A 288,358-nucleotide genomic window follows, 5' to 3' on the forward strand; every position below is an offset into this window, starting at 1 on the left:
GCGAAAAGCTTAGTATGGGATCAAATCGTGCCGTGTTTGAAAATTGTCCTTAAATATTTATTTATTTATTTATCTAAAAAAGATTAATCCAATCCCATAAAACCGTGAATCCGATTCAGATTTAACAGTAATTTATAGTCATTATAGCCTTTATTTTGATACAAGGAAAAACAAAGATCACTTAACGCGGTATAGCGAGAACTTGATCCTTTTACCTTAAAAGAGCTATATACGAATATTCTAAGGGACGAATAAAGCACAAATATGTTTATTTTCTCTCTCTCCAGACCAGTGGGAATTCAGTTTCCTCACAATTATATTGAGCCTTCGGGCGTCAAGTAGAATTCAGATTTATTCCAGTTTTTTCGTATATTCGTAGAGTCAACTAGTTTCATCCTATCTGTTATGTATAGGAATGATTTGGCAGATTTTTGTTATGATTAAGAGTTATTTATCTATGGCTTATGAGACCTTGTTATAAAATATATGGAAGTATCAGGAAATATTGTAGACTAGATTTCCGCCCGCGGCTTCGCTCGCGTTTGCAAAGGAAAACCCGCATAGTTCCCGTTCCCGTGGGATTTCCGGGATAAAAACTATCCTATGTGTTAATCCAAGTTACCCTCTATATGTGTGCTAAATTTCATTGTATTCGGTTCAGTAGTTTTTACGTGAAAGAGTAACAAACATCCATACAAACTTTCGCCTTTATAATATAATATTATATATTAGATAATGAACAATTCTAACTACGATTGTTAAAATGATACGCTCAAAAAAAGGTTTACGTTACACTTTTAAATAGTAAAATTTACACTAAAAGACTCCATAATAATTATTATATCAATACAAAAACATATACACAAATATTATAATGATAATAAATAATAAAACATGCTTTTGTATTAATGTAAATAATGCAATCTCGTTTCTCAGTACAGTTGATTCAGACAATTAGCTCATTGTCTGTTTTGCATCACGCTGCATGCGGGCTCAACGAATTTATGTAAAAATGCTTGATATTTTCAGCGAGTTCAAATTGAATTAAATTTTAATTAATTATAGTTGGTATTATTTACTTATAGAAGCGTAAACCTTATCTTTTGTGGTAAATGAATTTTAGATTCTTTACATCTATTAAAGTGGCCAAAAAAATTTGAATCTTTGGCTTCATCATACTTTGTCTTCTTTACCGTATTGCAAGACACAATATTGTTATGCATATATTAAATTTTATTTATTATTACACACGACTAATAAGATATTATGTATACATATTATACGATACAGCACATGTACTGCACTATCATATTGAAACGCGAACTCTTCACGAAACTACGAAAGTAAGCATAAACAAGAATATTTTCCTTCGATCGCACTTAAGCCCAAATGATGCAAAGTTTTACTTCAGCTGCAGTTTAAAGTGCAGTTTAAATGTGTTTTTAACTTGTATACATTCACCGCCATGGAGCGAATGCATGAATTCAGTACTTAACATTGAACATTATTGAGGTCTGTGTCCTAAATCTATAAAATCTTATAATATAAAGACCTACCAGGAACAAAAACATTATTTGGCATGTACAGGGCTGGTCTCCAAAGTTTCATGCGTATTTTTTTAACCGTTTGTGAAGAAAATTTAACCATTTCAATGATTTCATAGTAAGCTTTAACGACGAACGATGTGGACTAGGCAGTTAGACACAAGTAATGAATAATTTTAGTATACCAAACTAAATAACCATACGGAATAAAATTGAAAGAGCGCAACGAGCCGTTCTCAAAGTGATGATGGCTAAGCCAATTTTCTACTCAACTTCAACGCTATACAATGAATGTAAACTTCTCTCTGTCAGAAAACTTTTTATATTAGACTGTATTCTAGACACCCATAACCTATCAGCTCGAAATATAAACCTAACGGAAAAAAGACGCAACTATAAAATCTTCAACTTACCTTTAGTTCATACTGTAGCAGCAAAACGTTGTAAAGCCTATATGGGTCCTTTTCTCTATAACAAAGTTAATAAAATTTTGAATATCCACAACTTGACGTCTTTTAGCCTTAAATATAAAATCACAAACATGCTACTCACCTTATCATATGTGGAAACTGAAGAATTTATAAAATGAACAGATGATTATATTGTGTAAGAATTGAAATTTAATGAGACTAATGTACCTATTGAAGAGATAATCTATATAAAGCCCTCATTTCACGCATACTTATCCATTTAAACTCACGCACAATCTTATACCTATAAACTCAACCACACGCATAAACACACACACACACACACACACACTAACACACACACTAACACACACACACACACACTTTAACACACGTTATAATGCTGGCACTATGTCTTAACGAGAGGAAAGCGTCGATCGACTATAGCACAGGTCTAGTACCTAGTTTAGTCGATCGTCGTGTCTTTAATTTATTGTGTAACTATTTTATAATGTGTGTATAAATAAACGTTTTTCATTTCATTTTTTTTTTTTCAATTCTTTAACCGACGTTCCTAGTAATATGCCCAGTAATTCAATAAATCCTGCATCCCAAATCACGATATTAATTTAATAATATTAATCTGCCAATATCTCCTATCCATCTCAAATGTACTAATAATATAATCACTGTTATTAATCGACAGAGGCAAAGGCTACGTGCCTAAAAGGTTGGTATGTCAGCTTAGCTAAGTTGGGTGATCAACTAGAAGCTTTTTAACGTCAGATTCTAAACTAAAAGCTATTTCCAAGCGAAAATAGGAAGGTTATTTATGCTTGGAGAAAATAGAAATAATAGAATAGAATAGTATAGAACAGAAAACACTTTATTGTACAATGCACACAAAAACAGAATTAACAGAAACGATATGTAACTTAAAATAAATGTACAATTTGGCGGCCTTATCGCTTAAAAGCGATTTCTTCCAGGCAACCTTGGGATCTAGGAAAAATAAATCAGTAAAAAGGTAGATAGTGCATAAATACATACATACATATTATACAAGAAACTGTAATTATACATAGATAGATAATATGTACTGTAATTATAATATTTCGAGGAGTGTACTCAATACTCATAATTATCGCCCAATAAACTAGATTAGTGTCCAAAATCAAACCAAAATCGCAAGCTCTTCGTATGCAATTATAGTGTATTGAATGACATATTTTATACACATAAAAATGAATATTGACATATTATAAAAAGCAAAAGAAAATACTTTATTTACAATCAATATGATGATTTCATATATTGGAAACAAATTAGTAGATTACTCTGTGATCCGAAGGTTGAAAGCTCTACTGTAGCGTAGGCTTGATGAAAGTTATGATAGAGTTTGAAATGTTGAATAATAACTAATAAAATGCAATATGAAATACTACCCTAAGATAGTAATCACTACATAGTATAAAACAAAGTCGCTTTCTCTGTCCCTATGTCCCTATGTATGCTTAAATCTTTAAAACTTCGCAATGGATTTTGATACGGTTTTTTTAATAGATAGAGTGATTCAAGAGGAAGGTTTTAGTATATAATTTATTATGTTTTAGACAAAGTGGGCGAAGCCGTGGGCGGAAAGCTAGTTAGATTATAAAGTAGAAAACTTACTAGGACACTTCTCCAAAATATAAGATTAATTTATCCTAAAATTCCACGCACAGAAAGGTCACTAAATGTGTTTCAATTGTATGTTTAGCACGTTTAGAGATTGACCTGACTATACCTAACTTCTGATCTAATTACGATCTGCCCTATAGGTCTACATTTCCCAGCTAATTTACAATTAAATCGCCTTTGTATTGAACGACACTACACAAAATTATTGATAAAATAAATGTACTTCGAACACAGTCATTGTAAACGTAACATAATGCACTGTTATTTCTGAAATAATGTAATAAATATATTAAAATAAGAATCTTTCTTTGTTTCCCATCCACAGGGAATATTGCGAACGACGATAATAATTATTTTGTATCAATAATGCTACGCAATCAGAGCGTTGATGAACAGCCCACTCGATTGACACGAAATAATAAATCTTTTGAAAGTTATTGTGCGCTCAGTTAAAAGGCTGATAATGTCATTTAAGATAATTGGAGAATAATCGTTTAACAATTATTATATTTTAACTTTATGAGCACACATACTGATTTAAATAGGTATGTGAATATATGGAAGTACGAATCGATTAATTATTTATAAGCAATTGCAAGTAGTTTTTAAAGTATTGTGTTCAATTGAATAATAATAGTAAAATCTACTGGATTTACTTATTATTTAGAGCTTATTTTTTAAATTAGAATAAAGGCTTTTGAAATCCTTTTGCTCGAAAAGATGTACAGTTGTATTTGTGTATGTATTAATAAATATGTATTGCCAAACAGCTTCTCTACGTAATGCAAGTTCTCTGCCGAATGTATTTTTTCAAATTTTAATACATTGAAGTAACTAGTTTTTATTAATACACTACATTTCCAAGTATTTCAATAAGATTTATCATGCAATTTCCTGTAAAAATGTAATTACCTATTTTTCATATATTTTTTGCGCTATTTTTCATGCAATTTCCTGTAAAAATGTAATTACCTAAAATGACATGTTTTAATTATTCATACACAGATTTAACAAAGGAATACACAAAATAACACGCAATAAGGTATTTTACGCTGTTTATTTAAATCAACGAGCCAGCTAATGATTTGTCATTAATGTGAGTGGCGAGAGGTCCCGCGGGAACAAACTAGTCTAACACACGGAATATCCCATTAAACTTATTAAGGTCCATTAGTTCTGTGCGAAGTTGGGAATTAATAGGGAATTTATGTTGCGTAGTTTTGTTTATGTGTTAGATAAACACCTATACGAGTACATGTATGGCGGATAGAACTGGTTTACACCGGTTCAAACCGCTTTTGTTTATGAAAAACAAGGGAAGTATAAAAAATAAGGCATAACATTTGTGACAAATAGCAAATGCTATGAATGAGAATATTAATTAATTATTTATCACTGAAAAAACTTGCCACATTAGAATGTGTCTTCAGTCATAAGTGACTGAAAACGAGAGCTATTTTTCGCTAAATCATTACAATATTTAAAATATAGTTATGAAGTTTTTACTACAGAGCGTACAGGCAACTTATAATATGGGATTTAATACAAAAAAAGAAAAAAAAAACTCCCCACCATAACCTTAAGAAGGGAATACGTGCAGCATTTATGTTATTCGACCTTTCCATTAGTGTAAGGTTCAGCTATTTCTCTGATGGTCGATATAAGACCGTAATATGTTTATTTCTTATACGCATGTGGTTTAGTAAATTTTATTATAAATAGTTATTTATTATAAATAGTAGTTACTAGAATAAATTGAATAAAAAAAAGTTTTACGAACTTTTTCTCAGAATAATAATTATGGACACAATCTTCACGATTTATTTTCAATTCTTGTAATTGTGATTTTATAGTTTCAGGAAAATTTCAACGCAATTTGGCCGACAAAAAAATAACGGGATAAATTTAATAAGTGTAAAAATAAATAAATTTATAGCTTTGGTTTAAAATATTTAAACAGTCTTTTTTTTTCTAAGAATTTTAATCTAAGGACTGAACATATATATATGTAGATGATAATATTATAATATGGCAAGGAAACATCAAATAAGTACGTTAAAAACACATTTAAAATACATTTGGTGAATGTTGCAATGTTACCTGCCGTATGACATCCTTTATTTATTAACAACTTGATAACAGAGCACATAATTTAGAAGTTTATTTACCTATTTCAACATTTATATTATTGAAATCAAAAGTTTATTGTGTTATCATAACTTGACGCGTCGCTGTTAAAAAGTAACACTTCCTTCCTTTCTTAATTATTGTCCTTAAATAGCTAAATAACACTCGTAGTCAATCTTTTATTTGATAAGTAAAATATAATTCAAAATCAGCACAATTAAAAAAGAATACCTTCAAGAAACAAGAGAAAGCTAAAGTCTCATAATTTTAGGACTAACTGCGATTAATCTTAATTCGTCTAATTTAATTCGAGTTTCCACACCAAAGCACTAACCACACGCTAAAACGTACTATACACCATACACAGAACGTAAACTGTAATTTTCATTAGGCGGGACCCACAGAGCGAGCAGCCTCGTGAAGCAATTGCTGCGCGTCACAGTTCTGTAAGTTTAGACATAGCTCGCCCGAGGAAAATAGCGGTACGCGTCATTAGTGGGACCCCCACAGAGCGATTAGCCTCGCAAAGCAAGTGCTGCGCGAAGCAGTTCGGTAAGTTCGGCCTAAGAAAGCGCGTATTTTTTTATGCAAGCTAAGGGGCAGGTGGGCCACTGTGACACTGTGATCACATGTTAAGTGATCACCACCAACCATAAACAATTGTAACAATGATAGTGTTATAGGTGCTTTGCCGGCCTTATAAGGACGAATAAGTTCTTCGGGAACACCTCAGGTGGCAAATTGTTCAAAAGCTTAAAGGTACGCGGAAGGCGTGTGCCGTCATTTTCCTTTGACCGAGCTGCTTCGCGTAGCAATTGCTTCGCGAGGCTGCTTGCTCTGTGCAGTCCCGCCTATTAACAGAATGCAAGCGAAATATAACCTCCTCCGTCAGATGCACAATTTCAAAATATCTTAGAGACACTAATATATATTTGTTGGATGCAATGTGAAAGCATCTGCAACGTTACGCGATTATATCGTTAATGCTATTTTCCTAAGTGGATGCGCTGTTATTTTTACTCTGTATTTCACTACTGCTTATATGAGTTTAAACTAGGTAGTTGATAATGACAAGTTGTTGTAGTGTTGTTTTAAGAGCACTGAATCTAATATTCTTTCTTATAATATTAATGATAAAGTAAAAGACAGCAGTCTCCTTTTCTACAGTATTTTATCTATGAGTCATTTAACCCTTATTATTTCGAAATGCATAATTTATAAGTTGCGTACTTAAATTTGAAACTGCTTTGTGATAGGATAAGAAATACAAAGTTTTTGTAACAAAGGGCCCAAATTGTCTGTATTTATATCCCTTACAATTTGACTTTTTAATTAGGCGAGCTTTCTTTGCCTGCTTAATCTTCTTATAAGATCATTCAAATTAAAATTCACAAAAGTACAGCTTATTTTGATTGTATACAAAATAAAATAATACTTTCTCGGAAAATGTTTTTCGTCGAACTGTTGAGATCATAAAGCAAACGATATTTATTTACTTTGTTAATAATTTTATGTCTTTAAAATAAAAACAGACATGAAAGGAATGGTACTTTCGGATACATGCCAATTAATTATTCAAATATAAGTTTTGTAAAAAATATCTTAGTTCTTTTAAGTATCTTACTGTGCATTATGCAAGGTAGGAACTTTGCATTCTAAGTGCCACTGATAACCTACTTATTAGTTATGGTTTGAATATTTCCTTAATAATTAATTCTTATGGACATATTTACTAAAAGAAAAAAGGCTTTAACATAAAAATTCAAGTTAAACATAGTTAAATCAGAAATTTTATGGGAACAGCAAACACTGAATTACGTGAGCGATACCACAGAAAAATCGAAACCTAGTCAATTAAACACTAAATGCAGTACAAATAGAGTGCTATCGAAATTTAAGTGTAATTTAATTATGTATTATAATTAACCACAACGTTTTGAGCACGTGTTTAGCTGGTTATGGTATGAGAATTAACAAATTATTCGAATCTAATTCGCAGCAATGTTTTAAAGAGTGGTTAAACGTGAACATTCATATACAATGACAAACTGACAACTGCTGCGGTGTTTAATTATATTTTACTGCAAGCAACACTACCTTTTACACATTAGTTTGTGCTTGGCAACTCTATGAAATATCTACTCAGAAAATAGCTGGTGTATCTAAACATACAGACAGACAAGATCATTTAAAATATAAAATAATTGTTGTTTTTATAGATACAATACATACATTTAAACAATTTATTTACATAAAACATACAGGATGTTTAATGCAATACGTAGCACTAAACATTTTTATTTTATGCTAAATGTTAAAATAATTTTACTTTTCTTCATATTAAGATACACGTTATTTTCAGTGACGGTAAATCCCCTATTATTTGAAGTTATAATCGCTTATTTTATCCGAATCAGCATCAGACAATTAAAGAACGAATATGAAAACGGAATGTTCTTTATCCGAGCAAGATTGCCGGGCTCTGACAAAAGAAAGCTGAATTATTATAATGGGTTTACTCCTGCGGGAATGTCAGGTACATTTGCTGTCAGGTCGCTAAAGAAAACCATTTCCCGAGTTTTGCTTATGAAGTGCATTTGCTACTGTTTCTTTGTTAATGCGGATTTAGTTTGGGAAGTTTGATGGAGTGTGTTAACTGTCAGTGGCACTTTTGTAATGTTAATCCAGTCTGTAGGTATTTATGCTCTACAAAAGGTGGCGTAGAAAATGTATTAAAACGATATTGTTTAGGTATGAAAGGTTAATCAAAATCCAAGTTTACGACCTTGACGGATCCAGGCGCTAGCCGCCATCTTGAATTAAAGGTGCTAAAATTAGGTATATTTTAAATAACTTCTCAATTGTTTACTAAATCACAAAAGTGTCTATGAGGGGTTCAAAGAAGACAAAATTACCTACATTTTTTTCATACTTGATTATTCTGTAAGTCTTAAAGGTAAAAAGTTACAAACGACGGAAATAATAATATTTACAGAAATCATATAATTTTAATTTTGTTTAAAAATTGTACAGCTATCATTTTTTAATTCTCTTTGATGGCCCGGGCTGGTTAATGGTGGCTTCTTCATTATCGTCGCTGAAATTTTCTGTTTCATTGTCTGTATTTTTAGTTTCCAACCATGAAATTTCGTCGATTAAATTTACTTTTTATTGATAACTTTATGAATCGTTCATATCGGATATCTTCTAAGGATTCCTTATCCATGTCCCCTCCGTAAAAAGTTACTAGAAAGCGTGCTCCAGCGTCTTCAATTTCTTCTGGTCATGATGACGAAATTTCATGGTTGGAAACTAAAAATACAGACAATGAAACAGAAAATTTCAGCGACGATAATGAAGAAGCCACCATTAACCAGCCCGGGCCATCAAAAAGAATAAAAAAAGATTGCTGCACAATTTTTAAACAAAATTAAAATTATATGATTTCTGTAAATATTATTATTTCCGTCGCTTGTAACTTTTTACCTTTAAGACTTACAGAATAATCATGTATGAAAAAAATGTAGGTAATTTTGTCTTCTTTGAACCCCTCATATACACTTTTGTGATTTAGTAAACAATTGAGAAGTTATTTAAAATATACCTAATTTTAGCACCTTTAATTCAAGATGGCGGCTAGCGCCTGGGTCCGTCAAGGTCGAAAACTTGGATTTTGATTAACCTTTCATACCTAAACAATATTGTTTCAAAACATTTTCTACGCCGCCTTTTGTAGAGCAGAGGCTTTTACATTTCCCCACAGACTGGACTATGTTTATAAGCGATTTATTTTAAAAACGTAATCATAGTTATCGTAGATTAATTACACACTCCAAATTTCTATGGTCTGAAGTTACATAATTAAATACTGTATTTAGGCATGAGGGTCTGTAGATATCTTATTAATAGTAACACACAACGGAGAGTAAAACTACACAATTAATACTTAGGCTAAGTTTGGTTCATACAATTATTGTATTCAGTTTGAATATTTGATTTCCATATCCTTTTTAATAGTCACAATAAAATTCAACACATTACAATGTAACACAATACAAACACACAAAGTAAAGATATAAGCAAGGATCTGTCGTGACCAGACCACATCCGTCGTATGGTCATTCCCGATGAGGTTGACCGCTTTTAACATCTAAGGTGTTTATTTTTGTTTTAAAATGTTGGTACAAATTCATTTCTAAATATAATATGTACATACTTATTTGATAATTGAATAAAAACCTTGATCATGAGCTCAGATTTAAATCCTCGTGTTTTCGCCAAATGCTCTAAGGCAATTTGAAAGACCAGACTTTCTGTTTGAAAAAATTACATTCTTCTTTCTTTTCATCAACAATGAATAATTAAGTAGAATGAAGCTATCTTTTAAATAAAATGTCCTGCCATTTATATTCGTTTATTTACCGAAACTAAATTCATAATACCTCAAATTATTATATGGTACGATGATATAATTGACTTACTCGCAATAATGCATTCCATTTTCCATGTGGTCAATTAGGTTTGTACTAATTATAGCAATTACATGAAATGTAAATGCTCTAGAAATTATGTTAGATATTATATGTATTAACTGGGCATTGTGGTCGTTTGGATGATGGCTGGAGTGTTGGTTTGGTTCTGGTACTATTTATTTTTCTGGCCACTAGCTTCATTTGGGTTGAAGTAGGAAAAGTAGTCTAGTGGAAGCCAGGATTGTTTCTTTGATATTTTTAAGCTATTGCATAACTTCTATCGCGGGCCTTGAGCGCGAGGACCGAATCGAGAAATTCCGTAACGAAAAAACCTCACGCTCCCCACTCCGACGGACACGGAGGTGTGGCTTGAAGGCATGCTATGCAATAGCTTTACCGCGGCAGTCCCCGAGTGCCACACGTCTTTTTTATTCAAATATATCCAGACGTTTTTTACAATCAATTATGACTATCTGGATTCAAAGCTTTTCCTTTGTCGGTTCCAATTATTCATGTGCATTTTCTGTTCATTACTATGAGTTATGAATCGATTTGATGTAATTTGCTATGTACACATTATGAATTTATTTAAATACTTTTTGAAGTGAAAACTTCTTTAGCGGCGTTGAGCACTTTTTCTGTAATGGGTATAAAATCTTAAACTCACGCCAGGACACGTGACCTGATCGAAAAAGCGTAAGACGGATACCATTCCAAAATATCAAACATGCTCAACGTTAATAATCAAGTTTTCACTTCTGCCGGCACTCCCGGAGTGCAACCCGTCTTTTTTTTCCATCTTTTTCCGGGTATTACGCGAGCAGAGATGCTACTTTATAATTCAGTGATTTTAATTTAATCAAGACACAATTTAAAGGAAAAGTTCCTTTCAAAATTAAACCCAATAATGAAATGAACATACTAGACCCCAAATTGAATTATTTAACTACAAACTCATGAATCCAATTCATGCCCTAGTATTCTTTATTGAACCCTTTAATCTCAACAACCCTCAGATTGCGAGAACTACTATCTAATTAAGTTATTATTAATTCACATCCAATGTATATTCAGGGATAAAATTAATTTGAACCAGTTTCCAGCTTGATTAAAAATATAAGACCGTAATCGTCCGATTTAATTACATTAACGTAAATAATAGATATTACGAGAGAATTTAATTTCTTCAGTTTGATTAAACTTAGTCTTTTCAGTTTATTAACGTTTCATTAAAGTGATTTATTTCATTTCGTTAGGTTTTGTATATGAGGGCGATTTTACGGCGTTTTAAAATTATTTGGGATTCTGGAATGTTCTTAAGGATAATAATTTTCATGAGCTTTATTTGTTTGAATTGTATTGTTTTATTATAATTGTATTGTGTGCTAATCTTGTTTATTGCAATTTTGTGGAGTCAAATCTTCTTTCTTTCTATTTTAAAGCTTATTGTTACGAATATTTACCTTACAAATATGTATTTAGTAGTCTTTTCCCTTCATTTTGACTTGTAAAAATGTTTATAGTAATTTTAAATAAGTATTATAAATGTAATAAATGATAGAGCAGTTGTAATAATGTAATTTAATCGTCTCGTATACTTTGAATGTACCATATTCTTCACAGAACCTCCGAAAAAGTTTTAACTGAAATTTGGCATGCAACTTCGAATACATATACTTACGCCTGACATCTGCTGAATGCAAACTGTTTAAAATTGTTGCTTTATTACTATTTAACAGAACTAGAGCAAATCTATACTAATATCTCAGAATACAGAACAAATTTGTTCTGTATTCTGAGACTAATATTATAAAAATGAAGAGTAATATATATATATATATATATATAGATGAAGAGTTTGTTTGTTTGAACGCGCTAATCTCAGGAACTACTGACCCGATTTGAAAAATTATTTCGGTGTAAGATAGCCCATTTAGCTAAGAAGGCTAAAAAAGTTAAAACTTATTAAGTTTTTATTGTATCTCTTACCTGATTTTTACCTGCATTAAATAACATCAAAAAGTCTAACTATGCAGATATTTAAATGCTAGTATGCAAATATTCATAGTCGGGGAGGGAAATCCGACAAGACCGCAGGATCAGGGGCCTGCAGCCGCTTCCTGACTGCGGATGTTGGCGTTTCAATGTACCTTTAATAGTAGCCATTTAAACTTATTTCAATATATTTTATTTATTAATTTACTGTACCTACACAGATTAAAGAAGAATTACCTAGTAGTAGCCCAAAAATAATTGAAACTCGTTTTTATTTTTACACGTAATTTTTTTCGTTAGCGATAATCCTCGATATACCTACTTATATAGGTAAAATAGTATCTTGTATCGGTATTATGAAGAAAATATTTCATTTATTTAAAAAGTCCTACAGTTTTTTGAAATTCCATTTACAAGTGATGTAGTTTTTTCTTATTCAACCCAGTTGCAACAATAAATAACCATGATAATAGAATTCGCCAAATAATATTCGCGCACTTTTTTATTGAAGTCGGTTAATACAGTGCGTTCGGGTATACACCGCCTTATAATGCTTAAACAAAACCCGGGCGTAACAAAGGCAGACAATAAAATGCGTCTTATTTAATTTTAAACTGTGTATACTTGCTTAAATTTAATTTACCCGTTTTTGTTATTAAAAATTCTGTTTAAATTGAAAACATTTTTTTTCTTCTGAGTATGACGTTTTATTTAATAGGTAGTTTAAAATGAATACCTACATAATAATTTATTCAGGGTTACATACAAGGAAAGGTTAGTATTACATTTTTTATTAGTATACAGCTACAATAATGTGCTCAATCATTTACCATAATTTCAAAATAGAAAAAACACATTGAATATTTTCAGTCTAAATTACCGAACAATTTCTTTCAATTTTCCAGTGCATAATGCATGGCGAAGACGTCATATAACAGGTGCTAGTATAATATCGATCGGCTGCCATCTTTACTCGCATCGGCGGCTTCTTTAATAAATTATTGCACGAAGCCACCTGGCAAATGGATGGTCACGCGTTTCATTTGTACGTGACGTTTATATGCGACGATACGGGGAGGATACGATAAAATATCGCATGGGATTAAATCGGCATAAAAAGAATTAACTAAAATTGTATTAAGAGTACTGTCACTAACTATCGTATTGTCGATGGTTTGAACACAATTTAAATCGATATCAACATTTTAACAGTTATTAAAATGGTTAAAAGTTACAAAATAATTATTGTGGCTGTTGACTAATGCGACTCGACTTCACGATAAGGACAGTCCGAAAAACTAAAAAATGTGGCACACTACACATTAATCAATCATACTTTCGTAATCCCAAACTAAACAACGATTCAAATACCAATTTATGAAATGTACAAAACAAATTTTAATTCAAGTAAACATTTGCTAACATACACTGCAAAATCTGTGAGAGATTTTTTGCGTGCACCAGCGTTTTTTTATCGTGTGATGTAAATAAGAGTTCATATTACTTTCGCATACTTAATTAATATCAGACAGACCAATGACGGATATAAAATTGCCGCTAAATATAGAGATAATAATTATTAATAACAATATTCATGACGTAGACTGTAAATGAAATGCTATCCATTACACAGAATATATTATGACCTACTATTTTGATATTATGTTTGATGCATAAGGTTTCTTCTGAATAGAAATGAACAATGTTTGTTTTCTATATTATAGTAGTTTATAATAATATATAAACTTCATGCATTAACGAAATCCTTTTTCAAATCTTTATATATAAAAATGAATCGCAAAATGTGTTGGTAAGCGCATAACTCGAGAACGGCTGAACCGATTTCGATAATTCTTTTTTTATTATATTCCTTGAAGTACGAGGATGGTTTTTATGTAGAGAAAACGTAAATATGTACCACGGGCGAAGCCGGGGCGGACCGCTAGTTAATTATAAAAAATAGCAGGCAAAGCAATTTCGTTATTATAGAAAACTTCAAGGAAAATTTTGTACTTTAAATATTGCGAATTTAGACTTTCAATTAATTGTCTAATGTCTTCTTATTCCATTGTAATATAACTTAAATGTTTAAATGCAAATAAATATTATACTTATCTCTCATTTCCGTTGCAAGGCTTTCTACTGAAAGTTATCTTCTTTAAGTTACCAGTAACCTGTCACCAATGATTTAACCTCGCCTAAACTGACTTTAAAAATGTTACAAAAACCTTAGAATTTGGAATAAATTTTTGAGGTCGGTTAAAATACTATTAAACACCTATAAATACCCGAAAAGCACCGGCCTGGGTCACCCTTGTCCTCAATGTATTGGCATGCTAACGAAAAACCTTTATGGCTCATTGGTTTTATAAAAGATTTCCATATCAGTAGGGTTTCAAGCGTTTACACATCATATATCATTTAAGAATATTATATAAGGAAAGGCTCGTGTTGTAGTGCAATGGAAATTCTGTTAATATTTAAATTGCCTTTTTTCTCTCAGCTTAGAGGGTCTGACGATTATTACAACTTTTAATACTTAAAAGTGTTATTTATGTGTTAGAATTGTTAGATTATCCCCCCTCGACAGCTTTTTAAAACTACAAGTTTAATAGATAATTAATATCTAAATCTTGTAGGGTAGTAGGCAAGTGTTGGTTTCAAATTCGCCATATTAAGCTATTGCATAGCTTCTATCGCGGGCCTTGAGCGCGGGGACCGAATCCAGAAATTTAGTAACGAAAAACCTCACGCTCCCCACTCCGACGGGCGCGGAGGTGTAGCTTGAAGGCATAGCATGCAATAGCTTTTATAGCTTAAAAATGCCTATACCTACTGACTCGTGTATGTTGTACATTTCTCTTAACTTGTTTTAAATGTATGTCATGTACCGCGTCCTATTATAGTTTATTCTCAGAAAGAAACGAATACATTTGAAAAAGGGATTACCTGGAAATTTCGTATATTTACTGAATTATAAATGTATCTACTACCCATATAATATAAGGGTCTATTTAGAACGATTTCCTTACTAAATTTGGTATAAGTTTACTCTTGAAAAGGGACCGTCCATCAATAGAGTGATGTTTATCGTGACGTTGATGAATACCATGGCCGGTATTATTGGAAAATAGTTTTTATAGGGGTTTTAGATATGAAATAATATAAAATTATTATGTAAAGGTACGATTACTCAAAAACATAAAAGAGAAAAAGGGCGTAAGTGCCGAGCACACGTGTCAGACGTGAAACTTCTTTGGCAAGATTTAAAGATACTAAAATCGTCGCCTTACTCCATAACGTGACGGTATTGCCACGGCGTGTCTTTGAAATTTTACTCTCACCACGCCTAAAGAAATTTCACTTCAAAACTATAACTTGTATACGTAGTATATTATTAAGTCTGTGCTATAACGTATTTCCCGGTTATTCTTTCCAATCATAAGATGTATCTATCTATACTAATATTATAAAGCTAAAGAGTTTGTTTGTTTGAAAACGCTAATCTCGGGAACTACTGGTCCGATTTGAAAAATTCTTTCAGTGTTAGATAGCCCATTTATCGAGTAAGGTTATAGGCTATATATCATCACGCTAAGACCAACAGGAGTGGAGCCACGGGGGTGAAACCGCGCGGAGCAGTTAGCAATTAATAAAAAAGTATCCAATACAGTTTTAAATATAAAATCTACGTAAACATCATTACTTTTCAATGCATCCCAGAGTCATTAGTGTAATTCATTCAGTCACATACATGAGTACAGGTAACGTGCGTTACATATAAAGGGTAACCCTGATATACGATACTGCAAAGACATTTGGATGTACGTGGTCCAACCCGGTAGTAAATGCTTAATGTAATTGAAGATGTGATTTCTTTGTGGCTAATTAAGGAAATCATTCGGTTAAGTTTGAATTGTTTTACTATCGGAGTATAGTCCGTGCAATCGGTTTAAAAAGTTTGAATATTTTAGAACTTGAAGAATTAGGGAGAGTTCCAGAAATTGTTGATAGAGTCACTGATAGCCTATTTAACACTGTTGTGACACTGTTTTAAATGTATTTCATAATTTTTACTGACATTTAAACTAAATAAAACATGTCCAGAAGTTGAAAGTTACAGTTTTTCAATTGCTGTCTCTCGATTAATTTTATAATCGGGACAGCAATAAAGGGACAGAAATCTAAAACCCTGCAAATCAACTTTCTTTTGTCTATAAAAAAAGACTAAATATAGCATTTACTCTTCAGTTATATTGAAAACTAGCTGTGCCCCGCGGTTTTACCTGCGTTGCTCTGCTCCTATTGTTCTAATCGTGATGATAATATAGCCTTCCTCGATAAATGTCTAACACTGCAGAAATAATTTTTCAATTTCGACCAGACCGACCGGTCCTGAGATTAGCGCGAAACAAACAAACACTTCCGCTTTATAACATTAGTATAGATAACTAAAAGTAATCAATTTCTAATCCAGATAAAACATGAGATTTCTAAAACCTATCACAAATATCATACAAATTAAGTATTGGTAAACTAAACATCACGCGCGTTGATTTTCACATTACGTTCCTATTTGATTTGATTTGCCGTATTTGAATATGACAATTGGGTGGTTATCATCAATTTCTATTGTAATAGTGAAAATTATACACCGATATATTTAATTTTGAATTAGCTCCCAATGGATCATGCGAAATAAACTCGTTTACAATTCTGTCAAATGAACTGGAAATTATTTAGCTGTTTAGGTTGTTATACAACAACATACATTTTCACATACATTTACATTTAATTCGTTTCAATTGATTTGTAATAGCCGGACAATTGTAATTATTTAACACAGCTGTGTTATCATAGCCCTTCAAAGTAACTCAATTTTTATTGTGAAATATAAAACGCAGATTTAAGGTTTCATTAAGGGCTGATTTTTCAATCCTTGGTTAATACTTATTCGTCGAATAACGTATTAAACTACCATTTCAAAAATGTATTCTTTACCCGTCTTTGACAGTTTACGGGTGTCATTTAATTATCGTGTAATACTTTCTGGGCGGATAAGTTTTAACCATGGATTGAAAAATCGGCCCTAAATTTTATTTTATTTCAATTAAAACTTCTAACGTTATGAAACTTATTCTCGATCATTACGCCCTAATGAATAAAATACGCCTGAAAATAAAACACGGCAAAGTTTACGATTCATGTTTGTGTACACATACGGCATACCGTCTTATAGCAATTTGAGTTTACAAGATATAACTTTAATATATTTAGGCATTCTTCTTGACTCTTGTTCTTGTATTTGTTTGAATTCAACATACGTTTTTTATTTCGATATCAGAATGTGATCTCGAAATTCGAATTCTCGAATACATCTTGGTTAAGGCCTCGTGATGTATTTTAAGCATACAGTATACACACAATACAATATTAATAATTATATATGTATTTTTAAATTTATTTTTTGTATATATATATTTCTTAAATTGTACCAAACATCCTTCGTTTTTCTTAATTATTCATCTTTTTAGTAACATTAATTCACAATATATTGAGAGCTTTTACTTGTTGAGTTTACAATTTGTACGAACACAAAATCATGGATCATAAAATATGTATGATACATTATATTTAAATTTCAAATCGCGGTCTTGACTTAATCATGAGAATGTCGCTGTTAAAAGCCTTGAGGAAAACGGAAAAGAATAAATCATTATAAGTACTTATGTGAAAAATTTTAAGAAAGAACTGATTTGTATAACATAACATTTTGGTACTCTAATCTACAATTACCACAGACAATTTCTCACACCAAAAAAAGAATATAAAAAAAAATTAAAATAAATATACCGGCCGAATTGAAAACCTCCTCCTTTTTTGAAGTCGGTTAAAAAGCGAGAAAATTTGTTTTGTGGTCATTTATTTGTTGATATGGAATGGACATAGTTTTATACCATTTACTTGATGGTAGAGAGTAGAGACTAGGTTTTGCACTAGGTAATTTAAAATCCAGATTGTAGGCGCCAAGATACTCAAATTACTTACATCCAGGTTCATACCTACCAAGAATATTGTTTGTACCTACGTCTTTCTGTTTGTCAGGGCTAATCTCTGGGAAAATCATTAGAAGATAGGGGAGGTTATAGGGCAATATTATGTTATTATTTATGTGGGAAGAGCCACGTGTCTTGAAGCCGTGGGTAATGCAATCAATAATGAAATACATTTTTACATCGGGCAGTTTTATAATAGCTTCATTTTTACCTATAAGTAGGTACATACCTATTATTAGTGATGCAACGAATACGAATACGAATATTCGTATTCGCCGAATAGTAGATATTTACCGAATATTCGTATTCGGCGAATATACGAATTTTTAAAAACGAATATTTTTGTACGCAACTCTATTTACTACAGATTTAAAATTCGCGCGTAAAAATATGACGTGTGCAGAGACTGCTGATCCACTGGCCTTTTGGCGAGAAGATGTCAATTTTCCAAGTCAGAAAAAACTCGCCCAAAAATATTTTTCACTGAAGCCATGTACAGTGCTTCGGAAAGACTTTTTTCAACGGCTGGAAACATCCAGACTGAAAAAAAAATCGCCTAGAACCAGAAAATCTACGAATTTTATGTTTTTTAAATAAAAATTTGCCTATTGTAAATTTTAATAATTAGAAGAGTAAACATTCATTAAATAAATAAGTCTTTTATTACCAAGGCGAGATATTCGTATTCGTATTCGCCGAATAGTAGGTTTGATATTCGTATTCGTATTCGTATTCGTAAAAGTAGTATTCGTTGCATCACTACCTATTATATTATAGTAATATGTGTCTGTATGTGACTCAAACATTAAAACTTAAAAGGGTAATTATGCTAGTTTCTCATTACACAATTTACAAAGCATAATTTATTACTTTAAAAACTATTGGTAGGTACGTATGTATAATATATTGCGTACTGTTACATTTTGTTTACAAACATACACATATTATTAATGACCTACAATCACCAATAGATGGCGTTAGATGAAATAGGAATGCGTATTTTACATTTCACGACTTCCATTGCTGGTTTTTAAGTGCGATGAATCATAATGGTAGAGGAAACGCAGGAATGTAGTTAACACAATATGAAAGATTGACTTTCCTTATATCAATCGCCTTGACTTGTGGATAATCCAAGAATATGGAACGCACACATTCGCATATACAGTAATTAATGCATGTGCCACAGCCTAGTAATTTCAGTTAACGAAGTCATATTTTTTAGTATACATTTTACTGTAATTTCAATTATAATTAACTAATGCTGCTTATAAGTTAATAAATAATTATTAGCATATAGCTAATATGTAATTAGTACTAATTATTGTCATTAATATATTTTGATATTATCTCTAACGTTACCTATCTACCTATTCAACTAATTAGGAGTAATTACTAAATTTACATAGTAATTTCAAATTAATAAACTACAACATTTCGTCTTTTAAACATGAGTCGAAAGCAAAATATTTACGCAAATTAGCATAAATTTAAGGCTGTTAAAGTTTTTGTCTGATCACGTACTTTAATAATTACAAGTTACGCTTTTAATACCATGACAAATTGCGCGTGAAACAGCACAACTAATTGTTTAAGTTTGTTCTACTGGTGTTCTGCTCTGTGGCGTACGCACACATGCACACGGTACGTAACAACGAGACGTCTGCGTGTGCGCATTCACTGTGCTGCAGTCGTGTTTGATTATTGTGATTCATTGGTGTTGTGGTGAAATTCTCTCGGGATATTTTGTGTTTTTTAACCTTAGTTTAACTGGATTTGTCGTTTAATAAGCCGGTAAGTGTTTATATAATTGTTATTGAATACGTTAGTAATCATTCTTTAGGTGTTTTACTAAACTTTAGCGGTTCCAATCAATGATTCGATAAATACATTTTACGATTAGTGCCGTTGTTGTTATGTACCTACCTATAAAGAAATTATTTCCGTGATTCAACTGTTTGGAAGAGTTAATTATGCTCCGTACTTTGTGGTAATTTGAAACCATATTTAAGTTTATATTATTTTAAAATTGATGCATTAATAAGTCTAGAAAGCGGTATAGTAATTGTTACTTAGGTCATTATTTCTGGCGCGATCGTTAATTCTAACACGGTCATTGCAATTTGCAACTAGTACCTATGTAGGTACCTAATACGTGTATTGCAAATTGCAACTTTTTAACCTAAATATGTATCTTATAAAATAATTACATGAAACTAAATAGAAATGTTATGGACGATTCCAACATTATTTTTACCTGTAATTCATAACACTTCAATACTTACTACAAAAGATGCTCAATTTTAAGACTTGTCCCTATCTATGTACCTAGTATGTAAGTAGGTATAATGTATTTTTTGCTTTATTTTTATTTCTGTAATATTATAAATCAAACGTATACAAATAAATGCATTGCAAAAAATATGTGTACAGTACGCAGAAGGATAAATAGAAAAACAATAAATTATGCAATAGACTTTTTCCTCGTGCAATCGTTTGCTATGAATTTAAATGCGCATTGACATTTATTTAAGTAGGTATTTATACCTATTACCTATATTATGTGATAACAGACGAGCTACCCATAGGTTGATTGATAAATAAACATGACGATTTCCTGCGTTTGTTTTAGACATTAGAAATGAAACCTTGAAATGTGTAGATAGTATTCTGTATAATAAATAAAAAATATATAGGTAGGTACCTATACGTACTTTGTCTATTAATTCATGTTATAAGTTGTTTCAATTACATTCCTGTATTTTCCTAAATACAGGAATAAGATGTATTGATGGTGTATATAATCGTATGTGGACGCGAAATTCTGAATGGAATCGATGAATCATACCTACCTACTTACATAACTAAAGTTCTGTTTTTAGTTTTTTGCTCGCAAAACTCAAATAGCCTTGAAATTGTTACACGTTGCATGTCTATGGTGCGGTGTTTTCTTCTATTGAAAATAGACCGTACATACTGTTAAGGAAATTAAAATTACAAAAAAAAATGTAAACAAGCGTTCCTCTTCGAGAATTTTTTATTCATCCTAATAGGTAGGTAGGTCATGTTTTTAATAAAATTGATTGTTTGTTATACATAATATTTATTTGACTTACATTTGCAAATTCTGAGTTGTTGTTTGCAAGAATTAAGTACCGGCATAAAAACATTACTCAGATTTCAGACCATATTGAATTTCAGTCTAAAAAAATGTGATGTAAATTATTTTAAATACATAGGTAATTAGTTTCACTATCGATATAATTAATTATTAATTAAACAGTATAAGCACATTCATTATTATTGCAGAGTTTGTAAATAAAATTAAGCGGTTGCAAAAACTTAGTAACCGCCCATCCACGTTTAGGTATACAAAAAATGTCAGAAATAGACATAAATATACATAGTATAGATTCATAAAATAATAAAAATAACAACAAATGATTACACTAGATATCAATTTAAAATGGTTTCAACTTTCAAATAATTACAACCGCAGAAAATTTCAATTAATGCATCTATCGCGAAGTATTGATAACAACGCATTAACATTTGATAATAAACCCTTTTATATGGTAATAAGGTTGTATTTAGATTGTGTGACTATATAAACACATATAGTTGTTATACATTTATACGTAGGTATACATAAACGAGGTCTCAGAACACCATAGAATTTAATCGGCTGAATTGTTCGCATCATTGTTCGTCGTTACGATGGTAACTTCGAGAATACATGTTGATTATTATAAGGGCTGAATTTACTTTAGAAAATATGAAATAATATTACTTATGTAGAAAATAAACAGCAGTACGATTAGGTATATTTATTACATAATATATTAAATATATTGCGGCTACTTAATACCACGTTGTGTTTTCTTTTTGAATGCGTACTTTTTGAATTCGTTTACTTACAAAAAATCTTTTTATTTTTTGGGATGGCAGTGGATTTGTAATATTTACATCTTTTAAATGATGTAGAACATGCGTATATATAACGATGTTAAATAAATAAAATTGTTTTTATATTTTCAGACGAAATGCAGGTAGCTAGGCGAGACTGGTGTTGTGGAGGCAGCCTTCAAATAAAATGTTTTATTATTGGATATATGAATTTGGTAAGTAACATTTTATTTATTACTACAGCAATATAGTGCTACAGATAATATAATGGGTTATTACTATATGATAGTAGTTAGTACTCTCTAATTACATGTACACAAATGATTAAAAACATTGAAAAGCAATTTTTGTTAATAACAAACCTACTCAAAACTTTTTAAAAATGATTATAAGGACTGAAAAACAATTTAACCCTTAAATTGTCACCCCTAGATAACTTGTGTGTATAATGTCCAAATTTGGAGGATGTGTTGGAATTAGGATAGAAAAGAGGAAAATGAAAAAAAAAATTAAAATTTTTAATTTTTTCTATTGTTTTCATTATGTCACATAAAACGGACATTGCCAATTATATGTACATGTTCGAACCGTCACATATAACGGACATTGCACATTATTCCTGCAACCGTGGTACATATACAAATGCACATTTTCAACTCTGTAATTCAAAATTATTATCAAATTATAATTATGGACGATCTAGTATAAGCTTTTCAAACATCTGTCTTAAAATATTGGTTAAAACTTTAACGATATCGTTAAAAATAATGGATTTTAAAAAACGACACTATCAAAAGTTACAGCATAAGAATATGCTAAGAATTGGAATAGAAATAGTATTACATAGCCTGAGAACTTATTCTAATACACCAAGAAAGTCCTCTTCCCATTCACTAAATTGTACAGATTGAATGTGTTTGCTTCATCGTATGCAAAGAAGTCGTATACCATGCCTGAAGTACCAAAACAAACAGGAAATTTATATCGCTTTTTTTTTGGATTCTTTGGCATATATCCATTTGCTGCCAATTTTTTTTAATTTGTAAGGTATTATTATTTAAATTTTCAAATATTAGGTGGTATTTCTGGTAAGTAACATGATGCTGTGGCCGAAGACCTACTGAGAAGTAGGGAAGATTCATCTCGCACTGCATGTAATGGCTGTAATTCTGCAGCAATAATATTTTGTTGATGGTAAAAATTCTGACTTTTTGGGTCTTTATTGTTTCTCAAATCAATATGTCGTATAATTCCGGAGATATGGTGCTGGGAGTAAATGATTGACACTGTTATCATAGTGAAATCACTCCCGTAGGTCTACATTTCCTTCGAAATCGTCATCTCAACTCAACGCCAGACTCTTCAGCTTCCACCAGAGGTAGTGAGAGAATTTTTTTATTGAGTGCCAAGTCATGCTCCTGTAAAATATAATAAAAATAGAGAAAAATATATCAAAATGATGACGTTGAAAATGGAGGGCCTTATTGGCAACGTCCGTTACATAAGACATGTGAAGAATACCCTAGTGTATACTCCAAGTTGTCAACGTCCGTTTTATGGGACATCATATACAAACTAAGATTTTTATAACAAATATTGTAAAATATGTAAAAATTATGTCAAAATACTATACTTACAATCGTATTCTAACTAATAATATAGCATTATAAGCAAAATAGCCAAAATACTTACAGTTATAACCAATTTTATCAGGCGAGTCAAAAGATCCGTTTTTTGCAAATTTCAAATGGTCACCATTCGCGACTGTACTTCGCTTCGCTTACGAAACCTGCATGTACGCGAAGGACATAGCTAGTACCTTCCTAATATACCAATTGGCAATGCCTAGGTCTACTGTAACAGAGCCAGCATGTGTATAAATACTATGTCCTTTAAAACGGACGAAATCAATTTAAGGGTTAACTAATGTTTAACACACTCAAAACAAAAAAGCCGTTTTATATTGTCTTCCACTGAGAAGAATCAGCAAGGAACGTTTGTTTCAAACATTTCTACCTTAGGGTTTATTCCCGCCAAAACTGCTAAAGGTCAATGAAACCACAAAGTAAATAGTGACGTATTTTATTGAATAACTCGTGACTCATAAACATTGTATCTCTGTGACGTCATCCATACAAGTCAATAATATTGAAGCGACTATTCGTTTACAAAATTATTATTGATAGTATATTACTAAATAAAATAAAAGTAATAAAGGCCTTATAGATTGACCCCTTATTTTTGGATTGGCAAATTGTTTCGTTAGAAAATAATATGTTTATAACACATGAGATAGAATTATAAAATTATGTGAACCAAAGTGGATTTGAAGTTCAAATCCACATTGGTTCAAATTTTGAACTCACCAATGAAAAAGCTCTCAGGAGCTTTAACGGGAAGAATTTCTCGGATGTTATATAAATTATATTGAAGAGTTTGACCTTTGACGATGAATACGCAATACTACGGTATAAGGTTTAAACCTGTTTCATATACCTACCGATAAAAACCTTCGTCATTTAAGGAAAAAGTGAGTCCAAAACTTACTTTTTACGTAAGTTCATAAAAAAACGCTATTCTTTCCTTAAAATAATAATATGATGCATGTTTCTATAAATTATACATATAATTATTGAAAACAAATCCGTTTGTTACTAAACATATTTGTTCAGGAAGGTCATGTGAATTAAATAATTCACAAGATAAGAGAGTTCAAATGCGCTGATAACATTTCCATATTCGATAATATTAAATTCATAATTAATTTTTAGCTAATGAAAGACTATCTGTATAATTAATTAAAAAATAACGAAAAAGTTGCTTAAAGTTTAAAAATTACGAGTTTTAGCAAACATACAATTTAGGATCAGGCTATAGAAATTACAATTAAATAATAATATGAGAGTAATTTAATCACATAATATAATAAAAAATCCAATATTTTTTAAAGATATATTTTAAGAAGATAAGTTCAAACTCGAACGAGTGTTGTTACACTACGAATTACGATATTGAGGAAAAATGAAGGCACCATTTTGTCCATTTACGATCTGCTAAAATCAAATTCCTAGCTTAGTCCCAAATTCCCAATGTACCTTATTCTTAGAACAATGGTCATCTTATGAGTCCTTGGGTTAAAACTTGGAAAAGTTTTATCAGTCTTATGTTCTATTTTTATGGAGTTTAGGAATGTAGGTACATTAAAAGCCGTAACACAGAAAATAAATACTTAAAAGTAACTTTTCATCATTCAAGCTCCTTTAGTTAATAAACAAGTCTCACAAACTTACCAAAAACACATTAAATACAGCTGAAACAGTTTTTCATAGTTCCTATCTAGCATACGAAAATCTCTTGTAACAAACGTTCGCAATTAACTGGTAAACCCGCATGCAAAAAGACTACAGGATTTTTTATCTTCCTCATTCGTACGATATGGGTGCAATTGTAAGTATTTTTGTGACAATATATGCAGGATTATGAGTTGGATTTGAAAATTTAATCGCTAGAGGGTTTTATGAAACCTTTGTCATGAAGTTACGGTGATAATGCATATATTTGCTGAGTTGTTTGTTCAATAGTCGATGAAATAGATTATGTACATAATAATTAATAATCTATTTAAACAAGAGATAGTAGACACTTCATTTTATAATCCAAAGTATAACCTATCAAACGGATTTTTTTTATTAATCTACAATATACTACATACACATATTATAAAATACTAGCTTTCCGCCCGCGGCTTCACCCGCGTTTTCTAAGAAAAACATAGTTCCATAGTTCCCGTTCCCGTGGGATTTCCAGGATAAAACCTATCCTATGTGTTAATCCAAGTTACCTTCTATATATGTGTGCTAAATTTCATTGTAATCGGTTCAGTAGTATTTACGTGAAAGAGTAACAAACACACACACACACACACATCCTCACAAACTTTCGCATTTATTATAATACTAGCTTTCCGCCCGCGGCTTCGCCCGCTTTGTCTAAAACCTAATAAATTATATACTAAAACCTTCATCTTGAATCACTCTATCTATTACAAAAAACCGCATCAAAATCCGTTGCGTAATTTTAAAGATTTAAGCATACATAGGGATATAGGGAAATAGGGACAGAAAAAGCGACTTTGTTTTATACTATGTAGTGATTAATAGTAAGATAAGATATAGATAGAATAGCAAAATAAAATCTAGCAATTTTAATGTGATTATATGTTATATGCAATTCAATAAGTGCATTGACTTCTAAATAGCTCATTGCATTCCATTAAAATAGTAGACATGAATCATTTAAGGAAAACTACACATTTTATTAATAATGGTTGTTAGAAGACTTTAGACTTCGGAGTTTATACTAAAAGGATTTTGAACGCTTAAAAAGGCTATTGTTTAAGCTAAATTATGTAATTTATATACAACTATTGACCATCCGAGTCTGCGTCAAAACAAATTTGTTGAATTTTCGCAAACCTATTATGTTCTTAAAAACGTTGACTCATTTACTTGTTTTATCCTAATCGTATTAAAAACGTGAATGTTTCTGAGCATGGAAGAGCGGACATTTCTTCGTATTTCACAAAATCTACTTTTCGGATTTTGGTAATACTAGACAGTGCTGTAGTTTATGAACAAGAAAAATTTATGCTATAGAAATACTTACTTTTTCCATCTACTGTTACAACCAATGACTTACTTGACTTACGTTCCTGTGTTTCCTAGATGGTGCAGAGGGTTCTTCGGCAACACTATTCTGATATTATACATATGTACAATGTACATATTAAATTAAAATTGATATGATCTCAAAAACATTTACGGAGTTTCTTGCCATTTCTTCTCCGTAGAAGCAGAATTCCGAATCGGTGGTAAATCTTAAAACTATATGTTCCTAATGACGATTCAAAAGTGCTTCTAGAAGAAGTCTAATTGAATAAATAAATGTTTGTTTAAGTTGATGGAAACACCTAGTTACAACAAATCTGAGTAGTCAAAAGCCTAACAAATCTAATAATTACATAGTAATCAGAATATAAATATTTCCCAATGCTAATCGACAATATTTTACAGATCGCAAGCATCGTGGACATCGGATGTCACCTCCTCGTAGTCGCCATTGTTACCAAGGGTTTCCAATGCGACGTTGACAAAGATAGTGTAAGTTTACAAACGAAAACATGGTCGTTGTAATGGTTGGATTTTACAATTCGTTGTACGAATAGATTTTTTCATATTTTAGATTACCTAAAGTGAATCGATTAGTAACGCTTATACATATAAATTTGTATTATGTGGTTGATTTAATGGATATTATGATGTAAAATGTTACAAATAGGTTCCAACAATCTTTAAATACAATGAAGTGTGCTTTTAAAAATATCTCAGTCTTTATAATTAATATCATCAATATATTATCTAAGTAAAAAGAGTAATTTCATTTTTCTGTTAAGGATTTTTTACATAATAGATAATACACAAAACACTTCGTCAACCGGGTTAATTCATAGCGAAATAAACATTAAAAATATAAATAAAACCAACAACAAAAAAACACTTGTAACATGTCTATAATTTAATTTTTTTTTCAGCTCCATCTAACAGACTGGCCATGGCTTGAACCAGTGCTTCTGGTGCTCAATCTAGGAACTCATGGTTTCTATCCCTTCCCGCTAATACTGCGTTCATACAGTGACCCTAATATTGACTACTTCCCGATGCCTGGACAACCCCGGTGCTACCCTGGAATGCTGCATGTCTATCTCATTGATATTTTGAACTTTTTGATCAACGCAATATGGTTCAGATTCGTTCTGTCGTTCGTTGCGGCTGTGCATAAGGTATGCTTATATTCTATACACAATACAATATGAACTTTGTTCTGCCAAACTATAAATACCTACATAATGTCAGACAAATCAAATATTCACGAAAAGTTTAATAACAATCGGTCTAGCAGTTTCAGATGCGATCGGTCACAAACACTTTTCTGCCCCTGATTCTAATTTGACATATGGAAAAATATCTAGGTACAGTAATAATTCTAGCATTATGTAATTACCATGTAATTACTAAGTATAATAATTAGCCTATTCTGAAATTAGTCTTTTTATTATTGACCTGTGTTTTAAACATGATAATAACAATTAAAAAAAACCAATAAAAATTCACAGAAAGATCCAGAACCCATGCGAATGTTCTACGGTCTATCCGTCCTGAAGTTGGTTCTGCAAATGCTATACATAGCATACCAACCCGACCGCGACGACTTCACTGTGGAAGGCTACTGGTTCATCAAACTGATGGATGTTTGTAAGTTATTTAATTTTATTTAATAGGTATCTAAAAATTATTCTTCTAGAACAAATTAATTTATTACCTATAAAAATCTTCCTATTATTCATAAAAAATCTCACCTTCAAAGCATTTGAATGCTATTAAATTAAATATTAAATTGTTTTATGCATGATCTTATAAAAAACTGATTATAATTTTTATGCAATTTCGTAACCTATAAGTAAAACATTTTAGCAAGATTTTTAAGTATTCAAAAAAGATTAAATCGCTGACATAATCCGATTTTAAAATGTTATTCAATTTATTAATTAGTTTAGCTACAAAATTTATAATAAACAAAAACTTATTCCACAGGCGTAGCAGCTATATTCCTGTTTATAATCCACAAGTATATAAAACAATTGATGATCGAAAGAGCGCAGCTTATCGTGGATCAGCCGCCATCTTACGTCGAGTGTTTAATTAATGGCGGGAAGCCACAGATAGAAGAAAATAAAGAAGCCATAGTGACAGTAGAACAGGGCAAAGACAATACCAATGTTGCTACTACATAATTTTAGTCTATGGGTATATTTTACGAATTTAAATTTTGATTCCTATTCTTTTTATTTTTTTTTATTAGTAACCCGTCTTGACATCAAAATTTGGAAATTGTGTTAAAATTTTCTTGTAAGTAAATTATATTATATTCTTAGACGAAACGAATTGGTATGGTATATTTTAAGTATTTTTAGTTTTTAATAATTGTTAAAACGAAGATTTGTAATCTCAAATAAATGGACACTTATTATAAAGTTTCTTATTTAATTACTTTTCTCTTTAGATTTAAAAATGAAAACAAGTAAACTGCACACAATATTAAAATTAAAATTGTAATAAGTTGTCAAAGTTTTTTGTAAAAAAATTGTAATTGATTTAATTTTATTTATGAATTTAAATTGGAACATTAAACCTCGATTTTAATTTACAAAAGTGTTTCTTACATAATATTAATTTGGTACATTTTTCCATTCCAAGATTATTTTTAAACCTAAAACACCTTGTTAATACATTACACAGGCATAATCCGTTTAATACTATAATAACAGATCACGACTGTGAGGCTGAAATAATAAAAGCTTCAAAGGAAATTGTTCAGTAAAGTCAAAGGAATAGATGCGAAAATCGTTCGCTGTAAAATGTATGAGTGGTGTTATTTTGATCATTATTGTATTTGGAGAGTTTCCAAAGTCCTCAGCAGGTTGTGGTGAACAGTAATACCTGTGATGCTCGTTATTAATTTTACTGTGCATTTTAACACAGTTTGTGTGCGGTCAGATTTGTAAGACTTCTAAATTAACCTACTTATAATATTGAACTTTAAACTTTATATTAAAATTAAGAATAGCAAGGGAAGAGCTAAAGCTGTAAGTAAAAACGATTAAAAAAGATAACAATTAAGAAATTATATGGCTAATGAATATGCTGGAAAGAATCTCCAATTGTTGGCAACGGCAATGATTATTACCATTTCGAATTCTCTAACATAATTGGTGTCTGAATATATAAGAGTAAGAATTGATATTAGATAAAATAAAATATACAGTGATAGAGCTGTATAGAATTTTAATATAAAGTTTAATCTATGGAGCTTGGATACATATAAATCTGATTTATTTTAAAGTTATATTAGTTAACTGACGGACTTATGAACATATAATTGTGTTAAGAGTAACTATGTTCTATATTCTTTGTAGTCTGAAAAAGTTTCTTGGAAGGTGGAAAAAGACTGTAGAGTTCTTACATTCACGACAATGAATTAGGTATCTTCGTGGACAAGATTTAGAACGTCACGGTGCATTAACGAGGGATCGCCATTAAGTCTGCATAGTTGATTTTTCCATGTCCCCTAGTGGGGTAAGGGGCAGGTGCATTGTACATCTGTTTCACTGATCGATTTTATTTAGGGAGAAGCAGGTGATTAGCCTTCTGTGTCCTGCCAGACCGAGACATTGTTTTTCTTCGTCTCCACCGGGAATCGAACCCAGCAGCCCTCTGTTCTACGCTCACGCGTCAACCACTGTACTAAGGAGGCATTATAGGTACATAGAGTCGTATGTTTTTCAAATTTAATAAGCTACGAGTAATAAAGTTTGGTTCATGTCACTTGCTGTTCCAAACGTTTAATCAACTTTACTTAAATGTTTAAAAACCTTAATCAAGATCCACATCTGTGACCCCAGATATCATTTATTATCTGCCCCCACAAGGATCATAGCGTTATGAAGACAACCAAATCCCGTAATCCGAGAGACATTTATTTTCTCGCGAATCTTTATTATTTTAAAAATGTAGCCCTCGCCTTTTAAATCCTACGTCGTAAACAGGAAATCATCTGAGGAAAATCTCTAGATATTTTCCGAGCAAGGCATTAAATATAGGAGGCTAAGAATAAATACTAGTTGCGGATTATGTTTGCTGTTTGTGTGAAATAGCGAGGCAATTTGTAGGTGCCCGCTACGCTGTAAGGGGAATCGGTGAAAAGCTCTTAAAATACGTCAGTTTTCAATAAGGTCAAGACGGTTCATGATAAAATATTTGGTAAATTTATTTCAACGATATTTTATACAGCTAACGATTCGAAAATAGAGGACATGAGGCAGATTTCTTAAAACATTTCTAGGTGACACTTGGGGCACTTTATATGAGCTTTATGGGCCAATTTTGGAATAATATGCGATCGGGGAATGAATAAAGTGTTCTTGTGTTGTGGTTAAGAATTAATCATGAATCTTCAAATATCTTTGTCAAAGGGCATGTGCTATCTTATCTGTCAATTAATATAACAAAAAAATTATTATAATAATACAGAGACAAAATATTATTTTATAAATTAAAATTAACATAGTGAGTAGTGACCTACAGACATTCACAAATTTAGAAAATCTGTTAATTTATAGGTAATTTTACAGTCAGTAAAATTACCTATAATTAAAAGTAGTTCAAATAATCACCGTATTTTTATAATATATTACATAATTACGAGAATAGTGTATATTTCACATACCTACCTACAATACAACAGCTAGTCGGTAAAATTAATATTTTTTCACCTTTAATTCATAATTCATATCTTTAAATAAGTTAAATCAATCAACGAATCGCATAACAGCTGACATCAAAGTCCCTTTATTTTCCGTGAAACTAGTTATTCATAGATTAATGGAGATTTAAAATCGGTTTGTATCAAAGTAACAACGTGGCTATTAATTTGTAACCCAAGCTATGAAGCCTGTTGATTACAGGCTGCGACATCTTGCCTCGCTTTATATTTAAATTCGGATTCTGTTGTGTAAAACAACACAATATTTAAAAGAATATTCATGTAATTCTCGTCATATTCCAGCATTGTAAATGGAGCCTTATTTTGACTGTAGTTTGTGGTTTTAGTTATGCGTATTTTATTTTTTATAAGCGATAGATTACTACAATATGATCGTGAATTACGTTTCTAGTAAAGCACAAAATTTCTCCTAAATTTAAATTAAATTAAAATTTCATTAGGTACATATAAGAAGAAACAAACGAAAATGCCAACAAATACTAATAACGTAGTAACTATTTAGTTATCTGTTGCAATACTATCTGTCTCTGATTCATGAATGAAACAACATTTCAAACCTACCCTCAATTATATTACACTCATCTGAGTTCCATATTAAATTCTTAATACGATCTCACACTAATTAAGTCAACACACACATAATATAAGCTATAATATCAAATAATATGCTCGTAACTTACATTTTATTACCCATTGGTCATTTCCAACTACCCACGTACAAGAACAATGATTTAGGACACCCTCCACAGTATCGCTCGATTTAATACAATTAAGTGGCCACTTATTCGTGAGCTTTTAATTAAGTACACCGACGTGGGGCAAAGACTAAAAGTTATGAAGTTTCTTGGAATATTAATATTTATACGGTTTCTAGGTAACAATTTTTTTTCTACGCATCATATGTCAGTCAGATAATGTTTATCCTAAATAATATTGTACGGTAAAGATATTATTTTAATAAGAGGATAATCATAAAGTTCAACCAGATACAGCGTGTACCTAATTTGAATATTTAATCCATACTAATATTATAAATGCGAAAGTAACTCTGTCTGTCTGTCTGTTACTCAATCACGCCTAAACTACTGAACCAATTTTCATGAAATTTTGTATGGAGATATTTTGATACCCGAGAAAGGTCATAGGCTACCTTTTATTGCGAAATATGTACCACGAGCGAAGCCGGGGCGGACCACTAGTAAAAAATAAAAATGTTATGGAATCAGGAACAAGTACCTACTTAATTCTTGTAAAAATATCCTTGCACTAAATAGTAATTTATGCTATTCAAAACCCATAATGTAACCATAGACAGAACAATTTACGAAGCTAAACTATATTAATTAACTTTCGGCGTACCTATCTAACTCATACATGTATAATTGTATAAGTATATACTCTAGCTAGGTTTATATTAATTCAACGCAGTATCTACATTTCAATCTTTGCAAGAATGCAAATTAGTGCGAAGGAGTCGGAACCTTGCGTCTTCACTAAACGACTGGTCTTTAGATATTCCACCTGCACGGTTGACTATTTAACTAAAACCTACCTTAAATGGTATAATTTATTTATTATTATATTTATTATTTTTGTATTACGGTTTAATTTATTTTGCTATGACGTGTGACAATCGCAACGTTAGCAGTCATGTATATTTTTTTTATACAGGTACATACGTGTACAATTGTAAAGTTTTAGCGGTTAACCTGGTGTTAACTAACTAACTAGTAAATAATTATAGACACATAGCACCTACTCCACCACTGACAATAACTTTTTTTTTTAATCTAGGTATATCAAAACAAATTTGATAGGAGGTAACCTGTAAAATAACTAACCTATCCTAACCGAAATATTATATACATAACATGAATAAGAAACACTCAAAATATTTATATAATTCTCTAAGGGCTGAACTCCTGCACTACAATGAAAATAGAACAGCCATAAATTAAAACCTAAGTCCTGTCAATCCTAATTATGAAAAGAATGCACAGATTAATACAAATCATATTAAATAGCGCACACTAGCGCACACTTCTCAGTGTGATACAGCCTTGTATCGCGTGAATTACCCCCAGTAAACGAAGATATGTCTAAATCACAGCATGTAGTCTTCTTGCTTCATTTTTCACTTGAACTGAAGTTTAATATCAGCTCAGCGCCATGTGTTATTAATGGACACTAGGGGATCTGATAGAAAACTTTGTAGTTATAGTCTTGACGTTGAAGTATAAATTTTAGTAGAAAAAATTGGTTTTGTCTCTGGTTTATACGAGTATGGTTCTATGCTAGTTATGAGGCGGATAATTAGGCATAATAGACTGGTTAAACCATTTATATAGAGCTCCAATAATTTCATAAATTATATAATCACGTAGTAAAAGTAGCTTATATTTTATGCGTATGTTATTCTTTAAACATATATTGTTATTATATTAAATTTTATACATTGTTCCTGTAAAGTATTTGCAATAAATAGTAGATACATTTTAAAAACTGCAAGAGATTTGTGCAATACAAACAAACATGTTTGTATCTAACTTCATAAATTATTTACTTATAAATAAATATTACTAAATTTAAACTAAAGCGCAGTCTATAAATACGACGGCGAAGATTTGAAAAATCCTAGGCATTCGCCACTCAATGTGTTAAAGTGGCAAATTCCGAAGTTTAGGTACTCACAAATCTCCATTAAACTTATAACTCGGAAGTAAACATCAGATGCATTTCGTGTTGAATATTCCGTAGTTTTTAAGAAAATATTTACCCGATACTTCAACAGCAAGAAAATGCATATAAGTATTCACAGAGGAGTTTTGAAAAGTATCAAGGTATCGTATAGCTGTTTGCGTTATTTGTTTTTATTTTGGGCGGCTTATTTAATACGTGATAAAATTAAGTTGGTTTGTAGTACCTATTTGTAAACATGTATACCTAATTATATATATATCTGCGTAATATTATATATACCTTTTGTTGTTCTATGTATTTGTAGCTAAGCGATATTTTAACAAATACCTAAAGAACGAGCATCCAGTGATTTATATTAAAGAAACTTTTTAGCAAATAAGATTACTATTTATATTCTTACTTAGTTTAAATAAAAGTCCCCTAATCAAAAAATCCTATCTTCCTGAGCACATTTTTCCTAATTCCTACAGAAAAGTCACGTGTGGCCAATAACTTCTTTTTAGTACAGAATCGTCTATATTTTGTTTGCAATGCCAATTTTCCGCAACTGTCGCTTTGTTGATCGTACCAAATGTAATTTTAGGGAATTATTATAATTTTTTTATTTTGCAAAAGTAATTGTTGTGTTTTTATGTGCGTGTGACAATAGATTTGTTTTAGTCGTGAGATTGCCACTGGGTACATGGAATAAAAGAAAAAAAATGGCACCTGAAAATAATGTACTACTACTTAGGTATAATAAAATTTGCAGATGGATTTTTTGTTTTTATTATAATTATATATCTTGTTAATAATGTATTTTTTTTCTTACGGGTTCCCATGAAAGAGAACCTACTTTAAATTATGCTGTAAGTTGTACTAAGTACTAAACATTTGGAGGCACAAAACATTTATTTAATGAATACTAGCATAAAATAAATAATACAATACAGAATAACAACAGGATGCACCATAAATCCGAATCAAACGCAATTAACAGGAATACTTCAATAGTTTAAAGATAGCCAAAGAAAATTGTAGATAACTCAAGTCTCGGATATCCGCATCTCCACTGAACAAACTATTATCTAACTTTTTCTCTTATACTTTTCTTTTGAAAAGAAAGAATTTCATTTCACTGTGGGCTCCATTAATTAAATGCCTTTCAGACGTGAGTTTGTTGTCGTGGTTTCACTTACCGTATTTTTACTTCATTTCAAAGGATTGTCGATTTAATCAGGATAGTAAGAATTTATTTAATAACTGGGGTAATTGGGTTTCCTCGAGCGTAAAGCGAAGAAAGGTTACCAACGACTTGATTTTAACTCAAATTGTCGTCAAAATTGTTTTAAATAACACACATTTTATGACGACTTCTGCTCTTAATTATGTTTTAGGAAGAAAATTACTATCACGATCTTTAGATTATATAACTTGATCGTATTTACTTTTGTAGGCATTAATAAATAATTATATTAGTAAGAATGTATGCATATTTTACCGAAAAATTCTGTTGTGTTGTAGGTAATTTCTGTAATTTCTAATATGATGACTTTAAACCTGCAAATCTTGATCTAATAATAATTATTTTAACAAATTAATACCTCCGTGTTGATATTGGTGCGAAGTACGACCTGAAACTATGTAATTGATATAATACAGAACAAAATATTATTGCCAATTCGCCCAATATCTGGAACTACCACAAAGCACCTATATACTTTTTTATCAAAAAGGTCAAATATATATGATTACTGCTACGTAGAAAACGATATTGGAACACGGCTGAATATTCTCCAATACATAGAGACGTAAAAGAAAAAATATCATCATAGATATATTATGGTAATTCAATATCGCGACAGTTTTTTTATCGTGGTAGTTTTGGCATTGGACATGGTTTCATTTCGTAAAGAGCGCAAAGAAATGGAATTGGTCTTTGTTACAACGATCGGAATACATTTGTGTCCGCCAAACTGTTTTGGACGTAAATTAGAAGATAAGCGGGGTATTACATGCCGCTGACTCATATCTATTGCTGAAAGTGGGTAAAATACTCGCGGAATTTGTTTCCTTTCCGTGTGATGAGTGCTGTATTATATTACTTTTTTATATGATACCAGACTCTGATAATAAGAAACGTCAATAATTCCATTGCTGGAATTTAAACGACACTTAAGTAATTTAGATTTAGTTGTTATAAATACATAACGTGACAATATAATATATAGTTTCAAATAAAAAAGTTAAAAGTATATAAGTAATTGTTATCACAACGCCTAACCGTGTTAAAAATTGTAATTAGAAATAATGTTATTGATTCCTACAACAAAATGAAATTCACGATGATGCTATTTAATACACAGTCTCCGAAATCTTTTGACATAACAATAAAAGCCAAAGTATTCTCCATACCTAGAGTAAAACATTTGGAAAATCAGCACCATGTAACCCTGCTCATAAGCTACGCAGTCACTCAGGTTACAAGGTAATTCTGCAGACTATTCTCTTCTGAATATACAAACTAATCAACTATCTGGCTTGTGTCTTCAGTTACCAAAGTGACTGCAAGGCAACACTGAATGTAACTGTATACAAAATAACAGGCAGATGTTTGGATCGTCTTTGTGGTCAGATGTAATTAATGAAATATCTCAGAAGGTAAACTAATTTAGATTGAACTATGTGTTTAATAAACCTTATCTAGAAGGAGGTGATTTGTAGGTAATTTGTTCTTTCAGCAAAAAAAATTGACACATGATGCATTAGATACTTTGAAATATTCTGTGACATGATCTACAGAAAGGAACTTATAACAAGAAAGTGCCAATGAAGAAAAAGTGCAGATTTGATACTAGATGAAAGTTTAAAATTTTAGAAATGCGTTGTAGGTACATCTAATTTTAAGAAAAAATTGTAGTTGTAAGTAGGTACCTACCTACTAAAAAGCTAAAGTTTTAAATTAAATTTTCAAATTATTTGAAATAAATAGTACTTAGTTTAAAGTTTAATTTCAGTATAAACCTAACCCAAATCTAAACGTAAACCATACCATAATGGATCTAACAAGTTCTCAGAAATTTTGAAATGGGTTAAATCCTATACAAAGTGGCAAGAAAATTGAGTAAAATAGACCTACGTTACAATAAATTAAAGTGTCATCAAATAACATAAAGGCGTTTATTTCAAATTGAATTAGATCCGAAATAAAAGCACTCCGCTAGGTAATGAGGGTCAATCACAGAAACCTATAAGGCTGTGTGCACGGTAAATAAAGTATGATAAAAAAAAACACAACCTATGTAGAATTTGATATTTTTGGTTTTATGGCATTCAAATGCTTTATAAATATAAATTTAGAAAGAGTAGAAAAAATTCGATCACGAGTTAAAATTATACACGACCTATGTAATACTAATAAATAATAATTATTATCTGTGCAAATGGTGGCTAATATCTGCCTATTCTATTATATACAATTGTTAAAAGTTTTGTTAAGTAATTATATAAATTAGTATTTAAGATAATCTCAAAACGATTAAGAAAATCACTTTCAAAAATCAGATTATCCTTAGTGATATATCCCGGCCCATGTTGAAAAATTTATGGGTCATTTGAACCACTAGGTGACCTATCTAGAACGATATAAGAGCATAAAATAATAAGATTCAGCACAATGACGTCACTTGTAAGCTGTCCAACTGAGTGCAGATGAGAATTCGAAAGTACAGCTAGAGATTTTTTTGATTTTTTTTTGTAATCCTAGAAGGTTAAGTAAATGTAAGTACATAATAATACCAACTGATAATGTAGTAACTATTGTCTTTCCTGCCGGCACTAGCCTGAAGAAACTGGTAACTAATATTTATGAAATTTGTTGATTTCAAAGCACCTCAAAGTTGTTGTAAATTAGTAGTAATATAGTTTGAATATAGTGACTGATTGGATAAATTTAAGTTTGAGGTGTGCAAACAGTGAACGCAGCCTAACAAACGAGGACCTTTTAGCGACTGTGAGCGAAACATTTGTAAACTTATTCGGGTTCCGGATCAAACGATACGAGCCCTCATATCCCTAAGATTATGTGAAAAATGCTTATGAGACTCTGCATTTTTTATGGTTTACGGGTAAAATTTATTTGCGAGAGAATTTTTTTAGGACTGAAGGTAGATTTTATTAGCATCTTGGCATTTAATATACACTTATTTTGCAACGGTTGTAGGGATAAAATATGATCGTGCTATATTTTTCCTCTCTGATATTTATTATACATATAAAAAACAAAATATTTACATTTACAAAACACACAGGTACTGCAACCTGAAAATAAGGGAACTTATAATGATTTCATTTTAAGCTCTAGAAAACCAAGTTAGTGTAAAGTTTTCATGTGTCAATTTCATATAAAATATAATAATATGAAATTCAAATTCAAATAAATCAGCCATGCCTATAACTACTACCTAACTCTTCAAACAAAAATGTCAGTTCTAAAACATCAGCCATTGTAAGAAATTCAAGCGATCACATCGCGTAAACAATAAATATCGCAAACCGTTCGACGAAAATTTGTTCCCAAAATTGCCTAAGCACTCCGATACGAGGCTCCCTTGGGCCATATTCTAGTTTACGCATATGCAAATAATCTTAGCTACGGCCGTCTAGATAATGATATTTTATGCCTTGAATTTATGCTCAAATAGCCGTTAGCATATAATCGACTTTCAGCCTAAAATACTGATTTAGGGTTACGGTAATGCGAGCCGCAGACAAATTGATGTTTATAGATATGGATTTGTTTGCATTCTAGCCTTGCGTAATCACGGGTTATGTCAACGTACGACATTACACGATTAGTTTTTAATAACAGAATTAGGTATTACTTCTGGAAAATGTTACTGTTTTCAAAATTATACCATCAGTACCGTTTTCAAGAAAATATAATATGTTCTTGTAGAGTAAATAATCCAATTCATAATCACTCAATTTATAAGCCTTTAGTTTATCAATCAATAGCTTTAATTCAACCTAAGATCTTTCCCATTTCCTATAAAAAAAACCCACATATGTGAATACAAATATCAACTAATCGAATAATGGCCAAATGCTATTCACAAATGGAATCCAAATGAATCGCTGATTCGGTCCAGAACTAAAAATTCGACGTTCAGCCAAATCGGACCCGCGTCAACACGACTTTCATAAATATTCAGTGAAATAAACATATGTTTAGCTAGAATGGTGGAACAATTGAACGTCTTAACAGCTGTGACACGGCTATAGGATTTACATATTTGGACCTTTTGTTTTTAAAGGACTTTTTGATTAAATAAAGGTTAACATACAAATTACTTACTAGTTTCTACGTTTTAAGGTGGTGGTGTTAGAGCTGGTAATTCTTATACCTACTTAGCTTTTTAATAGAGATTATTTTGACCACAAAACTGAGAAACGTATCATTTATATGTTACCTATTCAGATTTATGTACAAAATTTGTTAAAGCGACCATCCTAATTCCTAAGCGAATTTTCTCACCTTGCCGTACCTACATCATAATATTTCTGTTTGGGCATTCATAAAAAATCGGTTACCTATCTTAATCTCGAATTTTAATATTCCGAATATCATAATCCAGAAAACGTTTGGACATTTTTTCATAACCCCGAATTTTAAAATTTCGAAGTTTTGTTTGCCATATAATCGCAACTCCGAATTTCATTTGCCCATTTCTTTATTTGTACGACGTTTTACAATCCAGACGAATGAGTTCCAGACATACGAAATCTAAATGCACAAAATCCAGATGACCGTAATCCATATGCACGAAAGCCAGATTTTTAAAACACAAATTTTTGAAATACAGTTAATTGATATCTAGACAAACAATGTCCAGATTTTTGAAATACAGTTAATTTATATCCAGACAAACAATGTCCAGATTTTTGAAATTCAAATAAACGATATCCAGCAAAACATAATCCTTCCAGGGGGACGCAGCACGAACCTAACCTAACCTTCTGAATAGATTTTAACACTATAACCTTTCTGTAATGGGCAAATAAAACAATATCGAGTCGGTTCTGGCACTCGCCGGCCGCTGCCGCGGCACGCTCGCTTCGCTCGCTCGGCTCGTGCGTAGGGGCTCACAGTTCAAACCTAACCTAAACTACTGAGTCGAATTTGACACTTAAACCTTTCTGTAATGGGCAAGTAAAACAATAGCGAGTCGGTTCTGGCACTCGCCGGCCGCTGCCGCGGCACGCTCGCTTCGCTCGCTCGGCTCGTGCGTAGGGGCTCACAGTTCAAACCTAACCTAACCTACTGAGTCGAATTTGACACTTAAACCTTTCTGTAATGGGCAAGTAAAACAATAGCGAGTCGGTTCTGGCACTCGCCGTCGTAAAACAATAAATTTACTTACTGACAATGTTTATTTTTAGTCGATTGTAAAGGTATAATCACGATTGTATGGAAATCAAATAAAAAGATTATGAAAATCTGGCAATAGTTTATCTGTTATACGATTATATGGGAACCAAATAAAAAGATTATGAAAATTTGGCAATAGTTTATTTGGAAAATGGTACGATGGGAAACAAAAAAAAGTATTCTGAGAATCTGGTATAATGAGATCTGTATTATGAGAATACGGGAAACAAAAAAATACTTTTTAAAAATCTGGTTTTGGTGCATCTGGAAATTGATTCATCTGGGAAATTAAAAAAGGAATTTTAAAAATTTGTCATTCATTACATCTGTCTTTTAAAAGTTCTAACAACCGTTTTCGGGGTTTTAAGATTCGGGTAATAGAAATTCGAGTTTTTAATAGGTTACCTAAAAAATCAAATCAACAATTTATTCGTATTTCTCTCCTATGAAGCTTTTGAAGTGTCGCGTTAAAATATATTACAAAGAGAAATTAGAAGCTAACGCTTTTTATAAATATAATAGCTTTTTATAAATATAATAATTAGATAGCAAGAGTCGTATGTCTTTTTCGTATTTCATTTCAAAGCACAAATAACAAAGACGGAGTCTTTTTAATTAAATTTTTATGAAGATATTAAATTGTTCGAAAATACTTCAAATTGGCTGAGTCTCATCTTAAGTACCTACATCCGAGCGCCGACAAAGGACGATGATTATAGAACGGGAAATCTCCTAATTAAAAGTTTAATCCCTTAAGAACTTCACTTGGCAAATAATGTTTCCTTATTATTTATACTTTTGTAGCAGGCGCTTTGTTTTTATTATCTGTAATTTGAATTCAGATTGTTCATAGATTGTTAATAGTCGATTTCTTACTTTTTGATTTTATAAAAGTTGGAGATATGAGATCGTAAAATAATGAAATGTTTGTCATTTCTATTAATGAATATATAAGGAAACAGATATTAACCTAAAGTTAGATGGAATTAAGAATTTGTCAATAAAATTGCCGTAGAAGAAGCTCCAATATTGATAAAAAATCTATTTATAAAAACTATTCAAATATTTGTATTTACTATATTCATTTATCTGACCATAACAAATTTTTAACTGATTTTAAACGGATTAAGTATTTTCCGTTTGTTTTACTAATTTTGTTGACGTCAACAACGAAATATTATAATTGAATTTATTCTGCTAAAAGCTTGCTTCAACGAGTGTTTCATTTACGTACAGATAGCATATACGCTGATGTTTAACAATAAAAATATGGATTTGAAACGTTTATATTCCAGAGACCTATGCACCGCTTCTGATAAACAAGGTAGAGGTAATAGCCCTGTTTGGATCTCCTGTATCAATGTAATGTTTTTGTTTTTTGGTAAATAAAGAATATTTTTGTTATTAGTTTATTACCTATAAGTGTGAGTATACTATGTATATACATAATCTACGTTTTCAATGTAGGGTATTTGCCAAAAAAGTATCCCATGTTTGTATGTATTGATGCACATAAATTGTACTTACTGACTTAAAAAGTATTTGTTGAATAATACTGGTTAAATTAAAAAAGGCTATAGTTTGAGCTTATAGTTACCTACATACATATTTTTTGAATAATTTCGGGCATAACAGTATGTACTGTTCTTAAGTCTGTAAACATGTAGACTTAAGAACAGTACATAGGTAAGTACTGTTATGCCCGAAATTATTAAAAAAAAATATTTATTTGTCTTTTATAAAGCGTAAATACCTTTTGACGATACCTATCGAATACCAAATCAGAGATTGACTGGCAAAAATATTGCACCACTGCGTACAGAAAATATTGCCTCACAAATCGGGAATATTTTGCCCGTTCTCTTTGTAAGCCGCTTAAATTCAATAGAACTCTTTTATAGTTTAGTTTTTATTCTATAAGAACATTGTTTTATTTTTATGATTAAAGGTTTAGCTTAATCGGCTCAGGAACTAATTAACGGTCGGCTTAGGCGATTACTAAATCAAAATAATGCTGTTGTATGATTATAATTGCCCTATTGTACCTAGGTACGAGTATTTCAGTCATAATTTTTATTATTCATAAATTTATCCACGCTAACTGAAGTAAATTAAAGCTTAACATTAATTTTAAATCAGTTTCTCTCTAAACATTTACTTGAATATCCATAGTTATAGTATAAGTTCGCTTACAAATTTTGGAAGGTCAATAAGTCCTTACCGCGCCTGCATAAATTATACCGAAAATCACTACAATATCACAAAACCCTGTCACAAAGAAAGGCTAATATTTTATAACAAAGCACTTGTTCAATCAAAAGGTTGAAAAGGACCTTGTCGAAAGCCAGCGGAATAATCAAACAAAAACTTGTTATATCTACAACCGTACTGTTAATCCTAGACCCCTCGTTAAAATGTTTTGCTTGGCGTCACAACGAGATACGTCAAACTTTGCTTTGAATATGAGCTATGACGCTCAAATAATATATTTTCAGGGTCTATATGTACGGAGGTAACAAGGAATGTACTGAGTTTGATCATTTCGAAGTTCTTTCGCCAAATTGCAGGTTGTTTCGGAAAACTACTATTCATAATGCTTATCTTTTATGTTTCTAGACAAGTCAATAACTGCGTTAAAAACAACCGACTTCAAACTTGCACTTGCAACATTTACAAATACAGACAAAAACGCTCATAAAATAAAAACTACTGGGCCTATCCGAATAAAATTTTTATGGGACCAATTCGACACCATCCCGCATCGAACAAAAAAAGAATCACGTAAATCGGTTCAGAAACCACGAAGTAATCGGTGTACATACATAAAAAAAAAAAAAAAAAACATACCGGCCGAATTGATAACCTCCTCCTTTTTTTTGAAGTCGGTTAAAAAGAACAGCGTGTTAAAATTAGGGATAAGTAAGTGTCTTTCATTCAATAGATATTAGCTATAATGCTTTACCAAAACTACGTATTTTTGGAGTGTAGGTACCGTGTCCCTTCGTCCAGCATACTCACCACAACTCACCATGGAATCCTGATATTTCATGAATGTCAAAAAACTGTTCTGAAATAGTGCTAAATAGTGCCCAAAGGAAAAAAATAGTGCTCTTGTACTTGCGAAGTTATAGCCATAGTTCGATGAGTATGCTGGACGAAGGTTTCGCCCAGGATACTCACCTCCGTCCGGAGAATCTGTATACGCTTCAAACATAATTCATACTTCAAAAAATAGTTCCCAAATAGTGCCAAACGGTGCCCAAAAAGAAAAAACAGTGCTCGAATAACTTCAGAGTTATAGGCTTCGTTCAGTGAGTATGCTGGGCGTAGGTTCTACGCCCAGCATACTCACCTCAGTGCGCGAATATCGAACGAGCTATAGGTATAATTTACGTCTCAAAAAATTGTGCTTGAAATAGTGCCCAATATCAGTCCAATTTTTGCTTGACTTTTGACTTAGAAAACCATTAAATTTTAATGTAAACTTCTACATACTAACGTAAAATGGGGTACAGTCGTCGACACAATATGTTTTTGGACAAAAATATTAAACTTTCTAATTGTAGACTTCATGTTATTGGAAATAATTATGGTATTTTCTCACATGTCAAAAACTTTCGATTAAATGCATTATTATATATTTTATAAATAATAATAAATGAATGAAACTTTAAGCATAAATGAAGTCTATTACTTCATTGCATTGTGTGTTTGTCTGAATAAAAACAGTCATTTGCAGCCAATAAAATTAATATCTTGAAAAATTGTAAAAAGGAAATTATACAGTTTCTTTTTGTATATATGTTGCAGGCAAAACTTATAACCAGTCAAAACTAGTACTGTGACATAGTTATACAAATTTTTAAAACTCTTTCCAATAGTTTCATCAATGAAAGGTTTAGCAATAAAAAACATTTTTAATTACTTACGTTATTTATTACTATTTAAAGGGCCAAAGTAATCAGAATTCTAGTTAACTAGTTCACAGCTTTTGTTAACATTCATAATATAATCAATGTAAATAGAAAAAATTGTAGTTTTAATATTGTATATAATATACATATAAAAAAATGTTTAGCGTCGCGGGCGCCGCGCGTCGTAAGCCCCATACCTATTGACCGTACGTGCATCCATTACTGCCACACTATATTGAACTTTATCACATGAGGAATACAGGTCAATTCCGTAAACCTTGTGGTACCGTCCTTGATCCGGAAAATGATTATTTTGAATAATTTTGTCAGTTGTAATGTAAGCATTAATAACAGCAACTTTATTTTTCATGCATGATTTACTTCATTTGATATCTTAATCCTTCAAGCGCCGTGATCTAGACAAATATATAAAATCATTGTTCCTAGCTACCGGGGTCCCATGCGACGCGCGAAGGCTTAATCATATTATTATAAAGTATTATTAAAATAATGTGTAATTAATAATATTGCGATTCTAAAGTAAATACTCCCTTACATAGACAATATAACAAAACAAATAATTTACACAAGACAAAAATTGTAAGAAAGAAAGTTAATAATATTGTATTCGACTGTACTCAATGTAATGTATGTAGAAGTTTACAATCAAATTTAATGGTTTTCTAGGTCAAAAGTCAAGCAAAAATTGGACTGATATTGGGCACTATTTCAAGCACAATTTTTTGAGACGTAAATTGTACCTTTAGCTCGTTCGATATTCGCGCACTGAGGTGAGTATGCTGGGCGTAGAACCTACGCCCAGCATACTCACTGAACGAAGCCTGTAACTCCGAAGTTATTCGAGCACTGTTTTCTCTTTTTGGGCACCGTTTGGCACTATTTGGGAACTATTTTTTGAAGTATGAATTATGTTTGAAGCGTATACAGATTCTCCGGACGGAGGTGAGTATGCTGGGCGAAACCTTCGTCCAGCATACTCATCGAACTATGGCTATAACTTCGCAAGTACAAGAGCACTATTTTTTTCCTTTGGGCACTATTTAGCACTATTTCAGAACAGTTTTTTGACATTCATGAAATATCAGGATTCCATGGTGAGTATGCTGGACGAAGGGACACTAGGTACCTACTTATTTTACTCGACTCGTGTTTCTATTTTCTATTCAACATTTAATTTTATCTGTTGACATACAATTAAAATATGGTGATTACTTCCACCCGAGACTAAGACTAAAGATTGATAGGTCACAAATGATGATAAACTTGTCAGTTAATCCTAGTCAAAGTTAAGGGCTTTGATTACTTTTCTTATCGATTCTGCCAACGGCGCTTTAATTTCAACAATCACATCTAATTTTCTTGAACTGAATGCGTTATTCTAAGAAGCAATTGTTCGAGGTGGCATAGCATTAATCACTATTAAGCTTACGAACACGCGAACTATAACTTGTGAGTTTTTTAATTGCGTGCTTTGCATAAACACCACATACTCTTATAATCACATGCTGAAATGTTGGTAGAATGTTTTTTTGCTGGAATATTCTAAAGAAATGGCCATTTGAATTAAATGCCGCGGAATGAATTAGTATAGTGGGTTTTTTAATCATATAGTAAGAAACAAACTGTGCTATATTTTGGTGGAAGAATGGAAATTATTGCTCTAATTTTGACATTCAGATATTATAAGGTTGTTAGGAAGTTTTCTTTTATTTATATAAGCTGTATTCGAATAATAAAATATGTCCACTAATTTTGTAAGATAAGAAAATTAAGTTGGAATATTATATCGATACTTTACTTTAAGAGGCCGTATCGATTTTAGAGTGATTTTGTCTTGTTTCTGTAATTCTTTAGGAGCTCGTATAAAAAAAAAACTAACTACTATGTTTTATGAAAGTAATTTAATGATTTAAAGTTCTCTAGAATTTTCGATTATATAGATCCGCCGTAACAGCATTTGCGCTCCCGTATAACTACATACAGCTAACATATACAATATCCCGTACATAAACATAACTTCTAAAACGAGCTCCTAAAGAATTACAGAAACAAGTCAAAAATCACTCTAAAATCGATACGGCCTCTTAACTGTAAGTAAAACCCGATTCACACATACCTACATAATTTAAATCCATCATAAACGAAACGGTTAGGCACTGACAGCTCGAATAATTCTAGGTATGAAAAAATAAACCTTAAAATTAAACCTAAACCTTCTTTAAATTTCTCTGCCTTACAAAAAGTATCTTCTTTTAGGTACCGCTCTACCAAACATAAAACAAAATTGAAAAATAACTGTCATTTCAGAAGAAATGGAACTCATTATAATCTGGGAAACCAATTACCATAGCCGCACGAGGTGCCTAATTCCGGAAGGCTAATGGATTTTAAAACCTTACAAGCCTCGCAATGCCAAGGGAGTGAATCACAAAAAAATCATTTTTCACGGAATAAGGCTGCTGGCGCCGATCCAATTTTGACCAAATCCACAGAGTCGAGTACGGCAATTTACACAGATCATTGCGCGAAATAGCGCCCCTTGATAATAAACAACTGGGCAAGTTTTAAAGACAGTTCTTATGCAGATAGGCACCTTGATATTTAGCTAAGAAATTGAATAGAATTTATGTCAAGCTGCTGCTTCTAAGCCTCATATTTTATTTCCAAACGTTATCTTATAAACATCTGGTTGAAAATAAATAAATTACCTACTCGGCAATCAAAGTTCTCTTAATTCGTCTGTAAGTATTTGGTTTGCTTAAAATTCCTAAACAAGTCTAAACTAACCTAGTTAAAATTAGTAAATTAAGTTAAAAATTACTTCTCTTCCCAACCTCACAGAATCTAACTTATTCTTTCAGTTAACTAAAATTTTTGCTTAAAGGCAAAATGCTGAGAATTCTCCCCGTTCGGATGTTGGCCTGTAACACATGTCCAGGCATCCAACGATTGATGTCTATGAAAGTGAATTATTCACGCGGCGATGGCGCGTGGGAAGATTACTTTTTAAAAGGGATGAGGGTAGGAAAATTATTTGGTACCGCCAATGTTCGCTTAAACGTCGATCCAGAATATTTACCAGTCGCTAGTCCCGGCTCTGCTTGGATTGACGAAAACAAAATAAAATATATGTAATTGTAATAAAATCGTAGTGTTTTTGCTCAACTATTGTAGAGTCGCCTACGTTAAAGTGGCTTTCTAGTGGTAAAATAAATTTAAAACAGTTTCAGTAGATCTAGAGGTCCCTACGCCACAAACCGACCTTACCTCTTTATAACATAACAGCTACCTGATATATATATTTTAACTATATTGGCTAAAACTAGCGTCAGAATATTGCTGTTTGAGTGTTGAGTGCAATGTTATTCTAGGCGGAATTTAATTGGATCGATATTTAATGTAAGCGCGTCCGTTTATTGAATGTAAGAGAGACAAACACATTGCTCACATGCATAATCTCAAACAGATTAATTTTCGAATTTAAGCTTATTCAGGCTTTAGGATTGTAATAAAGTACCGTACATATTTGCTGAATAGTGTGTAGAACAATTTATGTGAATTTATACAAAAGACCTATTCTTTTAATAGAGAAGATATTTATTAAAATTCCTTTAGCTAGTTTTTGCTTGCGGAGAGAAGATTTATACGTAAATGCTGCCAAGACGACAGGGATTAACATTAGAATTGAAACCTAAATAAGCCAGTCTAGACGCAGTGTTTTATTGCGATATAAACAATGAGTTACGCGTTGAGTTATTTTGTTATTGGACAACAATATGTGACGACCCCATTGGTCAATGAACTTGCCCCCCTAGTCAAGTGGCTTCCTGTTAGCGTAGCGTTCAATAGAATAGACTACGACTAATAGGCTGTAGATAAACGTATCTACAGGTTACGTCAATCTCATACATTCGTAGTCTATTCTATTGAACGCTACGCTAACAGAAAGCCACTTGACTAGGAGGGCTGAATATTGTACCAGATTTAAGTTATGTAACATATACTACCCCTTAAGGATATGTTACATAACTTACCCCTGGGGTAGATGTCGGACTCCGTCTGACTTTTCCTTACTGCGTCTTCTTTTCACCTATGCCACTGCCCTCTGCCAAAAGATTTAGTTACATTCCTGGATGTTCTGTACAGGCAAGTCTTTGTCAATTTTAATCAAAGAGTTATAGGAGCGTTGCATCTATATCTGTTCAGCAGTTTTTACAGAGTAGGTACAGGCAACGCGTGCAATTCCGATAAAATAGAAACATTGCTTTAAATTTATTTTCCATTCTTCATAGCATCATCATCGAAATACAACAAGGTAAAGTTTTAACGAAATAAATCAATTATTGTGAAATGGAATAAAATTAATATTTAAGTGCTTAATGGGTGATGGATATCGTTCTTTTTATAATTATTACGGATTCGACTAACTCGATAACTTTTTAGCATTGAAATCTACAAAATATAATGTACATTTAAATGATATTCACGTATTACTAGAAATAGATTATAGTCAATTAATTAAACCATGTTTCTAAAATTTATAGCTACCGAGTTCAAAATAAACGATTTTAGAATTTCCAACAACCCATTTCAAATCAAATGCTTATATTGTTTTAACAGACTAAACTGACAATATTTCAACGCTGGCCGCTGGCTGTAATGCCATAAACTTTAGGGTCGTTGCTTCCAAACTACTTAGTTTACTCAAATTTCAGTTTTGTTGTGCGGTTTACCCATTTACGCTATTGCATTGTGCTACCGTCGCGATTCGGGACCAAACTATACTATTGTTGCTCAAATATAAAGTTAATTTTCATATTTTAGTCACAGATAAAATAATTGCCCGCGCTCCGTCGCGCGTTATTTCTATAATGAGAACAGTTTAACTGTTTATTTGAGGTAGGCGATAAATAAAAACAAAATTCAATATCATCACTTTATTTCAATGCTGAATTGAATATTTTTATTTCTATATAAACAATTTAAAAATTATAGGTCCTTACGCTAATTTATATAATTAATATGACAATCTTCAGTCGGACTCATCTTTCTGTTTAAACCTACGCATTAAATACTTCTTTCTTTTACAGGCTTGCTTTTACACACATTCGATCCCATCTGTTCGTTTTGCTTTTGATTACACAGATTATGAGAGTCGTACGACTCGTACCTACCATTTTTAATTCATAGATAATGTAGTATAAATATTACCTATCTACGTTAACAAAAATTATTGCAGTGCTAAATTTTAGTAAAAATAATACGTGGAAAACCTAACCAATTCAAAAACTCCGCTTTAAAAGTCTAATTTTCATAACAATCTCACAAAGAATCACGCTAACATCTCGAGTCCCGACCTCTCGGCTCGTCGCGCACAAAGCAAGATTTGCGGAGTGAATATTTATGACTATCAAATGCTTGGAACTTCGCAAAAATCATCTAAAAAACTATTATTATCCAAGAGTACAATAGGTAAAGGCAATGTTGCTACTTACAAATTTAAAGCTAATATAAATACATCCGTGTAACCAAAAACAATTGATTCTATCTACATTCGCAATAATTATGTACAAATTACTGCATAATATACTTATTGTAAATGTTTCATAGACAATACATCAACACGCAATCGCATAGACTTAAAATACAAACACACTTAGGTACTTCACTTAAATCATTACGTTTATACTCTATGATCTCATATTTGTTATTTATTTAGTTCAACTGGACTATTAGAAAAAAAAAGAAGAAATTATAGGCCCTTTATCATAAAAATAATGGATTAAAATAATCAAAAAGTGAGGCCGTTAGTTTTAAAAAAATACTTTTTGATATAATTAAACATTATAAGAGATCATAAAGTATTACAATTTATTCTAAAAATTCTCATGGCAGTGGTTTTCATCACAATAACGATTGTGTAATTGTACACATACCATCGGCTTCTAAGTACGAATAATTGATCCGATATTAATATTAGTAAACTGTAAAATACATCAACAGTAATGAATTTGCTCTTTATGGAATGTAGAAATTAGAAACACTTACTTATACTTACTTAAACTACAAACGGCTCTCGCTTGAAAATTTGATACTTAAACTATTTGTACGCAAAATATTGGATACTAATAAAAATACAAAAGAAGCTGCCTTAGTTATTACTAAGAACTAAGTAAAAAATTAAAATATAATAATTTATGGTACGTAAGTTGACATACGAGATCGTTTTTACTACAGTGTAAAAATAATGTCTATGACATTTCAAGCTGTCAATGTCAAATTAGGCGCCAAATTCGCTAAAATTATAAAACGTAAATCATATTACGAACAACAAATCATAATAAACATAACAACGCTACAACATTTTCTAGATAAATATTGGAAACAATCACTGGAAAATGTTTGATTAGTGAAAACCTAGATGGGATTTAAAATAAATGAAGCTCATGGACGTGTTAATTAGTGCTTAATAATACTTATGGCTGTTAGAGCCCATACGAGTCTTTGTGGACATAATAAATCAAAAAGATTAATGGCGCAAAGCTATGACCCAAATGTTTAATTAGAGGCGTAAATACAGCTGCCAGCGAGTAAAAGTCTATAAGAAGTAGGTTTGCCTCGACTCGGATGATTTTTCTATTTAACGAAGGAACTATATTTTCTGTACCAACGTCTTGTATAAAGATTAAAGTCGGGCTTCGGTTAAATAAATGTAGAAAATGATTCGACTATTAGCAGTTTCGTCAAGCAAGCTTTGTCTTATAAAAATAAAATAATACGTGGATGAAATGTGTTTTATTCATATGTATTAAAGGTTAAGATGAATAACACAATGTTAAACGTATTTCACGTATATTTATGGTAATGGATATCATAGACACCAAGAGATGTTTATAATGTAGGGATATAAGACTACGGTTAGTTCATACAATTCGTTGATATGCATAATAATAAGACACCTTGTACAATCGCCTTACATTAGTCATATAAAAATTACTTATACATAAGTAAGAACAAGAATGCAATATACATATTTACAATTAGTCCTAATGTGGAATACTAAATCTATATTGTGTTGTTTCATAATTTTGTGTCTCTCGAAACATGAACACTAATCGTGAAGGTCCGTTAACAAGAAACTAAAATTTCAATTTAAAACTTTTATTTCAAATGCACCATATCAATAATTGGACGATATCGTTACAAATCAATTGTATAAACAACGCTTGACAAAGTCATTAACATAAAAAAGTAAAAAAAAAAACTTAAAACTAAAGTTTAAACAAATCAACCACGAAATGGGCGGGAGTTTAACCAATTTTTGGCAATAATTTTTCTAAAATGAATCAAAAGTGATAGGAAATTTTACGATTCAATACATATAATCGAAAAAAAATGGCACTTAATAATTAATTCATACTGCTATCTGTCATAAATGCTGCTAAACAATAATACTCTACAAGAACTACGTTTTTCCGAATAATTTACAACCATACAAAAAATTGCAGTACATACAGTATCCTTAACGTTAGCGTAGTTAGAAGTAATGTCCTTATTTTTTATATATAAAAATTACATACAAGAAATAATTTAGGCGTATCTACAACGATGCCTAAACAACGATACAAATCAGTCATTTCTTAAAACATATTAACATTTGCTTTCGAAAAATGCCACATAAAATGCCGCGTCCAACAAAATATTATTCACTAGGAATAGGTACCGGCGATTGGTTAAATTTACCTGCAATTTCTTATAAGCGACTGACGAAGGGTGTGGATAGACACGCTGAAAATACACTACGATATATTTTAATAAAATTTGCACTATCCTTAAAACGTACAGTAAGCTTGTTTACATTGTTCCGTCTAAATAAAAACCCGCATGTTATTGATTTATGCAGCATTTTTCCATCTGCCCACCGTAAGGTGAACAGCATGTGACGATATCACACTTCATCCGGTGGGGTCACATACACGGCATAGGCACGATCTAACGCGTTACAGTCAGTGTCACAAGGTTTCACATGGTTTCGCACGGTTTCGCACGTTTTCACACGATCTCGCACGGTTTCACACGGTTTCACCAAGTTTCGCACGGTTTCACACGGTTTCACCAAGGTTCACACGGTTTCACACGGTTTAACATGGTTTCGCATGTCACTAAGTGTCTACAGGAATGTGACGTATAGTGGCTACACGAGCCAAGCGCGCTGCTAGCACCAGGACTCTTCGTGCGGCCGCTCGTCGTCCGAGTCGCCGTACATGTCGGCCAGTTTGCGGAAACGCGGCCCGAAGGTGGATAGGTAGTTGAATTTTAGGTCTTCGTCGTCCGTGCCTGTGGAGAAGAGGTTATTTTAGTAAAGCACCCTAAATGTATAGCAGATTTGGAAATAAATATAAATAAAAACAAGTTCTAATTATAAAGGACACTTTGTTTCCTGAAATAACGCAATGTTATCAATGTCATGTTAACTTCATATGGATAAGAGGTTGCGTAGGAGTGAAAGCTATTTAAATTATTAATTCCGCGTTTCCACTTGCAAGTAGACTTGCAAGTTGCTGTCGGACAGACTGTCGGACATTTCTTGCGGAAGTTTTCTTGCAGATGGATAGGCGGCCTAACATTTAAATACAATTGTAACTGTAAATGTGACACATTATATACTACTAGGTATATAATATAAGCAAAGAGAATAATATAAATTGTGAGTTACGACAAATAGTTTCAATATGATGTAAAAATATGTAGTGCCACTAAAAAGCTTTATTTAATTTATCTTAATTCACAACATCGACCACACAATTAACTTGATTAAAGTCATAAATTATAACCTCCAAGTTTCTGCAAATAGCACGATATTATCACTACCATAAATTTATGATACGCCAGCTAATCAAGTGCTACAATCGTGCATGCGATTTCAAACAGCTCAAATATGAACATGTCTATATTTCAACGTAAATAAGATTGACGTATTTCCACAAAGGGATAGTGTATTTACATTGATCATCCGTGAACGTTGCGCGGCCACCATCAAAATGTATTTTAAACAGGGGAAATAAACTCAATTATTCGTTACGTATTGCGCGTCATGCGGCTCATTAAATCGTAGCGATGCGAACGCAGTTGAAACATGGCGGCAATTACAGTAATGATTGAGAAGTAGTTAATAAAAAGTTTAAAAGTCACTCCGAGTTTTCAAATACTCGCTGTTTCAATTTGGCTTCGCTCGATATGTTTTTCTCGATTTGTTCTACATTTAAATATCATGAATATCATTTTAGGTCAGGGACTCTAAATCTAAACATTTTCCTAAATTTAGTCAAGTTTTTACTAAGCTTAGGAAAAAATTTAGACATTAATTCCGACTTTTTGCAGCGTATATTTAAGCTAAAGAGATATTCCCAAAGTTAATTAGCACACTGTTTAATTCCCCAAAAACCTCGGCTGCCGAGTGTGTGAAATAAGTCTGAGTCGTGCCAACACTGTTTAAACACTTACATAAATCGATTTTGGCATGTGCACCGGGCGGTGGGCCAAAGTAAGTGACACCTACAGCATTGAGGCTGCGTTAGCTTGTGTGGGGTAAAGTGCGGACTTTGATACGGGAAAAGTATGTTCGTAAGGTGGTCCAGTTTTTGGTCAGAATTAGTATGTCCGATATAACATGTTACACATTTAACCAAATGGTTTTAAGTGGCATAATATATTGAAATGACGTTTTTATTGGAGATCAATGCCAAATATATCAAAACTATTATACAGTACAGACAAAGTAGTGACCAATGCGTCTGCAGGTAAATTAGTTTAGTTACTTCAAATATTAAAATTAATCAATCAATTAGCTATTTGAAGCATTAATACAGTACCTAGTTGTTTTCAGCTCAGAGCTATTTTAAAATATTAGGTATATCCATAGAGCTATTTCCCTGGTATTTAGTAAGTAAATTCTACCTCGTATGAGTAATTTTATATTTCAATATTTTCTAATTAAGACCAATAATATCCCTAAACAGATACTCACAGCTAGCAAGCGAAGACAGGGATCCACTAGTATTCCCATCACCTTCATACGCATAGTGTCGCACGTCGTCGTACGGCGTGATCTCCGGATCGCGGTCTAATACTGACTTCTTGTCGTCTAGGAACCCGGATATATCTGGAGCTGCGCCTACTACACCTAGGAACAGAAAATATGTTAAGTAAATTGTTTTTAAATTCTGGAAAATTTTGCCAGATACAAAATACCGTGGACGTATCAAATTTCCCATTTTTAATAGCGTTAGGAAGGGTAAATTGTGCAATATTATATAGTAGGTACTCTGGAAAACCGGAGTGCTTCCAAAGTTGATATAGAAACACTTAACTATGGTCTAAAGAAGAATCAATACACATCACATAAACCAATCTGCGTATTCTATACTATTAGAATGTTCTAGAACGTTCGACAACACACTCTTTCAGGAACGCGACATCAGTGTCTGGCGGTCCGTCATAAATCCACACATGCCGATCATATCGCAATCACGTTTTAGAACCTTCTAGAACATTCTAGAACGTTGGAAACTCACCAGGCGCTTGTAAAAACGCGACATCTGTGGACGACGCGACGCGTGGTCCATAATACATCTGCCGCAGTACATGCATGTCATATACTACACTGTTCTAGAATATTTGAGAATTAAGCAGGCGCTGACTGCAGGCGAAAGAACATGTCTGTCATTCATCTGACCCCAATTGATATGTAACACAATCGTGTTTTAGAATGTTCGAGAACTCACCAGGCGCTTGTAAAAACGCGACATCAGTCTCTGGGGGTGGTCCATCATACATCTGCCGCAGCACATGCAGGTCATAACCAGCATCACCCTCACCACCACCCTCATCTTCGTATGCGATGATGTTCTCTCTAATGTCATCTAGTTCCTTTTCTGCCCAGGCATCTGCCCGACGTCTGTGGACTACTACCGCTAGGAGGAGTACTGAAAGAAAGGGGTAAGGTTATTTAGGAAATTCATGTGGAATATTTGACCATAAGGGCTTATTAATTGTGATGTTTAAGATCATGGAATATATTTAAAATTATTTCTCAAGAGTAATCAATTGTGTAAAAATAGCATATTCATGCATTAGAATATGTATTACGTAGTTTAAGCAAGAATGAAGTCAAGTTTTCAATATTTATTCAAAACAAAAATCAACTCGTGATTCAAGTGTAGCTTTTTAGCTACTTTTACCCAAAAAAAATGGAAATTTCTCTCTGTTCTCTTCTCTGTTTTAGAAGACATATTTTATAATAATTTCCCCTTAATGAACACAAAAAATAAACAATTAGCTTAAGAACTATTTAAGGAAAACATCCATATAAAAATTCGGATGCTCATAGGTTACTAATCTTTTGATCAAAAACATTACGCCTAACTTAATATTAAGGAAAAACAGCCAATTTACTTACTGACTAATATAGCGATGCACACAAGTATAGCCACGAGGAAGTTAGTGTCGATCCCAAAGGTGACCGCCGTGAAGACGCTCTTCTGACAGCCCGGGTCCGCGTTTTGTTCTACCGATGGCCTGCCCAGGTTGTACATCTATACAAAAAGATTTATTTATCAATAAAAACATTGTACCTGAACTCATTATTATCTTCTCTTATATGAAACAGATTCATTTCATGTATTTTAAGGTAATTTTTTTTAGTTATACGTGAAAAAACTGTATGGTGGTAGACATTTTGTAGAACAAGGCTTTTCGTTATTGTCCTTGGAAATATAATGCTGTATTTTACGATTCGCTTACGCATTTAATACTCTTGAGTGGGAGTCAATACTCCGAGAGAGTGGTGAATAGAGTGGGAGAGAGTGGTGAGAACAGGTTTAAACTCACTTTTTTACCATAACTATCACCGAATATAGAAATAAATATATAAAAAAAAACTATATATGAGACACCGTACTATTATATTATTATATGAATCCATAAGACAAGACGTGATTAAAATTAAAAAGGCACGTAATCTTATATTTGAAGCCTTTCTTTTGTAGATTTTTCGATTTATTCATTAATATTAAAGAGTTATCAAGTTTCCCTAATTTTTCGGGGAATGATAAGATTAGATTTCTATTTATAATCTAATTATTGTGAGAATATAAATTTTTTCGCGAATATAATATTTCGATGAAACTAAACTATTTTTATTCATCAGTGCCTATATTATAACAGTAGGAAAGCATTATTAAATTTCAAATCAATTATTTATTACTATAGATTAGATACTATTACCTTTAATTACATCCATCAAATAAAAAATGAAATATTTTTTCGTATAAAAAATTCTGCACTGCTCAGTTAGTGTTTTTGAAATTATGAATCGAATTTTAAACACCGAGCAAATTGACGAATTTTTTAGGATACCAAAAGAATCGAAGATAATTATAGAAAAAAAAAAATACTCACATAATCGTTATAAGTGAAGTTACTGATGCAGCCCATGAAATGTTGGCTGGTGGGGACGTGTTTCCAACCAAAGGAATGTGCAAGTTCGTCCAGGTCCACACTCACACCGCCCAGTTGTAAAGGCGCGTTTACTGTAATATTTTTTAGGTTAGAATATATAATAATTGGTGTATGAAATGTGTATGAAACTAGTATTTATTGTTGACAGGTGAATATTTGGAAAAAGCAAAATTTTGGTAAAATATGTACCACATAGAAAAGTAATATATATGAGAAATATTGTGTTATTTATGTAATTTTTGGGTATGTTAACGTGCAGAAAATGTAAAACAGTAATGTGTGTGATTGAAATATTTCACAAATGTTAAACAAAACATTGTTCAGGTTAAAACTACTTTCAAATTATTTTTCAATAAAATATGGAATGTGCTCGATAAAATTCAAAACTAAAATTATGAGTTTTATAATAGTATTCACTTGTTATATTTCCGGTAAATCCCACGGAAAATATTATTGCACACTGACTAAAAAATTTTCTCCAAATTCATACGTACATTTTTGTTAAAAATCCACTAAATTATTTCAATTTTTTTGCTAGTATTCTCATAACTCACCATTTAAAATTTCTCTCGGCCCAGTGGGAGCACCTAGGCTCATACAAGTGGACAGTTTACATCTATCCACGAACATTTCTATGGAACTCTTCATCAGATCAATTTCTATCAGATGTGGTTTCCCATCAGCAACAAACACCACGCTATTGTTTAACTTCGTTGTTCCTGAGCCGTAGTTGATCAGCAAAACGGGGTATCCATCAACCAATTCTAGAGACATGAAATCTGAAACAAAGAATTACAATCACAATATTTTTTTTACATTTTACATTTACCGATAATTAAAAATGTGTGAATAAAGGGTCCACTGAATTTATTTTTTTACATATTACATGTGCCGATAGTAAAAAAGGGTGAATAAAGGTTCCACTGAATTTTTCATCTTTAGTAATGCACGTGAGTTTTTTTCGATGCTTTTACAAGCTCTGATAAAACCTTTAGTATTAATTTTTACACGAATTTACCCATAAACTTTTTGAATAATCTGGTTTTTATCTGTATATTAAATCAATAATATTTACATGTCTCCATCCATCCATGTCATCATCCTGATCCACTTATCGAATATGATAAATTAATCTCCTTCTTCACGAAGCCAAAATGCTACTCTTTAGAAATATATTTAGCATAAACTAAAACTCACTATATCTATATTTATAACCTGTGTATCCCCTAGATAAGGGACTGCAAAACCTACGCTTTAATATTCATGGATTGGACAACGAATAACATAAACATATGGCAGAAAAAGATTTTGACCAAAAAAGATACATTGGCTTGTTTGCATAACAAATGCGATGGTAAAACTTACAAATTTATACAGGCAGCATTTCAAATACTAGTTCCTGGAAACTAGCTTTACAGAGTCATGTTTGCTTTTAAATATTTTGCTAGTTATTTGAATAAAACATAGTGTAACAAGATATTGTTGCTATTCCCTTGGTATGTTAATATTCAAGTGTCTGTATTTATTTTTGCTATGTCATTAACTGTACGTAAAAGGCAACAAATTTTATTCATAAAATGCATCTTCAGTTTGTTTCACTTAATTTAAATGTCGTCACTTTTAGCAACTGATCCGAAGTAATCATAAACATGGTGGTGGTTAACATTATTTGGAATAAAATCCCAACTAATATTATAAATGCGAAAGAACATAGGCTACCTTTTATTGCGAAATATGTACCACGGGCGAAGCCGGGGCAGACCGCTAGTACAAAATAATTGTGTGACTGAATATTTTACAGGAATAAACCCGATCAGATTAAAATAATATAAAATTTATCTAAGGAATGAAAAGCTAATTCAAATAAATCGCAAAAATACCTACAATACCATAAATCTAGTCCCATGTAATAATACCTCAATGGTCCCATCCCATATCAAACTTACACCAAACACCAACACGTAAACTAGACACTAGAAAACTTGATGTATACAAACGCATGCAATTACATCATGGTAGCGTTACACTTTGCGGGATGTTATGAAGTTAATGGTGTTCCAATTAGCTGCAAGCTTATAACACCAGACAAGTGCTGTTATGTACACAGTGTGCGAATAACCTCAATATTGGGCTGAAATTCAAGCGGGGTACGCATGTTTAAGGAAATATTTTTATGCGTGAACATTCTGTACCAAATAATAAAAAATGTAATACATAATAAACAATTTGTTTGAGCTTGATCATTTTGTTTATCATCACTACATAGTATAAAACAAAGTAGTTAAATCTTTAAAACCACGCAACGGATTTTGATGCAGTTTTTTTTTAATAGAGAGAGTTATTCTCGAGAAAGGTTTTAGTATCCCATTTATTTGGTTTTAGAAAAAGCGGGCGAAGCCGCGAGCGGAATGCTAGTTATAAAATACAAGATTGAATGAGTATTTGATGTACATAAATTCAAAGCTTTATCTTATACATTTCAACGTTAATACTTACATTTAAATATACTAATTAATACTTAGGAGTATTGTTCATTATTCTAATATAAACTAAAAGGTAAAATAATACGAAAACGTAGCAAATTTGTGATAATTAAAGCACCCAAACAAAGTTCCTTAAATAATTAAATTTCAATGTGTCAAGACGGGTAAGAAAATGTTTTGCCGCCGGGGAGAATTAATTGTTTGCCGATTTTATCTTTCCACCAAGTAGAAGGTAAAAGTATTCAAACAAACATTAGTTATACATATTTAAATAAATATAGATGAATTGATAATTTGTAATTTATATTACTTACTAGCGGTCCGCCCTGGCTTCGCCCGTGGTACATATTTACGTTTTCTCTACATAAGAACCATCCTCGTACTTCAAGGAATATAATAAAAAAAGAATTATCGAAATCGGTCCACCCATTCACGCGTGATACCGTGACAACGCGAAACGGGTTTCATTTTTATAATATATAGATTATATTGACGTGAAATATTATTAATTACATGATATAAATTATGAATAAAATTAATAATACTATTATAAAGGCGAAAGTTTGTATGGATGTATGGATGTATGGATGTTTGTTACTCTTTCACGTAAAAACTACTGAACCAATTACAATGAAATTTAGCACACATATAGAGGGTAACTTGGATTAACACATAGGATAGGTTTTATCCCGGAAATCCCACGGGAACGGGAACTATGCGGGTTTTCCTTTGAAAATGCGGGCGAAGCCGCGGGCGGAAATCTAGTTAATAATATTTATAACAATAGAATACAGACCACATATTCAATTATGTGGTAATTTTATGGAACTAAATGATTATTATTTTCTCAAGTCGTAACAATCGTACAAATTTATGTATTAGGTAATGATTGCACGGACGAAATAAAACACATCGATAAATTCCTATACTTCTACTTGCCCTTATCAGTTTTGAAATGTAATTAATGTAAATGTAGCTAGCTTTGAAAGGAAAAATGTTAACGTATTATGTAGTAATTCAAACCATAGTTTTATTAAAACGCAGTGGTTCAACCATGGAACAAATGATAATAAATTGATTTTTGTATTAAAACGTTTAATAATTATAGATTGCGTGCGCGCCTTGTATAGCGCACGTAGATGTCAGATACAAATACAATGCCTTGTAATGATAAAGGTCGAGAATTTGATATTACTTAACGTCGTAAATAACAGACGTGATAATGTATTTACTAGGGAATATCACGCGATTGCTCGTAAATCATAACCTGACTGTCAGTCATTACGGAATCATTAAAAAATCATTACTCCATGCGACTAGCAGCGGAGTCTATGTAAGAAGTGTGTCCGAGGTTTATTACGTTTTTATGGCCCTTCGTTTAAACTTTCTGTATATGGCAAATAATGAGATGGTTGATATAATCAGTATGTAGTAAAAAGCAAAGTCGCTTCGTCTGTATGTATGTATAGTTGGCATCTATAAAACTAAATAACGGATTTTGATGCTGTTTTGAAAAGATAGAGTGAATCAAGAGGAAGGTTTTAGTATATAGTTTATTAGGTGTAAGACAAAGCGGACGAAGCCGCGGGTGGAAATCTAATTTGTAAAATATAAGTTGTGGTTGTTGCCTTAAGAGTAGATTTGAAATTTCAAAGAATTGAAAAGATACCAAACACAAATGTTAATTAAGTCGAGGATAAAATTAGACAAGTGCGTTCCTGAAATAGATGTCATTCTGTCAGATACATTTGTGTATATTTAACTTTGTAATTCACAAATTAAAAGTTTGCAAGAGACACGATAAACTTTCGAACTTCGAATTTTGTTTTATTTCTACACGCAAATAGTTCAAAGAAATTTTTTCGAATGAGAAAAAGTGTATCGATGTTTGGCTCTAAAAATGGCAACCAAAATGAAATAACATGTACTAAAATCAGAGTTTTACGTGACAAGTTTTTATTACAGTGTAATAGTAAATCTAGTATTAAAGAGCCGTAGAGCCATTACTCAAGTCGTAACAATCGTACATATTCATTGTTAGCAACATTGTTAAGTTGGTTTTAGTCACTTTAGTTAATACTGCGTTGGGCTAACTGGGTTGCCAATAGCCGAATTTTGTGTTGCAAACTTTAGCGGAGATTAAACTTTGTAATTAATGTTAAATGTAAAATTTTCGGACAAAGCTGCACGGTATTAAAGATGGTAATGTCGACTGAGTGAACTAGGTTTTCTGAATTATCTGTTGTATTGCAACTTAGTAATAGGTTTTTTTTTTGTCTTCCATAACTTATTTAAAAAATGTTATTATTAAAAATAATAATATACATCGACTGAGTTGTACCTTCTTCATTTATCGTGTATGTGTCTGAAACCGTTTAAAATAATGGTATACGAGTATATTTAATTAATTCTGAAATTTACAGTATAACTATTGCATAAATATACCCCGAATTTATATTAAATTACTGATTGAATATTTTGTTATTTTGTTTATGTAAACATTTTATCAAGTACATTGCGAAAACTCCAGAACGTTCCATGGTGCACGTGACGTCATAAACTTTATCACGTCACGTAGAACAATAAAAAAAGTTATAACACAGAAAGCCACTATGTATAATTACTTTTCAAGGAAGTTATAGGCATTATAACATATTGCAGTGTAACATTATTTTTTCAATTGACTAAAGCTTTCAAATTTTCACACGTTGTCACATTTGATATTTGTTTGAAATCACGCGAAATTTAAAATATAATAATTCTGTTATCATCAAGAATATATACAGGTTATCGCACATTTTAAATTTAATAAGTCTAAAAGCGTGCACGCCATTTTTTAGACGATAAGGGTGTTGTTTATATTTCATTCGTTTAAATAAATGTTAAAAAAATCCAATTAAAAGTAACAATTCTACCACCCTTGTCGAATTCAATTTACAACCGTTAAAGCTAAGACAAAATGACAATATCTTCAATTTAGAACCGTTCTACGACGTAGCGGAACGTAGCTTAGTAGAAATCTAGAATCCAAGAACTACTTTATTTGCGCTGGTTGCAATCGACACAAATTAGATCACTCCGATCGTGTTAAGTACCTCACTTCACTAGATTGGCAATTTGGCACCGCCTAAAGAAATATTTGCTACGAACGAGTCCGCTACGATCCGTGCCAGACAAAACTAAAGCCAATGTTCATACGTTGTTTACGGTTGGGCATATTTGTTTAACTTTCTTACAGTTTAAAGATGTTTTCAACAATAGCTGTATAAATCTGTATTATCTGTTGCCAGTAAATATCTTTGCGGCAGTTAACATATTTCAAACTGTTTTCATAGTTTTGTAACTGCATTTTTCCTACTTTCGTGGCATAAATCTCGAAAGCCATTCGAAACTTCAAGATGTAAAATATAAAGCAATTTATTTATCCCGAAAACATATGTTTTATGGTGAAATTATCAGAATATTTACATCTTTTACTCGACAATTCTGCCATTTGAAGTCCCATGTCCCCTAGTGGGGTAAGGAGCAGATGCATTATACATCTGTTTCACTGATCGATTTTCTTTAGGGACAAGTAGGTGATCAGCCTTCTGCGTCCTGCCAGACCGAGACATTTTTTTTCTTCGTCTCCACCGGGAATCGAACCCAGGGACCCTCGGTGTTACGCTCACGCGTCAACCACTGCACCAAGGAGGCGGTCACAATTCTGCCATGGTTTTTTATGAAGATTCCTAAAAGTTTACATTTATTCCATATCACATAAAATTCCTTCTAGAACTTACCTTGAACATCAAGCAGTGGATTATATCTCAATGGTCCCAGGTAGAAAATCAGACTGTTACTGGAGTGTGACGTCACAGTGAGTGTCACGTGTCCCTCCTGGCAGGCGGGGGGAGGGGGGTACATGGCCCAGCCATTTCCGTGGAAAGCTATGGAGGTCTGCTCACAGTGGGGCCCGTTCCAGCCTTCTGGGCACTCGCATTTGTCCGCGAATGGAGTACCTATTGAAAAAAGATACGGTTAAGATGTTAAAATTGTAAGTAGTTAGATATTTGTAACGGAAAGTCACACATTGTGATGGTTAAATTCGTTCGTTCGTTTTCTCGTAGTAAGAAAAACATTATTTTTCAAGAAGCAAAGCCGTTTCTAAATATGTACTTCTAACATAAGGTCTATAATCAGTGCAATAAGACGGACAGACAAATATGATAATTGTTAACAATAATAATACCTTATTGCATAGCTTTAATCGCGGCTTTCAATGCGGCGACCCAATCAAGAGGCACTTTTTAATCAATTATTCCAATTAACTATAGACATAGATCGATCCAGAAATATTAGTCACTCACCTCCATTCAAACAAACAAGTGGTTCTTCCACATCACAAGTGCACTCCGACTCCACTCGCGCACTGACTCCAACAAAGCTGGTGGTATTCGTGTACACTGAGAGGGGAACGTTGTTCTTCATCAGAACATTTCGACAGGAATCCTCACATTGCTCCTTCTCTATGAGACACTCGTCGATTCGGACCATGTAGATTTTCGCTCCGAGCTCTTCTTCCAACTAAAAAGGGATAATGAATATGAATTTTTAAGCTTAGTGCAAGCTTTTTTTGATTTATATTCCTAATGTCGAGATGTTTTTACTAAAGTTTTCTATGGGGACCGAACCATTCTATAAATCAATGATCACAAGAAATAATACACACCTATTAATGTTTCGCATTTTTTGAAACCTCAAACTCAACTTTGTCCTAAATATAAATTAAGTTCCGCACAAGAGAAAAAGAAATATTATGTTCAGCCAAAATCACCGAGTTCCGAAGAACCGTCACACAACATAATTCCCAGTAAATTCAATTCAATAAATACAACAAAACTATTTTCATAGCAAAAATCGCATCCTGAAGCTGACTGCACGGCGCTTCGATTCTCGTTATGTCACTAACGAGGTCATTACAAATGTTACGTAGCAGGCTTTGGGAAAATATTTTTCTCGTCCCTTCCACAATACTCCCTGGAGCAAACTTTAAACAACTTTAAACGTGAGAACGTAATTAGAGCTTCATATTGTCGAAGCTGATAAAAGTTTAGCGAAAAATAGTTTACTTTGCTGAATTTTCTGGACGTAATGGCAGTTTCAAGACAGGTAAATAAAGTTAAGAATATTCAAGTAGATATAATGGAGGATTTCTTTTCGCGCAACTTACTCGAAATATTTTCTTTCATTTTAACATAATTATCTCTTACTAAGTAGATTAAAACTTGCTACGTTTTCGCAAACCTAGCCTATGTTAAGACTCGTCAGTTTTATTATTTCATAACATAAAAATATACTCTTATAAGACGCATCGGTTAAACATTATGCTGGGCAGTTATATATTCAGAATAAACACAATTTTCATTACTTTATAGAACAATTATATATACAATAACCGTAGTTTATAAAACAATTATTAATCACCTTTTCCTGTATCCCAATGACCATACTATCCAATTTCTCAGGTTCGAAGTACGGAGAGCCATGCGCAGAGTACCGGACGTCCAGGAATTCATCTTTCACCGTTAATTTACTGAACACAGTGAATACATCGACGTTGTCCATGGATTTGTTGAACAGTTGAGCGAGGCGACGGTGCAGCTTGTCCTTTTTGCTTAAACCCTGGGAAAAAAACAATTATAAGTTGAACAGATTTATGAGGATAGCTTGTGTGAGAAGGATCTTATCATATCTATTTTAAGCATGTTTGATATCCATCCGTCTTACGCTTTTTCGATCAGGTCACGTGTCCTGACGCGAGTTTAAGATTTTATACCCATTACAGAAAAAGTACTCAACGCCGCTAAAGAAGTTTTCACTTCAAAAGTAATAAGTAGTAAATTAGGATATTAACTGAAGCTGCGATTGACTGTCTTTCACAGCTCTCTTCGCAGGCAGCATCTTTTCGCAGCAATAATATCAATGAGTTAAGTTATGTGATAAATAGCTATATTTTCTTAAAATTGTTTTTGAGTAAATTTTCTACATTCAATACACCGGTATGTAGTTTCGTAAGCGAATACGTAACATTTAGAACCATCAACACTTAAATATAAACAGTACAATTTCAACGTGTTCACAGAGGAATGTGTCCGAAACCACGAGGCTATCTGTACCGAATATACAAGATCCCTGAAAAGCGGAAAACGTATCTCTGACACGGAGCTTAACTAGAATTGGGCCGGACATGTCACATGAGGAGCGTTGAGCAAAAATTACTGGCAACGCCAGAAACGGGAAGTAAGGCGGCAGAGCGGGAGAACTTTGTGCATTTCTTAATGCGCTGTTATTGTGTTTATGGTGTCGTTTATTGTGATGGTGGCTTATAGTATTTAAAGAATATATTTAATGCTTTGTGATATGATTGAACTAGCAGCAGGTGTCCTCTACTGTGAGTTAGCGTAAATTGTAATCTATTAAATGAATAATGAATTAAACAATCAATTTATTATGTTAAGTAAGGAAGGGCTACGGCCCTAATATATTATATATTAGGGCCGTAGCCGTAGGCCGTAGTATAGCAAAATTATATCGTCAACAATAGAACCAAAAATTTAAAAACAGCAATGCCGTAGACGGATACTAAGCTTATGCTTTTTTTATGAAATCCTAGAACAATATCGTAGATACATAAGTTATCTCATTTTAAACATGAATCGTATTATTTCCTAAAACTCATAGCAACAGTGACAATGTGGTCTCTATCGTGTATAAGCCATTATACACACTAAACGGTCACTTAAGACGTATTTACGTTTATGGAGAGTTGCCAACTTCTAGAAGTTTCAGTCGACCCTGACATAAGACGTTCAAATGTTACTGTGAGTTAAATTGTCTCATTTGGATCTGTACCGAGGAGTTTGCAAGATAGTTAACTGTTTATGGGGAATGAATATCGTTGTCATAGCAAATATTGTTTTGTGTAAACGGTTTGAATTGTCTCTTCGTTTCTGTAGGGTGGTTTGTATTGTTGTAAGAAATCTACAGGTAACATTGTCAGATTGAATACGAACTATTAATTTATTAGGTTATTTTCTATAAGTTATACCTAGTGTTAATAGCTTAAATTATCTCTACAAATTTTTATGCCGTAAGAAATAACAGTAAATATTAAAATAAAACATTTACACGTTTTTGCCAGTTGCATCAAACGTTACGTGAGAGGTGGGGTTCAATCCCAGTGGAGGTAAATAAAAAGTCAGGATATGGCACGTATTCGCCAAAAAAATAGACGAGAGAAATGTTAGCGTAATCTATATAAACCTCAAAAAATACGCAACTCGACTTTTATTGACTTGTACATTGATTGCTTCTAAATTGCATTTTAAATTCAAATAAAACGTATAAAAGCATACATAGTTGTACGTAAAGATCTCCATTCAACTTATTATGTTTATGCTCTATAGAATACATGAATACATAGACCACCGCACTCCATATTAAATTACAATGTATTGTCTTTAAGTACACAGCACTTAATATTCCATTCGCCTTCAGAAATCTCAATTCTACAATGTTATTAATCATTAAAATATTAATCTTGAGCCATTGACGTGAAGGCACTAAGGGGCCGCGTCACTTCATAATAGGTTATAACTACTAAGTACCCAACTATAGTGGTAAGACTTTAAGCGGTTATGTGCCTTATTCTGTTGCATATTAAGGATGATACGGCTTAAGTTTCAGTTTACTATCTTCTGCTTAAAGGACATTTGATTAAAGATGAAATGATGTAGAATACTACACTTTGTATCATCCTGCTTTGTCAAGTTATTCGTGCATATACGTACATCAACTTATTTATGCACGTTATCATCAACTTATTTATGCACGTTATCAAACAAAATACCTACTTCCTAACCTTAAATTACTCATTCATTATTTAAAATAAAATATACTCACATCAGCTTCTGGAACAATGAATTCTTCAGCTGTAATATTAACAAACCGGATAGAACCCGATTTATCCACAGCTTCTTCGGGAATCTCCTTGATGGTCACATTGACTGTTGCCTCCACCCAGTGAAACGGTACGAGAGGCTCGTTCTCTTCTGTCACCTATATGGGAAAAATGTTTAAGAATGTAGTACTAGTTTAAGTCACTTATATAGTAAATAAAATGTATGTAGTTATTCTTAGTTTTATCTGGTAAAAACAAAAAAAAAATACTGCTGGTGAATGTTGTTGTACTTTTCAGTGGTAGCGAATTATTAGCTCTACATGTGACTTAGATGTAACAAAAAACATGTTGAATATAATGGCGTGAAAAGTTAACCTAAAATCACCTTACATCATTTTTGTAATTCTAATATTAATTTAAACAATTTTACTCCCAGAGCATTACTTAATTAAATGTTATATTATGTTAAACGGTTTCTATCAGGATATCCTAAAATTCCACCAATTTAAAGAATTTAAACATATAGATCCATTAGGTGAAGTAAAAATTTATCCAGACCAAATCACTACTTCGTATGCACGCAAAGGAAACGCAAGATCTAAATCATTCATGTTCAGAAAATAACATTGCATAATATGCAACATTTATTTAGTTTTTCGGATTCCGTACCTAGCATATGAAAGGTCGCAAAAACTTCGTTATTCCATTCATATTTCTCTTTGTATTTTCATGCTATCTATGTATATTTTTCTGGTATTTGTTAGAATATTTTTAATTGAGTTGACTTTTTCGTTGTTCGAAACTTAAAATAACATAGTCAACGACGAGTACATAGTTCTATTATACTGAACAACGTTAAAATAAATAGGAACACGCGTTTTTACCCAGAGGGCAAGAAGCATGATATTTATACGCTTAGAATATTATATTACAATCTGCATCGGAGCATTTTTCCCAAGAGCCAGCAGTGTTTACAACGAGACCTATTCAGACTGTTATATACACAAGATTTGTTTGAATATGCTAAGAGTTTAATGGAAACTGCTGTTATTGTGAGAAAATTGAATTTTGATGCTTTGTGCTGATGTTGCATAAAGAGGTATCTAAACTTCAATAGCGCTCAGTTTCTCGAGATTTAAAATACTCGGAAGTGACTATATATCTACTTTTATTGTGTAGAACAGTTTTCAAAGACAATTTCTTGGAAACATGCAAATCCCTGATCCTTTAACGCGAACTCAGAACTGTAAACGGTTTACGTGTGCATGAAAAACTCGCGACATGAATACGCTTTCCATTAAAATCGGCGACCTGGAGCCCTCGAAAAAAGCGTTAATAAATGCACATTTTCCATAGAAATCTAAACGCAAATGTGTTCGCAAAATCAATAGAGTCGTTAAGCGTGGAACGTAAGGAGCGGAATTTCAGGTCACCGCAAATACTAGCATTTAATTATTAACTTCCCGGCCACTAAATCCAAGAGAAACGTACCACGACTGAGAGCTGATGAAATATTCACAGCTATTACTGGTCGGGGTTTAACTTTTCAACTAATATACTTAACTGTTTGGAACTAAACCATTATGATAACTATATTTGTACGCTCCAAAACTTTTGTGTTCAAAATAAAGAACAAAAACGACATGCCGATAGATTGCTGTATAATTTTATTTTAAAACGGGGCAAGAATAACTAAAAAATACAGCGATGCGGTAGAAAATAATAAATGAATTATTACTAACGATTGATAAACATGAATATAATTGGATAGATTGTATCAAAAATATTCGATAACTGGACGGACATTTTTATGCACTTTAATAAATGAAATATAATCAAAAAGTTTTCGATAATTTCTATACAAATATTTGATGGATCGGAATTTATAATTCAACATCCTGTGTTTGATTAAAATGATAGTAAATTCAAAAAACATTTATGATCCAGTTAATTGATGCAATTTAATTAAAAATATCTTTATTTTGATGATAAAATTACTTTATTAATTAAATCAGTATTAATGTAGATGTATTTTCTCGTTTATTTTAAAATATTCAATACACCGGAATAAATAAAGTAAAAAATAAATAGAATTTTAAATCCTTTAAAAAGTAACAATTATTAATTATAATTAGTAATTAGTAGGCTTTACTCACGTTAAAATGAAGCAAATAAGTCCCATTAGGCGTTCCCTCCTTCATGGTGATCATCCCAGTGTTGCTATGCACGTCGAAGTATGGACTCCGTTGTTCATATGATGGTAGCCACATGAACCGCTTGTCTGGCAGGTCCCAGTCATCTGGGTCGTTCACGAATACTCTTCCTATTTCTGTGTCTGGCGCTTCTCCCTGGTAAATTAAGATTAGGTATAATGTGTTTAAAATCGCAAAAAAAATAGTACCTACTACTTTTATTCTATAACTTGAGCATTTCTTTTCTTAAGATTAGATATCAATTGAAGAAAAAAAAGCCTCGTTTAGGAATGAGGCCGATCAGACGATCATGGTATTACACATTAAATATCGATAGATGTGACAATCCAAATAAATAAAAGATATAGTTAATAATGAGATAAGAGTTTACTTTAAATTAATATTAGTCTTAAGTAAAAAAAAAATCAACTTGTTTACAACAAAACAATAAATTCTAAGTACATCAGTTTTGTACGACTTAACAATAAAACAACACATAAATAGAAGAACTACGAAATCAGAAAATAGAAACAATAAAAGCTGAAATAAGAACACAAACTGAAACAATTACGTAGAAACAAATAAATATAACCTTTTCAAAGTGATTAAATTTCTATTTTGAGGAAAATCTTTTCACAATTCAAAAACGACCAAAAGTATCCGCTCATACATTAAGCCCTTATTAAAATACCGTTAATCTCTTTAAAAGGTTTTAACGAGGAATAATACGGACCTACATAATTTTGCTCGGTAAATGGAACGCTTTAATTTTCCAATTCATTTAATGATTGTTGGATTTATCGTTCTATCTTTTTAATTTTCTTCTTAATAATAAAACCGAAATATCGTCCATCTCTCGGGCTATAAATATGGAAGGTACAGTTTCAAAAATTTTGTGAAAATAAAGAAATTAACCAGGGCACTGGAGCAGAAGTTAACAAATAAATATTGTAGGTTAAAAAATGTGTTGACCTGCATAAACTTCTTCATTAAATTCACGTATGCAGCCTTGAATTCGTGGAACCTACATTTTATCCAGTAAAAATGTTTCGTTACATTTACACGTGGAGTAACTGTGACATAAAAAGTGCAAAATAACGTTTTTTATTACTTAATTGGAACCGGTGACCGCTAAGTCCAAAGGGAGCAATACGTACAAAAAGTAATTATTTTCTAGGTATGGTGATTTGCTCTCCCTATCAAATGACCATAAAAGAACCATGAATATATAATAATCTCTCTATATAATAATCTTATAATGATCCGATGTAATTAGCAAATATAACACAAAATTTTCATAAATAGAAACATCCATTATTTTCATTACAAAAGATTCTTCAAATTGTAAATTCGCAAAATCCTAAACATTGATCAATATGATTAGGTACTACTATTATTTACTATTTACTTTGCCAGTCATAATCAAGAGATCCACAGACCATCAATACTAACTAACAGACAAATATACCTGGTTCCTGTAAACCTCTAAATAAATCGGTCAGATTCAACCAGTTCGTTATAACTTAGAGAATACGGTGCTGCGGCCAAGTCGTCTAATAAACTTGGTTAGCGACCTGAGAGTTAAACTACTGTTCTTCGATACTGTTTGCTGTTTGTTGGCTGTCTTTTGACGTGATTTGATGACGTCACTTTTGAATAAACTTTATTAAATAATTCGTACTTTATTAAGAGAGATGTGGAGATAGAATTAGATTTGAAGATACATTCAATTATCGAAGTGAAACATACTATTTTGTTACGAAAGTATTGAATGAGAGAAATATGGATTTTGCTTATTGTGAATAAAACTTCATTTAAACGATGGAACAATAAATATAACTTTGTAAGCGTTTAAAAACAACACGAAGGTTGTATTTATTTTTGTGGCCAACACGCAAGGGTCAGAGAAAAATAAAAATTATCTTCATATAAAAGAAAGGTGCGTACATAAGAAAATTTAATAAAAGAAAAACCTTTCGGCAAGTGAAAGCACTAAAGGTAGTCAAGAATAAAACAAGCATCGTAACTTAGAGGAACGGGAGGGAGGCAGTAAAAAGTGCCTCCTCGGTAATCCCTCTTTACGCACACACAACTAAACCCGCTTTCATTAAGGCGAAATTAACATTTTAATAGCCATATATTATTATAAAACACTGGTATTATCGCGGTATATATTAACTTTATTGGATAATAGCTGAGTTAATTATTCATTGAAAAATTTTATAGTGAATACTGTAAATGACCTTCCGTACGGAGTTTATTAAACTTCCGTCGAATAAATTTGATAATAAACGCAAGGTATAGTTGACAACAAAGTACAGTTAGAATAATTTCTTCAATTAAAATATATTGTATGGATTCAGGATATTGTTATAATATAAAATAAACAAAGAAATTCAAGAATTCTGTAAAATTTTTCGTTTACGTCCAACAATAACGAGCGTGCTAAGTTACTTAGGAGAACATAAAAATAAAATTTACATTGAAGTGAGCGGAGTACGGAATGTTAGACGAAAATGTCTTCAAGTAGCGGCAACATATTTATTGCTGTTTACAAACCCACGTAAAATACTTTACGATTTTTCATTCGTCGCTATCACGATTTTATTGTGGTACACATTTTATGAATTATGGTAACATTTTGAATATGTATTTACGAAAGACGTATGTTTGGTAGATGATCTCATACTTTTGTTCGTGTTATTTGTAAACTTCTTTGGGTTTTTAAAGTGATCACTTTATTATTTCATTTTTATTCGACAAAATAACTTCAATGTAAAACTTTACTTACAAATGTTGAGATATTCTTATGTACAGTATAATATGATGAACAAACCTGTAGAGTGTAGGTAGTACTAGAATGACTAGTAAAATTAAATAAAAGCATACTTCTATGTATCGGTGTCCTATATTATTTATTATTATATGATCATCCATACTTATATTATAAATGCGAAAGTAACTCTGTCTGTCTGTCTGTTACTTAATCACGCCTAAACTACTGAACCAATTTTCATGAAATTTGGTATGGAGATATTTTGATACCCGAGAAAGGACATAGGCTACTTTTTATCCCGGGAAAATGACACAATCCCGGAAATGAACTCCCGGAAGGAACTGGAACTATGCGGGTTTTTCTTTGACTGCGCGGGCGAAGCCGCGGGCGGAAACCTAGTCTATAATATAAAAATGAATCCCAAAATGTGTTGGTAAGCGCATAACTTGAGAACGGCTGAACCGATTTCGTTAATTCTTTTTTTATTATATTCTTGAAGTACGAAGATGGTTCTTATGTAGAGAAAACGTAAATATATGTACCACGGGCGAAGCCGGGGCGGACTGCTAGTTATTTATATAATAATGTTTAGAAACAACAAACAATTATTATAGACAAGAATACACCGATATCTAAACAAAATAATAGGAATTTTAGAATAGATGATAAATTATATAGACAATAGATTCTCTCGATTCTCTAAAGATGTGCCCTTTGTCAAATTAATCTTATCTTATAATATAAAAATGAATCCCAAAATGTGTTGGTAAGCGCATAACTTGAGAACGGCTGAACCGATTTCCATAATTCTTTTTTATTATATTCCTTGAAGTACGAGGATGGTTCTTATGTGGAGAAAACGTAAATATGTACCACGAGCGAAGCCGGGGCGGACTGCTAGTTTACAATAAAAATAATATTTTACTATTCTTCAGTCGAGTCATGTTTTGTTTTGATTAGACGGAGCCTCTACTTCCCACATATAATTGAAAATTTAGCATGAATTTAAACTTATAAATTGTGCATTTAATGTATTGTTACGCCTATAAGTGGGAGTTTTGAAAGGTCAGGCTCCGACCCGCTACAATAACATAATATAAAACAATATAGATAATATAAGTAGGTACTATTCTACCTTAATCCTGAAATGTTTGATTATTTTAGGCTTATTTGATATTGAAAAATAGATACAGTAATTTATCATATTTTCTATAGGTTGAAAAAACTAGGTAAGTAATGAATATTTGTCCATTACTTATTTCAAAATATTCTCTATCTAGTATAAAAAGCACTTCCCTCCAGGTGGCATTACAAAATTACAACCTGTATATTTTAAAATTTTAAAGTCATTGTTCCAAATTTTCCACCTATTAAACATTCAATTTCAAACATAATCCTATATATAGAGTCGACTAAAAATAAAACGTCAACTATTTCGATACAGGAATATTATATTCCGTTGATGGCACGAGATTTTAAATTGCTTAAAAATAAGGATATATCAGAAATATTATGCGGCTGTCGGGCAAATTTTATACTTTTGACATATGCATTTTAACGAGTTTCATAATGTTAAAATTGCATTATTATATCAAACGTAATATACGTTAACTTTTATATTATACTAGCTGTGCCGAACGGTTTCACTCGCGTGGCTCCGCTCCTGTTGGTCTTAGCGTGATGATAGGCCTATAGCCTTCTTCGATAAATGGGCTATCCAACACCGAAAGAATTTTTCAAATCGGACCAGTAGTTCCCGAAATTAGCGCGTTCAAACACCGAAAGAATTTTTCAAATCGGACCAGTAGTTCCCGAAATTAGCGCGTTCAAACAAACAAACTCTTCAGCTTTATAATATTAGTATAGATTGGAAGTTTTGTAGAATGTGATATTTTCTAGGCTAAGTATAGGACGCAAAAGAGTAGAAAAAATTTTCATGAAACTTCAAGTTTATTATCTTCATCGCAAAAGAAGTAAAAAGAACCAAACAAAGACTAAATAATTACCAAACAAAGACTAAACAAAAGTATAAAAAACAACAGAAAGTATAACAAATCGATACGAAAAGAAACGAAGAAATCGGAATCATACCATCCAGTACAGTAAAATAATAAAAAAAAAAACAACACAGGAAAGATGGAAGAGATAGATTATTCCAATACTTACATAATACCGCCAGCTGTATATCTCATTGAAGTAAGTTTCCGTCTGTTTGCGTTGAGAAAACACACCTTATTATATATATCTAATATATACCTATATCTAATTACATATAAATGTCTCAAAGGTATAAAGTAACTTCAATATATTTGATTGTTTATTTATTCAGTATATAGTACCTAATTAATTGAAAAATACCTAGAAGTTGTTTTTCAAAAGCTTATCTTCAATTCATTGAATTGAATCTAATAAGTTTACTGAAAAACGTACGTTTATTTTTATTTCTTAGAAGTTGAAATACACTTTGGCTTCTAATTATTTGTATTTAAAGCGTATAATTTTAAGTACTAAATTAAAGAAATCTTAATTGTTATAGAAAACTAGTTAAGGAGAAGGAGAAACATCGATCCTAAAATATAGTATATGGACAATTTAAGGACAGGCTGGTAAGAACGCTAGTAAAACCTACATACAATTAAATTTCCTATTTAGATAATTGCAGTTTTCGTTCAACGAGAACAATGATTTCCAGGCTTTATCTAAAGGATTTACGGCGCAGATTTAAGGAATTTATGCCACGCTTTCAGACTAGAAATCTTCCTCTACGTCGAGTTTACATAAAATATTATTCTTAATTTTAATGAAGAGCTTTATATTTGATAGCTCGCTTTCAAATTAATTGAAAATAAAGCGCACAATATCAGTCTTCATAGAGATAATGGTACTTCTTTATTAAATTCAATTTACGTAAGACACTTTAAGACATTCAAATTCGGGATACACTTTTCATTAAAATATATAAAACAAATTCGTTTTCTATAGAGCGTGTTATTTATTTTTTATTTAATATTATATAGACTTTAACTTGTACTGGATGGTTGATTGCAAATATATTTCCTTGAGATTATGTTTCATTTAAGAAAGTTACTTGTAGAAATTTCAATTACATCATAGCTGTGTTCTGAAATAGAACACTTTGGAATTCTAGACTCAGTACATACTTTTGTCTTCACGTATAGTCAGACTCATATAGATATAGTTTTCTAACAATTAAATAGTTCATACCAAAGTACTTGAAAATAATATCCTAGTGTTAAAATCTTACGTAAAAGATATCCAACACTTCTACCAACGAATTGAAATTTTTCCAACACTAAAAGTTATTGACTTGTAATATATAATAACTACAAAAATTTCATCGAAACGTTAGTTCGCAAGTCGTTAGACTGACGAACTATAATCCACGAAAATTATCATAACATTTCCACAATTTAGTAAACTTCATATTAATTTAATTTTTGCCAGCCTTACCTTATAATTGTAAACGAAAATGCTGCTTTCCCCCGACGACATAGGGTTGTCATTCCTATCTCCTATAACCACGTGCAGTATGGACACTCCGGTCAACCTTGGAGTACCAGAGTCTGTAATGGCTACGGGAATTTTGTATTCCTTCCGCTGTTCTCTGTCGAACGACACTAGGGTTGAGAGGATGTTGCCTGTTGAAAAAGGAAATTAATTAATTATAATAATATTTAGATCTTTTCTTGCTAAGGTATGGGACATGTAGTGTTTTATTTCTTGGATAATTTTGCAAGCAAACGTGTCGTATTATTGTTTTGACGATGTGAGGTTTGGATGGCTAATTAACATTATTACTACAAAAATTATTCGAAATTGTGTTAAATAGTAGTAGTAGAAACTTAAGAGATACATTTATTGCAATCCTTACTGTATGTTTGACCATATGGGTTAGGTTATACCAACGTGTTTTTGTCGAAACCAAAATAATCAAAGGTGTAATGGCATAAAAAGAAAAGTTGGAAGTCTATCTCAGATTAAAAACAGTTTATAATTAAAACTAATCTAACTGGCTGGAGTAAATAGGCACTTTAGTAAAATAAAATGTTAAAATGAGTTTATTTTACAATTTCCTTAGCCGCGGTTCACAATTATCAACGCGCAAATTGCTCAAATTGAATTGGCACTCGAGGAACAAAGTTAGGAGTTTAGCTTGGGACGCCATTTATTGCGATTTAACTATGTTAATGATGGGGCTCTATTTTGGTTATTCGTGACCCGATTATGTGGATGTTTTCAAGTGCTTATTTGTAGTAGAATCCTACTAATGTTAAAGCGAAAGTTTGTGAGTATGAATGGGTGTTTGGTTCTCTGTAACGAAGAAACTACTGGACGGCTTTGGATGAAACTTTACAGTAGGTAATATAAATCATAATATCACATACACAGATGATTGAAATGTCAAAAATCGCGCGGCATAGCTAGTTTGGAATAATTATTTGTAACTTAGGACATCGCCCTTTCCAACTTTCTTGGTCAAACTGAAATTCAAACATTTAGATATTTATTTATTAAACTTCTAGAAGTACGATAAAGTTATTCTGACAGCAGTTTCTACAGAGAAGAGCTCGCATGAAGTTCTATTGTCGATCAGATTATTATTAATTATTGACCTTTGAAATTAAAAAAAATATGCCTAGCCCATGGCAAATTAATTATATTTAAATCAATCCCTTTTTTAATTGAAGCCTACCCTCTACTAATTTCAGTGGAGGAGAGTTCCCTCTAATTTATTCAGTTTAGAATAAGATTGAAACTCGTAAACAAGTTTTATTCAGAAGAAAAACCTGTACCTATTGATTTTTCAATGTTTGTTCTAAATTAAATATATATATAAATGGAATCAGTGCTGATTGCTTTTATTTATATTTTAATCATAAATTAAACTGTATATTTTCATATATAATAAATTAACATATTGTTGAAAACTAATTTTCACTGCCTACGAGTGGCGGCCAACTTTATCACATACATTTTAGTAGGTATGTATATTGTCTATATTAGTTTGTTGTATTGTCTATATTAGTTTTAACCAAAATTTTAACTTAATAACCTAATCATTTTAAGATTCGAAATCGAAAACATTTGAAAATATTTACTTGTTACAACAAAATGAATCAATTTAATTTTTTGTTTCAATTTTAACAAAAAGAATATCAACGTATTTTTTTTTCAGTTTTACCATTTTGTCACCATATTTTGTATGGATGAAGCCATAGTTATATTGTAAAAAACTACTTAATTAATAATAATTACCTTGTATATGAAACTTGGAGCGTATATCGAAGCTGGCGGACTCATTGAGTGCGAAGGTGAACGGTGGCCCGTTTTCTGCCGAGTCATAGTCCTTAGCTGTGAGGATCACCACTTGTCCGGGGGGCTCGTTCTCGTACCATATCACTGGCTGCGTCTGCAATATTGTGCCTTATTAGTTTATAATTAGAGTGCATTTTGGTTTGTAATGTAGTGCCGTATTGGTAAATAAAGTGCATCTAAAAACTTGGCTGATTTTCTTCTGAATTCTTGGTGTAAATGATTTTCATATTTGTGTAGGATTTTTGTACACACTTTAAATATTTAAAATAAGTACTATGCTATCGATTTTTTATTAATTTCAGTCGAATGAAATTGTAATCCCACTCAATCGAATCAGACACATTTTTTCCCAGTTAAAATAGAATCGTAAAAAAATAGTCGACAATAACACAAGTTAAGTTGAAATAAAAAACACAATAACACCTATGCTAAAAAAATTCAATAATCTATTTCCATAGGTATACTAAAGCGGGAAAAACATATGTAATAAATAATGCAAACACTTAATCCAGTTAACACGCGGTTCACCGAAGACCCCTAATCTATCAATCACTATAGAACACAACCGGGTAAGCCACCGGACCTTCCGTGTATTATTTAAATCCGAAGATAGCAGAGAAAATGGAAAATACCTGAAGTCTAAAGGATCGGAAAACGAATTGAGCTTTCATAGATAGAGGGATTTGCATGAAAAATTAACGGCCCGGATACCCGGGGAACGAAACTCATGTTCTGAGGTAAAAATTGGAAATTTAAAGGAGTATTGAATCCGTTTGTTATTTCGCTTCGAGCTATTTTCGTTGCGCTAATTAGTGTTAACGATTGAAACGGAATCAATTTAGTTTCAACTTTTTTTGGATTAAAATTGAAAAAAAGTCGCTTAAAATTTGTAACTGTAGCTGTGTAATGATGACGAGACAGTTGGTTAATATTAATAATAGATTATAGGCTTGTTACTAGAAAAATAATTGCAATTTTTCAAGTGAAACTTCTTACACGCGTTGAGAGTAAATTTTCAAGGTCACGTCATGGATTAAGGCAACAATTTTGGTATATTTGAATCTTGCCAAAGAAGTTTCACTTCTGACACGTGTGCTCAGCATATATTTTATATTTTGGAGTAGGTATGTATGTTCCACATACCTACATATTAATACGACATGAAACGTTTTTTGTACATGACAACTTCAAATCCACGTATATTTCTAATCCAAAGGAAGCCTATGAAACAATTCTAGAAAATAATTCAAGTAAAAATGTAAACGAAATCACTTCCAGAGCCAGATTAAGACGCGCCCAACAACAAAGTTCGGGAAAACAACCGAAGACTTTTTTAGCGGATCGGCAATCAGCATAAATCTGAATAAACGATAACTAATTTCTTACAAGCCTATTGACTTTCGAGATTACGGATAACACTGCTCTGATAATCTTTATGGCTTTCCGCTACGTTTTTGATTTTGTAGAATATTGTAATTATTTTCTGATCTTATATTTTTTATGTAATGATAGAAAACAATTGTTTAAGGAAAACAAGGATAAATTGTATAGAAAAACAATTAAGCTGATTAAAATGTAGGATACGATTACGTAAATATTTAACATGGAAAATATTTTACTTCGGATACAATATCACAGTTTAAATGTTTGAACGTGACGAAATTTATAAGCTAAGCTTTCTAGTCTTTCTTACTTTCTGCTACTAGAAATCGGGTTTAAAGTATGGTCAAAAACGAAAATTACGTTTTACATAAATTGAAAACATTCAAACATACAAAAATGACGGCCGCGAACGGCAAATAAATGTCGTACCATAAGTCGACGACTAAAACCATCAATGATTTCAATATGGTATAGAAAATTAAAAGCTTCACAAAACAGTGTAATTCGAGATGTTTTAGAATTCCAGGGTATTGAATATCGCTTTGAATTTGGGATCTAAAAGAATTGTGTCACAGGTCCTTTACAAGGCTGAGTTATTCTCTTGCCTAAATAATTGAAAGGAATCTTGAGTTCTTAGTAAATACTTAATACCTATACCGGCATTTTGTTAGGTGTAGGTGTTTTATAGAAACGGTTGGATAATAAATTCTAGAAAGAACTATTTTCAGCTTGGTTTAATTTTAAATAACGCGTATTCTGTATTTTGATACCTCATTAAATTTGTACAGACTTTCGTATAAATAAACTATAATTCATAATTTTTTTTTTTTTTATGTATAAGTCGGCAAACGAGCTTGCGCGTCACCGTACAGAAAGCGATGATTGGCGCCGCCCATGAACAACCACAGACTCTGGAGTATTGTGGTTGCGTTGCCGGCCTTTGAGGGAGGAATACGCTCTCTTCTTAAAGTATTCTAAATTATAGACCTTTAAATTATAGACCATAATATGTATAAACGTTTTTATTTAAATTCACTTTTATATTTCGCTAAAATCGTAATATGGGTTCTTTCTAGGTAACTTCTTTTTGTGTAAATTACGCAATTGATCGACATGTAAATCATAAATTATTACATTAGGTAAGTTTAATAAGAAGACAAAAAATCGTATTATGTACTATTCCCACCAAACTAATCAAATTAACCTAATTCTGGTAGTTCTGAATCAAAACCTCTCTTCTTTATTTTAGTACTTGTGAGTACATACAAAATTCTTCCAACATTTTCACCATAATCTATATCAAATAAAATACTTATTACTTACATTAGTCAAAAACGGCGCATTATCATTGATATCCGTCAGCTCCAGTATAACCTCGGTAGTGGACCTCAAGCTATCTGACCCCAATCTGCCCCCATGGTCAGCAGCCATGATGAGGATCTGCCATCTTGTGAAACCAGAAGGCTGATCTCTGTCCAACGGTTTTGTTAACCGAAGGCAGCCATCATTGTCTATTTGGAGGAATTCTTTTTGCTCATGTTTGACTAAAGAGTAGACTATGTTTTGGGGCTCGTTCCTGTCGAGGTCTGGGTCGTATGCTTCTACCTGTGATGGTTTAAAATTGTAATTAGTGTATAAATTTGCAAAGATTGTAAAATCTTGGCATGCATTGCCGAGTTAGCATCATACATTTATTCAAAAGTGTGATATTTTTATCTAGATATGCATTAGTAATAATCAATAAATAAATAAATATTTTTTTCTTTCAAAATATGTGAACAAATAATTTTATTCGTATTGTGTCCATCTAAGAATAGCTTTTTAGTAAAAAAATGCTTTATAAATTATTAGGAAATAAATGTTATACAAAATGTAATGCTCGTTATTTATCAATCATACCACGCAACACAAGTGAACTTTGATGAATGCTTTCGAGTAGGTGTGTTTTGCTTTCTGCGACACATTTTATTTTAGAATAAATAATTGCCCAATTTTACCTTAACTATGCAGCCTTCATACAATTTCTCTTCTTCTATCGTCCTAGTATAATTGGCCAGGAAAACAGGCGGATTATCGTTCAAATTCTCGATTTTGATGAGTACTTTGGCATAATCTTCATACAGACCATCAAAGGCCCTTACATCCAGGCTGTAGCTGGTTATATTTTCGTAATCAAGCTCGTTGTTAACACGAATTTCACCAGTGAAATTACGTATTACGAACGCATCGTACGTGTTACCAGCTACTATACTGTAGGTTACCACGGATGCTGTGAATATAATAAAAAATAATACTATATTATGTAAAGAAAAACTTCAAAAAATGCCATGGAAATTTCGAATATTATTTGCCCGTAAAGTTGTATCATATAAATTGTACATCGTTTCAAAGTAACAATATCAATTTTATCATGAATTAACGATACAAACATTTAATTAATTTGTTTTTGTTAAGGATAACGGGATAATCCTACCTCATTCACAACTGATGTAAGCTATTCTTTTCATGTTGAAATAGGATGTTCAACATGTAAAGCAAATCTAGGAAAAGCAATTTGTAACAAAGAAAACAAGTGTTTCGTTTTCCTCAACTTAAGAGTAATGTAAAAAGCTTACCCGTATCAATATCCAAAGCAGTAACTTGCGTGACGAGTTCATTAATGTTAGCATTCTCAGCGATGGACTCGGCGACATACGTGTCTTGTGTGAAATGTGGAGGATTATCGTTTTTATCAGCTATCTCTATAAGGAACACTTGCTGCCCGGCGTTATGTTTACCCGGGATAAGTGCTGATTCTGAATTGTCAGTCGCGATAATTTTGATGTTATAGAAACTCCTTTCTTCTCTGTCAAACATTTTTAGGGTGGTTATGTTGCCAGTTAAGCTGTCTATAGCGAAAGGATCTGAAGGGTCGCCAAGTTCGTAAGAGACTTGGTTGTTCGCTGAAGTACCGTCAGCGTCGAATGCTCGGACTTGCATTACTGGTGTTCCAGGTGGTTCGTTTTCTAAAACACTCCCAGATCTGATCTCACTGAATATGGGAATGTTGTCGTTGACGTCTTCTACTTCTATTTGAATTATGGTCTCAGCGGCTAGCTTGTAATTGTTCTGGAATAGATTGGTTTATTGAAATGTGTACTACGTAGGCATAAATTGATAAGTGCGCGTAATTATAAGACATGCATTTACCCGCTACAATAGTGATGTGATTTTATTTTTCATTACAAATTCGATCAGTGGTAGTTGTTAAGAAAGAAAATTAACTCTATAAATCTTCTCTTTAACAATTACAATATATGTACATAAATATAAAAAAAACCTCAAAATTAACGTGTTTAGTCAAAGTCTAAGTCAAAAATATATTCTCCTTACCTGTATTCTTACAGTCAACGTGTAATCTGTTATTTTCTCGTAATCCAAATGATTACCAAGTTTAATATACGCTGAGTCAGCTTCTGGTTCCAGCACGAATGTGTGCCATTTGTTTGTTTGTTCCGTTTGACCCATCACCAGTTCAAATTGAAGTTTCTTCTCTTCTGGTATATTTGATCTGAATAGGAAATATCATTCATTTAGAAAATTGTTTTCAATGTTTGATGAAATAAGAAATACTTATGAGAATTTGTATGGAAAAGAATAAAGATATAATCGTAACCAGAATAATGAAATAATTCTGAACCTGAGAAATATATTCTTGAGTATTACCGATCGTTAAAATATCTCATAATAAAAACTTATATATACTAAAAATCTATTCAAACTATAATAATAACTAGCTTGAAGTATAATAATTTGCATTTTCGTTCAAATATAAAAGATTAAACGAACTTCCATCCACAAAGTAAGTCTACAAAGAAAGCACATCAAACTCAAACACAATAAAAGATTCGGTAAAGATATCAAGTTTAATCCGAGCAAATTGAATTCAAATACTTACACCGCCCTCACTGTGGCTATCGGAGTATTGAAGTCTGCGTAATTTTCTTTTAATCTTATCGGCTCATCAGGAACTTCTATGAAAGACGGGCTTTTCTTGTTAGACTCCACGACTTGGATGTCTAAAGTGATCGAACTTTGTTGCGGTTCTGCTCCCATGTCCTTGACTATGGCGCTCAATTTGAATTTGTAGCCGGGTGGTTTCTAAAAATGATCAGTAACATTTATTAGCCGCAAGGAATCTAAATCAATAAACGATTATAACTAAATAGTTTAAGTCGATTAAATTAATTGAATAGTATGTCAAAATTCTAATAATTTATGGCTATTAATATTCGTATTTAAATAACGCTTAAGTAAAAGGGCAATGTGACATTTGAAAGGGTGATATTAAAAGTTAAATATAGTAGATTATACAAATAGGTAATAGAACAATCTAAAAATCATTAAATAACTAATACATCACTTACATCGATTGTTTTGTTCAGGAATATAACACCGTTATCGTGATCTATATAGAAATACGCCTGGTCAGGGGAATTTGAGTCTAAATCGTATTGCACTATGGAATTGTTTCCATCATCAATGTCCGTAGCCGATATCCTCATCACCTCACGGCCGCTTGGCAAATCTTGTGGTACTGATTCTGAGTACGACTGTATGGAAAATACATAAAATATTAGTATTAAAACTTCTCTCAAACTCAGCAGATAAATATTATGTTGTTACATAACTTCCTTCACGTCCTCTGTTAGATAAAAAAAACATGGTTAAATCGTGTCCACACAACGTGTTTTAGCCTAAAATCAATATATTATACCTTAGTTCTTTCTCTCCATTAACATCGACATGTCCTACGCAAAGCATGCTCAAGCTTAAGAGAAAGTTTCCGAAAATAATCAATAATCGTGCAGTGTGATAAAATGCGACTATGGGGAAAGAGCAGCCTAGCTAAAGAAAACACATCAACTACGAATGTGCAAAAAAAGGTGAATCAGATAAACACACATATAAAATGATTACCAATATCGCCTTGAGTGGCGGCTTACGATCCTAAATCAGACATGCAGCAACATGCAAGTAGAAATAGATGTTTTTTTAAATAAACTCGATTGTTATCATGACTTTAAAACCGATTCTAAAAACTTCACAAACTACGTTAGCGATGGTAACAATCGATTGTTAGTAATTAAAATTCAAGTGTAAAAAGTTTAAGTCTTTGTGCGAAACGCTTTCTCTCATTTTGTGGAATTCATTGTTCTTAAGACAAACCTTCCAAACATCTCCACGGAAGACCTTCGAAAAACAGGCAAGTGTTAATAAAGTCTGCGCCACGGTTTGAGGCTAATGAACGAATGCAGAGTTAGTCACAGTTAACGAATGATGCAATGTAAAAGTAATAAATAATACACATAATATTCACAAGTTCATACCTCTTAAGTATCTAGCTTACATAAATCCTAAAAGACACAACATAAGTATTAACAAGAAAGATGATGATTTGTCGTGCTTAATAGCAGTTGTATTCAATTGTTCAGTGCGTCGAGCAGTTACGTCTGCAGTGGGTATAATTCATACCTTAAGTTTGACAGGATATATTTCAACACCAAAGGTACTTACGACTTTGTCGAAGACTGGCTGGTTATCATTGATGTCTTCGATGAGGATTTTAATGGTACAAGCATCATCGAGCTGAGGATGTCCATTGTCACTGGCTCGAACTGTAATGTAGGCTTCTTTCTCGCGGGACGGCTCGTCATGATCAAAAATCTGAAGAACACGTGTCAATTAAATGGCGCAAATGTTTATTTTAAAATACCCACCTTTATTCCTCGCTCAAGCTCTGCGGCTTTCAAAATTTCAAGAAACGACAAATTGAAATGAAATATCAAATGTACGAAAATAGTTCAATTCAAAAACAATGGGGACAAAAGAATCTGACAAATTATATGGAGATTAATTTTTCATTTTACATTCATTTTAATGAATAGGGATATTTTCATTGAAATAATGGGAGTCACAAAAATACTGACATCTGCAGTGGTGATTTCTCCAGTTTTTGGGTTGACATGGAATCTTTCTTTTTCTCCTGGTGTTGACACAAATTTGTATGTCACTGTGCCACCCATATCTGGGGGATCTCGATCATCTGCATGGACCTAGAAACAAACATTAGTTAAATAACTTCTTTAATTACTTTTAAAAAAAACATCTTCACAATTTTAATATTAAGCTTTTAGCACACCCCGGACACTCCATACAAAATTATCGTTTTGACAGTCACACTAGAGACTGCAAATGTGTGTGTTAACGCTTTATGGTTGGCACATTTGTGACTAGCGTAAAAAAAAATTCGCGTTTTTCTGATGAAATACATCCGTAAACAGCACAATACCTAACCATTTTCTACGAAAAACGATAATCACAAATCCAAAATAATAAAATTGCTTTAAGTCAATTTGATTAATGTTGTCAATCTTCGTTGCGTACCGTCCTTGCAGAAAAATGTGGCCCATTTTAATCACGATCGCGCGGGGTGAGGTAAGTGTTTAATTTTGGCGGGAGGCGGAGAGTGTCCGTTCTGTAGCGTTTAGCTACTATTATGTATTCTGTGCTTTTAGCTTCAAATTAATATTTGGAATATTTTCCACAATCTTTTAAAACACGTAATAACTTCATACTCACGGTAAAGACATACGTCCCAGGCGGTTGCTCTTCCTTCAGTGTGGGTTTGTAGTTTAAACATTCCGTGAACAAGGGCTTGTGGTTGTCCTTCACAGCAAGCTTGGGCGATGTCGCCGGAATAAACTGAAAACCCAGTCGGGTGTGCAACTCCGAAGAAATTATTATGGTATTCATAATTATTTCTTTACACATATTTAAATTAAACAGTAATATCTATATAACAGAAACTCAAAAGCTACCAAAAACTAGGTAACTTTCAAATAAAACTGATCTACACATCTATAGCATGCAACATATAAGTTCTTATTTCCATAAATACATTTATACGTGTCAAGAATTTACCTTACGATATTCCTTCGGTTTATCAAGAGGAAATTAATTATGAGTTATTTGTAGGCACAGAGAAATGGAATATGATTTAACTTACAGTTAAGAAGATTACTTACATCAATCCACGTGAGGCATAATGAAATCATTTAAGTATGCGTGTAATTGAACATACGACTCATGCAATTACTATACGAATAGATTAAAAATAAGCCAAAATCAAGATGAAATCTAAAGGGAAAAAGCTTCGAGGGCTAATCGAAATAGGGATTGTATTGTAAATGTTGATGATGAATTAGATTTTGATGGATTAAATGAGGGTTACTTACGGCCGACGTGTGCAATGGCAGATACCCGTCCAGATGTCGCGAGTGCCGTAACCTCGTCACGTGGTGTGATGGATGATCTCTGACTGCGGGCAAAAAAAAGGTTATATGAGCTTTTTTTTAATGTTCAAGCCAACCAGGAGCATAACTTTTCTTGGACCAAACATTTCACGAAGAAAGCTTACAATGTGACTGTTCAAACCATGTTCTAAATATTCAACTTATAAAATTAAATTAAATAAATGAAACCAATGAAACTTGTTTATCTCATAGTTCGAGCAAGTCTCAAACAGGCCACAACAAGGCCACTGCAATTTTACTCCGTTCCGCAATTTATCTCAAGTCAAAAAGCTACACTTAACTAGATAAGTTAAATAGGACAGAAGGGTCGAATACTTATTTAATTTATATTCAAACGTTTAAATACTTGTTTTCGCTAGTTTCAAACTATAAAATTTATTTTTACTTTTAAACGTAAAAAGGCAATTTTGAAAAGTTTGGGTTTGTATATTTCACACAAATGTTTTGTATGCAAAGTTTAAGAATTCCCTATCATAAAAATTTTGTGTGAGACGACACCGCCTACATCACTTATGTTCCACTCAACATACGCCATGTGGCGTATGTTGAGTGGTTTTTTTAATGGTTTTAAAGTGAAACGAATCAAATATGCCTTCGTGTGTGTTACGATATTGCACAAATAATACAAATAATACGGAAAAGTGCAAAGGAATAACTTTCATCGGTAAGTACCTAACTAGATAATAATTTTTAAAACTTAGTTAGAGCAAAAAAATGGCGCACAGATTTTGTTCGTGGTGTCTCCTCCATACGTAGTAATATTATCTCAATGGTACTACAATGGTTTATGAATTATTAGTTAATGTATACAAGCCAGCAAGAAGTTATACCTATAAAGGTATTCCACATTAACCCGTGTACCTCGCACTCTATTCTTGATAACGTAAATGTAATTTACGGGAACAATAACAATATTTAACGAGCCAAGGTATGTGTAATTTGTGCTAGAATTGTAATAGACTTTACAGTGGAACGACTGGCGAAATTTCACTGTACAAATGTTCTGAATATTTCCGTATTTATTGGTACACGTATTGCGATATGAATTTTTGGTATTTTATCTTTGTAATGCTGTTATTATTTTAGAACGTTTAATGTGTTCTATGGTTTTGAATTTAGTTAAACTATAAGAATGTAGCTTATGAAAATTTTGTTAAATGTTATCTACATATTATGTGTACCTACCTAACCTATGATTACTTTTTGTCAGAATCTTTACTCTTTCGAAATATTTTTTAGGACAGCTAATTCGTTGTTTTGTTCATTAATAGTTCATAATATTTGCCATAATTCACGATAGAAGCGTATATTTCTATTTGCTTTCGTTCGTACAGCAGATAGTTTTGTTCAGTGTTAAAATGCATGAATATGGGAACGAAATAACTTTCGCGAACTGCACTAGTTTGACTCGTGCCGAAAACAGGGACAAACAAATCAATACAATAACTTTAATATGAAAAGTTTAAACAATTGATTAATAGTTTTAATGATGTGTCAAATTATATAAACGGTTGTGAAAATGAAATGAAATGAAAAATAAATATTTACTTTTTAGTCTAACGGTTGTGAAAATGAAATGAAATATAAAATATATTTACTTTTTAGTCTATTGTGAGATTTCAATGATATCTGCTAGATGTCCTGCATCTATGTTATTAATACCTAGTTAAATATTATATTAAAAATTAATACAAATAATTAATAAACGAATTTAAATTCACTTATTATTAAATAGTTCTGGATAAGTACAATCATTTCCAAAAGTTTTTTTCCATTAATTGTTATTTATAACCATGTGTATAAACAGCCTTAACTCTACACAAAAATAGAGGAGACTGTGACGTCACAACAAACAATACAACCGAATATTGGATATAGGTGTCCCATATCCGTTTCCAACGCAATCAAATGATCCTATTGCTTCGTTTACTGAAGGCACAATAATTCATCTTTCGTACATCTATTGTATAATAAATGTCATGTATGAAATATGAGATATGTTTACATCTGCAGTAATGGTGCCTTTTTGACGAACTTGTAAATGTTCGTGTAGAATTTTCTTGTTGAGAAAATATTGTGATAATGGAAAATACAATTAACCTATAGAAACCACGTGCCTTGCACAAAAAGTGAAATCGAAAAATCCCTTGTGGGATGAGGCGTGTGTCATTTCTTCAAATTATAAAAGAACTAAGGCATCGTATTCACTTAGAAAACCTTTTTTTGATATTTTCACACGTTAAACAAAGAGGAGTCGTAAAGTGCTCAATGAACCAATATCTTATACACCCGTAATATAATAGAAATTAGAATTGACGAGCAAAATTGAGTACTTAATATAATATTGCATTAATGTATTAGAATATACGCGTAAGCACACTCAAAGGTAGAAAACGTCTTTGATCTATAAGCCTTACATTGCTCCACAATCTTAAATTGAAAGTTCAAACACAAAGGGCCTCCATGTTCCGCTGCGTTATTGTATTTTGTATTCCATTATCGATATTAATAGATTTTTAATCAAAGAAGCGGTTATCTGATTTCTGTTCCTGGAATCTAAAACATAAGTAATGTGATTTTAAATTATATTCGATAATCCTGACAATAAACTTTTATTTACAGCAACGAAAACGAATAAATATTTCAAATAAATGTTGCAATGATTTTTATTATAAATTACATTTATTAATGTTTCGTCGAATATCAAAATAAACAAAAGCACACTACAGAATTTTTCTTTCGCGGTCTTTATATTTGAACGTGGAACGCTGAATAAAATTAAATAAAAAATGTGGAAGCATTTTTTTTTTTCACAATAATTCTTACTGGCCAGTATCTAGATACCGAGAACGAAAGGTTGTTTATTATTTTGAATACTTTTATCACAGATAATATAATACTATACTAGTATTGATATGATCCGTCGTAATTTCATAATTAATTTAATATTTACATACGTTCTTACGTTTAAAGAAAAATGTAAATATCGAATTAATTAATATACTTATAGAAGAAATTACGTTGGTAATTAATGCAGAGTTCCTTAAATGTTACTTAAAGTTCAATCTCGAATATATTATACCCCAGAGAACAATTACGAAGTCAATGTTTTGCTTTCAGCGTGTGTGTTAAGACATATAGCGTGAAATATTAAGCTTACGTAATTGTTTTAATGTTTTCTTTCACATTATTTTCATCCGCCTTCAAAAAAAGAAGAATCTCTATTATTATCTAGTACCTATTTACTTTTTGGGTTTGTAACCTCAAAACTTTCGTCTGGGTGAACCGCTTTTGATGATTGCTTTTTTTATTGAAGTAAAACTTCTTTAGGCGCGACTAGGGAGTAACTCAGATTTTTTTTCTGACGGAAGTAACGCTTACTGAAGTCTGTGTAGTTTCCGCCATTTAAAAATAATAATTCTGATTGGTTGTAAGTATATGTCATATACTACACGCTTCTTGACTTATACGCCAGCTAGTGGCAAATATCATAATCAATTAGGATTATTTATTTTCAAATTTTCAAACGGATCAATTGTGAATAGCAAAGTGAATGAAAAATTCAACAGTTTTAAAAACATTATTTTAAATTGCAAAATTTTTTGAAAATCTCTAAATATACTTGTTTATTTATTACTTTTAAAATAAGTAAATTAAAAATAAAAATAAACATGTTGCGGATTATAATCAATCTATTTTAAATATTGCTGAAGACAAAGTAGTATCCATAGCAACAGATATGTATATAGGTTGTCATTCAGTTGAACAAGAAGCATATGTACGCCAACAATTTCATAAAATGTCAGTTATTGATACAGGAGGATCGCCTTATGAAATCATATTAGTTCTTAACAAATTTTACATTATTACAACCAATATTGATGTATCTGATGGCTTAGCCAACGGTTGTGTTGGAAAGTTAGTGTATATTGAACGTGATGACAGTGATAACATCATACGCTTATGGCTTGAGTTTCCTGGTAAGATAGGAGAGAAAATTAGGAAAAAAGCTGCCCATCATATTCAAACTCTAAACATTAGTAGAACAGCAGTCCCAATTTTACGAAGATCGTCATCTGTACCAATGAATAGAAATAAGACAATATTTGCAAAGAGAAATCACTTTCCATTAGTATCTGCTTGTGCGCTTACAATACATAAGTCTCAAGGTGGTACTTTTGATCAAATCCTTTATGAATACAATAAAAGTCACAGTCAGCAGCTGTTATATGTAGCATTATCACGAGTAACTGATATAAATGGATTGTTCATTGACTCAAACACCGATGACAACAAATTTTATCATGGAAGAAAGCGTCCAGGGGGAATAGTTGATTTACAGTGTGAATTGTAAAGACTTTCAAATTCTCGCCTAATAACACAACAGGAAGAATTATATAACCTTGTAAATGAGAGTAACATTACACTATTTTCCTTCAACTGCCAAAGTTTACGTGCTCATGTTTCTGATCTGAATGATAAAGTATTAAAAAGGTCCACATTGCTGTTATTTTCCGAAACTTGGATGAAAAATGACGAACAAATTCTTATTGAAAATTTTTATTGCGTTACCCAATACAAACGACCCAACTCAACTGCTGGTGGAGTAGCTGTATATCATTCATCTACAGATACACTGAACAATGTAACACCAATTCAAAATATTTCACCAACTATATTATCACAAATTTCAGATGAGGTTTCACAAATTGGTGACATCGCCTTGGTTCGATGTGTTAATACGAATGACCAACCTGTGATTATCGTTGTTATTTATATTTCTACGAATACTAGCCTGACAAAATATATCATAAAATTTATTCATCAGCAATTACTTCACTTCACAATTGAAGGTTCTCGACTTTTAAATAGTAATTATCATGAATTACCGATGATTCTAACTGGAGATTTTAATGTTAATTTTCGCTCTCAGGAATCTCAGCCGTTAATTGATTTTTTAGAAGAAAAATTTGATTTATCTATGAATACTTCTCGACTTCATTCAACAACGCGTTTCGGTACAACGATAGATGCTGTATTTTCAAGAAAAGTAGCAAATTTAGAGAGTAAAATTTATGTTTCACATTATAGTTACCACAAACCTATAATTTCGTACGTAAGAAATTATGATGACATTCAATTACCTGTTTCGAATGAATAATATTAATATAACATTTAAATAATCTTTGTAAAGCACATGAATAATAAATATAATTAAATTATAATATAATATTTATTTATTTAAGTTAATATTTAATCATTTCAGTGATATATGTCGTCAACGCCAAAGAAGTTTTACTTCAATCGCGCGTAAAGGTTACACGCACACACTTTTTTTGTAAGTTGAACCAGTTTAAAATTAGTTTAGTTCTGACAATTTGGAGTCGATTAAATTTATTCATGATATTTTAGCACGTTTTCACGTATGTATAGATCTAGAAAAACTTGATACAGGAGCGCAAACACATTTATTTGTAACAACAAAGAGGCACAGACATTCGACGTCAATTTCACTGGCCACTTCACGGATCCATATCAAATTACGGGCCACACAAACGTCGAGAAGTATGTCATATGTGTGTGTAATAAAACCGATATTGGCAGACAAAGCGTTTACGAAACCTAGCTTTTTCCCCAGTTCCTTTGTTAGGCTTCTTTCGGAAAGGGCTGGGTGTAGACTAATTTGAATATTCAAGTGTGGGTGGATGTCGATGGCCTATGAGAACGTTTGTGCCCGTGTATTTGTTTCTTTAAATGTGATATGGAAAGAAATTTTTATAACTGACAATTTTTATATTTTGGTATTTAAGGTCTTAAATATGAAAATAACAATCGTGCTAAACAAATTTGTTTTTAGGGTTCTGTAGTTTAAAAATGTTTTCATATTATTGGCTGTAGGCAACCGTAGGAAGGATTATCAATTTAAGTTTACAGTAAGTATCTATAAGCTATTTCCAATATATGTATTTCATATTTTACAGTTTTACAAAGCATTTCCTCTGTATTAAATATCCATTTTACCAAAAAATTAAACGTTTACACGTAAAAATGGCGGTACAATCAAAGGGCCACTTTAATGAAGGGTCGCTTGAAATCGACAGGCACTCATCTATTGTGTCAACACTCTTGACACTTCGGTCGAAAAATAAAGCGAAACGGTTGGTAAAAATACTTTGTGTCTTTTATTTTGGGAGGTTAGAGCGTTTAACGCGAAATGGACTTGTATTTTTTTATTGTAGGTACCTACGTTAATTTTCAGTGGTAGGTACTTTAGTATTTTTTTTAATGATGGAAATAGTAGTAGAGGTTAGAAATTCAAGAGTTTTTAACGGATTTTAAACGCCATTTATTCATTAAGTACTCAATTCCGACTTTTGCAATAGTCTTCCCGTGACCACGTTGTAAAGATAATTTACGTTGCTGTCATATTATGATATGCAAAAGCGTTTACATAGCTATCTAACTTGCACTTCCCTTATAAAAAGGTACCATAATGTTAAACATGATAAGGGCAAAGTTGAAGACATCTCACAAAGATAACGCCCACACTGCTATCCCCTCATTGATTTTGCATCAGGACTATTTGGTGCGTATACAATGAGTTATTTATAATAAAATGTGTAGGAAAAACGTTTTGTTTAGAGCATATTTCTGGTTGTTTGCATGTTTATCATTTTTTGTTATTAAATATTACGTCACTAGTTACCTAAATAGAATATAATGCTGGAAAAGTGCTCGACGAAACACCTTGCATTTGAAAGGTACTTACATATCTTGAAACTTGAAAAAAAAAATCCTTTTATTAATTCGTAAAAAATTACCCAAATAAAAAAAATACTGGTTTTAGAATAAGGTCCTTTTTATTTAGAGCAATTAACGCCTGGCATAGTAATTTTATCAATTAGACAATGCAAAAGAATACAATACACGAGATAGAAGCATCAAAATAAGGAAATTTAAGTAAAAGTAGAATAACAAATGCGATTTGCAGGATTTGACTACATTTCCTTTGATATTGTGCATAGAAACATATTTCACACGGTCAAAAGGTCAGCTCAATGGATGCAATTTCCTTACAAAATTCTCTACGACAATGAGATTTGTTATTATCTGCTACTGATCTCTGAAGCGTTTGCTGCATGAAAGGTGGTGAAACTGATATTTCAATTCAAGCTTAATAATTTTTATGCAATTATAGGTATATAACTATTTTGAAAATAGTTGTCTACCAGGTAAAGAGACATAATTAGATAATGTAGGACACAGGAGTGCTAATTTATTTTTTAACCATTAAAAGGTCACATCATAATTATTGAAAACTGTATATATATTGTCATAAATTATAGCACCGGTGTTTTCCATGGTGATTACTTATAAGTTATAAATAACATTGGGTATTCCATATTACAAAAAAGTATTAGGTCTTTACGAATTTTCATCTAAAATGCAACACTTTTATAGGATAGTATAATTATTTTAATAACGTTACTTATCTATGAATATCCTCTGAATAGAAGTAAAACACGGAGAAACGCTCGCAATAAACACTAGCATTGCAAAATTGCAAAACGCATGCATATTATTATGAATTTCTAGAAATTGTAGTCATACATTTTAATTTAGAAACTAACCAAATACAAAGACCGTATCGCTGCGAACATGTAAATTACCCACTTTATACACCCAAACCGGGCCAATTAACTCATTCAAAGAAGTTTCCAGAAACAAATTATTATAAGCACTATGAAGAACAAAGACAATTATAGTGCACGAAAAACGAAAGAAAGCGCAAGAATCAACATACATTTACATCATCACTAACTAGATTGTATTGTGTCGTGTTTATTTAGTATGCAAAAAGTTTTCAGCACAAACTCATCCGATTAAGAGAAAGACAAACGTTGTCTCATTTACCCTTTCTCTTGTTAATACAGCGTATTTTAATTAAGCCTTAAATTAATTGAAGCAAAAGTAGCTAGGTGCTCCGAACACTGTACCAATTTCTTAAGGGGTCAAGACCTAATTTTCATTTAGAATTTACTCACTTTGAAATTATCGTCGGTTTAAATGACAAATGACAGAGATAGCATCGAAAAAGCGAATGGCTTATAAAAAAGTCATCAAAATTTCACTCATCTTAAAAATGTCCACGTTAAATCATTCAGAACTTTCGGCAATAAACAAAACATTCTACACGCGAGACGTATGATTAAAGTAGGAACGTGCGAGATAATTACCTTGAGAAATAAAGGTTTTTATGGCTAGCTTTGTTCAAAGAAATATAGACTCTAGTATTAAAGTATAGGGTTGTTTTCAGATGTGTGGGTACGTCGAAATGTAGCAGGTTAATGAACGCATGTAGTGATAATATTACGCGCTAGTTGGAGTCACGTTGCGTAGTGCCTTATTGGATTTCTTGTCAATTTTACGGCAAAGGTGACTAGTTTATTCACAATAGCTATGAGTTACGTGTTTAATTTCGCCTATGTTATGTTTACTATTCTATCAAAGCGCCAAAATTAAGAGATTAGATATTATTATATAAATTTTCATAGAATATAAAAATTTCGATCAGGGATACGCACCCAAGTTTTCTGCCAATCCGGGGCGATTAAATATTGTTATTATTGGTACCATTTTATTCCGCTGGAAGCTTATGAACTTCATCAAACGTTTCATATTTAAATATGCAGAAATTCCATACTGTTTTTACAGCCACGAATGATATTGAATATAAATGCAATGAAGAGTGGCCTGGCAGAGATTATTTAGGATTAAGCAGGCATATATTTTGTTATCGAAAGCTTTGGCGGTGACATATTAAATCGATAACATAGTTTATGAATAAATCTAAATATTGATTTAAATTCCTTGCGGCTCAAATATCTTTTTTTTTTCCTTGTTTCAATAGTTGTAAACAGCTGTAGCTGTATCTCAGTAATGTTTTACTAAACACAAATATTTTGCTTCCCTTTTATTTACAAATCGTACAAAAACAATTCGCGAGACAATCATCGGGCACAAAAAGCTCAAATAGCGTACCTTAAGATAAATTGTTTTAGGATTGGTAAAAGCGGTTTCTTCATAGGCCTAATTAATTTGTCGCAGTCGGGAAAAGACTGGGAAAGATTTATCAACCCACGGCGAAGTAAATGTTAATATTGTTTTATAAGGCATTTTAATTGTGTAACAGTTGCGTGCGTTTGTTATGTCTGAGATAAGGAACGGTTGCAACATTAAACGTGATAACTTTTTATTTAGAGAGATTTTAATCAAAATGACTAGAGTACGTGGTTTTGTGAATACAGGCAGATACTTTTGATTTCAAGTCATAACCATCGCTATTTATTTTTTTTTTTATTTATTTTATTTCACCTTACCACCACCAATATAATATTACAAAGTAACAATTTTAGTCTTTGAAAACACAGTATTATCAACATAGATTCGTAGGTATAAAAGGCACGAGATAAACTTTGTGACATACAAAATATGCTTGTTCTTAGAGTATAAATACTGAAATTACATACAAAAAAAAAATGCCATAAATCAATTAAATGCTTAACTCATATATAATTAAGCTATATTATTTTCCGGGAAATTTAAACTGGAAATTATATAGAGATGTTAAAGCCAGCATTATTTAAATGAAGCAATAGTTGCTGGATATAATTTACTATAGTAAAGTTTTGCAACTAACAGTAATAAGTTATGTTTGCACCTGTATTCATAATATCTAACAAACAATGGAAAACAATTTTATACCAAGAGATATTTCAAAAAACAAATACCAATTGAAAAAACAAAAATGCGTGTGTAAATATAAAACAATTTCGATTACTGAGTCCATGAATACAAAAAAGGTAATCATTTAGGTGTTACCACACTTCCCTTGTTCCCATGGACGTCCCAGTTCGCCGCCCATCGATGGTCACGGGTCGTTGTTTGCGAGGGAAAGTGTTATTTGTATGTGTGTATATGAGCTGTCAATGTGTGATTCATCAACGTATTTGTGCATGTGTTGGGTGTTAATGTGTATTATCACTATGAATTATCAGTGTGTGTGTATGTGTGTGTGTGTGTGTGTGTGTGTGAATCATCATTAGGAATGTTTCTTTTTAAGTAGGTTAGTATTCAGATGTAAGACAACATTCGGTTTAAATACCTAACAATTAATTTTTCATTTGTAGCATTAAAATAATATATGAAATAAAGAATCGAAAAGTAGATTATGAGGTGGAATTTGAAACCGCGTCTTGTCGCGTAGCTGCGTAGCGATAATATATATATCGCTTGAGTTCGGCCAAGCATTTTTCGAATAAAAATTTTTTTGAAACTTTCTGAAAAACAACAGGCCTTAACGACAAATCTTACTTCTTTCATTGAAGGAAAGAATATCTTTCGCAAGTGCTTAATGCATTAACACTGTGCCTAATGAAATCAAGGTATAAAAAGGGTCAAAAGCAAGATGACTAAGTCTTAAAGAATTGAAAAGGGTATCAATTTGGCTCAACGAAATAAATGAACGAGGGATCTTAAATTCATAGAAAATATAACCTAAATTTCAGATACCAAAATTCTTAAAAGAATTGATTGCCAATAGTCCACAGATATACATAAAAACGTTCAATATACAGTATGAAATATCCTGATGCCTAGGAAACTTCGTATAGCAGACAATACATTTGTAAACTCGGCTTTTATTTGCCTCGTAGCAATAAAACTCCCAACAATTTACAACCCATCAACAAATCGCTCAAGGAGCAAGCCAAAGCTAACGTAACAGCTAATAAGGAATAATTTATGAACCTTTACGGCCATTAATAAATGACTTCATAAATTCCACTGACATAAGTTTGACAGAGATTTGTGTTAAGCTAATGGCGTTTAGTACAATCGGAATTTTAAGTGTTCGACGTCTTTTATGATAATTTTCTGAATATAGCAGGATTATTGTATATTTATTAACGTCCCACTCCTATATTGAAATGTATTTTTAATATAGGGTGGGATGAGCTACGAATAGTAACGAAGTTTTACAATTTAAAATTTACTGTAAGAAACTGATCAGTCTTACAATATTTTGTTATAGATAGGTACATATATTTGTATTAAAACAAAGATAAAATATGTGGGTATTATTATTAATAGAACTACAATAACTATAAGTGATACTAATTTTAAACTCCGAAACATATTTCTTATGTCTTGTGTCTAGCGTATGCATTCCTATCGAAACGAACTACATAATTTGAAAAGCAGTTAACAGACAATAATCTATTTTTAACAGATACACAAAACTTCTAAGTACGTATTCCTATTATACTAATACAATCAAACTTACTATTACTAAAGAAGAAACAACAAACATTAGAGAGAAAATGTTTTTAAAAGACCATTATTTCGTTAAGATTTTCCAACTGCAACTCAATATTAGCTCCATAATGAGTCGAACACAGACCATTACGGAATAACGAAGATAAATCGAACACTGTTTAATGGTAATGAAAACAAAATGGACACACGAAAACGCTATCCCAGTAGTTTTAATTAAAGCTTCTGAACCTGCATCCTACATGTGTGATACTTAATTAACTGTAATTGCAACTATGTAAGGTGGACTTTGTTATAACATTTTAAATTTAGATAGCTCCGAAAGTTAATAATTGGTTTAATTAGCGTTCTATGTGGAATGAAAACGTAATTTGAATTTGTTGCAATGTTAAATATTTCAATACGTTTTGACCAATTTGGTGTAGTGTTTAAGTGAGCTCTTAATGTTGCATTAAATGAACGGTTTTTATTTTGTTTCTGGGATAATTTTTGCCATACTTTATACGGTAGAGTTTTGAATATTGAGTTAGTCCGTTAAAGATTACCTACTGGTATTTTGATGGAAAGCAATTTGTTTTAAGCCTTTAATTTTTCTCCTTTTTATCCTCAATTTAATACGATTATGTTTACCGATCAAATCTCGATTATAATCTCTTCAAAAATTCCATTAACACCCCCAACAATAGTTACCTTGTATTACGCAATTTGCCAATAATTATAAATTAGGATTAGGTGAGCACAAAGTTCACCCTTGTTAATAAGTAACACGCAAGGGGCTAAGATAATCCTTGCTCTTAATGGATCCCCAGTAGACCTGTTAAATCGTTCTCACGTAAACACTAACTAATTAATAGACTATGAGTACTTGGGACTTCGATATCAAATTCGAGGAAATCGATGGATTAGCGTCAGGCTACGGTTGATAAAATTGTGATTTGAATGGATAGGCAAATACAAATTTGTGTAGAATGATTCAAAACTCTTTATATTCCGGTCTGACAAAGATCTATAAAAGTTATTTCATTTTAGAAGTGAATTTCAAAAGAATTCTGTATAAAATGATTGCGGCGGAAATTAGAACTGTCACTTCGATTGCTGCTGTGAAAATATTCAGCAGAATTTGAATCACAAAAGCATTTTAAAAAGGATAAAATTCGGTCAACTGGAATTTATTGCCGCCACATTTAGCACATAACGTTAAAGTATGTAAACACAGCCCTCATTCGAAAAGTGTCTGACAAACACCACAGACTAAAATATACTCATATCAGTACAAAATCAAATCACCAGTATACAAAATTTATTGTACCGCTATAAGGTATTCTGTGTGAATATAGTAGGGTTATGAATGCATGAGTTTTTACGCTCGCGTATAAAATTGGATGCTAAATTCTGGTCACGTTCTGGCAGTATGGAGTCAATCATTGTTTTATTGGAAACAGGCATCGGATACGATGTAAAATGCACTGCTAATACCAGATGGGGGTCAGTATATAAACATGCTTGGTAAAAATAAACTTATTTGCGTCTGGAGAAAGTCTATTCTTGTTTATTTTAAAAGTAAGACAGTCAAATTATCTGACAATAGAGCATCGCAAAGTTTAACAAGCGACTTTATTACACTGAATAAAAATAAAAATGAGCAGTCTCTATCATTAAATATCACTGAAACCGAATTCCCCTGGCATCAATGCACGGAAATAATTATTTCATGTGGCTTGCATTTCTATTTAACGCCACAAAATCCAATTCATCAATCTGACTAACAACGTCTAATGAAAATAAAAACATATCAAGTTTATCGGTCTCGACATATTAATTTTGAATATTACGAGCACGTGTTCATGTTTCGAGCGAACAATAACAATAATTATCCCTAAGCTCCCACTTAACAAAATAAACATTCGTTAATGTGAGTGTTAAGCGTCAAGTTGTTTGTATAAAGGCTCAATTGTATCGTCTTGTTGAGTGAATGTGCTTTTGGATATTCACTGGTATTTACCCATACGTTGTTTGCAGAAAATTTTGAAGTTTCAAGGCTCATGAACATAATCATATTCGTTTTAATATATTATACTGGCTCATGGATTACTGAATAATGTTGAGTACTCACTGAATGAGATGAACTATGATTATTAATAGTAATGAGCCCGTAATATTTAATATTTAAATATTACATAAAACTATATTAAATAATCTATTTTATTTGTACGATTAAACGATTGTATTTACATAAAAAAAATGTGCCAAATCGATTCACAAGGTTAAAACAACAACGAATATACTGATAATAATCATCATCCCATTTTTCTTACTTCTATCATCAAATACATTTTATAATAAGCGAAATAATGAATTTTATTGATAAATTTCACACTATTACGTAGGTTTATACGTAGGCGCGTAGGCACACCACACGTGGAAAGTAAGGTAAACACGAGATCAATGGAGACAAAAAAGAAACAGCTATTACATTTAAACCGAAATCCAAACCTATAATACAAATTACTCTCACGTGGTATAATCACTGTAAGGTGATCTTCAAGAGGCAATAAATAACGTAATTTGAGGTTGCCAGATGTCGCTTCAACTACTTGAATGCACAATTCTTCTATATTTAACTAAACAGGTTACCCCGGTGTTGTTTGAGCTTTAATTAGTGGCCGATGACGAAAACACATCACTACGTGTCTTTGAGATTTTAGTAACGCCTTTAACAATGTAGACGTTGGGATTTTGCTCTTTTGTTCGATCTATCGGTTAATCTCCTGCGGTAATTGAACGGTTTCGTAGTTTCCGGTATGGTCGTTGGCAACGTATCTTGACCGATGATTTATACATATCCTGGTGTACTGGGATTGCTTGGTGTCCCCCAGGGTAGTATGCTGTTACCACTATTTTTGCATAGTTTGTGATAGTGTCTTACGCTTAATGTAGTTTACAGTCGATATTTGAAACCTCTGAAATAAGATAAACCTATGCAAATAATATTGATAATTGAATTTAAGTTTCGTTTATGGGAACCATTATCAACGGTTAAATTTCAATTAAAATTTTTAATACAGTCTTGAAATCTTTAAAGTGCAGCTGTATTATAATGCTCGATTTAATAAGCAATTTAGGTTGATGTTTTTGATAAAACTAATAAGATTGCATTGCGACGTTATAAATAACGAAGATAATGTATGTCAGAAACATGCACGCAAAACAAACGCAGTAAATGAGTGCTTTTAAGTTTTAACTTATTATAATACATAATAATTTATGATTTGATTAAAATATTATAATATAAATCGTTAAGGAAGGTTATTTTGCAAACAAGAATCATATTATTATAAACTTAAAAATTAACAACCAGTTCAAATAATTAAATTTAGCCATTATAAATCGTCATATTCAGTTAACAGTATTTTAGTAAAACACAAATTTGCTACGAAACATAAAATATCTGTGCAAAATGTCATTCCTGAAATTGCGGAATATTTTTACTCAGCAATCAAAAGTTGTATTTCATTTTTCCTTGCGATGACATGCACACTAATATTTTTTCATTTATTTTCATTTTGCATTATATTTATTTCAATACATGGAACGAGTTCGGTATAAATGTGGTTTACTCTCTGGTATTTTGTTATTTTATGTTCCGATAAATGGAATTCGGACAAACAAGGCTACCTCTATTAATATCATTGATATCGCAAATATTGAATTCTGTTTGTAATAAATAATATAATAAGCAAATCGCATTCAAAGGTCCTTAAAATAAAAAAATGAAAATTATTGAGTGATTAATGCCATCTATAGAGTTAATGTTATTAATTCTATGGAGTCCATTAGAAAATGTAATTCATTATTAATGATAGTACCAAATCAATGCTTTTATTCTGCTTTGTGATTTATATAATATTTATGCAGAACTCATTGAGCGCGTTTATAAATTATTTCTTTTCCTTCTTGTATTAATATTTAATTTATTAAATTTACACAGTTAGGCACTGAACCATATGGTTTCTTTAAGAAAGATGAAGATAAATTTTTGTCAAAGCTACCCTCATTTTCATACAAATTGTATCCTTTAAAATGTGTTATATTTTAACATATTAAAGTCACATTGTTCTTAGCCGATGAAGCATGTCAGTGGAGATGGACAATGGTCAGACAATAAGGCTATCTGAGACTAAATCGGACCATTCAATGCTATCATGGAGTATTCAACTATTGAACAATACTAATATAGTTTAGCACGTGGCTATTGACACTCAAAAATGTCCTTTATACTTGGTTTATTTGAGGAATGCAATTAGTCATAACGGATAGTCTGACTTTTTTCGCTAGCGGGAATGTTAACCTGACTACTATATATAGATGATGATCAGCTATTTGAAATTTAGATTTATAAGTTACTAGTGGTCCACCCCGGCTTCGCCCGTGGTACATATTTCGCAATAAAAGGTAGCCTATGTCCTTTCTCGGGTATCAAAATATCTCCATACCAAATTTCATGCAAATTGGTTCAGTAGTTTAGGCGTGATTGAGTAACAGACAGACAGACAGAGTTACTTTCGCATTTATAATATTAAGTATGGATGTCAATAATTCCAGACTTTCTGTTCTATGACCTTTTATACCTATCCGGGGGTATATCATAAGAAAATCTATTCACTAATCTTTGACGTTATTTCTAACATTTTCTATCCACATTAACAATTATTAGGTAGCTAAATTTAATATAGGTAAAATTATACCACTTATAAGGTCAATATTGGCAACATAAAAGGAGAAGTACTGCCTTGACCGGCGGTAATAACAACTGCATTCCTGTGCAGTGTCTCACCGATGACGCATGCTTACCTGTAACAAAGAATTTATATATTAGACCCGAGATTACTGACTTTGTATCAAATATTAATGATTGAGATGTAAATAATATTATAATTGTAGTGGGTTCAGCAAAATTGCTGTGGTTATAATGAAAAATAATTCAGTGAAAAGAAAATATTATGTACTCCAATAAAAAATTGTCTCATAACGTAAAATAACAGTATTAAACTATACTTCAACTCAAAAGCAACAAACAAAAAGACTGCTTATAGCTCTGACAATAGTGATAATGCCGCATGTGAAATAAGTTATATTAAAACCAGTTGGAGCTAAAATGTTGTTTCATTCACATTAACGCTACCCACCTATTTAAGGACAAATTTATGCACGAAAAATTTCACTTTGAAAATACAGAAAGCTTTATATCTACAAAATGGTACAAGTATTATTGACAAGCAGGAAACTGGGACATCCGACTGTCTCGTTAGCATAAATTTAATTAATATCGCCCATTATTATCACAAAGAACTTTGATGTTTGACAGGGACCTTTATGTTACGAAAATTAGATATTGTAACATTAGGATGGTCCTTCGAGCGCGAAAAATTAAAATTTGTCAGAATATTCCATACCCTCAACACATATTTTGGGTGATGTGAAATTCTCGAGTCTTTGTCGTTATAAATCTTTCATCTCTCTGATGTTAAATATTTTACAAAATAGCTAAATAGTAAGTACACACATGTAAATTTGTAAAATACTACATAATAAAAATATACTATTCTTCCCCTCTAGTAGTGTAATAATAGATAGAAATAGTATAATTCAAGGAAGAAATTAAAATTGTAATCATATTTAAAATATCCCATTATTATTATTACACTTCAAAAGACTTTAAACATATGATTTTCCTGTACGATAATTGGGAGACGAATATAAAAGTTTCTCATACCTGACCAGACGAATACATAAACATAAGCTGCATTATAATAAAATCAATGCGATCGAGATTGCATTAAGAATGCACCATCTGTACATATGACCAATAGCAGACGCATAAAAAGGAAAGAGCCTAAAAAATGAAGCCAAATAAAGGCAGATGGCTCACACCTGTCGATAGTCAGGTGTTCGACCAATATCGTGTGTACAATCGATTTGGATAGCTTTGCCGTGGACCACTTTATCTCCCGGCTTTTGTGCCTTTTGCATGTCTGATGTATGCCTACGTGAAATTTGGAATTGCTATTTTTGTTTGTGGCTGATATTTTGTTGGATAGGTACGCGGAATGGAAGCTAAAATATAGTGTCCTGTTTTATTGTTTCTTCGTCGATATGAATGTTTATTTGTTATGGCTTTTTGATTGAATATCGCGAAATGAAAGCTCACTGGATACTGAAGTAGAATTTGATAACGTCTCCTATGATATATTCGATACTGTAATATACGTTCTCAAATATTGACTTCACATACCATCAAACTATGAAATGACATGTCATGGTACTAGCGCTAGAAACTTCTAGATCAACATACTTCAATAAGGAATTTGAGCGTCCCGAACTGGTTTGCTGGAATTTGCGAAACACCCGTGCAAACCAGTTCAAATTCAAGGCCCAACTTCGGGAATGCTGCGTTTCACCCCAGTTATGTTAATACTGATGTAAGATATTGCCACTTGTATTTATTTTGCTCTTAGTTTTTCCTTGTAACTATCGAGATAAAATGGCCAATGTTCTTAATTAAATTACATGACTTACACAGATTTTTATGACAATACTGACGTTTGAATTTATGACCTCTCAAATAAACGCCTAACCAGAATGCGGTTAATATAAATAATAATTTATATAACATATCGACGATATGAATCAAACGTATCATTATTAACGATTTATAAGAAATTAGTGAAAACCTGTAATTATTATTAGCTTTTTTCTACTTTTAATGCATTGACTGGTATGGACTGACACAAAATAAATTCTACGCTTTTACAGAACATTCCAGCATCTTCGAAAAAACTTTATTACAGTAAATCACGACCAAACCAGATACATTAAAAGGTATACGCATGCTCATAGGACTGGTTGGTGACTCAGCACAAGAAACATCTGGTCCGCCCCGGTCATGCATCAGACTCGAAGGACTAGAGGTCAACGGAATTCGGACCCTTGTCTAAAATGTCTAATGGATTATTGAAAACGTGACACTGCCAGGACATAATAATGGTGTAGTTCGACAGGGTTCCTTTTTTGGAAAAGAAATAGGCTTTTATGGTTTCAATTGGCATGTATAACTAATTGATTACTATAATATAATAATACTACGCAATAATAAAGCCATGGTACGTGAGTAACTGTAGATTTGCATTGCAAATTAATTTAAGCTCATTCACAAAGGATCAAGTAACTGTTTTTAACGATGCAATCGGATAAAAATCCCCATGATTTGGGTTACTTTTACGACTGCCCAAATTTCTCGGGGCGGATGAATGAATCACGATTTCTCGGAACTGTATCAAATGCGGTGCAAATGAGAAACGTAAATATTATTACACGATTAAAAGTAGGTTACATTCAAACGTTTCCTTGTTTAAACTAGTTTTAAATAACTGCTTGCTGTGAAATAATAGCGGAGTTAATGTTTCATATTTGTGTTGGATAATTACTTAGGATGTTAGAAACATGAGAATTTATTCAGAGCTGTAATAACGATAATTAAAAGGGTTTTTAATATCATAATAATATCAAACTATACATTAAGTATTATGATTTCCTGTAGGTATGATGCTTTTGTTCTACAAAAGGGAAATATTAACACTGCATCTTTGCAATGTATTTGCATGTGCACATTTAAAATAAAAAAAAGAATAGAATACTAATTTGTTGAAGAACATTCTCACATACATTTTGCATGTGAACATTCACATGACAACATATTGATACAATACTTTGTGTAAATTTTTACCCTAATTTACCGAAAGACATAGTAACACATTTCCACTAGAAAGTTCTAGAAAAGGCGATGATACGTCACCGGGATGGACCCAGCAAATTGATCAAACGGAGCTGTCCAATGAGTCTTGGCACAATGCACATTCTTCGGAAACGTGCCTTTATAGTCCACTGCGAGCCAGTCATGTGACTGGAAAGAGGTTAACCCAATCGCCTGTATGAATACTAGCTTTGGACCGCGGCTTCACCGACGTAGTGAAGGAAATTACAAAGCAGTATGCCACTATCTAGTGTTACTACTGTATCAATCTCTAGCATCCTATCTCCAGACACATATAATGCCTCTGTAGCAACGTGAAAGTGAGACAAACATACTTTCGCATAGGAAATATTATAAAGTAAGGTTTTACCGTTAATAACGAGGCTATGAACCGCGATGATTCAAGTGTAAATAAAATATACGTATGTGTGAATTGGATAGTGAATGGTTATCGTTGTTTTAAACTGAAATGGTTATTCATTCATTTTTAATATTGAAACATAGTCAGTGTTCATCATTTAACAAGAAGCTCGTTTAAATGGTAAACTTTTAATATTTTGCAGATGCTATGTTTGCATTTCCTAACGTTTAAAAATATTTCAAACAATAAAACGATATGGAACAAATCCATAAGAAATTTTCTCGTATACTACAAGAAATTTTCTGATTTAGTACAAACTGTTTTCTGTTGTTGGACCCTAAAGGGGAACGTGAATTGAATCCAGGACATAGCTTCGCAAATCAGATTACCACGTGCACTTGAACCGTTCGATCTATATAAATCGGTTATGAAATTTTACCAGTTCACTACCTCGAGCTATGTGTATTATTTTTAACAAATAACAGTGATTTTGACTTAAGGCATCGGTTCTATACACTTGCATGCATTCAACCAGCATGATCCAATTATATTACTCAAAAAAAATTTAGCTTTAAAAGAAGTTTGTTTAGTACAAACAAACAATAATAATCTCATTACAATATCAATAAATAACTCAACTGAAATAAATATGAAGCTAACAATCGCCTCCATCGAGGCTGGTTGAATTATTTTTTCCAATTGCTATCTCTGTTGATCCTAAAACCTTTGACAGATCAACGAAACGAGTCCGGGATGGAGTTTATGCAAAAATGTTAGCGACGAATCGAATATTCTCGAAGTATTCTCGATAAAGATCGACAATTTCCATCCAGCCTTACATCAACACTATAGGTACGAATAATACGATATACTTCTAGCTTTATGACAAGAAATTTATAGCTACCTTCTCGTTTTTATGCTTTTATTCTTTTGTTGGCGTAAATAAAACCTTTTTTAGTTCCCTCCAGTCGTTTTAAAATTTTATAGCACTGTAAAATTATATAAGTCCCCACAGAAGTCTGTTTGCGTAATTATACAATGGTCTGGTTTTATTTCAATTAAATGGAATGATGCTAGTTTTATGTCGGAATATGTTATTTAACATTTATAATAATATTTTAGTTATAATGGTTTTGTCCGTTGTCTGTTTGGAATAGCAAATCTTATTGCAAAGCTTTACTGGTCGTATAACATTTAAAATGGTTTTGAAAACAGAAGTTTATTATAAGTGCGTTGCGAAATAAACAGCTAGTTATTATTATAATATTCTAATAATAGTATCCAATTATACATAACGTTACAAATTTTCCAAGAAACAATATAAGTTTTACAATCGTCCCAAGTAAATATGGGCATCAAAATCAAATACAAATTTATCTAGCGCTCTCAAATTAAACATCGAGGTCAATGACCCGCTGATAATGAATCAATAACCTCTATCTTTATATGTTACGCAAATATCATAATTGATAAAGTTACGATATAAATTTATGTTGTACATAATATACGTTGAACTTTATGTTATTTTATTGATTTAGAAACGTTTTATTGGTTTAGAAATATATTTCATAACATGATGAGATTTATTGTATAAAGCTCTTATATTATGAGTATTGTGAGAATGTAGTAATATGTGATACTTGCTTTCAATCCTTGTGAGGGAATCTTTGTGCCTGAGCAAAAATAAATTAGTATTTTTTGTGCTCAAGTCAAAAGTTACCACAATGACATACAGACTTTACGTACAATTTTTCCTTTATTTTCACTTGTTATTTTATATTTTTCTTCATTCAAAAAATGTCTACATAAAAAGTAATACAAAAAAGGCGTAGAGCTCTTTAAAAGAGACCTATATCCAGCATCGGTCAGAGAAAGCCGGAAAGGAAAAATTTATTTTTTCTACAAATGACAAATATTCTTACTTTTTGAAAGTGTCTGTTTTTTTTCAACTAGTTAACGAGCTCCAGTTAGATACCAAAGTATGACGTCACGAGAGATGAGCATTAAGCAGTAATCCATTATTTTCGATCTCACAAAGGAGGCTGTGTCACGGCGCCACCGTCATTAAGATGAATTAGTATCACGTATTTTCTGTATTTCATGACGCGTATGAAGATGCTAAAATACTGTGTTAACTTATACTATGCTATGACGTCATCTATGATATTATAGGGGGTGCGGAATACGTCTGGACTCGTAAATACAACAAAAACTTTCATTTGAGAATAATTGGATAGGACATGATATTAACATGTTCTAGATTTTACTTCACATTGTAAAATTCCTAGACATTTTGAATTTCAAAACATATCCGTCAATGCATATTTTGTATTTCAAAATATATGGGTTCCAGGAAAACTAAACTAAACTTTCCTTTTTCGAATAACGTCATAGCAATACCAAATATGATATTTCTGGATAAATAAAAACGTATCTACTATGTCAAGGATAACTCCAGTATCAATCATGCGCGTATCAATTAAAGTGCAAACGTAAAATGCAGAATTGTTATTCTGCGTATGACGAACTAACTTTCTTCCTGCGGATTTGCTTGCGTTTATATTTCTTTACTTTCTATTTAAAGATCGTGTTCCAGATAAATCTTATCCTTTATAATTCTCTCATTATTCCATATATTATCTACACTCTACACTAATATTATAAAGAGGAAAACTTTGTTTGTTTGTTTGTTTGTTTGTTTGATTGTAATGAATAGGCTCATAAACTACTGGACCGATTTTAAAAATTCTTTCACCATTCGAAAGCTACATTATCCACGAGTAACATAGGCTAGGTTTTATCCCGGAAATCCCACGGGAACGGGAACTATGCGGGTTTTTCTTTGAAAACGCGGGCGAAGCCGCAGGCGGAAAGCTAGTTTATTATATAACTAGCGACCCGCCCCGGCTTCGCACGGGTGCAATGCTGGTACTAAATACACTACAGAAAAATTGTGAACGTTGTATAGGTATAAAAATATAGCCCGCTCCGGCATCGCACGGGTATAAAATACATAGCCGGGCGGCCGCAAACGCTACGTCCCGCAATTTTTAAATCTGTAATATCTTCGAAAATATTCACTTAAATCATACGGTGTAAAGGGCCATATAGATCTATATTAAATGAACAATGTATCCATGGTATTTAATTGGTTAAGGATTAATGCTGTATTGGTTAAAATCGCTTCGAAAATTAGCCATTATTTGTCGTAAAAAGTAAATGACAAAAAAAAGTTATTGTGGGTTATCCATAAGAGATAGACGTATACCATCGCGGACTTTTCTGTAGACCTTTTCAATGTGTATAATACTTAGTACATTATTTTGATAAAACTCGTAGGGTTCAGCCTGCGTTTGCAATGTAAGCGGAATAAATGTAATTTTTTACGACATCACATTAGAAACCTCAAAAATAACAGTACTTCTCCACTACTTAATGGATCTTATTATACATATAAACCTTCCTCTTGAATCACTCTATCTATTAAAAAAAACCGCATCAAAATCCGTTGCGTAGTTTCAAAGATTTAAGCGTACAAAGGGACATAGGGACATAGGGACATAGGGACAGGGAAAGCGACTTTGTTTTATACTATGTAGTGATTCTACTTACCTACATATTATATTAGTAAATCAGCTTGCACTCGATAAAGTGACGAAAATAAAGGTTCATCCACCAAAATTAATATCGAAATAAGAAAGTAAAGCCATAATCTAAATGCACAACCGCATAAATACAACGGTTCTTACACATCTTTCGGGACCCATTAAAACGATTTCAAAGACTGATGACATTCAAAGTTGGTTCACCCAATCAGTCCTTTTGAAAATATGATAACTGTATTAGTCGTACGTGAATATGGATGCTAAAAGCACACGTATTACCGGTGAATTGGGGTCACATTTGAACGCTGCATCAAATCGTGACCCTCGTGAGATCATCTGTGAAGATAGAGCGAAGCCTTTTAAGATGGGCATTATATATTCAATTCGTGAAACGAGCGTGGCATAAATCTTAAGAGGTGTTCGTAAATCAAACTTTTTGTCCCCAAATCTATAATTCACGATTCCTGCGCATAGCCAAGTACACTTTGATCAGCAAGACATAAAAATAACAGATGATCGTAAAAGGACCGTTTAGTTTGGTGAAGAATTAATCACGAATACATCGAAGAAAGTGTAGGTATTACAATAAATTAACAAAAACGGTTATTTTAAATCTTAATACAATAGAAAAAGTGATATTAACAATTATAATAGGGTATACCTATACAAAAAAAAATTATAGCTCAATCAGAAATGAAACCAATTATTTTTCCGTATTCATCATACCATATAGATTTAACAAACCGCACATCAACTATCCTCTAACGTTATTGAGACGTCAACACGCTCTCTTTACCAGTATTAAATTTCGCCAACACCCACTTATATTTGACGACAAAATTGAAAACACCTCAACGCGTGAAAGGGAATACGTTGGCACAATATAAAGATTGGGTTTATAGCCAATATAGATGGAGTCCGCGACGGGCAGGTACACTCACTCCTAGAAACGAGATGAACTCATAAATTCCTTTACGACAAATAAAAATACGCCTTCCAATACGAGCCGTTCCTACGGACCGAATAAATCATTCAATCTAAGAATCGTAGGCCTTTTGACTTTGCATTTATTCCTGCGAATTTTCGCAAGTGTTGTTGCAACTGTTTTTCGAGCGTTGCCCAGTACCTTAGATTTAAAGTATTAAAATTCTCGTTGGCATAAACGGGGTCCTAGATGGTTGAAGTGAACAATGTCTCAAATTTAACAGAGTATTCTTCCATTCTTCGCAAATAAGGTCACCTTTCATGTAGCGCATTTGACGAGTGCAAGTTGTGACATTTTATTTTCGTCCCGAGAGATATAACTCTAGTAGTGGCAATGAAACCAGCTTAGCCAAGTTTAAAGTTTCAATTGAGCAAGGCACTACTTATCCTTGGGTTTTGTATTAATATTTACGGGCAGTTTTAGAATAGGACGCCAGTTTTAAAGCTGTATTGATTTAACATGTTGTATAATGCTATAAGAAGAATTATCTCAATTTCAATTTGTAAAAGAATTACTCGGTTCATTATTCCGCGCCAAATATACACGATTTGATTATTTTATTTCCTTTTATTGGCGTGTATGTCTTCTATATCTTATGTCTTCATAATTTTTAATATGTTGTTGTTTTGGATGTTTCTTTTCCATAATTGCCTGTCACCAAATACCTTTTTGCGATGATTGTAATCAATCTGTAGGTACAAAGGCAGGTGCATATCCCGACAAGACGTACCACAGTGTAATCCGAATTCCGAATGTAAGGAGAATCATGTCTCGTCGGACGTCGTAATCTCGAAGACAATCTGCCTGAGATTAGTTTCACGTGTGTTGCTATGGCCAGGGACTTGGACACACACTTGGGGATTTTAGTTGAGCTTCATGTTTGAGATGGTATGTTTTCTGGTTCACGGGAAGGAAAACTTTCTTTTGATAGGCGGATGAAGAATGTGATTCTTTATTAACAATTTCTTTCTACGACTATTCGTAGCTGAACACTTTTAGTTAAGTGATGTCAACTTGAATAGAGTTTAAATACACGATTGTTTTGCATGGAAATAAATGCAATGGTATACATTCTGCTGAGAACTAATTATTTAAATTTGTGTTTCAATAAACTGGTTTAAAAGAACTCGTTTGTAGTGTGAAGAAATAACAAATAAATAAACACTTTTACAATATTAACCTGCACCTTTTCTTTTTTGTTTACAACACACGACATTAATTTCCTACGTATTTACGGTACATAATCTGCACTTCAGTTGAATACAACATATAAGTTATAAAAATTCGCAGGGTCAGTTGCAAGTCCCACGTTAGCTGGTTTCCTGTAGGCTATAACGAATTCGATAACACATAGCCTCGTTGCACGTACCTCCGCTGTTATCGAATGATGTTGACAATTGACATCTTCAATTGTTTATCACGTGTTGGAAGAAATTGGCGCATTTCTTGCTGGATTTATTTTGTAACGAAAATATAGTAATGGTTATTTAATTTACGAAGAGTTGTTCAAAAGGGGGTTTCACGTAGTAACTATTTAGTAATCGGTTGTTTAATGTAAGACAATATAAAATTATTATAAAAAAGGTAGTAAGTAGGGCAGCGTTATCACTTGAAAGTGTTCTTTGCTATACATCCCCTTAGGCAAAGAATAAATCTATGCCGTTAAAAGTTATATTGTTAATCCTAACCATTCCTATCTTCAAAGTTACCCTGTTTCGTAAAGCCATTCTCAAATGAGATATAAACATAGAAATATTTATTATTATAGTACTAGATTAAATTATGGTAAAATGTATTATAGACTACGATTTATTAAAGCTCAAGTTATTAAAGACTATTATCTCAATTAATAAATTCCTGCATATAAAGATAGCTTGTTAGGCTCCACATGTCCTCACATGAATCATCTAATGACTGTCTATCCCACAATCCGCATTCTTTAAATTTTCATTACCATTTCTGCGTCCACGCTGCTAGAAAAGGCAGCAATCATAGCCACTCAGCAATGTATAGCGAACGTTGTAACTAGCAATGATATCGTATTACCAGTTTGTACTGTTACTGCAACGGTACCAGAGGACTTCTGAGAAAAACAATGGTTATCAAGAACGAAACACAATATTCTGCGATTTGATACGCGTGTGGTCGAATTGTGCAATAACTTTCCATTTACATAATCGATTTCACAATATTGTATTCGTATTATAAATCGAAATGTATGAATATGTCAAGGAGATATTGATATGAATATATGTCTTGCCTTATTTATATCTTACTTAGCTACTCATAATACAACGATTTTAACTAAAATGAAGATGGTTTATACCGAGCGACGCTTTTTATTTGGATACCAAGCTTATAGCTTACTGCTTAGCCTTATAGCGATTGAAGCTGCGAATTAAACATACATATATACTATTCGATGTCCAGGTCATCTGTATTGTAAAAGTCGTCAATATTCAGCCTGATTGAAATCCAGAAATAAGAATAGAATTTCAAGATTTGAACATAATTAAAAATATGTGTAGGTAGGTACTACGCTGTTTAAATTTAATACTTGAGTTTACTTCATACCTTAAAATTTTTAATAATTATGTTTATACAAGTATATAAAATGGAGAAGAAGATAAAGCACAAAGAAATTCATCAAAGCGACTATAAAACGTTAATTATTAAATTTTCTTTGAACATTTTCGGGGAAAAAGCTTGTGTTTTTGTATTCTCTTTATTAAAAGCGATTATAAGTCGCGCTGTACTTAATAATCTAATAAACACTATCTTATAATAAGATGAATTACTGTTTTGTAAATACTTCGTTTTGATGCCAATTAATTCTTTCTAGAAGGTACCTTTCACGGTTCCTACATACAAAGACATATAAAGACAAAAATATACATCTGAGTGTAACCCGTTTAAATATTAAGTAAAATAATATTTAGGCATATTCTGAAATTAGACAACAAGAGAATATAGACCATAATACCTACCTACATACAATTCCTTCAAATCCACTATTATTATCACAGTTTCCAGTTAAAATGACTTTGTAACATTACGCTTGCAGTTGCCGAGACGCAAATTTTAATTTTCCGCCGCGGGTAATTTATCTCCACAAAAAGATGTAGAACAATCCAGGCCAGCTCGACATATTGGTGACAAGCAAAGTTAATTACTGCTTGATTTTATGCGGGTTTTCATTCCAATATCTAGTAATAGGAAATGGGAGCTTTCTGTTATTGAAATGTTCTACTATACCGATAATATGATTTAGGCTTTTGGATGTTTGTAACAGAATCTCTCCAAAATGGCTCGATGGATTTGTTGATTTGTTTCAAATTTGGTGTGCAGATATTGAATACCATATCAATGTAAAATATGTAAATATTCTGTTATTTCTACACGCCTAGTTTATTAATAACATTACTGTTTGTAAGTTTTTGTAACAAAAACCCTTTTCGCCTATATAACTCATAGATTTCCGCAAGAACCAGGTGCGGGCACAAACTAACAAGCCCCAAATGAACAGTAGATACGTCACCTTCATCAGCTAAACCATTTTCCACAAATCATTCCCGCCATCCATTACCTTACTTCATTTATTTAGACACATTCCATAATTAATTGCCGGAACACTTCCCATTTCGTAAATAGTTTTGTTTCGCTGACACTCATATGATAGATTACTAATATATGAAGCACTAATGAACTAGGCGAAAGTCAACCCTATTGTTATCAGTATAGGGCTGTCAGTGACTGTAAATGGTGTGAAATATGGATCTTATGGTAATGTAAATAAGGCTGCACATGGCTTCAGTCACACGCCACGGTACAAATGATGCACTTAACTGGATTGCTATTAGTGGCGAATGCAATTTGTTTTGTCCATAATGCATGTCTTAATTGATTTTGTTGGTGATGGATTGGTCAGCTAATGCGGGAAAAATTGGTCTATGAAAAGTGCTTTTACGGTTGGCATATTTTTTAACTATGAATGATGGTCGCCGTTTGCAATTGATTGATTTATGCAGGTATTTTGTCGTATTTTGTTAACCTGCAAACGGATTGTTGCAATATGTTTAATGAAGTCAGATTTTAGAGGAAAACGTCGTTTAGCTTGAAAGTACTCGCTTATAGCTAAACAGAATGAAGTTGAATGGAATTTTATTAAAAACACATGTTTAATTAAAACTTATTACCCCTCATATTTCTTTATTTCCAACTGACTTGTAAAGGAAAATGCAGAAGGGAAGCATGAATTGCAGCAATAAATGTCAAATTATTTTAATAGAATTTGATATGGTCAGCAACTGCATAGAGAAATAGGAAGTTATAAGGGCTATCCTCAATAAAATTAATAATATAAATACAATAGGTAGAACTAATGAACATATGGCTTATAAAACGCGATGCAGTCGTCCCCTTTAAAAACTGTACTCAAATTGTGCGTCACCACAAAAAATATACAATGCATTTAGTTTATTAATATTCATAAATAGAGCACGTGGCATTACTTAGCTGCATCATGTAAATTAATGTTCCTACATAAAAATTGTGGGGTCGAATTTTAATATCAATTTTGAATTTGAATTGTCGAGAAAGTTTATGAATATTAGATATTGGAAGGACGATAAATATTTTTTTTTAAATTTAGACGTAACAAGCGTAAGATTAAGAGATAAATTTACGGTCTTAAATTCTGTAGAACAAAATTTAATAAAGATGAGGTAATTTTAAGTAAATAGGTACCTACTATATTTACTGCTTACAGTAAACATCCCTACTTAATAATCTTTAATAACTTATTACAAAATACCTTAATTCATTAAGAATTAACAACCAATTTTCATAGTAAATTCAGATTAGAACATATTATTTTACGATACATAATTCTGAAGGGCTGTCAAAATCCATATCTCGCACAATTTACGTATTAAATACACATATTCCAATACATATTTACCCATCCATGTCATCCACTATCATTCAGCCGTGACACCCCTAGAATAAACATGTCAGAACTAATAAAATAAATATATGGATAGAAAGCGTCATACAGTGACATGTTGATGCATTAGCCATGATATTTTCTAACTAAAAGATAATATTTTTTCTATGTAAGTGGGTGTTCGATTGCTTGAAGACAAATTGGTTTTGATAATCACTCGTAAATAAGCAATAAATATTTAAAGTATATACTGTTATTTATAAATATTTATAAGAGACTATATTAAGCACTCAATTCTAAACCAATCACTTACTTCAATCTAATTAAAATTTAAAAAGGTGGTAAATAATGTCGATGGTAAATACAGTATAATAAACTCTACCACTAAGTTAAATTTGTTTTGTAGTACCTAACTATCCTAAGAAAGCAACGATGAAGAAAAAATAATTATTCTCAAAATTATTTTAATATTAGCACGTCTCTACTAATATTTGTGCTTTTAAAATATAGGTAAACTTCTTATTTAAACTGAATATTTCTAAAGTAAACGTTATGTACGCTAAGAAATTATAAGTTTTAAACAAAGTTTTGTTGCTATGAATGAAAATATCGTTTCTATATTGTATAAAAGGATTAATCATATTATGCAAATAGATAAATTTTTAATTATTTAAATACTTATTTGTAAATAGATTAATTTTTAATTATTTAAATACGGGGTACGTTTAATGTATATATCTATAAATGTTACGACATAATTATTTCCGTCTATTTTAGAAAAGGCATTCTAAGGGGATAGAATTCGTTATTTTATAAATAAAACAGTTTATACACTAAGAAGATTTGAAGAAACAAGAAACCGGAATGTTCCCTAAAAGTAATTAGTAGTTGAACCTAATCGTAAAGTGCTTAAAAATAAATGAGACCCTAAAATATTCATGAGCGGCTTCGCTCAGTCTCCGAAGGATCGACTCTAAATAAACATTTTGCATTATTCAACAAACTGTGATTGTGTTGGAAGTAATACCTGATTTTTAAAGTATTAAAAATAGATAAAATATAAAATACCTAATGGCATAAGGGGCTGATTTATTATGCATCTTTACGTGTGTATGTAGTGGTGTTAAATGTTAAAAATATGTAATGACGTCTCAAAAGTGCTTCTAGAAGAAGTCTAATTGAATAAATAAATGTTAGAGTTTGAGTTTCACTGATCGATTTTCTTTAGGGACAAGTAGGTGATCTGCCTTCTGTGTCCTACCAGACTGAGCCATTTTTTTTTCTTCGTCTCCACCGGGAATCGAACCCAGGACCCCTCGGTGCTACGCTCACGCGTCAACCACTGTACCAAAGAGGCGCGCGCATAAACTGTTATACTCCTATATTTAAGAATATTATGCTAAATATTCCCTATTTTAATATGTCTTAAACATACTTTAAACTTAGTGGATTAAAATTCATCATCTTCACTTCAAACTTAATCTAACTAATTTAATAAAACCGAAAGTTTTGAAGATGTTTGTTAGTCTTTCACGCAAAAACTTCAGAACAGATTTCAAGGAACTTTGCATGTAGATAGATTTTAGCTAGGATCTAGGCTATTTAAGCATACATACACAAGTTTATAAAAACTGCACGTTTGCAGATTGTTTAGGCAGGTATTTAAAATAGCCAAATATAGAAATTAATTAATTAACAAATAAAAAAAATTCTGACGCATAGCTAACAATTTAAAAGATACAATGCAGCTGCAGAATAATTACGAGAAAAACATTACGATATCTATCAATGTATCAAGTCAATACAAGAACCACGTAAACGCAATACAAGAACTAGACAACAACTACGAATATAAACCCAGCGAGGGATTACAAAAAGCCGTTCCCGCATCACGCAATTTACACTGTTCCCAGGACACGGCATTCAATCATCAATCTCAAGAGCTTAGGCTCTTTACGAAATTAACAAAAACACGACGTGTCCCTTACTTATCGGATTATGGTCTTAGATCTGATTACTTGCTGATTAAATTAATATAGAGTGTGTGTTCGTGTTATTGAACCGCCGTAACTGCTTGAAAACATTGAATTGCAAATGCGTTAGATTAAACTCCCAATACGCAGATTTGGGGAAAAACTGCGGAAGATATCGAAAGAAAGTAAAGATGATCGTAATTTAATATTGAAGCTTATGTAGTTTATATCATCGAAGATAAATATAACTACGAAGCGGTCTTAAAATACTTTATTCCTAAACATTACTCTCAGGATTTGATTAAAAATAATGTAATAGGGATTGAAACATTGTACCTACATCGAACCCTCGTTTATAAATCAACTTAAAGAGATTTTAGTCAATTAATTAACAACAGTGTTATGGGTTAGGGACCGTTTTATTTTCAGGGGAATTTGAAGCCCGATCCAATAGAACTTAAGCGAAAGAGACTATAATCATTCGAAATTACATTTTTAAATGAAATAAACATAGATTCACGTTGTTATTTAAGTAAAGTGATATTTTGAAGGAAGTCAAATACCTACATATTACAAGTAACTAGGTAAGACATAAACTTACCATTTCATTACATAAACTCAGCATATTTTAAGAATTAATCTATTTTTTTTTATTATAAACGTATTTGATAATGTCGAGGGTTATAATAGTATAATTTAGGGTTGAGTTATTAAATCTTTAGTCAAAAAGTTTTAAACTTTTACCAAAATAGAGCGAGTAAAACCGCTGGTTCCAGCTAGTAACATAATATTATAATAATCGAACACAATTGAAAACCCATAAAGACAAAATGTCACATCACGCCTACAAGATACGACTGTAAATGTGTGCGCATATTTGCACGTAAAATATTCCTGTGACGTATGCAAATTGGTGTGATTTGGTTACATTACGATACGGTGGAGGGTCTTCAATGACTGCTGAGATAAAGGCGCGTGTGTTATATTTATTTTTAAGCTTAGGTAAAAAAGTATTTATCAGTGCATCTGTATTGATATCGGTTCATGAGTTATTGCGTCTAAGCTTCATTGGTATTATATTTATTTTTATTTCATTGATTGAATTTATTTTGCAAGACTTCTAGATGTTTTACAAGTAGATGTTTGCCGTGATTCAAATATATTTTTATTATACAGAACTACATCGTGACCTTATATTAATGTTAATCATGTTTGCTAGCTATATTTGTACCTATATTTAGGGGTACGAGAAAGGTATGAAATTAATATTTATTGTAAAATACAAGTCCAAAAACAAACAAGAAATAAATTACAAAAGTGATCATGCATCGTCATTACATCATTTTTTATAATATAACAAGAGACATTGCCCTCGCATAAATACAAATAAAAATAATTTAAAACTCGACGAAAATTTAAGCCTAAAAGTAAAGGTAAATCAGGCTCCGGATATATTCAACATCACACGGCTTCCAATTACAACCTTTGATATATCCTGTCACATTTATGCGAACTCATATATTCTTTTAAATTATTGCCGCTCTGTTCCCGTTATTTTTATTTATATTGGACCTGTCACTGTGTCCAGTTGAATCTAGAAAATTCGACCTCAATTTTCAGGGATGCTATTGTTCGAAATGTTTGCACGGAATAGATTCCGATGACTTCTCTGATTGCAAAGATTGGTTTTATGCTTTACAGTTGTGGAGGATTAACATTTTTTTACATTTTAGTTTTTTATTGGGATAATTTACATATCTATTTATAAAGTAAGAGAGAGAGGAAGATGATAGCATGAGAAATATAATCATCCATTAGGACCTTAAGACTCACCCACATTACGTAAGTCCTCTTTAAAACGATAAAGGGTCTTGACGGACAATACCCAATCCCAAAACGGTAGCCATATCTAAGCATCAAATTTATACAAAACTAGTCTTAATATCTTTGCTCCAGCCATTACGTTGTACCATTATCCGAGATGAGATTACATCGAAATATGAATTTCTAGTGTTTATTTTATTTTGTTTGCAGAAGGGGCAGTAGCCAGTAGGGGTCTCGGCAATATATTTGGTAAACCGACAAATGCGTATCGCAGGGGGTCCGTAATAACATTTTTCATAACGGGCGGTTATAGGTATTTATTTTTATTTATCACCCTCGATTTCACAATATTGGCCTCTCACGATCGACAGCAATTTTCGATGTAGGGATATTATTTGTTTCTTATGAATTTATTTTATGGGTTTGGCTATTTAATTATTGTTATTTTTTATGGCAAAATAGATTTTTATAGAGCTTAATGTAAGAAATAAATTTTTATCATTTATACCTGTAAGTAAGTACCTAGCGAATTATAAGTTGAATGTTTTAGGGCCGATTTTTCAATGCTTGGGTAAAACTTATCCGTCCAATAAAGTATTACACGTTAATATTAAAATGTCACGTAAACTCAAATACGGGCAATACACTGGGGTAGATCCCTTTAAAAATAATAAAAAGTGCAAAAAAATCGCAGTCGGATGAAACCCATTAGAAAAGGAGGGGAATATGATGAAAATTAAAGGAAAAATAAATTACGGTCAATCCGAGTTCGGGAAGTGGTAGAGGGGAGCTTTTAAGAGAAAAAAATGGTTTCTCTCGATTTCCGACAAAACTACAAGTCCTACGGAAAAAAGTTCAATGGCAAAGTTGTAGGTAATAAAAAAATCTACAACTTTTGTATTGACAATTTTTTCACATAACCTCAAAATTTAGGTGAAAAATTCAAAAAACCAAGTTTTTGGTTTTTTATTTTTAACTACTTCAAAATTTATTTTTTTTCTACGACATTTGGTAGAAACTTGCTTTATTATGTCCCAAATACACTGTAATTTATTTGATTGAAAATATTTATTTTTTCGCCTTATTTTGAATTAATACCAAAAAAACAACCTAATTTTCAATCGAAAAGTCACCCGTCAAAATATCAGCTTTTTTCAAAAACTTTGGGAGCCTTTTATTCATCAAAATCTCTACTTTTATATGGTGTAAAAAAAATAAACCTTACCATAGTAAATGTTCTCAGGAAATGCTTACAAACAGTGTCATAATTAGCTTTTACTAAATCAGGCACACTTCTCGAACTCTATATCTTCTCTTGTATCGGCTTTTCGGTAATATTTCAAAAGAAAAAAAATTATCTGTTCTAAGTATAATATTTTACAGCATATTCAAAAGCAAAATGATGTCGATAAAAACATTTCAGGTAGTTTGAGAAGTGTGCCTGATTTAGTAAAAGCTCATTTTCACACTGTTTGTATGCATTTTCTGAGAACATTTACTATGGTAATGTTTATTTTTTTTTACACCATATGAAAGTAGAGATTTCAATGAATAAAAGGCTCCCCAAGTTTTTGAAAAAAGCTGATATTTTGACGGGTGACTTTTCGATTGAAAATTAGGTTGTTTTTTTGGTATTAATTCAAAATAAGGCGAAAAAATAAATATTTTCAGTCAAATAAATTACAGTGTATTTGGGACATAATAAAGCAAGTTTCCACCAAATTTCGTAGAAAAAAAAATAAATTTTGAAGTAGATAAAAATAAAAAACCAAAAACTTGGTTTTTTGAATTTTTCACCTAAATTTTGAGGTTATGTGAAAAAATTGTCAATACAAAAGTTGTAGATCTTTTTATTATCTACAACTTTGCCATTGAACTTTTTTCCGTAGGACTTGTAGTTTTGTCGGAAATCAAGAGAAACCATTTTTTTCTCTTAAAAGCTCCCCCCTCCTTTTTCCCGAACTCGGATTGACCGTAATTTATTTTTCCTTTAATTTTCATCATATTCCCCTCCTTTTCTAATGGGTTTCATCCGACTGCGATTTTTTTTTGTTTCAAAAATTATCTACTCTAGTCTACAATTAGAATACGTTTTTAAAATGGTAGTTTTATACATAATGCGACGAATAAGTTTTATCCGAGCATTGAAAAATCGGCCTTAAAGGCCGATTAATTAATTAGAAAAAATATACCAGGAATAAGAATTAGAGAATCACTCAGCTTACAAGAAGGAAAAAATTAATAAATAACAAAGGAAGTTACAGCACAAGTTTTAGAAAAAGTGTTAAAGTGACACCGTCAAGTTTTAACAATACTTTAAGGAAAATGGAATGAGTCGAAAAAAACAATTTCTTCAAAAGAAAAATTAATAATTGTATAGAATAAACGCTTTGTAAAAACTTTCTCGGTAAGTCCTTGTTCGCTTTTCACTAGTGCGGAATAAAATGAACACCTTAACTCTTATAAATTGAAAATTATTAACATTCTATTGAATTTCTAATGATTTTTCTAAATATTAAAAAAAATACAATGTATATAATGTTATCTTTAGGTACATTTATCAATTTAGCATCAGCATTATGTCATATTTTACATAAAATACCGTATAGAAGTCTCCTTATATAATTTGATCGAAATATAACGAAAAACGAAGTAGAGGAAAATCTAATACAAAATTACAGCGAAGCATTCGTAACATTTGTTGCGAGCGAAAATAGTAATAAATAATGTGAAATTTGTTTTTTAATAAACGGCACCAATTTTCCTTACAGAAGCCCCTGGATAAATTTCGTTTGCTCAACACATTTTGGCCCTATGAAGGGGAAGTCCCCTGATAAGCCCTAATCAAATAGTGGCCACTGCGTTATGTACTATGTAAGGTTAATAAATACCTCCTTGCGCCCTTCCTGTCATCGGGCCCTCAGATAAAGCTAATAAGAATTTTATAAGATGTAGACTTACGAATCCATAGACTAGACATTTGTTAATACGAACAGAAATTGAATGGTCCATATTAAAACAAGATATGTTCGTAAACTATTGCGTAAACGTGTTTCTTCGACAGTTGACTAAAGGAAACATTATTTCTGCTAAACGTTTCATCGTTACATCCACTAATTAAATTTACCTACTGCCTAAGCACTCGAACAATATGGCAACAAATTAAATTTTAATTACAATTAGCAAGAAAATAGAACGTTTCGACAATCACTTCAAAGGGCGTTCGGAGTTTTCTAATTAATTTGTTATTCGCAGCGACGCTTCATTGTAAGCGCTCGATGTTCACTTCAATGTATCAATTTCAACATTTCAACAATAACAGTGGCACAGTTAGTTGCCGGCGCGGCTTGAGATTGCGATCACGTAGCTCCATAACGCTCGAAGGAGTAAATTCCGTGAAACCACGTCGTCGCCACTTCTGAGATTGCTCCATCTAGCGGACGCGCACGGAAACCTCAAGTCTCGAAATGCTTTTTTAAAATATTTTAAAATATTAAATTTTATTTCAACATTACACTTGGATTCAATTTCGAAATGAAAGTCACTCGAAATCTTTTATGAAACCCCGGGGACGTTTCAGCATTTGTACGGTAACCGACTGAATTTAAATTAACTATTTCAATGTGCTAGCTTTAATTCGCTCATTTATTTTCAGAGCTTTATCCGTTTTAATCGGGAAGTAGAAAATAAAATTTGAGCGGTGTATTAAATTGAGGGATGTTTCGTACCTACGCGACGCTAAGAAGACAGCATAACTGACCGCGTCTAGAACTTATTAGAGCCTTGACCACGAAAATTGGCAATGTTAATGAAACGGATAAGCAATAAATATGAGGGTGTAATTCGGGTATCGCGGTTGGCCCATTAATCAGACCCCTGGCCCCCATAATACGTCAGTGTGACGTATTACGTAATTTTTATCATGCACCTCCGTACACGGCATATGTCACGGGCATGACATATTGGAGCATCGACCCCGACCTGCCCTGATATCGAATCTTCGTTATTTTTCTGATAGCATGAGTGATACCTGGTTGTTCCTATGGGATGCTCTCTTTGGTTGTCTTTGACATCCTTGTATAAATCTATTGCATAATTTGTCATGTCATGGCTGGAAGAAGTACCTACCTTAAAATACTTTTTTTATCTATATGTCTTCGTACACGTTATCTGCTTATAATCAACGAATTATTAACACATGGAATAATTGGCGAAAAATGATGACGATTAATTAGGTATTATAAGATATTTAATTATAATTTACACACTATTTCTCAAATAAAACATCATCATTACAACGTCGATTAAACAATTTTTCCAATACAATTTTCTCATATACATTATCTTTCTCATTCAAGCACTATTTTCTCAAGCAATAGGTACAGTCGTAATGAAAAGTCTTACCGAAATAGCCAATAAAATTAAACCCATTCGCTATTCCTAATTCGAATCCACTCACACTTAAGTGGAATACTCACGTGGTTTGCTAATAAGCGAGATAATGAGATTTACAGTCGCGCAGAGAAGTGTATACAGTATTAATTATTTACATTTCTAATCAGTTAATGATCTTCGTATTTGCAACACCCACGATGTGATCTTAATCACTGTTTACAATTAGACGTTGTGACATACATAATTACGTCCTCAATTCATCATGTGAGTTAACTTGCGGTTACATTTTATGATATACATATTAAAGAAATTTTACGGATTTTCTATGTAACCGTGGATGGAATTAGATTTTTCTTTTTTTAAAGCTTGTAAAATACAATCGATATTTTTCTCGAATCCTTATGAAAAAATCATATGATTTTATGATGTTGGTTCAAAGATAGATATTACCGAAAAATTATAGACCGTACAAGTTTAAAATACATAATATCAAAATCGCAAACCTCTTTCCTTGAGATTCCGCGAACACTGCTTTATGCTTAAATAAAAAATATTAGAAGCTGGAAAATAATTTCCTATAATGCCTTCAGTCCTAACAAGAGTTAAGCTGGTAGCAAGCAAAAAGATTATGACCAACTTAGCATTATCTTAAGAATATGCAGATTAATTTGTTTGTTTAAGAACTTGTGCGCAGCGTTCAGTTTTAATAAGGGATAAGAAAGCGCTATCTACTATCTAGATTGCGTAAGGTTTTAAAAAAGATTTACCTACAAGCTGTTCGCCCGGATATCGGATATTTTATAAGTTATCATATTCACAGTGAAGATGAATCCAATTAACTAAAATTCAAGAAAATCTAGTATTTACTTACGTTTTCGTGATTTTACGCGAGTATTATACATTTAGAAATTAAAGACTTTAACTGATTTGAAATCCATTAATATCATGTTCAGCTGATCTTTCAACAACTTTCTTTTATATAGGTAAGGTATTATTTATATAGATAGCTATGACTTCAAAGATAACAAAATATTGGGCAGTTATGTAAGCTTATACAATAGCTTTTACTAATGATTCACAAGCGAGACTCTAAAAAGCGTGTGAACTTTCCAATTGTTAAGCGAAAAATATGACCTTCGTGACAACCATGCATTTAGTAAACACCTCTTACTTCCCTGCGTTCGTAGCGTGTCAAAAGAAATAGCATCACACATATATCATATACTAACATGATGTAATTTTTATGCAACTTCAGAAATGTAAATCCGTGTGAAAAGCACTTAATAAGCCGATATTAATGTTGCCGGTAGCGTGTTAAGCCATAGTATTTAAAGAGAACAAGTAAGTAATCTTCAAACATCGCGCCGTTTGTATGTAGGTACGCAGAGCGCTTGACCACGCCTCCCGTACGTACGCCAGCTGGAAGCACGCACACAACGCCGCTCAGTTCCTTCTCATGGACTATTCTCGTGAGGGCCGCGCCATTGCTGGAAGCGGTCGGTGTTTGTTTGTACAATTATTAAAAAATATCACGACGTACGTTAGAATATCACGTGACAAGTGACAACCCAGCGCCTCGCTAGTTTAGGTACCATCCGCTCCTAAACGCCGGGAGTCAGCCTACTTGTTCTCTTTATACTATGGCTAAGCGGTATTGGGTAAATTTCCCTTTTGGCACTCACTTACCTACAGGCTATTTCATGTTGGATCAGTTTGTTATTGCACATCTTTCATACGGTTATTAGATAAATATTTATCCGTGTTAGTGACCGGAAATTAAATTTTAATGAAAATATTTGTTTTAGCTATGGAATAAATTGGAGTGCTATCGTTAATAGTTTATTAAGAATAGGTACATTCAGTTTATGGCTAATACAATAACTAGATTAAAAATACTAAGAAAATAAATGCAATGCAGGTAATTGAAGAATATTTATTTAAAACCTACATAGTAACAACACGTAGCTTTAAAGTTATTTTTATCTAATGTATAGTTACATACAAGCATACAGGTGAAATTAATAAAAGCGTGTTTAAAATCAAATCATCTAAGAAATGCAAAATTAAATAAACAATTTGCGAATTATTCAATAAAGCAATTGCCCTGAAAACATAATTACTATACGATATGTAATTTGCGCAAAATTGCTTCATTTGTTCTGACATAAATTGCACGTTTGTCATGTAAATAATTTTGTTGGGAAATTAATGGAAATCTCATACATGGGGTGGAGGTAATAAGTAGTTAGCATCATACCGTGACGCTGTTAATGGCGTATGCTCGCCCCAATGAAATAGCGTTTGACAATTGACAATCAACGGCTGTTTTGAAAATAAAATGCTATAAATCTTCAATATTACATTTTGTGAGGATAAATATCTTTGTGTTTATTGTTAAATTAACCATTTAGTCGATGACCTTGTCAAATAGTCGAAGGTGTTCATTGCTGCTCAAAATTAAGACTTATAGTAGGAAACTGATTCTACAAAACGAAACCAATTCTTTTCTCAACAACATATTATTAATTTATTGGAGCAATTTGTTACGATTTTTTTAACCTTACATTTATTAAGATATGTCTACATCATTTTTGCACAATAATTTCAACAAAAAATTCAAAAAAATCTGTGTTCTATTTTGAACAGCGTTGATTTGATTTGGCTAATACTTCTTTCCTATACAAAACCTAATTCCGAATTTATGGGACAAAAGGATTAAGCTTTTATTAGGGTGCGTAATACTTCGCCCCACATGGGGTCAGTTAGGCCCCTAATTTGGGGCGTTAAATGCCCCCAAGCTTACAATGCGATCGGAAATTGGCAACATTGATGCGTAATTGCATTCTTGCAACACCGCTTGGGGCGGGAACCTTTGAATGCAATCAACGGACTGTTTACAATAATATGTTAATGTTATAAGTTTATTAGATTTTCTGAACTTTTTGCATCATTGAGTTTAATTCCCAATTGCTACTTGTTACATAGTACACAGATGGCACATGGCCCGAGGCGTACAGAAAATATTTTTGAATTATTACCTAAAGTTATAAGTTCAAATGTGATAAGCGTAGCCACGGTCTACGGCATTTAAAAGATTGAATCGTCTACTGATTGAATTGTAAAAATTTTGACTATTATTTAGGTACTTGCATCATTATCATTTACATTAAATTTCAAGTTTGTCGACAAATAAATACCTGCTATTCTTTAAAAAATCTAAAAAATACCCCTACTTCTTAGAAAGTATACGTAATAACAACAGCCGATTCTACCTACCGATACTAGAACGTCAGTTCAACCAACCCAAAACCTTCACGTTTCAATTATTTTCCCTCCAAAATATATCGAGGTCAAAATCAAAGAAAATAAAATGAGCTTTTGAGTTTTGATAATCCACGTTTCTAATGAAGCAAGAAAAACGATTATCAGGATGGACAAACGTTTTATTTTAATGATAAATAAATACATTATAATCGTTTAACAAATATTGAGATGACAATTCTATTGATTATGCTACAATACTAAAATGAAAGGATTTTTAGTAGATAGATTGTGGAAACCTGAAATCAAAGAATTAAGTTATGTATAGGTATTATATATTTAATTCTTGTCGAATATCTCAAATAATTTGTAGTAACATTTTCTTGCGAAGAAAATGTCAGACATCTATGAATAAATAATATCTATGAACGACGAACAACTAATGAGATTATATTTTCTTTGTAATAAAACATCCGTATAAAATCATACAATTGTTGAAAATATGCATAAATATATGTATTACGAAACAAGGAAGTGGGAAAAGTCACATATATTAAGTCACAGATGCAATAAAAGACCTTTTATTCTTTAAAAATTAAAACGATAACAGCAGTGTTTAAATCATCGCTTCAAATATATGCTTTATGGGCCAAGTTGCATTGTTTTCGCGAAACCATATTTCAACGAAACTTTTTCACGCTAAAATTCATAATTTCTTAGTCTAATATGACTAACGACTTCAATTCTTTACTGTTACTGGATACTGGATGGTCGCCAAGGAATTAAAGTTCTATGAAAACTATGTAATGATGTATGTGAGAAAGCTTGGTCTTTTTGAAAATTAATACTGGAACATTCTGGAAATTGGGAAATTAAACGATCTTATTATAGGTGAGTAAAAGTTATAAGAAACAATTTTGTTCATGTTTTTGAGGGAACAATATAGTTCCCTTTTTGAGAATAAATTCTGGAACATTCTGGAAATAAGGAGATTAAACGATCTATCGTAAGTAGGTAAAAGTTTTAAGAAACGCTTGTATTAATATTTTTGAGTGAATTATGTAAATATGGGAAAAATTGTCAATTCAATTTTATAATTATGAATGCTAACAGCTAAAGCAACATTTTAAATTACCCAAAATAAAAATACATACAATGAAAGATAAAAAAGCCCTAAAACTTTTCACTACAATACTTTCTAGGTCGATTTCTCTTGTCAATTAGAATCTATAGTTCCTAACTTTTTAGCTCATTTAACACTCCCAAACTGTAACACTGCTGCAATCAATGGAAAGTTCAAACAAATAATTTACGATACTTTTGGAACAGATTTTTGTGTGGAAAAACTGTTGCAACTCACACTATCAGATTTATTCAGTAACAAACGTATACGTCTGGCTAAAGTTATCATTGAATTATGGTGAGAAAAGTATATGATTACACTTCCTTACAACATAACCTTATACCCTATAACTTAAAGTTATTTTTGAGGAAGATAATTCATATATGTTTCTCTAGCGAAATAGAGAGTACCGTAATACCTACCTATCCTCGACCAAAGTATATTATGTACCTACTATCTTAAAATTATGATACTCGATTCAGAAGTTTTACATCTACAGTAACTTTAATTCCGTATTTAAACATTAATCTACGTCAAAACGTCAAAATCGACACAAACCTTGATCCTATTTCATAGTCATGAAATTTTCAACACATTCTAGTACTCATGCTACCTACTACCATTGCTCGTACGAGTACAGTAGGAGCAGTTCTTCAGGAACTAGTTCTGAAGCCTCCTCACAAACTACCAATGTACAAATGTGCAGCGCATTACAAAGCCGGTCAAGCATAACAATTACCGCTTGAATTTTTTACGCGGGAAGAAAGAGCCCTCCACCTCCCAGGAAATGAGGTGCATATTAAAATTTTGTACGCCATTGTCATTTCTTTTAGCGTAGCCTTGTTGTACAAGTAGTGCAATTTTAGCTCGCAAATAATTAACGGACTTGGCTTAGATGGAATTTAAATGCATGGCGCACGTTAAAGATGAGATTAGTGTATATACTTCTCTATCTCGGGACTTTTTCTGGATTAATCGTGGAATAATAATGTTAGGTAATTTAATATAGTATTAAACATTTAACTCAGTAGATATTAATAATATATCGTTTATTTCTTATTCTTTTCATATACATAGACATGGACATATTCAATATAGTTTTGTTCACAAGTAAAAAGTATAAGTGGCACCCGTTTTAGGCTTAGTTCGAAGAACTAGCCTGTATATACAGGCACCAGCTTCTCCCTGAGTCATTTGAACTTTAATAAAACAAAAAACTTGAAAAGTGAGCTAGTTATATAAATGGTATGTGCAAGCATATTATACAAATATGATTACTAAATAAATATAAAATTTTCAATTTATGAGTAATGTGTGTGTGTGTGTGTGTGTGTGTGTGTGTGTGTGTGTGTGTGTGTGTGTGTTGGCGTGTATATGTGTGTCAAAATAAAGTAAATATATCAAGTAAATTATAAATAAATAAGAGAATAAATAAAAATACAAAAAATAGGTAGGTAATATTGTTCGATTATAAGTAATATTGGAACAAATAATTGGTTGTGTTTTAAATGAATGTTTTAATATTGTTAATCTATGGAATGTGTGAAAGGCTTATTGTTGTAATTAACAAGAAAACAGATAAAGTAATGAGAGAAGCTTTTACATATGGAGAACATTGTTATCCCTAAAAATATCTAGGTAAATTGTTTTATACAATCATCCTGCTAAAATAAGGTTTACCTCTTTATTCCTAAGTCTAGACATTCAAAAGCTTTGTCTTGTACCTCCTGCAATTTCGTAATACGTTTTTAAAGATCTTACGCAACAATGTTCCAGAACAATCTAGAAAGATTCTGTAAGTGCACGAATCTCTTTAACAGAGTACGGTTAATGTTTTGTTTTTGCCATGCCCTGATTGCCAGTGGCCATCGCTAACGACACGAAACTGGGACGATTTAGCATGCAAATCTAATAGCTTGATTCAAAGGATGTTTTTAAATTAATGTTGCACTTTTAAGCTATGTTTTGTAATCTGTGCATTTGACGATGTGGTGGAAAGCATTTACGTAGCAAAAACATTATTGTGCTTTCGTATAAAATACTTGATAGTGTTGATGCTCAAATTAATTTAAATTTTGACCATACGTTTATAATAATCACGACGATTTGGCTTGTCAGTTTTGTTTGCTCCCAAATAACTTACGAGTGGCCAAGTGGTTTAAAAGACTGATTTTTAAGAAATACTTTTTAAATGGTTATTTATTCGGAGATTGTCTAGTTAGAAAACTCGAGCAGTCTACAAATAATAGAAAAGGTAAGTAACAAGAGAACTGGCATATGTTCAAGCCAACATGTTGCACGGGCATAAAGGGTGTAATGATACACTAATAGCACCCTTTAAGATTGGATTACGAATACTTTCTAGCATTTTCACATTCTAGTCCCCTAATGTAGACTTTATATTCAGTGTAGTAATGTGTGAGTAAAGTGTGTAAAGTCTTGCTTCCGATATATTTCAGGATTATTAAAAGGGAAAATAACGTTGAAATCTATATAGAAATATGTATGAAGTTAGTATGTTTTTGATGTGTGCATTTTTATGAATATACTAGCGGTCCGCCCCGGCTTCGCCCGTGGTACATGTTTTCTCTACATAACAACCATCCTCGTACTTCAAGGAATATAATAAAAAAAGAATTATCGAAATCGGTTCAGCCGTTCTCGAGTTATGCGCTTACCAACACATTTTGCGATTCATTTTTAAATAAAAGAAGATCTACCTATGTAGGTACTTTAATAGACATACTGTCAAAATGGAATTGCTTGACCGGCTTAAATCAATTTCATCCAATTATGCTCATGTTGCAGATTGAAATACAAAAGGCTTTTATCGTTAACAATATATTTTATGGCGTATATCTAGGAAAAGTCGATAATTTATTTACTAGCTTTTCGACGAAGCTTCGCTCGCTTGTAGTTCTCGTAATCGCTTGATAGCTGTTTTTTTTATTAAGTCTGTGTTATCGTCTTCAAAGGCTCGAAGTATATGTATGCATTTTATATGTATTTTAAATGAAATTGATAAATACTTTTCCGTGTAAATCCAAAGTAAACTTACATATTCTGTGAATTAGTGTTTGATTATTTTAAAGGTGTAAATAATTAAAAAAAAAAAACCTTTACCTATTGAATTGTACGCATTATCAATTTTCTCAGTAAAACGTCTTTTTCCACAAAAACGTATGTACACAAGAAAAAGAGACTCCTCTGAAATCAATCTTTTATTCATTTCCAAGTGGAAAATGTTTTTCTTTATTTAAAAAGGTAATCCATCAATACATTGAGCGGATTACATTTTTAAACAGTTGTTTCCTCAAGAGGATGCTTACTCCGGTCACTCGGCCAGATGGCCTGTAGTGGTTCGCAGTTTTTCGTATATACCAGTCTATTAATATTTTGAAGGTTACCAATGTTGTAGTATTTAAACATTTTTGAGGAAATTATTATTTTATTAAATTTGTAATACATGATTGTTATGATCATTTTATAGATATATGCAAAGTCAAATAAAATCCATTTAACACATTGGTTAATGAGTTTTTATTTATTTTTAAAAAGTTAATGACGGTAATCATCAAAATGTTGGTTAATTCAAAATATTACCATCGTTAAAAATAACAATAACAATACCATAAAATCAAATACACTGCAATACCAAATCAAAACCAACTTCCAATCCAAAACAATAAATTCATAAAAATGCATACCTGTCGAAATATCGAGAACCTGCCAAACAACATGCATGTTATGATTCAATATATAGATGCACTGAACAAAGTTAAAAGCCTAAAATACAATAAATATAGAAGCAGCCGCAGAAAGCTACGGGCCTTGAAACAGAATTTAACGATGTGGCTCACGGTAAGTTTGATGTAATAGCAGACCCACTATTGACGACAATTTTCACTTGGAATATAGCTATAATTTCTACGTTTCTACCTGAAGCACGCAATAAGAAAATGTATAAGAAAAATGTGCCATTCGATCGTATATTCTGTATTTGATCAGCTTAAAATCAATGCAGCAAGGAGCTTGGGCTAATACGAGACTGTTTTGGAAGTTTTTCCAGAAATTTCGATACGGAATCACATTCAGGTGAGATTAAATAATGAAGTCCACAAGCTAAGATTACATTATGGAACAAGGATAAGTGTTACTTAATGTAAAAGAAGTTCTTTATTAAATATTTATGAACTTATTGAAATGAATCCTATTGAAATAAAACGAACATTTTCAAGACATTTATTCAGTATTAATTAATTAATCACATTAATACTTAGTACTGAAACGGTCATGAAATTTGATAAGAAACTTAGTTCAGAATCGAATTAGGCAATTGGGCTCAAACCTTATCTAAATTCGAAATACGTTACAATAAAGTTATTTATATTACCTTACCCAGTTCATCTAAGTGAAATAGGCTTATTTACTAGCTTCATACACCTACGCATAGAGATTAATCTTGTGCGTCTATATTCTCGAGAAAACCTTCACAAATGTCACTCCAACATTCTCAAATACATATAATACCAAGTATAAAATAACATTTGCCACTTAATTCTCTAATCTCAAACTCAATACAGGCATATACCTCTTCTATCCTCAATATTTATAATCCATCATGTGGCCAAGAGTGGATTGATAGATGTCACATTTCGTTTATAAATTGCTGTTAACCTTTTCTATTTTATTAGATACTCGTTCTTTTTCTTAAAATAAACAACCGAAAATCAATTCGGAAATACCGATTAAAGCAAGAGAAAGGACAGCCGCAGTTTTTACCTTATCATTTTAGTTTCTTCTGTTTTTTTTTTTTTTGAAGTATAGGCTCTAATAAAACAAATAATTCTTCCTTTTCTTCTATCAATTAGAAATAGCGTGCTATTAATAAAAATTCTATTTCTATTCGTGTTTTGAACTTGCAGGTATTAGCAAGATTTATTGTTATAGGACAAATGTTTCGATTCAACGAATCAACACCGGTTACTGATATTTGGAAATTCACATCCCTGGAGAATACAGTGTTTTGAGATTGGGCTTCAAGATAAAACAAACTGAGTATTGTTGAATGTTTCGCCTATTTACTTAAACCAAGTTGCTTTTATATGTTGCATTTTTATATGTTAATGAATTATTGTAGAAAGCGAGCATTAGTTTCCATCGATTTTGTTTTTGTATAATAACAAAATCGATGCTTCAAAATAATATGCTGCATGTTCTGTCTTTTCTTTGCTGAAGGCGAAAATATACGGAGATTTATATAAATACGAATTTATTAAATTTTGATTGTTATCTACTGAATAGAATTTTGCACAAAATCCAAATTAATTATAGGATTAAATTTATTTTTCAACGGCTATTAACTTCAATTATTCAACACAAGCTATTGAGGGGTGAAATTAAGCAAATTATAAAATTTGAATTCATAACCGAATTATGTTTGAAGCGCGTGAAATAAGCCGATTAACGTACTTAGCTAATAACTTTACCGTAAGACGTAAAGAGGGGGACCTCTACCACGATACTCGCGAATCGTAAAACTCAAAACCTTAGGACGACGTACATTGCTCCTTAAGTAGGCTCAGTTTACATTCACGCTTTTATTTAGAAAAGAAATGCCGCAATGTACGCTTTCGTCTTAAGGGCTTCTTGAGGTTTAAATAACGCAAGGGATCCCTTAATAAGTAAGTAATCACCGTGAACGGGTTTTCAACACCATTAATATTTAATGGGGCATTAAATTTAATGTTAATAATGCGTGTGGAAATGAATAAAGTATAAGAAGGTGGTCGGTATAATAACTAATTGTTTATATTCAGTACTTAGTAGGTAAGCAGCGCGACGTTGTATCACCTGAACCGAAATTATAAGATAAAACTCCTAATCCATCTATTTTAGGAGCACTTGTAAAATAATCTGTTTATTCCTTGGATTTTTTCTTAAAATTGTGTGTCTGCTGTGCAGTACACAGGTTATCAGGGTAGGAAAAATAACTGCTATCCATACAACGTAACAAAATCCATCACTAAAAATTCAGCAAGCGACAACAAAGCGATACCTCTACACCTACATATCGGTAAAAACCGTACAAAGTTCAGGTGGAGACTGGAGTCGAATGTCGATATTATAATAGCATTTTCGTCTATTATCCCGTACGATAGACGCGGACGTATAATTGAATAAAGTAACGATCAGTAATTGAGTTTCCAGTGCATGAAGCGAAGCGCCAAAATATTATCCTTTTTGAGACGTAGGGTTTTTCAGTATAATACCTTTTATATTGTCATTATAAAGCTCTTATTATTCACTACACCAGTCTATGAATATTTACCTAAAGTTTTATTTCGAATATGTAACTATTATAAAAATATCAACGAACTGATAAAATTAGCCTTCGACCTTCGTTAATCTTGAATTTAAATCTAAATTACTACTCTTATAAATAATTACCTTACCTACCTGATCGGATATACAATTTATCTATTACATGTGCTCTATTTCAAGTCTCATTATCCTTTTAAACAGAAGATTCCACACGACCGGGGAGTTATCAAGCGGAAAATCGCCACTTTTACAAGACATAGGGGATAAATTGTCAACATGGAAAAAGGAAAATCGCATCAATCAAAGCTCAATTGGGCTAAATAACATAATTTTCCAGACAAAAGTAAAACATTATAGTGTTCAAAGATTAACAAAGAACATTGAAAAGGACGTAAAATAAATTTAACGTCATTCAGCTCGTCTATTAGTATCAAATGTCTCTTTCAATTTGTCTCAATGATAAACGACTAAAAATTCTCGCAAGATAATAAACATACAAACAACACAACAACAAATGGTCTCCTCTGATTGTTGAGGACGCTTCGAGAAACATTTCAAATGATTTATGTTGGCATGACGTAATTGATTGGCGATTGTCCGGTAGCTCCACAAATCATCACTGTATCTAGCATACAGAAAGTCTATCCTTACATCTCTATGAAGAAATAAAATGTCAAACCTTAGATAAATGCCCGAAGAATATAGAGACCTAATACCTAATCCAATATATTTGACATTGTCTGAAAAACATCTTCAAATATTCTGGGCCTATATTCTATCCATACCTGCAACGAAAAAATATTGCCTGTAAGTAATCCGAACATTCTTCTTTCGCTAGACACGTCACGAACGAGGACTGACAGCTAAGATGATTTATAGGCAACCAGAAAATTGATTGACTCAGCCTCGTTGCTCGCCAAAATACGTCCAGTAAACAAAGGAATATAAAAGTGTGGCTATTAACGCATTTAATTCTATATTAATCAGAGTAGAAACGGGATTTAACTACGCACTACTTAACGTTTTAACCTTTTGTTAACGCATTAATTTGAGAAATCTGAATATCAATCTAAAACTAACAAAACAGAGCCACCAGACGAAGCTTTTATAGATTTTTCATCAACACTGACACAAATTAGTTAACAATTTAATCAACGTTCTTATCAATAAAAGGATAGGTGAAGATATAGCAAAATACATTACTCTCACACGTGTGAACAACTTGCACAAACTATGCATCCAAAAGCTATTTAGCCGAACTTATCAGAACTATCTCATAATGACTAGACTACGGTTATTCTCAATCTTAATCTATGGTCTGACGTGCGCATGATATATGATTGTGACATTCCGTAATTGATTGACGATATCTAGGGACGTGCTTTATGGTACAATTTTACGTTCCAGTTAGGATAGGGATCTGTAACTGAGTCTGCTATTGAAAGCGTGTTTGAATGGGATATTAATATCAGATATGATATGAGTTTCAGTGGACATTTTTTTTCATGCTTTTGTTAAATCGAGAGTCGAGAGAGATGAGTTTTGTGAACAATTAGTGATTGTTTTTTAATTAATGAATAAATATTTCTTGTTTCTTATGATCTCAATGATAATTGTCTCGACTTCATGGTAAACAAAGAAAAAGGAAACTTAGTGGCAAAAAATTTGATATTTATTTGTTTTGGGTTTCGTTTACACACGACCAACAAATATACCTACTTGCAATAAAAAATACCTTCGATCCCAATTTGATCGTGACATTCGAGTTATTTAAAGGTTTTAGGATAATGACTCAAAAATTAGCAGAGCGTACAGAATCTGGATAATCAGCGCGTTAACGAGTTAACATTTTTTATCGTTCTTTTTAACCGTTACGGGTTTTTAAATAAACAATAGTTAAACGAAAAAGCCGTCACCCTTGAACAGTTTGTCAGGCCGCGGCTGGTTGATTTTTAGCTGACGCTTTTCGATTTTTTAACTTTAAAAGTTATCAAAAAGTTGGTCAGCTTTGATACCTTTTTTTCGGGTAAGTCGAACAACGTTTGTAGAGGTTTATTTTTATTTTTAGGCTATATCTAGTACCTACCTGATAAAGAGGTAAGATATTATGTATTCAGTACAATTATTATAGGAATCAGAGTCATATGCGTTGGGAAAATACCACCTTAATAAAATTATTCGTTTCTCAGTATTTATAATAACAACTTAAGTCACATTCCACAAAATATAAATACGAAATTAATGTCAACTAACTGAGATTTGTTCGTTTTCCATTGAAAGCGAACAAAGGGCATTAATAAATAATATCTTCTACTTTCTAACAATAAATTCATTTCACCCAGTACGTAATATTCATTTATTCGATAACAATATATTACATTTTTATGATAAATGGGTCTATTAAGCCAATCTATTCCGTTGACTCCGTGATCTAGTTAATAATGCAACAATATAGTAAATCATGCATAAGTGCGGGTTAAATATTCATGAGGGAAGAGATAGGGAATAGGGGAGGTGCGTAGGTTGATAAGGGACAGATATAATGAGCGTTGAATGACCTTCCCGCGGTCGAGTGTCTTCGGGCGTCTTCGGAAATGTTCGGAGCTTATCTGCAGTGTATCTTAGACGCAGGCGCAGTCCTTGTTGGTTTTGTGCAAATGGAATGTTGCCAGACTTATAAGCCATAATTGTTTCAATTGTTTCTCAACCATTCCAATATAACATTACGAATTGTATTAGACGTAATAACACTGTATCCTATGATTAGGTTAGGCAACCCTATACTAATTACTTATACAAGATACATTTTAAGGTTACTTAACATTAATATGTTTAAAATACTAAACTAAATCCTCCGTAGAAAATGATGTCAAAACTTAAAAAGATTGTTATTTTATTTTTATTTCCTTAATCATTTAGTTTACTGCCTAGTACTTAGTTAAGTTATAATTTCAACAATAACCATTACCATTCTAAATAAAACTGTGTGAAAATTTAAACTTTAAACACTTTATATACTACTTTATAGTCCACTAACAGGAAAAAAATCACCTAAGCTATTAAAGTATTCCAATCTCACGACTTTAGTCACAGCGCTTCAAGCGTACAAAAAACATGTCAATTAAGAACGAAAAAATCATTACCCATAGTTCACAAGGACAACGACCTGGTGGAGAGTCATTAAGATGAACATTAACGCTGTATTGGACAAAGACTCGTCATTTAGTGGGCTTTAATATTTTCATCTGTTTATGCATAACCTTGTTATAGAACTATGTTACATAAGAACCTATGTACCCTTATTGAAGAAACCAAGTTGGGTGACTGATCAAATTAAGTTGAAAAATAAATATATTTTTGCAATAACACCTAGAAAACGTTAGTTTTTCTCTCTATCCAAAAAAAGTACCTACCTTCTGTGTGGATTTGAATGCGGTTTTCATAATATTTTATATTTATATCAGTTGCATATGAAAATATGTTACGCAAACCAAGGAGTAAAATATATTTACTACTTTTCGATATGAAAACAAAATTTATTAATTGATTACCAAATACATGATACACTGGTCATAGATTTGTCGAATCATGCTCTACTTTCTAAGACATCATTGTTATAAACCTATAATCAATTTAAAGACGTTATCTTAATATAATTATCGAGATATAATCGATGATGCGAAGATTACTTTATATTCGTAGTGAATTAAATGATCCATACAATTCTATGATTATTTTTTTTTATAACGCTATTGTAGGTGTCAATTTATCAATAATTATATTATGTTTCGTGGAAGAAAATAAATTTCCTTTGCTATACTTATAACTTTGTACTATAAGCAGAATTGATACAGGAAATACGTAAATTAATTCTCGATGAAGTGTAATAGATATTTTTGCAAAAACATATTATTTACCTTTCATATTGTGTCAACAAAAGCGAAGCCAGGAAAAGCGTCTAGTTACGAAACCTAATTCCCAAAAAGCGCCTAGTAATTTGGTACTAAGCATAGGTACTAAGATTTTTGCCTGACAGCGGGTGTAATGACAAGGTCTGTGTATAAAATTTAATAATAAGGTAACTCTTGTACAAGGTTATCTTTATGAAGGGTTGCGTAACTCCAGAGGTGACTCACCTCCTATCAAGAGCCATTCTTCTTAGAAGCTTCAAGTATTACAGGCCTAATTAAACTACGTAGGTACTATTCTTAATAATACTTGTAGGTACATGGATATTCTCTCACAAAAATTGTATTAATACTGTGAAAAAGTTGCGTACGTAAACGCTATTTTGGTTGGCTATTCTCTTCTTTACTTTGATGAAATTTAGAAAAGTCATAAGGACATTTTGTACGAACGATATAAGAATGTAATAATACGAGAATAAATAAAGACATTGCATATTTTGCTGGCATTCAGCCATGTATTACAAAACATAATTGTATCATAATAACCAATTTGAATTATGCATAGTAATATTTAATAATAATAAAAGCTTAATAAAATCAATTAGGTAACAATTCATTAACTATTAACAGATTACTTGTATCCTCATATTATATATAGGTACATAGATTTGAATTAGATTATTTGAAATCAAAAGATAAACCCCAAACTCGATACAGTTGGTGTGACCGAACATGAAACTTGCGAACTTTACAAAAGTTTTTATTGAAAATTCGTCTTGGCATGGATGCTGGGAAATGTGATTTTTGTGATTCCTAACAATATTGTGTATGACATTTGTTTGCGGTTTAGTTTTGAACCAAACTTAGTTCTAGGTTTTCTTGTGAATGAGTTATTGCGCAAGTAACTTATATGTTTTGAATAGATATATTATATGGATTTATATTTATTTCTTACAATATAAATAATATTATACATGCATCAAAATATCTTCTCGCAAAAAAGTAACAAATAATTAAAGGTTAACACAGCATGCACCAATTAAACAGAGCTATTTCTTAAACATAATTTATAGGCTGATAACAATAATTTACGTTTTTAATTTATGAAATTCTTTTACTATATAGAATGGAGCTTGTTGGCTGTATGTGAAGATTACCAAATATGATAAATTGAGTTTATACAAGAGAAAATTAAAAAAATGAGATGTTAAACCTGGTAGAACTTATCATATCTACCTTTAATTATTAGGAATTAGGTACCTATGAAAAAAGAGGAATATTTTAATCGGATAAAAATAAGCGTTTTAAATTCAGTTCATAAAATTTCATTAGAATATTGAAGCATTTATACTCTCTAAAATTATTTATACGTAATTTTAATCTTACATTATCCTCTCAAAACATTATTAATAATATCAAGTACCAAGTACCAACTCTATTTAGACATCCTATTTCGCAATGATTATATCCAACTGAAGTTACCAACAATTCAACTATAAATCACGTTCCCAACAGCATTGGGTAACTATTACGACTATAAATATTCCAGTAATATATATAATAACGAATCGTATGCAAAACCCTAGAACTGGTTTAACTGAAAGTGAACTTGCTTAGTCACTGGATAAAATAAGTACACGAGAGCAATTTATGATCTAAAAATATTTTATGTTCAATGTATGAAAACCTTTCGTAAAAATTGTCAAGGTATTGGTGACAGCTGTATATTAATATGTAAGACGATTATGTTTTTTTTGCGTATTTGGCATGAATTGAACTCTCTATTTACGTAAGATGATGTTATATTATATTTATAGGTATGTTATTAAAGGGTATATATTAGCATTCATGTAGCCACCTACCCTCAATTTAAATAGCTTTTAAGTGTGGATGCCTATACTATGAAAGATAAATTAATACTTGAAATGAAATGAACAGTCGATTCCAAACGGAATAACATAGAACACTTCTATAATTCTAATGTAAAGTCACTATAATTAAACATAAAAATTATATAAATAGATATCCGAATCATACATAATACCAAACTTCACACTACACTTCTAAACTACTCTTATTCGCAACCTGAAATTCTATTCAACGTAATTTCATCACTAAACATATTTGCAGTAAAACCTAGTTTCGATTGCAACAAATACACAGAATAAAGCAAATCCTTTTTATCCACACAATCGTGTGTGCAGGTTCTAAGGCACGTTCGTACTCGCGACTTACGGCCACTGGGACTTGGCTGATTAACAGTGTAAACTGGGCTTAATAAGATTGCTAATTTAGCCTTATTAGGGGTGGACCTTTGATTTTGTGCAAGTTTTTGCGCGGCTTTTTAACGGTTTTATTTAATAGAATTATCGTAAATATTTGTTGAGTTTGTTTTTTTTTGTACTGTAGAATTTATGATATAAAAAAGTTTAAGTTTCAAATGGAGATATTTGGCAAGATCTTGACGAATTTTCCTCTAACTGAAGCACTAAACTGTATATGAGACAGAAAACTATTTATAAAAAATAGCATCGCATCGCTGTGCCGGTTGGAGTGGGGGGTGTTAGGTTTTTCGTTACGGAATTTTTACATTCGGTCGCCGCGCTCAAAGTCTGAGATAAAAGCTATGCAATACCTTAAAAATCTTAATAAAGAATTTTTAGTAACGATCATTATCGGAACAGAAAACAAAACAAAATCGACATTTAACATAAGTTATGCTTTCAAACAAGGAACAGGAAAACCGGTAGGTACTTGCGTACGTGCCTTTACCAAGTGTACGGGATTAGGGCAATAACAATAATACGATAAATATAATTAAAATATTGCAAATAACTAAACTGTGACTTGAATTGAGATCTTTCTGTCGTTTTTGGTAACATCGAGTAATATCTACTTGGAAATTTTATTGTTTCATAAATATGATAAACTTACCTATTAGTTATTAGAATAGGTTTGGTTTCATAGATCCTTTCGTACAAACAAAAAAAAATCGTATCGTATCTTATTATGTGTAACATAAACTGGATTTAAAACGTGCTTTATTCATTTAACCCTACATTTCCAACACTTTACGAACAATGCCCTACACTACTTGCTCGTGACCTCTTTCCCTAACTTAAATGGACATTTAAAAAAATGTTTACCATTTTTTGTTGCCAAATATTTTGAAACAAAAAGAATATGTAGAGTACCTACATTGACCTTTGCGATAAGGGGTTGATGCATTTCACATCTGTTTCTATGATCGATTTTTTACGAGAATAAAATGAATCGCCCAATATATTGCTAAGACTCGAGAACGGCTCGACCAGTAGGTACAGCTATTTTTTTAAGTTTTGTTAAGGCACAAGGAAGCTTCATATGATGAAAAAAGGGGCAGACAAAACAACGTATACAGGGACAGCTTGTAAAGTCATAATAAGATTTACCTAGTATTCCTCTAGAATATTGTATTTGCACTGAGCATCGAACCCACAACCTCTCAACGTAAAAGCACTCACCACTATACCAAAAGAGCAATCGGATCATTCACTATTCCATATCAATAGATAAACAAAAAGACAACGGAATAAAATAAAGACGTAGAGTTCACAATATCATAGAGCGGACAATAAATATTTTACTTTTAAATTTGCTCAATGTACCTACGTAGGTCTGTTTGTACAGCTCAGATAGATTTCAATTGGTTGTATTTGATTTTCGTTACATATTTGTCGACGGAACTCAGTCGATAGCATATTGATGTGATGCGAGTGCATGTTCAGTACCTACGTTAATATGCACTGGGTGAAAAGAAATAAGAAACGTGTAATGGAAACACGAAAAATCATCGCGAAAAAATAACTACGGTATACTTAATTTGTTATATTTAAGTTTGATAGGTAGATACTTTAATTCCACAAAATCCTTAATTGTTTGTTGAAATTTAAAAATACCTATGCATTCGTTAATTTTAATTTCGAATCGTAAAGCTCTTCACATTACAGCTCTTTCAAAATAATAATTTACTAATCCAAGAAAATAAAACTAAACCCTAACATGACATACTTAATCCTTATTTAAAATCAGTTTTAAAACGCATAATGTGTCAAATATCATCATGCTACATTTACCATTTAGCTTTTCACTAAGCGGCACTAAACCCAGAAGGGTTTACTTAGAGCTCTAACGTATAAAAATAAATGTACCTACTAACGATAGTTACTCTGCTGAAGAACCTTATTCTTGTACATTTTATTTTGTTAATAATAATTATTGCTTATTTGCAAAACATGTGTCTTAAATTAACAAAAATTACGTTTCGAATATTGTGGCCAAAAAGAGCATGCGAATTAAATCAACTCAACATCACAAGTACGTATCACATAGTCACAAACGCATATAATATCAATACAACCAAAATAAAAATCATATCCTAATCTCACCTTCAATCAAGCTTAATCTCAATACCTTACATATGAACATAAATCCACACTTCAACAAACAAACCACACATTATATCGCTATCAAAAACTAATATTCCTGTTTCCCATCAATTTGTAGCAATCTTAATTTAAATCTAAATGATTGCACGGTGTAGAATCACTTACCATTTTGAATATCTTAATAGAAATCACCAGCGATTTTTGTTTTTTGTATTTACCTGCAAATGAGAAAATTCGATTAATTTTATTGTGATTACGTTAATTTGATACTGTGATAAGAAGTAGGTACCTAGGTATTACGAAAGTTTTATTTATACCTAAATGTGAAGTTTTTGCCTAAGGTATACATGTACTTATTTGTTCTACTTAGAAAAAAAATCTGTTATAGACTATACCTAGTAGTAATAAAGTTAATAATAATATATTATTTAAATTTAAAATGATAATTTGCCATGTTTAAATACCGGATTAGTAAACCGTAAACAGTTTAGTTTCTATATATTTTACTGACTTTTCCCTTGCGCTATTAAACCATCGTTCAATGACCTTTATCAATAAACACATCAATACAATATACCTAATTCAAGTTTTCTCCTGTTCAAACAACCCATAGCAGTACATATACTAAATCTTCGGGTGAACATAAATCAAGAGTTGGCGACTTTCGTGTCACTTATCAAACAAGGGGAGTAAATTTGATTTTAATTGAACAGGCGTAGCCGTTAAACGATTCAATGGAGACAGGCAATAAAATGAAGCAACCTTCCCCGCAAGCTAAATTAGATCTACATTTAGTGTGCTTGTAAATAAATCGAGGCTTATTTTGAAGAGATTGGATTTTTGTTGATACTACAAAAATATTTTTTGGGAAAAAAGATAAGCAAAAGCATTCAATGATTTTATCATCAGCATCATCTTTGACTAAACTGCAGAAGAAACTAAACTAAAGAAGAAAACTCGTGCTTAAAAATCTTCTAGAGATATGAAATATTCTATCTGTATCTAATACCTACATACGCAAGCCCGAGTAATGTAAACAAAAACAGCAGAAAATCGTATAAACGCAACACATAAACAACATAAAGTTATTTCCTTTAAACAAAACAGATTTCCCCTAGATAATGTATGTCTATAGCTTCACATGAAACATATTCGGAAGTAAATTTAGCCAAAACGCAGAGAAAAATTAAATATACGCTTTGTCGGGTTCTTGGCAACTGTTTTGACACGAGTCACACGTCGTTGTTTTTTTATTTAAGTTTAGGCGTGATTTAGGTCTATAACAGTCCACGTCTTTAGTTTTTCTTTATTTATAATGCCTTATTAAAAACATTAATTTACGTTAAAATTGATAAAATTTTGTTTATAAAAGATGTAAACAAAAACTCGTTAAATCTAACAGAGATATTCTAGATGTAACGTAGATCGTTAGACTGGAACACAAATCTGAATCTTCGCTTTTATTTATCAAACTACAAAGAAATACGTTGTTTTTAGTTTTATTATTAAAATAATTTCTACATTTACTGAGATTATATTAAGAACCGTCATGTTTGAATGTTTTTATTAGTTACTAATATTACACATACATACCTAAATTAGAAAGTATGACTGCTAACAAATTTATATCCAAATGCCGCATGATATCCCACACACGTCAAATTTAGAATCATATTCTTAATAAAGAAGGATAAGGCTAAGCTTTGACTCAAGTACTACATTAGCAAAGCGCAAAGCTAATGAACAATGCAGTCCATTAACCAAATCCTTGTAAATATTCACAAAAATGATTCAACCGAGCACGTACGAAAAGCGGTCTCATCATTTTCGCACATCGTTAGTGAACCTCACAACGCATTAAATCCTCAAGTCCTTCTAATGAGTGAAAAGGAACCGAGTAAAATAGAATTACAATGATTTACACCGAGTCGACCCAGAATGGAAATTCCGACGTTGAGTCGCGTTTGATTTACATTTTATGGGTACCAGAAATTTGTGAATGGCTTAGTTTGTTGGTTTAGTGAAATAATTAATGTGATTTATATGCCTATGTGTGCGTTATTTTATAGTTATTTGTTTGTTATAAGGTAATGTGAAAGTGAAAAAAAAAATTAAGCATAACTTGATAAATTATTGAAATAAAAAATGAACAAAAAGTCTAGTGCAGTAATTTATAAATTTTCATCAGTGTAAATGATATAGTATTATAAGTCAATAAATAAAAATATAAACAGATGTACATAATATAGCCATCAGAAAAGTCTAGTATAAAATCATGTCGCGTCGCATCTGAAACTCGCTCCAAAGATAGTTGCAAAACTTTACACACCCATTAAATTCTTGTAAACTTTCAATCAAAACTTCCCAACTTTTCCCAACTCCTGCCAAATTGTGTGATACATTATACAAGGAAATTTAGGGCCATAATAATGTGCTTAGGCAATGTGAAGAACAGGAAGTGTGAAGTCCCATGTCCCCTAGTGGGGTAAGGGGCAGATAGATGCATTATACATCTGTTTCACTGATCGACTTTATTTAGGGACAAGTAGGTGAACAGCCTTCTGTGTCCTGCCATACCGAGCCATTTTTTTTTCTTTGTCTCCTCCGAGGAATCAAACCCAGGACCCCTCGGTGTTACGCTCACGCGTCAACCACTACACCAAGGAGGCGGTCGGCATTAAAAGAGTAACAGGAAATTTACTTCAGTATTATGTTCTGGAGTTACGGGAATTGTCATCCATTCTTTAGAAAAATATTATATGATTCTTGCAACTCCGCTTTCGTGTCGCGAACATTTCCTTTGCTAAAAGAAATAATGTGTAAAAAGACTGAATTAAACAGACACTACACGGATTTCTTGCCGGATCTTTTCCGTAAAAGGTTTCTGAATTCAGTGCGCTATGGAAGATGCCTACTTGAATATTAATTTCGTGGATTATCGTTACTACATCTCAATCTTTTATATCCGGCTTATTCATTACATTAGCCAACCATTCTAAGTAGGTATATTACCACGAAAACACATAGGATTGCCAAGTTTTAGCATAATCCGGGATATGCAGGAAAAATTATATTCTTAATGAATTTTATTGTGAAATAGCTCCAATTCAAACGAAGTATGTAAAACTAAAATTTATAAAAATAGTTCATCGAAAAATTACAATAACTGCAGCATACAATAAATTTCTCAGTTTGTAACTATGTACGTGTATGCTATGCTGAATAACATTTTTTAATTGATTGTTTCATTATGTGCTCAAAATTAAATAAAAAAAATATTTTGTAACTTAATAACAATCATATTTTCCTAAATTAAATATATATATACGTTATTGCGTTACAATAATTTCCCTATAGATCCCTATTTTCTTATATGAGAATTGTAATGTGATTATTTATAGAATTATTTGACATTATGATATTTACGAGTATTCATTCACTTAAATACGGACATTATTTCACTTCTTATTATCATGCCAACCATAAATTAACATTCTTATAACAAAATTCAAAAATTTATCTTGTACATTACTAATTTATTATGTAGTTTACTTACTAATCATATTTAGATACAGTTCAGCTACAACTAACATGATTCCATAACATCTTATCCCAAATATAAACTTGTACGCCGACAGTTACCGCGAAAAGTTGAAATTTGATACGCGCAGTAATTCAAGCTTATTTGAATTCATGAGAGCCGGAACAATCTATATGCAAAATAGCTGTAAACAAACGTACATACCCACATTCTAACACGGACACTTAGGTAGCAAAATATTATTCACGTGTATTTGTATTTAATTAATTCAGCCGTTTTGTATAATTGTATAATTGAGACAGGTTTCTGAGGAAGTGTGGGCGTGGGTATCCATCAGGCTGTAGAATATATATCTTAGTCTGTGCATATAATTGTGATATCTTCGGAAGGTTATAGCATTAAGAACGATATTATGGTAAAAGGATGTAAGAATATATTATTTGATTTAATAGTCTGTACCTATTTAGAATCCAATTTGTATTGCGCATACGATTTGAAAAGCGCAACTTGAAAGCTACTTCCCGGACCCAATTTTTACGTAATATTACATTTCTGAAGCGCTTTTTAAACTCCACATTTCAGTCCTATAAATATTGCATAAAATTGTATAATAAACGTTTTAAAAATCTTTATAATTTTCTTCCATTATCACAGTTAATATCCAACACGCTTCGGGAGTTCGTTAAGCCATTATAAATGTACGCCCAGCCACGTCAATCACGCTCGCACTTATCCATATTAAATTCGTATAAAAAATAAAGCTAGTGTTGTCAATTTTCCATTAAAATGCGTTTGGTCCGTTAGCTCGGAAATTTGACTGGCCGTTATCGAAAGGGGTCAGCGGAGCATTCAATGGAACTCCGTGTTATATTTTACAAACATCTATCTGGATCATCTCTGTGATGCAGTTTTTACTGACAAACAAAATAGTGTGAACACGTGTCAAAACGCTTTCGTGTGTAAATGTTCGGGTATGTTACTATTACTGACTCAATGTTACGAGTTGGTGAAGCTATTGAAGAGTTCGTTTAAATTGTAACTTTTTACATAGATTGTACATGCATACATAAATATTGTAACGACTTCATTCAGTCGACAATCGTCGAAATAGTTTAACATTTATGTACCCACATTATATTTCGGTGTTCAATCTCAAACCCTATTAAATTAAAAGCAATAATACGAAAAAGCTGTAAGTTTTATTTACAAGTATAGGATAAAAATATTTATGTAGGTATTTACATTTATCTAAAGAGAGATAAATGTAAATACATATCTAAAGAGCACCGTACTTCATTGTCTAGCAATTTCCCCTATCAAATCGTGACATAATTTACACACTGACAGACAAGCGACTTCCTCAGAATTAGAATTTTTCTTCACTTATATAGGTCTGTTCTGATAAACAGTAGGACAGTCAGATAGAAAGCTAACGGACGGGACTGTCACGCGTGGCGGAAATCCAACTGGATAGAGTTACTCGTTTCTCTTTATTGCACGAAGAATTGTACATGTGTAGTTATATGATACATTTAATATTAACACCTACGTTAAAGGTTCAGTAAAGCAAAAAATACAATCACAAATTTAACTTTAGTATTTGTGTGACGAACTTATAAAAAGTGATGATGCGTAAGCCCTATGAAAATGCTCGGTGATTGTTCTTATTAAAGTGAGATTATGATGAGACATCCTTTATTTCAGTAAAGTCAAAGAGTCAAATGGATGCTCTTATTGTCGGAGGCCAAGACTCGCTTTGGGTCCTTGCGCCACTCTAGTAAGGTAGTAAGTAACAAGATATCAACATAATCAAATAAAATTATCCTATTACAAAACATCTCCACAACACTAACCGCGTTGCGTGAATATAAAGAATTTAATGGTCCATTATTGTTGATTTAAATCCCAGTATACCTAGATTAAGAATTTATTGCCCGCTGCTATCATGTTCAGCGAACAAAAACACAGCGTGTAATAAAACATAATAAAAGTTAAATCTGCGAAATGTACGCATTAACAGTGTAGATACAGAAAGTTCTAGAACTCGCAATTTATTTTAATAGAACCCTAAGTTGTTTGTATCCCTATATTTAGCTGACCTTGCGAATGAGAGTGATTTTCGAGGTATTTGTTTAAAATAACACGAAAGCATACTAAAACTGGAATATTTATAAATATGGCTTCGATTTATAATTCACTACTACACAACGGTTAATTAGTGCATTGTTCTGGAAGACTAAATAATAATTTGTTTGATTAATTGTATTTATTTGGCTCTAAAATAGATTTAATATTACAGGAAACACATCATTATTAAAAGAAACGTACCAAATATGTAATTATAAAGTAAATGATAACAAGAATAATATTTTCCCTTATTACACACGACACGTGAACAAATTATAGCTTCCTTTAAGTAATTATGGTTTAATAAGTAAATTATTGTTGTAAAATATGCTCTGAAAATACACGGCAAGGGTGTACTTTATTTCTATGAAAACCTTGATCGCTATAATAAATAATTAATATTGTAAGGTAAATAATATTCTCGTAAACGTTTCTCAGTTCATATTTTGCGAAACGTTATTAATCATTCAATTGAAAAATACAAACAATTTGCTTAAAATTACAGTATTCCTAGAATTAGACAAAAAATTATTTAAAGTTATATTCATTTCAAGATAAATAATGTTTAATTACAATTTATCTTTTTAATAGCGCAGTGTTTTCCACCCCGAGCGTTCAAATCAAAATCATTCATTTCATTTGCTCAATAATGACACTAATTATCGTGGTTCCAAGAACTAGAATCCCTTGATAAGCATGCTTATTATAGCTGCATTTTACATAGTCCAAAACCGCTAAACCGGTTTAACTTTTGGCAGAGATTCATCCGTACTAACATGTGTTAACAATGAACATATGGCCAGTAAAAAATCATCCTAAATTAACTGATCCACCATCGAAAATTGGTTAGAGGGTGCTTCAACACAATCACGGTTCATTAAACTATAACAAAATACGACAATTGTGACATATTTGCGGAACCCCAACTGGCAACCCTCATTTTGTAGGGTTGTCAATTTTTGTTATGAGCGAAAGCGAAAGGATTGATATTAATGGATCTTGAATATTTCGACTTAACGTATAGCTTGCTAAAATAATATTATCTTTCTTACACTTTATTCGTTTTTTTTTAAGATTGTGAGCTTCATTATTTTTCCACAAGAGATTGTGAGCTTCATTATTTTTTAAGCTTAATAAAATAGAATATGAAGAAATAGAAATGTAACTTAGTTGTTATCCCACAGCGTGAAATAACCGTATTTGAACACAGTAATGCACAATAAACACACACGCACATGATAAACCACTAACCTACGCAAACCAGAAAACATCACGATAAACAAAAAGCACAAAACAAACGTTTGACAACCCTATCCAAAGACAATTCTATCCCCTGCTTAAACTAATAACGCAGTGAATAAAATAGCGTTTGAAATAAGCGGAAGAATGATTTTGAATGGACTGTAAATTCTGAACAGGTGCATGCAGGGTCGGTAGGGTAGCCGTAAAACATCGAGTGTGTCATGAATTTAAAGTGAGTCAAATGGCGGCGTAACAGATAAGGCAAATATAAAGGAATAACTTGTGTGGCTCAAAAATTGATAGCGACAGTTGAGGTTAAGCTAATTTGTACAGGAGTTTAATGAAAGCTTTGAACGTTTATTACTTATTGCGCAAGTAATACCTAGTGTTTATTTACTATTATTATTGTTGTATATTAGAAATGGATGCAATTTTAATTTAAACCTAGTACGTCACTTTTAGATACGCGACTACTGTAGGGTTAATTGAACTCAAGTAAATACAAGATAATAAGACACAAAAAAATCGATTAACATAACATTTTCTTGTTTTGTTCTTCTTAACATTATTATAGTAAATACAGAATTGCTTTTCTTTAAAGTTTAATTCTAGTTTGCGATATGTAAAAACGTTCTCTCCCAAACTCTACTTAAAGCGAACTCTGAAAGAACCAAAAACCCGAACCAACCGTACACAAAACCATTCATAGATATTAAACTCGAATTAAAATAGCATTCTCGCAGAACTTTATATATATACGCTAAGTTAATCAGTCTCGAGTTCGGAAGCTAAAACCGAGGCTAATTCAGCAAGGGACCACTGGATCGGGTTCAGTTTAACAACCGACAGTCTCCGGTGGACGGCGACAAAATGTTAATTGCAAGCATTGAAACGGGAAACTTTGATATACCACCTGCCATAGGTTACATGTGTTTGGATGGAGATGCGATTTTAGAATCTATAAACAGTTTTTAGAATCTATAGAGTGCAGTTTTGTAAGTGTGGCATTGACATTGAAATTTAACTTTCGTGATAAGTTTGAAAAAAAAGTATACTTCTCAATACGATTGTGTTTAAATGTTTTTGTTAAAAGTAACAAAGGTAGAAGTTTAGGATTTTACTTTAAGTCGTAATGGTCTCATTAATTTTCATAAAATTTATTTCAGCCCCAATAAACATTCACAGAAAACAATCAAAATTGTATATTTTACGGTTTCCCAATTAACAGGCGTTTATTTTCAACAGCGATGAACAAAGGCATGAATTTAAAACATGCAAATAAGTGGAATAACGTCTGAAAACACGTCTTATCATTCGCAGTAACGGTAGACGGTGAATCATAAAGATAAGACGACTTACGAATAAAGAAATGTTTTAAAAGAACATCTGTTCCAGACGGACAATGTCACGGACGTAAATGATCTCATTCAGAATAGGTACGGATAGAAATTTAATGGTATTTTTAATGTTGAAAGCAAACATTTCTACGAAATGGGGTCATGTCATTATATAAAAAAATGTTGACTTATATTCGTAGTTTATATATAAGATTAGTCAACAATTTGTATATTGTTTACTATTCCACAAAACAGCAACAAGCATAGAAAACAAATCCATAATATTATAAAATCAGCACGTTTCGTTCTCTCCAAGAATAGACCCTCGAACAATCGGCAAGTATTTATTCAGGGCTATCAATCGTACAGCGATTTGATGATCCTCAAGTGTGAGAACGGTATGTCAATGGCAGATTTATCAACGCATATTTCACATAACGAATTCCAAGAGCTAATAGATAAACAGCTAGATGAAATCACGCGTTACATAACGCCTCAACCGGGTTTTATACACCCAATGTATAGACTATGGAACAGTGTAAGTACCAGTTAAGGGTGCTATAACAGATTTTTAACAAAAACCGCTATTTTACGGTACAATTTTAACTCAAAGCACTTACACGTGAGAACAAAGTAATATCTTAATTTAAAGATAATATATTCAGTTCTACGATCATCTTATAAAAATTGTACGACGTCATACAAAATTGTCACTGAAATACGATTTTCCCAGCACAATGATGGCATAAAATGCAAAAAAATGGGGTCTAAACCGGTACACTTTTAAGAAAATTAAAAGCCTAATCTATCTTCTTACCTATAAATTATTGAGGGATATATAGTCCTTTATAGATTGTGATAATTTTTTTGTATCTAAATCAAAATTTTATTTCAATTATAAGCTAAATTAAAAATACTTGTCGATTTCTTCATACATTTTGCTCTCGCGGGTCGTCAGACCGCGCTCAGAAGCGCTCTTGGAAGGACGGGTGTATCGCTCCTCGTCCCAAAAATAAAAACGAATTAGAAAAAGATTATTGTGCGTATACTGTTGTTTCCGTGATTTGAAATATTTGATACTTTATAAGAGTAAACTGTATAAGTTTCATATTCCAATTATTTGTAATTTAAAATTATGTTTTAAAAATTATGTTGACTGAGATCCTCTTTTTTTATGGGTTGTTGAACGGATTGGTGGGGCAAAACAATTTGACAAAACTTAAATCCAAAATGGCGCCGACGAAAATTTGCCATCTTTTCGTCATGGGTGTCATTTTCATGGTTTTTGGGGTAGCTATTAACCAATATGAGGTCAAAAATAAAATCCAAGATGGCGCCGACGAAAATTTTACATCTTTTCATCATGGGTGTCATTTTCATGGTTTTTGGGGTAGCTATTAACTAATATGAGGTCAAAACTAAAATCCAAGATGGCGCCGACGAAAATTTTACATCTTTTCGTCATGGGTGTCATTTTCATGGTTTTTGGGGTAGCTATTAACCAATATGAGGTCAAAAATAAAATCCAAGATGGCGCCGACGAAAATTTTACATCTTTTCATCATGGGTGTCATTTTCATGGTTTTTGGGGTAGCTATTAACTAATATGAGGTCAAAACTAAAATCCAAGATGGCGCCGGTGAAAATTTGACATCTTTTCGTCATGGGTGTCATTTTCATGGTTTTTGGGGTAGCTATTAACTAATATGAGGTCAAAACTAAAATCCAAGATGGCGCTGACGAAAATTTTACATCTTTTCGTCATGGGTGTCATTTTCATGGTTTTTGGGGTAGCTATTAACCAATATGAGGTCAAAAATAAAATCCAAGATGGCGCCGACGAAAATTTTACATCTTTCCGTGATGGGTGTCATTTTCATGATTTTTGGGGTGGATATTACGCAATATGAGGTCAGTACTAAAATCCAAGATGGCGCCGGTGAAAATTTGACATCTTTTCGTCATGGGTGTCATTTTCATGGTTTTTGGGGTAGCTATTAACCAATATGAGGTCAAAAATAAAATCCAAGATGGCGCCGACGAAAATTTTACATCTTTTCGTCATGGGTGTCATTTTCATGGTTTTTGGGGTAGCTATTAACCAATATGAGGTCAAAAATAAAATCCAAGATGGCGCCGACGAAAATCTTTGTTATTACTTATTTTATTTTAGTTTACTTCTTTATTATTAAGAAAATTACACCTATGACGAAAAGATGTCAAATTTTCGTCGGCGCCATCTTGGATTTTGGTTTTAACCTCATATTCGTTAATAGCTACCCCAAAAACCATGAAAATGACACCCATCACGAAAAAAGTCAAATTTTCGTCGGCTCTATCTTGGATTTTGGTTTTAACCTCATATTCGTTAATAGCTACCCCAAAAACCATGAAAATGACACCCATCACGAAAAAAGTCAAATTTTCGTCGGCGCCATCTTGGATTTTAGTTTTGACCTCATATTTGTTAAGAGCTACTCCAAAACCTTGAAAATGACACCCATGACGAAAAGATGTAAAATTTTCGTCGGCGGCATCTTGGATTTTAGTTTTGACCTCATATTGGTTAATAGCTACCCCAAAAACTACCCACACTTGCGTTTGCTACGTAGGAAAAGTTCAGATTTAAGAGTATCCTAGGTAATGTGTTATGTGACGAATACCTATAATTTATTTCATTCCGACAATTTTTCGGAATAACATACATTTACTAAGAATTGTGTACAATGCCGGATTTAATACAGTGCCGGTAACATCATATGCATGATAATAATTCTACATTTCTTAAAAAGCTTTGATATTGTATACAATTCATAGATTCAATGAAATAATGATGTAAAATAGTCACACTTTTTTAAGTTGTTTGAATATACTAACATACTTATTAGGATCGTACCTACTAATAAAAGTAACAAAATGATTTTTTAAAGTTCCTAGTAATCTTCTGGAATCAATTTCAATAAAAAAACATAATATCAAAAATTAAAAATAATATCAAGTATGAAGATGGTCTATAAAATAGAATGCGCTATGTTTACGTGAGCGTGATATTGCCGCGAACAAAGTTACGTCGTTAGATACCTAAATTTGAGTAACGCAGATTTGTGACAGCGTCCTTAAGCCCATACCCAATTAGAGTTAAAACCATGCTGTTTGTCCGCCGCTACAATCATTTGTGAACAAGCTTATTACGCGGGGTTTGCATGACAACGTCACATGAGATCCATATCGCAGCGGAATTTTAGCACAATTTTAGTAAGCATTGTCGCTTGTGCATTCACGCATTTGTAATTGAAATGTTTGGGAAGCGGTTATTGTTAACGATGTGCTTGGATACGTGTGCAATGCTTATGGGTTTGAATTTTGATAGTTTGGAGGATTTAATTTTAGTTCAATATTTGACAAATAATTGTTGTGATCAGAATAATGTACCGGTTGAACGAGGGACGCAAATAGCAAATTGAAAGACTTTAAAGCAAGTGTGATATCGTTATATTCGTACTAAGTCTTGTTAATTAACCTATATCCATTCGTATTCAAAATAAACCATCTATATTAAAAACTCGTCGTTCCTTTAGAGAACATATTATCTAGATCGTTTAAACAAAGACAAAATCTGCAATTGTCGACACTCAAATATACAAAAATTAACGAAAAATGTTATTCAAACTATACACCCAAACAGTTGTTTTCGTACATTCAATAGCATTTTCCAATATCTTTTTTTCAGCTATCTATGCATTCAATTTGAATAAGCCCAAAATGAAACATCTAAAGAATTGCTTAAAATAAAATGCTGGCAAATTCGACACTCGTTACTGCACAAAACTACATGAACCATCGTTGAGAATGCTTTTGAAACTTTATCTCTTTGCAGTTTTCCATGCATTTTAAATTCAATTTATTTATTTTTTATAATTACGCTCTTTTAGTCCATTGAATAAAAAGTTCTAGAGTGCGTGAGTTAGTAACGTAAGATGTTTCTTCGGAAACATGTCAAGAGTCCCTAGGTAATAAACATACTAAAACCCCGGGCCACTAGGAGGAGCCCCGGAGTGGGGGGAGGGGGGAAATGGGTCCATTTTTTCATTTTTCGCTTAAATCTCAAAAACGGTACATGTTAGAGAAAAACTTTCAAGGAAAAGTTGAAAGGCCATAAAATTATCTACAAGTTGTACCTAAATCATTTTTTCCTATATCCTACCGTTTCTGAGTTATACGCAGTAAAACATGATTTTGGCTCAAACAATTTCCACATCAATCGATCAAAAAATATTTCTTTCTTCCAAAAAACTTAAAAGTGCAACTTGTGACCGGTACTGATAGATTGCTCTTAATTAGGTCTATAATTGGTAAAATAAACACATTCCTCCATGGAAGCCTTTAGGAGGAATCGATTGTCAAAATATTATATTATGGTAGTTTGAGTTACTGAACTTGATCTTTTTATTTTTTTCTTCCAAAAAACTCATAAGTGCAACTTGTGACCGGTACAGATAGATTGCTCATAATTGGGTCTATCATTGATAAAAATACCAGATTCCAACACGGAGGCGTTTACGGGGAATTGAATTTTATTAGGGTAGTTACGATACTTGAACTTTTTATTTTTTTTCTCCAAAAAAACTCAAAAGTGCAACTTGTGACCGATACTGATAGATTGTTCTTAATTAGGTCTATAATTAGTAAAATCAACACATTCCTCCATGGAAGCCTTTAGGAGGAATCGATTTTCAAAATACTATATTAGGGTAGTTTGAGTTACTGAACTTGATCTTTTTATTTTTTTCTTCCAAAAAACTCAAAAGTGCAACTTGTGACTGGTACTGTTAGATTGCTCTTAATTAGGTCTATAATTGGTAAAATAAACACATTCCTCCATGGAAGCCTTTAGGAGGAATCGATTGTCAAAATACTATATTAGGGTAGTTTGAGTTACTGAACTTGATCTTTTTATTTTTTTCTTCCAAAAAACTCAAAAGTGCAACTTGTGACCGGTACAGATAGATTGCTCATAATTAGGTCTATCATTGATAAAAATACTAGATTCCACCATGGAGGCGTTTACGGGGAATTGAATTTTATTAGGGTAGATACGATACTTGAACTTTTTATTTTTTTTCTTCCAAAAAAACTCAAAATTGCAACTTGTGACCGGTACCGATAGATTGCTCATAATTAGGTCTATCATTGATAAAAAAACCAGATTCCACCATGGAGGCCTTTAGGAGGTATTGAATTTTATTAGGGTAGTTACGATACATGAACTTTTTAACTAACTACCCTAATAAAATTCAATTCCCCGTAAACGCCTCCATGGTGGAATCTGGTATTTTTATCAATGATAGACCTAATTATGAGCAATCTATCTGTAGCGGTCACAAGTTGCACTTTTGAGCTTTTTGGAAGAAAAAAATAAAAAGTTCATGTATCGTAACTACCCTGATAAAATTCAATTCCCCGTAAACGCCTCCGTGGTGGAATCTGGTATTTTTAGCAATGATAGACCTAATTATGAGCAATCTATCTGTACCGGTCACAAGTTGCACTTTTGAGTTTTTTGGAAGAAAAAAATAAAAAGATCAAGTTCAGTAACTCAAACTGCCCTAATATAATATTCTGACAATCGATTCCTCCTAAAGGCTTCCATGGAGGAATGTGTTTATTTTACCAATTATAGAACTAATTAAGAGCAATCTATCAGTACTGGTCACAAGTTGCACATTTGAGTTTTTTGGAAGAAAGAAATATTTTTTGATCGATTGATGTTGAAATTGTTTGAGCCAAAATCATGTTTTACTGCATATAACTCAGAAACGGTAGGATATAGGAAAAAATGATTCAGGTACAACTTGTAGATAATTTTATGGCCTTTCAATTTTTCCTTGAAAGTTTTTCTCTAACATGTACCGTTTTTGAGATTTAAGCGAAAAATGAAAAAATGGACCCATTTCCCCCCTCCCCCCACTCCGGGGCTCCTCCTAGTGGCCCGGGGTTTTAGTATGTTTATTACCTAGGGACTCTTGACATGTTTCCGAAGAAACATCTTACGTTACTAACTCACGCACTCTAGACCCCCCTTGGAGGGACTCATTCAATGGACTATTTTGCTGAGATAATAAAAATGTACAGCCTTTTCTATTAACACACGTTTATAACTTTCATTTCGAGAATTATAATATTTTTTTGTTCATGAATTTTCATTTAAACACAGAAAAAAGGAATATCAAATATTCCTGGATTTTCTTAACGATTTTAATTTCCTTTTTTAAAACAACACTTTTAGAACACAGGTATAAAAATGTCTTTGGTGAACGCCTTATCCAAACGTAATTTAATTTAACATCATTTTTAACAGTTTTCCAAAATTATTAGTTATTACAGAGGAGCTAAATCCAACAATTCAAAAACCATGAAAATCCATTTCAAAGTTAATTTATAAACAGTGTAACTAACACGACTCTATTATATACCTACCTATATAAATTTAAATTAACATAGGTATCTATATCATAACCCACACACCTATATACCTACATAAGGTGTTAACTCCAGTTCACACGACTTAGTATTCACCTAGCCTGCCTTTGTAGCTTTAATCTCGTTACCCAATACCGAGATGGAATATCTCCTACTCATTAGTAAGCTCTTGATAGAATAACCAACATCTTAGATGCCATGCATTCTAACTCAGTTATGGGTAAAAGCTTGAGGTTACACCAATCAGAACTAATGTGTATAAAACATGAAGAAACTGTTTACATTTGAGGAGTTGCTAGAGTTGAAAAAGGTTTCGATAAAACGTGTAGACGCAAAAGAAGGTTAATATTTCAATGTATCAATCGTACAAGTTCATTAGAATAAAGACAATCGTAATAATATCACAATGGTACTCCATAATTTAAATAATTAAGTCAAAAATTACATACTTACTCTACAATTTTAAAGCTTATTATGCTATTAAATTATTATTAAATTAAAAATATTACTTACCTACATCTATAAATCATAGTCTAAGTTTGTTTGCCCTGGTATGTATGTACAATAAAGCATAAAATAAATAAATCTAACTTCTAAGCACAATAATTACTTTATGGTAAGGTATTAAATTAAAAATAAGAAAAAATGTGTAGGTACTCTAATGTGTAATCACTTATAAATTTGCATTATTTCCATTAAGTACACCGTATGCAATACATATTTCTATCAATAAAATCCCACGATATCTCAGTACCACCAATATGCAGTACGAAACGCATCATATTTCATCTTTAGTCTGCTCACGTGTTGAATTACCTCACTGGCTGATATTTAATTCATTATGTGCTGATACGATGAATATCTTATCTTCGCCTCAGATTGCGGGAAAAGAAATATATTTAAATATATATCTTGAATAAGTATTAGCTTGAGAGTAAATCGATCACCGTTCAATCCCACATAATTTACATTTTACTTTACGATTTTCTTTCGTTATTAGATCAGTATTAGATCTCGATAAACACAGTCTTCGAACAGTCTTCAGTTCTTAGAATAGTCAATTTTGAAAGCTCATTAAAACAAGATTCACGATCAATTGATACATTAGAAAGATTGCGAAAGTTGTATTCCAAACAGAATATAAATGATGAAAGCAAATCTTCATGTGAAAGCTCTCCTAGCGACTCGATACCGTTTCCGAGACGATGTTACACGCACAAACGTAATTGGTACATGCATTCTATATACTCGTGCATTCGAAGATACCATTAAACTAGTCGTTCGGATGCACAAGCGAAGGATTGACGCAGCATTCTCACCGCTAAAGCGGTTGTTAAACCCTGCGCATTTGATACACTATAAACCAAAAGTCACAGTTGGATCGGTAGGGTATTGAATGCACAGTTGCTAATGGGAACAGCTTTCAATGTGGAGCATTACACCAATTGCGTATGAATCGCGGATTCGCGAAAGCTATCGATTCAATCGAGCAGTTAGCTATTGGCAGTGTATGCGACGAATACCGATTCAGATTGCAAAGCTTAATTCCGTTTGGAATCAGCTAAATATTTTTGCACGGACGTGAACAGAATTACGCAAGGTTGTTGAAAGGGATGGAGGTAATACCTTTTATGTACCGTTATATCCTGTTTGAAACGTCTGATTAAATTAATATATATGGGGAACGTTTTAAATAAATCCACGGTATTTATACCGTATCGGTTGATACGTTACTTGTGAAGTAAAGGTTGTAAGCGATTTGAGAATGCTCGAGGAATAATTTATTGACTTATAGGATACAGGGGAAGGACCAACACAGAATAAAATTGTCTGAAGTAAGACAAATATGTCGTTATAGTTCGTATTTTCAGGATATTTTTAAATATAACAATCTATTATTATTTTATCTCTCAATTTAATATGTGCTTAATCAAATAATACTCAAAGGTTCTTCAAAACCGTTTCCACAAAAGACTTTGTAATTCTTCTCGAGACATTTAATTAAAACGTCCTCCATACTCAAACTAGACAATTAATACTACTGTTTACATAGAATTATAAATAAAGCTTTTATCTCAATTTTGTACAAAGCACTTTGTCTTTCTTTATGGGCCATTTTCAAGTTGTCCATACATTATTGCAACACTTCTTGGCTTGATTATTAAGGCTCAAAACTATTCACGTTTTATGGTCATCTTACATAATAATGGCTAATATAAACATACAAAATAATCGTTATTTTGAAGTGAAACTATATAGGCGCGTTGGAAGTGTTATTTCAAGATCGCATCATGGCCATACCGTCACGTCATGGAGTAAGGCGATTTTATGTTTGATACCTATAGCAGAAGAAGACACGCTCTTTTTTATTTTTTTTATTTCTATAAAGATCAATTCGCTTCAAGTTTCTTAATCCTAGTATGTATGGAAATGCTAATGAGAGTAGAGGAAGTAGAAAGTGCCAGCTAAGAGCCGCACTTGACGTATTTTATTCAGGAGGTATTATTATTTTCAGACACCGATATTTATAAAATGTATACGCATAAATATATGACCATATTTAGGCCTGAAACGCATAATACGCTAAAAGCTTTAAAATAGGAAATATAATTAATATTGTAGTGAGATTATTTTCACTGTGCACATTAAAATATAGATGTTCCTAAATGTTTTTGATTCCTAGATATCTACTTATGAATTACGTTGGGTATAATGAACTAGATGAGGTTAGCGACTTTGTCTGCGTCAAAAGTGTAACTATTGTTAATTTCTATCAAATAAAATAAATCTACGTTACTCGCAATACTATCTACCAATTAGAGTCCAATTAAAGTTGTTATTTTGACCTTGTTCACGGGACACTCGACGTCTATAACTAATACTAAATAAATCGCGAATACGATATCAATACATCACCAACACATATTTGTGGTTACTTTTCTTTGAACCTACATATTAATCCATTTGATTTCAGATATATTTATACAAAAAGCTATAAAGAAATGTATCAATTACATTAACGATAGTCCCTTAAAAAGTAACTCCAATCTTATCTTACAACATATGTCAGCTTCTCACAATGTCTATAGCTCTTGAAGTTTGGAAGTTGTAAGCGAAGTTTACGGCTACATACATATTACTCCGTCTAAGATTTACATTTCAACGCCTTTTAGTCATTCTATCTCGTATTTTATCTTCTCTTTCCAGATTATTTAATGTGGATACGATATAAATAAAAATAGGTTTATCTTTTTGTAGAAAAGTAAAAGGACGATAGCTATATAATATGTACTTGCATATAAGTTATATTAAGACCTTTAACTGTAACTACATTTACTGTCTGAAATAAAGAATTAATAAATAAATATATATTCTTATTTAGATACGAATAATCTGTTTTATTTATGAACATAACCAAGACATACAAATATTTGAGTGTTGATAAATAATCTATACTAATATTATAAAGCTGAAGAGTTTGTTTGTTAGTTTGAACGCGCTAATCTCAGGAACTACTGGTCCGATTTGAAAAATTCTTTCGGTGTTAGATAGCCATAAATCAAGAAAGAATATACCTAAGCTATATATCATTACGGTAAGACCAACAGGAGCAGAGCAATGCGGGTGAAACCGCGAGGCACAGCTAGTGTTAAATAACTATCTTACCACGCAACGGTAGGTATGATTAGTATGTAAATTATCACAGATTTATAAGCCTAATGAAAAAACCTATTAGTGTGTACCTATAGGATGTTTACATCCGGTAGAAACAGCAGACCGGATTGAAATGCTAATCTCAAACAACTTTCATAGTAACATATAAAAACATGCATTTAATCAACTTTTTACCAATATTATCAATACACTCACGTCTTCACACCCCACTAAACCTAAACACAGGCTAAGCTTAACCAACACGAAGTTCGTGCATAGTCGAAATTGCCAACTACGCAAACTAACTTCACTTTACAACAATTCAATTAATACTGACGCGAATATTGGAGTATTTACTTTGAAACTATTGGTGAATAGAATATATTTTTAAAGCTAAAAACAATATTATATGTATGTGTGAATATCGAAGTCAGTAGACGAATATGCTTTTGATTTGGTTACATTTTACGAGAAATAATAAATAAGTAGTCCATTTTGCGTGTCTACAAACAATACCTTATTAAATTTACTATTGGATTACAGAGGATTAAGAGCAATTTACTTTAAAGAGATTAAAAAGCGATTATCTCATTCCTAGATTCAGAATAACCAGTAATATTGCAATTTCCTGTGAAGCCAACAAAGCTTTCACTCAAAAAAGAAACAGGAAATTCATCATATTTGCAAATAATAATTCAATAATTTACCCTCTATATTTTTCTAAGCTATAATCTCTATGTGCATATCAAACTCTTAACTCACTAAGCCAATGCCTTACCTATACTTACATAGCTTATATTATGATGGTTATATGTAGCTATTCCTTAAAAGAAAACCATCCATCTTCACAGCAATCTCCCCTTATAATATATAAGTATAATTAGATACAAGATAAAAAGTAAAACAACTAAAACCCAACTACGACAAAAAACGACGCTGAAAAAGTATAAAACAAAAGTTAAATTGATGAACTAATAAAGAAGCTATGAACGAAAAGATGTGAATTATATGCAATCAGCCCATGAATACAGGTAAAGTCACAAGCAAATGCTAGTAATATATACATATTCAAAATGTACAAGTAAAGCGCTTTCAAATGATACCAAACACTGCATATTTATCTTAACTTTATTTTTTTACTCTGTATGTTTTGTCCGCTAGAGGGCGCCACATTAGATTTTGTGAAACCCCATATAGCCTATAACCAGCGGACAATTAAGACGCTTCTAATGATATGTCATTTGTCGAATTCTGATAAGTAGTTTAGAAGTTACGAGGGAACAGATGAACATACATACATACATACATACATACATACATACATACATACATACATACATACATAGCCTGTCAAAATCATAACCCTCCTTTTGCTTTGCCGTAGTCGGGTAAAAAATAAACCTAACCTATAAATTGATAGCTTCCCTCCATAACTCATTCATAAATCATTAACATCATGTTAAGGTTACGTTTCATATTATAATAAATTGGAAAAGGTCGTACCATTATGTTCGTCTATTGATAACACCTGCCCCCGTACCATGTCTTAAAGCAGTATTATATCCAGTGTGAGAAAGAGACAGCGCTATACAGATCGTGTAGCGCCATCACTTTCTCACACTGGAAGTAATACTGCTATAAGACATCATGGTAACCCCTGATTACGTGATACAAGATTTATAAATACACCTTATAAAATGAATGTTTGTTTTTACACGTTCAAAGAAATAACGATGTGAAATGAACTTTGACATATCTTTGTGAGGATATTTCTTGATTTAACGCGACAGATACAATTACAAAAGAATATATAATGTAACGGATGTAAAAATAATTATTATATCTAAATTGATGTTTCATACATATAATATTTAGAGCATAACTTGAATTAGGAAAATAAATCTTGATGCTATGTAAAATTTGATTAATATACGAATAAATTATTTTTAATTGATATTGGATCCCAATAAACTTTTGTTTTAATTGCCTCTCAATCAATGTACCTGTTCCCAATTTATTATAAGGAAAATAAACAAATTGTATCCTTTCCTTTAATCTCCGTATTTCTATTTTTATCCATTCTAAATTTCTTCTTATATCGCAAGAAATATAGTTAATTATTTTATGTTCACCAATATCTAGTTATCTTTTGTCGTTAACCATAGCAAATACCTTTTTATATCAAACATAAAAATAACATTAAAATAAATATTATTATTACCATCATCACAAAAATAACCTATGAAAGTAGCAGGGTTAAGTTTTATTTTTCGTTATCTATACTTATTATCTCCATAAAATCGTAGGAAGCCAAATCTGTATTAAATAACTATCGTTTGGTGGTTTGTATCTAAAGCCGGGTATCCACTTAGGTTCGCCGTGGTTTGCGAACGCGCTCGCTCCGCAAACCAAACATTATGGATACGTCGTGATCGCGGAGCGCGACTGGAGCACGATCGGAGCACGGCGGAGCGCTCCGGAAGCGGTTTTTTGCGCGAACTCAAAGGGGAGCGCAGTTTGTTCGTGGACGCGAGCGTGTGTTTGTTAAGTTCGCGAACATGGAGTGGTCCGATGAAATGATGAATATATGCATTATTTCATTATTTCTTCTTCCCTTATTCATATTACCTTGCCAAAATTGAGGAGGTTGTTTGTATTCCATCACAATATAATGTTTCAAAAATATATAAGATGCACTTCCTACTAATTTTGGAGGCGGCATGTTTGCACCGACCGTCTGTCGTGTCCGGAGCGCGGAATTTAGCGCTCCGACAGGAGCACTGATGTTGCAGCCTAAGTGTGTACACTATACACGTTCACGTTCGCGGAGCACACATCCACTTAGGTTCGCCGTGGATTGCGAACAATGTGTGCTCCGCGAACGTGAACGTGTATAGTGTACACACTTAGGCTGCAACATCAGTGCTCCTGTCGGAGCGCTAAATTCCGCGCTCCGGTCTCCAGTAGACACACGACAGACGGTCGGTGCAAACATGCCGCCTCCAGAATTAGTAGGAAAAGCAGCTTATATTTTGATACATTATATTGTGATGGAATACAAACAACCTCCTCAATTTTGGCAAGGTAATATGAATAAGGGAAGAAGAAATAATGAAATAATGCATATATTCATCATTTCATCGGACCACTCCATGTTCGCGAACTTAACAAACACACGCTCGCGTCCACGAACAAACTGCGCTCCCCTTTGAGTTCGCGCAAAAAACCGCTTCCGGAGCGCTCCGCCGTGCTCCGATCGTGCTCCAGTCGCGCTCCGCGATCACGACGTATCCATTATGTTTGGTTTGCGGAGCGGGCGCGTTCGCAAACCACGGCGAACCTAAGTGGATACCCGGCTTAAGCCACTGCTCTTTTATTCGTCTATTTGTGTATGTCTGTAAATACCACTTGAAAAACTTAAAACATGAGTACTAAAATTATTCCAGTAACGTAAGTGATTTGGACAGCTTAATTTCAACGTGTGAATAAATTCAGGCGATGAAACCAAAAACTTTATTTTTACTTATCTCAAGAAAACCACAGACCACTTCAAAAAACAATATCTAAAATATTCCAAAACATTCGTGCTGAAACACGTGGTCGCGTTTGCCACCACCATTACAAGGCAAAAAGCATTATCCGTATATAATCCGATAAGATAAAGAAGTGCTTTTTTCGTCTCCAAAAACCACCGATCGACTCACTTACATAAATTAGTTGGAGTGGCGCGATAAGGGCTCTCCAAAACTTACAAGTTAAGGATATCTGATGGAGGTCGAAGGAATCTGATTACGAAGGTTGCCATCACTTGCAGGGTTTGATATTTGTGTATATTGTATGGACAGATTATAAATTATTATCGATTCCATCCAATATCGGCTTTACCCTGTGATTTTACGTTCATGTTGTCAAAAATGTTGTTGCCTTTGCTGTTTCATCAACTTTTTACTCAATGTTTGATTGCAGTACACTTGTTAGTGTAAAAATATGTAAAAATGCAAATAGGAATGTGGAGTTTATGTTTTTTTATGTAATATCACTAAAACTGTTAAACGGGTGTGACTTAGAATCTAGAACGAGCTGGATTAACACAAATAATAATTTGTATTCTGATTCTTATCGAGTAAATCCAAGGCGACTAGTAATGCATAAATTAGGTACCTTAATTTCGTTAAATAAACCTAGATAAAAGGCATAACCTTATATCTTTTCAACATGAATTCTCACCACTAGAGTTTACACAAGAAACACTTGACAAAGTGAATTTAACCGAAAATTTAATTTACCACAATGTAAGGAACGTGCGTAAGACTAAACAATGTTTTATTTACTTAATTTCTTTTATGACTAACGTATACAGTGTATGTATGAGGGAGGCGAGTAATTGTAAGTAAAACGTAGCAAATTATACCCGCCAAGAAGTATGGCACCGTCATATAGCGTCGGAATTATTTCTATACAAATCGCGGGGCACGAGAACATTCTAGAACCGAGATTTAGATCTCGTGGAGCGGCCTTTGAATTTTAACGCATAACGGCAACAATGAAGGGAAATACTATTTATGTTCAGGAATTAGAAGTACGAGTAGGTAGGTAAAGTGTAGATTTTTTTATATCTCTATTATTACCATCACATTTCTATTTTCATTATACATATAGTAACTACAGTAACCACAAGACTATAAGGTAATCTTCATCTCCAATTTACAAACATCGTAAAGCTTGGGGCACATAAAATAAGGAGGTACATATCACTCTATAAAAGTAACAAATCTTGAAACAATGTTCACAATATTCTTGGCTTCGAAATAGCTGCCTATATTTATAGGTAAATCATTCCAGACGCTTCCAGCAGCCTTGCTCTATAGCCCAGTAGCATTTGTAACACACTACATATTGTACGTGGTTGAATAATAGCCCACAACACACTTGGGGATGAATTTCATTATGCGTTTATGTTCAAGACCGGAGAAATTCTTGCGCTCCTGCTTTTATTATCGTTTCTTTGATTCGTTTTGAATTTAGGGCGGAAATACCTTTATTACATTTCTATTTAAGTTCGATATAAACTATTTTCTTTGATGGAATTTAAGGGAATCATTATGAATCTATAGTGTTGAGCTTTAATTGAATGTGTGGCTTTTCTCTTTATTTATTTTCCTTTATTTCATGTATGTAAACACGACGTATCTATACAAAATCGTGACAACATCCAATCCATTCTAAAAATCTTATACAAAGTCAACTTCCAATTATTAAGCCAACAATAACATTTTTGTAATGCTGTAAAATGTTCGTAACAAACAAAACATGTCCTTAAAAGTAAAAATATATCAACAATAACCAGGAACGCATAATGGCATAACAATAGCTCAAATTGTCTGTTATCAAACTCCAAGTGTGGATCATAAATTACCTGTAAACGTTCATTATAGTTGGATGAAACAGCACAATAGTAGCAAGTCACTGCTTCAAAAACATTAGTCATTGTACGTGCTACAATGTCATGTTGTCCTGGTACTTACGACGCTTTCGGTCTGAGGAATATCAAAATCCAAAACAGGCCAAATTTACTCAAACATCTAAAATACTTTTTTAAATGGACATCAATCATGGGACAAATTCAAACTTTTCCATTTTGAATACTTTAAGCATACTTTAGAGATGATACATGATAACATATGGGACTCCAAAATTGATGAGTCTGTTGGTGCAAAATTAAAAAAATTGGCAATTTAAAAAACCAGAGAAACTAAATATACAGAGATGACTCCTATATCTCTGGTTTTTAAAGCTTAATAACTTAGTGTGCCAATAAGCTTAACACTATGGTTATTAATTTAGACACAACATCGATCTAGCACTTCGTCAGCGCTGACTCCCATTTCTCTTAATCCACAATAATAACAGATTAAAAATACCCCAGGAGTGAATAACAAGGCCCGTTGAAGCAACATTTACCAGCTAAGTCCTGACAAATAGCCAATGCGTTGACTTCCACATCGCATAAATTAGACGCTCGGGACCTTTTGCTTTATTTCACGCCGTGACACTTCTGACAAAGAACTTTATAAAACATCTCTGCAATGGAAATGAGTAATCCAAGGTTGTTTTAATATAGTGATTCATGAATCCAGCGCAGCAGTTGCCAAGAGGAAATCATATTGTTTATAATGAAATGACAAAGGAAACGTTATGGCAGTTTGCTGCCAACAATCCATTTTTTAGGGGAAACTTTCGACAGTTGTAGTTGTATAAGACTTGTTGGGGAAAATCTGAAAAATAATCTACAAATTGTGCTAACTAATTAAATGAATCTTAGAACTAGGTAATCGGGCATTTATGCTGTAAACAACAAAAAAAACTTGATGAATTAGCCTGTTGTCCAAACATTTTTATGTGCTGTTTATAAAGAATCACTTTTAAACGTGCGACCATATCCTTGTGTTTCCACTTAAAATAACCCACCCCAAATTACGAGTAAGTGAACCTTAATCACCAATAATAAAACGCATTTACTATCACAAAACAAACTCATTTTAAATTAAACTTAACGTGTTTGCGGTCACGCGTATCTGTTCTCTGTGGAACGGTTAATAAACAGACAAACCGATCAACATATTTAATGATTATGCTCGCCTAGTCACAGGTTATGACGTTTATTAAATGTTATATTTATTGGTCACATTAACTTTTCGTTTGAGATTAACTTGTCTATGGAATCAATTTTATACCAACGCGAACGTTTCAAAATATGTCGTGAACATTTGGAGATGTTTTTATCTGAATTATTTATTTTATTTGGAGAGTGAACAGGTACATTCTAGGGCAGCGCGCTCCATCTTAGGCCACATCTCAGCTTACCATCAGGCGAGATCGTGGCCAAGCGCTCCCCTATTGTACTGTAAAAAAAAAAAAAATCTGCAACGATAAAAAATTTGGATTTGCTTCAGCTTCACACCTCACTGCTTTTAAGGATAGTTTAATGAATAATTTTAACATTAGGTATTCATTTAATACCTGCATTAAAATTGATCGATTATATAAGAATAGTATACCTATCTAGTCATACCACATCTTCCATCCCTACAAAAGATGGAACTAAGAATGCCTTAATGTTTGCGCTATGCACATGCACTAGGTATAGTCCTGTATGCTTTGCCAGTATTCATAGAGACGTTAATAAAAGATGGACATTATTCAATCTGGAGTCACTTCACTCACTTTATGGAGTAGGCTATTTATATCCAGAAAAAAAAGCTATAATGGATAATGAACATATTATAAAAAAAGAACTTAAATACGTTTTAAAAATTAACACGACATACTTCGTATGTCACGATAAAATGATTTTAAATACACTACAATACGCAGAACCACGCAAGGAATATAATTATAAATTCGAGGATATTTTTACGGGAGATGTTGCAAAGCTGTTTTATGAAATGATCGGATTTCGGATTTAAGTGCAAAATAAACGAACAATATTTTTGTATGTTGAAATTATTAGTATTTTTATGTCAGATGAAATTAATAATTTCATGCGTTTTAAAAATTATTTAAATAGAGCCTGAATGCAGACAATTTTCATAAAATTTACAGATTGTAATATATGTCCGTGTTTCTCGTTTATTTTATAAAAAACCAAGAATAGATAAAACTTCAAATCAACATTCGAAAAACAATTTCCCCTAAATTTAATTAACACCAAAACAAAGATGAAACAACCATAATTTGCAGACGCGTAAAAAAATTCAAAACCTCCTTTGTTTTAGCAAAGCCCTATTTACTACCCATGAACAAAAAAATGCAAATTCCAATATAGCAGGGAAGTCAAAAACACGCGCCGTCACAACATTATAAGCAGAGCGTCAAATCAAAGACAAAGCAGAATATCGCTCAAGTGTTTGCCTCGCAAACAATTGTTCCGATTTCTTCAGTAAATATTTCTTCACGGCGACACTAAATTCACCAAGAATAAGATTAATGTTCCCGAGGGTTCCAGAGAAATTCGCCAAAAATGTCAGCAATTAATCGAGGAGGCCGTTTAAATTCATTTATTAATAAGTTTTATAAGCCGTGAGGAATGGGTTAGAACGGAAATAATTAGCGAGCGTTAAATATTCATAAAATTTCACAATTCAATTCGTTGAAACCTATTTTATGAATGACTGATTATTCCATTTAGAATGATTCCAAAGGAATATGAAAGTCAAAACGTTCATCATTGCTGATAAAATCGCATAATGATAATTATAAGCTGTAAAACTTGTCATTAACCCATAAATTAAAAAAAAAATAAATAAAGTATCTAGGAAGACAATTGCCAAGTTGCGCAAGCAATGAAAACAGATAAAATAAAAATATTATCCATTCCAATACACGGTTACAAGCTGGAGCATTAACAACAGAACTCGTAACCGTCTGTAATAATCTTATGAATTTCTTTGAATTTTCAGTTAACGTACATTATAAATTGTTTAACGACCAACGTCCTAGCAAATAAAAAGCCTTTCAATAAAGATGATACACAGCTATAATAAACGCCAATAAAGTGAGATGGCTGAGTTATTTTTTATCAGCGTATAGCTCATAATTTTCATGCTTCATTCATAAGCTATCGTAACATCGAGAGTTTATTTCTCACAAAATTTTTATGTACCTTCTTGGGATAAATGTCGCAAATAATCAAAATTAAATGTGTGAGTCGCATATTAGATTAATTCTAAGATTTGACTCGATTTACTTCATATTTATCTTCAGAAGACTTACAATTAAATATAGGCATAAATAGTAACGAGTTATAAATTCTTTCTGAAGTACATATTTATTTACCAGTCTCAGCCATATGTTCCAAATCCTGAATCCCTTTCAATTCGTACAAATGTAGCATCCGTCTAATCAACTTTTCGTTTACTCCTAACCCAGAAAATCTTAATTAAAACGTTGATACCATAGCTTTCAATTCCTTTACTTTCGATTCCTTTTCCAATACAATACAATGTAGCTGAAGCGTGTATTAAAAAATATTGAACCCGCTTCATTGTGAATACCGTAAAAGCTCTGAGTACCACAAGAGGTAAGAATCGATTTAGCTATTAAGTTGGGCTGATAGCCAAATAGGCGAGTAACGTTCCGTGTACACACTGCACTATTAACATACATAAAACTAGGGTCTGGTTTAATGTTAGTAAGTGCACTGCTGGGTTTGCAGTCAGGTAGTTGAGTAGAACTGGTTTTATGGAAATGTATGACAGAAAGGTGTGATGGTTATGGTTATTAAGGAAAACAATATGCTTTCAGGAGAGAACTCTCTCTTGTTTGATTTGAAACAAGCAAGATAATATTTATCTATATCTTTTTGGTACAAGTATAGAAGGACTTTATTGACTATCAAAGAATAAGTTCTAGTTGTAACTATAATGAAAATGAAACATTAAACGATAACTCTGCTGGAATGTAGGTAACGCTTTATTTAATTCGTATCTATTATAATATTACAGATTCGACACACAACATTTATAGTCTATAATTTGTATACCAAAGCATGAAATTATTGGGCGGTCGTGATAGAATATTATATCTTTCAAAAAGTATTGAGTGATCATGTTAAAAAGAAGCAATAACCTTGGTATTTAATTGTTTGTGAATTATTAATGTAGAGGAGACGAGCCTTCGTATTTATGATCGAATAGATACAATTAATCTTCAATATTTCTAGGAAATTTAGGCTTGGTAAAAAAATATTAAAACCAATAGGAAGAAAAGCGAGAGATCAATTAATGTAACTACGAATACGACGAAACATTGCAATTTGACTGCAAAATAACTGTTATATCTGGAAGCGTAAATTGACTAAATTCTTAAACAGGAAGCACCACATACGATGGTTCCTGCGAATGCCCACGGCTATTTAACCACTTACAGTCAAGTACATAACACGTAAAAATGACTTACTCGAACCACTTACAGTCAAATACCTACCACGTAAAAGCTAGTTCTGTCGTAAACTTTTATTATCATACGTGAACCCATAATTCCTGGGTGGGCTGATTGTTATCTTGCTTTCTCTGATTGAAAAGGGTCCTATCAAGCGAACCCGTAACTGAAGGTGTTTTTATAGCAAAATTACGGGCTCTTTAGAAATGGTTAGAGATGGTTACAATTGTGGGTTGTTGTTGTTGTACTGTAAGGAAAGAAGTTATGGTTCTCGCCTATTATAGCCTAAGTACAATCATAGCAAATTAACTTCATATATTTATCAAAGAAAACAAGCCACATTAATAAATATGCCGTAGGCCATATTAACGTTTTTATTTATTAACATAATGTGACGTACATAAAATTGATCTTGCGACATAGATAACTTTTAACACAAAATACCTACATAAAAAATATGATCGCCATAAACGCTTTTTTCAGAATTACTTTTATTCTTTGACATAAAATATTTTTATTAATACAACACGTCTACATTCTACACCCTAGTATAAAAAACATTACCATTCGATTTTATACAGTGCTCGACATAAAATTTTACGTGTATTTTTATATCATATACATTTCGTAAAGCACTGGCTTTGTAAATCTAAGAAAAACATAACGCAAGCGTAGTATAAAAATGGTTAGTACCATGACATGACTGTTTCCATTGTATATCCGGGAATGTAAGGGAATACTCAGATCCTATGTATATAGTTAAATATAATAGCTTAATCTAGGTAAGCTATAAAAAAGTTTGAAGGTTAAAAAGTTAATGTCTATGTCCATTTAGTTCTTACTCGATAAGAACAATTCTAATCCAAAGTAACTTGAAACTTTGGATTAGGTTCTGGAATGGTAACATAATAGAACAAAATACTGTCCATGCACGTAGATATAAAACAAAATAATTTACTTTCCAAGCATTGTTTTGCAATAAGCATATTATTAAAACAACCACCAAGTTTGTCATAGTACCTACTATATAACAAAACATATAACGAATAAGGAGTTCAAAGCAGGCATTTGAATAACCTCGATTTATCTCATAATATCGTACCGCGAGTTCACGGACACGGTGTTCAGTAACCCGTCTAACGGGTCGTCGACCCCGGCTGACCGACGCCTGCGCAGCCCATATTCGCACTTACAAACTGTTACACCTTCATTTGGGTCAGTGCAACTCTTATTTTATGCTTGGAACTTTAAATGGAATAATATTAACGTAATTGTCCAGTTTTCAATGAATACTTTTTAAAGTAACGTGATAGGTGAATGCTAAAAATCTGTATAGTTTTTAATGTTTAACGAGGTAATAATTTTCATTACTACTTCTTTCATTCACTATTTTTAATACATTAATCTTAATATTAATCTTTCACTTATTCAGCTTTATAAACCTATAGGTAGGTAAATAATATCTCCATAACAATTTGTCGAAACATATTAAGAATTTTCCAACGAATAAAAAGGTTGCTAGGAAACTTATTGAAGTAATAAAGATAGATGGAAATATTAAGGATAAAATTTACTATAGAGACCGGTACATTAGATTTTGTGAATGAATGTACCTATATAAAATGAAATTCGATTTTCTTTTTTTATTATTTATCCCTATCATCGTTAATATTTAAGTCTTTTGGATGCCAGGAAACAGGTCGCTTTCTCTTTTCTTTATTATTCCCAGAATAAATATCTGGCACCTGTATTCTCTATAAATAAATTGCTTAAATCTCGCATCTAAAAATTATTACTAAATAATATTATTAACATTTTTAATAATAGCGCTGCAATTATTAAAAATGTTACGTTGAAATTTGGACCATTATTTTTTGCACGCCTCATAAGCAAAGCGTTGAGGTGGGTACTACTGTCACTTCGCGCAAAACATCTGATTTTTCAATCTTAAAATGTCTTTATGTATCATACATTGCACTTGTAAGATAATACATACACACACATATTAAGAAAAAACACTATTTTTAACATTCATGATATTTTTGATGTCATTTTTGTTATTTAAACTAGTTAAAAAACAGTTTAAAAAAGTTCTGTCTTGGACGTCCGTGTGTCTGTATGTGCGGAGGATTTTCTTGTTAACACGATAGCGACTGAAATAATTTACTAATCGAGTCTTTTTTTTTTTCTTACGCTTGAATATGCTCAGGAATAGAACCCTTTCATTTTTCAGGTTCTGATTCGATGTGGTTTAATTGTTATTAAATAAAGAAAAATAATAATTATTAAAAAAAAATTATGAGGCGTGCACTTTTGGATTTTCCAAACTATTTTCAATTTATTACAATCCTTGATTCATCTCGCAAGCGTAATACACTAATTCTTGTTCTAAACCTCAAACGTATGTATCCATATCCTATATGTATATCTGTACATACGTATATCCAAAACCAGTCGCCTGGACATCATTTAAGCCGATGATTGAACGCAGCCGGTCCACTGACGGCCAATGTGGTTAATTAATTCAATAATTAAGCTAAGTACAGAGCATTCGGTGCGTTTAGGACTTTGTTGGAGGTCATTTTGAATTTTTTGGGAATATATGTACTGTTTTAGGTACGTGATATAAAAATTTCGTTATAGAGCGGAGAAAGCAAGCAGAGAGCGAGCAAAACGACTTGACACACTTCAATATCTATAGTTTGTTATATTATATGAATAGATATGAATTGAAATACAAAGAACATTATATAAGACCTAACATTCTCATAGAAAGCCAAATAATAATGGATTATTCATTATAGCATAGCTAGATCAATATAACTATCACACATACAACCAAAACAACAAAACACAACAGTATCTTACCAAACAATAGTTCCCGAAATAAATCTCACAAAGCCCAACGATCAGTGTTTTAAACTTATGAACCCTACAAATGCACTTACAGCTTACTCACTTCGCAACTTGGACTTTTACCTTTTTCCTCTTTACACGGAACATTTTCACAAATATTTGGAGCAAAACTCTTTATACGGTTAAATTATTTTTGGCTGTTTATTTCATTAGGATTACGTTTGATGTTTGATTTTGCGTAACATATGTGCTTTGATTTCTGATTAACGATCAATGTGGTGGGAAAAACGATTTTACATGCAATGCGCTGTGTGGATATTTCATGTATGTTATTTCAAATTCAAATATTCAGAATAACTGAACGATATAACATAGAATAAAAAACAAATCGTGACAAAGACGCGGGGTCGAATCCCGCCTCGTGATCATTTTTTTATTATATGTGATACATTTTCTATTCTTTAAAAATGTCTGGTATTAAAAATTGTTACGCTAAGAATATTTAGATAAGTGTTTCATTATTTTTGTGTACTGTTTGTATTCTTAAGAGAAAACGATGTTCAATTGCGTCGAATTATAAAAGTAATGAGGCATCGCATGACGCTGCAGGAAATAGAGAATTAGCGCCAGCTATTTGAGATTATTCATCTGCTTACTTTCTTGTTGCAATTAGTTTTATTGTCTTAAGAAATAACTTTTTATATAAACCTACTTGATGTACATATAAAATAATTATTAATTGACAAATAACTAAACCGTCTTCAAATTGTCAGAACTATACAAAATTAAAATAAGACCAAACGGAAGGCACTAGCTCCTAATTAAAAAATAATCATCAATATCGGTTCACCCAATCGAAAGTACCTGAGGTAGCACCAAAACAATACAGTCGAATTGAGAACTTCCTTCTTTTGAAGTCGGTTGACAATGACAAAATATATTCGTTGACAAGGGGCAAACCGAGCAGTCACAACATTGGGATGCTAAATACTGTTAAGGGACCATTTTCGTGTTGACATTATTTTTCCTATAAAAAGGCATTTTATAAGCTACCAGTGTTTTCTTCTTTCGCAATCATTTACTTTTTTATTGGTACCTATAATATTTTGTATTATTGTACTTATCTAGGTAACTAGCTTCCGCCCACGATTTTGTACGTGCATCCCCGTTTTTCCCCGTTTCCGCAAGAATTTCGGGAAATTTTTTTCTTAGCGGATGCCTACCTCCTAACATCTACCTGCATGCCAAATTTCAGCCCGATACGTCCAGTGGTTTGGGCTGTGCGATTGATAGATCACTATATCAGTCACCTTTGAGTTTTATATACGTATATATAGGTGATAAACTGGAAATAATTGTTTCTAGGCTAGAAAGATTTTTAACAGTAGCGGAATACAATAAAATTTGAGGACCCTCCATTCCAATATTATGTGGTCTAGAACAATGTATAATTAAAAACAAGTATAGATAAGACATGTATCTAGTTAGTAAGTTCTAATAAACACTTGAAAGTTTTTTTTTATTATTTATCGTGCTATTGAAATACTTCTTAATATACTCCTTTAAATCATAGTCAAGTAAAAGACATATTTATACCTTCAAAGCTTTGTTGGTAACTAGAATATAATACCCTGAAGGTGAGAAAGGATTCTTTAAAGGTTATTGTTAGAAACGCTACTATTTTTAAAGGCAAGAAAACTCACATTTTATTTTACAAAAAAAGTGGATTTCACGTGCGAAATTTTTAACACAATAGATTTAATTTTCACATTCGTACCTGCATTTAATTCTTTGAATAGAGTATACATATTTAGACAACAATAGCATTAGCTACTGTTGAATATTCTGTGACAATAGTTTAAAATTAGGGTTCTTTCATAGGCTACCTAAATTGCTGACTAAGAACCCGCATCATAAAAAACACACCCAAAAAGTTTTAGCACAATCGAGTGAATTTAAATTAATTGTTTAGAATGCGGGTTTTCTACGGGCAAATACAATTGAAAACATTCAAATTAATATCGGTATATTCAAATTTAGTTTTACAATGTTTCTATAATTTATAAGTTGTGCACTTAGGTTTGTTATGATAAGGTATTTAAAATAAGATTAATGGGCATTATCTGCATGTATTAAATTAATAACGTTACAATGTTTGTGAAGATCTGTATCAAATAAGGCTACATTCAAACTCAAACTCAAACATTCATTTATTCAATTAGACTACTATTTAGTAGCAATTTCGAATCGTCATTACATAGTATTTTTAACATTTACCACCGATTCGGAAAGCAGTATCTATGGAGAAGAATTGGCAAGAAACTCAATAGTTGCTCTTTTAAAATAATGTCAATAAATTTACATAATATGTAACTTATATCTAACTACATAATATGCCAAAGAACTGTCCTGTGGTTTTTACGCGACAACCCTCCATGGGTCTTTATCGTCCATATATTCCTGAATACTGTAGTACGCTCTCTGAACTAGTACATTTTTTATGTAAGTTTTAAATTTAGAACTACTAAACTCTTTAATATTGTGAGGAATTCTATTGTATAAGTGTATACCTTGACCCATTCCTTTAACTATACGATTTATTATGTATTATTGTATGCCAACATAAGACAATAAAAATACATATTAATGCACATAACGTTTAATTCAATAATTAATACAGTTATAGGTTACGCAATCCACTCGCCCTTGACACGGCTTCATTAGTAGATATGATCCACGATTCTCAGAGCTTTGTCGCTTACATTGGATGTGCATTTCATTGTTTACGAGTGATTTTAAGTTGTAAATTTTCATTTAGTACTTATTGGTTCTATTGCAGGGTTTAAAAAAGCAACCTGTGTTTTCACAATACCTTTGATAGCATAGCTTTAATTATCTTTAGGTCTTAGCCACACTTAGCCCTGAACTCAGTAAGTATAAATAATTTCAAGATTTTTAACATAAATATATGTATTCATTAAACAATGATATCCGCAAAATATTCGTTGAAAGCCTTGTTAAGATGAATAAACATTTTAAAACATTACAATATTTCCCGCTACAATTCTGAACAAATATCTTTAATTTAGTAGCTATGCTTGTTAATTATAACACGTTTCTTTTTAACAGAGTGTTTCTGAGGGATTCTTATAAAAAATAAATCGAAAAACGTTAATTATATTGCTGCTATAACATGTTACATAAACTCTATTTAATACTTACCGATATGAATTATAGTTGCGGTCGTTCAGTAGTCAAATTAATGTTTTACCTGAAAACAAAGGAAGATGTGGTTAGGTGCGTAATGAAAACAGAAATTTAATTTAATTTAATTTACGCTCGATTGTTCTGTTAAGTACAGTTTTATTGGTTTGAGTAATTTAAAAGGAACTTTTCTATACATGTTATCTAGGTGATATCAAAATAAAGTGCTTTCCTGACTATTTTTAGTTATTAACATTACGTGTACTCTCAGAATGTCTTTGAAACTGCTAATTTTGTAAGGATATTCGCTTTAATATAGAGCAATTTATAGAGCAATAATACTATATTAACACTTTCATGTAGAAATTTTTTAATTTTGTACAACTAGAATTGTTTTTTCTATAACTTTGCCTTAGATTCGTAAAGGAGAAGTGATTGCTATCCCAGCATGGGCAATACACCGTGATGCTCAATACTTCCCTGAGCCAGAAAAGTTTGACCCGGAACGATTTTCCGACGATAACAAAGACGAAGAGTTAGTAGTACAGGTGTCACGCTTTTATACTCATCCTACAAAACGTGACAATAGGATCAAAAGGGTACAAATTCTTTACAGAATACCTACTTCCACATTGTGATTGTTAATCGCAGAGAATTAACCCTAATCTCACATAATCTAGCATGCACTAATAAAACTGCCTCTAAACAACTCGTATAATAAAACGCAGCGATTTATTTCAAACTTTTACGAGCACCATACTTACAATGAAAAAGGAAAATAATCCCTTCCTTACGCAAAGCTTACGAAAACTAAACAAAGTCGTGTATTAACGTACTGGTGTGCCCGATATAGAAATGTTATCGAGCGATTATAGCCCTTATGCAGTGAGGATAAACGTTAAAACTATATATCCGTTTAGACGCATAGTTACCGAAGCGGTGTTGATGGTAATTCAATTATCGGGTTCAGTTGTGCCCCGGTTAGCTAACTGGATTGTTTTAAGCCTGTTCTTTATTCTTGTAATTGGTGTTCGTTCGTATTATAATAATACCGTCAGCATAATAATGTAAACTGCTGTTGGCAGGTTTTCAATCGACAGTCTTGTTCGAGAGTGTTGTAATGCAACAGATGTATTTAGATTGATTTTCGTTTGTGTACAAAATACGAATAGATTTATGCTTGTTTTTGAACTTAGAATCGAATCAAGTTATTATTTTGCTTCATATAAAAATTGTTATCAAAAAGATATACTATGGATATACTTAGCATTGATTAAACAGGTCATGTAATTCTTACTTAAAAAATAAAATCTTAAATCAGTTAAGAACGCCAATTGCATGTACCTAGTTACCTACATGAAACATATTAAGAGAGATTTAACGGATATAGATAAAATTCAGCATACAAATATGTTAGCCAGTTGTATGTATGTTACATTATATAAAAATATATACAGAAAGTTTATTATGTCAAACAATATTTTTATAGGGTTCACTTCAATGCAAAGTTAAATTACGCTAGAATATTGTAAGTAAATAGTTAATAATTTATTTTATATTTTATTACTTCGCCAGCAAGTGATAAAACCAACCCAAACATTCTGCCATAAACTTGAGCCTTTAAACTATCATTAAGATTATCTAAATACCCAAGAGCCAAGACTATGAGCAAGATGTCACGTGATTCATTGACCACACTGACTCAGGCACTCCATCTCTTTTCCACTCACCATATTGCCAAAAGAGGAACAAAGAGGAGCTAATGTTGCATTCAAGTAGGTCGGTTGAGATTAATCGTTCTCAATTCTAAATTGAGCTAGTTACAATGGAGTACGTGAATATTTTTAATTTGTATTGGAAGTATTGCATTGGTATTTTTATCGCATAATTCATAGAATTACCCGAGTTTCAAAAGAATATGAATCATATAATATATTGTATGGGTTTCAAACGAAAATCCATTAAATTGTATCCCGATGAGGCCGCATGAATTAAACTATTAAATATTAAATAAAAATTCTCCAACATTGTTTACTTAACTATCTAAATGCATACATAGTACATACACACATACCTATCTGTTTATGTAAGTACATAGTATACATTTAATAAATATAACTTGAACGTCATGCATTACAATATGAGGAAAAAATATCACTCCAATAAGGTAGGTATGTTTTTGACAAAATTTACGTCACTCAAAAAGGATCAAGGCAAACAATATAATATAACTTTCTAATATAATACACACACGTAAAATGCGTAAACGATGTACGTAATAAGATTATATATTACGAAACAAGGGTCCATCTCGATTATCTAGAAATAATCGTGTTAAGCTGGGTATAAAAATGTTACGTATGTGTTGGGACTTGGGGAACGTAAGGCATGTGTGTGTTTAGGTAAAGAAAGAACGAAATTTTCCGTTGAAAATGATTTTTGTAACTTTTTAACCAGTAGGTATTTTATAAAAGAGGGTGTAATTTTTAAATTAAAATTCATTAAGTCGATAGTGACTGAATGAATTTTAATATTTCAATGAAATAAACTTCTGAGTAAAAATAATACTAAAACATTAATTTAGAAGGTAACTAAATACCTCATAGTGCTCACTTTTAACAAAACTATAGATCAAAATGTGTAATGCCATTAATTTTTTTATAAATAAGTTTAAAGGGAACCATTCCTCCCTTACAAACGGATATTCTCGTGCTTTATCGCCATCAAATTATATTGACTCAAGACAATTATTTTTGACTGTCTCGGGTCAAAAAACTTCGAAACAGCCAACACCCACGTAATTAACAGTCAAAGGATATTTAAATTGAAACACGTACTCGAGTAATTAAATACGTCTAAGAAAAGGTATTTAGGGAAAATATTAAATGTATTAATTAATGAAAGTGTTTATTTTTTGATTCAATCAGAATTTTCTTTTGATATTTGGTTTAACAATTTATACCAATACTAGCTTTCCGCCCGCGGCTTCGCCCGCTTTGTCTAAAACATAATAAATTATATACTAAAACCTTCCTCTTGAATCACTCTATCTATTAAAAAAAACCGCATCAAAATCCGTTGCGTAGTTTTAAAGATTTAAGCATACATATAGGGACATAGAAGGACAGAGAAAGCGACTTTGTTTTATACTATATAGTATATAGTGAAGTGGTACTCAAGATCTAGCAATTTTACAAAACTTACAGAACTATCTTTTACTAGCTGTGCCCCGTGGTTTTACCCGCAGTGCTCCGCTCCTGTTGGTCTTAGCGTGATGATATATAGCCTTTTGCCTTCCTCGAAAAAATGGGCTATCTAACACCGAAAGAATTTTTCAAATCGGAACAGGAGTTCCTGAGATTAGCGCGGTTGAACAAACAAACTCTTCAGCTTTATAATATTAGTATAGATGAGTAGGCACGTAAATATTGTCTAATATTTAACTAGTAGGAAATAAATAGGAAATAACAAAATATAAACAAGACTAACGAAATACATATAGGTAACTGAACTGTGAAAGCTTAGAGACAAAGCATACCTATCCATATAAAACGTGCTCTAGTTAGAAGTCTTATAACTTTGTTTATTCGGAATAATGTAGAACATCCATACTAATATTATAAATGCGAAAGTAACTCTATCTGTCTGTTACTCAATCACCTAAACTACTGAACCAATTTTCATGAAATTTGGTATGGAGATATTTTGATACCTGAGAAAGGACATAGGCTACTTTTTATCCCGGGAAAATGACGCAATCCCGGAAATCTTTTTTTTTTGACTGCGCGGGCGAGGCCGCGGGCGGAAAGCTAGTACGTTATAAAAGCTTATATAAGACTTGTATACCTACGAATTTTATGTAAACAAATTTATATGAAAATTACGTTTTATTTTGTTTGACCAAGATTCGCATGTCAAATTAAACTGAAATTAACCACAACACAGAATGGCGATCGAAAACATTTCTCGCTATAATTATTTAGTAAAGCGGAAATGTATTTTCAATATTTCGATAAAATATTCATATTGTTATATTCAATAGCTGCTAGACAGAGGAATTGTTATCTATTATAATGATACTAGAGTTTTAGTTGAAGTAGGTACCTATCTCAATCCCTTTAGGAATTCGTAATACGCGAATTAAAACCAACGTAGGTACATAATACTAGTTTCTGCTTGAAATTGCACCTATATAATACTTAAAATTTTTACGTATTCTTCAAGCTTTAACTTGCATATTTTATTACATATCTAACAACTTTATAAAGTGTATCAATCGATAAGCTTAAAAACTTACTTAACCTGTCAATTCCAACTCATATTTACGAATCCCTACACTCCGATATCGTTCAATGCCCTTGATAATAATTTATCAAAATTACATTTCCAATGTTGACTTTGATCACTTTATATTCAAAGCCTTCTCGATAAATGAAAAATTATCATTTTACAGCCGATACAGCTATGTTTATGGGTTTATTTTTATTTTTTGATTGCGGAGTTATTTCTGTTATGATACGGTTTTTGCCTTTAGACCTGTGATCTGTTTTGAAGGCACTTCATCACGTTCTCATAAGTTGGGCTTAGAACGTCTATATAGTTTTAGTTTACTTTTTATTTGTAAAAGGTTAATCAAATCGTTTTCAGTTTACGTGATATTGAAATTATAAATTGAAAGAATTTTTATCACAATTTTTATGACAGTTGAACTTGTAAATCTTAAAATTAAAAGATTAAAAAGCTATTATTTAAATCCCTTTCCAACCTAGTGTGTTGTAGCAGTTTAAATAATAAATAATAACGATTAAATCGCGTATAAAAAACCACCATAAACTGTTATCGTACGTAAAAATACCCATAATTCTTAACACACGACACAAAAAGTTCAAAGGAACATTCATTAAAACTGCTAACAAAAAACCTAAAATTAGTAACGCACACTTGAATAATAAATGAACTAAAACCGTCATAACTGAAATAGTTTGAAATTATTTGTCGAAATCGTTAACACAGGACAATAAAAAAGGCAACGCTAAGCTTTCAACCCCTCGTAAAGATAATAACTGTGCCTTGGAAAAAAATTACTGACACTTTTCGGCGCAAGTGAAACTATTTATCATAGATTAAATAAGGAGAAACGACATTTGCTCTCTTGCTCTGATATTAAAAGTGGAATGTATGAGTTTGTTTGGATCCTGCAATTTTACGTGGATACCTTTACGGTGGTTAATTTTGATTCTGTTTCCTTTGCTTGGAGTTTTAAGCAAATATAAATATTGTGCATGAACAGAAAATTCACTTTTCTTAACAAAGATATTTCACTATGAATGTTCTGTAAAGGTACCTAGGTAACAATATAAATACTTTCAGATATATATAAAAGATTCATCAGTAGACAATTCTGCGTTAGGTCTGCATACATGCAATTCTATATTAACAATTCGACACTATAAGCGTCTTAATGGAAATAAATTCATAAGCCAGGTAATTTCTTAGGCCTTAATAGACATGTTTGTGATCAAAAAATGTATCCACCTTTATTGTATGCATCTAATCTATAGGTAAAGAAAAAACGCGGCAGTATCAACCATCAAGTTTCCTAGCCTATATTGTCAAAGAACACCAACATAAACTGAGGATAATACGTTCAAAACTTTCCAATACCGAAGCAAAACAGTTGAGTTATACCCACTTTAAATCATAAAAAGCAAACTTCTATCCCGAGTTAGGTTTGGAATTATAGCTGCGCAGTAATCCGGTACAGAAATTGTTGCAAACTTAAATCACAGATTTACTATCGAATTGCTATAAGTTTGGTGTTTCCACACGGTCAGGTCATTCCGTAGTTTGTAAAGACAAATAGGTCGATTTATTTCGAAACGCATTAAAACTTCTCGCACATACTCAAGTTTTACTTTGGCTTATTTACAGCGGTGACCGTCTACGGTGGGTGATTTACTCTTTGATAGCTAGGGTTGCCTCTGAATAAATTACTCGTTACGTTTTAGGGTTGTGCATGGGGATATTTTTCATGTTTTATCTTTGATTTCATTGGTAGGATGATTTTACTACATACTGATATATGCTAAAATATTATGTGATGTCCCAATAATATTTGCACGAATTCTATGAATATAAACGAAAATGTACGGCAGCTTGCCATCTAATTGGGAGAATTGCGAAAAAATAATAATTTATTATTTTCACCCAAATTAAACAGACTTTGTGTTAATAAGATTAGGACATTATTCCAAAAGAAAGTCTCAAACATAACAGAAAATTCAAGCAATACCATCAGTTACATACTCTGAATGTTCCTTAAATCAAGCGGAAAATATTCAATTCTTATGCGCTTAGCGGTTAAGGAAAAACGGTATATTCCATATTTATTTTGCGATTTTTTCTGTTCAGTCCTACTTTTGGGTGGCTGATTTTTGTTTAATAAGCATAGTGAAATGTTGGAATAGGGTTACTTTTGTAGAGATATATTTTGATGTTACCTACTACTTTCCCTAAACTGGATTCAAATAAATTTTTATTTTAGTTTCACAGAGATTATTGGCAGTTATAAATTTAGATGTCTCTCGATTTGAACTTTTATGAATTAGTTAAAATAAATCGCAATCGTGATAACACAAAGCTTCTAGACACGGAATATTCTACAAATCCACATAACATTAGAAGTAACACACATAACAAATCACAGCTTTATAAAAAAAAAACATCCATAAATATTTCAAAATGAAATTGCTAAGCAGATTAATACCAAACACGCAATATAAACAAGATCAAAGCATATTTTAAACGATTTTCTGAAATATACGGAGTTTTATTTGAAGTCATAAAGGAAATCGGATTGTTCCGGTGTCTCGAGTAAAGTAAAAATGTCTTAAACAGTAAGTATGCTAGAATATTGAAACGCTTCAATTTCCGTTTGTTATAAACTAGCTTTTGAACCGGCAAAGGCTTGTAAACTAAAATAAGGATGGAAGAATGTATGAATAAATTATATATTTAGGGTGGTTGTTAAAGAATTTGAAGAAACATGTATAATTTGTGAATTAACAGTTATCGATATGAATATAGTTATCTCTTTAACACGTTCGCTGTTAGAACTACTCTTTCCGATCTTATAATGGATTTTTATGTGCCTGAACACTCTTTGATGTACACAACACGTATTGCAATGAATATACTAGAAAAGGTTGTACGCAAGAAATTCTACTTTTTCGGTTATTAAATAAGTTGTGGTTTGCCCTACTCCTGCTAACTAAAAGTAAACAGTATGGACTAGGCAACCTGCAATAGCATCTATGACACATAGCCGTACCTCATTATAGCATTGTCTTACAAACATTACCGTGAAACCTTGGTAGAAGTGCTTAATAAACATTTTCTTCTATTACACTAATGCCAGCCTCGCCCAGCGGAATATAACATCAATTTGAGAGCTGTCATCGACCGCTAATGGTATTGGTAACACAGCTAATTAAGTCGTAGCGCGATATTTACGGCGTGTTTTCTCGATGCTTGCGGCTGGATAACAAATCGTTTATGGGGCACGCAATGGAAACAAAACATTCGGAAATCGGTGTTTGAGAAGGTAGGCTGATTTACGTTACACTGTTTCGCGACCGGCCCCGTCTTGGCTTGATCACACATTATTGTATAATTTTTGTATCAAGTAATTCATGCTAGAACGTGGCTCGGACGGGGCCCGGACGGGACACGGCGTTGTAATGTGTATGGATATTGTTTCATTTGTTTCCCCGGCTTTATCTTTTTCGGCAAGGAAAGTTAGAAAATTGACAAGTTATAGATTAAACATAAAGAACAGAGAAGAGATGCAGCTGGTAATTATTCAATGGAACATGCAATGGAAACAAAGCATAGTATTACATATAATATTGGAATTATTGGATTGGTGAGAAGCATCATCAAGGACAAGTGCTTCGAAAATAGAAAAGTGATGTGGCTGGATAATAAATTGTTTATTGGAGCATGAAATAGAAACAATTCGCAGTCGGAAACAGGAGTTATACCCATAATACACCTAAACAGGAAAAAGTAAATTCTGAGAAGAAAGGATTAGTTCTAATCTCTTCTAACCGTTCATTCAATATTTCTGATACTCCTACTAATATTATAAATGCGAAAGTTTGTGACGATGCAGATGGATGTATATATGTATGTGTATGCATGTTTTCTCTTTCACGCAAACACTACTGAACCGATTCCAATGAAATTTAGCACACATATAGAGGATAATTTGTATTAACACATAGGATAGGTTTTATCCCGGAAAACCCACGGGAACGGGAACTATACGGGTTTTTCTTTGACAACGCGGTCGAAGTCGCGGGCGGAAAGCTAATAATAACATAATAAATTAATAACCTTCAAGACTGTGGTCTGCGGAATTGAGTAAGTTAAACCTATAGAAGGGTTCTATTTCAAGGTTATGATTCCATAAAAGCAAAATGGGAAGATCGCTGATAAGGAATAAAAAGTTTTGCATAAAAGCGTCAAAACAAACCCGTATCGGGATATTAATGGCGTGTTCTCGTACTTTGTGGCTGATTGGTTTCGTTTAGCAAAACACGCGACGTTCATTATTTGCTTTTGTATCTAATATTTTAGTTTGGCAATAATTATTAAACACAGAATATGGACATGCAAATATCGAATAAACTGAATATAATCAATTACGTCACTAAATTGAAATATATACGACTTTTCATTTTATTTAAATATCTGTTTAACGGATTTGCAACGAAATATTTTCAATAAGTTATTTAGAATTAAATTAATGTAGGTACATACATAAAATGAAGTGTTCTGTTTTCTTCATACACTATTGCAAGTTAATTATGCTAAAAGAAATCAATGATCAGAACACAAAGGCCTTGTTTTATTCTACCTAATTAATACATCTTTCACAATATGATGTCTGTAGGTATTATTAAAAAAAATGCATAATAAAATGTGTAGACATAATATATGTAATCAAATGTGTGTTTGTTAATATACCTAGTTCCTGCATTTATTATGAACTATGGTAATTAATTGAACGATGAATATTGTATGAGGGTCAGTGCTCCTACTTCAGATCATCTTAGGATCAGATTGAATGTCAAGTGGTTATACAAGAACCTAAATGTAAGTCTATATACCTACTAACATTATAAAGAGGAAATATTTTAGTCTTACTTTTTGCAGAGTAATAAAATAAGCTTTTTCTTTTATTTCAGATCAACATGTACCTAGCTAGGATAAGCAGCCAATACGTAAACTATGACTGAGATAAATTAAACTAAAAAGTAAGCTGAAACATCAATTATAACTGGCTTTGTCGCATAGGTTATAATTTTTAGGGAGCAAATGGGAAATAGGTACGCAGATAGGAAATTACATTAAAAAAAGTGTATCAAACACAAAGTGAACGCGAGAAAACCCACACAATAAAAGCTAGTTTAAATATACCCTAGTCGAATTTCACTTGTTTAACCACAGAGTACAAATTATGGTATAGCTTTCCCCTAATGGGGTCGCGCCTAAATATTTTCGCGCTCTTTATATCGAGGCCGAAACTAAAAGTAGGTAACTGAAGGTTTGCTATCGTATTTCTGGTATTCAGCTTTTCCACAATTTTTATGGACATATTATGCGTAAGTGGCACGCTGATTATATTTATTTATGTAGGTTATACTGGGCAAACGCTTCAGAACTTTGGAATTGTGGAATCTTAGGCTTTTTCAGAAATAGTTATGACTTATGAACATAAGGTTTAGGTATGAGTATGTTTCATATTAACTATATAAAAATTGTATGTTGTTACCAAGTTGGATGAAATATTATTGTACTAGTATTTATATTGAGTTCTTTATTGAAAGGCCATTGTAATACTTTTCGATTCAATAACATATTTTATTGAAAAGGTTTACGTACCAAATAATATCTAAGAATATATAAATGTTCCCACACGAACATAACAGAACATAACAAAATGACGGACGTTGATGAAGTATCAGTTTTAAATTAAAATGTATAAACAAGTAACAGCGACTTAGCATAAAATTACCTCATGTTAAACACAATATTTTTTGTGAAATAAAGAAGTATTTCAATACACTACCACATTTTCTAAAATGACATATTTGAAAGAACACAAGATGGACAAAAAGTCCTTGAAATATAAAGAAATCGTAAAATGCTTTAAATGCTGTAAACATGAAACTTGCAAAGAACTCCATTGTTCTCCGAAGAAAGGGATCATTCCACGGAACTAAGAAAATAAAATAAATTCCTGACCTCCGCTCTTGAAATTTTATTTTTTACACTTTAAATGCGTGAGCCTGAGACAAACCAAATACATAAATGGAGAGGATGTTGTTTATGTGCTCTCGGTGAAAATGAATATGAAACTAGACTTCGCTAGCTCTGTTTTAGATCTATAATTTAGAGGATCTTTCCTTTTTGTTTTATAAAGTAGCAACTCCTTGCCGCGTCAGAGGAAAATTCTGGTTGAGTTTTTTGTTATTTACAATAAATATTAATGAAATAGTTTATGGACATTATAATGTACTATATTAATATGGATGTCACGAAATTCAACAAACGGGTGAATGTTCTAAGAAGCTATAAATTGGGTACATTTAATATATATTTAGTTTTAACTATAAGCTTAATTACACTTTGATGTTCTAAAACTATTATCTCATTAGGGTTGAACGTGACGGGAATAAATTGTCTCGCTTTAATTACGTGCCAGCTCCCACCGCAAGTGCGTATAAATCACAGTATGATCTTCATTTTATGTACAACTAGCTATATGAGCCGGCTTCGCCTGGGATAAAAAATACTTGAACCCTTGTTACTCGGTTAAGATATATAGATTGTAGGTACGTTAGTATTATTATATATTTTGTGATGTAGGCAGATTTCGTATAGTTTATAATATGTAGTATATTTTTTTTATTTCATTGAATGTTTGAAATTAAATCATAACAACGGAAAGGGCAATAAAAGCTGTCCCCTTTATAACATAAGTACATATTAAGAAATTCTAGTAAAGTACACCCCTGTCGATAATGTCAAGTAGGTACGGTACCTAAATTAATGGACTGTGACAGGACGATATCGTTTTAAATCGATGTTCCTAAATCAACAGTTATATTATGTTCTGACATACAAATAATGCGGACAATACAAAAATAATTATTAATATTATATTATTATAAGAAATAAAACAAGGAACAACGTGAACGAGATATACCTAAATCGTTTGCCGAATCTCACGATTAAAAACGTTTCATAATAACTAACAAGTGACAGCCCTAGTAGCGTGTGATAAAACGAACAATAGTGCATTCCATGTGAGGCTAAAGGCTGCATTGTGATAGCCAATTCGTGTGTGGGATGGATCTTGCTGGATTAGGATTGCGGTCAATACTTTTATTTGCAATGCTACCTAATATTTGACAAATAAGGGTAAATACTAAATAATTTGGAAAATCCAAAAGTGCACGCCTCATAATTTTTTTTTATAAATATTTATTAATTATTATTTTTGTTTATTTAATAACAATTAAACCACATCGAATCAGACCCTGAAAAATGAAAGGGTTCTATTCCTGAGCATACTCAAGCGTAAGAGAAAAAAAAAGACTCGATTAGTAAAGTATTTCGGTCGCTATCGTGTTAACAAGAAAAAGGATCCGCACATACAGACACACGGACGTCCAAGACAGAACTTTTTTAAACTGTTTTTTAACTAGTTTAAATAACAAAAATGACATCAAAAATATCATGAACGTTAAAAATAGTGTTTTTTCTTAATATGTGTGTGTATGTATTATCTTACAAGTGCAATGTATGATACATAAAGACATTTTAAGTTTGAAAAATCAGATGTTTTGCGCGAAGTGACAGTAGTACCCACCTCAACGCTTCGCTTATGAGGCGTGCAATATGGTAAATTAAGGGTAGTACAGTTTACTGTTTAAAGCTTAAAAGCTGTAGGCGAGCTGTGGTTTTACGATTTGTTTAGTATTTTATGTTGGCAATTTACGTAATAATAAGATGCAATCGGAAACCTACAAGTTTATTGCACGTTTTAAATGTTTATGTACCTACTGATACAGGACAGTTCTTTGGCATATTATGTAGTGTGTATAAGTTACATATTATGTAAAATTAAATTGTAATATTGACCTGATTTTAAAAGAGCAACTATAGAGTTTCTTGGCGGTTCTTCTCCATAGATACTGCTTTCCGAATCGGTGGTAAATGTTAAAAATATGTAATGACGATTCGAAAGTGCTTCTAAAAGACGTCTTATTGAATAAATAAATGTTTGAGTTTGAGTTTGACATGATTTTAGATATTCCCATACTTTTATTGTACTTTTCTGAGTTAGAAATTTCTGACTTTACAAAACCGGATACGAACGTGTAGCTAATAATAATACATATACCTACTAGTAAATTCACTTGTATAATATCTGATATCGTTATCTACCCCCATATTCGATAAGCGATAAATAGATAGGGTAACGGTGAATGTATTAAATCAAATCCTATTTTATCACTAGTTGCATAAATCCTATTATATATTAATAATAATTTTATCCCTTCATTATTATTTATTTCAACTCGACTTCTGTAGATACTGCCATAGGTACAAAGAAAATGGTAGTTCCTATTCTTATCTTAAACTATATGAAATAATTATTTTATAATCAAAGTATCGGATAGCAGTATACAATAGATAAAAACTAAATGACAAAAAAGACTTTTTATCTAGGTACCTAATACAAATATGCAAGATTATTATATAGGTAGCCAATTTGGCTTATCAATTATCAATTGAACTATTCGCACTAGAAGTACCTACCTACCGACCTATAATAACAGTAAGTACAAAAACTCCACAATTATTCGTGATTATAAATTATTCAAAAACTCCGAGCAAAACCGGGTAATCCAGCTAGTACAGCGGTAAGTGTAATTCATAGCCCTTCGCTGACGTGGTCGAGAACAACATAAAAACTGAAGATAAGCTTGCTTCACTTTTATCGACTTGCCTGTTTACATTGCCACACCCGGTACGATAAATCGACATTGATAAAAGTGAAGGTACATATATAACAATTTATACCTAGTATGCTAATTTTTTTCGGATCGATTAGTGATTGTAAATATATTGCACCATGATTTAAAATTTTATCTTAGTCATCGACTATGAGAAAACTATAAAGATGTGATTCAGAAATCAATTCACTACTCTATCTATAAAACGATGACTCACGCGAAGGAACGTTCTTTTTATGGCATTTTGAGGAAATACATAGAGGCTCTTTTCTTGCGGACTGCTATAGGTAGATGAAGCACCTCAGATCAGTCAAAGAACAAAATGACATGTGAAACGTATGTTGGTACATCGCTACCCGTCCAGAAAGTTCGAATGATAAATATTTTTATAGGATCTATCCCGTGGTAACATGGACACAAACAATCATACACTAAGCTTGCCGCACTAAAGTTGTTTACTAGCCGTAAACACAATCAATAACCGTAAATTATGTGACGGTGAGACCTCACTGTCACGGTAGCCAAGGCCTAATTCTATGCCTAGAAGACTGTGTATAGCTATGTATTACCTATGTAAAGAACTTCTATAAAACATGACATTAAGGAGCTTTAACTACCTTTGGCCAAACAGATTTCACAATGTTTATTTTGTAGGTATTGTTGCAATTAAATCAAACTTTCTTTCAATTTTCAATACAATTTTATGGTATGTGCGTTCGTGTGAACGTAAAAAATTGTGAGATATTTTAACTAAATATTACCTATAATGAAAATTTTGTTTTAAAGAAAAATTAAATTACCTTTTTCTTACTTTGTGATTAAAATCAAACTATGTTTTATTTGAGTTGACAATTAAAAATTTTAAAATATTTAAGTAAAAATTAAACTATAGGCACGAATATATAATGTAACGTCTGCATTGTTTTAATACATTTGACGGCTGAAAACATTTTCTCCAATTAGAGTTAATTTAGTATCGAATGTTTTTGACCCTAAGTTTAAAGTTACCGCCTTAGGCACCAATTAAGATAAAGTCGATTTATTTAAAACGTGCATTAAATACCTAAGTGTCTGACGCAAATTAACGGCCATTAATTATTAGTTTTCAGGGATCATTGGCTGTTTGTTTTACATTGAAAGTTAGTTTTAAACTTACGTACCTACTAGACGTTGTAGTAGTAAATTATGACCTTACTTTGAAATTTTGATATTCCTACATCTTCAGTTTATAATTGGAACTTAACAGAGATAATTTGCACATATTTTACCTACATACATACATAAATATTTAGCCATACAAAAGTATAAAACAGGCAGTTACAGGTGTAAAAGTTAGTATGTACCATCATAATAGGTAGGTACTTGTACAATAACATCACAAATGGTAGTAAATAATATATGTTCACACAATAATTTTCAATTGAAAAGAGTTTTTCATTGGAAATAGGGTAAGTATTTAATAGTTATATGACTTCAAAACCTTCAACGTATTACCTCGACTATTTTTATTTAGCGTGGTTGCAAATATAGATCTTGTTTAATCATTTTATTATACAAGATAATTATGTTGGTTCACTTACATTTTTAGGATACAACTTACAACAAAAATACTGATAAATAATGTAGTTAACAGATATAGATTAAAAAACCTTTAATCTAACTATTATTTTTAAAACAATTATTATTTTCTAACGATATGCAGAACTCAAAAGAGAGATACAATTAACTTAGAATAGAATAGAATAGAATAAGAATTTATTCGCAGTAAAAATCAAACACATAAACAAAAAAAATACACATGAAAAATAACAGTTTACTACGAAAAGGCTACTAACTTACCTCAAGTACCTACTACCTACCTACACAATAAAATCATCCTACAGTAGCAAACAATTTAAACCACTTATCTATTAATTAAATGCTCATAAGCAACGTTCCTATTGCAATATTTACAAAATCAAAAATATCCTTACGAATAATCGAGACAATCGATAACAAGCCTTTGTTAGCTGACTACTTCAATTCCTTTGTGAAGGACAATCGACAGAATGATGTGCAGTAGAAAATTTTCAAGGAGCCTTCAACTTGTGTGGATAAAGCTATTTTATAATGCAACTATAATAATTGAGTTCTGTATAGTGAATAAGTATGTTGTCACGGGTCCGTTGGGTCTTGTTAAATGTATTAATTAAAGCATGCAACAAGCTATCTTTTATCTACGAAAAAATAAAGAAGAATATACATACTATGATATTATTACTGAAGCGTAAATTATTGTAGTACCAACCATTGAATACAGTAAAATGAAATGTTTAAGGCAATTTTATTACAGCATGATGTCACATGTACCTAGTTATGTATCGTGAAACGCAAGCGAGTCCGGCTGCTAGCGGCTAGTTTTAACGAGGGCACCACGCCACTTCCTCATAACCGGTTTTGGAAATAACTCGCTCAGTTATGAGTGATATTCTCACGATTTACCGGTACTTTCAGAAACTACTAGTTAGTTTATAAAAACTTAAATGCGAATCGTTAAAAGTAAAACAAAATTACAAACACAAATACCATATAGCTGTCGTATAATGTCGTATAATGTTCGTTTCCCATTTTCAATTTATTATGGCCATTAAATAATCGATACAAATTAAAAGTGACAACCCTATTCCATCCGTATGAAATAAACATACCCATATCAATATTATTTACCTAATGGTGTCAGAGTGCTTTACTCGGTACCTACTGTTATTTAGATACCGTTATGTGACTCATTGTCATTGATATTTTTCTGTCCGTATGAGAAACGGTTGTTTCTTGTTTCAAATTATTCAGACCATGTCTATCTCATTATTGTCACGGGTTTTATGAGTTCACAGTGTTTTACCTAGTTAGCTTTTTCAGGGCGTGAGCGTTGCAAATGCGTCGTTTTTGGTTTGATTTCCGTGTAATACAAACAAAAGATTAATAATAATAGTTTTGGATATTTTAGCTGAATCCTCCCTACATAAAAATATAGGTCACACTGCAAAAATGATTGTCTAAATTTAATACATTATTTGGTGAAGTGGCAACCCTAATACCTACAATCCCGTACAGAACAAGTATATCCTCTTAGTCTTTATAAAAACTTATTGTTATAGCTTTGTGTTCCGAAACTTGTACTTATTGTGTATCGATAAAGGAGTTCTCGAGGTACGCTGAGAAATTGTAAAAACAATAGTGTCCATTAAGCTTTCACTGTATTCAAAGGATTATTGTTTTACAAAGTACTTTAGTAATAAAACCACTTTAAACTATAGTTTGGGTTACTCCCAATAGTAGATGACGTCCACTTTGAGTGAAAGGAGAAATAAGAAGAGGTATTTATTGTTTAACCTATTTTTCTTTATTGTGTTGAAAATAAGTGTAATACCTACTAATAGAGTTCTTTTATTAGATTTCATGAACAAAATTAATAAAATGTGATGTAGGTAAATCTTTTAATGGAATTGCATTTTTGAAAACCAATAAAGATACTATCACTAATTCCACTTAACCCTACATTCATAACCATTCGTCCCACAGACCGGGCGAAACGTAAATTTGTTTTTAGTGCCTCGAGTGAAAGAGATAGATTGATGACCTCTCAAGTACCTTCCTAGATAGAATGACCGTTAGTAACGCGGGTGCGCTTGCCTCGCAGTGACATCTTGTGCACAAGTTATAGACCCTTGAACGTCTGAGAAACGAATGTTTATGAATAGTGTTACATTTGACGAGACTGCAAGTTATTTTGAAAACATTGGTTTTATGAGTTCTGCGATTTTATAGAGTAAAGTAAGTATATTATATTATTCTGTATGAGTTATTATTTATATTTACATTTTATTTTATCGTCCATAGTGTGTCATTGTGTGTATTTTACATAAAATCTTTTTATTTTATTTTAGGATGAATGATCAGCAAATTGAGGACTATTTGAATCGTTTATCTGATTCTGGTGATGATCATTCTACCAGTCAGAAAAACTATAAAAAGAGTGATGTCGAAGATCATGTGGAATTGGATAAAATGGTCCCGACAGATTCCGACAGTGAAAACGACGTCCAACCAATCACATCACGACAGCAGGTACGCCGAAGCGGCGTCATTTTGTCTTCTGATTCTGAAACTGAAGAAATACCAGGTACTTCTGGCGTTTCTTCACATTCGCGACGTATAATTATTCCATCAGCTCGTAACACATTTGGTCGAAACCAAATGTGTGGAAGTATGTCTTGTAGTAGAAAAACGCAATGATGGCCTTTATGCTACTTCTATGGCATACTCAACATGTCAATAATAAACTCATACGTAATATACGTGCATAATAATGTGAAACTTGGGCGAAAACCAATAAGCAGACGATGTTTTGTGAAGAATGTTCCAGAGAAGTTGACCGAACCATGGTTACGTAAAAGACACGAAATGCCAACTTTGAAGAGATGCCTAAAAAGAAAAATCGCCGAAATTTTAGGTGAAACGCCTACCATTGACCCCTCGTTTTCACCAAGAAACAAGTTAAATACTAGTTTGATACAAAACTTGTAGAATACTTTTCAAAACATAATTATTTATTTTACACATGTATTGAGACTGTCTCAAACATTCTTTCGTTCACACTTTGTAGCCAACAAGTATTTATACAAGTATAAAACACATTTGCGTTTACACTGAAGTCTGTGACATGGTAGAACTTGTCTGATCCATTGATAGCGTTCTCACCTACAAAACACAGTCGTGGTTTAGATAAGTATTGTTTATTTTATTGCAATTTCTGTATAATACTAGTAACAAACAAGTTTTAAACTTTATCCATGTTTGTTGGATAAAGTTTTCAACATACATACTTAACACAAGTTTTTTTTTTTAGAAATTATACAAGTAGGTACGACTGAATTTGTCTCGAATTCTACAAGTATTGCTACAACAAAAACAAGAGATCATAAACATGTAGGCAACTAGATCAGGCAACTAGAAGTTTTCAACCAACAAGTTTCATATAAGTTATCCTACATGTATCAAATTTTGTATACAACATGTTTTACACATGTCTATGAGAAACGAAAACATTGCATCAAATTTGTAAAATACATGTATTATACTTTGGTGAAAACGAGGGGTAACACACCTGGTCCAAGTGGTACTCAAAAAAAGGTTTGTGGCTATTGTGATTATAAAAAACGGGGTATGATAAGGTTTCAATGCAAGCAATGCAAAAAGTATATGTGTATGGATCATCGTGGCCTCATGTGTGTGGAATGTGCCGATGAAATTTAATTTTGACTCAATTTTTTTTTGTTACCTTCCTAGTTAAACACATTAAAGACAGTCATACTTAATTTATTTATTTTATTTACAAGTACCTCAAAACCAGCCACTTAAATTTAATCGTCCGTGGGATGAATGTTTATGAATAATGCTACTCTTACATAAGGTTATGAATCTAGGGTTAAGTATTCGTAATAAATAAAATATAATTACCTCCGGTTTCTACATCTACGGCTATTTTGAATCTTACACTAGCCTTATCCCACCTTTACTTAAATGTTTGGTCTAATTCACAAAAAAATTTGGTCTAATCCTGTCACAATACATTAGCGCGGTACAAGATTCAAATGTTATTTATGCAATTCAAATTATTCATAACAGCATTTTAAGCTGATATTGCCTCTAATGGGATCACAAATTTCCGGAGCTTTTAACATTTACTCTTGGGAACCACTAGATACATATACATATAATCTAATATACTTACATATATATATATATATATATATATATATATATATATATATATATATATATATATATATATATATATATATATATATATATATATATATATATTAATATTTGAAGATAAACTCCTCCGAAACGGCTTGACCAACTCCCATAATTCTGTGTGCAACATCTTTTTTCATACCTCTAAAATCTAAATGACTTGATAAAGGCAGAACGTGCCGGGACAGCTCGTATGCCCATAATACAAAGTCGCTTCACGCTGTTCGGCTATGTACGCTAAAATGTTTAAAACTATGGATTTTGAAAAAAGCTAATTTAATGAAGCACACGCGTCAGAAATAAAACTTCTTGGGCAAGATTCAAGCGCGAAGCCGCGGGCGGAAGGCTAGTAACAAACATACATTGAAAGTTGAAACCGTATTCACCTCTATCTAAGATTCGTGATGTGACATTTGCGTGACAACTTTCTTGTTATTAGAGAAATTGTCTACTAAATTATAATCATTATGCTACGTAAGCTACTCAAATATTTACCTACGGACACGGTTCATAGCGTGGCTTTTGGAAACACTTGTGTGTAATAGTGATGTACAATAATATTTATGATAGTTACTTCCATCTGGTTAAAATAATAGTTATTATTATATTACCTTATCAAATAATGTTTTTCATCTTTAGGTAGGTACCTACAGACCTACTGTAAAAAATGAGCTACCAGCGTATAATTTTTTACACCAACGTAATTCTACATTATCTCATATTTTATAGATATCATATCAAAATAATATCAAAAACCTTCTTAGACAGAGCTTCAAGCGAAACTTTTAAAACTACATATTTTCAATAATTATTATACGCAGGAACTGAGATGGAACGAAATGGGTCGGCGGGCAAACCTCACCAATTTTACGGATCAGGTTTTTTGTACCGATCGACAGATGTTCCGACCTCTTTTGTAATTGGTCGGACTATAACAACCCCCGGCAAAAATTACTTTTTAGTCAGACTAACATCTCACGCACAAAAGATTTCAATCTGTTTAAAGTGTCGGTTTTTACTTGAACTTTTTTCGATATTAGGTCATTGAAATTTGCAAAATCGGAGGGGAAAAGGGTAGGTATTATTTTTCCAACCTTCAAAATACAGAAACATAATATAAATATGTTAACTTTGTCATAAAAACAATTTTAAAACAATAAAGAAAATAATAGAATGAATAAATCGCGTTTAAAATCCGTTAAAAAGTCTTTAATTTCTAAACAATAAAGAACCTAACTATTCCATAACACCTTAACAGTTCACGAAACTTTACCTAAAAAAATACACCTACTATTAAAACATTATCTTATAAACTGATCTCTTAAGTTTTTCCTACATAAAGCACATGTTACAATAAACCGTTGAAGCGAAAACACTTGGGAGAACTAACGTACAACTTGTATACTTCAATAAGAACAATGAAAGTATAACTTCAAGCGCCAACTTATAATAAAGCATTTAATGTAGACATCAAACGCAGTGTACCTAGAATGTTCTAGAAATTTCTAGAATACTAACTAAACTGTAGATAGGAAACGTTTAGATAGACTTCGAAGAATAGACCTTGATTAATCCAACTTTCCGATATTTTCGGAACCCCGTTCAAAGTAGGCGTCGCGTCGTTAGCATTTTTCATAGTATCCAATTAGTACAGTTCCTTTGTTACATTAACAGCCAAATCCTTAATAGAGCAAAAGGGAAGAATGTTAAAGGTTAAAAATACCTTTGGTTTAAAGACCTTCAAACTTGTTAAGATACCAAATAACTTTGAAGAGGTTTCGAGAGAATTTCTACACACTCGAGTGGTTAGTTTGGTTGGAGTATTTGAATAATAATGGATTACTTCAAAATGTAGAATATTTTTCGTCAGAGTGAACATTATTTAATTTTAATGCACCTGTTACTATTTTATAACGTTACGATCCGCAGATACGATACGCTCGTTATCAATTTACGTAAATAAATGAATTGAAGTGATATCCACGTAACGAAAGACTTTAATTCTTAATCAAAATGACCTACAGCACGGATTCATACACAAACAATAGCTTAAACGCTTCATCAGCCCATTTAAATACGCGCGTAAATGGTCAGACATCTTTAGTATTCAGCCCAAAGCGGTTCGCTCACTAATATATGTCGTCGCTGGACATAATCTGCAGTTTCTATGCAGTCACCCGCTCGTCCCTAATTCCGCTCAAATAAGGAGTGAAAATTGCGAAACTTTACTCTTCAATTTAAATAATAGCTTCCAGGAACTTTTGACTTATCCGCTCAGAATGCAAAACTTTTAGTGACTTTAGTTTCTGCTACCAATAGTATGGATTGGGATTTCTTGAATACCGTCAGAATTGTACCGGTATTGTAATGTTGTTTGTGTTTGAGCAAATAAGGTGTACGTAACTACATATATTTACGTTTTAACTAACTATGGTAAAAATTGTAAAATCAATAATGCTGTCTAAAACATTCCAGATAAATAATTCTATGCACACAGCACACTTCACATTTTTTTAACCAAAAATTCAATCAGTAAGAACCTACTTTAAACACCAATTTAAATAAACATCACACAACTCAATTTTTACTACACGAATGCTAAACTATTATAGAATTATTTATTCCCACGGCAGCCGTTTAGAAAAATAATAAACGACACACGAATAGCGAAACGTGAAGAGTGTTCCTGAATTGTTGTCAGACGCAGCCTCACAGCGGGGTTCTAACCTTGCGGGACCTGCTATGCTAACATTTTCATACTATATTTGCATCTTCATGTGATAAAATGTTCTATAAATCTGGTTAATATTATTAATGGGAAAAATGTTGTATAAGGTAGGTATATTATATTTAAGGCTTTGACGTCTTAGCACAAATATTCTTCATAAATAGTCTATACAAATATTATAAAGAGGAAAGGTTTGATTTTTTGTTTGTTTGTTTGTTTGTATGAATTGAATAGGCTCCGAAACTACTTGGCAGATTTGAAAAATTCTTTCACTGTTGGAAAGCTACATCATTTCTGAGTGACATAGGCTAGGTTTTATCCCGGAAATCCCACGGGAACGGGAACTATGCGGGTTTTTTTTTGAAAACGCGGGCGAAGCCGCAGGCGGAAAGCTAGTGAGTTAATAAAGCTGCAATTATTACAATAATTTGATGCTCTTTTAGGAAGGTACAATCGAAGAAATGTGAGCCATTTCGTATATAAGATTTATTGTACTACTTCTATTTATATTTTTCATCAATAACTAGATACTACCTATTTGAACTTATTATTAAAAGCTTTCCCCAGAGTATTACCAATTGCACAGATATTTTATGGTGCATAAATATAAACAGGTGGCCTTCATTCATCATTTCATTGTCTGCTGGAACGGAAATATGACACTAAAAGGGGCATCGCAGGACTGACAACTTACTGAATCTCTCCGGCTTAAATAAACCAAAAGGACCAACACTTATCTAATATTATAAAGAGAAAATATGATAAAGAGTGGAGCTGATAGACCCAAAAACGTCTGAACATGTTCGTATATTGTGTCAGCCGTGGGACGTCCACTGCTGGACAAAGGCCTCCCTCAGGGTTTTCCACCACGCCCGGTCACCGGCGGCCTGCATCCAGCGGCTCCCTGCCACTCGGACCAGGTCGTCTGTCCATCTTGTGGGTGGTCGTCCCTCGTTCGTATATTATTCAATAGAAAGTACCTACATAATTCTAGCTCACAGCCTATATTATTATTACCTACTTAGTTTTTATTCCGACTGAACCCGGTCAGAGTCAGAGCGAGCAGCTATAGTATAAGTATCCAATAAAAATAAGCTTTAGCTGAAGTAGAAAGTGAAGATCATTAATTTGTATTAAAAACATAAAACAATGAGCCGGCGTCTAATGGAAAATTAGAATAATTACTTCGCACACACTCCTGTGTGCGTCTTGAGTGTGTGCGTCAGGTGCGTATAAATTAAGCGCGGCAGCCGCGCGAGCCAATGTTCGACCAGAGTTGACGTTCATTTGCTGCGCGAGCCAATATGTAGATATATTTTAAGTTGAACGTAGTTGCCGCGCGCGGCAGGCGATCCATCACGAACATCTCTTCTGTAGGACGCCAAAAGTGTAGTCATTTTCTTTTTCAAGTCAGGAATAGGTATATCCATTTTCTTACTGATTTCTACCCACGCATCATACCTCAGCGATTTATTGTGGTATTGGGAGGATTGGCTGTTTCACAAAAATTCATTAGCGCCATACAATTGTATTAGTAAACGGCACTTTTCGTTGTCCATTTTTACGTATACGCCGCGCGAGCCGAATCACCAAAACTACAAAGCGTCCACACGGCGCGCGAGCGAACGCCTGAAGCTCCTTTGATGCGGTCTCAAAAACCGACAGTGAGCGGATCGCCCCGCGGCACGTTCGAGCGCGGCAATGTTCGCGTCGCCGCGCGCGGCGATCCCGTCTACATAGTGCGCGGCCGCCGCGCGCGCCTATGTTCGATGGTTTGCCGCGCTTAGTTTATACGCGGCTTTACGTTCTAATTGTGATTAGTAAGCGTATTTACTATTTAGCTTATATTGCTGGATAATGTAAATGTTATAATAGTGAATAAGTGAGGACTTCAAAGTATAAAGAAAAGAGATTTGATAAATTAAAATATTATTATGAGACTTTGAACCATTTTGAAAATTATTCCCGTTTTTTAGGGTTCCGTAGCCAAAATGGCAAAAACGGAACCCTTATAGTTTCGTCATGTCCGTCTGTCCGTCTGTCCGTCTGTCCGTCTGTCACAGCCGATTTACTCGGAAACTATAAGTACTACAGTGATGAAATTTGATGGGAATATGTGTTGTATGAACCGCTACAAAAATATGACACTAAATAGTAAAAAAAAGAATTGGGGGTGGGGCCCCCCATACATGTAACTGAGGGATGAAATTTTTTTTTTCGATGTACATACCCGTGTGGGGTATCAATGGAAAGGTCTTTTAAAATGATATAAAGTTTTCTAAAAAACATTTTTCTTAAAGTGAACGGTTTTTGAGATATCAGCTCTCAAAGTCGTAAAAAGTATGTCCCCCCCCCTCTATTTTTATAACTACGGGGTATAAAATTCTAAAAAAAATAGAGGTGATGCATGCTAATTAACTCTTTCAACGATTTTTGGTTTGATCAAAGTATCTCTTATAGTTTTTGAGATAGGTTGATTTAACTGTAATTTATTATATTTGCTGCTACGGAACCCTTTGTGCGCGAGCCCGACTCGCACTTGGCCGGTTTTATTATGTTTTACTGTTATCTTTTTAGATATTGAAATCTCATCAAATAACATTAAGTGTAATCATTAATCACAAGTCCATGATCCATAGCACACGTTAAGGAGTAAGGACACAATATGTCAAAACACGTGTCACAAAAAGTAAAACTAAATGAGTTCTACCATCTGCCTCCTAATTGAGGAACGGCTAATAAAGATGAGTGATGCTCTAAATTACTCGTAATGTTTGTTCATCTCTGGTCAATGGATGTTTGAAATGTCTAGATATGAATGGATTAATTGTAAACTGTTGGTTGACGTTCTTTTGTTTTGGTAGGATTAACTAATTTGTCGAATCAGTTGATTAGTTCGTAATTGTTCAGTTGGAATATTTTCACCATCAGTTCATATAAAATACAGAAAAGTGAAAACAATTATTTTTATAAGAAATATACTTAGCTAGTGGTATTGTTTTCTTACCACACACAGTTGTTATAATTTTAACTGCAAATTTGCTCTATCTGACGCACGAGTAAGCCCGATATTTACCTGAAACAAAAAAATACAAATAAGTATAATGTTAATTTATAGAATCTTAATCTACGACATCAAAAATATGTTCACACATTTTATAATCACTAAGCAAATATATTTTATCTAACTAAAACAATAGATAAGCGTAACACACGACGCCAAAACAATATCCTTCTCAGTAGATAAGTCCAACATTTACATCGCGTGGGCTCAGCAGAAATCGCCTAAGTATTTTAATATCAATTTGTGCAGTCGTGCAAAGTATATTAAATGGGGAAGTTGGCTTTAAAGACACCACTTAGGCGGAATTGGGTCAAGGCAGGCAGAATTTGATATTTAAACTTCCATCTCTTACAAACTAGTTGATTAAATTTTAATAAGACATTCGGAAGTTGGAATGCGTTATTGTTAGAATTTGGAAAGTCACTGAACTTAGAGATTATCATTAAAGCTAATTGTAAGTTTAATGTACCATTAGAATGTAAGATAATGATTTTCAGGGATGTTCTGTAATCTGTGAAATTGGTCCCTTGGTTCTTAGTTTCGTTTTATGTATCAAATCAGAAGTTTCTACACACGAAAAGCCACATTCATTTTAGAGCAACATTTTGCCAGATTTACTTTTCAAAATACGTGTTTTGACATTCAGTTTAGAAGCCTATAAAAACAAATGGAAGATCAAAAAGTGACATTTACCTATTTCATAGATGACTGTCAAAACCAAGATCATTCAAGTTAACTAACTATTCCGAAACAACAAAATAGCTCAACATCATCGACACTACACAGTTACGAACAGTTACATCTTTTCCACAGACAATAAACCGTTCTATTTAACGTAATCCATTCCCAATAACGTCCGAATGAGCCCTGATTGGCTATTGTGGTAGCAACAATAAGCAATCATTGGTTACTGCTAATAGTGACAGCTGACACAAATGCACTTAATTTTACGACGACCTTATAGGCGTTAGATCTGTGATCTGCTTTCTTGGGAAACGTGAGGAAGATGATTTATTTCTTCGTAATTTTATTGGTATGAGAAATAGGGGCTAGGATAGGAGTCGAAATCTTAATCATAAGCATTAGGTACATTATAGGTAGGTAATGTAAGCCAGTGAATAAATATTTCAACTCATCTTTGAATAATCAGGATAATTTTTTTACAATTAATAAGAAAGTACACGTAGTAACTTCTACGCAATACGCCTCTTCTAAATACCTTCATAATGATTTATGACTTTGACGAAACATAACCTAATCTATTTAATTGATGTCTTTTCCAGACTGTTTTTATACATCGAAATAACTAGCCAAAATTTATTTAGGTATTTAATGTCTATAAATTTTAAGACCTAACATGATAAGCTTAGACTTTGACACATAAGCTGAGTCATGACCTTTTGAACTTGAAGCCAAGAACGTCCCTTATAATAAATAAATGTAATTTGCACTGAAAACCTGTTCCATAACAAAAATATTACTAAACATCGACTTATGTCGACTTATTCAAATTTGAACTTTGAAGACAGCTAATTATAATGTACCTATAATAAGCAACAGCAAATTCTTATATGTATTGTTAAATTGGTTTTGTTACCTAAGTACTGTGTTTTAGCTGAAATAAATAATTTTTCATTTTCATTTTTTTTGGTAATTGGACTGAATCATCAATAAATGATATCCGTAGTTATAACATAAAGGGCAATATATAACAAGAAGTGTTATAAAAAAAAGTTAAAACCTAGTTCCTGAATGATTATTCCGTTATTTCCCTACTTTCCTCCCGTTCCTGGAGTACCATTTACTAGGTAAGGGGCCTTGAAATTGACAGACCCTACAAACAGAAATTAAACAGGCTAAGAGCAGTCCCATTAGGTAAATATTTATTTGGGTTCAAGCCCTTAAAGTGCTATAAATTATGACGATGTTATTTAGAGAACATGACATTGAATATTGATCACGTTTGAGAAGGTTCAACGACATTCTGGTTTTGTTCTGGCATATTCGATTAAGTACAGTAATTAAAGCAGTAGGTAGGTACACACAATGACGATGTTTTAAAAAGGCTTTAATTATTATTAAGGACGTGAAATTTTTCCTCTTTTCACACATGACATTTTTTTGATATCTATAAGCTTCTTCAAAATGCCAGATATTTACATAATAATCAACAAAATTACTGACAAAAATACGAGTATGTTGTTACGACAAGGTATATGTACCTATTTCTATTATTTCAATTAGATAGGTACTTAAATATGTCATATATAAGTAATATAATAACTCCTAAGACACCAACAATAAAGGTATCACAAGTTCATCCAGTTCGCATCGCCTGAAAAAGATTAATCTTACAAGAAAAATCTCGAAAGTTAGTCGCAAGAAGAGAAACTGTGTTCGTATGTTGACATATTTAAGTACACTTGGGAACAATAAATTTCTTGTAAAATAAATAGAGACTTCATCATATTATTATTGTGTGAGTTACAACCTCGTTTATTTGCTTCTAGGAAGCGAAAACTCATATCGTGTTCTTCTTATGTGTGATATGATTAAATGCAATTTATAATTAAAAGAAAAGTATTAAATGCATTTGAAATACACATTTTATAAAAGAAAAAAAAACACGATTCTAACAGATTGAGATTTGAGTTAATCGATAAAAAGGATGCTTTATTATTCTTTAATTTTAACCTACTAATCAAACAACTCTAAAATGTTTATTGAACCAATTCCGTGCTAAAATACTTACAAATCCTGTTCAAGTTTTTTTCATTGAAAGTAGTTATAAACTCAAGACAATATTAAATTACCTACACCCGAAAAGGATCGGAACAAAAATGCATTTTCAGAAATATCGTAAAACCTACATTACCGTTACAAAATTATACCATCCAACCAATGTCCTAAAATCCATCATTTTAAAAAATCTGAGATCCCTAACCGATTTAACCAATCGTTGTCAATCTAGGTCAATTCAATATGGAAGAAACTTCGCGATTGTCGTATGTCTACTCTGTTCAAATAAAGCGTACGAAATTTCCAAAATCCGGGCTTATATTCGTAAATAATTGAATCAATCCTCGAAATCAAGGTCAATCATTTTAACTGTCACTAGCAGAGACGCAAGAAACTCTGGGGTAATATAAGTAATTAAATGTCACAGAGTACAATAGATTCCTATTAACGGATACCGTCGGCTTAATCCAGTTTTTCGTACCCTCACTAAATTGTATAAAATGGCTAATGCAATCCAAGCCCGTAGTCATTTAATTTAATTTGTTATAACGTCGCGGTTGTCTAAAGTTTAGAAGTTCAAGGACCATGGGGCATTGTCACAGCGGAATAAAATGGGTCGTAAATTAAGAAAAATCTGCTAATCTTTTCCATGTAGAAGGGCAAAAAAGGTACAATGACGATCATCTTCCTCTGAAGCTGAGTAACAATATACATCGACTTAATAATACATAATAATAAGGCTTTCAAATGTAATGGATTTCACCAGCTTCATCACTTTTACGCGCAAATAGAAGTCAACATGAATGAATTTACTTATTTTAATAAAAGTTTTCAGGATCCAATCGATAACTCACGAACTATTCTTCCAACAGTTAAAACTCAAAACCTTTGGGTCGACCATCTCCATAGTCTTCATTGCAATAAACTCCCGGTCAATATTAGTAATTAAACGGCACAGATAGCACAATAGATTCCTATTAAGGGATATCGTCGTGTGTGTCCCCGGGGCGTAGTTACGCGAAGCGAATTGTTCTCCGTTTTAAAATAAACTCTCTGGGATCGCATTAATTGTTTCATGTTCGATATCGGTTGAATCAGAACATAGACAATTATGGAGAGCAATATTATATGGAGTTTTATTCAGAAAAATTTTAATTGAAATTGCATTTTAATATGAACGAATTTGGATATGTTGTTTTAAGAGAATTATCTCTTGTTGAAGCATCTTCGTCAACGGTAGAATGTTCATATGTCGTTTGGTTTATTATTCCAGCTATGTTGGCCACAAACTTTAAACCTTCCACTTTAAAATAATTACTCAGTGCCTAACAGAAGAAAATTCTTAAGAAAACTCAAAGCGAGCGTTTAAAAGAATTTATATATGAAATCCTCCTTTGAGGTATTTGAGAAAATCCCAGACTAATATTAAAGTCAACGACCTGAAAACTGTAACAATATGCAACCCTTTAGCAACAAATAAGTCCGAATTTTTTAAAGTGTAAGTGCAATGTAAGGTCTGCACTCTGCAGTCTGTTCATGGAGATAATGTCACAGATGCAAATAAATTCAACAAAAAACTAGCTTATCGTAAGCTTTATTCTTGTAGAACCTAATAAATGGAATCTTTGCGTCCAAGGCGTGATTTATACTATATGAAAATGCAAAGCACAGACAAACTTAAATCCCTTGGTTCTTTTATTTACAATCTTAAAAATATTCGTAGTATAACTCTATACGGAGAAAGGGAACCGTTTCTTTAACCTATTGGCTTCAGGATAATTGCCATGCAATAATCTAAGTAGGACGAAGCTATTGGAATCCGTTCCCAATAACAAGCACCATATATATTACACTTACGCCCTTTAACAACCCAAGATAATCGACCAGCACTCTACAGGTAGGAGCACTTATCGATAGAATCGTATCCCTTGTCCCATCCCAAACGGTTCTTTTACGATAAAATTTAACGCTCAATGCAAAGGTTACAATTTTATACGATTTTTCAGCAGTTTTTGCCATATCGTGCTTACGATCTTGTATAGTTAATTAAGTTCAAGTCACGATTTGAAATTCATCAAAATAACGACAAGTTAATTTGACATTAATATAACTAGTGAACATTGTTAGTTTATAATCTTGATTAAATGTCCTTGCCATTTATTTCTTTACCAAACTTGTAATTATATTTGACATGTCAAAAAAATTGGTTTGTGGGTAGTCACAGCTTTGATAACATAATCGACTTTAACAACATGTATTTAAATTATATACCTACTTATTATTGTATCGACCATATTATTTCATAACAAATATCTTCCTACTTTAAAAGATGAAGTAAGTTTCTTTCTGAGCATTTCTTCAAAGCGATCATTACGCCTATGCGTATCACAATGCTTCACTCGACAGCACATAAACGTTATAATAGTGTTCTATACATCCTACACAAGATTTCCATTAGACTCCTACTTAACTTGACAGCCGCTACTGCTATATTGGCATGATTGAATTACCCTCCACCGATACTCAGTTCACTTAGAAAAATACGATAGAAAAAGCATATGGGAACGTAAAGCTTTGAACACAGTTTCAAATGAGACCCAAATATTCGATAATGAATCATGTGCCCAAATGACAAGGTGCAAAATAGATTGACTAGGGCGAGATGGGAGTCGATTACAGCATTGGTAATTAATGACCGCAAATTAAAAGCAGGCCGAATTCAAATTCGCAATCAGTAAGTTGCGTGTCTGTAATGATCGGTAATCGTGTAACACGTTAAGGGCTCTTCACACGGCACGGCAAAGCGGTTAGTGTGACGTGTATTAGGAATGAAATGGGTTAACTTTGCCTATTTGTATACGTAGGTGTGGTGTCATTGGTTTTAGTCATAAATGGTTGTGTAAGATTGTGTAATGTTTGACTCATTAATAATTAACATTTCAAACCACTATGTTCCATGTGAAAGAGAAAACTTTTTTTTAAAGCTATTTCTTGGTATCACTTCTTCTTTGCGTATACGATAATAGGCAATAAATAGTACCTACATTACGTTTTCTTACTCTTTTAGCAAAATGGAGCATGAAAAATTCCAGCAAATTACCCTCCCACATTAACCATGCAAAAAATCCCTACACAGTATAGATAACACATAACGGTTTACAAACGCCCTAAGCTGCATATAAAACCCGTGAGCTAGTTCTGTTATCAACTTATCATTATCGATAGCCGCCAGCCGTATCAACGTAGTTATCGACCTGCAAATTCTACTCGGGTTCTTGAACTACATCACTAGTTTAATGAGAAGTTATTACTAGCTGCAGTTCGGTTATTTTTAGACTAAACATGTTTTGAATTAAATAAACGTAAACAATGTTATGCAAGCACAAATAGTAATTAAACTTTTTTAATATGTCAATCATGTTCATAAACCAATAACATTGTTAATAATACATATTATAAAAAAAATAAGTCGGTAAATAAATGCATGTCATCATCACTACACAAATTTCTCAATCGGAACCTGTTAAAAGGAAGCACATATAATTTTAGATATGACGACTATCTACAGAAGCTATCAAGTATTTTTTTTTCATTTTACTCTGTAATTATTCTATGAAACATAACATACACCTACCTATAGCTACCTATACTTCGCTTTATATCTATAGAAGGAATTTAAACCACAGTTATTCGCGCCTCTAACAAGAACATGGGTCATATAAGGCTTGAAGTTAGCAGCGATAACCGACAAGCAACTATCTTCACACCGGATTATACAGAGATCATAATCGTAACAATAAAAATGGCATCGTATTGCTATTTGCTACTATTCCTATACTTGAAACTGATATTCCAACATTTTATTGGCATTTGCCAGTTTGTGTGCAACATGCATGTAATATTATGAAAATTATTTAGAATTAAGTCTTCTATCGTATTAAATAAAGTTTCAAATATTTCCCTTACCACAGACTAATAATAATATACTACGTATCCCTTACTATTAAGTATATTAACTAATACCCAGTATTAATTCTGAAAATATTTTTGTTAAAAATGTTAACAATATTCACTAAAGAGGTTAAAGCACTAATGAGTCTGTTAAAATAACAAAATATAAAATATGTTTTTGAATTCCAATATTACTCAATTTGTCCGCTGGAGGGTTGAGGCTCGTTTGCATAAACCGTGTAAGGGCGTGTCCACATGTACACGGCACGGCGCCGTCAACGCGCAACGATGCGATGTCGCGGCGCGGTGCGTTGCCGCGTCGTAGAAATTAACGTTGCCGTATCGTAAAAAGAGAAGTGGCAGTCTGTAGCACAGTGTGATCAGATTTAACAAAATTCTGCGATTTTAGCAGAATATGACCCCCGCAGAAATTCTGCTAGTTGCTTTGTTAATCTGCTAAAATATGCTAAACATTTAAAAAAATCCTGAATTTCTGCTCTGCTGAAGGGTGGCCAAGGCAAACACACCAACAAAAACGTTACATAAAATGGAAATGATAGATTTTTCTATGTTTCTAGCACAACTATTTCAATGAAACCTAGTTAACTTACAATAAATGTTGAATTATGTTAAGATTATTAAGATTCTGCTAAAAATTGTCAACTTTATCTATTGTGCGGCGTATTATGCTAAGCCCTAAATCAGGGTTCATATTCTGCTAAAATCGCAGAATTCTGGTAATTCTGATCACACTGTGCTACAGACTGCCACTTCTCTGCCAAGGCTGCCGTGCCCTGTAACGTTGCGGCATAGTGACGTGAATTTTTACGATACGGCAACGTTAATTTCTACGACGCGGCAACACACTGCGCCGCGACATCGCATCGTTGCACGTTGACGGCGCCGTGCCGTGTACATGTGGACACGCCCTAACACCCACAATCCAAGGCACAGATTATATTCTACATTTGCTATTTACATTTAACTTCTATTTCATCGAACGATATAATCGATCTTATATAGAACGAAGAACGTTAAAAACTGAACTTTAATAGTTTACTACATGCCTGTATCAATTATAACATTAGTCACAGGTAAGTAATAACAATAAAGTAGTCTAAAACTATTTCCCACACATTCTATCAGTTTATACTTCACGTATAAAAACACAATTCACGCCTTCAAAGGGTTTTATAGCAAAATTATTCTCAATGATTGCAGAAACAAGAGGCTTGTTCTGGGAAAGGAATGCACTGTCGCCATGCATGTGGCATTGCCATTACACCTATGCTATCGTGTGTCGCTTTCAATTGCATGATGGTGTTAATATTAACGTTGTTTACATTATAATGTATTTCCGTTGGTTAATAGATTATTGTGATGATAGAGTAATTATGGAGTATAAAGGAAATTGTGTGGAAATCCGCGCAATAATGTTATATTTTAAATGAACAAGTTTTGTATGTAAATATTCGCCCCGACTCTGATGTCATTTATAGGTGAATTTGGGCTGTTAAATAATATTCTAACTTTATACAATTCTATACAGTTGTTTTAAATAAGGCATACATTATTGTAAAATTGGCAGCATGCGTAGTATTTTAATCTGTTCAAACCATAGCTCAAGCCTTACGATAGACGATACAATGTACTATGTAGGTAGAATTGTGGTACGAAATGTTCACAAAGCAAAGTTATAATGTTTCGAACCGAGGAACGTGACTTTGGCGTCAAACGCCTCCAATTACCAATCCAAAGGCAATCAAAACTGTAGTGAATCACACGAGTGACTAACACAAAATCAAAAGACAGGTAAAGCGACTGTGGCTCTCAAGGCACTCGCTTTCTAAGGCCAACGTCACCGGTCCGGTAACTATGACGTCACCACAATGGCACCCGGGTCAGAAGCCATGCGTTGGCGCAGCGCAGGCGAACGAACTCCGGCGTCGAATTACATCGCTGCCTCAATTCACGGCCATTTAACCTCTCTAACTAACCCAGCAATGCACAATGAACAAGAGCAAAAAAACATTTAACAATGTGGTAAGGTGTAAGAATAAATTAAGGGTAATGAATGACTTGTTGTGAGACAGGAAACTATTATTGGTGTTGCTCGTTTTACGTTTGAACATGATAGTATTTGAATGAAACGAATACCTAACAATGGATATTGGAAAGAACATTCTGCTTTTATATTTTTCATTGTATTCCGAGGTCAATATTTTACGTGATGTTGTGCAAACGTCTTTATTTGCAAGTATTGCAAGCGAGATTGTTGAATTTATATAAAAATTTGAACATTTGTATGTATAGCATATTTTGACAAAAGTAATTGTACGTGCAGAACGTTGTGAAATTTGTTTTAGTTTGTGCCAGGAGTACGTTTTTTATTAATTTTTACTCAGGAAAATGAAAATCATTAGCTTCACTTTTTCTACACATCAAGATTTTTTATATTTCCTACAATTACTTGATAAAACTAGACACTCATTAACATGAATATTAAATGAGTCACTCAGTACATTTGTGTTGGTATTACGATATGCACATTGGCTTATATTGTGTACCTTGTTAATAATAACACGTTGGATGTTTACATTTTTCTGATTAATATTGTCTTTAATATGGGTGAGTTGTTATACCTAGTGATAAATAATTACGCCTACCTAATCAAGAATTTATGTCATATCTTTATGACTATGTAGTTATGTAACATAATATTGAGTTTTAAAATTATGAATAAGCTTATCAAAGTTTAATAGAATCTAGGAAATTCTATTAAATGGGCGGTTAATTAAAAGAAAAAAAAGACGGGTTGCACTCCGGGAGTGCCGGCAGAAGTGAAAACTTGATTATTAACGTTGAGCATGTTTGATATTTTGGAATGGTATCCGTCTTACGCTTTTTCGATCAGGTCACGTGTCCTGACGCGAGTTTAAGATTTTATACCCATTACAGAAAAAGTGCTCAACGCCGCTAAAGAAGTTTTCACTTCAAAAAAGTCATAACATAGGTATAATATCGTGTTTTTTTATTATTTCATGACAAAATAATTTAGAATAACACACGTTAATGCCTTCTTCAATCAAATATATTTGCGTAAGATCACTTGGTAACTAATTTTCATGAAACGTTCATTTTAAACCATATTTCATCAATCCACTGGTAGGGTAATTAACAACTAGTTATTAGCTATAGTACTTAAATATAAGCCTGTCTCTAAAGACCGAAGCGATTAAAAGATCTAACTTCGAACGCGGAACTTCAGTCATTGGACACTTGATAACAGGCGAACAAGTTATCTAGATTTAATTTATAAACCTATATTAATAGCATATTTCCTATAAATAATTTTATATCAAGAATAATTTATAAAAGAATCAAGAATAAATAATTTTATATTAAAATCTCGCTAACTTCGAATGGGAATAGTAACTCAGTAGGTACCTAAGAATAAGCTTTCAGATAATATTTTTTTTAGTCTCTACATTTCTATACAAAACCTGTCCTCTTTTCAATATTACGCTAAAAATATTCTATCAGCACATTAATATAAAAATTATAAAACGCTCAATACAACGGAATAAAATGCACCTTCAGTTTTCGCCTGATGAATGATGATCTATTTTAAAAGCAATTTCATCCAAATCGGTCGAACCATTCCAGCGTGAATTAGAAACAAACACACAAAAACATTGAATATGTGATGGACAGGAATGTTTACCGAGAACTCCCAGTAGAAGCTATTCGCGTAGATAATTGTGCAAATGATATGCATTATTATGGACAATTATGAGTGATACCTATTATTATGTATGAATTAGGTATAATTTATACTGTACTAGTTTTCTATGTGACTACGCCTACGCAGAATAATCTACATTACCTGTTATTACATTAGATAGAACGCTCTTTTTACTAACTACATAGTTAAACATATTGTTAAAGAAATATCATCGCAAACAAAGTTGTTAACATGAAAATTTCAGTGTAATCACCTTTTAAAGACGTTATTAATACTTAATACCCACTTCAAAAGGTTAAATTAACGTTTGTGTGTCACTTGATTATTATCTGATTCATATTGGATGAAATGTACATATGAAATATGAATGTATCCTCAAATTGTAAATCCTTGAACAGATAAAAAATTTCAATATTTTAAACATTTTAAGACTTTGTGACTTCAAACCGTTACATTGAAAGATCAGGTTTTATGCGCTTTATCTTTAAAAGGCTTTAAATGGACTTTAGTTGGAAACGTATCAACACGAATAATTTTATCAGACGACTTTTATTATATTATTTACTTCCGCAGGTCTTTTTGAACATTTTTTGGTCCATTTTCTATCGAACTTTTCTTATTTTATCTAACAACAGGCTTTCGCAAGCTTTAAATATTTTTTATTTAACTAAAAACACTGTCAATCTGAAGAACATTCTAGAACCTTCTAGGTGTAATACCGTCCTATAAATAGATATTTCGTAAAATCTCAACTTGCTGTGTTTGCATGGCAAAAAGTTCCATGACACCCCGCCTACATGTTACATGATAAGGGTCTCGGACGAGCGGTTTCGTGGGCAAAAACCAACCTAGTTTAAATTTAGCATCCACTTTTACAAGATATTTGAATATTTTTTGGACAGGAAAAGCTATATATACTTCGTGTAAGGGTGTAATTGTCCTTTATTGTAGTTCAATTCAGGAAGTAGGTAAAATTATTGTTCTAAAAAAATACATTTAACATTGAGTCAATGAAACCCCTGATGCCTTTTGTTGCGTGGTTACTATTAATTTGTGCTTTATTTTGTATCTGGCCGAATTATGCACTAGAGTGGCAGGTAAGCACGAAAATTATATGAACGAAAATTATATTATTTCTATTTGAACGAAAATTATATTTTTTAGAAGTTGAAAATTGATTTCATTCGAGTAGGTATGTAACTTAATAATACAAACCGATGCATACAACATCCTATACCATGTCAAAACAACACAGACACATACATTATACCTACAGATTGCTATGAGGAATGTTTGCATTAACGTATTTACAGATAGCCCGATCAAAGATCGCATACCGTTACGTTCTAATCAGAGACATTTCTTCGCGAATCACGAGGTTAAGTGTCGCGAGATAAACATCAATATCAGTTTTGACCCAAATGAGTTTGAATTCAATTCTTTTCAATTCAACACAAGTGCATTGACACGCCAAGCCGCAGTGCACCAAGAATTTGGCTTCGCGCTTCACGCCAGAAGTCTAGAAAATTAAAAGATCGTTACTGGCTTCCAAATAGATTTAGTTTTCGCTTTTCTTTGTCCAACAGATGTACTACTTATTGGGGATTTATTTTCACTGGCTGTGAATTGTGTTTGCTTTGGTTGACATTCTTGTGCACGAAATAAAAAGAGCGGGAATTTATTCAGACTTTGTCATCTTATATTGTTTGTGGTTATTAAACCACTGACCATAGCTATATATCCACAAGACGTCCAGTAAGTAATATTCTAGAAAAATATTGGCTCCTTTATAGGAAGCAAAATAACAGTAAAATATATGCTGCGGCAAACAGCTTCTGACATAAATAAATCAAGCTGCATTCATTTACCTAAACCAATTTCCAAACGGAAATTTAGAACAATAGATTCATAACGGATAATATAAAATACAATAAAAGCGAGTACGATGTGCATAGACATTAATATAATTTATTATTGAACATTAACATATAAATAAGGCGAATGGGTTTGTTATTGTATGTACCTAAATCGCAATTTTAGTTTCCAATACTAGCTGACATTTACTCGGTATTTTGTTTATTTTTATTGGTGTACCGTATAGAATTGAACTGCAGCACAATATTTTTACAGATACTTGTCGAATATGACGACCATAAACTGGTTGTTAAAAAACAGACATTCTACGATGTTCTATGAATTTTCCATCTTTCTTTGGTTTTGATTTATTTGAAAAGGAATATGTGCATTTAAAACAACATTCAATTTATTAAAGAACTCATAACATTTGAAATACAAATGAAAACAAACAAAGTTTGTAATAGAATTATTTTTAAACTCTGGGAAATCCTTTGCAGTTTTATAATAAAAACTAAAACGTAGTCTATTTCTATAGGGATCAGAACATTTAATCTGTTTTGCATTCTCCGTATTGCCTACATAACAGGGTTTATTGTCCCATGGGAGTGAAAATATACTTTGAAAACAGCATTAAATAGCTTTGAAATTTATCTATAGGTATATTGATAGGTATAATACTTAATGAAGCAGTTTCTAGGCTTCAGTAATCGGAATCGGATGAATCAACTATGTGGGAGTTGCATTTTATAATGCATGTGTGATCTAATTCTACGGACTAGCGTCTGATAGCCAGGGTTTACTCGTGGTTTACGCAATTTAACGTTTTGAAGGTCTTTCTTTTTCATAGAAAATTAATAAAAAGACGTTGAAAACGTGTATTTAATAGAATGGATGTATAAAAGATTTTCAATTAAAATCAAGATCTATAGATTGCCTAGTAATTATATCAAGTAGGTAAAGACTAGAACGTGCGCTAAGCCTAGACTACACGTTTTTCCTTGACCTATGAATAATATTGCAATCTAATGCACCACTACGTGCATAAACGTACATTTTAACAAAATAAAACTATTTCTAATTTAATTGCTAAGTGATTCGTCATTTGTTTAAGTATTTTTCTAGTATTAAATTTAAAAGGCATTGTCGTGCAATTCAATAACACATAGTAATTTTAAGTATGTATTATTGAAATAATTAATAGATTGTATATTAAACTTATACATATATATATATATATATATATATATATATATACGTTATGTTATTGTTAATGCATGCCTGTATCTAATTTATGCCCAAACACCTGGAATAGGTTATTTAGATAAAATTGGAAATTTTGCTGTCTAATAAAATCTTACCTACATTCAGTGTTGCACAGACAACGTCACAGGTATTGCCAGTTATTAATATCATATTGTGTCAATGAATTACTTGATAATTTCACAGAAATAATTTGAATGTGAATGGTTTATTTCATAATCGGTCGACTAGAGCGAGACTTGCGACAGATACATTGTAAACAAATCTAATTCCAATCCCTATGTAAATAAGGACCATTGTTGTGTGTACCTTTTTTGCTTATAAATACCGGTTAAGTTTAAACAATTGCAAGTAACAATGGGTGTCGTGGTCACGATCACCTTTCGCCGAGGTAAACGACTTTATCCGAAGTCTTTGTATGTAATATGGTTAAAACTTTGAATTATATTAAGTGAAAGCTTGCTACTTATTGCGAGTTAGATAGGGGGTAAATATAATAAATACATATATACCTTGTTTCTAATATAAAATGACTGAACAGAATAACGATTTAATAGTTTTCAATCAAGCACTTAGCCGTAATTTTGACTTACAAAAAATTACAAGTGACAGCATTTCAGTACTTTTAAAAATTCACAAATTATAGTTAACATGAACAACGTTACAATCTCTTCTAATTGTGCAGTTTACAATAAAAATATAACATTACAAATGTGTTAACTACTTAGAACCTCCCAGTTCACATCCTATTAAAAGAATGAATTTCCCTGCACAAGCTTTGCACAAGAGCGTTAAAACTCATTGCATTGGAAACTTTTCACCATGTTTTTAAATTAGAATAAAACTCTTCCCTATTCATGACAGAGAAGTTTTCAAACAATTCAGATATCGAAAACCGCGTATTTAACCATCGTAGTTTACTGACCAAACATTAAAAGGAAATTCAAACATTTATACGATATTCGATGAATAAAAAATGATGTTATAGTTACTATTCATTACGCGTCCAGTGACCAGTCTTTAATTTCATTAGCATTGACGGCTTTTTGCCACGGTTCGTAGAAGGAAAAAATAGCATGTGATTATCTTGATGTAGTTTTATAACATTACTTTCGATTAGTATTGTTAGGTAGGTATATTAGAATTTAGAATTGTTTGTCAGTGGTCTTCTTTTCAGACACTTAACAAAGATATAAGCTTTGATGATAGATGTTCCTTTTTAGATCTGTTTTACCATACTTAATGTGATTTTTGAAAAAAAAGCTTAAGTTTCTAATGATCATTGGAAAACAAGTTTCTATAACGAATTTTACGCTGAAGTTAATACGAATGTTACAGTCTCAATGGCAAGTGAAAACTCGTTTGGCACCCAGGCCAGGTGAATAAGGCGGACAATGTTAAAACAAGTGTAGGTACATTATACACAGAGTTCATATAATTTGCAACCATGCATTATGCAACCGAGATAGGTACGTAAATAGCGCGCGAAATAGGTATGAAGAAAAGTGATGAATAATGTTTTTACATTATATAATATCATGAAAATATATTTATTGTTAATCTAGGTAGGTACCTACGTAGGCACTTGGATAATAAGTGAGGATAAAGCCGATAATCATTCAATTATTTTTTCGTAAAGAATCCAATTTTTATAAGCTTTCTAGCTTCTTTCTAGGTAGTAATGATCATTGCTCAATTAATCGAAATACCTACGTACCTAAACAAATTAATGTTATGTAAAGAAAGTTGAAAAAAAAACAACATAGCTATTCATCAGTACCTTTTACGTACCTACCTACATAAAAACTAAAAAAAAATAGAAAAAACACATGCCACCTTTGCGTTATTCTACAATCAACACGTTTATAAGCGTATTTTCTCTCAGTTAGTACCTATGTATTTAGTAACAACTCGCGCGGTACCTACCTAGGGTCATTGCGCCTGTTCGCGTCCACATGCCTATTCGCGTCCATTTTGCGGATATCTTTTAGAAAATTCACGAAAATAAGTATACTTTAAGTAAAATTGTAATAAGAAAAATTTCCGATAATACTTCAATGTATAAGAGACATGCACACATATTCAAAATATGCCTGCGCACCGCCTATCCTATTTAAAAAAAATATTTAATTTTGGCTATTAAACGAGAAAGCTAAAACGCGCGGGATTTTGAGAAAAAAATAGTGAGCAGCGTCGCGTTTGACGGTAAGTATCTTATTGTTAAATGTGAATTTTTGAATATGTAACTGTTTCTTTACTTTGCTAACAAAACATGGAATAGTATGGATTATAAATCAGCTAATTTGTTTTACAATTAATAGCTAAAATAAGGTGGACGCGAATTACTACACCGAATTTGTACAACTTCCATTTTGCGTCCACGGTGGGCGCAAACTATACCTATAGTGCATAACACAGGTGCATAACAATAGAACATATTGCGTCCACATTGTTTTTTAGTACGTAGCAATGAATTGTTTGTTAAAATATGTAATTTAAAATAGATTGTAAATTTTTGACAAAGACTACAAGTTGATAATTAAAATTTTCATTGAAATTAGCTAATTTTTATGCTATTTTTTCATTTTAAAATGGGTATTCTAAGAATGTCTCATTCTTAGAATACCATTAGTACCAATACCAATAGTATCTTTGAGAATGAGAGTCAATAAGTCTGTGGTTAAGAAAATAATATAAAAAAAAAAGAAATTTAATTCATTACAAACCAAAAAATAGGGTAGGTAGTTAATCTTAATAGAACTGATTATTATTTATTTACATAACGTAACTTTGTTTTTTTGTTAATTTTTAGTTCTATTATTGATAAGAAGATAAATATAAATAAGTTTTTCCAGTTTCCTTACAGTGAATTATATTAATAATATGTTGATTTTAGGGTTCCGAACCTCAAAAGGAAAAACCGAAATCCTTGTAAGATCACTTTGATATCCGTCCGTCTGTATGTCCGTCTGCCGGTCTGTCTTTCTGTCAAGACCCTTTTTCTCAGTAACGCGTGGAGGTATAAAGCTGAAATTTATATTGAATACTCAAGTCTACGGTCCCTTGAAGCAGTGAAAAAATCAAACTTATAAACCAAAGCAATCAAAAGATACAGCCGTTTATGCTGCAAATTTTCGCAAATTTCTACATTCGCAAGGGAATAAAAACCTACAGGGTACTTTACGTGAACACAGACACTTGAAGTTTGGTACGAAGCAACGTCTTATAGCACAAATAAGGGAAACATTGAAAAAATAATCATTTACAGTAAAACATATGAAAAAAAACAGGTTAATACGGAACCCTCGGTGTGCGAGTGCCACTCGCATTTGGCCAGTTTTTATTAAATAACTATATTCGTAAATAAATAATTTATTAAAATCTAATTTTTATTTGCATTTATCTGATAAAATATCACCCAATACACTCTTAATTCCTTTTCTAAGCTGGTGGACGCGAACTGGTCCACGGGTGGACGCAAACTGGAATTTTTGGACGCGAACTGGGTAAAACGCCTAATTCTGCTATTTGTCTAGATAAATAAAAACCACATGATATTTCCAACACAATTGAAAGTAAATCTTAAAATAGACTATGTAATGAACACGTTACATAAATTTTGAGCTGAAATTTGTTCTAGCACATTTTAGTTTTCTCCTTCAAAGTTTCCAACTGCACTAAGTGGACGCGAACAGGCGCAATTACCCTACCTACCTACATTGTTTTATAACAGAGGTACCTACCCAATGCTTAGGATCTGTTCACTAGCTATTGTCACCACGGCCATTGTATTCTATTGTTTTATCTAATAGAATATAATGCATCGATGATACATGCATTCTCACGTTCTTACATTAGTGCTGTTATTATTTCACGTAGGTACCTAGCTCGTTTCGATCTCGTTCGAATCGTTTTATCGAGATGAGGGATTCCACGGTTTTCTAAGTAAGTCTGTCGATTGTTAGTGTCGCGTCGTTTCAAACCGATTTCCAGAACAAATTATTTCCTATGGGAGATAATAAAATATAAACTTAAGTATTTATTATTTTTATTTTTTTAATTACATAAGTAGGTACTTATAACATTAGGTAAGTACACTACTTAATTATCGGGAATCATGAAAAACTTTACTGGGACTGAATTATTGGAGGAAGTCGGATCTACATATCGAGTTTTATCATTATTCACCTCACACCTGGCTTTCAATTTCAAGAATTAAAAACATCATTCAGTCTTCAACCGAAATACCCACCTAGGTAATAATAATTATAAATAAAAGAAATAATTTTGTGCTATTCGCGCGACTTAAATATTTAAAATTCATAATCGGATAACCTAACCTAGAACTGTCTCATGTCTGTGACTTAAATCCGGTAGGTACCTATATTGTAATAAAATATAATAAAAGTCCATAAATATAATCATGACTACCGACTCTATTGTAAAGACATGGGTATGTAACAAGGCAACGGTATGTAAGTATTGACTATTGATAAGCATAATCAAATAAGGTACAATAGAATACAGTAATAGGTACCTAGTTATTCGTGTTGAGTCTGCAATAGGTGTGGTTATTATGAGTCAACGTGATTTTATTCCATATAATTTTATTCTTATCAAGAACATAATATAGTAAGTACATACTCGATATGCTAAGAATAAGTTGTAATCAAGAAAGAGAAGGAAATACCGTTCACTACTCGCGCTGCTGATATGAATCGATAAAACGAATGAATGGTAAAAATATTTCGACGTAAAATGACGTCACCACCTGTGACAGGTAGCTCAAATTTTATATTCAGAGAAAAGAACAATAGGCTATAGAACAAAGGGGCCACAGGCATGGCAGGGTCGGGGCAACCTAGCTGCGTACACACAGGTAAGAAAGCCGTTTTTACCTTTCGTATACTGCGCCGACGCCACCGCAACCGACACCAAGAGCGCGACGAGCAAGCCCCTCTCTCCCCCGCGTACAGGCATTTTCCTAACTTTATTACAATTTTATGCACGTCACTAGAGTAAAAAACTGGCCACAGGCTTTAAGCACGCACTCACGAAGTCCTTTATTTACACATAACACGCACACTATCACAGAATTCAAACGCACATCCATTTGAAAAATGTTCGTTTATCCAATAAAGGTAACCGCTTCGCACGAGTCGTGGGACGAAGCATGCAGGTAAAACGAGTAAGCCTATTAAGTTTCAATAACTTAAAACTACTTATTTAGGTCGTCCTAAGTTACTTATACACTAGACGGCACGATCGTCGCAATAGTCCTGCACGAGTTTTTATTTGAAAACTTTACATACTTTCGTAAAACAATTTCGAAGTTAAGAGCGGTAACGGGCGCGACGTGCGACACGACCACCCGGCGCATCGTTCGCGGCAGACTAGACTAGCGTGAAGTGAGCGGACAATCAACAAGTTGAAACCGCGCGAGGCGGGCCGTTGGTTCCGGAGCATGCGCCTTTTGCGTCTATATTCACACTCGACTAGACAGCAACGTTGACAGGTAGACCGTACCTAGGTGGTACAAGTTTATTTTATAGGTAAGCACTTGCTGCTTAATGAATAGATAAGAAAATGTAAAAAACATACTTACGTTGTAGGTACCTATTTTATTTTTCTTGTCTGTGTAAAAAAATTTTAATTAGTGAAATAAGTAGACCGTACTAAAATTATTATTCAGAGTACCTATGAATGAAATAATGTATCTACTATGTATTTAGGTGCTTATAGGCCTTAGGTACTTAGGTAGGTAGGTACTTATTTGAAAATGGGTAGGTATATTTTGTTCTACCTACTGTAGGCAGTTGGCATCGCATTCATAGAAGCAGATATGAAGCAGATGATATTATTCGTTATAAATATACCTAGTTGACGACTTTTACTGAAGTTAATATACCTACATAATATTATTTAAATTTAATATTATTAAAAAATCAAATGCATCTAAATAATTTCTAGTGGCGCCATTATGCGCAAGAGTGTGCATCGAAGTCAACCTTTGTAGGTACACTTCCTGTAAGGTAATTGTATGCAACTAAGATGACGATCTAGTACTGAGGTTTGCCGTTAGATGGCAGGTTAAGGAATCGATTTTATTAAACATATCGATTAGGCTAGATGAGGCTAGATGATCGTTTTTTGGCTTGTGACAAAAAATATTTATTTACTTACTGATATAATGCGCAGTACAATATTAATTTAAAATAATTAACAAATTTTTAAAAGCTAGTTGGTAAACAAAAAAATATATATGTAACTACATAGTTCTAAGTACCTAAACGTTAGTTTCGTTTGACTAGATTTTTACGATATCTTTACTTCCAGGTAAACTTCTCACTAATAATACCATGGATAATACTTAGTTATTGTTTCGAAGCAACATAAAAATGCTTCATTTTTTATATCTACAGAATTTTCATATTATATTTTATTATGCAAGTTAGTGTTTTGTAATTTGTTAGTGCAAAAATCGAATATTATTCGAAATAAAAACTTTTCGCAATTATTGAACAATCTTGCAGCTTGCTTTATGTCAATATGTAGAAAGTTTGTAAGTCTAAAAGCCAGATTTAAACTTGTACATCTATTGGATAGCGAATTAAAATTATAAAGCTAATATTTAATGTTAATGTTAATATTTTACATTAGGTTCAGAGTACGTATATGAAAATACGTGCTGTCATATTTTAGACACGCTACAAATGTTGCAACTGTTTTAAATTTTAAATAAGTATGAGCATTAGTGTGAATATGGTATATTAGTTATGGCATACGACTTTGCTCGTGGCCTCATATATAATGTATTATGAAAATTCACAAAAAGCTTTCATTAGAATATCTATGATATACCTAGTAGCAGGTCGATGAAAGGAGAAAAGGTTTTTAATTTGTTTCGAATCAACTAAAAAACCAAAGACTGTTCAAAGACAAAGCTTTGAGGATGTAGTTGGTTAGGTACCTACTCTTTTAAGGTACATACTTATTATTTCAATATCTGCTGCTTTTATACAAAGAATAATAAGAACAATATAATTTCCAAATACAACCAAGGCATATATCTAATTATCAAACATAGGTAACCTATCTTATAAATTATTTGAATCCCCCTATTTCCGTAGCACATGGTCACAATAAATTCTTATTTGAACAAATTTGCACATTTGTAAAGTGAAGGCTCGTGTATGGGGCAAGGGGCAGATGCATTTCACATCTGTTTTGAAGCATTTATTTATTCGCAGTATGTTGACCCTTTTTATTGTATTGGTCACGCGTAAGTAGAGACCAAATTAGTATGGCCTAATAAAGGAATCAGTAAATAATAAAATTATATAAAATAATCGTAGCTGTTATAAAAACTTAGATAATTTGTGTTATTCAAAAACGTGGATTCGTTATGAGCTAAATAATTTCCTGGATTATTTCTATCAAGTTATATATTTATTACACTAATCTATTTTCCCTCTCTCATTATATTGTACAAAGTATTTTTCCCTCTCGTTATTATTTTACCCTGTCTTTTTATCTTTAATAACATTACTACCGTCATTAAGCCCATATCATAATTTAATTCCGCGAGAAAGAATTCGCTTATATTTTATAAAATTTCGCAGTCACCATGTTCGAGCTAAAAGGTTGCATGCATTAGTCTCAGTGCCGCATGTTTTTATTCAACATAACCTGAAAATAGGACACAATAAACATCTCTTTTTTATAAAAATATTTCCTTATTTTTAAACATATTTTTTATATTTTTATCATCGGCACACATTTCACATTGGCATATTTAAAGATATTAAACCATATAACAAAATTTGAATCAGTAGGTATAAGTACGTTAAAAACTGGCATTTTCAATCCTAATACTGATAAAATATTTCTATAACTCATTTTCAATAGGTACCACTGGCGTTCGTGAGCTCTTGATATCTACAAATTACTATAAACTTGAACTTAAGTTAAGTGCAGAATAAATAGCCCGTCATGAATTCGCTTCGTAATTGAACACTTAGAGGAGTTTGCACTTAATTTCCACTCACCTCCCCACTGAAATAAAAATACGAAAGTATGAAGCTTTTATGTATTTCAGATATCTAACGCGAGTGTGTTTTGGGGAACTCTCGCATTGACTGACTTTTTTTGTTAATTTTTTAACGTGTACCGGCCGGATTGGTTGTTGCATGTTACATTAATTATTGCATTAATAATGGTTTATGTATTTAATTCCAGAAAGTATGTAGAGACATGAAATCCTTTCTTGCGAAAAATAGTAACAGCAATTATTATCTATAATATGGTGAATAATTTGTATTTTGTAATACCTACTTGAATTAAACAAAATTAAGAAGTATATGTATTTACATCTACACTAATTATAATGAGGAAAGGTTTTGCTTTACATAATATAATATGTACCTAACAGATAAACTCCAGAAGTACTAAAAGGATTTATTCACCATTAGAAAGGTACATTATTTCTGAATGAGATACGAATAAGCAATATTTTATTAAAGTTTTAATGTTGAACCAACCTGGGCGAGCAGGAAAATTATTTGAATTCATGATATACACAATTTGATTTCCTAATTCGACATCTACATGTATAATCGAGGTTGTTACACATTTAACCAATCCTAACAATTAATATTTAATATCACGTTATTGCCATACCCATGTGATGCAAATACACCCCATCCCCTACGTTGTGACTTGTGGCTAACCCGCAATTGTCTGCTCGTTTCAATTTAACTCGATTTTATTTTGTAAACACATTGACAAGGGAGTGTGGCAAGATGTGTTTATTTTTCGGTGATACAGTCTACTCAATGTGACCTCCTTGACTTGGCTTATTGTAAGGTTTTAAATGAATTTTATTTGTATAGAATAAAGAAAATTATATTGTCGTTCACGTTAATTCGTATTGCCTACCTCTTGTCTGATGACGCTAGGTAGAGCAAATTGTTTTATCTAAAAACTATAATATAATCGAAGAAATGTGTTAGGCTACTGATATCCCCGTATAACTCAAAGTTTCTAAATTTGAGCTATAATTTGCTCAAAATTTATCGCCTCATGAAGTTACGCTTACTTATACCTACATATACAAGATTACAAGATATATTATATTAGCTATGTATTTAAACAGGAGAATATTAAATCCTGTTTATGATATTAAAAATTATCTAGCACGGACACATTCTTGTACACCGTAAATAATACTAAAAAATAGCTGACCGTACATTTATGCGTACATCCCACATAGCAACGTTCATTTAATATTGTCGTAAATATCCTTATCTTGGAGTTTAGGACATAAACTTTACGGACGGTTATTAGCTACTGAGCATCAACATTAGGTCATTTACTTGCAAATGTATCATATTTAATATTTAATAGTGATGTTAAATAAAATTCTTTGATATGAGCTTCTAGATACTTTTTACTATGCTATGAATATTTATAATGGTATTGCTCTAACAATATTAGTATACGCCGGGATTTTATTAATTTTGAAGGAATATTAAGCTTGCTGTAATTTAATACATGTAGATTTTCTTACTATGTAGTTACATTCCAGTTCATATAATATGCTTGTTGATAATTTTTTGCGGTTAGGATCACCTAACATATACAGGGTGTAATCGTTCAGTGTGCACAGGCGATTTTTCCGTAAGTATTACAGATAACAAAAAACTTTAAACTGATATCGAAAGTACTTAACCTAATGAGTAAAATGGCTGTAATAAATTTTAAAAAATGAATCGAGAAATATCAAAAAAATTATCTTTAAACCTTCCCATACATTAAGTATGTTCAATTGTTCATATTTCATATATGAATATCCCATATACATCTTATATATAAAAATGAATCGCAAAATGTGTTGGTAAGCGCATAACTCGAGAACGGCTGAACCGATTTCGATAATTCTTTTTTTATTATATTCTTTGAAGTACGAGGATGGTTTTTATATAGAGAAAACGTAAACATATACCACGGGCGAAGCCGGGGCGGACCGCTAGTTTAATATAAAGATTTTAGCTTTCTTTTTCTTTTTTGGGTTTCTGCTTTAATTACTTCGCAAATTTGAAGTGGCATTTTCCACGCTTTTTCCGGACATTTTCACGCATTTTCCGGGGATTTTCCGAGCATTTTCCGGGCATTTTCCACGCTTTTTTCGGACATTTTCACGCATTTTCCGGATATTTTCCAGATATTTTCCAGGCATTACCCAGGCATATTCCAGGGATTTTCCAGGCATTTTCCACGCTTTTTCCGGACATTTCCACGCATTTTCCGGATATTTTCCAGACATTTTCCAGACATTTCCCTGGCATTTTCCGGTTATTTTCCGGGATTTGCCCAGGCATTTTCCGGGATTTTCCCAGGCATTTTCCGGGGATTTTACGAGCATCTCCCGGGGATTTTCCGGATGTTTCCCAGACATTTTACGGACATTTTCACGCATTTTCCGGACATTTTCACGTATTTTCCGGACATTTTCACGCATTTACCGGATATTTTCCGGACATTTTCACGCATTTTCCGGATATTTTCCAGGGATTTTCCCACGGTTTTTCCGGAAATTTCCACGCATTTTCCGGATATTTTCCAGACATTTTCCGGATATTTACCGGACATTTTCCACGTTTTTCCGGACATTTTCACGCATTTTCCGGACATTTTCACGCATTTTCCGGACATTTTCACGCATTTTGCTGATATTTTCCGGAAATTTCACGTATTTTCCGGATATTTTGCAGGGATTTTCCAGGCATTTTCCGCTAATTTCCCAGGCATTTTCCGGGGATTTTCCGAGCATTTCCCGGGGATTTTCCAGACATTTTCCAGACATTTACAGGCTTTGTCAGGGAAATGTCCGGAAAATGCCTGGAACATATCTGGAAAATACCCGGAAAATGCGTGAAAATGTCTGGAAAATGCGTGGAAATGCCTGGAAAATCCCCGGAAAATGCCTGGGAATGTCCGGAAAATGTCCGGAACATTCCCGGAAAATTTCCGGAAAATGCGTGAAAATGTCCGGAAAAACGTGGAAAATGTCACTTCAAATTTGCGAAGTAATTAAAGCAGAAAACCAAAAAAAGAAAAAGAAAGCTAAAATCTTTCATATTAACTAAATGTATATGGGATATTCATATTTCATACTTAATGTATAAGGGAGGGAGGGTTTAAAGATATTTTTTTTGATATTTCTCGATTTATTTTTAAAAATTTATTACCGCCATTTTACTCATTAGGTTAAGTACTTTCGATATCAGTTTAAAGTTTTATGTTATCTGTAATACTTACGGAAAAATCGCCTGTGCACACTTAACGATTACACCCTGTATATGTACATTAGTGAGAGACAAAAATGCTACCAAAATTTTTCTTCATCAATATTAATTTTGAAGAACTACACTAAAATTAAATAATAAGATAACCATTTTCCTGTTATATTTTGAAATAATATTTTGCAATAACGTATAATATAGGTACTTAGTTTAATTATAATATTTAGTTTAATTATTTTATAATATATTAATTATTACCTAGTTTAATTATTTTATAATATATTATCGTTTATTCTAGAATGCTTAAATATGCTTAAAAATGCAGCTTTTCTAACAAGCTAATTACTTGACTATTAACAAACGGAACTATTATGTCCTTAGGAATTTTGTATTTAATTAACGAACCAAGGTAAGGCGGGTCAGATTACACATGCATTATGCATATTTAATAAAATTAAAATCCAGTAAAATGCCTCTTTAACACTTAAGATCTATAATATATACTCTTTATATATTACTCTATTTTACTCCATAGTTAAATAGAGAAGATGATGATTGAGATAATTTAGAAATCTGTTATCTATCTTTTCTCTAAATCTCGTGTCAATCAAATTGAACGTGAAATGTACCTATTGGGAAGTTCTTGAATATCCCACCCACACAATCACCCGTACGACCCATCATCTATTTTTCATACCCCAAAGTGATAAGAATAAGGCAGAACAACGTTTGCCAGGACAACTAGTATCAAACAAAACACTGCTAATGTTACGTGAAAATAATAATTAACAATAAACTGAGCACTGATAATGTCCATAAATAATAAGAATCAGCTCCACTTACCAAGTTACACTAATCAATTATTGTCTTCCATTGATTGCATCAATAAAACGGCCATAACGGGATTCATAAAAGTTCATCAGAGAATAAATATAAATAATGATGGTGCAAGATAAAAGATAAACGAGCCAGAATTCATGGCCTCGTAAATCGAATGCTTCGTGCTCGTTCCTTACGATAAAATGCTTAGTTTCCTTGAGCTGCTGAAATGCTTAGTTTTTCATATAGGAAGACTTATTGGCTTTTTCTTAATAGTGGTCTCTTTAAAGGTCTGCTTAGAACACGCTATCTTTCAGCCTGAAGAAGTACTAGATACGTATTTGTATCGACATTATTTATTGAGACGCGGACGTTAAGCATTTTTGGGACAGTGTTTGAGAACCGAGCTACTTACAAAACATTAGCTACCTACTTTAGAGTTTAGGACGTATAAGACACGAAGAAAATATACCTAGCAACGCAAAAAGGGATTTTCCAATCGATATGTACCTACAGAGGAGTTAGAAACTTTTCGTTTAGGCTTTACGAAGAATATTAGACTTCCATTAACTACGTACTAAGTTTAGCATTCCAATTACTTTCTATTTTAAGATAAATACAAAATAAATAATAGAGTAAAGTTCTGTTTTCCTCTCGTCAAGATAAACAAGGGACTAAAGGGATAGAACTAGTGTTTGTAAATAAGTGGTTAAATCTCTATTATTTTTATAAATAATTTGTGTGTGTTTGTTTGTTTGTATGCATATTTCCTGTTTTTCGCGGCCCAACGGAACAATTTTATTACTTCGAATTTCCTTTGTTCCTCTCGGATCTGCGGTTAAAAAGCTTGTTCATAAATAAGTCACACAGAATATTATTAAAATAAATCGCACAAGCTAACCATACACGCGAAAACAGTTTCCGTTCACCAAGTCACGTCTCAGATTGAAACAGTTCGCAGGACAGCAATAGTGACACTGCTTGGGATTTATAAGTGCATACGAAGATTTACGGGACACAAAGTCTTTTAATGGCTTTTTCTTTATATAAAACGATATCATTTACGCGGCAGTCGCAGTATAAATATATAGCATTATGTGTATTTTTAAGTATTGTAGTAAGTAAGTATTGTAGTAGTATTGTAGCATATAAGTATTGTATAAATTGTTTTTCATTATGTACGTGTGAGGCTATGTGCCATTAAATAAACGTTTTTCTTTCTTTTCTTTCTTTCTTTCTTTCTTTCAGTATGTGAATTGTATGCTATTGTAATCAATGTGTTATGTCAAATGTAATTTAAATATGTGGTAATGCTTAGTATATTAAAAATTTAACTTTAATTCTATGTTTGTTGCAAAAATTATTTAATAACACTGGTAAAGCATATGACTTAGTATGAATAGGGATATTTTTAAATAAAAAAAATGTGTGCGTGTACTAGAGTACACGTAAGAAGTGAAACTTCTTTATGACCTTATTTTTCAAAAAATAATTTACTATCTACAGTAATATTATAAAGAGGAAAACTTTGTTTGTTTGTTTGTTTGATTGATTGTAATGAATAGGCTCATAAACTACTGGACCGATTTTAAAAATTCTTTCACCATTCGAAAGCTACATTATCCACGAGTAATATAGGCTATATATTATCACGCTAAGACCAACAGGAGCATAGCCACGCGGGTGAAACCGCGCGGCACAGCTTGTATACAATATTACAGAAATACGTTAGTCTAACACGCTCGTCGTTTCGCTCCTTGCTACCTATTTAAATATTTACACCAGCCGCTGCTGCAACTCGCTCGCTTCGCTCGCTCGGCTCGTGCGGTAGTTCAAAAATCAAAAGTTAACCTAAGATGCTCGTCGCTTTGCTCCTCGCTACCTATTTAAATATTTACATCGGCCGCTACTGCAACTCGCTCGCTTCGCTCGCTCGGCTCGTGCGGTAGTTCAAAAGTTAACCTAAGATGCTCGTCGCTTCGCTCCTCGCTACCTATTTGAATATTTACGCCGGCCACTGCCGCGACTCGCTCGCTTCGCTCGCTCAGCTCGTGCGGTAGTTCAAAAGACCAAGGGAGACGCCAAAAAATTCGAGTTATATAGAGTTTTCAACTTATAAAGGATTTCGACTTAGGCGGATTTTGATTGGACATAAAGAGTTTGAGGTTTATTCTTATAAATATTGAATTCACAAAATCATAATTGAACACCAATCAAGCAAACACGTGTTAACGTGAGTCATAGATTTATTATCGTATACTCCTAAAATGTTTTCTAAGAAACAATACTGTACTTACATTGTCGGCAAGTTCTTAAAGGCGGTAACTTATTTTTGTTCGAACAATAGAGGTAATAAATATAAATTCCTAATGTCGAAATCTCGAAACAGTCAGAAATTAATGACGCACATAGTATATACATATTATGACAGAGGTTAAGCTTAAATAACTTGAAAAATAAATAACATGATCTCGCCCACGTGTTGGTGTTTTAAAAAATTCAATCAAAAACTGAGGTTAACTTTAAATACAATTTTAGAAAAATAAATACCACAATCAACATTCAAGTATTAGAAAAAATTGATACCATAATTCCACCCACGTGTTAGTGTATTGAAAAATACAATCAAAAAGTGAGGTTAATCATAAATAACTTAGAAAAATAAATACCATTATTACACCTAAGTATTAGAAAAATAGATGTAATTACTTATTTACTTTTTTTAGAAATTCACTGGAATTAGAATTAAAACAAACCCTTTGATTTTGCTGATCACTTTAATATAACATGTATAATGTATATAGTCACGAGTACGGCGTAACGCAAAAATGTCACGAGTACGGCGTAACGCAAAAATGTCACGCGCGCGGCGTAACGCAAAAATGTTACACAAAATTTTTGTCCACCCCCGATAAAGAAGTTTCACTTCAAATACTTTAAAAATACCATTCCATTTATTGAGCCAGCATCACTAACAACATGAACACATTATGTTAAGAACACCTTCTAGAGTAAGTCTTGAGGCTGATACCTTTTAATCGAACAATTCTACCCCTATGATATCATACTATATTCGACGTAGCTCTGTACGATAAACTCGACCTGTATTGCAGCAAACTTCATCACCTTCTCAATCCTCTCCTAAATCCATACTACTAACTGTTGTTGCTATTTTTCCTACAGAAATTTTTCTACTCTTCCCGCGAAAATATTGAAGTTTGCAAGATTCAAACAATGGCACAAAATGGACGATTGCCATATGTTCTTCATATAATGTAGGTCACATCACGGCCGAGGGTTCATTTGCATACTTTGCGTTTTAAAGGTCACGAACAAACATTTTATAACGGCTTATGAAGCATTTCGCTCATGTAGACGACGAAATTATGATCTAAAATTACAATTTTGTGGTCAAATGTATGGTTGCTTAAATATATATATCCCAATCTGGCTTTTTTTCTCAAACTATAATTCTATTTTTGGAGCAGAAAACTTTATTGATACGCCTTTATTGGCTTTACCTGTATGTTTGTATGTAACCGACTCCCTTTGACTCGATTTTGACAAACTTTAACCGGACAGTCAACACAATTATAACACTGAAAATATAAAAAATATATTTGCGAGTCTTTTTACGATAATTCCGGGATTGAATTAGGAATAGGAGTTCTTCATTAATGTTCCATCATACTGATACAGAATATCATGCTGTGTAGCAATATTCTGTTAGGATTATTGCATCTCCATGAATGAGCTAGGCTATGAGAACTTAGCCTTTGATAGTATTACTATCTAATCTGTAGTAAGTCATCTCGAACCAGGATTATTGTATAAGTGTATGATCTCAAGTCAATGGATTACATTTGCTTGGATAGGCCGGATTTCGGAAGAAATATTGGAATTTTATTGCAAATCCAAATTAACTTTAATTGCTTTGTATACGAAACCTCTAACAAAAATTAGGTTAGGTAATATAATACGTTTTTCCTCTGCACAGCACAGTCCTTAGTACCTTATTTACATTTTGTACGTAAATTTGACTAGCAAAAAATGTTCTTATGCAGCAAGTTTAAAATAAACATTTTAAATTAAATAAAATTTCATAAATTTGTTCAAATAGATGTTTTCTATCAAAAGGGTACACGTGTGCAAAACATTATTGGAAACACGTTTCAAAGAGTTCATTACAGAACCGAGGGTCACAAAATATAACACGACCTGGAAAATCTATACTACATATAATATTATAAAGCTGAAGAGTTGTTTTGTTTGTTTGAACGCGCTAATCTCAAGAACTACTTTTCCGATTTGAAAAATTCTTTCGGTGTTGGATAGCCCATTCATCGAGGAAGGCTATAGGCTATATATCCTCACGCTAAGACCAACAGAAGCGAAGCCACGCGGGTTAAACCGTGGAGCGCAGCTAGTATTTCATACAAATCAAAGCTATAGAGTAAAAACTTATTATGAATTGTCCCGAATTGTAATTAAGACGAATTCAAGCAAGTTTAAGACCCATTATGTCATCATAACAGAAGCGAGGGTCATTTGGGTTTGTAATTAACTCCTTCTAGTTCTACACCCTAGCTGACAAGGAATAAACATCTTGAAGTTAGTTGTTTGTTGATCTGACCGTAAAGGGCGTGTAGATGATGGCAGAATTAGAAGTTCGGAAGTAAAATATTAGTTTATTAAAAGTTAAAGGGCTAGTTAGAGTATTTTTTTAAACTAGCTATAGGTTGTTTTTCTAATTTTATTATAAAAGAAAAGCAAAGGCATAAATAAATAAAAATACACTCGTATGATACTTGCCAGGTTTCTGAAAGGAAACAACCAAAATATTAATTAAATTCAAAACGATTAATTAATAACTTATGTGTTGGCACCAGACTTAATATAGACATATTTACGTAACGTACTTATAGACTAGAGTAGATAATTTTTGAAACAAAAAAAAATCGCAGTCGGATGAAACCCATTAGAGAAGGAGGGGAATATGATAAAAATGTAAGGAAAAATAAATTACGGTCAATCCGAGTTCGGGAAGCGGGAGGGGGGAGCTTTTAAGAGAAAAAAATGGTTTCTCTCGATTTCCGACAAAACTACAAGTCCTATAGAAAAAAATTCAATGGCAAAGTTGTAGGTAATTAAAAGTTCTACAACTTTTGTATTCACAATTTTTTCACATAACCTCAAAATTTAGGTGAAAAATTCAAAAAACCAAGTTTTTGGTCTTTTATTTTTATCTACTTCAAAATTTATTTTTTTTCGACGAAATTTGGTGGAAACTTACTTTATTATGTCCCAAATACACTGTAATTTTTTTGTTTGAAAATATTAATTTTTTCGCCTTATTTTGAATTAATACCAAAAAAACAACCTAATTTTCAATCGAAAAGTCACCCGTCAAAATATCAGCCTTTTTCAAAAACTTGGGGTGCCTTTTATTCATTGAAATCTCTACTTTCATATGGTGTAAAAAAAATAAACACCACCATAGTAAATGTTCTCAGGAAATGCATACAAACAGTGTGAAAATTAGCTTTTACTAAATCAGGCACACTTCTCGAACTACCTGAAATGTTTTTATCGACATCATTTTGCTTTTGAATATGCTGTAAAATATTAAACTTAGGACAGATAATTATTTTTCTTTTGAAATATTACCGAAAAGCCGATACAAGAGAAGATATAGAGTTCAAGAAGTGTGCCTGATTTAGTAAAAGCTCATTATTACACTGTTTGTATGCATTTCCTGAGAACATTTACTATAGTGGTGTTTATTTTTTTTTACACCATATGAAAGTAGAGATTTCAATGAATAAAAGGCACCCCAAGTTTTTGAAAAAAGCTGATATTTTGACGGGTGACTTTTCCATTGAAAATTAGGTTGTTTTTTTGGTATTAATTCAAAATAAGGCGAAAAAATAAATATTTTCAATCAAATAAATTACAGTGTATTTGGGACATAATAAAGTAAGTTTCCACCAAATTTCGTCGAAAAAAAATAAATTTTGAAGTAGATAAAAATAAAAGACCAAAAACTTGGTTTTTTGAATTTTTCACCTAAATTTTTAGGTTATGTGAAAAAATTGTGAATACAAAAGTTGTAGAACTTTTAATTACCTACAACTTTGCCATTGAACTTTTTTCTATAGGACTTGTAGTTTTGTCGGAAATCAGGAGAAACCATTTTTTTCTCTTAAAAGCTCCCCCCTCCCACTTCCCGAACTCGGATTGACCGTAATTTATTTTTCCTTTTATTTTCATCATATTCCCCTCCTTTTCTAATGGGTTTCATCCGACTGCGATTTTTTTTATCTTTTCATTATTTTTAAAGGCTTCTACCCCAGTCTATTAATCTCCCAGCCTATAAAAAAGTTTCAATCAAAAAACCCGTATTGAAATCTCTTTCCTGTTGGACTCTACCATACATATACCTACGTTCACCTTGTCTATCCCCAACATATATAGAATATAGCATTCTATTTTACCCAAACCACATCTAAACCACAGACTACTAACCGTCCCCGGTTCCAGCCATACGTCAAGTGTGCATGTGTTTGTGATCGTCATTGTACAACGTATTAACAATAAATCACACACGTCCACATTATTGTGCCACTACACGAAGGATTACAATGGCTTCATTACATCTTCAAGTTGGCTGAGGTTTAATATGGAACAAAATTTAGATTCTATCCTTTATTAATACCTTGTACCTTACACATTATACACAGAGAAAATGTACCTATATACATTAATGTTTATAAATCTCTCGCGTAAAAAAGCGGATGCAATCTGTATGAAATTTGTCACAGAGATAGTCTGGATTAGCACAATGGCTATTTTTCTGACTTACATAAAGGAATGTTGTGAAGAGTGGCAATTTGTGGTTGCATCCACTAGTGTAGTATATAATGTTACCATTACTTACTAGCCACTCGTCCCGGCTTCGCTCGTCGCAGTTTGCAAAATATAGCATATCTTCTCTTATATATAAAAATGAATCGCAAAATGTGTTGGTAAGCGCATAACTCGAGAACGGCTGAACCGATTTCGATAATTCTTTTTTTGTTATATTCCTTGAAGTACGAGGATGGTTTTTATGTAGAGAAAACGTAAATATGTACCACGGGCGAAGCCGGGGCGGACCACTAGTTATGTATACAAATAACGTGTATACAAATAACGTGGCTTTCCACTCAAACTAATTTTTAAAATCTGTTCAGTAGAAACTGTGATTATCTATTACAACGTGACAAACTCACAAACGTTACCTCCTTATAATATATGTGAGTTATATTACCTACTAACAAGTAACAATGCGATTATCTTATTTGTTAATTAGTCTAAGTTATAATGAATTCATTATCCTATAAATTATTATTAGCAGTAATTAAAGAATAAGGCTATAAAATATTATTATTTATGGCTCAACTAATTGCTCTGAATGTTGTTTCCACTTTAGTAGCTGTATTTTTTGCGTTTCTATTGACCTATATTAAAGTTTACATAAGTAATCATAATTTATTAATTTCACAATATTATTCAACTTACACATATTATACAACTGTAGCCATAATAATATATACGATAGCTCTTAGGTACCTACGCTGTACATTGTTTACTGATTTTTTGACATTTTCGAACAGCGAAGGTCGCGGCACCTATATAGCTTCAATAGTGCTTACGTTATAATTTCATCATAGGAGCTTAGTTTCCTAACTGCAGGTTATATCTGTCAACTGTGGTCGCCACAATTTTTAATCTTTGATATTAATGCTATAAAAATACACACGCCAGATGCCAATAAAAATACAATTCAATACAACTATTTCATTAAACACTGAGTAATTGCATACACCTTTCGCTATATGTTTGTACTAACGCAAATTGCGCGTTAGAAAAACGACCGAGCAAGACTTATTTGTACAGTTGTGTACTGTAATTCTTTTCAAAGAGTTAGTGGAGAATAAGGTTCAATTTACAATAATTAGTGTCCCGGTCTCCACTCTGATTACGGCCAGTGTTTCGTCTTGTAATTATTATGTAATTAGCACCAACCGTGTTTCTCGTAATAGTCTTAAAAAGTGTATAAAATAAACTCGCTAAAAATTGCCCTGACGTGAAATTAAAGAGGTAATCTTTGTATAACGGGTTTAATTTAGTGAATTGCTTCGTGGGGTTCGCTTTAGGCAATTTTGACTTAAGTACCTATTTTGAAAGTTTTTTCAAGAAATGGATGTGGTGTAAGCTGTTCGTTTAAATTATTATTTTAGACATTATTTGTTAATTTGATACCTATTTTAGATGATGTTTTATTAGTTAATGGACAGGACTAAAACAGTTTATTTTTAATCAAGCTTTAATACTCCTTAATAGGTAGGTTCCCACAGAGCGAGCAGCCTCGTGAAGCAATTGAAGCAGCTTGGTCAGTATGGACGTGGCTCACCCGACGAATTTGACGTATGCACTTATTTTTCGGCGCGCATATTGGAAATTCTGGCGATTATTTGCTTTGCTATCATGTTTGTTATTTGCATTTTAGTACATGACTAGCGACCCGCCCCGGCTTCGCACGGGTGCAATGCTGATACTAAATACACTACAGAAAAACTGTGAACGTTGTATATAAAAACATAGCGGCCCGCTCCAGCTTCGCACGGGTATAAAATAGATAGCCGGGCGGCCGGCCGGTACCGCCGCAAACGCTACGTCCCGCAATTTTTAAATCTGTAATATCTTCGAAAATATTTACTTAAATCATACGGTGTAAAGGGCCATATAGATCTATATTAAATGAACAATGTATTCAAGGTATTTAATTGGTTAAGGATTAATGCTGTATTGGTTAAAATCGCATCGAAAATTAGCCATTATTTGTCGTAAAAAGTAAATGACAAAAAAAAGTTATTGTGGGTTATCCATAAGAGATAGACATATACCATCGCGGACTTTTCTGTAGACCTTTTCAATGTGTATAATACTTAGTACATTATTTTGATAAAACTCGTAGGGTTCAGCCTGCGTTTGCAATGTAAGCGGAAAAAATGTAATTTTTTACGACATCACATTAGAAACCTCAAAAATAACAGTACTTCTCCACTATTTAATGGATGTTGGAAGGTTTATACATATAAACCTTCCTCTTGAATCACTCTATCTATTCTATTAAAAAAAACCGCATCAAAATCCGTTGCGTAGTTTCAAAGATTTAAGCGTACAAAGGGACATAGGGACATAGGGACAGGGAAAGCGACTTTGTTTTATACTATGTAGTGATAAACCCAATATTAATATGCAATATAATATGACCAAGCTCTTATTGACTTAACCACGGTCTTAAATCTCAAATGGGACCTAATTGTAAAACTGCAAAGCCACGAAAGCGTAGAAGTTTACGTTGTTAATGAAACAATGTACTGGGTGTTCCTCCGGCCGTCTAATTATCGGGAACAAGAGAGCAGCAAATTAGCTTTGACTGTCACAAAGGGCGGAGAATCCGCAGGCGAGAGATTTGAGCCGCTGTACGTACCTATAGTGGATAGAGCTTTTAATAGTATAATAAAATGTGTTGTATAATAGATAAAAATTTGAAAGTATTCATAAATAGATTAAAAATGTGAAACTACTTAATATGTTCTAAGACTTAGGTCTGTATTATACTTCAGCCTGCTTCGAAAATTCGAACCCGCGTCTTTCGCGTGCCATAGGCACCCGTTACACGCTCAATCTAGAATGTGATCCTTGATCATGATCATTGATCTCAATCCAGATTGACTGTGTAATGTATTTGATTGACGAATCGTAAAATCTGATCAGAAAATATCTAGATTTTTAGAAATCAACGATCTCGATCCTTTGATCGAGATCCAGATTGATCGTGTAATGTAACATGCTGTCAAATTACGTCAGTCTGCGTTCGGAGCGCGATGGTATGGGATGACAACACACAGGTGTAACCATTTTTAACAGATGATCAAAACATGCCTCCTTCATCCTGTAGTAATTTGCGTAGGTCCTCTTCCTCTTCCGTACTATAAATTTCATCTAACAAGTTCGAATGTGTATAGATGTTCCTTTTTAGTAGCCACGGTTTAACCCAGCGTTTCCTCTTCACGCGTTTTTTCAAATAACAGGCAATAATAATAATTATTGCCTAGCAAAAATAATAAAAATTATTGCCTATTATTCAGATCTATTTAGTGGTTGTGAATGCGTGTGCATTTGACAATGTCGAACAGTGGACTGATATGATCTGGATTGACCATCTAATGTCGCGACGATCCACATAAAGATTCGTCAATCTGTCACCTGACTTGGATCGTGATCTGGATTGAGCGTGTAACGGGTGCCATAGCATTCGGACTTTTCATAGCAATGCCACCACCACTTTTTTATTTTTCAAATAATTATAAATTGCATTAATTATATTTCTAAATTAATATTAAATACATTTGACGCATGTTTTTGTTTGATTCGACATGAAAAAAAATTGTTATAAGTACTTAATAACGATTACAAAAATCTTGTATACGGTCAATTTAGATTAACGATAGTACAATTTTGTTACGTGGAACTTGGAAGAGTCAAGAGTCTGAGCGGATATCCGTAATCCCTCATTGGTTTCCAGAATTATTACAATTTTGATAACAAGAATATAAAGGTAACGATTTATTTAATTTAAAGAAGGCTTTAATAATATACTTACGGTGCATTTAGGTACATCAAACGAACGAATGCTCATTCTATTCATATAGTAGTGCTGATTCACATACTGAATAAAAATGCATTTCCAAAATGCTTAATCAAAAGGCATACAATAAATTAAAAAGCAAAACTTAACGATCTCTACCATGTCCTTACAAGCTTAACGATCTCTACCATTCCCTCGCAATAATCCATCCTTAAAATAACCGCCATAACCACACATATTCCACAGTATAAACAATAATCAGTATACCAACTATTCATACCCGATACCACAACATTAGCCGCTTCCAGTGCTGTTTAACCGACTGATTGGCGTTATCAACAGTTCTAGCGATCAATCTAACTACGGGTGACATAAACCGTGATTAACTGCGTGTATCTTGTGTTTTGATGTTGGTTATCATTTATAATTATAATTTATATAGTTAATAAGTCATTTGACTGAACTGAAACAATATATGTAATTAAATGCTGTTTAAATCTATACTTAATATTATAAAGCTGAAGAGTTTGTTTGTTTTTTTGTTTGAACGCGCTAATCTCAGGAACTACTGGACCGATTTGAAAAATTCTTTTGGTGTTAGATAGCCCATTTATCGAGGAAGGCTATAGGCTATATATCATCACGCTAAGACCAACAGGAGCGGCGCCACGCGGGTGAAACCGCGGCACGCAGCTAGTAGAACAATATTACAGATCGTAAATTGAGCCTTTAAAATCAAATAGATTTTAATTTAATAATAATATAAACACATAGCTCTTAACATTCTCTACATAAGGAAAAAAAAGATCAATTGTTCTATTTATCCTGTTAGAATTTAAGATCTACTACTAAGGGAATACTCCTCTGCAGTGTAGCATATACCTAAGCGACTTGTGAGCCTTGAAATAACAACTAAATGTAGGTTACATTGTATTCTTATACAATATTGGAGAGCTCGGTAGTAAATAATAAAGGCAGACTTAAATCATAACATTTGATTCATCTTCGTCCTGGTGAGATAAAAATGAATTATCTGCATTTAAAAATTACGAAAGAATAGCGCAAAATTGTCATAAAGAATTTAACCCTTCATCCCTTATTGCATCCTACGACTAGTACTATTTGATAAAAAAAATAAATATGCATTAAACTATCAAACTAGGCTAATATGGACAGAAAGAAAAACCATGAGATAAAATTAAAAATGTAATGAGGCATTGTGAAAACATTATCGGAATCACAATGCTTGTTAGTACTCAACGAAATGACACGCATCGTTGGAGCAAAATAAATAGCTAACCGAGCGAATAATTAAATATTGATCACGGCCACAAATTAAATCCCCAAATATATTTATATACGGGAGTTAAATCGCTAACATCGATATAAAACATTGATATGATAAATTGTACAAAATTCCCCTCATTTAAGTATAATTAATTAGTTTTGTGGTGAATATGTTCATTGTTCATGTTACATGTTACAACGCTGTCGTGGTTTGGGCAAATTGTGAACTTTTAAAAATTCATTTTGAAGTTTAAGCTTGCTAACACATGGCTCTACGAGTTAGTAAATTTTAATTTCATCGCTTAACTCTTGCGTTTTCCGGACTCTTCGTCCGGATTGACCTGAAACAAAAAATTATACGTGAAAATTTTTTAATAATCGGGTGGATATTAGGATTGTTCAATATCAATGATAAAGTTTCCTACATTGCTGAAACGGAATACTTATTTTATTTAATAGTTATTAAAATTCCTCTAAAGCCAGTTACTACAAGTGAGGCAATAATATAATAATTATATGTTGTTTATTTGTTGAATATTATTTATTACGCCTCTTGCAGCTAAGTTTGTAAATAATAGATACATTCAAATAAAAAGGAAGACAGTAAGTTCCTACTACACTAATTACTATTTAATTTCCAATATTAAAGATTATTGCAATATTCAGTCACAATTTTAAATTAGCTTAATAACTTTTTAGAAATTTAAGTGCAAATGTATTGAATTTTAAGCATATACCTACAGATAAATACTGCTTCAATCTGGTCGTATAAATTCTGAATCGAATACACGATGTCGCGGTTATAATAAATTCACCGTTTTTCTTTCACTAAACCGGATGAAAGACAATTTTTAATTGACAAGGCCATTTTCTGTCTTTCTGAATGAAATTAATTTCGTTATGAACAAAGGAAATTCATTTTCGGATGTGTCCATCAAATATAATTAACCATTGTCAAATTGATATTTACTTCCTAGTTTTGTTTTCTTGTGAACTGCCTGTTTTGTTGGAGTTTTATACTTTTGCAGTTATTTTTTCTCAATGTCAATGATTTGTAATTCATTCCCGAGTATCATAGAAAAGGTAATTATACAATTAAACGAGCTTACTTGAAGTCAAGTTCTATTGTAGTTCTACGATTAGCTTAGTTCAGGCTTCTGAGTGATCTTATATATTCACTATGTAGTGAACATTAGATTATAGCCCAAGCGAAAAAATACCTCATTATATACATTTAGAAAGTTAAATATAAATATAGCTTAAAAATGTTTTAAATAGGTGACATCATGAAATAATAATTATTTTAAAAATCACACCAATTTTCCTAGATCGGCTATTTAATTTTTATGTTTACATTTTGATTTATTTACCTATTACAACCACAGAAAGTTTGCCTTTTGCTACATGTCCACATTAAGGCGATGTTTCTGGAACAAAGCCTACTATCCCCAACCTACAATCTTGTTTACAACCGCTAGATAATCGTAGTATAAGAATTTAACACTCCAAAGGGATAAATTAAAAATAACGATACTGTAGCCGGGGGCATTATTCATTAACTGCTTAATTTAAAACATAAGCTGTAGGCTCTTTGTTAACCTTTCTTTTAAGCTTCCTTAGATGTATTGAATTAATTATTAACCCGTTTCATCTTTATTGTATTAATTATTTATGGTTTATTCATTTTAATATTTCTTACGCGACATCAATCCCTTCTGTTGTTAATGAGCTAATCCCTTCTGTTCTTCTTTTATATTTGGAATCTATACTAATATTATAAAGCTGAAGAGTTTGTTTGAACGCGCTAATCTTAGTAACTACTGCTCCGATTTGAAAAATTATTTCGGTGTCCTCGATAAATCGAAAAATATCTAAGATAGCCCATTTATCGAGGACGGCTATGGGCTATATATCATCACGCTAAGACCAACAGGAGCGGAGCCACGCGGGTGAAACCGCGGAGCACAGCAGTTTTCAATGTATAATAAATTATGCTGAACATGTAAATAAAGCGTACTATAAAATTAAAAATAAAATATTTTTTGACATATGCTATGGAGGTTTATTACAGCATTACTACTGCCAATTATAAGGTACTAATTTTATAGTAAATGAAACCCATCACCCAATCCCATGCGAGCTTTCTACCTTGAAAGCACACCAGGAATATTGTCTTCATATTACGTATATATTATACGTACTTATGCAGCCATATTTAGGGACTCATAGGTAAAAATTGTTAAAAAAACAAATTTTAATGCCGTTAATGAATATGTGTGTCGATAATGCCTAATACCGAATAAAGGTATATGTAGTCATATAGCAGGCGCTTGTTTTGCATTTAGCATTTTGGCCTGTTTACAATTGCGAAAAACTTCCCGAGTCGGTAGCTTCTAAAGCTATGCTATTAATAATTTCAATAATTACAGACCATTATTAGACAATGAGTAAAGGTACCAACTAGTCTTAAATCTAAAAAGCACAAATGAAGCAATTTAATCTCAGCAACAAGTCTATTTATCTAAACATTTTTTTTATAAAAAAAAACAATAAGGATTTTAAGAAGAATATTACGATGTTATATAGAACTAGCAGTCCGCCCCGGCTTCGCTCGTGGTACATTACCTACGTTTACGTTTACGTTTTCTCTCCTGACGAACCATCCTTGTACTTGTACAAGGAATATTACAAAAAAATAATTAACGAAATCGGTTCAGCGGTTCTTGAGTTATACGCTTACCAACACTGCGATTCATTTTTATATTATAGATATTTTGATAAAAAAATAATAAAATACAACTAATTACTTAACTAAAGTACATAAATGTTTTTCGTCGTTCAAATAATTGGGATTAATGATCGAATGAATGTTGAATATTCATCAAAATAAGCCGTGACACGAATGATGGATCAGTTGCAGACTTCCTACGGCTAAAAAATTAACTTTACTAACGGAATTCGACTATTTGTTTTACTGTAACAGGGAAACGCGAAATAAAGCTGTGGAAAGTCACTTAGGAGATTAAGATTTTATAAGACTAGCTGGTGTCTGCGGTTTTGCTTGGAAAATGCATACCTTTTTTGGATAACAAATTAATATGTTTACTATAATATTGCATACAGCAACATATTCAATTTGTTTATCTACTTTTTCCGTGGTGGTTTGGTTTAGGTTTTTTACTTTTGTTTATTATATGTACTAGCTCTGCCCGCTTCTTCGCTCGTGAAATTCATGAAGAGACAGACAGTGAGTTACTTTCGCATTTAAAATATTAGTAAGCAATATTTAAATTTAAAATGTACTTCGCATTTATCCAAGCAGTGATTAAAATACCATTTATAGGCATATAGCTCATTAAATTTCAGCGTCTGAACTATTTAATTCTCATCACGTATCGAATCAAATGGCCCTAAAGAGCAACTGAGCAAGATAAACTGACGATTAACTTAAACCTTTATTCAATGAGGCGTGTATGTGCCCCTATGACGTCATGACCGATAGCACGTGATCAGATATTATCAAGGGTATGGTATGATAATTATCATACCCTGCAGTTACAGTTATATTATGTGTAAGATAAATAAAGGTAAAAGATAAAAAAGTTACGAAGCAAAGTTATGAAGTTAGAAGAATAAATCCATTTGTTCATTTATAAGCAACTTTGAAATGCATGTAAATTGTAATGCACGTATGTATAACCACTTAATAGGATTATAATATCATCTATGATACGTAATCACATGTAATTGATAAAATTCATCATGCCTTATTTATTTTTATATACAGATGCCAGAAATCCAACTACTTGGGGTTTTTGGGCATTACTAAACTTATTATAAAAGTACTCTACAAAAACTTAAAATACTTATTAAATAATAATTTTGTTAATATTCTACCATTAATATATATATATGCGAAAATGTTGCTTAAAATAATTATATATTCCCTACACTCACATGAACTGAATTCAAAGGAATCTAGAGCGAGCTCGTAGGGTCTGTAACAATACAAACAAAGGGCTTAGGTCCGTATTAGGTTATTGTGTAGGAACTAGGAAGATACCGCTATGTTAACATGAGTAAATTCTCTTAGTATAGGAGAATATTGACATATTTTAAGTACAATGTAGGGCTTCACTACGAATGATTATGAATTTCAACGTTAATTTTATTTTCTGTTTCTATCTTTTAAATATATGGCATAGAAATTATATAATTTCTAAAAATATGTGTTCGACTATTTTCTGAACTAAAACATGACTAAAATAAAAAAAACTCATATTTCTTCATCGTTAAATGGAACGCATGAAAAACCTTTACGTTATTTTTGAATGGTCTCCAAGCATTTAAACTTTGAGTAACTTTAAGTTTCAAGCACAACACTTGAACTGGCAACCATCCTTCCAACTAGTACCTATACTCGTAAATATATTTAAAATTTAACACATCAAAACATACGATATCAAAAATGCTTGACAAAATTATTTTTCATGAACGTTACAGAATCCAATTGAATTTAGCAGGCTCAATTAAAAAAGTATGCAAATATCGATGAAGAAGTAACAAAGACGAGCACAAAAACAGTACATATTCAAATTAAGGCAACACTCGACAGCACAAAGCGTCTGCTCCATCATTGAAATCCCGCAATATTTAAGCCAATCACGTTTTAAAGGCAAAAATACACGATCGGTGTTACAATAGGCACGTCATTTAATATTCTCCCAAGCGAGTCGTGGGGCATAAACTACCTAAAAATTCACTTCCAAAAATTCAATTCAGAAAATGCCTTTACAATTCTTATGTCTAGTTTAGCTGAGCGAAAAACGTAAAGAATAAGCCGGTAATAAAAGTTTTAGCAACTTTGGAGAATACTTGAAAATTGTTAAAGTGGCTTAAACATGGTAATGTAATATTTGGGATGTTTTAATACGTTCTGACGGCACGTGGCTTATTTAATTATGTAAATCAAGGGCATTTCTATCTTGTTACTAGACTTAGACTATTTTTATTAAACCAATATCTATTTAGTTTAAAAATATTACTCCTAAAGCAGGAGCAAAATTAATAATTGAACCTATTTTATAATAGGTAATACGTATAAATGCAAATATGCAATAGGTATGTGTGTCATATTTGCATGTATAAATCGCTACACTAATATAGAGTTAGATGAAATATTTAACAAGGACTACTCTACATTTTGTCACAAGAAAACATCTGAATAAACAGACGGTAAGTTATATCGCAGGCTTTGTATAACGACACGCTAGTGAAGTTGACGACAAAACCTAATCCAGATAACTCATAATTCCGACCTATTTTTAGTAGTAGAAAATTTATCCCCTCTTTATCGGCTTTACAATTATAAAAGTTATTAAAGAGCAATCACATTTTAGAAGTTTAATTTCTATGTGTTTCTAATACCTAAGTATGTGTATAAAACTAGTTACATTCTATATTTGTTACTTATTCGCAGAAGTATCAACTTTTTACCGTCTCGTGGTATTTACAATGCAAATACGTATTGTTGGTTAGGGAGCGGAATGTTCTATTTTACAAGGCGATTTCTTGAGCAACTCGAATTTTACGACTTGCTTCTTTCATATTTTCATATCGCCTGAATGTCCTGCATATTTGAAATGGCATGTTATTAAAATGAATTTACATCTTTGGTGCTTTCTATGTCGGGTTGGGAAAGCGTTGAATAGGCAAACATTATGTAAATTCAAAAATATTAAAATTTAAAACTAATATCCAAATTGTTCCTATTTGGTATCGAATGCTATCAGGCCGTTGCTAAATGCGACTGTTTTTCAAACGCGTTGGTAAAATCAGTCGCATTAGAAATGTCCCATACATTTGGCATATATAGGTATGCAAATTATGTAATTCTGTTTTATTGTTTTCTTTCTAATTTGAAAACCTCCAAACTAGCTAGCCTTGCTTGAATTTAAGGTTTTAAAAGTACATATTAGGCTTAGCGTTGCTTTATGCTTATGGCTCTATTTTTATAAGAAAGTAATATTGTAATAATTTTATCAAATAATACGTTATATTTTAGTAATTTAATATACTAAAAGGAGACTAGTGTAGGTACACCTCGAGGCTACGGTTATACGATATCGTCTAACCCAAAACTTAGCTTGTTTATGTCGTCCTAAAATCTTAATATTTCGACGATATATCATGTTCTGCTTTTTGACTTGTATAGTCAATTATTTTCTTTATATTTATAATAAATAGAAATAAGAGGCTGTGTTTTCCAAAAACATTCATGCTTTCATGATATTTTTTTTTATTTCTGTAATTCTGTGAATACTATCATAAGCGTCATACTTAAAAGCTATATGCTATACTTAGAGAAAAGAGAAAAGCAATATCTGAAATCAATATCTCAAAAATTTCCCTAGAGGAATAATAAAAATCATTATTATTTCCTATAACCTCTTTGTACTATAAAATTTATAAATAAATCAATCACACATAAACACCTCAACCGTTATCGTTAATAAAATAAATGGAACATGTCCGTGAGTCCGTATAAAATTCGAAGATGTATTTGTCCGATAGCTCATAAAACTTGACTTAGAGCACTAGTCGGCCCCTTCAGAAATATTGCCGTCGGTTTATTGAAAATCTCAGCTATATGCACTCCCTCGTATTTGGGAAGCACTCGAGGTCGGCCATATGAAGTCGTCAAGGAAATTGAAGGCATATGTGTATTAGAATATACATTTCTTTGTCAATTGTTGTGTTAATTTGTTTGGAATTAAATTTTAAATTACATTCTTGATGGTATTCACGTGGAGCTCAGATTTTTTTTAATTGTTACTTTATTGTATTGATATAAAGGCTTTCGTGCATGGTAATATATTATTTGTGGTACAAACTATTGTTTTTGTTAATTTCTATGGCACCCAATTATCAATATGGGCTACGTTATTGAATTTTCCAATTAAAATAATTATGTAGTTAGCTATAAAATTAATTAATCTAGATATTTTTTTTCTATTTTAATTAAAATAAGAAACCTTTTAAAAGCCCTAATCAACGGCTATAATAAATAAGAGTAGCCAAAACAAAAGTAAAAATATGCTTTAAGTCAGAAATTAATCATTAGTCCAATAAGAAAAAGAAGGGCCATAACAAGGGCCAATTTTACTCATGACTATGAATTGTCATATTTTCATAAGACTATCGACAACAGCCCGGTTTACACGCACACTCTTTACCGCGTGATTGAGTGCGCGGGATTGAACGCGGGAAAGCACGCGCGCGCAATCGCGAGGGATTGTTTTGTCACGTTTTTTTATGCACTTATTCTTTCGCGCGCGATTATTCGTGCGTCTTTGAGGAAAGAGGAAAGATTGTGCGTGTAAACGATAATCGCGCGCGATTGAACGAAGGAAAGCGTGGCGCGTTGGAGTGTGTGCGGAGTGGACGCGCAATCTCGTTCTCTCTGTCATCGTTTAAATGCTCGCTCTTTCCCGCGTGAAAGCCGAATCGCGCGCGAAAGAGCGTGCGTGTAAACCGGGCTAATTATATGTTTGTGTGTGCGTATGTATATAATAGAGTCAATGTTGGCGTACGTAGTCCTAGTAGTCTGAATAAACAGTAAATATTTATGAGAATTATCGACATCTCCGTTATGATTTCTCTGAATTGATATCGTTTTTCATGATAATAACGTAACCCCATCGATTTTCTGCGAATATTGCGCTATAACTGCTTAGTTGTTGTTCACAAATATTTGGGGATACTAAATGTATAGAGAGAAATAAACAATAATAATACGACGTATATTTGTATGATGTTGACAGATGTTGAAAATTCTCCTTAGGTTTCTAAAGGGTCATCAAACTCACGGTTAAAAAACTAATAAATATTAAAATTTGGCTATCGATAGGCTTTTCAGCGGAAACCTAAATTCGGTAGTTTATGTAAAAAAAACTTATTCCAATAAGCCATAAAATTCAAAAAAGCCCATCGATTCCGTTTTATACGTACCAAAGCTCGCTTTTTTTAATTTTACGAAGGGCGCGCATAAAATTCCCCAAATTCACAACTCCAATCAAAATTTATGTTGATATTGGCAAAGTTCGGTCTGAGGGATTCTAAGCGAGGACATGATCGCTGTTTGCGAATTAAGAAGTTTTGTTTGTTTCATTATAAAGTCACACAGCGAGCGGAAAATTGCGACCGTCATAACCTTAAAATAGCAATAGAGTTACGTGTTTTAATACCGTATGTAGATTTGCCAGATGTTTTGTAACAAAGCAGATAAAAGCACTCGCAAATAGGCATTTGCTGGAAAAGTCGAACAGTTGAAAAGTTTCAGTAGTCGAAATGTTGGGACCTTAAACTTTTTGTGTTAATGAAAATTACATGCAAAGAGTACGACAAAGTGGTATCGGGATAATTAAATAAAACAACATTTTGTAATAATTATTGTGTAAATATTTGTGTTAACTTGTAGTTAGCGTTCATATCCCAATAGTTTCCCTTCGTCCTTCATCATTTTACTGAGTAAAGAGAACATAATATAACCAGTGTATAAATTGGGATTTTCACCATCGCTGTTTAATGCTTGAGCATGTACACTCGGCTTAAACAAATTGAATACGGGATCCAAAAAGTCCATTAAAGCAAATACGCTCCACTAAAATCCATTTCCGCATAAATAACATGTCGCATGTTAACGTATTATTTGCATAATGTTCAAGTAATTGTAATGCCGCGTACACACGGTGCGTAATGCCCTAGTTGGTCTTTAACAGCTTTACCGAAATTTGCCTAACATAGGTCGGCTAAATGTGGTGTGTTTTTACTATAATATGCGGCGGCCGAATGGATGCCAAATCGAATTACGTGGTCGCGTTATATGGACATTGCGAAGTTTGGCGGGAAACGCGGCCAATCATTTTGCAATATTTTGGATTACGTTTTTCTGGGTAATGGGGTGAAAAAATATAAATTGTTATGAATATTTACGGGAAATTAGCGAATAGGTACACTAATGTGAGCTAATCTTTATAATACGAATACAAAATAATTTAACCTATGTACACAAATTTCTTGGTATTGAATCAAATATATTTTATAATGTATAATTTTCTAAACAACTACTATTTTGGAAATAATTAATTCCTAGATTTATATTGACGACTGAAACGGCTTATGACACAACCGATATCAATGCGCTGCATTAATTAATTTATTCGCAAATCTATTATTAGCACTTCGCTTTCAGCTCTCATGCAAATATTTCGCGTCAAAGCATCAAATTCTAGTTACTGTACAAATGAAAAATGGAACAAGCACTTTCATCAGAAACAAGATCTACGTTTCAACAATCATAAATTGTTGCATCGGTACAAAATACAGCCGACAGTTCCATCAGAGGTGAAATACAATTTTCCTATGCTTTTAGGTGTCGCTCCAGATGTATACTGCCTTTATTTTGGCCACTCAAATTTTACTGCAGTATAAAATATTGTGTGAACTAAGACGATACTGTGCGAATTTTATACGCAACCATAAACGCCTCGAATATATTTCTGGCCATGAATACAAAGTTGTTTGTATTTTCATAAACTAATTTTATTTAACGTTCATGTTTCTGGTTAAACAAGGTTTGGGGAAGTTTGTTCTGGGTCCGAATAGTTTACCATAACGTTTGGCTGGGCTAGTTTAGCGAAAGATAAACCTTTTGCCAGACGAACTTACACTCCGGGATTGAGATGGTCATTCAATTCAATCTCACTTTGAATGATACTTTTGGTTCGAGAATTATTGTTTGGTTTGGCGCCATGTTTGTTCTCTCGGACATTGCTGCATTGGTTGATTTAATATATTAGTCGAAATAATGTAATATAAATTTATAAATATAAATAATGTTGTTGCATGCAGTCTCTTTGTATTTGTCTGTCTTAAAATAGTGTTCTTTATTTTAGGACTTTCCTGTTGAAGATTTGGTTTGCCTTTTTATGGATGTTAATAGTTAAACCTCTGTAAAAAATACGCAATAAGATTGGCTTGCTTATGTTAAAATAGTTTAGATAACCACAAAAATAATGATGTTTATCTTATTAAGGCATACATTCAGTTCGTTGTTTGTTCAAACATATCTAACATGTAAGATGTAAAAAGGGATTTCATTTACATTTTGGCTCGCTTACGAGATCAGTCGTTTTCATCGTCTTCATACACAGGCTTTGAGTGCTTACATTTTTCGATCCCCAATTATCCGCGCCTTATCCCGTTTTAGCGTCTCATGTTTACTTTGTACAAATATATTTGAAATTCCTTCAAAATATTAACGTAAATACTGTTGTAGAATTAAGCGCGTCACACACGGTGAAGATTTTATCTTAAGATACTGTTATATTTTATATTACAGTATCTTAACGCATCCGGTATCAGCGTTCGGACCATCATTTTTCTTTTTGTCATTGCGTACTAAGACTCCTGTAGAACCGCCATCCTGTTACAAATGACCCACAAAATTTCGCGTCATTTGTAACAGGATGGCGGTTCTACAGGGGTGGGTGGTACGCAATGACAAAAAGAAAAATGATGGTCCGAACGCTGATACCGGATGCGTTAAGATACTGTAATATAAAATATAACAGTATCTTAAGATAAAATATTATAGTATCTTCACCGTGTGTGACGCGCTTTAGAAGAAACTTATTTCTAGTTACTGTGTTTTAATCGCAATTAGCAACTAGTACATTACCTATTGCTATTTATTTATACTTTATTGCACTGAAAATACAATAATACATATTACAAAGACAAAACTACAGAAACAGCAAAGGGCGGCCTTATCGCTAGGTAGCGATCTCTACCAGGCAACCCAACAATCAGAGGAAATATAACAATATGATGTGGGTGAGCAAAAATAGGGCAACACTGATAAAATGCACAAGATAAACATCATTATTGTCAAGACAATGAACAACCATTTCTTATTTTGTTTAAACCACTTCCCGATCACAGCATACACGTATTCTGTGAAAAGTGTGAATGTTCTTAAATGATAATCAGTAGTATGAACATTACTTTAAAGTTTAAACTACGACTTCATTAATTTTAATTTACTTCAACATGACTTTCTGTCCAACGACGATCCAACATAACTTTTACATAAATGTCCGTGAATACTAAAAGTACTATCTAACTTTTAACCATTTTAACACTTGGTTTGCTACAATATCTCGCAAGGAAATTGGTAAACTTCCACACGAAATATATGGATAATAATAGTTTAATATTCTATTACTATGTTGCATTTAAATTAAAGAAATAAGTAAAACTTGATAAGATTGTCAGTGCTGTCAGGAGTAAAATAGTCGATATATCGATTAAAACGAATGAATATTTATTTTCATTTTTAGTTTTATATAAAATTCAAATGCTTTATAAATCAGAAATATAAGTTAACTGCGTTACATATTTTATTTTTAACTTTTTAGCACGCTATTTATTTAGGTAATTCTATACATTTTTACTCATGGCGGCCGCACTTTGTAATAATATTTCTGAAATGTAGCTGGCTGCTTCAATTTTAATTACAATGTCATGTTTGTCGTTTGACTTTTGACATTTGATTGAGGTTTTTCGTTTCATGGTTAACTTATTTTCTTCATCTTTATCGACTTTCGCTACGTATTACGGACACTGACGATCTCTGTTATTACTACCAACCAACGCTTGCACACCGGACTTTGATTACCTGCCTTTACGACTCACTACTGCTACCCTACCTGGACACCGACTTTGCATCCGATTTTTCATTTACAAATATAAACTGCATCAACTGTGGTATTAATGCTATGCGTATGCATTTGTTACAAGATAACGCAATAATATCAATTATATATACAAGGGTGGGCTGCTCCTCTAACGGTTAGTGGGTTAGTATTATCTAAGGTATTTAGTACTAGCTATTGAAATCAAACAAAAACGTAAACACACATTGTTTTATATATATACTAGCGGTCCACCCCGGCTTCGCCCGTGGTACCTAAATATTAATTTAAACTTTAAACTATCCTATCTCTCAAGTTGGATCGAACTCTACATGGTTTGCGCATTTTATTATAATCGGTTAAGTGGTTTAGAAGTCCATTGAGGACAAACATTGTGACACGAGATTTATATATATATATTAAAATAAAATACCAAATAAAAACCGTGTGCGCATATATATATATTAATATATATATTAATATATAATATATATATATATATATATTATTATTCTTTTGTCAAATTGTAATATTAATTCTTTATTTGTAGATCACTCACTCTGATCACATATGTGATGCATGCTGGAAACTTGCAAATGAATTTTTGAGGATTGAAAATCATGAAGATGACACTGTAACTCTGGGTCATCAACGTGTATGCATTTATTGTGGACGTTCTGTATTGCGCACACGGTTTCATTTACTAAGAACTGATTCTCAACGCGATCAAAGAATTAGAGCAGTGATATTAGAGTGGATATTACCTCGTCATTTAAGTTATTGAGTGTTTTGATAATATTTTAAGTAAAAAGTTGCCAATAATCTTCTTTTTAAATCTCAAAGTAAAAATGAAAGGTGTTTTAACAAAGTATTTCTTTACAGATTGGAAATAGAGCAACATATCTGTGTCATTCTTGCTGGGTGAGGGCTCTCATAGGAAGGGAAGCAATAACAGTTTATTATTGTAATTGTTTAGTAGGAAGAAGAACTGTAGGTTGCTGCTGTCACGTTATGTGCATAATATGGTACCTTAGCTGGGCAAGGTATCAACCAGATTTAATGCCGCCAGCACAGTTTCTGGATGATGTGTTAATTGTTTATGATGATAATGATGAATAAACGATTTATGAAAAAACGTGTTTTATTTTATATATAAGTACCTACGATGTTTTGGTAGGTACTCTAAAAGAATAAAAGTTAGATCCAATATCTCTATTACCTAACTGTTCTTCTGTTACACTCTTTATCTAAATAATGTATATTATAGGATATAAACTTACCTCTACTTAGAAAGAAACAAAGCTATTCATTGAACTCGAGCAAACCTAACCTCAATTTTAGTGACGTTACATGCTCAATATCTCTGCTATCCCATAGAACAGATCTTTAATTGTTATATTTATAGAATCTGTATATTTTTATCTATTTAACCCCACATAAATCATCAGTGTAACGATCAGGCCCAAAGTCCTATGGGAGTTCGCCATTCTCCTTTAATATCTACTGTGTGTAGCAACGGTGTAGTCATAGGTAATAATATGATTTATAAATATTGTAGTTTAAAGTTATTTTATCTGCAAATAATCGTGGTATTATTCATTAATAGAGCTACTTAGTTAATGGTCGGTTTTAACAGCTTGTAAAACTTATAGGCGTCTTTTACGTATTATATTATTTTGATAATTGTTCACTTCTTGTGTCATAAAATGCATTATTCCGCCACAAAAAAAGGGGTTTTACGATCATTAAAAATTATAATCAACTAAGAGGTCAACGCGAACAGTAAACTCTCGTTCATGCTTTAATTAAAAATAAAATATTATTAACAGTCGTAAAGTTGCGAAACACGCAATAGACATTTTGCAAGCGTGGAAGATTTCCAAATTAGACTTAGCTAATTAATTTGTGAAGACGTCTTTGGCTCCCAGTACGGAAAGGTTTCAAATTATATCAAACCCTTGGGATTTTAACGCACTAGACCTTATTATGTTTGCAGATGTGGAAGTAATTCTTATACCTAATTATAGAGCGCCCTTGGTTCTTGATTATTATGTGGTTACTGCAATATTGATCCAATTTAACTTGGTATCTCTCTTATGTCGGTCCCTCATGTCTGAGGATCGTGGTCAGCATTAGGGTTGCATCTGGAGCGGATGATTTGCGTAACTTGGTATAGAATTAAACAAACTAAATTCAAGTTAATGGCTGATATGTTAACACTAAAGCCAAGTATGTAGCGTGTTAGGTGTAGAAGTAAACAAAGAAAGTGAAAGTTTATAGCCGATATGTAAACATAAAAGCCAAGTACCTACCGTGCCTTACAGATACGACTTTGCCCTTATTTATTTTATTGGAGTATCTATTATCACAATGCAAACACTACATTACACAGATATACATATACTTCAATATACCTTCATTCTAACTTCTAATGTGCTTCTAACTTGATTCCATAACACATAAATTCAACAACAACAAATAACAACATTTCAAGGACCAAACCAAAAACTTCCCTATTTATTCCATGACCTATATATCAAAAATCAGCGACTCAACCATCAAAATTCATTTAATTTTTGTTATACGAGTAAAATGTAATTATCACACTATTTTAGTTCAACACAACTGTTTTTGATGTGGTTAGAAAGTTTTCGGTTTCGTAATGAATACGGGGTATTGTTGGTAATTATCGTTATATAAATTATAAGTCTGTAAGGAGTTTAAGTATGTTTATAAATAAAATACGTAGAAGTTGGACAAAATTGGTTGATGATATGACTTATATTGAAGACTAGCTTTCCGCCCGCGGCCGCGGCTTCGCCCGCGTTTTCAAAGGAAAGCCCGCATAGTTCCCGTTTCCGTGTGATTTCCGGGATAAAACCTATCCTATGTGTTAATCCAAGTTACCCTCTATATGTGTGCTAAATTTCATTGTAATCGGTTCAGTAGAATTTGCGTAAAAGAGTAACAAACACACACACATCCTCACAAACTTTCGCATTTATAATATTAAGTAGGAGTAGGATAGGATAGGAAAGGATAGGATAGAATTAGTATGATAGAAAGTATTTTTGACATTTTAAGAAGTTTAATAAAAGATTGCAGTTAAGAAAATATACGATGTTAAATAGTTGGTCTGTTTACTTGATTTATCCTCATAGCGTATGTGAATATTATTTTACCATTTATTTTAACGAGACAGTAATATCATCATGACATATACAAAAATAGAAAGAAACTAATCCATACGCTTAAAGATTTAATCTGATTTCCACCAAGCAAATAAAGCACAAAATAAGCTTACTACCAGCTTTTAAGAGAATAGTGCGAGGATTGAGAAAATAAATAAAATTGTTATGCATAAATCGTGTACACAATAAATATGCAAGACTATACTCAATTTACTCCGAGGTTCCGGGAGCAGTTTTCTGTTAAATGAATGTTACTCCCTATTGAAACTATTCGAGTGGTAGCGCCACATTGGGAGGGAATATTTGTATGAATTACTAGCTGCGCCCCGCGGTTTCACCAGCATGTCTCCGCTCTTGTTGGTCTTAGTGTGATATAGCCTAAAGCCTTCCTCGATAAATAGGCCGAAAAGAATTTATCAAATCGAATTAGTCAAATATTCTTAGAAACGGCTGATTTATGGTAAGCAAAACCTCTATTTTTCTGTGTTTTTGTATTAAATAAAGTATGAAATTGATTAAAACAATACCAAACGTCATCGCAAAGGTCAAATTTAATAGAAAAGTCACGAAGCCTCCCCATAGGTCATTTACTTTGCTCTGCGATAATATGCAAATTCACACGATATGTTCAATGGAAACTGGAATTCGAAAAAGCAGTTGAAAAATGGTTAGAAAAAATATTCAAAATAATTTTGTATCATTTACAAATTGTTTAATTATTTATTATTTACGCAATGTAAATAATCTATATTTAGGTAATATTATAAAGCTGAAGAGTTTGTTTGTTTGTTTGAACGCGCTAATCTCAGGAACTACTGGTCCGATTTGAACAATTATTTCGGTGATAGCTCAATCATCGAGTTAGGCTATAGGCTATTTATCATCACGCTAAGACCAACAGGAGCAGAGCCACGCGGGTGAAACCACAGAGTGCAGCTAGTCAATGGTTATGTATTTGACCATATTTAAGTAAACATGTAAAACTTAAACTAACAATGAAACTTACACTTGATTAAAAGTCTATAAACTTTAGGTTATACCTTAATCTTTAAACTTTAAACGGCTTCTAAGACAAAAAAACTTTTTACAGGCAAAATGTGGACGCACCATAACTAGGTGTGTTTAATATTAGCAAACTTAATCTAGATAGAAAAGCCGTTTTTTGTTAAACTCTGAAGGCACAAAGTTAATACGGACGGACAAGAGAAGTCTAAGGAAATTGTGTTTAAAAGTAATTGTGTGCGTTCTAGTTTAGTACATTTTATTATGTAATATATTTTCTTTATAGTAGCTTATGTTTATGTAATGCTTTATCATACTTACTTCCTTACTACTTTCTCCTATGGCGCTGAAACCCCGAAGTGGGTCTTGGCCTCTGAGATGAGAACTCTCCCTTCCCCGGTCCTGAGCGGTCTGAGCTTTATTATACTGATGGCAAATATTGTGGTTTTTAAGATAAGTTGCAGATATACTGTTAATGTGTAATGGAATATCAGCATATTCAATGGATAATCAGTTTTTACTGTAATCAAATCGCTAGACAATCAACTATCCTTTCAGTTATATGTATGTACATTGGATTGTACTGTCAAGTGAAGGTAAGGTAAGGTAATGTTTAAGGTAAGGTAAATTTGCATATCAGATGATTAAGTTTTAAAACCACTATACTACTTCTACATTTATCTAAATGCCATAAACTCCAATACCAGTTAACATTAACAATTCTTTTACTGTTCTCTAAAATATACTTCAAATATTGATTCGTTTAACTTACCTGTCTCTCAACGATTTCTGGAAATACTTCAATTAACCAGTCACATCATGCTGTATCTAATTCAATTAGAATAAATAATTCAACTAATATGTACATGTTAATTATTCCATCATACACAGACTAACTAGATTTCTATAGAAGCATCAATGTGAGTACAGTTGAATCGATTCTAGCGTTTACTCCGAAACATATCCTCAAAGAGCTGTCTACCCTTTAACAATCAAACGAATTTTCTACACTAAAAACGCTTCTAAAATGCCTTTGGGCTGTTCCAATTCGATATTCTTGAACGAAAAATGTCACCTTTTGTAAGAATTAAGTTTCAAATCTTATATCACTTTGAAAAGGATTCGTGGAAACGAAATTTGATTAAAGAGTAAATCTATTTTTTTAGCCTAAGAGAATACTTTTAGTGTTTCTTATTTACTTCATAATGATAATCTCAGTTGTGTATTTGATTATTATTATGTGGCTATTAATAAACTACTTATTTTTTGTTAAATATCGTATCATATAAATGATATTATAATTCAATATTGTATTTATACCCGGGCAGAGATGTAGACAGTAGAGAGTAGAGAATGTAGAGCGTCATACATGTTATAAAATATATACCTATAAGAAATATTTAAAACACGAAGAAGAACAGCAATGAAAGTTCGGAAATTTACACTTTTTCACAAACCTCTGAGGAAATATCGTCCATCAGTAGAGCATAAAATCGAACCGATTTCGCTTTTGAAAACTTGGCTCTGTGATGAATCGAAATTTCTGGGAACTAGGAACGCCATCTATTACCTATATAAGAGCTCATTCGTATGAATATTTTAATGATTTTACATTTAATATATTATTTCTGAGAATGTTTGCTCAATACATTCATCATATTAATATAAAGTACAATATAAATAAACTATGGAATGTATCAAAAACGTCTGCTTCTAATATTCATAAAAACTTAAATTAAACTAATGAATATAATAATTTTACAGAATCAATAACTTTTCTCTGGCAATTCCAAAACGTTTTCCTATTGTTCTTTACATGTTAGAGTGAATAGCCGAGTTGGTGGTTCGCCTGATGGTAAGCGATCACCGCCGCCCATGAACATTTGCAGAGGTAGTGCCTTTTAAAATCCGTTGCCTTCTTTCAGGGATTAGGAAAAGGATTGGGGAAGGTAACTAAGGAAGGAACTCACAGCATTCGGATGGTACAATTTGACGCTGATCTTCTGTGCGGCTGTGGAACTTTTCCCGTATAGTAGTAGTAGTAGTAAGCTCGCTAAATTTGTGCTGTGTTGTGCTTGTCTCCCAATAAAATCTACCAACTTCTAGAAACACTGCATTGTGTGTAAAAAAATTATTATACCTGCCACTGCATTGTGTGTGTTATAATTTTAAATTGTTTATTAGGAAAAAAGAGATAGACATACATTATACATACTTTATCTTTCAACAATAATATATCTAGAACATTCTTGATAACTCTAATATTAAGCGTCGCATTACATGAAGCAGTTTAGGATTTCAGAAGCACAATTATCTCTTTTTAATAAAAACCCAAGCGAGATAGTAAATTAATATAACTTCTCGTTAAAAGCAGAGAATGTACTGATATTTTATTGTTCTAATGAAAACGCTACATTCTTGTTTATTCTTCAACTGTAGCAAGGAAATGGGCGGACGTAGTTAAATGAAACGATTTATGTACAAATGCTCTTTCTATACTTCTTTATACAATTTAAATTAATAGCCTTGCTTTTGAAGATTCTTTGTTTGTTTTGTAGAAGGATTATGCTAATATGTACTGTAAATGTTTTAGAAGCAAGTAAATAAGATAGAAACATAAGCAAGTACATAAAATAATAATATGATATCTCAAATAATAATCGGATACAACATAATATTTATTTTAACTTCTCTACTACATACCTAAAACGAAAATTATTTCCCTCAACAAAATCGATACATTTCAATAAAAGTCACAAACAGCACCGTATAATTCGAAATAAAATCACCCCGTTTTATAAAAGCTCAATAAGAATTGTATATCAGATCCAGAATATAATTCTATTATTACAAGTCCAACTACTTCCAGACTGTTAGCTGTTATTTATGATATAACCAGTACTTAGAGTGATGCAAATGCAAATTGCCCATAATATGTTAATTTCCAAGCTAAACACCAATATATTCAGTATTTTGACCTATTTTTCTAGAGCCATATAAATGGGGTAGTTTGCTAAGTGTTTATTTTTTCTTTTTACTTTATTGTTATTAAGACGTTTTGTTAATTTTATTTTCAATAAAAAAAATTTAATTTTTAAATTTTAATGAAAAATTTTGATGTTATATTATCAAAGGTGAATATTTTACACTTTCACATAATCTCCTCTTTTCGTCAAGTGAAATTCAGTTAAAACTAGGACTAGTTCTAAAAGGTATTGAAAGTTGAATATCCTTCAAAGCAAGCGCAAGAGACAAATGGAATATTAGATAAAACTACAGATGGATAAATAATCCTCTAAGCCAGGCAAAAAAGGAAAGCCAGGTAAATATTAACCGCCTTGTAAAGTTGCAAATTTCCAAGCCCTATACTAATATTTCAAATGAAATATACGAGGAACCCGAAGAATTTAGATTTGCGAAGTTAGCTTCTGGTCACTGTAGGTGGACGTGCCAGAGGTTTCTAATTTAGATTTTAATTCTGTTAATGTGGAGAAGCGGTTTAATTTCTAATTTCAATTCTGCTCGGGAAAGTTCAAATTAAATTAAAAGGCGGAATTAGAATCCAGACTGAACTGAGGACAGCATGATTTTGACAATTTGTTTTTGACACTAGAATTTTGAAATATTAAAATTACACTAGACATTAGAGAAGTCCACCTTTGGGTGAGGCCATAAACGAAGAAAAAGAAGAGATATGATAAATTAAATATTTAAAGCAATAACCCAATAGACTCTTACTATCCTTTTCCATTTATCACACATCTTAATTGCCTCAATTCTTTTATATCATTTTGTCACGTTCCATTCCACATTCACCATAAATTTAAACAAAGCTTTTTAAATTTATTTATTCAACCTATTCTTTCTTTATTTTTTGTTGTATAAATAATGAGTACTTTAAAACATAAGACGTTTATAAAACTCCCCTAAGAACTCTTTGAAAAGTGAAATAAAAGAATGTAACTGTTTTGCAGTTATTTCACAACAATTTTTGCGTAGCTTATGACGTAGGTACTTTTACAATGTTTTAACCGAATTATATGTTATACTTACTTTTTATATAAAACTATAGGTATTATATGTGCATAGGTACTTTATATATATATTTCCAAAAATATTGGAGGCAAAACATGATGGATTATAACATACTAGATTTCCACCCGCGGCTTCGCCCGCGCTTTCAAAGGATAAAACCTATCCTATGTGTTAATCCAAGTTACCCTCTATTGTGTGTGTGCTAAATTTCAATGTGTGCTGAATTTCATTGTAATCGGTTCAGTAGAATTTGCGTGAAAGAGTAACAAACACACACACACTTCCTCACAAACTTTCGCATTTATAATATTAGTAAGATAAGATTAATAACTATATTTATTTTTGCATAATATAAATGCTTATTAATAATGTCTTTATTTCCTTCCTGCACTTTTGTCTAGTCTTAATGAACATTAGCCCTAATTTGACTTCAGTTTGCAGGATATTATGATAATATAACTTTGTTTTTAAAAGAACTTGTCATTTGTAATATCTCATATCGTGAACTCCATTTTAAGTAGTTATATAAAGTGAAACGATAATACTATTCAGAATTGTGTACATACCCACTTTGTAGATTAAACGCGAAGAAAGCAACCAGGATAAGATCTAACAAGTAAAATGCGCTAATTCAATCCATGCTAAACGAGAACTTCTTGGAAATAAAACTCTCAAGAGTCGTAAAAACATAGCGCAGTTAGATTAAATCGTCAGCGTCAGTTTTTATATTAAATTGTTCAAGGGACAAGACCCGGACCGCAATGCTCATCGGAAATAAAAACGTAACTCAATTAACTAGTTAGAATTTACTCAAGTGCTGCGTTTAATCTAAATTTCTTTAAACGTCTTGTATATAATTTATTCCGCAATGAGCTAGCTTTAAAAAAGCCAGTGTTTAACTGTGGAATGTATTTAGATATCAACTTCAAAGGTTGATTTTCGTAACTTACAGCACTTTGGTTTATATGTTTGGTCTACTGAACTATCTCTTTGTTTCCTATGTTGAAGTAAATGTAAAAAAATAAATTAATAATAGGTATACATATAATTAAAGTGAAACTTCTTAAGGCGCGTTGAGATTAAAATTTCAAGGTCGGTTCATGGCAATACCGTCACGCTATGGAGTAAGGCGACTTTGATATCTTTGAATCTTGCCAAAGAAGTTTTACTTCTGACACACGCTCTTTTTCCAACATATTTTCTTGCTCTAAATATACACGTTATACTGTTAAAACTCAAAGGTTTAAACTTTAAAGTACAACGGTCTGGAAATTATATGCACAACTTGTATACCTACTAACTTAATTACAAACATTATTGTTTAAGAGTAAATAATTAATCACACGAATTGGAGGAAATCTATTAATAGTAACGAGCAAAGAGCACGAATTTAACGCTTTTAGTTATTGCATTTACAGAGTAAGGAACTTGATTCCCCCTCAAAACATTAATAAAATTAGAAGGCAACGAGGTAAATGACTTCTGGATTGGCGCAGTGGTTGGCTTTTAATAATAGCAAAAGGGAAGAGGTTCGATTCTATAAGTGGACAATTTTTTTGTAAGTATCAAATGATTACTTGCATATTTGAAATTGAAAATATTTTAATTGTATACTTACTTAGGTATTTCTCTTTCTTATGCATATTAATTTGTAAGTTCGTTTGAAGTAAATTTTAAATACTTAGATATATATTTAATGCAATATTTAGTTTTAGTTTTAATAATTATGGAATGGTAAGCTAAAGCAAAAAAAAATAAGTATATTTATAATTTATATATGCCTTACCATTCCAAAATTTTTGCCCAAAGTACTGGAAATAAAATAAGGCTATTTTACATCAAGACACTATTAACTTCTCATATTATATCTTTAGCATACCGTCTGACATACCCATATTGTTTAAATAAACACAATCACTAGTAATTCGCTAATATACACTTTTATACACAGCACAATGTATTTAAAATTTATTATCCCCTTATAGTAAAACGTGGCTCTATTTACAACATCGAGGCCTGTAAATTGTAGCGCGATACAAACTCGGCTATAGGTCTTTGGGGAGTCTTCTCACTTAATTACGAACTTAATGTCAAACCTCTTAATGACGAGACTGCTAATGTAAGCTTATATAACTCGTTTTAATGCAATTTCTATTCATTTTCTTAATTTATTTTCTATTTAGATTTGAATTTTTATCTATACTTCTATACAAATATTATAAAGCAAAAGTGTTTGTTCGTTTGTTTGAACGCGCTTACCTCAGGAACTACTGGTCCGATATGAAAAATTATTTCGGTGTTAGATATCCCATAGGCACACATATTATTATCATCATGCTAAGACAAACAGGAGCGGAGCAATGCGGATAAAACTGCGGAGTACGCTAGTTTATCTGTATTATTACAATTCTAATACTTGTTTTAGGTAAAGCCAGAGGGAGAGCTAGTCAAAAAGCGCTTAAATAAATTCAAAATGTTACGTAGATAAGAATTTCTATAGGGTAATGGTGTAGGACACATACGACTTTCAGTGATTTGTTTTTTTGAAGTGAAACTTCTTTATCGGGATTGGAAAAAAATTTAGTGTAACATTTTTTCGTTACGCGTGACATTTTTCCGTTACGCCCCATCTTTTTCATATCACCACCACGCGTGATTCGACGTATTTCTGTAAAGTTGCATATATGCAATAAAGTGCAAAATGCTATTTCGCATTATCTGTCATCTCCCGTATGGTCTAGTGGCTAGGATACCTGGCTTTCACCCAGGAGGCTCGGGTTCGATTCCCGGTACGGGAAAGCTTTTTTATTTATTTTTAATGTGATGTTAAAATAATCACAACGATTATTATAATACTTTTGTCTAATATAAAATTACACACAATTTTTTCGACGATATATTCTCATGAGTTACATTGTGATAACTTCCAATTTGTACTAACTACTCGGATAATATAAATAACAATTTGTATCTTGACCAAAATATATTTATCAACAAAAACCAACCTTTCATTTTCAACTATGCATTCCATTCAAAAATGCATTCAAAAATTTAATAAACATAAAAACAAAGCGAGCATGGAACACACCGAAAAAAGGCAATACTGGTTGTATTTCTTTTGTACGGCGGATCTTATCGAGTTTTTTCGGGGTTTCATGAAGTAGTACAATGGAGGCTCCACTTTATGTCGGCCTGTCCAAATCACAAAGCCCTCGTCCTGTACACAGCTAATATTGTCAAACGTTTTTATAGAAAGACCGTTATTTCATCTTGCTGCAGGATTACAGACATCCGTGACAAATGATTTAGTGTTCTGTTTGTGTGGGGGTTGGGTTGCTTTTTGTAAATCACTATTTAATGTGGAGGAATCGTAGTGTAAAGTGAAAAGGTGAGGTTCCTTGAGATTTTCGCGATTATTTATTTGGGTTATATTTTATTCAGGTTAACCTCGTACACATAGTAATGCTATCACTAAAAAATGACGGTAATGACAAATGTAGAATTAATTTTACATTTTACCATAGGTAGTACATTAGTATCTCAATACATTTTACAAATATGGATCATTATTCATTATCACTCATCATACAGGATAAGTTTTATTTTTATTATAGTATATATATAGCATATTTAATGTAATCTATCTATCTATCCTAAAACTAAAGATGAAATTCGTTCCTAAAGTACCTTAATAACCTGAATCTATATCTCCGAACCTTTTCATTACTTTCAACAAGCTTTCAACGTACATTTCTAACTCAGTTTTCCAATTTATTTCCAACAATACATATTTCATCAATAAATACATTTTATTTAGTTTCACTTGTCGCAAAGTAGATCTGTCGGTAACTAAGGTCGGTAATCATATTAAAGAAGTTGAATTTGACCCAAATCCCGAAGTTCAATTCAACTGAAATTCTGCCATAATTATGTTCATATGCAAGTAGAAATATAATGGTGTCAAAAACAGGTACACTTTACTATTATTCTATTAGTATTATGTAAGTTACATAAGCATGTATTTATGAATATCCTTACACCATTACAAAACAGAGTGGTTTCCTGGAAAAAACACTCTAAAACACTTATTACGTACTATTTACTATTTTGATGTAAGGAGCTGTGTTCAATAAATTATTTTTATTTATTTATTTAATTTTAGCTGCCCTTCGAGGAAATAACAACAGACTCTATCTATCAAAAGTATTAATAGCGCAGAAAAAAATAGACACAATAAAAATAAAGCAACTGCTTGTAATAAAGCACGCCCAATTGTCGCTCACCCGTGAAGGTTCCCAACAAAGAATTTTAATTTCAAATCGCGGATTCATTAAGTGAAGAAAAGGATTCCTACCTTCTCGATTAATAAGCTCTTAGAAATTCTTTCACAAGTAAATGTTTGGTTTAACTTGAACCGGTTTAATCAAAGAGAACTTATGAAAACTACGCGTGGTTGATGAATTATTTCCTTTGTATCCACAAAGAATCAAGAATTAGTAATCCTTTTGACTGAGAAATTGAAACGGAAACTTCGCGAGTTTAATATTTACTTCTTATTTATATTATGTACAAGCTTTGTTTCATTGGAACGTAATTATATAATTTCAAAGACAAAGACAATAAAGAGATACTTACATAGGGTTAATATAAGGGATTCCGATTTATTAACTTTGAAGTGAATTTATAATCCGGCTGTTCTATTTAACAACCCTACTTCAAATTACCTACATTTATTTTATCGCTACACAAATAACATGACTTCTAAATAACTATTTAAATATATACTAAAACAACTTATAATTTCGTCCTTTTCATATCATAAACAATCCCTCATTTTTAAAATTAAACAAGTTTGTCCAACAGTAAAGTTCTTAAAAGACATTATAAATCGAAAGAGATTCGGAACTAGGAACCGAAATTGGCAAAGCAATAGTGGTCCAGTCAAACGTTATGAAATATTGTAGTTTTGTGACGTAACGATCTTTGAAAATTCGCCCCACAGTTCAATTGAACTAACGACGTAATCATAAATTTTGTACGATAAAATATAACCCAGTTTTTATTGATTTATAGATAATATAGAACCATTGTGGTCAGCATAAAAGTCAATAACAATACATTTATTTCACAACTATTTCTACAAAGGAAGACCGAAGAAACGAGTTTAAAACAGTAAACAACTGATGAACGAAGTATGGTGATGAAATGATGGTTATGTCTTATGAAAATAATTAATCTTTACTAATATTATAAAGCTGAAGAGTTTGTATGTTTGTTTGGACGCGCTAAACTCAGGAATTACTTCTCCGATTTGAAAAAATCTTTCAGTGTTAGATAGCCCATTTACCGAGGAAGGCTATAATATATATCATATATGTAATATGATTACGCTAAGACCAACAGGAGCACTGCGGGTAAAACCGCGAGGAACAGCTAGTAGTCAATACACACACTAGTAACAAATTATAGGCTCTCCCAAGTACCTAATTCTTATATTGTAATTATAAGATTAGAATATATAAACGTTAGTTATACCTACGTTAACATGAGAGCACAACAAACTTCGGTATAAATTAGATTACATTAAGGAAGCTGTTACAACTTACACCCTCATCGAAAATCGTTTAAAGAGGCATGTGTACTGTGTTGTTACGAGGTACTATCATACTATCGTTCCAATATTGAGTATACGATTAAAATACAGGTTTCAACCGACTTCAAAAAAGGAGGATGTTCTCAATTCGACTGTATGTTTTTGTTACCTTTCGAGGAAGTGAACCGATTTTTATAATTATTGTTTTATTTGAAAACTGATGCCTCCCATGTGATCCCATTTAATTTCGTTAAGTTCTGAAAATCAGAAAGCGGTTTAATTTTTTGTTAAAAAAAATTAATCTCAGAATACTTATCCAACTCACAATGGACATTTTTAAAGTCACTTACCATAACTACCAAGTCATGCTTACCACATTACGAAACGGATCCACTAATGCGGACATAACGCCCTATAACAATCACGCAAACGTATTTCAATTTTAAATTACGTCTCTCAAGCATAAGGAATAACAGTGGGCATGATTACCCCATTAACTGCGTGATACGTAATCGCACGTCACGTCAGTCACACCGCGTGTCGCGTCACGACATAACGACGTGTCGCGTGACACGTCACAAAGCCCACCGTGACACATGGATTTGGTTATGCATTGCGATTTTAAAGTTTATCGCTTTGTGATAACGTTGCATTTGATTCGATGACGTTGAATCGGAATGAAATACACCATCGGTATTTTTAATTTAATTTTAGTGTCCTGACCACTAAACCACAGACAAGTGCTGTTTATTTATAAACCACTCACTTGCTCTGTTTATTCAACATATTTTCGAGGTACAATTTTTACACTGAATTCTAAAACCATTTAGTTATATCCATTTTATATTGAAACATTCAGATAAAATAGGATTGGTTATAAATCGTTGACTCCAAACTACATTTACACAAAATAATACATTAGGGCTAATCCTAATCGGCTTATTTACAAAGAGCGATTTGAGTTATAAATTAATATTGTTTCTAGAAATAATCTTATTAAAATCTAACCGTTCCGAGTAAGCTCTCAACAGCTAACAACCATTGTTTGAAAATATAATAAAATTTTTCTACAATATTCAGTTTTTTTAGTTGTTTTTATTCCTCCCTACGGCACACCGTTTGATTAGATTCATTCACAATTTTGAATATTACATTCATTTTGTAATAAATACTAGCGGTCCGCCCCGGCTTCGCCCGTGGTACATATTTACGTTTTCTCTACATAAAAACCATCCTCGTACTTCAAGGAATATAATAAAAAAAGAATTATCGAAATCGGTTCAGCCGTTCTCGAGTTATGCGCTTACCAACACATTTTGCGATTCATTTTTATATTATAGAAGATAGATACATAGATATAATATTATAATTCGAAACTTATTTACCTTGTCTCTTATATATTTACCACATTACATCATTTGTACATGAATTGTAATAAAGTATAAACAAATATAGACAAAAAAGACTTTCTACATAATTTCAAATGAAAAACTAACCCAAAAACAGACTTTTTCAAATGATTATTATTAGTGACTCAATAAAATACGCGTATCAGCTAAAAGCCATACATTTGGTGCGGTAAATTTGTACATATAGAAAGGGTAATTTGGCATCCAGCACTCTGGCCATAAAACCTAGTTTGCTCAAAACGTAAACCGTCCACTATGTAGACGGGCCAGTCAAATATTCACACGTTAAATATAGCATTTTAGTTACCCTGTTCGATATGGTGTTTTATTTTAATTGTAGGTATAAAATATGACCTTCAAAAACTTTATGTTTTATATAAATGTTGTCTGTTAATTACGATTAGAAGAGATATGAATGTCCTTCTTATATTTTTTATTTTAGTCTATGATTTATTTATTATTGATGATGAATCTTACAGCTACTGTGGCCCTAATGAAACATATTCCTCAATGGACTATTAAAAGTATTTACCAATAATACAGAAGTAAATAGGACTAGGTAATAAAATTATCCTTCTCACGAATATAATTAGATACTAATTCGATTACCTTGACGTGATAATTAAAAAAAAACAATAATAAAATGAGAATAAAACAAATCTAGAATCCATCGTTTAAATTCCATATATGACGCGTTCCTAAATAATAAGAAAAAATAATAAATAATTTTATTAAACACTTGATTACCACTCAAACGCTTTCACAGAGAGTGGCACTCTGCTCTTTACTTCCGAAATAATAAGCTCTGTAGGACGCTGATTGCCTAATTTTGCTGAAGAGAATTTTTCGCTTAACTTGCGGCCGAGAGAGCTGTATGTATATAAAAGTAAGAGATCCTTGATATATGTATATAAAAGTACTTTATTGCAGAGTGTGAATATTTCTTTCGTATTTTCATGTAAGAAAATGTTTATTAATGGAGTTGTAACTGAAATGGTGAAATTAGTTTTGAGTATATGAAATATTTAGTGTGGGTGTGTCTTAAATTAAGATACGAAAGCTGTCCGTCAATCTGCGATATCTTTTTGTTTTTCTTTTTTGTATTAAATACATCAAAATTTCAGATGTTTTTTAATAGCAAGCAAATAATTTAAATATATTATATAACGTAGATAGATGGTAGATGACATGGCCATTCATTTTTTTCCGAATTGTATTTGTTTAGTTTTAAAATAGAGTTCACAAAAAATATTTACATATAACTTTATCTATATTTATCAGATTTTTTATAGAAATATGTTTCGGAGAATTTTGTAATTTGATTTTACATAAATACAAGGCTTTCTTTCTCTTATCACAGCTGCTAAGCTTTTCAACACACAAAAAGCGTTTATAGATGCTAATCTTAAACCGCTTTGTAAGTTTCTTTAGGCCCGAATACCTACACGACCTACATTCTTATATATATAACTTTATTTGCAGACAAATATACTAATCTCAAACCATATTCAACTTAAGTAACTTCTATTTTTAATTCAATAAATAATAAAATATTATAACACAAACATAAGTTCAAAAAAAGTCCTAATCATTCCTAAAAAATCCATATTGGACTTAAAAAAAATGTCAATTCACTTCAGTCAAAACTTTTCATCAGTCCTCAGTCTGGCCTTATGAAAAGTCAAATATAGAACTTATAATAATATCTGTCATAGTCTCAATTATTCAGGTTTTAGATTTTAATATTCCATTCCACGAACCTATTTTTAGGCATTTCAATTAATTAGCTGATCTAGAATTCCGTTTATACGTTTTCGGATTAATTAATTTTAATTATCACATCATTCCGTTGTAAGTGTAATTAGGAATTCATAACGCGTTTGACAAGTGCGTCAATCAAACCCGTGTATCATTAAACGTTGATTAAACGAACGTTATTATTCATGTGTTAGTGCACTAAAATATGGATAGCGCTCATATAGTTATCGTAAATAGATCTTCATTAAATTAACTATAGCAAGACTGAATATCACATCAGAATTCAGCGAATTTTGATGTAATATTTTTTATTTTAATTTTTAATTGACTATCCATCAGTATATGGCATAAGGAAATTGTGTCTATTTTTCGTTTTCCAAGTCATACTTTACGATCTCTCTCTCTCTCAAAGTACCAAAACAAAATGTATTTCATCTATCGGTTAAGCGCATATTGAATTTAATTCCTTAAATTAATTCATTTCATTACATTAATTTATAGTTATGTAGTACTAGTAGTCCTTTTTATTTCAATCTAATATTTCTCCGTGCCTCAGACTGCTTTATCACAACAAGCATTATCTATTTAATAAATATCAGCTCTAATCCCTACGTTATTTATAAGTTTAACAGCCTACACAGTACACGCATCTACATTATTGTAGCCGTGACGTAGCAGCTACGAGATACCGTAGAGCGTCGTAGCAAACGCCGCAACATTATAATATGATGATAAGTCCGCAACCAGCGGTGCTACGATTCTAGGCTTTCGTAAATGCATGCTACATATTTTTAGTCACGCACTTTTAAGCTGTATATATATTTATTTAATGCTGCTTTTTAATAATTAAATGAAAAAACAGTGGAGTGTGTGTTTTATGAAATAACATAAACAGGATTAAAAATAATATCTAACCGTCTTTTTGATTTTCGATACTTTTTTTTAAGGTTCGCCTATAAGCTTGTAGGTAGGTGAAATCCTGTGATTCCGAATCGTACCCTGTAATTAGAAGTATCTGTCCCTAAAATGAAAAAGGGAACCTATTTGAAGTCCGTTAATTACTAAGCTAATCATGTGTTAGGTTTTCATATACGTATTTTCAAATTTCTTATATAATAGGTATGCCTTATTTATACATTGTGCAGTTAAATTTGCTCGGATATTGTGAAACCTAGAAGCTCCTTTATATTCCACCACATTTATTCTAAAAGATAATAAGTTCTATTAATCATTACCATGTAATAAAAAGGAACATTAATTAAACAAAAATCTCCATACTATTATCATAATCACCTCTATAAATAGAAAGTGGTATAATTTCCGAGGAACCACGTGCATCATACATTATTATTCCGTACCAAGATATATCGTCTTAAAGCTAATTAAAGAGATTTATGTTATATTTTATTCACGCAGCACTTTACGGGTTATACATGTGATTATACCCGACCTACATTGTTTCTGTATTCTATAGGATACACGCAGGCAGGGTACTGATGCGAAATGCTTTGTAAAATTTCGCATGTAATTCTATTAAGGTATCGCGAGAGGGTGAAGATTTAATGGAATTCTGTATAAGATTACTGTTTGTGTGAGAACGTCCGTTTGTTATACCCAGTATAAGGTAAAAGCGTTTAACAATCACCTTTATACTTTGGAATCGGTATTTTTTCTACTAGGCTAAGATAGACTGGATATTGATATAGCCAGTTTTTAGAAAAAAGGGCTCGTTTAAGTTTCCGTCTTAATACGATACATGATACAGTATATTATCAAACTTATTACAAATTATTTTAGTGTTTTGTTGCAATCATTTTTATCTGTATTATAATCGTTTGGATATATCTAGAAATCTTTTGCGTAGTTGGATGTAGTACATATAAAACAGCGTGGATCTCTCTCAGGAGGATATTATTATTAGTTAATTTTTCTAGTACATTTTATTGTATTATTTATATCATATTCACATAAGAAAGCTACTAAAATGACTGAGATTTATACACAAGTTTACCCACTCCATATACGCAAAATGACATCTTTAGTAGTGGACTAGGGAATCGCGGCAAAAACGTAATTATTCTTGTTCACAGGTGGCCATATATCACGGGACAAGTGGCCGTCCGTTGCAGAACCAACAAGAGCTAATAACTCATATACTATCCCACATTCGCAGTCAAATCTATTTTCTTTTAGGTCCATCCATATTGCTATATAACTTTAAAAGCTGCGGAGTTTTCATTTTGAAATTTTCTATTGATCCATTATTCTTTGACTGTTCCAAACAGTACTATGTTGATGAACTTACTTCCTATAAGTACTTGGTGACTTAACTTTGTCTATTATAATGCGCTAAAATTATACAAAAACACTACGATACGATATGCATTTTACTTGCAAATGTAAATGAACATCAAAATTCCAAATTATGTAAGTTTTATCATGATTGTATTGTATTAATAACGAACTAACGATAGTTTAGTGACATGAACCAGGTAAACATAAAGAAACAAATGTAATTTCTACATTTCAAATAAAATAATATTGAATTAAGAATACACCAGAATCAGATAGAAGCCTACTAAATTAAAAAGCGAACCTCATAAATTCCCACGATTTTATCCCAATCATTATTCTTCATCGCGAATTGGTTAGAAATTGGAAAAGACATAATTTACGATACGCACTCACAAAGGAAACGATCTGTAATATAAGTATTAAATATAATCCAAAGGAATCCGGAAAAACCATTGAATATATACAGTGGGTGTCCATTCCAATGTGCTTACGGTCGAACATTCTTGTTTATTCACTTCACTTGACATTCAATAAAATTTCCCGTCCGATAAAAACTAATAAAGCTAACTATTGTATATATCGAGATTGGGTTACATAATATTATTAAAGGTTCATCGAACAACAATGTTTATTCTTCTAAGATTATATTAATATCAAATTATTAAATTAATTAATATTGTGAAATACACCATATTGTAATAATCCTGTCTTGTTAAATAAAGGATTTTTTTTTATTTTTTTTTCTAAGAGTCGGAAGTAAAGATGTTTGATGTTCTTTCCTACAAGTCTACGGATTGGCTGGATATAATATCTTAAATAATACACTTGATTTTTAATACTTTAATCAATAGTGTGTAATTAATGAATATTGCATAATTTTTTATTTACAAGGAGTAAGCTTTTTTAAAATAAATGCGTGGCCATCTAAAGGCCCACGGTCCTACTGGTAGTACTAATTAAGAGTAGTGTCACAGACCACACTTCTTGAAGAGCTCAGTAGTCATATCATACCACGGTCCTACCTGTAGGACTTATTCTACTGAAATAATTTTGACTGAAATGGTATTCTACAATGATACACATTATGCTCTAAAAGTATTGGGACCCTTAAGTTAACTTATAGTTAAAAGTTCGCATGTCAAACGCTTGGGTCTGAACTACTATAAAATATAAGTCCTACTGGGAGGACCATGGGCAATATAACTACTTAGCTTATATCGCTCTGGGCCTTAGGAGGATATGTCAAAGCTCTTTCTGTATTAGCATCTAAGGTAATTTTAGAAGTTTATTTAAAAAAAAAAAACATTGAAATTTTTAATGAATGTAATGTTCACTCTCATTTATATATGTTAGTTGTCTTTTGGTTTTGCTATGTAATTAAAATGTTTTAATTTATAATCTATGTTTTGTGTACATACATTTATATTATTATTTCTACATACATTAGGTACTTATGTATGCTGAATCGAGTCTCATATTACGTCATGTAATAATTAAGTAGGCAGTAAGTTAGTTAGGAGGCAGAGGTCGTATAACCTCGTTATTGAGCGAAACTCAATCTCAGGCAAGAGCTTTAGACACTATAAATTATTACCAAACATTATCTCCTTATAGGATATTTAACATTGGCTTGGTTAGAAAGTCCTGGTTTTATGGGAGTCATAAAAATGTCTGGCACAAAAGGTTGATCATAACTGCCAAATCGTTGATTGAAATATTATATCTAAGAATTTATAATGCAGTATGCACAGTGCACTAAACCAGTATTAATAATAAATAAAAAAGCAATTTTACTTGTGGGTAACAAACATATTTAAGAATTTATGATATTTTTCATCTATAAATGAAGATATAGGTAGAGATATAAGGTAGAGTATATTGTAAATACCTGAGATAGTCAACCTTAAAATTGATGAATTTGATATTTTTGGTTTTATGGCAATATAATTGCTTTTTATAAATATAAATTTGTAAAGAATAGAAAAAAATCGTGTAAGGATGCGGGTTCGAGTCCCGCCTCGTGATCGAATTTTAACTATTCTTTATAAATTTACCTATACCTAAATTTGATGTTGAAAATCAATCATTCTTTATTACAAAAGCGATTTGTAACAAATCAAATATACTAGGTACCTATATAATGACCTTAATACCTAACCACACATCTCAGCTATCATACCACGTAGTATTTAAAATTATTCACAACCGTCGGCCATTCACAGCAACACTAGTGGCATACCGCGACTGCACCAGGTTTCACGTGCTATGAAAATTCAGACGATCTCATGGAGGTTGGCATTTTTATAGCAGTCTTATGTAAACGGTAAACCGCTTCCACTGCTTGAAGTGATTTATTGAATACGTCCACTGCTATGTGAATAAAAAGGGATTAAAATTGATGAAAAGTAAGGAAGAGTGATATTTTTAAGTCTGCGTTAGTTACCTGTAATCTAACTTTAAGTTTTAAGTCAAGATTACGTACCTTTAATCGTACTTTAAGGTAATGATTTTAAAAGATTGGTAGATTATATTAATAAGTATATTTGGTACTTGCATGAGTAGTGGCGATGATATATTTTTTATACCTATATAACAGAAGTAGCAAGTTCCATTATGTACTACTTCAATGTATTTATTTCGCGCTATTCTAATTAGCCGCACTATATTCAACAAACTTAATTTTACGTGCATTGTACGATCACCATTTATTTTAAGTAAAACATGTCTCATTCTAAGTAAAATATATTTCATGAAAAACAAATGAAGTGTTTTTTTTTTATTATAACCCTTGCCCACTTCCTTCCTATACAAATTTAAGGCACGTCCACGTGAAGCTTTTGTTAGTACATTAAACAGAAAATTAGCCAACAAAGACAGAGCACTCGCGGTACACATCCGACCGCTTAATACCCGTATGAATATAATAATATTAATTGTATGTGGCTTATGGCGCTAAAAACGAGATAACGTTTTCGTTTAATGGCTAAATGGAGTGTTAAATTGGTTAAATTTGATTAATTGTTACGTTTTGCGTTGTGGATGTGAAATAATATGAATATAATGGCAGGTCACAACTCACAATGTATTACAGCATTTTCGCTTCATGTTTTATACGTGTGATACCTACTTACGAGTCTGCTTGTTATTGACTTAACTCTTTAATAATAGTTGCTAATCTCAATGGGCCGTGAAAGATAGAGTATTTCTTTGTATGTGTCATAATTTTTTGTTCTGCCATGATCCTAGCCAGTAATTAGTAAACTACTATTACTTAATGCCAAAACTTTCAAACATGTCTTCGTTCTACCCGTGATCACGCCGACTGGGATGAGATGAAACTGAAAGAAAACTGCATTAGCTTAACACAAATATTTCGTTATGTTAAAAATATCTATACACAAATTTCTCAGCAATCACTTTTAAAATGTCCATTCCATATGAAAAAATACACAAGTACGTTATTCTATAGTCTCCCAGACCGATGTAACGTAAACCCTCTCAGAGATCACGCGCAGGACTGACGTTAACGTTTTCTACAAACACTTTGAGATTTATGTGAAATGCTAGAAATGTTTATTTTTGGTATTGTGGGAAATTACAATGTTAATGTTCTGTTATATAAACTAGAATTTGCTTAGATATCTTCACATTTTGATTATTTTAAAGTTCCGGTACGCGGATTTGCGTAGGATAATGAAAGAAGTAAAATCACTGAATGGAAATGCAAATCAATCGACTAAGTTCTATTTACTCAATTATTTATACGAATATGTTGAACAAAACATTCATTGATGCGGAGATATTCAAATTAATATTACCTACATATTACCTCTTCGTTAAATTAATTAGTTAAAGAGTTTTAACCTTTACCATTTATAATAATAGAACACACTATTCCAGTACAATAAAACAATATCATAATAAACTTAATGAATTTAGTGTAAATTAATTCAGGAAAAAACAATCAGCCCTCGTCTTCTACTTGATGAAGGTCATTCATTTGAGATTCCTTTAAATATGTACATTATTATCCTTTTGTTCGCTTACTCCTTTCGCTTTTACTGCCCAATTTATTATTAAGTGTAAATTAAACATCTTTCGTTTGTTTTCGTTGTTACTATATTTATTTGGTAGAATTGAAGCGCTTTTAAAAGTATTTAGTTTGGTTTTTATTCAATCCGTTACAGAATAACAGCAATCTTATCTATCTTATAACTTTTTTATTGATAGTCGTTTTCAAGATTATAAGTACATAATTTAATAAATGTGTAGATACACGATAAAATGTCGTTACTGTATTTTTTATCTTCTTGTCCAATATACAAAAACTATTCAAATAAAAACGTACCGTAGCGTACCGTAAACGTACAAACGTACACAGTACAAAAACGTAAAATTGGCTTTATTTCGGGCTATATATTTAAGAAAAGTAGCTTACAAAGTTGAAAGGAGTGAGATCAATGAAGTTCGCAAAACATTACACATACGCCGTAAATTCGCCGCCGATAGCTTACTTACTATATCTTCTCTTTACATTATAACTAATAACACGGTTGATTTACTATCATCGATAAATATCAGCTTTTTCCGTCTACTTCATACAAAATTCATATGATTCACACTAACAAAGACATCTCTATGAGTTCAAATTGTTACTCGATTTTCCCTGTTCTACGTAACGCGATTTCGGCGATAATATATATTTGCCGCAATTTATTTTTATTGCTTGTATATCTATATTGTCCTTTTTATTCTTTTGATCGATCTCTATAGGTATGTTTTGTTTTTATCCTATTATCTTTTGTAACACTATGTCGAACATTATTTATTTTTAGTGGTGTAAAACTTTTGTGGAATAAAGCAGATTAATATTAGTAATGTTGATTTAACTTCGGTTAACTATAAATCATTTTTATGTTCGGTATAGCTTCTATTGATTTTAATTTGTGTTATTATAATTTTCGAATACGTAGACTATCAAATTACAACATGAGTATGTACGTACCTACATCATATATTAATAATATTTTTTAATAACCGGAAGCCCATAAATAACCATTAATTACGTACATTTTAAACTAGAGCAGTATCGAATTACTACTTTTTGTTTCTTTAAGATCAGTTTTCAGAATCGCAAAGTTAAAGTAAGCAACTTTTAATGAAGGAGTTTAGAAACTGCATTAGTGTTTGGTGTTCGATCGAATGATCTGGAAAATAAAATACCGAAAAGAAACTCTGAGTTTCCAATACAATTCTAGAAATTTCGACTGCGAAGTCTAGTATATATGCTCGATTGTTGGGGAACATGAAGATTATTATCAGTTCCAATAAAAACATTCTTATTATTGGTATCTCATAACATGATTGTTTTAATTAGCAAAACATTGTATTGAATATCAAATAATTAGTTTTACTAGAAAACCACACAATATTTCTCTACCTAAAACGATTTTTAATAGATTTATTATTTTGAATAAGTAAGCTCTGTAACAAGACGATGAAATATTTTAAACAGCATTCAATCAATTAATTTTAAAACAAACAACAATCTTCATACGAACTGGTAATACATACAACTTCTTATACAATACTTATTTACCTAAATTCCTGCATTGTCTATTTCCTACATAGCTCTATGAGCGCAAAAAGGAAAGATCGTCATTAGCCTTTTTTATCAGGATAATTATCTCCCACATCTCTAAGAGCTTAATAATAATCAAGTGTGTAGATTATTGTTTGCCCGCGGGAATGGCCGATTGATACCAAAACCAAACCGATCATCAAATGAACTATCCATAGAGAATAGAATAACCAGCCTTGTAATTAACTGTTTCGTTTGGTTAAATAGCCCCGGATCCACCATTTTGTTAATCGTTTATCATTTCGGTGTGTGAAGAATTTTTTGTGAATTCGGGGTTTTATTTTTGTGTGTTGCCTTATTTATGTTACACTTAGATATTACATCTAACAATAGCTATACAGAAATGTAAATAACAGTGCCTTGGTATTTAGATTTCTATGAGCTATGTACCTATTAGTTTGTACACATTGCCTACCGGCAGTAGGAGCGGGTCGCTAATTAATAACCTATTACATAATATATAAATAGAAACTTATATTTACCTAGTTCATATTTTATTCCAAATACATAACTCTATTAAAGGTTTTTTGATAGGGTTTTATTCTATTGAGAAAGTTGAGAACATTTTCAAAGAATAGTTAATACTCAAAGAATCGCTTCATACTTTTCGTAAAATTTATAGAATACGTTTAATGCCTCCTTGTAAGAGTTTCTTAAAATTATGAGACGAAATCTTGCGTTATTCGTTCGCTGTCTCTTATAAAGGAACGTCTAGACATGGCTGGTTGAGTTTCAATAAAATATTAAAAACTCATGTTAAATAATTAAATTAAATATTGTAGTCAGCGAGGTTTGTGAAATAGTTTTATAGACAAAGGAAACTGTGGCATGTTGAAGGAATTAATGTAAAATGAATTTCCAGGTTATTATAAAAAAAATTATAATGCGTTATTTTATAATAGTAATGAAAGAATAAAGAAGCCATAGTAAAACTCTAACAGTTCAACTTCTTCAAATAAAGCCAAAGTAGTTGGTAAACTATGGCTGTCTAAAAGAAATTGCTAGCCGCGAAAATAATACTTCACCATTACCTACTGCAGTTCATTCGTTTTTCATGCTTAGTTTAATTGTATCCTCTACATACAGCTATAGGTACTTCATTTATGTTTCTCTAAGAACTACATAAATTAAGATACATAATTTGCTAAATCTTATTACTTACAATTTCAAAATCGCAATATTGAATACAAACAGCTTTCAACACCATGAGAGTCATGGTCTATAAAAATAATCTCCATATAGGAAGGTACCCTCATTTCGTTCTAAAGGGTTCACTGATTACTTTACAAATAAATCTACCGTTTAAATTAGCGAGTTAAACTGCCCGCTCCTTGCCCGCTCTGAGGACTTACGATAAGTTAGGGATAAATTTATTTTAAGTCTGACACTTAATGAAGGCTTTTTTATGAAGAGAATGATGTACCTACTATATAATTAGCCTTTATTAGTTTATTACGTAGAAAGTTTAGAAAGTTGTTCAGCTACATTATCTATAGGTACCTACTAATATGCCGTGATACCTACCTTTAACAATTAATATAAAATATGTTAGAAGACTTTGATGTAACTTTAATAATAAATCATTTAAGAATTTTCCTATATAAGATACGACGCATATTTAAGCGGTTACCTATCTTAATCTCGAATTTTAATATTCCGAATATCATAATCCAGAAAACGTTTGGACATTTTTTCATAACCCCGAATTTTAAAATTTCGAAGTTTTGTTTGCCATATAATCGCAACTCCGAATTTCATTTGCCCATTTCTTTATTTGTACGACGTTTTACAATCCAGACGAATGAGTTCCAGACATACGAAATCTAAATACACAAAATCCAGATAACCGTAATCCATATGCACGAAAGCCAGATTTTTAAAACACAAATTTTTGAAATACAGTTAATTGATATCCAGACAAACAATATCCAGATTTTTGAAATTCAAATAAACGATATCCAGCGAAACGAAATCCTTCCAGGGGGTCGCAGCACGAACCTAACCTAACCTACTGAATAGATTTTAACACTTTAACCTTTCTGTAATGGGCAAGTATAACAATAGCGAGTCGGTTCTGGCACTCGCCGGCCGCTGCCGCGGCACGCTCGCTTCGCTCGCTCGGCTCGTGCGTGATGGGTCACAGTTCAAACCTAACCTAACCTACTGAGTCGAATTTGACACTTAAACCTTTCTGTAATGGGCAAGTAAAACAATAGCGAGTCAGTTCTAGCGTGGGGGTCGTAGTTCAAACCTAACCTACTGAAGTACTGAGTCGACTTTGACACTAAAACCGGTCTGTAATGGACAAGTAAAACAATAAATTTACTTACTGACAATGTTTATTTTCAGTCGATAGTAAAGGTATAATCACGATTGTATGGAAATCAAATAAAAAGATTATGAAAATGTGGCAATAGTTTATCTGTTATACGATTATATGGGAACCAAATAAAAAGATTATGAAAATTTGGCAATAGTTTATTTGGAAAATGGTACGATGGGAAACAAAAAAAGTATTCTGAGAATCTGGTATAATGAGATCTGTATTATGAGAATACGGGAAACAAAAAAATACTTTTCAAAAATCTGGCTTTGGTGCATCTGGAAATCGATTCATCTGGGAAATTAAAAAAGGAATTTTAAAAATTTGTCATTCATTACATCTGTCTTTTAAAAGTTATAACAACCGTTTTCGGGCTTTTAAGATTCGGGTAATAGAAATTCGAGTTTTTAATAGGTTACCATATTTAAGCACATGATACTTAAAATAACCGTGTTTAAAATCATCAAAATATAAATAAAAGACAATAGACGTATATAAAAATTAAACAATCAATTAGCCATATCTCTTCAACCAGATGCCAATAATTAAATCCAATCGTAAGAGCTTAACACGAGTGCCAATTAAAGTGTTGTATTTTGACAACATTATGAGTGTAATTTCACCAATCCATTGATCGTTTAAATGTTTCAGAGCTATTGAATTATAAAGAGCGGCCACATTTTAACAAGGGCACTATTAATCACAACCCCGTTGTGCATATGTGTAAGACTGTATTCCATTGCTTATGCTATGCTTTAAAAACTTGAAAAGAAGGAAATGAGAAGCTGGCTACAATGTTAACTTCTCCGTTTATTTTAGTTCCAGATCAAGTGGGACTTATATAATTGACAAACGAAAAGTTGGAGGACGTAGATGAAGAACTATTAAGAAGATAATTCATAATAACAGTATAAATACCTACTGTTATTATGAATTTTTTGACTAAATAATTTTTCAGAACCGTTGTTGTGTCTTTAAATGGTACATTTTAAATATGCTGAATACTTATACATAATAAACAATTTGCCGAATCCTTCAGATCCCATAGTACACGCTCTACTTAGTTTACGAATGCTAAAGAACTATTTGAAAATGTTTATGGATACTGCTAAGTGCTGGTACATAGGTAAATATTAAACTGTTTCGCACTACCACTACCACACGGGCTTTATTCATTCAATGTCCAGCTTTCAGTAAAATAAAACGTATATTTACGTATTCACGAGTAAGTTCGAATGCGGTCGAGCCCGCATCTGTTACGTGTTATAGCGAATCAATTATCATTTAAAATGTATACCGGCCTAAAGTAAATGTTTACAGTCGCGTATGACATTAATGTCGACTCATTATGTCTCGTTACATGAATATATTACGCTCGAGGATCATTGATAAGTCTTTGAATTATGACTATCATCTATGGTATTTTGCATTCAATAGATAGATAGCTATTATAGTTTCATGTTATAAAAATAGAGCATGTTTTAAATATGTATTTTCAAACGGCTTAGAGTGTTACATAAAAGAGCTACCAGATACCATTAATAACACAGAGTAAAAAGAAACAGAGAGTTAAAACATCATTAACAGTAAGTACGCAAACAAATGTTTTGTTGCAGAAACTGTCACTCAAACTAGCACCCAAAAATAAACATTAACCCCGTCACATTCATTCTTAAATCCACACTCATATTCCGTTGACACATCGCACGCAATATTTTTACTGCGTATTTACTATTTACATAATAAGACATATCGTTGGCCGTCACAATGTAACATAAATGTGTATCGTTACGGGTGTCAAGCCAGCGCTATATTTCAGAAGATTCACGCAATAGCCACGCTTTGTCAAGCTACAATCCTTTTAAAGTGTGTTTACTGTTAGATATTGAGGCTATTTTAAATGGGAATATATTGGACGGTTCCGTGCTATGTTGCATGCAATTTAATATGAACTGGGATCAAATGTGCAGCGTCTTGAAGGGAACAAAGCCGCTGCATATATCAGAGAACGATAACGATATTCGTAATAATTTTGCAAGTTTAAGGAGAAAACAATTTTGTATTATTTGGAAGAACTCAATTAAGAAATTGTTGATCAGTATAATATTAAATGCAACTCTATAATTGACTTAATTTTACGCCGATTGAAGTATCTACATTTCTATGATTTTCAAGAAAACTTTAAACCAAAGAAGATAAATTCTGATTACTTCCAGAAAAAAACAAGCTACTTTTTAATACATTTTACGCTCTAGCTCCATACATAATCTCCAAGTAAATGCAGATAAGCGAAAGAACGACGGCACCATTTTTCGAGAACCTTCAGCGCAAAGTATGGAGACCTAAAATTAATTTCTCCGCGGTAATACGGGCACAAAAGAGCTGAACAAAATGCAAGCGCGTATTTACACTGCATGCAAATTCTATTAGAGCGGGACTAACTTGACCTGTCTCTGTATTAACATGTTAACTCTACACAAAGGCTAATGAACGTCGCAGAACGCTCAAAGGGTTATGAAAAACATTCCATAAATGCCTAGAACTAATATTTATGCCACTATGGAGTGGGTGAATCGAATATGTGGATAATAAACATGTTATCATTATAACATAGAAGGTATAACAATTGTTATGTAACTTCCAATCCTTTCTCTCTAATGGCACTTTTAATGTAATGTATAAACAACTAAAGTTATGTTTTTGATACCAATACAAAATAATTTGCTTATGTTATACATATATTTTCATCATGGTCTTGTAATTGTATCCTAAGTTCATTCTTCCTTTCTTACATCAACGACAGCACATCCATAACAATGACATTTATCCACCACAGTACCAAAATAAATCTTACAGCATCTTACAGCATCCAAATCACTCAAGGAACCTCTTAAGTGCATCTCAAACGCATAATTGAATGGCGCATTAAGTCTGCTGGGTCACGGGAGCACGGGAGCACATGTCAAACGCTAATCGACCATTTGCAAGTGAATTATTCCGCACCCCGCTATGTGCCGGTATGCAGATACATTCCGGCCAATGATGAACTGACATGTATGCTGCGTTTACACTACTGGCAGAGAAATAGTTTGCTACTAGCCTACTATTGTGTTTATACTACTAGCACTGATCTAAATAGGCACTACATCTACTAGCTTATGTTTTGTACCTATTAATTATCGTCGCGAAATTTGTTAGCTCCAAAATTTTAACCTTTTAGTGTAGCTGAAATCTATATTTGATGGTATGTAGGTTTTGATTTTGGTACTTAATCATTATTTTTATGTACAAACCTAATGGATAATTTGGGGTTGAAAATCTGTCATCGATTTAGCTTCATACTTAGACACTTTTTTGATGTATAAACCATAGTAGAATTTTAGTTTTGGAAAGGTATTAGGTAAAAGAGACGAAGGTTTAAACTGATCCTAATTTCTTACGAAGTATTGCTAGAGGCTCTACGATAAATGTCATGAATATAATTTAACAACAATTTGTCTACGCCGACAGTAAAGACTTTAGAAATAATTTGCAAAAGTAGTAAAAAAATTTCATTCAAAGAAAGACGAGAAAACATTACATCTCAAGAAAGTTCAAATACTTAAAAATAATAACAACATATTACGTTGAAACAAGACGAATGGTTAATATAATATTTCACAAGAAAATAAGAATATCAATAGCAAGAACATAACAGTAGCATTTATGTATAGGGTAATAAAAAGATATCACAATAATGATACAGTCACTGAAGGAATCGCTGTATAAGAAGCTAGTTGTAAAAAATGTATTCAAATAAACAATAAAAATATATTGGCTTTCAAATAAGCTCTCTTGCGCTCAAACTGACTGAAGTACCATTACTTCGAACGCTGATTGTAGGAAATGCATAGTTCGCAGAGATCATTATAAAATATTTATTTTAATTCTTTCACATTGATTGGGCCTTTGTTATAAAATGCAGATAATAGTGTCTACTTTTTATATAAAGGTATACCTTGTACGACTCGTATTTACACTCATATTGGAACTGCTCCCTTTTACAATAAAAAACTTTTTAATGATATTATTTGTATCTCATAATTATCCAAAACATCGACACACACACGACATACTTTTTTAACGTATGTCGTGTGTGTGTCGACATGTTTTTTATAATTATATTGTTTTATATTTAAGTTGATAGTTCTGAGGTAACAAACCCCAAAAAATACGGACGAATTTTGACCCTCCTCCTTTTTTGTAGTCGGTTGATGAATATTAAAATGCTTTTAGGAAGCTTTATTTTTATGAGCATTTAAGTATATTGGATCAGGTTGTCCCTAAAGCTCGGATTCCGCACTTGACCCGATCTTCAACGAAATTACTTAGTTCCGTCCGGAACACAGCCTCTTTGAAAAATCTTTGTGTTTTTTACTATTGTCTATTGATATGCAATAACTTTGTTAATAAAATTAGCATTTGTTTTATTTAAAAGTCAACCATAATGCAATTAAATAGATGGATGATATTTTAAGTGATAGAGGTACCTGGACCTCTACTGGAAGCTTTACGAGTATAATGTGAAAGGCGAAAAATAAAACATCATCGCAATATGTTTGAATGGTCAATTAATAATTATAATAACTATTATTGTATTCATATTTTGTATATAACGTCGGAAAATTATTAAATTAACTTCAATACAGCAAAAACGTTGCTATCCAAATTGACTCAAATCAAATACAAATACTGTGACGATGATTGCTTTTGCGTTAGCGAAGCTCAATAGTAACGAAAACAAATTGTTTGAAACATACGAAAGTTACACGTGTTATATTCAAGTCATTCGTATTTCTATTTACCATAGATGTATGTGGATTTGAATAAAAATCTCGAAAGGGTTATAGATAAGGTACATTGATCACATATCTACAAACTCGTGTTTGAAAACTCTGTTCAGACTTAACGTCTGCAATTTATTTCGTAAAACCACAGATATAGAGAATATATAAAGAAACATTGCAACAATAGTCAAAAGGTCCATAAATTATATATATCAGTATTTATTTTAAATGATATATGTATGTTTATCAGCCATCTGGTTTCCATAACACCAGCAAAATCTTAGTATGAGATCAGTTCGTGCCGTGTGTGAAAAATGTCCTGAAATATTTTAATCATTATTTTTAAATTAAACTACTTTACAAAACACACTGGCTAGAAAATTTAGGCGATTACACAGCTAGCTCACTTAACATTCTTTGGCATATCTATTTATACATCCTTGCTTGCATTTAACTCACATATAAACGAATTGGAATACATATGTATTACATTGCCAGTAGCTATAAAATCGACCTACCAGTAAATCGTCTATAAATCTCTAATTGTGCGCACTATTCCCACTATTCCACTATTCCAATAAGTCAACTGGCCCTATGTCATAACTCCCGAATCGTGCGCACGAGCCACTATCGCATGCCAACACTGCACAAAGCTGTACGTGCGAAAGCACTCGGTTTATTTCCCAAGGTGACGCGGCCGTCACAGCGCTGATTGACGGGCCAGAAGGATTTGCTTTCACGGAAAAACACTATTTCCACCGAAAAACTTTATTTAATTCGAGTGACGTGCATTATGTATAAATGTCAATTGTCAATTTGTTTAAATTAAGTAGAGCACTTATGGCGCATCGTAAAGTATAATATGCAAAAATGGCATATTTACTTGACTTATAAATAATAAACGTGATTTTATAAAAGCGACATAGAAATATTCGACCATAGATTCGTAAATCGTACCGTGAATTAACTATTAATGAAAAGGAACGTCGCCATTGTGCACTGTAATCAAGTTGAAATTTTAATAATAAATTAAGTAGAACTGTTTAGTGACTTTGGATAGATTTAATTTGATGTTCTAAAACAAACATGAGAACTAACAATACCAAGTAATTATTAACAGATAAAAGCTTAGATATATTACGAAATAAATCATAAACATTTGTTCCGTATTAGTGTATTGTATAACAAATCAATAACAACTGAGACTTATTAAAGCCAAACGGGTAATTAAAGTGCCTTAATAAATATTTAGATACAAATTACACGTTCCTATAAATATAAAAATCTCGTCCAACCCAATTGGAGAACCCCTCAATATTGTGTTAATATACATTTCCCTTATTAAAACCCTTTATCGAGTAAACTATGAAATTATTGGACAATTTTTTCACTATTATGTCTTTAAAAAGTAACATCTTAAATATTGTTTTAAACAACGGTTTTAAATGCTGCAATTACTTTTAATAGTTTAATGATGGGTTTAATTACAAATAAGAACATTTTTGTAAACACAGATAGTCATTCATACCCGCTCCGTCTGCATCAAAAAGATACGTAAAATTATTATTATTATTATAGGACATTGTTACACAAATCGACCTAGTCCCACAGTAAGCTCAATTAAGGCTTGTGTTGTGGGTACTAGGCGACGATAAATATAATATTATAAATACATATATAGATAATAACACCCAGACCCAAGAACAAATAATTGAGTTCATCACACAAATATTTGCCCTGACCGGGGATCGAACCCGGGACCGTCGGCTCAGTAGGCAGTTACTTTACCACTGCGCCAACCGCGTCGTCAAATATCATTTATATTTTATTAGGTTTTTATCAAGTAAGATACTTTCTATATAGAGTTAAAAAATATTGTAGTTTGTTTATTAAATTGATAGTAGCTTAATGATACCTAGCTACGTCATGAAGTCAAACTTTATCACAGAAAGTAGCCTTTCTTTTAGTAAAGTTGTATGCTATGTAATGTATGCATGTACGCTATATAATAGGAATGTATTATAAATCTAATAAATCTATTGGTTCTATAGTATTATGTTCATTTCTCCCTGTTAAAAGCTGTTTCTACAACTTTTAATAATTTTAATGAATCTTGACTAGAGTTCAATTTGTCAAAGTTCAATGAAAATAAGCCATATACATTATACAAGGAGCAGATTATTATGCGTTATCTAAAGTACAAGCTTATGCTTGCTTTATGAAAGCGGAAGGCGGAATAATTCCAATAAATGAAAATTTATGGCAACCCTTATTCAAGGGTTAAGCTGAAAATACTCTGATGCTACATTCTTATTCAACGCGCTTGTATTATAGTTCTACGGCCTTACTAATAAAAAGTTAAACAATGGATAAATTTTTACCATTTTCTACCATAGCTGTGTCCTGCTCTTGCTCACATGAAACGTCAATCATAAAAACAAGACAGGTTATTGCAATAACTAATCCATTGCAAAGCGAATGGGTAACATTTTATTAGTAATTCTATACTACTCCTTTTAAAATCGACACCATTTTTATATAACTATTATCTTTTCTTTAACTGTTATCATTTCGTTAACTGTTATAATTTCATAAGATGAGTATGAGACTGGTTAACTTTAAAACTACATCCAATTTCAATCCATGTCGGTTGGCCTTTGCCTAATCCGTGCTTTTTTTTAATTCATTCATTCACATATGAAACATTCAATTTATATAAAATGCTATTACTTATTATGGTATACCATATTAATAAAAATAAAAATAAAATGTTTATTAAAAAAGAACAAAATTAATAACATATTATTTCGTAACCTATTATTTCATCCATCAGCTATAATACAATATTAACCACATAGTCTATTATATTCTAATCACAATGTTTGTTATAAATACAATGTAAACTAAACAAAATTAAATTTTCAAACACGATCTAAATTATCTCGTACAATATAAACAATGCATAAATAATTTTCAATATTGTTACAGGTGTTGATGAAACAAACGTTAATATATTTGAACGTTAACGCACTATCCAAATCGGTTTTCATTGTTACTAGATAAAATAAAACGAATGGATGATAAATAGAACTAGAATAATAGACGGTTTAGTTATTTCCATAGAATTTGTTCAAAATGTTTGCAGATTCGTCACAACTCGCCTAAAACGCACGAGGTATTGATAATAATAGGCCAATTTTGTTTATACTTTTTATTTGAAATACAACAACGCGTCTTATTAATTGCATGACAAATGAAATGATAAAATACTGCTGTTGTTCAGTAATTATTATAATTATACCTTAAATTACCTTATATAAACTTTTAAAACCCGGAAATTCATCATAATAAAAAAAACCTTAATAAAAAATGACGATCCGTTTCCCATGTTATGTATGGGCCAGAAGTACATCGTGTTTTATGCCTCGTATAGATCCCAAGACTATCACAATATAAAGAACTTATTAGATAATATCACATCAAAAAAAAAAGGAAAGAAATCATAGAATGATATCAGATAGACGCGGCTTGAAAGTTTAATTTCATCAAAGTTTAAAGCGGACGGCTGCTGTCATGGAATTTTACCCGTAATGAAACTAATTGGAGTTTTGATATCCCGCCAATTTTCCCGATCCCACCTTAATAACGTAAGGGATGTTCAATCTGGGAATTTTCCTTCTGTATATTGAATTTAATTTTTTCAGTATAGTAACTTGGTGTACTCTGTATGTATTGGAAGTTTTGTACTGCGTACTTTTTGTATGCTTTTGTTTTTTAATCAAAAACTATAAGAAATATATTTTTAATTGAAATTATAGACATCAAACAGTAACCAACCAATGACCGCCTTCTTGTTACAGTGGTTGACGGGTGAGCGTAGCAACGAGGGGTTCTGGGTTCGATTCCCGGTGGAGACGAAGAAAAAAAAAATGTCTCGGTCTGGTAGGACACAGAAGGCTGAATATCTACTTGTCTCTAAAGAAAATCGATCAGTGAAACAGATGTACATCTGCCCCTTACTTCACAAACAGTAACCAAGATAATATAAAATAGTAATAGAAATAAATTGGAAAAGTAATAAGATTAAAACGACAAATAAAACTAAAACTCAATTGACATAAATATATATATATATATATATATATATATATATATATATATATATATATAATACATATAATATATATATATTTAGCAAACACACAAATGAAAATACAGAGTCTCGAACATTCCTAAATCTTACGAAAATCCAACAGAATCAGTGGGAGCTGGGTCTTTTAGTAAACTTTTAATTTTATTGTCGGCTCTATCCGCGAGATAACGTTTTTCGAATATGCCATTTGACGCCGGCTTACTTAGTAATCTCGCCTGATTTACGACGCGAGAAATCGAAATTCTATAATCATACGTACTTGTATAAAAAAATAAAAAAAAAATAAAAATATCTTTATTGAGTACAAAAATTAATACAGTACAATTACAGTGCGGCTCTGTCTTCCTAGCTAGGAAAATCCTGTGTTAAGGAAGACAGTTCCTTCCCAGAGAACATGTTCAGTACAACAAAAAGATTACATTTAAAAAACAGAGAAAGTAAAAAAAAAACATATAATTAAATATACAGTTGTGCGTTTACAAGCTTTTTACAAGTATAGTGCGTGATTTTGTTAGTGTGAGTGTGTGTATATGTGAGTGTGTGTATATGTGTGTGTGTGTGTGTTTGTGAATGTGTGTGCTTGTGCATGTGAGTGTTGTGTGTTTGTGTATGTTATATTATTGACATCTATCCATTATTTATGAGCTGCTCTATTTCATCATAATCATAATTTTCAAGCCATTTAATGACCGCTTTTTTAAATAAACTGTTATTTAAAGTCCTAACTTTTTGGGTCCTACTTATAATATTGTAAAACTT

General features: G+C 32.2%; 3 protein-coding genes and 1 non-coding gene across 4 annotated transcripts; 3 read left to right on the top strand and 1 right to left on the bottom strand.

Moving 5' to 3' along the window:
- Positions 1-19,928: 19,928 nt before the first annotated feature.
- Positions 19,929-29,280, top strand: LOC149899573 (uncharacterized). Its single transcript, XM_090113725.1, has 6 exons — positions 19,929-20,078; positions 22,323-22,405; positions 27,263-27,349; positions 27,781-28,029; positions 28,363-28,501; positions 28,841-29,280. The coding sequence occupies exons 2-6, from the start codon at positions 22,328-22,330 to the stop codon at positions 29,038-29,040; spliced, it is 753 nt and encodes a 250-aa protein (XP_089969851.1). The 5' UTR covers positions 19,929-20,078; positions 22,323-22,327; the 3' UTR covers positions 29,041-29,280.
- Positions 29,281-49,555: 20,275 nt separating this feature from the next.
- On the bottom strand, positions 49,556-220,897 carry shg (DE-cadherin). The gene is made up of 24 exons (XM_090113456.1): positions 220,408-220,897; positions 86,543-86,625; positions 85,887-86,009; positions 85,235-85,360; positions 84,822-84,971; positions 83,672-83,857; positions 83,203-83,405; positions 82,638-82,815; positions 81,881-82,373; positions 81,263-81,534; positions 80,589-80,870; positions 77,823-77,976; positions 76,017-76,204; positions 69,734-69,925; positions 67,580-67,735; positions 65,102-65,299; positions 63,985-64,201; positions 63,418-63,636; positions 57,707-57,931; positions 57,093-57,223; positions 56,092-56,227; positions 55,418-55,618; positions 54,661-54,816; positions 49,556-52,970 (listed from the first exon to the last, which is right to left on the bottom strand). Exons 1-24 carry the CDS (start codon positions 220,487-220,489, stop codon positions 52,849-52,851), a joined length of 4,473 nt encoding a protein of 1,490 aa, XP_089969582.1. The 5' UTR covers positions 220,490-220,897; the 3' UTR covers positions 49,556-52,848.
- Positions 193,965-194,641, top strand: LOC149899575 (uncharacterized). The gene is made up of 2 exons (XM_090113882.1): positions 193,965-194,179; positions 194,293-194,641. Exon 2 carries the CDS (start codon positions 194,294-194,296, stop codon positions 194,639-194,641), a length of 348 nt encoding a protein of 115 aa, XP_089970008.1. The 5' UTR covers positions 193,965-194,179; position 194,293.
- A 41,430-nt stretch (positions 220,898-262,327) lies between the features above and the next one.
- On the top strand, positions 262,328-262,399 carry TRNAE-UUC (transfer RNA glutamic acid (anticodon UUC)). The gene has a single exon. It is a non-coding gene; the product is annotated as a tRNA-Glu (tRNA).
- Positions 262,400-288,358: the final 25,959 nt, after the last annotated feature.

Source organism: Colias eurytheme, chromosome 20 (genome assembly GCF_061535395.1).
Source record: "Colias eurytheme isolate Ceu_HAF_F1 chromosome 20, ilColEury1 Martin Lab GWU primary, whole genome shotgun sequence".
In the NCBI taxonomy this organism is placed as follows: domain Eukaryota; kingdom Metazoa; phylum Arthropoda; class Insecta; order Lepidoptera; family Pieridae; genus Colias; species Colias eurytheme.

Coding starts and splice junctions, on each gene's coding strand:
- shg (XM_090113456.1), bottom strand. CDS start 220,489: ATGCCTGTACGCGGGGGAGAGAGGGGCTTGCTCGTCGCGCTCTTGGTG. Junction 55,619..56,091: donor GTGCATCGCTATATTAGTCA/GTAAGTAAATTG, acceptor CCTTTCTTTCAG/TACTCCTCCTAGCGGTAGTA. Junction 52,971..54,660: donor CCTGTCTTCGCTTGCTAGCT/GTGAGTATCTGT, acceptor TCTTCTCCACAG/GCACGGACGACGAAGACCTA.
- LOC149899575 (XM_090113882.1), top strand. CDS start 194,294: ATGAATGATCAGCAAATTGAGGACTATTTGAATCGTTTATCTGATTCT.
- LOC149899573 (XM_090113725.1), top strand. CDS start 22,328: ATGCAGGTAGCTAGGCGAGACTGGTGTTGTGGAGGCAGCCTTCAAATA. Junction 27,350..27,780: donor GCGACGTTGACAAAGATAGT/GTAAGTTTACAA, acceptor TTTTTTTTTCAG/CTCCATCTAACAGACTGGCC. Junction 28,030..28,362: donor TCGTTGCGGCTGTGCATAAG/GTATGCTTATAT, acceptor AAAAATTCACAG/AAAGATCCAGAACCCATGCG.